We start from the raw sequence: 243,793 nt of genomic DNA on the forward strand, positions 1-243,793 counted from the left end.
TTATGCAGACATGGTCAAGAGATTCAGTTGATGTTCAGTCCAAACATCAGAATGGGGAAGAATTGTGATCTAAGTGACCTTGACCAAGGAATGGTTGTTGATGCCAGGCAGGGCGGTTTGAGTATCTCAGAAACCGTTGACTTCCTGGGATTTTCATTCACAACAGTTTCTGGAGTTTACAAGAAACATCCTTTGGGTGGCAGTACTGGGGGCAAAAACATCTTGTTAATGAGGAAGGTCAGAGGACAATGCCTTCTGGCTCAAGCAGAAAGGAAGGCAACAGTACCTCAAATAATCACGTTACAACAGTGGTGAACGCACAACACGTCAAAACTTGAAGTGGATGAGCTACAGCAGCAGAAGACCACACCGAATTCCACTCCTGAACCTAATAAAGTGACCACTGAGGGTATGTTACATAGAAACATAGAAAATAGGTGCAGGAGTAGGCCATTTGGCCCTTCGAGCCTGCACCACCATTCAGTATGATCATGGCTGATCATCCAACTCAGAACCCTGTACCTGCTTTCTCTCCATATCCCCTGATCCCTTTAGCCACAAGGGCCATATCTAACTTCCTCTTAAATATAGCCAATGAACCGGCCTCAAGTGTTTCCTGTGGCAGAGAATTCCACAGATTCACCACTCTCTGTGTGAAGAAGTTTTTCCTCATCTTGGTCCTAAAAGGCTTCCCCTTTATCCTTAAACTGTGACCCCTCATTCTGGACTTCCCCAAGATCAGGAACAATCTTCCTGCATCTAGCCTGTCCAATCCCTTTAGAATTTTATACCTTTCAATAAGATCCCCCCTCAGTCTTCTAATTTCCAGTGAGTATAAGCCTAGTCGATCCAGTCTTTCTTCATATGAAAGTCCTGCCATCCCAGGAATCAATCTGGTGAACCTTCTCTGTACTCCCTCTATGGCAAGAATGTCTTTCCTCAGATTAGGGGACCAAAACTGCACACAATATGCTAGGTGCAGTCTCACCAAGGCCTTGTACAACTACGGTAGAACCTCCCTGCTCCTGTACTCAAATCCTTTTGCTATGAATGCCAACATACCATTTGCCTTTTTCACCGCCTGCTGTACCTGCATGCCCACCTTCAATGACTGGTGTACAATGACACCCAGGTCTCGTTGCACCTCCCCTTTTCCTAATCGGCCAACATTCAGATAATAATCTGTTTTCCTGTTCTTGCAACCAAAGTGGATAACCTCACATTTATCCACATTAAATTGCATCTGCCATGAATTTGCCCACTCACCTAACCTATCCAAGTCACCCTGCATCCTCTTAGCATCCTCCTCACAGCTAACACTGCCGCCCAGCTTCGTGTCATCCACAAACTTGGAGATGCTGCATTTAATTCCCTCATCTAAATCACTAATATATATTGTAAACAACTGGGGTCCCAGCACTGAGCCTTGCGGTACCCTACTAGTCACTGCCTGCCGTTCTGAAAAGGTCCCATTTATTCCCACTCTTTGCTTCCTGTCTGCCAACCAATTCTCTATCCACATCAATACCATACCCTCAATACCGTGTGCTTTATGTTTGCACACTAATCTCCTGTGTGGGACCTTGTCAAAAGCCCTTTGAACATCTAAATATACCACATCCACTGGCTCTCCCCTATCCACTCTACTAGTTACATCTTCAAAAAATTCTATAAGATTCGTCAGACATGATTTTCATTTCACAAATCCATGCTGACTTTGTCTGATGATTTCACCTCTTTCTAAATGTGCTGTTATCACATCTTTGATAACCGACTCTAACATTTTCCCTACCACCGATGTCAGACTAACCGGTCTATAATTCCCCAGTTTCTCTCTCCCTCCTTTTTTAAAAAGTGGGGTTACATTAGCCACCCTCCAATCCTCAGGAACTAATCCAGAATCTAAGGAGTTTTGAAAAATTATCAATAATGCATCCACTATTTCTTGGGCTACTTCCTTAAGCACTCTGGGATGTAGATCATCTGGCCCTGGGGATTTATCTGCCTTTAATCCCTTCAATTTACCTAACACCACTTCCCTACTAACATGTATTTCCCTCAGTTCCTCCATCTCACTAGACCCTTGGTCCCTTACTATTTCTGGAAGATTATTTATGTCCTCCTCAGTGAAGACAGAACCAAAGTAGTTATTCAATTGGTCTACCATGTCTTTGTTTCCTATGATCAATTCACCTTTTTCTGACCGTAAAAGACCTACATTTGTCTTGACCAATCTTTTTCTTTTCACGTATCTATAAAAACTTTTACAGTCAGTTTTTATGTTCCCTGCCAGCTTTCTCTCATAATCTTTTTTTCCTTTCCTAATTAAGCCCTTTGTCCTCCTCTGCTGGTCTCTGAATTTCTCCCAGTCCTCAGGTGTGCCGCTTTTTTTTGCTAATTTATATGTTTCTTCTTTGGACTTGATACTATCCCTAATTTCCCTTGTCAGCCACGGGTGCACTACCTTCCCTGGTTTATTCTTTTGCCAAACTGGGATGAACAATGGTTGTAGTTCATCCATGCAATCTTTAAGTGCTTGCCATTGCATATCCACTGTCAACCCTTTAAGTATCATTTGCCAGTCTATCTTAGCTAATTCACGTCTCATACCTTCAAAGTTACCCTTCTTTAAGTTCAGAACCTTTGTTTCTGAATTAACTATGTCACTCTCCATCTTAATGAAGAATTCCACCATATTATGGTCACTCTTACCCAAGGGGCCTCGCACGACAAGATTGCTAACTAACCCTTCCTCATTGCTCACTACCCAATCTAGAATGGGCTGCTCTCTAGTTGGTTCCTCGACATGTTGGTTCAGAAAATCATTCCGCATACATTCCAAGAAATCCTCTTCCTCAGCACCCTTACCAATTTGGTTCACCCAATGTATATGTAGATTGAAGTCACCCATTATAACTACTGTTCCTTTATTGCACGCATTTCTAACTTCCTGTTTAATGCCATCCCCAACCTCACTACTACTGTTAGGTGGCCTGTACACAACTCCCACCAGTGTTTTCTGCCCCTTAGTGTTATGCAGCTCTACCCAGATCGATTCCACATCCTCCAGGCTAATGTCCTTCCTTTCTATTGCGTTAATCTCCTCTCTAACCAGCAATGCTACCCCACCTCCTTTTCTTTCCTGTCTATCCCTCCTGAATATTGAATATCCCTGGATGTTGAGCTTCCATCCTTGGTCACCCTGGAGCCATGTCTCTGTGATCCCAACTATATCATATTCATTAATAACTATCTGCACATTCAATTCATCCACCTTGTTACGAATGCTCCTTGCATTGACACACAAAGCCTTCAGGCTTGTTTTTACAACACTCTTAGCCCTCCTTCAGGCTTGTTTTCACAACACTCTTGTTTGTGCAGACAAACTAATAAAATAACTCAAGGCGATGAGTGAGGCATTGAACCAGCAAGGTTCCAGTGGGCCATAAAACCACAGGGATTAGTACTCTGTCAACAATAGCTAGCAATGTCACCAGACAAATTATCAACCCTTCACCATATCTGTTTGTCAAGGAACCTTTTGGGCTTTGTGACTAAATTTATCCTTGAACTCTAATCATGCTTACAAGAGTTAGCTTTGGTGCTGGAGTTTGTGCCTTCTATCATTCCTTGTAATTTCCCCTCATTAACATTGATAGATTTAAAGTGTTAATGGAATAATTATAAAATATTAAAAAAGGCTTATAAAAGATTGAACGTTGAGTCTCGACTAATCGCACTTCAGTAATGAAAGAATTCCTTATATGAATTCTTTGTTATCTAAATTTATTCAACACAAAAGCTTTGGGCCATCCCCTGGGAACCCTTTTAATTTCAATGGTCCTCTCTATCTAAGGAGGAAAAATGAGTTAACATCAAACCCAGATGTTGCTTTTAGACATCGAATTATAGATGAGCTTTAAATTAGTTCATTTCAAGTATTTTACCAAAACAAACAAAAAGCAGTTTTGTTTCATGAAAACTCCAGGCTTGATTTTTAAAATATTATGCCTTGTGATTTCTACTTGATTTAGAAATAAATACAGTTGCTACTATTGAAAATATAGTTAAAATATACTTCAACTGTAAGAGTACAATCAAAAATATAGTTTCTACTATTGAAAGCCAAATATGTGTTTAAAATGAAGTGTTTGGAATCTACATATAGATCTGTCCACTCTGGTACTCCAGCTATGTTCCGTTATTTCTAATAATTATGCAGACAAACAGTTTTATTAACTGAATACAAAGTACTATGACATACCCTGAAGTCTGTTAAAAATGAGTCTGTTTTCAAAGCGTACCATGAAAAATTCTAGTATAGTTAACAAAAGAATGCAATTGGAGATTCAATCAATATGTTGCTTCCATGAAATTCAGAATCATTATTTAGAACATAGAACTGTACAGCCCCTTCAGCCTTCTGTATTCAGTCCCTTCTGTATTCTGCAGACTTTTTAACCTATTCTAAAATCAATCTAACCCTTTCCTTCTACATAACTTCTATTTATCTGTCATTCATGTGCCTATCTCAGAGTTTCTTAAATGCTCCTAATGTAAATGCCTCTAACACTATTCCTGGCAAAAAGGAAAGATGGCATTCTTTTCCTTTTTGAAGAGAATTAATAAATTTTCTTTAAAAACACATGCAAAAAAACACATTTTAATTCCCCATCCCATTCCCATTCCGATATGTCAATCCATTGACTCCTCTACTGTCGAGATGAAGCCACACTCAGGTTGGAGGAACAACACCTTATTTTCTGTCTGGGTAGCCTCCAACCTGATGGCATGAACATTGATTTCTCTAACTTCCGTTAATGCCTCTCCTCACCCAGGAGCTACTCAAGCCCAGGAGCTATGCTTCCCTTGGTGCTCTGTTTTCGAATGTGAAGATTTGTAGGAAAACATTTCTGAGCTGTATATTGCAGAGACCAATTTAGTAAAGTGACAATTGCCAATGGACGACTCAATAACATGAATTCCAAACAGCTCACTGAAATCAGAAAAATACACAGAGAACAGGACACCAAAGTGAAGGCTCAGGTTGCCAGTTATATTATCCATTCTCCATAAGTATTGGGTAAAGTAATAGCCAGAGGTTTTGATGTGCAAAAGAAGTCAATATCAACATGTGATATCTTTACCTTGTCACAATAGTAAACTCTTGGAATATTTATTCATTTAGATTTAGCTTAATTATGTAAAATAATGTCTTGTGCATTTTTTTTTAATGTGGGAGAACAGGGAAGAAATTGTGGGAGCCCTGACTGAGAAGCTTACATCATCGCTGGCCAGGGTAAGGTGTCGGTAGACCAGAGGAAGTGAGATGTTGTAACTTTATTTAAGAGGAGCAGCAAAGAAAATCCTGAGAACTCTGGGCAGGTAAATCTAATATCCACGGTAGGTAAATTGCTGCAGAAGACTCTGAGAGCTAAGATACTGTATGCTCACATTTGGACAGTCAGGGACTGATTAGGGATAGCGAGCATGACTTTGTGGATGGGAGGTCATGTCTTACAAACTTAATAGAGTTTTTTTGATGAAGTGACCAGGAGAGTTAATGAAGGATGGCAGTATATGGTTTATATGGGGGAAATGGTAGGCTGTTTTGGAAGATTAAATCACAGGGGGAGATGGCTAATGGGATACACAATTGACTTGATGGTAGAAAGCAGAGAGTGATGGTGGAAAATTGTTTCTCCAACTGAAGGCCCGTGACTAGTGATGTGCCTCAGAAGTTGATGCTGGGACCATTGTTTTTGTCATCTATATCAATGATTTAGATAAAAACGTATAAGGCATGATTTGTAAGTTTGCAGATGGCATTAAAATAAGTGGTATAATGGACAATGAAGGCTGTCAAAAATTACAGAGAGATATTGATCAGCTGAGTAAGTGCAATGAAGGTTGGCAAACAGAATTTAACTCAGATAACTGCAAGATGCTGCATTCCGGAAAGTTTAAATCCAGGTAGAACTTTCCACATTCTTGTTCTTCAAGGTCCCTCTGTTCCACAATACTCTCACTCTGTCACAATGAGCACTGCAATAATGGGACCCAAGTGCAAAGGAAAGACATGTTCCCATGTGGAGACGGAAACCAGGGTTTATTCATAAGTATTACAACAGAACATTGGTGGCTTGGCCTCTTGGCACCGCAACACGTAACATTCTGAAAACTGGGACCCCATGATAGTGCTAATAGAGTGTCTGCTTAAATAATCCAATTTAACATGGAATCCCTGAGCCTGTCAAAATAAACTTAACAAGGTTAAATAGAAAGCACTGGGGATTAATGACTCATATTAAACAACAATTCACCAATTCAGATACTCAGAAAGCCTCAGAGTTCAACACTCTCCGGTTCCTAGCACATGCTCGAAGAGCTCATTACAAACTTCAGGGATGTAGAACAGAGGGACCCTGTAATACAATGAACTGGTTCACTGAAGGTGGAATCACAGTTAGGCAGGCACAGTGGCAATGTTTAAAGGACAGTTGAACAGGTACTTGACTGAACTGTATGATGGAGAGCATTCAGACAGATTACATCACAGTCTGGTACAGAGCTGCCAATACACAGGACCGTAAGGGTTTGTAGAGGGATATAGACTCAGCCAGCTCCATCACGGACACAACCCTCACCCCCATCAAAAGATTTTCAAGAAGAAATGCCTCAAGAAGGTGGCATTCATCATTAAGGATCCTCACTATTTGGCACATGCCCTCTTTTCATTACTACCATCAGGGAGGAGGTACAGGAATCTGAAGACCCAGATTCGATGACACAAACAGCTTCTTCCCCTCCACCGACAGATTTTGGAATGGCCCATGAACACTACCTCATTATTCCATTTTGTTAGAATTTATTTATTTTGTCATTTATGGTGGTTTTCATGTCTTTGCACTATACTACTGCTGCAAAACAACAAATTTAATATTAAATACAACAGTGGTAGTAAAAAGTATTCTGATTCTGATTTGAAAATAATCAGATTATTGGCCAATGTCTGGCAAGTGGGGCTAGCCTGGATGGGGCATTTTTGTTGATACAGACCATGTAGTGATTACTTGAAAACAAACCAAAACTACTCCGAGACTCAGCACAGGGTTGTCGCTTTATGAAATGCTCCAACTAATGAAGATCCAAAATTCAAAAGAGTACATTCGATCCTTTATTAAGAAAGCAGCAAAGATGAGCCATCTTGCTGTGATAAAAGCTAATATAAGTATAATTAGTGATATAATGAAATAAGTGGTCTAATCGTGATATAATTACAATCTAGCAGTAGCATTAGTGGTCAACAAAAAAAAAAAATCACCCCACGGGCCACTCCCTAGCTCTACTTAGATTAAACTGAATTTAGACAAGGCATGAATACGTAACTATACTCAATTGCTTCTACGCCCCAACCCATATGACAAACTACCCAAAATAAATGTGCAACACAAAATACTGTACAGACAGACAGAAAACAGATACATGGCCGCTACATCCCAGCTGAGTCAGTGAGGCTGTTTCCTTGCTGCATAGCTCTTTGACACCATTATTTTGCAGATCTGCTTCCTGTAGTTTATTGTATTTAATGTGTTTTCATACAAATTTGTGATTTATTGTAACTATATACAAGGTGTTTGCTAGGAAAACATAAAGACTGATGAGCTTTTTGTTTTAAAAATTTGCGTGTATATACTTCCCCTTTTCACCTATTTCATCTATTGAAGCAAACCTTGCATTCAGTGTCAGTAAAACCAAGGAACTGATAGTGGACTTCAGAAAGGGTAGGATGAGGGAACACACACCCAGTCCTCAGAGAGAGAGATGAGAAGTGGAAAGGGTGAGTACTTTCAAGTTCCTGAGTGTCAATATCTCTGAGGATCTGCCCTGGGCTCAACTTATTGATGCAGATACAAAGAAGGAATGCCGGCAGCTATATTTCATTCGGAGCTTGAGGAGATTTGATATGCCACTTGCAAATTTCTACCGATGTACTGTGGAGAGCATTCTAACTGGCTGTATCATGGTCCAGTGTGGGGTTGGGGGGGGGGGGGCAAGGAGGGCTTATTTCAATCCTGTGTCAGGGCACTAGCCTCCATAGTATTCGGGACATCTTCAAGGAGCAACACCTCAAAAAGGTGGCTCCCATCACTAAGGACCCCTATCACCCAGGTCATGCCTTGTTTTTATTACTACCATCAGGAAGGAGGTACAGAAGCCTGAAGACACACAGGCATACACTCAACGATTCAGGAACAGCTTCTTCCTTTCTGCCATCTGATTTCTGAACCCTTGAATGCTACCTCACTACTTTTTAATTTCTTATCTTTCACTACATAGTTAATTTACAGTAATATATAATATATATACTTACTGTAATTTACAGGATCTTTTTCTATGATTATGCAATGCATTGTACTGCTGCCCCAAAGACTACAGCATTCATGACATATGCCTGTCATGTTAAACCTGATTCTGATTCTGACTCAAATCACTGTTGTACAGAATACCAAAGATCATTCCAGCTCACTGAAAAACAACTTGCCTTTTGAGAGATTTTACCCAGAAACATACCCACAGATGCTGTAAGAACAATGCGTGTTAACACAAAAGAGAAAATGTTATAAACAGCACTAAAAGATCCATCAAAATGCACACTTAAGGAAACATTTAAGAGAATTTTCAATGACTATGTGTTGTTCAAGACAAAGAAGCTGATAGTGCATCAGGGTGCACTTTAATTCTGCATAAGGTCTGGGGTTGCTGGGTGGTGTGGCTTGAAGGGCCGAAAGGACATATTTCATGATTATCTCTTAAGTTCGAAACATAACTTTACAACATAAAAGCAGAAGGGCAAAAAAGCTTAACCTTCTCCAATGCTTCACCACCAGTAGAAATGAGGTATTACAAGAATATACGCAGTGGCTTAACCCAGTGTCTTGAAAATGTGTATTGTAGTTTCTTTAAGAATATATGCAACAAGGCATAGAGCAGGGCTGATTTCACTATCCAATCCTCAAATCTCTTAATTCCTTTTGTATCCAAAAATCTGTCAATTCTACCCTTGCATGTATCCCGGTTGAACATCCGCTGCCTACTGGGACAGACCTTTCTGAGGGCTTTTCACCCTCTGACTGAAGAAGTTCCTGCTCAAAAGAATGCATGAAACAGGAGAAGAAAACTAGATGGACTTTCAAGCCGATTCTATCATTTAATAAGATCTCAGATTATCTGATCTTGGCCTCGGCCCCATTTTCCTGGCTCTCTCATAACCTTGTTTTTCCCTAAAGTCTAAAAATCTATCAATTATTTTAAGATATATTTATTATTTTGAATGTACAGAATGTTGAATATGAAAGACAGAGACTTTAACAATCCCCGGTGAAAAGAAAATGCTCAGTCATTAATGTTCTCTAGTTCCTCAACACTGATAATTTCTGCTCTGCATTAATCCTGCCAATCCCCCTCAGAATTTTTTGTTTAAGTAAGATTCTCATCTTCTAAACTTCAGAGAATAAAGGAACAATCTGCTTTAATCATTCTTCATAAGCAAACTCTTTCATACCTGGAATCAGGGGCTCCCAACCTAGGGTCCACGGACCCCCACCTCCCCCATTAATGGAAGGAGTCCATGGCATAAAAAAGGTTGGGAAAGCCTGGTCCAATGTAACATCTGTGTGGCATCTGCAAAGAAGAGAATTTTTAAAGGCAGTTAAATCAGCTGGCTTAAACTTTGGAACTCACTTCACAACAGCACTACAATGTCCCGCAGGACTGCAGCAGTTCAGAATCAGAATCAGATTTAATATCAATGGCATTTGTCATGAAATTTGATGTTGTGTACATTGCAATGCGCAATAATAAAAACTGTAAATTACAGTAAACCAGTGGCGGGGTGAAGATACGTCTCCACCAAAGGAGGTGTAAGCTGCTCCTTCCCTCCACTAGCCTGTGGGTCACCCTTGGGCAAGGTGTACCACCTGCTTAGCCCCCCGATCAGGGTCACGTGAAGCCATGGGACCAGTTGGTGGATGGTCTTATGAGCAGCTGGTACATATCACAAGTCCGGGTTATGTGACCACTGATGCCAGGCAGACAATCTCTGAGGAGTACTGACAATGGCTGGGGTCACCCGTCTTGTAAAGTCACTGCCTAGAAAGCAGCAATGGCAAACCACTTCTGTAGAAAAATTTGCAAAGAACAATCATAGTCATGGATAGACCATGATCGTGCACGTCATACAACATGGTGCATCATGAGCAAACAAAATTACAGAAAGTGTATATATATATATTTTTTTATTTTAAATTAAATAGATAGTGCAAATAGAGCAAAAAAGCAGTTCAAGAAGATGGCTCAACATCATCTTCTCAAATGCGTTTAGGCATGAACAATAATCACTGATCTGAATCTTTACTTACTGGCTTGTTGTCTGATAACCTTCACCTGCCTGTATCGTGGGACTTTCTAATGGTTTCCTCTGTCTCTGTGTTGTGGGCATCATGGCGGTGCAGCTTGTGGAGCTGCCGGCCCACAGAGCTCGGCAACTGTAACTTGCCAATAGTGAAACTGTAGCGCAAAATAAGTGAATGGTAGAACCTGGGGGGGAGCTGGTGAGAAAAAGAGAAGGATAAAGAGTGAAGTTATGGTAAAATTAGTGCAAAAGGTGGCTGCTCTTCCGCATGAGCCTATTTCTGTATTGTATCTCTCAAACATTATATGACTCTATAATTGAGTATTTTAATCCTTAAGTGGCCATCATCTTTTGGTCTAATGGTGGAATTGAAATCCAGGGTGTCTTGTGAAGTAGCAGCGTGCATCATGACCACTTTGATCTGAAGCCATACCTTGGGCTACTCTCTGTTCCACTTATCAATGCTTCCAAACAGCAGTGCAGTCTGGGAGTTATTCAATAAATATTCCAGTACTAAGTTAACCAACGAGAAAGCACTTACTTAAATAATGCAGAATAAAGAAGCTTTCAGAGCTTTCAAGAATTATACTTGTATAACAGCTGGAGCAGGGGTTCCCAACCCGGGGTCCATGGACGCCTAGTTCAATATTATTAGTCCACGGCATAAAAACGGTTGGGAACCCCTTCACAAGAGGCATATTGAACTTGCATAAAATACAAGCAGGTAAATAATGTTAAACTGCATAGAAAATGACAATTAAACAGTCTACCAAATGGTCTCTTGTTTCTAACCAGCAGAAACAAGCTGCATATTACAAAGCATCTGGAATATAAACACTTTACAATAAGACACAAATGCTCTTTCGTTACTTCATTGAAGGTAGATGTGCATTCAAGAGTCACGTCAGCTAGCAACTCACCATTTTCCATTTCTGAGGATCATTTTTTGTTCTGAAACAATAATTCTGATTTTCTCTTGCTGCAGCTGCTGCCTGGGCAAATTACCAGAATATTCTGCTTTTATTTCAGATTTACAGTACCTGCAGGTATTGCTAAACTCTAGAGCAGGTGTTATGTACCCCTAGGGTTTATATTTTCTGTGGACAATCACTTTAAGATGTTGGGAGAATGGGACCAGCTTTTGGACACTGTTTGAGCTGTTATTAAGAGAGAGAGGCGAAGAATGCTCAGAAGATTGATGTTATGGTTTCTCAGCAGTTTGTTTACATTTCTTCAAGGACACTGACTGCTTGTAAGTTCGTACAGAGAAAGAGAAGGATGGAGCAGTTTGATAGACAGCTGGTGTTCAGCACGCTAACTATAAATACCGGGTCAGCTGCTGGACCCAGAGACAAGCAGTTTCGGACACTGAACAAGCCTTGTTGCACCCACATGAAGGTGGGTTTCTGGAGGATCGATTCGGGGAAATCGATCAGTGGCTCACAGTGTGAAAAGGTGCGACCGGTGGGGAATTATTTGTGTGTCCACCCTCGCCTGGGTGATAATTCCACCACTGAAGAACAGTCGTACGTACCATGGTCATAGTCGGTGACCACAACAGGACTTCGAAAGACAGCAGGAAGATCAACAAGGGGCATCACCTCTCTCTCTCTCCCTCTCTCTCTCTCTCTCTCTCTCTGTCCAACATTACCCAACTAACTACCTCGAACTGAACTGAACTCTCGTCATCATATCGTAAGACTGTACCCATTCACCCCTAGGTTTGAAAGAGCCTAGTTTTGTTCCTATTTCCACACTTAAGTATATCTATATATCATTGCTAACCTGGTTGATATATTTGCATTTATAGTACCATATTTCATAGTTTACTAATAAACACTATTAGTTTATAGCAATACCAGACTCCAATGTGTTTTCCATTTCTGCTGGTTCTTTAACCCAGTCTCGGCGTACATGACACAGGCTTGAAAGGTTATTCCTGTTCCAATATTCTTATTTCTTTATGTCCTTGTTTTACAATGTGTTGGATCTGACTGTTTAATTCTTAGATCAGACTGTTTAAATTGTTATTTTCTTTGCAGTGTAACAATTAATTATCTGCTTGTATGTTATGTAGGTTTAATATTCCTCTAGCAGTTATACTACAGCATAATTTTGGAAAGTTCTAGAAGCTCCTTTGTTCTGTATTATTTAAATAAGTGTTTTCCCATTAGTTAACTTGCAGTATTGAATAAGTACTTTCTAACTGGTTAATTCTTATCTATAGATTTGAATGGAGTTTTCCTTATCTCTGTGGTATGAACACAAAGCAGCGCCATCTTCTTAATCTTCTTCTTAGCATTTTAGTCTCTTGTCTTTAGGCCTTCTGCTACTGTTCCTTTTGTTCCATAAATGCTTAATAAAATGATCGTGAAGCAACAAATTAATTTAAATAAGTAGTGCAAAAAGAGAAAAAAAACAAATCCAGAAGAAGGGTCTCAGCCCAGAACGTTGACTGTTTATTAATTTCCACAGATGATACCTGACCTCCAGTATTTTGTGTGTGTTGTAGAGGACAAAAAAGTAGAGAGATAGTCTTCATGGGTTCCATGTCCAGTGTGTGTCACTTTGCTGGCCTCTGAAAGGCATCCTGGAGCAAAAACGTCAGTATGCAATGAATGCCAGTAAAAGTATAGCCCAAGCACATGCTTTGGTTGCGTTGGGTTGTTAAAACAAACAATGCATTTCACTGTATGTTCTGATGTACATGCAATAGATGAATGAATCTGAATCTGAATAAGATGCTTAAAACAGCTAGGACCCAAAACCAGCTGGAGATCAAAGGGATTATAAGAGCATATAAATATGAGCACAAACAAATCCCATTCTCCTGGTTCCCTCACATCCCCTGAGTCATTGTGTCCTACCATCACTAGCATCATCTGATTGGCCCAAATAAACTTTCACCCGAAAGTGAACAAGTGAATGGAATGAAGTTGGTTGAGATACCCGAACAAAGCAGGAAACCAGTGTATTACATTCTAGACAGAACCTTAAAAATATACTTTACAACATAAAGGCTTGTAATATATTGTATTAAAAGTACATTTTTAAAATACAATATCATTTTCCATTTTATTCACCAAGAAATCTGTTTAATCGCTGTCAAACAACTCAATTGCTAAGTAATAAATCTTCAAAATGAAAGAGAGAACTTGGCACTACATCAAACCTCTCAGAAGCATTCCCAAGGGCTCTGTATGCATTGTGGGAAACATCAAAACCATTTCAGCAGCTGCTATCATTTCACAAGTTAGCTTCACTGGTTCACTGGTTCAGTTAATGAGATTTTTGGTGATGTTGGTTGGTGGAAAATTATCTGGTTTAGACAAGTTTCTTGCTTCTTTGAACAACGCAATACGTTTGTAATGTTAACCAGAGCTGGCATTTATTCGGACATTGTATCTAGAGGGGCTTCCCTTCAACAATAGAACATGTGAGCAGATCCAGAATAACGTTTATTATCACTCTCACATGCCACAAAGTTTGTCGGTTTGCCTCGGCAGTAGAGTGTGGTATATTAAACATTATTATAAGTACAAAAGGGAATATAAAGATAAATAAGTAGCTCAAAAAGAGAACAAAATCGTGAGGCAGTGTTCATGGGTTAGTGGACCATTCAGAAATCCGATGGAGGAGGGAACGGTCAGCACAGATGCACCACAAGGCCCTGTGCCTAGCCCCCCGCTCTACTCGCTTTACGTTTATGACTATGAGACAAAGCATAGCTTCAATGCCGTACCTAAGCTTGCTGATGATACAACTGTCCTTGGCCAAATCAAACCTACAGAGGGAGACTAAACGTCTGGCTGAGTGGTGCCACGTCAACGACCTCTCATTCTCTGTCAGCAAAACCAAAGAGCTGATTATTGATTATTGAGGTGGAGAGGATCAGCAGCTTTAAATTCCTCGGCATTATCATTTCCTGGATCTGTCCTGAGTACAGAAGTGCCATTACAGGGTCCCATGGTAGAGTAGCGGTTCGAGCCATGTTACTACAGCTCAGGGTGTTGGAGTTTGGAGTTTGTTTATGGTGTACTCTGTAAGGAGTCTGCCTCATGGAATGCATGGCTTTTCCCGGGATGCTCCAGTTGCCTCCGGCTGTCCAATGACATACCGGCTAGGTTAATTGGTCATTGTAAATTGTCCCATGCTTAGGTTAGGGTTAAATCAGGGTTGTCAGGAGTTGCTGGGGCAGCACAGCTCAAAAAGGACGAAGCATATACTCAGTGCTGCATTGCTAAATAAATAAATACATTCGGCCCTCCTTATCCGCGGATTCTGCATGCACGGATTCAACCAACCATGGATCGGGAAAACCCGGAAGTTCTCTCTCCAGCACTCATTGTTTGAGCATGTACAGACTTTTTTTTTCTTGTCATTATTCCCTAAACAATACAGTATAACAACTATTTACATAGCATTTACATTGTATTAGGTATTATAAGTAATCTAGAGATGACTTAAAAGTACAGGCAGTCGCCGGGTTATGAATGAGTTTCATTCCTGAGTCCGTCTTTAAGTCAGATTTGAAGTCGGAACAGGTACATCTGGTATTACTTAGCATCAGTTAGTCAAATGTTTTTCTTAGTATATAGTACATATTTTACCTTTCTATGCATATAAAACACTTAAGACACATACATATTTCAATAATTAAACCACTGCGTTGCTTAGTAATAATTGTAGCTTTCATCGGGGCAGGGCCTTTCACATGCTCCATTAAAATTGTTCCGATCATTGACCGACTGTAGCCTAATGCTTTTCCAATGACTGATGGCGTTTCACCTCTTTCTGATCGCTTTATTACTTCCACTTTGTTTTCAATCCTGATTGGGATTATTTTTGTGAACAGAAACACTGCGGATTCAGAGCTGCACTGCTAGGCCCTAATGCCCACTGCACTGAGACAGGTTAAATAAAGTCCGGGGTTCCGCTGGGTCCTAAAGACCACCACACTGAGACAGGTTAAATAAGGGACTTGAGCATCCACGTTTTTTGGTATCCGTGGGGAGTCTTGGATCCAATCTGCCGCGCATAAGGAGGACTGACTGTACAATAAAAAAAGGAAGTATGGCAGTGCCTCTACTTTCTTAGAAGTTTACGAAGACTTGGTATGTCATTAAAAACTTTGACAAACTTCCATCGATATGTGGTAGAACGTATACTGACTGTTTGCATTGTGGAGTCTGCAAACATCAAAATCCTATAAAAAGTAGTGGATACAGCCCAGTTCATCACAGGTAAAGCCCTCCCCACCACTGAGCACATTTACACACAGCGCTGCCACAGGAATGCGACATCAATCATCAAGAACCCCCACCATCCAAGCCATGCTCTCTTCTCACTGCTACCATCAAGTAGGAGGAACAGGAGCCTTAGGACCCACACCACCCAGGACATGCTCTCTTCTCACTGTTGCTATCAGGAAGAAGATGCAGGAGCCTCAGGACTCACCCCGCCAGGTTCATGAACTGTTATTACCCATCAACCATCAGGCTCCTGAACCAGAGGGGATAACTTCAATCACCTTAACACTGAACTGTCCCACAGCCCATAGACTCACTTTTGAGCCCAGGCTGGATCTTCAGAGATGCTGACATTCAGGAACTTGAAGCTGCTCTCCCTTTCCACTGCTGTCCTCTTGATGAGGATGAGTATATGTTCTCCTGACTTCCCTTCCTCAAGTCAAAAATCAACTCCTTGGTCTTACTGATGTTGAGATTGTGCTGAGACACCACTCAGGCAGCTGATCTGTCTCACTCCTATACACCTCCTCCTCACCATTTGAAGCACTGCCAACAACAGTTGTGTTATTGGCAAATTTATAGATAGTGTTTGAGCTGTGCGTGGCCACGCGGTCATGAGTGTAAAGAGAGAAGAGCAGTGTGTAAGGCCCTTGTGCCTGTGTTGACTGCCAGTAAGGAGATGTTATTTCTGATCGGCACTGACTCAGCTCTCCTGATGGAGAAGTCAAGGATCCATTTGCAGAGGTTTTGCCCAGGATTTGAATCTTGTTGATTAGTACAGAGGGTAGTACCTTGTTGAACGCTGAGCTGTAATCAATAAACAGCAGCCAATCATAGGTATTGCTGTTTTCAAGGTGCTGTGCAGCCAAGTGGAGAGTCAGTGAGATTGTATCTGCTGCAGACCTATTCTGGCAGAAGGTTAAATGATGCGAGTCTAAGTCCTTGCTTAGGCAGGAGTTAATTCTAGCCATGACCAATCTCTCAAAGCACTTAATCACAGTAGATGAGAGTGCGACTGGGTGATAGTCACTGGGTCAGTTCACCATGGGCACAGGTATGATAGATGCCCTTCTGAAGCGGGTGGATATGTCTGACTGCAGCAGTAATAGATTGAAGACGTCCTTGAACACCTCAGCCAGTTAGTTGGCACAGATTCTTAGTACCCTGCCAGATACACCATCAGGGCCTGGCACCATGCAAGGACTCACCCTCTTGAAGGATCGTCTGACAACAGCCACAGAGGTATCTGGGTTGCCAGATGCTGCAGAGATTTGCACAGGACTAGTTTTACTCCCTTTTACAAAGCGTGCATAAAAGACATTCATCTCATCTTGGAGTGAATCATCCTGACCATTGATGATGTTAGCAGCAGCAAAAAAAATATCGTAAAACTGGAGCTGACTCTGAACTACTGTGCTGCCATCTCAGTTAAGGAAAATTGATCTTGCTCCACTTTCTAAAATATTGATCTGTGGGATATTTAAAGAGCAAGTAGATAACATGAAAGCTCATGAAATTGAGGCAATGGGTAACTGATATAGAAGAGGAGATGAGCCCCGAGACAGATCAGCCATGATGATATTGATTGGTAAGGTATGCTTCAGGGACCAAGGATGCCTCATTCCTCCTTTAATATTCATATGCTCATATGTTGCTGCTTAACAACGCTAGCAAAGTGATAGATCCTTAAAATAGTTATTACCTAAATCTAGCTATCTTCTACCACTTCAGTGTCATGAGCGCCATGGTCTCTGCAGCTTGCCGTAGAGATTTGAGCCTCTAGGGTTCACGAGCACCTGTATTTACTAATCATTATCTTAAACAGAGCCGTTAAGCACTTGTACTTTTGGTTTCATTTGGTCAAGTTAATTGTGACTGGCATGTGCTTCCCACATTCGGTGATAATTTAAAGAGGACTCTCATTTAGTGCTTTAGCAGAGTCATTGTGTTGGAGAGAATGAATTGTCTGGCGGTGGTGTTCGATCGTTCCTCTGAGGCTCTGTTGGTATTCCTATATTTAACCTCTTGTTTCTGTCTCCTCCAGGGGTATCTACTGTTCCTCCGCTCCTGAATCAAGTCATGAGCCTGCCGACTGCAGATCCTGCACTGAATCGGTGCCAGCCATCTCTGTGACAGAGAAATCTGCCGTTGCTCCGCACCCGGGTTCAGTTGTCCGAGAGCACACTGTGACACTGAGAGCAAAAGCATTATACGAGTACATTAAAAATGAAAACAAAAATATAATTAACTATGTCAGTCAATTTCTCTTTTCTAAATCTCCTGTCATTGTATGTAATTGAATTTTAAACTACCCTTTAGCCACTCATATCTTGTATTCCAAAAATGTATTATTACTGATTTAAATTTGCTCATAGGGTTATAATGGTGCCCATTTATATTGATGTGATTATCACAAGCTAAGAGGCTTGTCTTTCAATGTTAAGCCTGTTTATTGTGCTGAGTGGTCTCGTTAAGAAAACTTACATCTATCTTTCCGTGTTTATGGATAATGGTATCAGCACCATTTAGTAATCAAGCAACAGCAAATAAAATAAATATTGTTGCAGGTGCTGCTGTCAAATTCGAAGGAATTTTGCCCATCGTGGCTGGAAAATTCTACTCAATTAACAAAAGCCATTTATTTATTTTCAGAAACTAGCTATCACTGACGAAGTCAGTATTTATTGCTATTAGACCGTAAGACACAGGAGCAGAATTAGGTCTCTTGGCCCATTGAGTCTGCTCCACCATTCAATCACGCCTGATCTTTTTAGACTCCCCTTACCGTGCCTTCTCCCCATCACCCTTTACACTTTTACCTATAAAGAATTCATCAGTCTCTGCCTGCAATACACCCAAGGGCTCGGCCTCCACAGCCATCAGTGGCAATGAATTCCACAAATTCACCACTAAAGAATTTCCTCCACATCTCAGTTCCAAAGGGACATCACTTTATCCTGAGGCTGTGCCCTCAGATCTTAAGCTTCCCTATGGATGTAGGCTGCCATTCAACTATAGCCCTTGAGAAGATGAGTTGCTGCACCTGACTTGTGATGATATTCCCACGGTGGGAATTCTGGAAATGAGTGTCATTGATGACGGAGGAATGGTGATATATTTTCACATTTAAATTATGTGTGAAATGGAGGAGAACATGGAAGAGGTTGTAATGTGAACAAAGTCACTGGAGAGACAGTGAAGCTAGTGGTTATCGGTGTTTTTTTCAACTAAAACAAGCAGTGGGCATCATATTGAGACACTCTTGGAGGAAGAGGACTCCTGACACAATATTACCTGACATTTTTAAATACTAAGTATCAAAGGTAACAGCAGGACTGTTCTATAGTTACAGTGTATCTACAATGATTCCTTTGAATTCCATATAGTTTTCACACACTTCCTTCACACCTGCACTCCAGACACCCAAAATGAATGTTAATCAGTGTCCTGACAAAGGGTCTCGGCCCGAAACGTTGACAGTGCTTTTCCTTATAGATGCTGCCTGGCCTGCTGTGTTCCACCAGCATTTTGTGTGTGTTGTTAATCAGTATTGTCTGGTTTGCAATCAAATCTATTCTTCAGCTCCAGGAAAAGTATTGTCCAGGGCTGCATTTTAAATTCAATCTACAATCCACATGCATGTCTGAAGATTGGTTGCTGGTGTAATTAATATTTGCTATTATCCCTAACTCCAGAATACGCCCTACACCATTGAGGAGAAACCAGTGTTATAACTGAACTGGATCACTTGGTTGTTCAGTACCATGGTTAGGATGTTGTTTGGAAATTGTATGGTTAGTATGTTGGATGGACATTGGATGGTTACGGTGGTTAGGAGGTGGTGGTGTTCCTATGTAATTGTGAAGGAAGCATTCTTGGGTAGTTTTCTACATCATCTAGTAGAAGCCGGTGTTGTAACTGGATCCACTGCGTTCTTCAGTACTACGGATGGGATGTTGTGTGCCACAAAGGTTTTGCTTTGTCCACTTCTCTCAGAGAGTCAAATGATTTGGTCATTGTCTGCTGAGCTGTTGAGAATCTCAAGAGGAAACCAACACTGCAGTCACTGCAGTGCTTTGTCAGAACAGACTGGAGAACTCGACTTGTGAGGACTTATGGGTGGAACTGAGAAATAAGAAAGGTATGACCACATTAATGGGGCTATACTACAGACCACCCAACAGTCCGAGGGAGTTAGAGGAACAAATTTGTAAAGAGGTTGCAGACTGTTGCAAGAAGCATAAGGTTGTTATAGGAAGTGATTTTAATTTTCCATATATGGACTGGGAATCCCATACGGTAAAGGGACTAGATGGGATGGAGATTGTGAAATATGTTCAGGAAAGTTTCCTTCACCAGTAGGTAGAAATCCCAACGAGAGATCATGTGATACTGGATCTGCTATTAGGGATGAGTCAGGCAGGTGACAGAAGTTTGTGTAGGGGAACACCCTGCATCCACGATGCTATTAGTTTCAAAGTAACTATGCAAAAAGATTGGTTTGGTCCGCGGGTTGAGAATCTAAATCGGAGAAAGGCCAAATTTGATGGTTTCAGAAAGGATCTGGCAAGTGTGCATTGGGACAGGCTGTTTTCTGGAAAAAGGAGTATAAGAAAGTGGGAGGCCTTCAAAAATGAAATTTTGAGAGTACTAGGCATATATGTGCCTGTCAGAATAAAAGTTAAAGATAACAGGTGTAGGGAACCTTGGTTTTCAGGAGATATTCAAGTGCTGGTTGAGAGGAAGAAAGAAATAAGTAGCAGGTATAGGCATTCAGGAACAAATGAGGTGCTTATGGAGATTAAGAAATGCAAGAGGACACTTAAGAAAGAAATCAGGAAGGCTAAAAGAAGGTATAAAGTTGTCCTAGCAGACAAGGTGAAAGAGAATCCTAAGGGATTCTACAGATATGTTAAAAGCGAAAGGATTGCAAGGAACAAAATTGGTCCTCTGGAAGACCAAAACGGTAATCGTGTCTGGAACCAAAATAGATGGAAGAGATTCTTAAATGAATTCTTTGCATCTGTATTTACTCAGGAGATGGGTACAGAGTCTATAGAAGTGAGGCAAAGCAGCTTCATGGACCCTGTAAGATTACAGAGGAGGAGATGTTTACTATCCTGAGGCAAATCAGGGTGACTAAATCCCCAGGGCCTGACAAGCTGTTCCCTTAGACCATACAGGAGGCAAGTACAGAAATTGCTGGGGCCCTAGCAGAGATATTTAAATCATCCTTTGCTCAGGGGAGATACTAGAGGATTGGAGGATAGCCATTCAGTTGTGGGAACGTTATTGGAAGGTATTCTAAGTGATCAGATATGTAAGTACTTGGATAGACATAGACTGATTAAGGTTAGACAGCATGGCTTTGTGTGTGGTAGGTCACGTCTAACCAAACTTATAGGGTTTTTTAAGGAAGTTACCAGGAAAGTGGATGGAGGCAAGGCAATGGACGTTGTCTACATGGACTTTAGTAAGGCATTTGACAAGCTCCAACATGGGAGGCTGGTCAGAAGGTTCAGTCACTGGGCATGAGTAGTAAATTAGATTAGGCATTGGCTTTGTGGGCGAAGCCAGAGAGTGGTAGCAGAGATTTGCCTCTCTGACTGGAGGCCCGTGACTAGTGGAGTGCCGCAGGGATCGGTGCTGAGTCCTTTGTTATTTGTCATCTATATCAATGATCTGGATGATAACGTGGTTAACTGGATCAGCACATTTGCAGATGACACCAAGACTGGGATGTTGTGGACAGTGAGGAAGACTATCATGGCTTGCAGAGGGATCTGCATCAGCTGGAAAAATGGGCTGAAAAATGGCAGAAGTAATTTAATGGAGACAAGTTCAAGGTTTTGCACTTCGACAGAACCAACCGGTAAGTCTTACACAGTGAATGGTAGGGCACTAAGGAATGTGGTAGATCAAAGGAATCTAGGAATACAGGTCCATTATCCATTGAAAGTGGTGTTATGGGTAGATAGGGTCGTAAAGAAAACTTTTGGCACATTGGCCTTCATAAATCAATGTATTGATTACAGGAGATGGGATCTTATATTGAAATTGTATAAGAAAGTGTTGAGGCCTAATTCGGAGAACTGTGTGCAGTTTTGTCATCTACCTACAGCAGGGGTGTCAAACTCATTTTAGGTCACGGGCCGGATTGAGCAAAATGCAGCTTTATGCGGGCCGGATCAGTCGGACGCGTGTGAACGCAGCTTTCGTTGCCTCCGTTCTTTCAGCCTGCTCTCATGTGTCTCAGTCTCTGCTATAACTACAAAGTGTTTCACTTTACAAATTCCGTTTCTTATGAAGAAGACTGCCGAGCAAGACTGCCGAATAAACACTAAAAACCCTGAAAACCTGGTACCTGAATAAACTCAGCATTAGCCATATCATACGCCATAGGCGCTTCCATTACTGGGGCCAGCTTTAATAGTAATTAGATATTATCTCGCGGGCCGGATTTGGCCCGCGGGCCTTGAGTTTGACATATATGACCTACAGGAATGATGTAAACAAGTTTGAAAGAGTACAGAGAAAATTTAAAAGGATGCGTCTGGCTCTGGAGGACTTGGGTTATAAGGAAAGATTGAATAGGTTAGGACTGTATTTTTTTAGAATGTAGAAGACTGAGATAGATAGATAGATAGATAGATAGATACTTTATTCATCCCCATGGGGAAATTCCAACTTTTTTCCAATGTCCCATACACTTGTTGTAGCAAAACTAATTACATACAATACTTAACTCAGTAAAAAAAAATATGATATGCATCTAAATCACTATCTCAAAAGCATTAATAATAGCTTTTAAAAAGTTCTTAAGTCCTGGCGGTAGAATTGTAAAGCCTAATGGCATTGGGGAATTTGATAGAGGTGTACAAAGTTAAGAGGGGTACAGGTAGGGTAAATGCAAGCAGGCTTTTTCCACTGAGGTTGGATGGGACTACAACCGTAGGTTATGGGTTAAGGGTGAAAGGTAAGAGGTTTAAGGGGAACATGAGGGGGAATTCCTTCATTCAGAGGGTTGTGAGAGTGTGGACTGAGCTGCCAGCACAAGTGATGCATGCGAGCTCAATTTCAAAATTTAAGAGAAGTTTGGATACATGGATAGTAGGGGTATGGCGAGCTATGGTCCCGGTGAAGGTCGATGGGACTAGGCAGTTTAAATGGTTTCAGCATGGACTAGATGGGCTGAAGGGCCTGTTTCTGTGCTGTACTTCTCAATGACTATTTGACTCTAAAGGTTCAAAGGTTCATTTAATATCAGTTTACAACCTGAAATTCGTTCTCTTCACAAAATCCACAAAACAAGCACCCCATTGAATGAATGATAGAAACATCAAAGCCTTGAAACCCCTCTCACTTCACATAAGCAGTAGCAAAAGCATTGACCCCCCCCCTTCCTTGCCCCCCACCACTTGTGCCCATAAAACTATTGATTGATAGGGTTCATGTATGAGAAGAATTTAATGGCTTTGGGCCTGTACTTACTGGAGTTTAGAAGAATGAGTAGGGGTTCTCATTTGAAAACTATCAAAAAATTGTAAGGCCTAGATCGAGTGGATATGGAGAGGATGGTTTCCTATAGTGAGAGAGTCTCGGACCATGGGGCACGACCTCAGAATAATGGCATGTCCTTTTAGACCAGAGTTGAAGTGGAATTTCTTCAGCCAGAGGGTGGTGAATCCTTAGAATTTATTGCCGTGGACAGCTGTGGATGCCAAGTCATTGAGTATATTTAAAGCAGAGATTGATAGGCTTCTGATTAGTCAGGGCATCAAAGGTTTCGAGAAGAAGGCAGGGGCATGGTGTTGAGAAGGTTAATAAATCAGCCATGATGGAATGGCAGAGCAGACTAGATGGGCTGAATGGCCTAATTCTACTCTTATGTGTTATGGTGTTATTTTAACTTCAATTCTTCAGTTGATTTGAGCTCAGGTCTCTTGATTATTAGTCCAGTCGTTTGGTACCCGTCGGATACCTTAAAACTGTATCACCGTCAAATGCCATTTTCGTTTTTTACCTGTCAGAAAAATTGAGCTATTTTCCAATAGGCGATTAACATTTGTAATTTTGTTTCTTCTTCTCCAGTCTGCCACATCGATAGACTGACCTTATTCAGTATAAAACTCCAAACGTTTTTAGTTGTGAAATATGCATCGATATCTGTGATACATGACAATGCAGGTGAACTAAAATGATGCCATCATTATTGCAGCTGTTGGCAAGGCTTCCCTTAATGTACATTGTAATGTCAGGTCATTCTACACATCTTGACATATGTCATGTACAGTATAGCTTCTCAACCAAGCGAAAAGTGCCTGACATGCTCTACCTCCCTTGCAGCTGAATTATTCATCATCTCTTGGGTCTGAACGCTCATCTGTGAGAAAGGGGGATGGTAGGCTGTGCCTCAAGACTCCCTTCCTTCCTGATCCGTCTGTGCTGTTATCAAGTGGGAATATTGGCATTACTAAATCTAAAATGTTTTCATAACCTGCTATTTTACAGGGCGACGGAGTAGTGCAAATAGTTGAGACGGCAAAGTGCTATATACAGCTTACTTAAGGAAGCTAGCTTGTCGTTTTTTTATAAGTCTGAAACACCAGCTAATTACGGTGTTAATAATGTGTTAGACGACTCATTAGGATAACTTGCTGCTTGCTTTGGTGACAGCCGAAATTATGGTTTTCTCGTAAACATGCCGCAGTTAAAAATACACCATCAGCAGTTTGTTAGTGCACAGCACTGTGAACAATAAAAGATGCAACTGAGCATTTATACATAAAGATGGTTGCCATCTGCTGAACTGGATCTATTAGACTGTTAGACACCGTGGGTGGATAACTTCTTAACTGCATGATATCCATTCACACAACATTTTAAATTACTAAGTTTATTACTGTATTTCATGTAATAAATTCAAAACTGGGGGTGGGGGAGGTGACAGGTAAAGCCCTCCCCACGACTGAGCACATCTACATGAAATGCTGTCACAGGAAAACAACATCTGGGACCCCCACGACCCAGGACATGCTCCCTTCTCACTGCTGCCATCAGGAAGAAGGAGCAGTAGCCTCAGGGCTTACAGCACCAGGTTTAGAAACAATTACTACCTCTCAACCATCAGGCTCTTGAACCTCACTTGCCCCATCATTGAAACATTTGCACAACTTATTGACTCAGTTTCAAGGACTTTTCACCTCATGTTCTCTATAATTATTGCTTATTTATTTATTATTATTGTTTCTTCTTTTGCATATGAACAGTTTATTGTCTTCTACACTCTGCTTGAACCCATAGTTGGGTGGTCTCCCATTGATTCTGTTATAGATGTTATTATGGAGATTTGTTCACAAGAAAATGGGTTGTATATGGTGATATATGTGTACTTTAATAATAAAATTTACTTTGAACTTTGAAGTTTAAATGGGTGGGGGAAACAAAGCTGGCTGCGTCACATTCACTAGAAGTACAGTACCACAGACTGTTATCCAGCTGAGATGAAGACAATGCAAATGGAACAATTTAATGGATGGCAAATGCAATACAAGAGATTCTGCAGATGCTGGAAATCCAGAGCAGTACACACAAGATGCTGGAGGAACTCAGCAGGTCAGGCAGCATCAATGGAATTGAATAAACAGTCAACATTTCAGGCTGAGACCTTTCATCAGGACTGGAAAGGAAGAGGGAGGAAGCCAGAATAAGATGTTGTGCGGGGACGGGGGGTGGGGGGGTGGTGAATGGGTTGGAGAAGAGGAAGAAGTACAAGCTTGAAAGTGATAGGTCAAGCCAGGTGGGTGGGGGAGGGAAGATTGGAGTAAGAAACTGAGAGGCAATAGGTGGAAAAGGTAAAGGGATGGAGAAGAAGGAATCTGATAAGAGAGGAGAGTGGACCATGGGAGAAATGGAAGAAAGAGAGGCTGGAGGGGCATCAGTGGGAGTTGATAGACAGGAGAGGAGAAGAGAAGAGGTAAGAGGGGGGCCAGAGTGGAGAATTGAAGAAGAGGGAAAGGGGAATGGGAACAACTACCAGAGGCTGGAGAAATCCATATTCATGCCATCATGTTGGAGGCTACCCAGACGGAATATGAGGTCTTGCTTTTCCAATTTGAGAGAGGCCTTATTCGTTTGCATCTCTACACCCTGTTTAATCCAATATTGCAAATTTTGCTAACCGGTATAATTTCCTCACTTATTTCATAAGGATTTGTACCTCTGTATCAATTGACTGGGGGTTTGATTCCCACTACAGAGGCTCGTCTACTAAAGTCTATACTTCCCTGGCAGCTTGTGAGTTGGCTCCATTCTTGAAATTGTTGCAGTCATTCTGACGCCAGTCCTGTAGCATGGCTGGGAGCATGGGACTTAAACTCCGTGAAATGAAATTAATTGTGATCTGCTCCCAAATCAGGATGATATGTAATGGAGGGGAAATTGCAAGTGGACATAAAGACTTGACTTTGAATTTGACATCAAGTAAATGGGCATTTACCTCAGGCAACTTCGAGCTTTTTCTCTCATTTATTTATTTGTTTGTTTGTTTTGAGATACAGTGTGGATTAGGCTCTCCAGCCCTTTGAGCCACATAGCTCAGCAACTCCTGATTTAACCCTGGCCTAATCACAGGACAATTCACAGTGACCAACTAACCCACCAACTGGTATGTCCTTGGACTGTAGGAGGAAACCGGAGCACCCAGAGGAAATTCACGCAGTCACGGGGAGAATGAACAAACTCCTTTCGGGCAGCAGCGGGAATTGAACGCAGGTCACTGGTACAGTACTGTAAAGTGTTGTGCTAACCACTACACTTACTGTGCCACCTCAAGTATGCACAAGTATGTGTATAAAGAACTTACTTGCAGCAGTAATACAAGTACACGGCATTAGAAACACAACATTCACAAGAAAAACACAAGTTAAAAATAAATTATATGACCAAAGAACATGATGAGCACACACATAGTCTATGTAGTGCAAAACAAAGTCTATATTCAAAATAAAAAATTTCAAAGTAATTATTTTTTAAGGGTACGTATACAATCTTGAGATTCATTTTCTTTCAGATAAGAAATACAATAGAATTTATGATTTGTTTTACACAAACAAACATTGGCAACAACCAGAGGATAAATTGTGCAAATAAAAATAAAAAATGCCGAGAACCTGAGTTGTAGAGTCCTTGAAATTGAGTCGGTAGGTTGTGGAATCAGGTCTAAATCAGGTCATGGTCTTGCTGTACCGAGGCAGTGATTACTGTTGTGCAAATCAGTATTCAGACTGAGTGGCTGAAAGAAAATAACTGTTCCTGAACCTGGTGTAGGACCTCAGGTTTCTGTAGCTCCTGCCCGATGGATGATCCATATTAGATGCTGTTGAAGAAGCCTTGTTCAGCAACTGCAAGGCATTTTGAAGATGATACACACTGCCCCATGATGCAGCAATGGTGGAGACTGTGAACATTTGGGGGGGGTGTTAAGGAAATAAGACTATAAAGCATTGGTGCAGAATGAGGCCGTTTGACCCATTTCACCATGGCTGATTTATTATCCCTTATAGGTTTCAGCAATTCCCCATATTCTTCTAAACATCAAGAGCCAACAAACGTAAATCAAGCATTAATCCTTTCACTCCTGTGATCATTGTCATGAACTTCCTCTGGACCCTTTCTAATGCCAACATATCCTTCCTTAGATAAGGGGCCCAAAAATTGCTCACCGAGTGGTCTGACCAATGCCTCAGCATTACATCCTTGCTCTTAGTGAGTGAATGAGGTCTCCGTTAGTCAGGGTCAGCTAGGGATATTGCAGCCTAGCCATCTAGATATCCAAACCTGGCTGTATGATAGGAAGAGCAAGCTGTTGCCCATGTAGCAAGCTCCCCCTCTCCATATATCTAATGAGCCCAAAGGAATGGCAGAAACTGATAGTTAGGTACGGGTAACATCACACGAGTTGCCAGACAGCGTTGAACTCAACATAGGACTGCCTTAGGAACTCCAGCTCAGGACTTTTTCCTTGGGGTTTATTCCTGAAGCCTTCCCCATGAGTGGGTATAACCGCAAGGCAGCGGAGGTTTGAGATCAGAGTTTTCCTTCTCCTCGATGAGCTGCCAACCATAACTGATGAGCCCCATCTACCTGAATCGACTGGCTTTAAAGTGCCAGTAACCCACCTTTGCCCCTTCTCCTGTCAGTAGAAATGGTTCCGCCAGGCTTAATAGCTAAGCCACCCATGAAGATCAGGTGCTGACTTTCACATTAATGAAATATAGCTACTGTCATGCCTTCTTTGTAATTGCATCAATTTGTTGGAACCAGTGTAGATCCTTGGGGGGTGTTGACACCCAGGAACTTGAAACAGCTCACTCTTTCCACTTCTGGTTCCTTGGTGAGGACTGGTGTGTGTTCCCTCGACTTCCCCTTCCTGAAGTCCACAATCAGTTCCTTGGTCTTGCTAGAGTAAAGTGCAAGGTTGTTGCTGCTCACCACTCTACCAGCTGATCTATCTCGCGCCTGTACGCCTCCTCGTCACCATCTGAAATTCTGCCAACAATAGTTGTGTCACTGGCAAATTTATAGGTGCATTTTGACCCATGCCTAGCTATCCTGGGTGTAGAGAGAGAGTAGAGCAGTGGGCGAAGCATGCCTCCTTGAGGTAGGCCAGTGTATATTGTCAGTGTCGAGGAGATGCTATTTCTGATCCACACACACTGTGGCGTCCAGTGAAGAAATCAAAGATCCAGTTGCAGAGGGGGTACAGAGGCCCTGTTTTTGGATCTTGTTGATTAGAATTGAGGGTATAATTTTGTGGAATGCTAGGCTGTAATCAAATAGCAGCAGACTGACATAGGTATTACTAATCTATCTAAATTCTACAAATTCCCTGCTTCTTCAACACTACCTGCCCCTCCACCTATCTTTGCATTGACAACAACATTCGGATGCAGTGCTTCCTATATTTGTTAAATTTTTTGAGAGTTGTTGAGGGCCACTTCTCAGGAAAGTACCTTGGAACTTGTGGAAAGTCAGGAAGCAAGTCACTGAGCACATGATGTACCTCTGATGTACTTATTTGCTGTTGCAGTTAAATTGCAGGTTGATAATGTAGATAATGATCATGAGGTCTTGATGATGAAATCACCATTAAATTTCACAGGTAGGTGGCTTGATTCACCCTCGTTGGAGATAGCCATTATCTCACACTTGACTGGTGCAAACGTTGGTTAATAGATACATCAAAACTGCAATGCTACGCTTCAGTGGTCCTATCACTTTCTTATGATAGCCCAGGGGTGATTCTTCACATTGGTGCTCACACTAAGCACAGTTCACTGTGAGACTCAGATAATGAATCCAAACTCAGTTTTCCCATTAAAAATAAATGCATGTTTTTAATAAGATTGAACCAACTGGGGGAAAGTTTTCATTCAATTCTTACCTCAACCACCATCAGTACAGATTAGAAATTTGAGTGTATGTTATGTATGATTTCTTGGCTGATTAATTTGATACCTGGGCACCTCTGTACTGTTGTAAATCATCTTTTTGGTCCTTATATATATACCCGACAGCAGATACTTTCCACTACGAAGGTAATATAGGGAACTAGATTGTAAGGTGTTTTACTTTTGTAACAAAGCACCCTTATTCAATCGTTTAAATCTTCATTCAGGTAAGCAGATTATAAGCACGAGAAAGTCTGCAGATGCTGGAAATCCAAAGCAACACACACACAATGCCTCAGTTCCTGAAGAAGGATCTCGGCACGAAACGTTGACTGATTATCCATTTCCATAGATTCTAACTGACCTGCTGAGATCCTCCAGCATTTTGTGTGTGTTTCTTAAGATCAACAGACTGTTCAATAGCCAAGTTATTTGGAGTCTTGATCTCCACAAGCAACTGCTAATACTTAATAGAAAATTATGAAAACTGTTTTTCCCAACAGATCCATAATATCAAACCACTGAATAATTAGAAGCTTTAATTGGGGCATAGCTTCCACCTGAAGGTGAATTATTTCAAGGCTTATTAGTGAAAATTATATTAATTATATTTCACTGAGTGCCCGCTCACTCTATGAAATGGAGTCCCTGATTAGATGATTACACAGACACAAGAGATTCTGTAGATGTTGGAAATCCAGAGCAACACACACAAAATACCAGAGGGAATCAGCAGGCCAGGCAGCGTCTATGGAGAAGAATCAGCAGTCAGCATTTTAAGAAGAGACACTTCTTCAGGACGTGCTTGTAGGTGATTGTACGGTTTTGTATTGAATCGTACAAATGCTAATAAATCAGAATTCTCCACTCCAGCTTCCCCAGTATGCACTCCGTTTCTACTCCTTGCTGCCTCAGTAAGGCAACCAGCAAAATCAAATTCCCCACCCACCGTGGACATTCCCTCTTCTCCCCGCTCCCATCAGACAGGAGATACAAAAACCTGAAAGCACGTACAACCAGTCTCAAGGACAGCTTCTATCCCAGTGTTATCAGATTCTCGAACAGATCTCTTGCGAGATGGGATGGTCTCTTGGCCTCACAATCTACTTGTTATGATCTTGCACTTTATCGTTTACCTACACTGTACTTTTCAGTAGCTTTTACACTCTATCCTACATTGTTATTTTTTTACCTTATTCTAGTGCAATGTACTATGCAATGATTTGATCTGTATAGCCAGTATGGAAGACAAGATTTTCACTTTACATTGGTACATGTGACAATACTAAATCAATACCAATTCCTCCTCAGCTAGTACTTTGAGATACAGAATATATGTAGGTTGTCATTCAAAGATTCAAAGTACATTTATTATCTAAGTACGCAACCCTGAAATTCGTCTTCCCCACAGACAGCCACGAAACAAAGAACCATAGAACCAACCCGCTGAAAGAAAAACATCAAACATGCAAATGGCAACAAAAATGAGCAAAAACGCAGAATACAAAACACAAAATCAAAAGGCATTTTTCAGAACAGTTCAGCTCAGTGTTCATCATCTGCAGGCTGTCCGATTCAAAACCCGGTCCAAAAATAGCAACAAAAACAAGCAGCCAGAACTAGAGCACATCATAAACCTGAGAGTCCGAATCTACAATCTGCATGGATTAAACTTGCTAAATCACCATCCGCTGACAGCATTGACACAGAGAGAGATCACTCGAATGCACATACCTCCCCTCAGGACCCACGAGAGACCACCACACGCAGACACCTCCTCTGACAGCAGCAAGCGAGAGGCTGGTAGATGGTACTGAACACTTGTTCACTTCCGCACTCGCCTCGATGGCTTTCGGTCTTCCACGGCACTTTAGTAGGTGAGACCAGCAAGAGATGGAGTCAATCATGGGCCTGTGTCCCGTCTCCCGGCTTCCTGGTCTCCATGTCACACGCTTTGGTCGCAACCTCGTGATAGCCTCCCGAAGAAAAAGTGCCAGATCACCTGATCAGCCTGAACTGACACCACCAAAATGTAGATTATAGGCTCTATCTGTGGCAGAACCACATCTGAAATAAAAAGATGTAAAAGAAATTAATAAAGTTGTCCTGAGGACATCGTTGTTCCCCGGCAACATCTTCTTCTGGACATGACATGTGATAAGCACATTTGGGATGAAAATAAAGTTGAATTTGGATCTGTCTCCATAGAGACATTGAGGCATACAGCACAGAAAGAGGCATTTTGGCCCATCGTATTCTTGCCTATCTTCACAACTTTCCTGTCACCATTTCAAACTATTCAGTATTTGGATTTTCCCAGGTCAATCATGGGAGCATTTGATTGGATCATTTAACATCTCTACCAAAGGAGATGTAAGGCGCCCCTTCCCTCTGTTAGCTTGCAGGTTACTCTTAGTCAAGGTGTAGCATTTGCTTAGCCCCATGATCAGGGTCACATGGTGGATGGTCGTGAGCAGCTGGTGCATATCACAAGTCCTGTTTATGCAACCATGGAGAGGACGTACAGAGACTCCGTCCAGATGATGTTGGAATTGAACTCTGAACTCCGATGCCCTGAGCTGTAATAGCGTTGTGCTAACCACCATGCTACCCGAGCGCCCATGTAACTAACAGAATGACATAACTAATGACATTTGGATTTCGGCATCTGCAGTTTCATTTGCTTTCAGTTACCTAATTAATGCAGACTTCTGGCAGAATCTAAAATGCAGTGATAATCCCTGCCTGCTTTGGCAATAAGGAAAGGAAAAGCATAATATTGACTGAGAGTCACAAGCCCTCCCCAACGTCGAAAAGCAATACCTCAAAGAGGCAACATCCATCATTAAGAATCCCCATCACCCAGTACGTGCTCTCTTCTCATTGCTACCATCAAAGAGGAGGAACAGGAGCTTAGCCCCCGATCAGGGTCACATGAAGAAGCCGTTGGAGTAATATATATATAATGTTTTTGTGCTATATGTATTTACAGTTATTCATGTTTTCTCTCTATTATTATGTATTGCATTGTAAGGCTGCTGCAAAGACAACAAATTTCACAACATTATGCCAGTGATATTAAATCTGACTCTGAAGCAAGAGGAGGCAGTGAATGAGAAGAACCAGCAATGGGAGTAAAGCTCCAGACAGCGCAGTGGGGTGGAAAAGGCCTCAGTGCCCAGCTTACTCTATGTCACTGCTCATCACAGTGACCGTTCTGGAGGATAATACATCCTTTTATCTGAACCCTGCTTCCTACTAACAGGGAGTCACAAGAATGGCTAAATCTGTGAATGAAATCCTGTTTGAGACAATAGCCCTAACTGAAATGCAAAGCTAGAAATTTAAATTGTGATATCGAGGCATTGATTAGAACATTAGAACATTGGAAAGTTTTTGACAAGAACAGGCCATTCAGCCCAACAAAGCTTGCTAAATTCTTATTCACATAGTGTGTTGAAATAACTATCGAGTTTAGGTTTGAAAGTCTCTAAGGTACTACTCTCAACGACACAAGTAGATAGCTCGTTCCACAACTCACTGTGTAAAGAAATGCTTCCTGATGTTAGTCTGAAATCTCCCTTTAACCAGTCTCCGCCTATTGCCCGGTGTCATTGTTGATGGATTAATTTTGAAGCTGCAGCTGGCATCCACCTTACTTATATGCCTAATGATTTTGAACACTCCTATCATGTCTCCTCTCATTCTATATCTACTTAGGCTAAAAAGATTTATTCTTTCAACCTTTCTTCATAGGTCATACCCTGCAGACATTGAATGAGTCTTGTTGTCCTTCTCTGAACTCTCTCCAGTGCCTTCAAATTCATCATAAAATATGGAGATCGAAATTGTACATCGTGCTCAAGGAATCAGCTCGTTTTCTGTGCTGTGCTGTTAAGCTATAAACTTTCATATGTCCTGTACCTAATAAAGTGGCCACTGAGTGTGTTTGTGATCTTCTGCTGCTGTAGCCCATCCACTTCAAGGTTTAACATGCTGTGCATTCAGAGAAGCTTTTCTGCACACCACTGTTGTAACGCATGGTTATCTGAGTTACTGTCGCCTTCCCGTCAGCTTACACCAGACTGGCCTTTCTCCTCCGACCTCTCCCATTAACAAGGCGTTCATGCCCATAGAACTGCCACTCACTGGATGTTTTTTGCTTTTCACACCATTCTCTGTAAACTCTAGACTGCTGTGCATGAAAATCCCAGATGATCAGCAGTTTCTGAGATGTTCAATTCACCCCAACTTGGCACCAATAATCACTTCATGATCAAAGTCGCTTAGATCACATTTCTTCCCCATTCTGATGTTTGATCTGAACAACAACTGAACCTCTTGACCAGGTCAGCATGTTCTTATGCATTGTGGTACAGCAACATGATTGGCTGAATTGCATTAATGTGCAGGTGTACAAATACACCTAATAAAGTGGCCAATGAGCATACATTTAAGTAACATCTTTTTTGCACTTCATAGCAACTGAAAACATCCATGAAAATGCTTCTGGCTCCCCCTTGTGTTAAATGTGCTTCACAGATAGAAAAGTTCTTCGGCAAAGGTCAAAAGAATTGTTACTGTAAAATTTAAATGTTGCACCATAATCAGTGCATGTTAAAATAGTTCAGACCAAAGAATAATAAAAAGTAACTGTAATTTGTCAGGATTTCCAAATCATATTACATCTGCTGGGTGACGTGCTGTTGAATGTGATTATCAGTTGCCCTGGCCAATGTTTTATAACTCATTAATGGCTTACAGCCATTCAGAACATTAAATTAGAACTTTGATGAATACTCTCAGTAAGAGGAACATTGGCTCTGTTCAAACCCAATCCTCAGAACTCCTCCACTATAATTGTTACTTTTTTAAATAGAGCTCAACATCAACTTCAACACCTGCATATTGAGCCCTAAGTTCTAAACATAAACTATATTCTGTGAACATGATGTGGTCTCTACTCCACTGAAGAAATCAAATGCAGATTGAGTGGCTATTTTGCAGAACCACCTCTGTTCAGTCTGTAAGCCAGCAGTCTTTGGTTCTTTATCCCATTCCCACTCTGGCTGCTCTTTTGTGGCGTCTTTCACTGTTACAAGCTGAGCTCGATGAATGACTCCTCATATCTTCATAAACACAAGAAAGTCTGCAGATGCTGGAAATCCAAAGCAACACATGTAAAGTGCTGGAGGATCTCAGCAGGTCAGGCAGCATCTATGGAAATGAATAAACAGTCAATGTTTTGGGCTGAGACATATCTTCAGGCCTGAAAAAGAAGAAGGAAGATACAAGAATAAAAATGTGGGAAAGTTATGGCCTTCAGGACTCAAATTGAATATCAGATAACCAGCTTTTCCAGTTTGTAACATTACAGTTGTTTTTTTCCCCCACATATAATTCTTAGCCTCATATTTTTAACATATTTTCAGAATCTGTTCCTTTATGTCTTTGGATTGCAGCTGGATATTAATGCTTTCTTTTGTGTTGATGTGATAAATGGCAGCACAGCGACAGGGAATTAACTATTTAGAAGAATATATCAGAAATCCATACCCATTACTGTTGGTAGTCATAAAATTACTTGCTGTAAAGTACTTTTGAAGGATAATAGGTATTAAGAAGATTAGTTTACATTTTGATAATAGGTTTCAAAGTTTCAAAGTCTATTTATTATCAAAGTACATATACGTCACCATATATAATCTTAGCATTCGTTTTCTTGCTGGTACACACTGTAAATCCAAGAACCATGATAGACCCAATGAGCTCTCAAGAAGACGAACAACCAATGTGCAAAAGATAACAAATTGCACAAATATAAAAGAGAAAATAATAACAGTTCAGTAATGGGGCAAGTGAAGTAATGCCCTCTGGTTCAAGAGCCTGATGATAGAGGAGTAGTGATTGTTCCTTAACCTGATGGTGTGGGTCCTGAGGCTCCTGTACCTTCTCCCTGGTGGCAGCAGTGAGAAGACAGCATGTCCTGAGTGGTGGAGGTCCTGGATGATGGACGCTGCTTTCCTGCAACAGCAATCCATGTAGATGTGCTCATCAATGTGGAGGGCTTTAATATTCCTATTGTGTTTATTGGATTTAGCTTCCGATGAAAAGCAATTTCTTCTGCATTCCTTCAGTCAATGAGATGATATTTATTCCCTCATCCATTTCTGCTCACTTGTTCAACATCACCACATATCGGGGTGCCATGGTGGCGTAGCATTTAGTGTGGTGCTATTGCAGTTCAGGGCGTTCGAGTTCAGAGTTAAAATCCATTGCTGTCTGTAAGGAGTTTGTACATTCCTCCCATGATTGCGTGAGTTTCCTCCCACAGTCCAAAGATGTACAGGTTAGAATGTTAATTGGTCATTGTAAATTGACCTGTGATTAGGCTAGGATTAAAAAGGTGGGTTTTTGGGCTGTGCAGCTTGTTGGGTTGGAAGGGCCTACTCCTAAAAAAATAAAATAATATACAAGTAAAAAAGATTTAAAATCATGTTGGAAATACACTAAGCATATAAGAGAGAAATTATTCATTTTGGCAAAGGGGTCAAGACCTAGGGGAGATGGTATGAACATGATTGATAAAAGAACCAATGAGAATTTCCCTTAGACTCGAGTGGTTTGGATCTGAAACGCACTTCTAGGAGTAGAGGCAGCCAATTTAATTCCAGTGATGAAAACGTAGCTGGGTAAATGGATGAACAGAAACAATTTGAAAGAAGAAGGTGAGTAGGACTAGATAGATTATTCTTCCACAGAGCCAATATGAATCTGATGGGACAGATATTGTCCTTCTGTGCTAAAACAATCTGTAAAAGAAAAGCTTGCATCTCTACAGAACAACACACACAAAATGCTGGAGGAACTCAGCAGGCCAGGCAACCTCTATGGAGAAGTGGACAGTCAGTGTTTCGAGCTGAAACACCAACTGCACTCTTGTCCTCAGATGCTGTTGTGCTTGCTGAGTTCCTCCAGCATTTTGTGTGTGTTGCTTGGATTTCCTGCATCTGCAGATTTTCTTTTGCTCGTGATCTCTACAGAGCCTTTTAAATCCCTTTCACGATGTCCCTAATGCTTTATAGTAAGGAAGTATTTAAGTATCACACACAAAATGCTTGGTGGAACTCAGCAGGCCAGGCAACATCTACGTAGGGGAATAAACAGTTAATGTTTCAGGCTGAGATTTTCAGCATCTGCAGAATCTCTAATGCTTATTATTTCTTTAAGTATACTGGAAAAGTATTGTTTAGTCGATATTTCTTTACATAAACTAGTGTAGGAAATATGCAGCTAATTTCAGAGTTGTGAAGTGGAACAGTACAGAAATGGGCCTTGTATCCCACACCTCCATTTTGATCTTTTTGCCCTACCACATCAATTGTCTTTGCCCACATTAGGCCTGTTCCTTCTATGCTCTACTTATTCAAGTGACAATTTAAATATCTCTCAAATCTATAAAAGATTAATACATTATACAATCTTGAGATTTGTCTTGTTACAGCAGCCACAAAATAAGAAACCCAAAATAACCTATTAAAAAGAGACCAACAAACACCCAAAGCAAGCAAATAATATTTAGAACAAAAGTGAGTCCTCAGATATGAAGCCTGGAGCAGCCAGAGAAGGCCCACAGGCCTCAGGCAGTGAGCAGAACTGGCCTAATCCTTGGCATCCTGTCTTTTCAATCCATATGGCTCAACATTTAAATCATCTAAACATTGGGTTGTTCCTTGTTCTAGTTCTAGGCCCTGTTGCATCGATACCCTCTGGGCTTGGACCCCGCCGCTACATTTCAGCCCTTACCCGACCTTTTCAAATATTAACCACTTTCTGAGCTCTCAGATTCCCTTCAAAACTCTTTCCTCTTACCTTAAATTAATGTCCTTGTTTTTGATAGGTCTACTGCAGGTAAAAGCTTTTGACGATCTATCCTATCTTATCTCTTCTATTTTTATATTCCTTTATCAAGTCTTTCCTCAGCCTCTTTCATTCCAGCCTATCTAATCTCACCACGTAACTAAGGTCTTGATCTAAGCGACAACCTGGTGAATCTCCTCTGCAATCCTCTGCTTGAGCGATTTCTTCCTATGGTGTGGCGACCATAACTGCACACAGTATCTCAAGAGCAGACTGTGGACAAAATGGTTTCAAACAAAGTGCCCCACATGCAGCAATATTTCAATGACCAATTGATATGCCTCAGTAAGACTAATTCTCCTGGCTTTCTCTTCTTCAGTCACATAAGGGAAGAGATGCATACTCATTTTAGCAAGATCTCTGGCTGTGGAACAGTCTCCTAGCACTGCTGTGAGGTGGTAGTCTAGATTTTGTGTCCAAGCTCTTCTGGAAGCAGAAGTCCATAAGTGAGCTATAACAGATGCTGGAAGTAAAACAATGGTCTACAACGACACCTACTTGTGACATATCAAGGATATTTCAAGTCTGACACTTAATGATATTGGGACATGACAGTGTTTAACCTTTTTGCTTCCTCTGGAGTTGAAAGTTAACATAATTCTTATTTACCGTAATTTAAAGCAGTACCCAAAGATGATAACATGCAAGTTGTAAACACAAGAGATTCTGCAGATGCTGGAAATCCACACAAAACGCCTGAGGAACTCAGCAGGTCAGGCAGCATCCATGGAGAGGGATGAACAGTTTACACTTCGGGCTGACACCCTTCTTCAGAATTGGAAAGGAAAGGGGAAGATGCCAGAACAAAAAGGTGGGGGGAGAGGAAGGAGGATAGCTAGAATGTGGTAGGTGAAGTCAGGTAGGTAGGAAGGCAAAGGGCTGGAGAAGAAGGAATCTGATAGGGGAGGAGATTAGATCATGGAAGAAAGGGAAGGAGGAGGGGACCCAGAGAAAGGTGATAGTTGAACATGTAAGTTGCATGTCATGATTGAGCAAAGAAAAAATCAATCCAACCAACATACATAGTGGTCAATAACAGTGCTTCTCTGGCTAGTAATTGCCCTCATACCTTTGAACATTTTATCCAGAAACTCAGCATTGTGCTTCTTGAAGATTTTTAAAATTATTTTATTATTATTATGTACCAAGTCATATGACATAGGTGCTCATAGTCTCATGACCATGATTATTCTTGGCAATTTTTTCTATATTGCCTTCTTCTGGTCAGTGTCTTTACAAAATGGATGACCCCACCCATTATCACTACTCTTCAGAGATAATCTGCCTGGTGTCAGTGGTCGCATTACCAGGACTTGTGATATGCGCCAGATGCTCATATGACCATCCACTGTCTGCTCCTGTGGCTTCATGTGACTCTGACTGGGGGGACTAAGTAGGTGCTACACCTTGCCCAAGGATGATCTGCAGGCTAGTAGAGGGAAGGAGCATCTTACACCTCCTTTGGTAAAGATGTATCCCTACCCTACCACCCTCCTTGGAGGTCTAACTGGCTGAAATCAGCAGAGGTCTTCCAATGGGAAAGCGCATCATAATTATTGGTGAAGTTCACAAAATAGCCAGCCTATTTCACAAACGTTAGCAATGGTGCAATCATCACTTTCCTCGGATAAGTAGCAGCCTCTGAGATGCATCCTCCAAGAGGACCACAACTTGCCATAGGGTTTGGAGGCTTGCATGCCTCAATGACCCAGAGAGGGATGTTAGCTGGAGTCAGGGCTTTCTGCTTTGATTCTTGGTAGGGTCACCCATGCCAAACAGGTCAAAGGGTAGAGGCCAGACTAAGAGCAGTCCACCAGTCCTCTAGGTTCAGGGTTTCAGCTCAGGGCTAACAACTCTGACTGGTCAAAAAAAATTGTTACGGAAACAACAATGAAGAATTCTACATCTGAGTCTGACGATATTCCCGAGTCTCCACAGTAGTGAAAACAAAGAGGAAACTACTAGCACGATGAAGGAAGACCTGAACACTGCTAGTGATGGAGGAGCTTCATTGCTGTCTTAAATGCCAGCAGCGTAACGGCCAGTAGGAAGGGTTAATTCAATACAATCTATGAGTGCTCCTTTGACCTTTGAATAGAATTCAATTTTTATTCATAGATAATGTCTGTCCTCGTTTAAAAAAGGATACTGCAACATATATGACTGAATAGTTGATCAAAAGTAAGGATGCTGGTTAATGCAGTACTGAGAAAATAAGAGAGCAAATCAAAATATTCAAAAGGAGAATATTTTCATTGTCTCACTAAGCTATTTATTAGCTGAAGGCATACTCCCTAATCAAAGTTTCAAATAAATTCAGGCAGTCGAAACAGGAATATGACTCCTTTCAAGATGCCTCAATTAGCATTAATAAACCACTGATTTCTGCTTGTGGATGAAGAGAAGTTATGAAGAGTTTCAAAACCACAATTGTTCTCTAAATTTGAGACTTTAATTCATTATAACAGAATAAAAATTTGATCATAACTCCCTTCACGAGACAAACACGAGGAAATCTGCAAATGCTGGAAATCCAAGCAACACACACAAAAAGCTGGTGGAACGGAGCAGGCCAGGCAGTCACGAAGGGTCTCGGCCCAAAACATCGACTGTGCTTCTCCCTATAGATGCTGCCTGGCCTGCTGTGTTCCACCAGCATTTTGTGTGTGTCCCTTCACGAGAAATGCCACAGGAAAGAAACATCCACAACCAAGAACTCCCACATTCCAGATTATGCTCTATTCTCACTGGTGCCAACAGGAAGAAGGTGCAGGCAAGTTAGGTCCCACACCACCAGGTTCAGGAACAGTTATTACTCCTCAAATATTAGGCTTCTGAACCAACATGGATAACTTCACTCACCTCAGCACTGAACTGACTTCACAACCAACAGACTCACTTTCAAGGACTCATGTTCTCAGTATTAATTAATTCAATATACTTGCGCACATTGTCTTCTTTTACACATTCGTTGTTCAACAGTCTTTGGTAGTGTGTATATTTTCGTTAGTTCTATTGTATTTCTTTGTTTTCTAGCAGAGTAGTTAGCACGACACCATTTCAGCTCGGAGTGCTCCGGAGTTTGGAGGGCAATTCTGGTGCCATTCTGTAAGGAATCTGTGTGTCCTCCCCATGGAATATGCGTGTTTTCCCCAGGTGCTCTGGTTTCCTTCTACAATCTGAAAAACCTACCAAGTAGGCTAATTGGTCATTGTAAATAGTCCTGTGTTTAGGTTTGGAGGTTGCTGGGTGGTGTGGTAAGAAGGGCTAGAAGTGTCTACTTCACGCTGTATTGTTAAACAAAATCAAACAAATAAATAAAGGGAAAGAAAATTAATCTCAAGGTAGTACCAAGTGATTATACTGTATGTACTTTGATAATACATTTACTTTGAACTTTAAACTTAGTAAATGTTCTTCAGAAAGGCAACCTTTTCTAGTTAGTTTAACATCTTAATGTCAGGGCAGACTCAGTTGGTACCCTGTTGCCCTAAGTAGGTGATGCACCATCAATAACTCTCGGAGACGTGAGGCGAGAGATAGGCTTTTATTAGCTGGAAGAGAGCACAATCAGCAGCAAGAGACCATCACACAAGATCCTGGAGACTGAGGGAGGAGCAGTGCCTCCAATTGCCTTTATACAGGGGTCTGTGGGAGGAGCCACAGGAGCAGTCAGCGGTGGGGGGGGGGGGGGCATGTCCAGACAGGTATATGTAGTTCACCACATTAGGTTCAAACCACTAGTCCATGTGTTCAGTGTACAATCCAGCCTGAAACTGCCTCTGACATGAGATATTAAGCCTTGTCTATTTGTCCAGGTGGTACAGTAGGCAACTGTTTGAAGAGCTCAAATAGAAGAGACTTTACAAACATGGGCAAATACATAATTGTAAATTATACAACATTCTCCCCAATCTTCTGCTTCGGAACAAAGAGTGGTATGAATGAGCTCTAACTAACGCACTGACAAATTATGATTGTTGATAAGGCCATAAGACCATGAGACAATCAATACAACTTCAACATAATGCAAAGACCTGGAAACATACTGTAAAGGTCTGGGATACTTGCTGGGGCCAAATTGGGAGGCCTGACCACCAATCGTCCTCCTTCCTTACCTGCCTATCATCCCCTTCACCTGGATCCACCTATCATCTGCCAGGTCTCCCTCCATCCCTACCTCCACGATTTTCATTCAGGCTGTCTCCCCTCTTTCTTTCCAGTCCTGATGAAGGGCCGTGACCCGAAACTAACTCCACTGTCCTCTTCCCTCCATAGATGCAGCTGACTCACTCAGTTCCTCCAGCTTCTTGGTATGTTGCTACAAGAGACTACATATTTGCAGATTCAGCATGTCATCTAAAACTTTGACAGATGTCTATAGATGCACAGTGGGGAGTATTCTAACTGGCTGCTTCACGGACTGGTATGGAAACCCGGATGCTCAAGAATAAGAAATTCTAAAAAAAAGCAGTGGATACAGCCCAGTCCCTCACAGGAAATGTCCACCTCACCAATGAGCACTTCTACACAGAGCACTGCCACAAAAACTAGTGTCCATCATCAAGGACACCTCCATTCCATGCCATGCTCTCTTCTCTCTGCTGCTATCGGCAAGGAGGTATGGGAGTCTTAGATCCCACAGTGCATGTTCAGGGGCAGTTATTGTAGGAGTTGTGTTTTCTCCGTTGTGTCTTTGTTATACTTATTATTTTAACTACCGTAGTCACATCAGTGAGGGCGTGGAAAAGGCAAAGGGAATAAGTTTCATATTCTTGCTTAATTCATGGCAGATTGTAGCTTGGGACCGGTGGAGGTCATATCTTTGCTGACTGCAGAGATAACGCTCAATAATGCTTAATTGGAGGTTTGCCAATTGTTTGTAAAGGATTGAAATAGGTTGCTTTGGAGCAATCATTGTAGTTGTGGGCCTATCACACAAGTATAGCAAGTACGTCCGGGCACAGGCAGGTGGCAATTGTTTTGTTTGATTTTGGATCAGGTTTGCTGGTGCTGATATTATCCTTCAACCATCAGACTCCCGGACCAGTGTGGATAACTTCACCCACCTCAACTCTGAACTGACTCCACGGCCTGCAGCCTCACTTTCAAGGACTCTATAACTCACATTCTCAGATTAATTGATTGACTGATTGATTAATCTGTTTGCTTGTTTATTTATTTATGTTTTCATTTGTAATTTTGCACATTGGTCAGTCTTTGCCGTAGGTTTTCATTGATTCTATTTTATTTCTTTGTTCTACTGTGGATGCCTGCAAGAAAGTAAACCTCAAGGTAGCATATGGTGACATATACAGTGTTTACTTAGTTAATAAAATTACTTTGAGCATTGAGGTACTGGAATCTCGAACAACAAACAATCTATCAGAAAAACCTAATGGGTCAAGTAGCACCTGTGGAAGGAGAGGAATGAGGATACTTCAGCTCAAAAGCCTGCATCAGGGCAATGTGTGGAGAGGTGAGATGGCCAGTATACAGTGGAGAAAAGCTGCACAGAGCACTCCAACTTATGAAGCATCAGAGAGGGCCTCTGTCGGCCAGAGCTGACCATGGATGTTGCATCTAGCTGTCTACAATGTTGGTGCAGTTGCAGTCAGTCGATATGGAAGCTAGAACGCAAGCTAAGGCAGTACATATGGAGAACCAATGTAGCAGGCTCCGCTTGTCCACGTAGCCGATGAACCCAGAGGAACAGCAGAGACTAATACAGTTTGGCAGCTGTGGGGTCGCAGGAGATGCCAGTCAGTGTTGAACTCAGTGTGGGACTGCCTAAGGGAGTCCAGCTCTGGATTTTTCCCCAAGGTTCACTCTCGAAGCCCTCCCTATGAGTGGGTTGTAGCCGCAAGGCAGCAGAGGTTTGGGATCAAAGTATTCCTTCTCCTAGATGAGCTACCAATCACGGCTGATGAGCCCCTTCTCCTCAAAGTGACTGGCTTTAGGGCGCCAGTAACCCCCTTTGCCCCTTCTCCTCAAAGTGTCTGGCTTTAGGGCACCAGTAACCCCCTTTGCCCCTTCTCCTCAAAGTGTCTGGCTTTAGGGTGCCAGTAACCCACCTTTGCCCCTTCTCCTCAAAGTGACTGGCTTTAGGGCACCAGTAACCCCCTTTGCCCCTTCTCCTCAAAGTGTCTGGCTTTAGGGTGCCAGTAACCCACCTTTGCCCCTTCTCCTCAAAGTGACTGGCTTTAGGGCACCAGTAACCCCCTTTGCCCCTTCTCCTCAAAGTGACTGGCTTTAGGGCACCAGTAACCCCCTTTGCCCCTTCTCCTCAAAGTGTCTGGCTTTAGGGTGCTAGTAACCCACCTTTGCCCCTTCTCCTCAAAGTGACTGGCTTTAGGGCACCAGTAACCCCCTTTGCCCCTTCTCCTCAAAATGTCTGGCTTTAGGGCACCAGTAACCCCCTTTGCCCCTTCTCCTCAAAGTGTCTGGCTTTAGGGTGCCAGTAACCCCCTTTGCCCCTTCTCCTCAAAGTGTCTGGCTTTAGGGTGCCAGTAACCCACCTTTGCCCCTTCTCCTCAAAGTGTCTGGCTTTAGGGTGCCAGTAACCCACCTTTGCCCCTTCTCCTCTCAGTAGAAACAGTTCCCCCATGTTTAGTGGTTAAGCCACACGTGAAGGCCAGGAGCTGGACTTGGTTGTCAGAGGCTATTTGAGTCACACACACATTTATAGTGAGTGGGAGCTTATCCTCACTACCACTCCCAGCTGTGACAATCTTTGAGAGCATCTGTGCATTTACTTAATCAGTACTGTAAAACTATGCTGAACATATTTACAGTCCTCATTTCAGTTTTATGCATACGACAACAGCTATCAGATCCAATTATCCTTCTGGTTCACAGACATAATCGGCAAAGGCACCAAAGAACATTGGAAACCAGAGACAAGTCATTAGGCCCCTCCAGCTGGTCAGTAAATTCATGCTGATCTGTGACCTGATTTTTCTGCATCTCTATGAATAGTTGTGATTAACAAAAATCTACTAGTCTCAGTTTTAACAATGAACAAATAATGTTTATAAAGGTGTTCCAAATTTTTATCACTGCCTGCAGAGAGGGTTTCCTAATGACACTCCTGAAATCAGATTCGACTTCTAGTCTTTTCCTCCTGGAGCTGCTTCTCTCCTTCTCTCTTTCCTTTACTATCCAAAAAAATAATAAAAATTCTAATTCTAAACTCCAAGTAAAATCTTCCCTTAGTTTTAACTGCTACTCTCTTGCTAAATCTGCCATGACCCTCCCCACCATTGGAGACATCTTCAAAAGAGTAATTAAGAACCCTCACCATCTGGGACATACCCTTTTCTCATTACCATCATCAGGGAGGAGGTAGAGCAGCCTGAAGATCTTCACTCACTATTTTAGGAATAGCTTCTTCCCCTCTTTCATCAGATTTCTGACCGGCCCATGAACACTACCTTGCTATTCCTCTTTTGTTTTGTCTAACTATCTGTCTATCTGTTGATTTAGAGATACAGCGCCATCCAATAACCTTAGCCTTATCTCAGGACAATTTATGATGACCAATTAACCAACTAAGTGTGATCACGTAAACAAACTAGATAACCTGGAGGAAACCCCCACACACATGGGAAGAATGTACAAACTTTCTTACAAAGGACCCCAGAGTTGAACTCTGAACTCTGACACCCCAGGCTGTAATAGTGCCCAAACACTATGCTACCCTGGTGCCTCGATGTTGTACCTTGTGGTAATTTTTATGTCTTGCACTGTACTGCTGCCATGAAACAACGTATTTAATGAGATATGACAGTGGTAATGATTGAAAAAATACAGAGAAAATTTACAAGGCTGTTGCCAGGACTTGAGGATGTGAGTTATGGGGAAAGGTTGAATAGCTTACAACTTTAATCCCTGGAATGTAGGAGAATAAGGGAGGATTTGATAGAGGCATACAAAATTATGTGGTGTAATTAGTATAAATGGAAGCAGGCTTTTTCTTCTGAGGTTGAACTATTGAGACTAGAACTAGAAGTCATGGGTCAAGGGTGAAAGGTGAAATGTTTAAGGAGAATATGAGGGGGAAATTTCTTCACTCAGAGGGTGGTGAGAATGCTGAATGAGCTGCCAGCACAAGTGGTGGATGTATGTTTGATTTCAACACCAAGTTCAAGAGAAGTTTAGGTAAGTACATGGGATGGATGAGTATGGAGGGCTATGGTCCAAGTGCAGGAAGCTGGGACTAGGCAGAATAATAGTTTGGCAGACTAGATGGGCCAAAGGGCCTGTTTCTGTGCTGTAGTGTTCTATGGCTCAAATAAATCTGATTCTGAATCTGAAACCTAGGAGACCATGTAAAATAGGTTCTGGTAAACTACACCACAATTGCTCTATGATCAGTAAGTCCTATGCAAAGCATAGTCCCCAGAATTACTCAGTATATTCCATGTCTGGTTCAGCCTGAGGTTTTCATAGCTACAGCCTAACCTTGTCCTGTAGCTGTCTAAAGCAGGGGTTCCCAACCTGTTTTATGCCGTGGACCAATACCATTAAGCAAGAGGTCCAAGGACCCCAGACTGGGAACGCCTGGAAGCAATACAAATTTTATATTTGTGTGCTTCTGGTAATAAAGGCAAATTTTAAGTTACAGAAATTTGTAGACATGTCATTTTGACTTCTCAAAGCAAGCAAAAATAAGGATTTAAACATGACAGCATTTTATTGCTAAATACAAATCTTCTTTAGAAATACAAGTTATAAGGCCACAAAAGATGTTAAACATGGGAACTTTTATTTTCCAGATGTTCTCTCAAACTTTAACAAATACTGGTTGACCTTCAGCGGTAATTCACAAAGGATTTTGACAGAAACTATTCAGATTACAAGGCCACTGTGGCAGAATGGAACCAGGGACAAGGGAGGACTGAAAAGCTGGAGACCATATGTGATCCTGTGGGGTGAGGACTCCAAACAGGAATGTAAAGGGTAATTAAAAGTTATACAACAAGAAAAATGCAGAGCATGTTGCGGACGGTGGGGGAGGGGGAGGGGGCGGGAGGAGAGCAAATGACCTGGACTTTTAAGGGACTTAAGGGCTGTGGGGTGGGTTGTGAGAGGGGAGAGGGGAGTTGATAATGAACAATACAGGTAGTGAGATTGGGAGCATGTATTGGCTGGGGATGTGGGGATAGCCAAGAGAGAGATACTGAAAGCTCTGTTAGGGAGAAGCCAGAGGAAGGCCCAGTAAAAGGGAAGAAGCTTAAGCTCGGGAAACAGATCGAATGGTGGGCTGAGGGTGGGCTGGAATTAGTGGTGTGGCCTGTGCAGAGGCTTCTGGCCCTGCTCCACTTAGTTATAGGTGTATGGCAAATGCAGGAAAAGAACGGAAAAGGAAGGCAATGATGTCGGAAAGAGAGGAATGGTGTGATGGGGGAAGAGTGGGGAGGAGAACAAGAGAAGGAAAAGGAAAGAAAATGAAGGGATTAGAGGTTGTTGAAGATAGTGACGGAGACAGAATGTGAAAGATAAAAAGGTGAGGTTGGGAAGTGAAGTAGGGGAAGGGGAAGCGATTAAAGTTGAAGAAGGAGATAGAAAGAAAGCGGGCCATCTGTTCATGTAAGGGAAAGGAGATTGTAGGGTGTGAGAAGGGGGTAGAAAACATTAGGCCTAAACAGAATAGATATGAGAATACACATAGAAAAGGAAAACACAGGAACAGGCCTTTCAGCCCATGATGTCTGTCCTGAACACAATGCCAAATGAAACAAAATCTCTTCTGCAGGTACATGAACCATATCTCAATGTGGTGAACTACATATACCTGTCTGGACATGCCCCTCTGCTGACTGCTCCTGTGGCTCCTCCCTCAGACCCCTGAATAAAGGTGATTGGAGGCACTGCTCCTCCCTCAGTCTCCAGGATGTTGTGTGGTGGTCTCTTGCTGCTAATCGTGGTCTCTTGCAGCTAATAAAAGCCTGTCGTTCGCCTCCCATCTCTGAGAGTTATTGATGGTGCATCAATTTTATTAGCTGCAATTTTAAACCATGGCGAGCATTTTACGACCAGATAAATTGGACATTGATCCTCAAGCTCCCGAAGCAGCCATTGCCTTTGAACTCTGGCTTGCATGCTTCCAATCGTACCTGGAAGTGATTCGTGTGACTGAGCCTGCTATCATGCACAGAGTTCTCCTCTCCAGGGTCAGTCCGCAGGTATACTCCCTAATCAGAGACCTGCCGACCTACCAAGGGGCACTGGACGCCCTCAAAAGCCAGTACCTGCGGCCGGTGAACACCGTCTATGCAAGACATCACTTAGCGGCATGGCGGCAGCAGGCCAGAGAGTCAAGCGCTGAGTTTGTCCGGGCCCTACAGACACTCATGCGGGCCTGCGACTGCAGGGGACTGACGGCGGAACAGCATGCGGATCTCCTGGTACGAGACGCCTTCGTTACGGGGATCAGGTCAGTGTACGTGCGCCAGAGGCTGCTGGAAAACGCCGATCTTACCTTACAGTCGGCGATCGAGCTGGCCGACACTCTGGAGGCTGCTCTGCACAACGCTGATGCTATCCAGCTGCACGATCTCCCGCCGGCCCCATGGACGCTGCAGACCCCGCCACCCGCCAGCGAATCGACCACAGCTCATGCCAGTCGCGAGCCCGTGAAGTCCCCGCAATCGACCACAGCTCCTGCCAGTCACAAGTCCGCACAGTGTTACTTCTGCAGACTCGAAAAGCACCCCCGAAAATGCTGTCCAGCCCTAGAAGTGACCTGCTCCAGCTGCGGAAAGCAGGGCCACTTCACCAAGGCCTGTAAGTCTAAACCACGAGCGGGGTCAAGCAGCGCCATGTGCGAGGCATGGGGATCGCCATCTTGCCTGCCCGCCTCATGCGAGGCATGGGGGTGGCCATCTTTGTTGGCGCCACCTCGCCCCGACCCACGGGTGCTTACCGGGCACCAAGATGGTGATTCAAGTTTGGCTTCCGTAACCCTCGACCAAAACGCCCCACATCAGCTTGCAAGGTCAATGATGGACATCCTGGTGGAAGGGCACAGGACTAGCTGCCTGTTTGACACGGGCAGCACTGAGAGTTTTATTCACCCGGACACGGTGAAACGCTGCGGACTCGTGACACGGCCGATAAGCCAGAGGGTCACCATGGCTTCTGGGTCACATTCCACAGACATCCGGGGGCTTGTGTAGCGACATTGGTGGTGCAGGGCACAGAATATCGGGACTTTGCGTTACTGGTCATGCCTCAACTGTGTGCGCCTGTGCTATTGGGGCTAGACTTCCAGAGCCACCTGAAAAGTGTGACAATGGAGTATGAAAGGCCCCTCCCACCAATCATTGTCAGAAATCCTCAGTTCTGTGGGGCTTCATCATATACCCTGCTACTGACCACACACACACACACACACACCGACCCGCACATCCCACCCAGCACCATGCCGACAGCCGCGCTACTGACACCACTTGCAGCCTCTCCACCCTCAAAATCCCTCCCCCATCGCTGTTCGCCAACCTGACCCCCCACTGTAAACCTGTGGCAACTAAAAGCAGGAGGTACAGTGCGGGGGACAGGGCCTTCATTCAGTCGGAGGTGCAGCAGCTGCTCAGGGAGGGGATCATTGAGCCAAGCACAAGTCCTTGGAGGGCCCAGGTGGTCGTTGTTCGGAACGGGCAGAAAAATAGGATGGTCGTGGACTATAGCCAGACCATCAATAGGTTCACGCAGCTTGACATGTACCCCCTACCCCGCATCGCGGATATGGTCAATCAGATAGCTCAGTACAAGATGTACTCAACCATAGACCTGAAATCCGCTTACCATCAGCTCCCCATCCGCCTGGAGGACTGCCCCTACACCGCCTTCGAGGCGGGCGGCAGGCTCTATCACTTCCTGCGCGTCCCCTTCAGTGTCACGAATGGTGTTTCTGTCTTCCAGAGGGAAATGGACCGGATGGTGGACCAGTGCCAACTGAAGGCCACGTTCCCATATCTGGATAACATCACCATCTGTGGTCACAACTGGCAGGATCAGGACACTAACCTCCAACAATTTTTCCAAGCGGCCAAAGCTCTTAACCTCACCTATAACAGGGACAAGTGTGTGTTTGGAACCACCCGACTCGCTATCCTTGAGTATGTCGTGGAGAACGAGGTCATTGGCCCTGACCCCGACCGTATGCGCCCCCTGTTAGAGCTCCCTCTTCCCACCACCCTCAGAGCCCTCAAACAGTGCCTTGGCTTCTTTTCCTATTACGCCCAATGGGTCCCCCATTACGCAGACAAGGCCCGCCCCCTGGTCTTTCTTTCTTTCTTTCTTTTAAATCTTTTTATTAATTTTAAGAAAAACATAAGTGAAATATGAATACAAAACATTTGAGAGTACATAATTAATAGTTTAAATAGACAATCAGATATGTAATAATCAATATATAAAGCCTCCCAAACTCATAGTATTAATGTAAAAGAATCGAAAAAGAGAAAAAAAAAACCCAAAAAAACTAAAAGAAAACTTTAAAAAAAACTAACCAACATGGGCAATTGCATAATGTTAAATACATACAGTAGTGCCGATAACTCCGAACCTCCATCCAAATAATTAAGGATAATAACAGTAAGGTTTAGGATCAGACCATTTAACTCATATGAAAATGTTGAATAAATGGTCTCCAAGTTTCCTCAAATTTAACTGAAGAATCAAAAACCACACTTCTAATTTTTTCTAAACTCAGACAAGAAATAGTTTGAGAAAACCACTGAAATACAGTTGGAGGGTTAATTTCTTTCCAATTCAGTAAAATAGATCTTCTAGCCATTAATGTAACAAATGCAATCATTCATTGAGATGAAGCGGATAAACGATTATTATCTATCATTGGTAAACCAAAAATTGCAAGTAAAAGGATGCGGTTGGAAATTGATATTTAAAACTCTTGAAATAATATTAAAAATATCTTTCCAATAATTTTGTAAACAAGGACAAGACCAAAACATATGAGTCAATGAAGCAACATCAGAATGACATCTGTCACAGGTTGAATTAACATAAGAATAAAATCGAGCAAGTTTATCTTTAGACATGTGAGCTCTATGTACAACCTTAAATTGAATTAGGGCATGTTTAGCACAAATAGAGGACAAATTTACCAATGATAAAAAATTTTCCCATTGCTCAGTAATGCAATTCAATTCTTGCCATTCCTTCTTAATTTTTTCTGATACATCTGGCTGTACACTCATAATCATGTTATAAATGATAGCTACTAAACCCTTTTGACAAGGATTGAGGGCTAAAAATTTTTCTGTAATGTCCAATGGACATTCTTTCGAAAAAGACTTTAATTCATTATACAGAAAATTTCTGACTTGCAAATATCTAAAAAAATGGGTTTTAGGTAAATTATATTTATTAGATAGCTGTTCAAAGGACATAATGTTATCATCCAAAAACAGATCACGAAAACATGTTATACCTTTTGTTTTCCATAATAGAAAAGCTTGATCTATAGATGAAGGCCGAAAGAAATAGTTAGATATTATAGGACATGACAGCATAAACTTATTCAAGCCAAAAAATTTACGAAATTGAAACCAAATTCGTAATGTATACTTGACTATGGGATTAGTTATCTGTTTATTCATTTTAAATAACGAAAAAGGAAGTGAAGATCCTAAGATTGAGATCAGTGAAAAATCTTGCACAGATTTACATTCCAAATTTACCCATTGTGGGCAAGCAGCTGTAGTCGATTCTTGTGTCCAGAATATTAAATACCGTATATTAACTGCCCAATAGTAAAATCTTAAGTTTGGTAGAGCCAAGCCGCCCTCCTTCTTAGGCTTCTGTAAATATTTTTTGCCTAGTCTAGGATTTTTGTTCTGCCACAAATAAGAAGATATTTTAGAGTCAACCATATCAAAAAAAGATTTAGGAATAAAAATTGGTAATGCTTGAAATAAATATAAAAATTTAGGTAGTATCTTCATCTTAATGGCATTAACTCTGCCTACCAAAGACAAAGATAATGGAGACCACCTATTAGCAAGTTGCTTAATTTGATCGATTAAAGGTAGAAAATTAATTTTAAATAAATCTTTAAGTTTTTTAGTAATTTTAATACCTAAATAAGTAAAATAATCTGTAACAATTCTATATGGTACATGATTATAAATTGGAACTTGCATATTTAATGGAAATAGTTCACTCTTATTAAAATTCAATTTATAACCAGAAAAGTTACTAAATTGAGCGAGCAAAGAAGAAATAGCAGGAATAGATCTTTCAGGGTCAGATATATATAATAACAAGTCATCCGCATATAATGATACCTTATACGTCGTCTCCCCACGGGTAATACCGAAAATATTGGGTGATTCACGAATAGCTATAGCCAAGGGTTCTAAAGCAATGTCAAATAATAAAGGACTTAAAGGACAACCTTGCCTTGTACCACGAAATAGCTGAAAAAAAGGGGATCTTTGATTATTGGTAAAAACCGAAGCTAGGGGTTTATGGTATATTAATTTAATCCATGATATAAATTTTGAACTAAAATTAAAATGTTGCATTGTATTAAGTAAATATGGCCATTCGACTCTATCAAATGCTTTTTCGGCATCTAAAGAAATGACACATTCTGGTATTTTAGATGAAGAGGTATAAATAATATTAATTAATTTTCTAATGTTAAAAGATGAATAGCGATTTTTAATAAATCCAGTCTGTTCTTCAGAAATAATTCGAGGTAATATATTTTCTAATCTAATAGCCAAAATTTTACTAAAAATCTTAAAATCCGTATTCAACAAGGATATAGGCCGATAGGATGCGCATTCAGTAGGGTCTTTATCTTTTTTAAGAATTAAAGAAATAGAAGCTTCATAAAAAGATTGTGGTAGTTTACCTATACTTAATGCATCTTTAAAAATTTTACAAAGCCAAGGAGAAAGTATGGAAGAAAAAGATTTTAAAAATTCTGTAGAAAAACCATCTGGACCAGAAGCTTTACCCGAATTCATTGAAAAAATAGCCTTTTCTATTTCAGACTCCGTAATAGGTGTATCCAAAAATACACTATCCTCAACAGTTACTTTTGGAATATTCAATTTCCTTAAAAATTCATTTATTATAGAAGAGTCCTTAGTACATTCTGATTGATATGAGGAATTATAAAAAACTTGAAAGGCTTTATTTATCTCTTTGTGATCGATCGTCAAAGTACCATCTTGTTTACGAATCCTAGTAATCTGTCGTTTATCCGAAACAATTTTCAATTGATTAGCTAGTAATTTACCAGACTTATCTCCATATATATAGAATTGGGCTTTTGATTTAATTAACTGACTTTCAATCGAGGAGGATAATAGTAAGCTATGCTCCATTTGAAGTTCCACTCTTTCTTTATAAAGTTCTTTGCTAGGGGTCATTGAATAAATCTTGTCAATTGCTTTGATTTTATCAACTAGTATTAATATTTTAGAATTAGTTCGTTTCCTAACTCCAGCAGAATATGAAATAATCTGTCCACGAATATATGCCTTAAAAGTATCCCACAAAGTTCCACTAGAGATCTCTGCTGTAAAATTTGTTGAGAAAAACAAATCAATTTGCTGTTTAATAAAGTTGACAAAGTCAGGATCCTGCAATAAAACAGGATTAAACCTCCAACCTTTAGTATTAATATATGAATCCGTCATCTTAATAGATAACTTCAAAGGTGCATGATCAGATATGGTAATAGAGTCATATTTACAATCCATAACATCTGTAAGTAAATGGTGATCAATGAAAAAGTAATCAATTCTTGAGTAATTATGGTAAACATGGGAAAAGTATGAAAACTCTTTGTCGTTAGGGTGTAAAAAACGCCAAATTTCACAAATAGCTGAATCAATCATGAAAGAGTTAATGAGAGAAGCCGATTTATTCGGAAGAGTTTGGGTGGGCTTGGATCTATCCATCAAAGGGTTTAAACAACAGTTAAAATCCCCACCCATTATCAATCTATATTGATTCAAATTAGGAAAGGATGTAAATAAACATTTAAAAAATTCAGGACAATCAGTATTTGGAGCATAAACATTAACTAAAACAACTTTTTGATTAAAAAGTAGACCAGTAATAAGCAAAAATCTACCTTGCGGATCTGAAATTGTTTCATGATGTATAAAAGAAGTTGATGAATCTATAAAAATGGAAACACCTCTTACTTTGGCTTGCGAATTTGAGTGATACTGTTGGCCCTTCCAAAACCTAAACAACCATTGACTATCCACCTTCCTTACATGAGTCTCTTGTACAAAAATAACATTAGCATTCATTCTATGGAATACTTTGAATGTTTTTTTCCGTTTGATTGGATGATTTAAACCATTAGTATTCCAAGAAACAAAGTTAATAGTCCTATCCATATTGACAATATTTATTACAATTAACACATAAGTTTGAAAAAAAAGTGAACTCATGAACCCGGAAGAAGGAAGTAAGTTCAAGGAGAAACCAGAAGTCACGGCACTGCGACCATTTTTGTAGTTTCATATAAGCCCATGAAATAAAACTAAGCAGAAAGCAAGCAAAAAGAAAAGAAAAAAGAAAAATCCCCCTCCCTCCACCCTCAAAACCCCAGGAAAAAAGCCAAAAAGAGGCAAGCAAGTAATCTAACACTAAAATTACCCCCGTGTCTCAAGACGGCAACTCAGACGCAACAAAGTTAAAAAAAAATACAAACAACCCACATTATAAGAGAGGGTTGGTATAACAAAAGTTAAAATATAAAATTAGTATTATAAATGTATATAAACAAAAGGGTTAAAAAAGAATTAAAACGATAAAACCCATAAATGACTAATACTGGATTGGTATTTTAAATGAAAGTTTAAAACTTTTAAACACATCAAAACAGATATGACGTTCCAAGCACTAAAGTCTGTCGGGAAGAAGAAACGACATTTTTTTTAAAATCTTAATATTTAAATGTTAAGAGTATAAAAAAGCGTATATCAGCTTAAAAAGAAAAGCAAAAAGGAGAAAAAAACCCTAATAAGTTATTTTCAATGCTAATAGATTAATAATATGGAAAAATAATAAAGTCAAAATGAACCGAGCAAAAAGAGCTTTAACCGTATATAAGAAATACATGTAAGCCATACCCCAAAAAAAACCAAACATCATTCTGTAACAGATCCAAATCTATAGGCTAAATTACATTAGTCAGCCCGATAGAATGTCATTGTTCCAGGAAACTTTGAGCATCCGCTGGAGATTTAAACAGCTGAAAAGTTCCGTCATCAAGAGTGACTCTCAAGTGTGCTGGAAATAACAGTGCTTGCTTGCAGCCTTTCTGGTGAAATTTCAACATAACTGATCTAAAAGCCATTCTCGCCCTTAAGACTTCAGGGCTATAATCTTCCAGAATGCGAAATTTAAACTCTTGATAGCTGATCATACCTTCTTTTCGAGCCGCCCGAATCAAACGTTCTTTGATATGAGGGTAATGGATCCGAAGAATTACATGTCGTGGTTTCAAACTTGAATCCGACGGAAAACGGGAGACACGGTGTGCCCGATTGATTACCGGGAGAGAGTCCAGTACCTCTGGACCCAAGACATCCATTAGAAATTTAGAGAAGAAAACGGTAAGATCACCGCTCTCAAATTTTTCCGGAATCCCAATTAATCAAAGATTTTGTCTTCGAGAGCGATTTTCCAAATTTTAACTTTATAATGATCCATCTGTTGAGAAGTCGAAGTTTGCTCTTCTTGTATTTTTTCAATTATACGATTTTTCTTGCGAGCAGCTTCTTCAAGAGCCAAAATACTTGCTTGTTGTTTTTGTGATTCCAGTGAAAGTGTCTGGAGCTTTTCTTCAACTAGTTTCAAACGCTCATCAAACCGAAAAAACTTTACGGTTATTTTTCTCTCCAGTTCTTCAAATTTGTCTTCTATAAGCTTCACAATTGGTTCTAAAGTTATCGGTTCTTTCGTCTGTTTCGATTCTTTTGCTCTAGACATTTCAGCAAGTTGAGAATAATTCAAATAGTTAAAAAGAAAAATTCTGTATGTTTAGACCCCTTTAGAATAAGTATAAAAAGATCCTTTAAGGGGTGTTTGTAGGTTAAAAAGACGTAAAAGGTTTGGAGCAAAGCCTAGAAGCGGTTTACTCCATGAGCGCCATCTTGAGACCTCCCCTGGTCAAGTCCACCGCATTTCCCCTCTCAGCCGAGGCCCGCGCGGCCTTCAGCCACATTAAAGGGGACATTGCCAAAGCAACAATGCATGCGGTAGACGAGACCATTCCCTTCCAAGTAGAGAGTGACGCCTCCAACTTTGCGCTGGCTGCTACCCTCAATCAGGCAGGCAGGCCAGTAGCATTCTTTTCTCGTACCCTTCAAGGCCCTGAAATTCGGCACTCCGCGGTGGAGAAAGAAGCCCAGGCCATAGTGGAAGCTATTAGGCACTGAAGGCACTATCTCGCCGGCAAAAGGTTCACCTTGCTGACCGACCACTGCTCAGTTGCGTTCATGTTCAGCAACCAACAGCGGGGCAAAATCAAAAATGATAAAATTTTGCGGTGGAGAATGGAACTCTCCACCTACAACTATGATATCCTGTACCGGCCTGGAAGGCTCAATGAGCCCCCTGATGCCCTATCCCAGGGAGCGTGCGCCAGCGCACAGCTCGACCAGCTATACGCCCTCCATGCACATCTTTGCCACCCGGGGGTCACCCGATTTTACCATTTCTTGAAAGCCCGGAACTTGCCTTACTCCCTTGAGGACATCAGGACGATGACCAGGGACTGCCAAGTCTGCGCTGAGTGCAAACCACACTTCTACCGTCCTGAAAAGGCGCAACTTATCAAGGCCACCCGCCCCTTTGAGTGACTGAGTGTCGACTTTAAGGGTCCCCTTCCCTCCACCGACCGCAATGTCTACTTTCTCAACATAATTGACGAGTACTCGCAGTTACCCTTTGCCATCCCCTGCCCCGACACCACTGCCACGTCTGTCATAAGAGCCCTGCGCCAGCTCTTCACTCTGTTCGGATATCCCTGCTATGTCCACAGTGACAGAGGGTCCTTGTTTATGAGTGACGAGCTGCGCCAGTACCTGCTAGCTAGGGGCATTGCTACTAGTAGGACCATGAGCTATAATCCCCGGGGAAATGGACAGGTGGAGAGGGAGAATGCCACAGTGTGGAAGGCCACACTCTTAGCCCTTAAGTCAAAAGGGTTGCCGGTCTCTCGCTGGCAGGAGGTCCTCCCCGAGGCACTCCACTCCATCCACTCCCTGTTATGCACATCCACCAATGCCACCCCTCATGAGCGACTCTTTTCTTTTCCCAGGAAGTCTGCTACTGGGACCACCCTACTGGTTTGGCTGATGTCCCCAGGGCCAGTGCTGCTCCGGAAACATGCGAGGAGCAATAAATACTCCCCGGTGGTCAAGAGGGTTCACCTACTTCATGCGAACCCACAGTATGCCTATGTGGTCTTACCTGATGGGCGGGAGGACACAGTCTCCGCCCGCGACCTGGCGCCCGCAGGAGCACCAGACCCCTACCCCGAACACTCCACGGTGACTATGAACCCTGTACCCACCGAGGTGTATACCCACAAGACACCGAGCACACCAAGCCCTACACAGACTCCTCACGACACTCCCATACCGGGCGCCTCGCACACGCATGAGGGATCACTGACGCCTAATGGGCTGGCACCTCAAGTCAGGCCAGAGCCAGCACAACCACCGTCTCCGGTGCAATCACCACCAGCGCCTGTGCAATCACAGCCGGTGCTACGTAGATCGCAGCGACAGATTTGACCACCTGATAGACTTAACCTGTAAACATACTTGTAAGAAACTTCGCCCCATGGGGACTCTCTTTTAAAACAAAGGGGGGGTGAATGTGGTGAACTACATATACCTGTCTGGACATGCCCCTCTGCCGACTGCTCCTGTGGCTCCTCCCTCAGACCCCTGTATAAAGGCGATTGGAGGCACTGATCCTCCCTCAGTCTCCAGGATGTTGTGTGGTGGTCTCTTGCTACTAATCGTGGTCTCTTGCAGCTAATAAAAGCCTATCGTTCACCTCCCATCTCCGAGAGTTATTGATGGTGCATCACTCACCATCCCCTGTATATTCATGCATATATCTAATAGACTCTTTAATGCCATTGGATAATAGATCTGAGAAAAGGGGAGAAATATATACAAAATATATACACCATACACAAGAAAAGGAATCCCAGGGTTGTACACGGAGAAATGTATATACTTTGATAAAAATTTATTTTGAACTTTGAATCAGCAGGGGTGAATACATATACAATACCTATAAAAAGTATTCACTAGCACCCACCCGTAAGTTTTCATGTTTTATTGCTTTACAACAATATTGAATTAGTGGATTTAATTTGGCTTTTTTGACACTGATCAACAGAAAAAGACTCTTTCGAGTCAAAGTGAAAACGATTTCTACGAAGTGATTTAAATTAATTACAAATATAGAACACAAAATAATTGATTGCATAAGTATTCATCCCTTTTAATATGACACACCAAATGTCACTGGTGCAGCCAAATGGCTTTAGAAGTCACATGATTAGTTAAATGGAGATCTGATTTTGAAGACCTGTGTGTAGTCAAGGTGTTTCAATTGAGTAGTAAAAATACACCTGTATCTGGAAGGTCCAACTGCTGGTGAGTCAATATCCTGGCAAAAACTACACCATGAAGACAAAAGAACACTTCAAGCACTCAATGGAGAGGTTGTTGAAATGCACAAGTCAGGAGATGGATACAAGACAATTTCTAAGTCACTGAATATCTCTTGGAGTACAGTTAAGTCAATCATCAAGAAATGGAAAGGATATGGCACAGCTGAAAATCTGCCTAGAATAGGCCATCCTCAAAAACTGTGTGATCATGCAAGAAAGTGTGAGGGAGGCCACCAAGAAACCTATGACAACTCTGGAGGAGTTACAAGCTTCTGTGGCTGGGATGGGAGAGTGCGCATATAACTACTTCACCAGTCGCAGCTTTATGGGAGAGTGGCAAATAGAAAGCAACTGTTGAAAAAAATTCACATGAACTCTCAGCTAGAGTTTGCCAAAAAGCATGTGGGAGATTTTGAAGTCAGCTGGAAGAAGGTTCTAGGGTCTGATGAAACCAAAATTGAGCTTTTTGGCCATCAGACTAAACACATAAGCCAAACACAACACACCATCAAAAACTTACCACCCCTGCTGTGAAGCATGGTGGTGGTTGCATCATGCTGTGGGGATGTTTTACTGCAGTAAGCCCTGGAAGGCTTGTGAAGGTAGAAGGTAAAATGAATGCAGCAAAATACAGGGAAATCCTAGAGGAAAACCTGATGCAGTCTGCAAGAGAAACGTGACTTGGGAGAAGATTTGTTTTCCAAACGTGATCCCAAGCAAGCCAAAGCTACACATGCAGGGCTTAAAAACAACAAAGTTAATGAGTGGCCATGTCAGAGTCTAGACCTCAATCCAACTAGTGACTGGATTTGAAAAGGGCTGTTCACTCACAATCCCCGTGCAATCTGACAGAGCTTGGGCAGTTTTGTAAATAAGAATGGGGGGAAATTGCAGTGTCCAGATGTGCAAAGCTGATAGAGGCCTATCCACACAGACTCAAGGTTGTAATTGCTGCCAAAGGTGCATCTACTAAATACAGACTTGAAGGATGGGGGAAGGGTGAATACTTATGCATTCAATTATTTTGTGTTTTATATTTATAATTAATTTAGATCACTTTGTATAGATCTGTTTTTTCTTTGACACGAAAGAGTCTTTATCTGTTGATTGGTGTTAAGAAACCCAAATTAAATCCATCGTGATTCAATGCTGTAAAACAATAAAACATGAAAAGCTCCGGGGGGGGGGGGGGTGAATACTTTTTATAGGCACTGTATGTCAATAATAAACTCTTCTTGGGCTTTCAGCCAGCTACAGCTATAGATCTTAACCAATGCTTCAATGACCATTTCTGCTATCTTCATCAGGGATGATGCCTAGGCAAGTCTAGTTCACTAGTATATAATCAGTCCTTCCTGATTGATTAGTCCTCAACAAATCAGGTTTTCACTATCCCACCTGGTTACAATTGAATTCCTATTCTTATTTAGAGTGGGACCTTCATCTTTGTTAAACTTCTTTTCCTCTACTTTTATTTCAATGGCTTCCTTCACCAGGTAGCACCAAAAGCCATTGGCATAGTTTTGTGCCGTTGAAATCAATCCTATGACCATTGAAAATGCAGTGTTCTGCTACCGCTGATCAACTTTGATGGCACAAAACTACTGTGCTGCATTTTAGGACGGAATGGCTAATTGGTCATTGTAAATTGTCCCGTGATTAGGCTGGGATAAAAATCGAGGAATTGCTGGGCGGTGTGGCTCAAAGGGTCACAAGGGCCTATTCCGTGCTGTAAGTCAATAACATTTTAAAATTTTTGCAGGAACACTGCTGAGAGTGTCCTGACCAGCTGCACCACTGACTGGTAAGGGAATTGCAAGGCATCTGACCGCAAGTCCCTACAAAGGATTGTGAAGCCTGCTGTGAGAATCACTGGGGGCTCTTTTCTACCTTTCTGAGATATTTATCAGGAGCACAGCATTCGTAGGGCCCAGAGCATTGTCAATGATCCCTCCCATCTGTCCAACAATCTCTCTGACTCCCTGCCATCAGGCAGGAGGTACCACAGCATTAGGACAAGGATTATTAGGATGGGAAACAGTTCTTACCCCAAGCCGTGAGACTGCTGAAATCCCTGCCACCACCCAGGTCTCATCACACATGAATCACCAGTACTGTTACACTGTTTAATTTTTAAACTCGTGTTGTAAGTGCACCTTATTAGTTGTTAATTTGTTTATTTATTTGCAGTAATATTACTTAAGTGTTGTGTGTGAGTTATATGTACTGTGTTGTGTACCTTGGTCTGGAGGAACATTGTTTTGTTTAGCATAGACAACGTGTACAGTTGAATGTTGATAAACTTGATTAACTACCTTCCTTAATAACTGGGGTGGGTCCTATAGCACTGGTTGTCAGATTAACAAGAAAACCTATTAAAATATGACATCCCAGATAAATAACCCCAGTTGTGATGAAGCTGTAGATACAATTACAAATGCACCTCCAAACAGAATGTTCCAAATGAGTAACAGAACCTGCAGTATGTTGACTGTGAAAATATATCTTTAAAAATCTTATAGCACAGATGGATCAAAGATTGAACCTGGTCAAAAAATACATTCACAGTGTTGCTTTGGGTTTTCAGTATCTGCAGGATCTCTTGTTTTTATGATTCACTAGACAATGCTAGTCATATATTGAAGCCATAGATGAAAGAATGTTATTGAATGACTTCTAAATTCCTCAGTGTTATCACTTCAGAGATTGGCACGTAAGTGCAATTTCAAAGAAAGCACAGCACTGCCTCTACTTCCTTAGGAGTTTGTGAAGATTTGGCACGACGCCTAAAGCTTTGACAATCTTCTATGGACTTGCTGCATCACAGCCTAGAATGGACGCCCTTGAACAGAAAATCCTACAAAAGTTAGTGGACAAGGCCCTGTCCACCACAGGTAACGCCCTTTCCCCCACTCAGCACATCTACATGAAACATTAGCTCAGAAAAGCAGCATCCATCATCAGGGATCCCCACCACCCAGGTCATGCTCTCTTCTTGCTGCTGCCATCAGGAAGAAGGTTCAGGATCCTCGGGACTCACACCACCAGGTTCAGGAACAGTTATTACCCCTCAACTATCAGGGTCTTGAATCAAAGGGGATAACTTCACTCAACTTCACTTGCCCCATCATTGAAATGTTCTCACAACCAATGGACGCACTTTCAAGGACTCTTCAACTGATGTTCTTGATATTTACTGCTTATTTATTTATTATTATTATTTCTTTCTTTTTCTCTTTGCACAATTTGTTGTCTTTTACACAGTAGTTGAATGTTCAAGTTGGTGTGGTCTTTCATTGTTTCTAATACGTTTATTATTCTATGGATTTATTGAGTTTTCCCACAAGAAAATGAATCTCTGGGTTGTATATGGTGAAATATATATGTACATTTACTTTGAGCTTTGAACTATCAAATTCTTTCATCTAGTGATGTCAAAATTTCATCATTTCTATTTGCAGTTTAATTCTAATTTCAGATTTCCAGTAGGGGGCAACAGAGGCCACAAAATGAAGAATTTTACCATTGCCCAGGCAACACCAGAACTATTTGCAACACTGATCACGTTTCATCACCAGAACAGCAGCAACAGCCGAAATAGCTAGTGATTATTAATACACGAATATTTGTGGAATAAGTTGAAATTTTCACTAAACCATCTTTGACATCTGCAGTAAAAACCTGTACAGTTACATGAATTGAGAAGAATTTCAGAGAAAAATATATGCACCTTCACTTCCCCACCTGACTCCATTTGCTCACCATTCCTTCTATTGCTTACCTGTTCCTGCACCATTTTTTTGCTACGCTGTCACCCCTTTATAGTCAGTCTTGATGCAGGATCATGGCCTAAAATGTTGACTAACCAGTTACTGCTCGATCCATCGAGTTCCTTCCGCTGTTTGTTGATTGCTTCATTTGGTCCCTTTGCTCCATTCAATGTTAGCACTAATTTTCGGAGAACTAGATCAATGTAATGCTATGTAATGCAACATAAAGTCAGACTGCACTTGGAGTATTGTGAGCAGTTTTGGACCCTTTATCTAAGAAAGGATGTGCTGACATTGGAGAGGGTGCAGAGGAGGGTCACAAGAATTACTCCAGGAATGAAAGCATTAATGTATGAGGAGCATTTGATGGCTCTGGGCCTGTACTCACTGGAGGTTGGAAGACTGAGGGGGATATCAATGAAAACCATTGACTACTGAAAGGCCTAGATGGGCTGGACGTGCAGAGGATGTTGGAGAACCTAGGACCAGAGGGAACAGCATCAGAATAGAATGATGTCCTTTTAAAAAAGAGAAGAGGAAGAGTTTCTTTATCCAGAGTGTGATTTATGAATTTCATTGCCACAGAGAGCTGTGGAGGCCAAGTCACTGGGTATATTTAAAGCAGAGGCGGATAGGTACCTGCCTATCCTACCACCCTATGAACCTCTGCATCCAGCACATCATTCTCCACGACCTCTGGCATCATCAAACCATCAAACACATCTTTAACTCCCCCCTCCCCACTCTCTGCTTTCCACAGGGATTTCTCACTCCACGATTCCCTCATCTAGTCATCCTTCCCTACTAATCTCATCCTGGCACTTATCAATGCAAGCGAAAGAAGTGCTACACCTGCCCACTCACCTCCTCTCTTACCACCATTTGGGGTCCCAAATAGTCCACCCAGGTGAGACAACACTTCACCGGCAAGTCTGTAGGTGTTATCTACTATATCTAGTGCTCCCAATGTGGTGTGTAGCCTAGGGGTCTGCTTTGTTGAACACCTTCACTCCATGCACAAATTTTCCTGTGGCCAACCATCTTAATTCCACTGCCCATTCCCATTCCAACATGTAGGTTCATGGCCTCCACTACTGCCACGATGAGGTGACTCTCAGGTTAGAAGAGTTACACCTCATATTCCATCTTGGTAGCCTCCAACCTGATGGCATGAACCTTAATCTCTCTAACTTCCGGTAAGTTTTCCCCCTCCCTTCCCTCTTCTTCCATTCCCCACTCTGGCTCCCCTCTTACCTCTTCTCCTCTCACCTATCACCTCCCTCTGGTGTCCCTCCTCCTTCTCCTTCTCCCAGGGTCCACTCTTGTCTTCCATTAAATAACTTCTGCTTCAGTCCTTTTCCTTTTCCACTTATCACCTCCCAGTTTCTCATTTCAATCCCCCGCCTTGCCCAAACATCTATCTTCCCCCTGACTGTCACCTATCACCTTCTAGTCTTGTACTCCTTCCTCCCCTCCCTCCACCTTCTTAATCTGTCTTCTTCCCCCTTCCTTTCCAGTGCTGAGGAAGGGTCTCGACCCAAAACCTCAGCTCTTTATTCTTTCCCATAGATGCTGCCTGACCTGCTGAGTACTCCGGCATTTGCTATTCCGGAACATATGTTCTTGATTAGTCAGGGTGTCAAAGGTTACGGGGAGAAGGCAGGAGAATGGGGTTGAGAGGGATAACAAATGAGTCACGATGGAATGGTGGAGCATACTTGGTGGACTGAATGGCCTAATTCTGCTCCTGTCCTCAGAATCAGGTTTAATATCACCGGCATATGTTGTGAAATTTGTTAGCTTAGTGGTAGCAGTACAATGCAATGCAGCATAAATACAGAGAAATAAACAAGTCAATTACAGTCAGTAAGTATGTATATTGGTTAAATTAAAAATAGTGCAGAAACAGAAATAATATTAAAGAAGTGAGGTAGTGTTCATGGGTTCAATGTCCATTTATCAATCAAATGGCAGAGGGGAAGCAGCTGTTCCTGAATCACTGAGTGTGTGCCTTCAGGCTTCTGGACCTCCTTCCCGATGGTAACAGTGAGAAGAGGCGACGTCCTGTGTCCATGTTGCTGTTTATGCTTCACAGGAGACTCTTGCACCACCTAACTACACCATCATATGATTAACCCTACAAGCAAATGCTATGACTTTTCATGAGTTCTGTCTGGTGAAATTAGACTTACCCAAGGAGATGTCTGGCACATGGTCTACAAGTTGTGATTATTCTGTGAGTACATCTACATCAGGGTGTTGTTTTACTAACCTGCAGGAAATCTCTGCCACTCTAGATTTGCGAAGACTTTGCAAGATCCACTGCGAATGGTCTCTGAATTTGGTGTGCAGTCCAGGGTCATTGCCAAGTGGACCACACAATGCTTGCTATGTGCTCTTTTTAGTTTGCCACAGGCCATTCAGGTTTAGACCCTCTGCAATCTCTTACATTAAGTTATTTGGAAAGTTCAGAGTTCCAGTAACCAGTAACATTTGTAAATGTAATAATGGAGATGGGTACATCAACAAAGTTACAAAGAAGGTATGACAGTGGCTATGCAGTATTTGATTAAGAGTTTCAGATTTGGTATGTCATTAAAAGCACTTGCAAATTTCTAGAGGTACCATGGAGAGCATTCTAACTGGCTGTATCACCGTCTGGTATAGGAGGGTGGGGGTGGGGGGGGGGCGGCTGCACAGGATCAAAATGTGCTGCAGTGTTGTAAACTTAATCAACTCCATCATGGGCACTAGCCTCCGCAGTATCCAGGACATCTTCAAGGAGTGATGCCTCATAAAGGCAACAACTATTACTAAGGACCCCCATCACCTAGGACATACCTTGTTCTCATTGCTACCATCGGGTAGGAGGTACAGAAGCCTCAAGACAAACACTCAACGATTCAGGAACAGCTTCTTCCCCTCTGCCATCAGATTTCTGAATGGATGTTGCACCCATGAACACTATCTCCTCACAACTTTTTAATTTCTATTTTACACTACTTATTTATTTTGTATAAAACTATGTCACCTACTCTAGAAACTGCCTACAGTTTCTCTACCGCACAGCCCTCTATTTTCCTAAGCTGCATGTACCCATCTACGAGTCTCTTCAAAGACCCTATTGGACCCACCTCAAACACCTTCACTGGCAGTGCATTCCACGCACCCACCAGTTTCTGTCTATGTTATTATTGATATTATGTATTGCATTGTTGTTGCGTGAATAAAGTTGCCGGAGAAAATTACCGGTAGATACAAAGCAGCTTCTTTAATCGACAAAACTAGGTACAGCAGGCATCATATGGAGACACTTTTGGTCAAAAGGTCTCGCTGCCCCAACGTGGGGCTCCATATTTATGTGCCAAACAACAGGGGCAATTCCATATACTGTATACAATGTATGGACAATGCCTTCTTTCAAACAACATACAATCTTCACACCTCCTGATTCACATCCACACCAGAGACATCCAAATGAATTTTAATCAGAATTGTCTGGTGAGATTCATCACTTTTAGGAATCCATTGTTCAGAGCTGCACTCCAAATTAAATCCACAATATATATTCAGATGTGAAGAGTGGTAGCGAAATGTAAGTCCTAAACGCAAAAGTCACTCTAACAGCATTGTACTGTGGCTGTAAAGTCAACAAATTTCACAACATACACCGGTGATAGATGGAAGGTTAGTTAGGAAGGTTCAATTGTTAGGTATTAATATTGAAGTAGTGAAATGGATTCAACAGTGGCTGGATGGGAGACGCCAGAGAGTAGTGGTGGATAACTATTTGTCAAGTTGGAGGCCAGTGACTAGTGGTGTGCCTCAGGGATCTGTACTGGGTCCAGTGTTGTTTGTCATATACATTAATGATCTGGATGATGGGGTGGTAAATTGGATTAGTAAGTATGCAGATGATACTAAGATAGGTGGCGTTGTGGATAATGAAGTAGGTTTTCAAAGCTTGCAGAGAGATTTAGGCCAGTTAGAAGAGTGGGCTGGAAGATGGCAGATGGAGTTTAATGCTGATAAGTGTGAGGTGCTACATTTGGGTAGGAATAATCAAAACAGGACATGCATGGTAAATGGTAGGGCATTGAGGAATGCAGTAGAACAGAGTGATTTAGGAATAATGGTGCATAGTTCCCTGAAGGTGGAATCTCATGTGGATAGGGTGGTGAAGAAAGCTTTTGGTATGCTGGCCTTTATAAATCAGAGCATGAAGTATGGGAGTTGGGATGTAATGTTAAAATTGTACAAGGCATTGGTGAGGCCAAATTTGGAGTATTGCGTACATTTCTGGTCACCGAATTATAGGAAAGATGTCAACAAAATAGAGAGAGTACAGAGGATATTTACTAGAATGTTACCTGGGTTTCAGCACCCAAGTTACAGATGTAGAGGGGGGTTTCTTCTTTTTCTTTGTTACTGCGTATGTTAATCAAAATGGCTTCTTTGTTTTTTTAAAAGTAGGAATGCTTCTTTGTTGCGAGAGAGTGCTGGAAGCTTGTTTGGGTCAAAATTTACTGATAACGAGAATTGTATTCCTTTGTAAACCAATTGGGATTAATGTTGTTCTTTCTTCTGAGTCTGTAAGCTATTGTTGGCGGGCTTTTGGGGAGATCGGCGCGAGGGGGTGAGAGAGAGAGGACGCGATGCTGTAAACTGGGCTAGGAACGGACCCCAAGCGGGGGTTCAAGGCCAGGAGGTACTCCGAGGAGAGGAGACGAAGATAGATGTGCTTGGTTGACCACTTTGGGTGGTCCTGAGCTGCGAGTCGAGGAGTTCGGAGGGGATCGAATGATGGCCAGAAGACTTCAGTAATTGAGCTCCAATGGTTGTGCACGAAGTGGTTTGGACTTTGATAAGTTTGGCGCCTTTTCTTTATTTTCTTTTCCTTCATGTATACTGTACCATTATTAATTACTTATTTATAGTAATCTTTATAAACTGTAATTATTTAATTGTATATGGTGTCCTGTTTGTTCTTTGGCGGGGTGGAGACATCACACAGCATCCACACAAGCTGATGACCCAGTTTGGCGGGGCCGAAGGCTGCTCCCCCTAGACGAGAATGAGCTGAGCGAGCCTGAGGCGACCCAGGGGGTTACATTGTGGGGGCTTGTCCAGATTGATTTCTGTGGAAACTGTGTGATCGCCCTCTTTAAATTATGTCTGCGGCGAAGAGCTGGTGTGCCTTTGTGGGTGTGCAATTGCTGGTTATCTCTGCATGTGTGTTGGGTGGGGTGGCTGTTGGTGCCCCGGAGGGCGTTGTTTGATTTCCGACTAGTGTTGCCGAAATGGTGGTGGGGCCAAGGGCTGTCCATGCTGTTAAGAGAGCGGGGAAGGACTGGTGGGTATGTTCCAGCTATGGTGGGCTCCGCCCGGTTGTTGGAATAATGTCCAGCCCTAAAGGGGCGGAGGCATGGGCGGAGCAGACCTCTTAGTTGTTGGGTGAGTGGCAGTGCTTGGCTGAGGGAAAGCGACAGGGATTGGTTGAAAGTTTGAGTAGGCGGGCTGGTGACGTTGGTAGAACTGTCGGGTGCAATTACCTTGAAGTGACAGCTGCCAGTTCTGGGAAAGTGTGGGAAAATGCGTGTGGTTCGACTGGAAGTCAAATGCCACAGCTGGGGGGCTTACCATATCCGTGGCAGGAGATTGGTGGAAAGTTTTTAGGGTATCCCTTTTGGCCAGGGGGGCAGATGAATTGCTTGCGGTGCCAGGGGGATCTGTCAAAGGGATCAGCTCCTCCCTCAGTTGTTCAGTTGATCTGAGAGGTGTCGGGAAACTTAGAGGAGGCCCAGTGGGGGAACGGCTTGGGGTCTCTGGGGAAGCATGTTCCCAGCAATGTACCAAGGAACTCCTGAAAGGAACAGACCCTATTCCTGAAGGCTTAGAGGGACCAAGCGCACAGGTGTTGTTACGGATGGATGGAAGTCAAGTTAAAGCCATCCTCGACACCGGGGCGCCGGTTAAGTTGCTGTACAGTTTGTTTTATAACCATTATTGGAAGCATTTACCCTTGACGACATTGAGGGCACTGGAGATTTGGGGTACCAGTGCCGGTGATTATCCAGACGATGGTTGTTGGTCAGTGAAAATGGAGTTCTTAGAGGCAAATGTGGGGGTGACTGAGGTTCGTGAATTATTAATGCTGATGTGTCCGGACACTGTTGAGAAGGGAAGCGTTTCAGTTCTGGAGAGAACCAATATCCTGCTGGTGTGCTTGGGGGCCTGCCCGGAGGAGGCGGGTGAGCGCTGTTTGGAGGCATTGTCGATGCATCCAGAGTTTCGAGCTGCTTGTGCGGACGTGTGTAGCAGCATTGGGCCGATACCGAATTCAAACAAGAGCCGGTGGTGGTACGGCCTGGGGGAAGTATCTGAGGGTGAGACCCTCTTAGTGGATGCTGCGAAATACCACGAGGGAGGGGAGTTGACCGCTGAAGACACCTCGGTGAGAGAGAGGTTGCGGCGACTGGCCCCTGAAGTCATGGAAGACGTAGGCAGCATGTGTGTGGATTATATTGCGCTGAAGAGGTGCACTGTCAGTGACCAGAATATGGCCCTGAGGGCCGAAGAGGCGATGGTCTGTCTGAGTGGTGCGAAGTGGTTTAAGGTGCTGGATCTGAGGAGTGGATGTTGCCAGATCCCGATGAGTGGGGCCGACAAGGAGAAGATGGCCATTATAAGTTCCCTAGGATTCTTCCGGTCCGAAAAGATGCCACAGGGCCTATCCGGAGCCCTTGCAACCTTCCCGCGGGGCATGTGGAAGACCATGGGGGATGTGGAGGTGTTTGGAGTTTTGGTGTATGTGGATGATCTGGTATTTGGATTTGCCTCGGGAGAATATGAAGTGAGGTTGTTGCAGGAGCAGCTGAGAACTACAGAGTTAAAGTGTTTTCTGGACACCTGCCAGGGCTGGCGAAGGTCGCAGCTCGTGAGTGACTGTCTCTACAGAATCAAGTTTGAAATGAAGACGGAGAGACTGGAGAGAGTGATCTGGAACCAGTGGGAGGACTTACAAGTTGGAGAGAACAAAGAAAGTTGTCTGACTGAGGGCAACAGCAAACTGAGAGCCTGGAGAGGGGAGTTTGCGGAGGTGAAGAAATTACAGTCAAATCTCGGAAGAGGGAAGCGGACGCTTGAAGGGAACCTGAAGATGACCATCGACAGTCCAAATGAAGTGCAAAGCCTGAAAGTTGATCTGGAAGAAGTTATGATGAAGAAAAAGCTGGAGATAAGTGCAGTGAACACTGAACTGGAGGCTGACCAATCTTTAACTGCTGCTTTTCAGGTCGGGGTGGAAGAAGCTGTTGGAGTAACTGCGTCCCAGATTGAGATGGCCAGGACGCGTGAGTCAGAACTGCTGAGCCTGTGGCGAGAGTTGCAGGGGCCAGAGAAGAAGCTGATCTCTCAATTGCAGGAGGCTGCAGAGACTGCAGGAGCAGTGCAGGCCACATGTTTCCATTTGGAGAAGTTCAAGCAGCAGCTACCAATTGCAGAAATGAGGAAGAATATGGATTCGAAGGATAATGTGCTGGATGTGTGGTACATGCTGCCTTTTGCTGACTTCCCCTCGATTGAGGAAGAGACCATTGGCCCTTCTTCCACTGAGTCAGGTGTAGTGGGAAGGGTTAGCTGTGGGCAGCAGGGGGCTCAGAGTTGCAGTGGGGGCATGAGTGAGAGGTTGAGTGAGAGGAGTCGGTAGCAGGCCCGAGGTATTCCCAGTTGCATCCAAGCCTGAAGGGTTTAGGTGAGGGGTTACAGAGGTCTCGGAGGGTTAGGAAACTCCCAGATAAGTTGGCCTATGTAGCGCCTGAGGAACAGCGTGTGAGGTTTACTGTTTGGAAAGCAATGTCACTGTTTGTGCCTGGGTTAGGGTTTGTGTTGGCAGGAAGAGTGGGTGAGTTATTTAATAGTCATGCGGACATGACTTTTATTTGGTGGGGGGAGAGTATAAAGGGGGGTTTCTTCTTTTTCTTTGTTACTGTGTATGTTAATCAAAATGGCTTCTTTGTTTTGTTAAAAGTAGGAATGCTTCTTTATTATGAGAGAGTGCTAGAAGCTTGTTTGGGTTAAAATTTACTGATAACGAGAATTGTATTCCTTTGATAACCAATTGGGATTAATGTTGTTCTTTCTTCTGAGTCTGTTGGGGCTTTTGGGGAGATCAGCGCGAGGGGGTGAGAGAGAGAGAGGACGCGATGCTGTAAACTGGGCGAGGAACAGACCCCAAGAGGGGGTCCAAGGCCAGGAAGTACCCCGAGGAGAGGAGACGAAGATAGATGTGCTTGGTTGACCACTTCGGGTGGTCCTGAGCTGCGAGTCGAGGAGTTCGGAGGGGATCAAATGGTGACCAGCAGACTTCAGTAATTGAGCTCCAACGGTTGTGCACGAAGTGGTTTGGACTTTGATAAGTTTGGTGCCTTTTCTTTATTTTCTTTTCCTTCATGTATACTGTATCGATATAAATTACTTAGTTATAGTAATCTTTATAAACTGTAATCATTTAATCGTATATGGTGTCCTGTTTGTTCTTTGGCGGGGTGGGGACATCACACAGCATCCACACAAGCTGATGACCCAGTTTGGCGGGGCCGAAGGCTGCTCCCCTTAGAAGAGAATGAGCTGAGCGAGCCTGAGGTGACCCAGGGGGTTACACAGAGAAAGGTTGAACAAGTTAGGTCTTTATTCTTTGGAGCGTAGAAGGTTGACGGGGGACTTGATAGAGGTATTTAAAATTATAAGGGGGATAGATAAAGTTGACGTAGATAGGCTTTTTCCATTGAGAATTGGGGAGATTCAAACAAGAGGACATGAGTTGAGAGTTAGGGGGCAAAAGTTTAGGGGGAACTTCTTTACTCAGAGAGTGGTAGCTGTGTGGAATGAGCTTCCAGTAGAAGTGGTAGAGGCAGGTTCGATTTTGTAATTTTAAAAAAATTGGATAGGTATATGGACAGGAAAGGAATGGAGGGTTATGGGCTGAGTGCAGGTCGGTGGGACTAGGTGAGAGTAAGCGTTCGGCATGGACTAGAAGGGCCAAGATGGCCTGTTTCCATGCTGTAATTGTTATATGGTATTAAATCTGATTCTGATCAATAGTTCCGTTTTGCAAATGCAACTGTGTCCTTGTGAGCTGATAAAATAGATCCAAACGGGTATATGAAAAATTAAAAAGTTCCATGTATTCAATCGAAAGTACTCAAATGCTTAATTGGTTAACTATAAATAAATTACACAGGGTTAGGACAGAAAACAAACTGCGCAACCAAAGCTGTCTTCATGTGTTCAGCTGAAAAGAATGTGTGTGGGGATTAGGGCATGATGGCCAGCAAAACCTCTACAAACCACCTCGATAAGACTCGGATTGAGCTCTCCACCTGTCTCTGGTACTGTTCTACCAGCTCTGGTATTTGGCTTTCTTACCCTCAATCCGGTCTTCCCAAGACGATGTCAGTTTTTTAAAAAATTATTATTTATTGAGATACAGCGTGGAATAGGCCCTTCCAGCCATGCCGCCAAACGACCCCCAATTTAATCCTAATCACGGGACAATTTACAAAGACCAACTAACCTACCAAATGGCACACTTAAGACTGTGGGAGCAAACCCACATGGTCACAGACAGAACGTACAAACTCCTTGCAGGCAACTGTGGGAATTGAACCTGGGTGGTTGACACCGTAAAGCATTGTGCTAACCACTATGCTATTATGGGCATGACCACCGCTCAGTTAATCTAAAATGAATTTGAATAAACTGCCACAATGGAACACACAACACTGAGCATTGATAAAACCTTTATATCATATTTTATGGTTCATTAGATTACAAATACAGATTCTTGATTTCACACCCCCATACAATAATGAACGTCTTCCATAATGAAACCTGCCATTTAAAGAAAGTGTATTATTTTCCTTATTAGGGAAATTTAGTTCAACAATTACAAAACATTTCATAGTTAAATATTTATAAAATATTCCTTTCTAATCATTGCACAATCACTACCGCGCGAGGAAATTTACATAACATGGAATTCCCATTGGTCTGGCTTCAAAATCAAAAATCAAGTTTCAATGTTAAAATTAAACTATTAATCATAAGAATTCCTTGCTATTATGCTTGGAAGTTACCAATTACAAAAATATGTTGCAAGCAAAGTAAAAGACTCTGACTATTTAAAGTAATAATAAGTAAAAAAGGTTCTACGCTTTCCCAGCACTTATGACAAATAAATTCTTATTGGGCTTCCAGCTGGGTACAGGTATTAACCGATGTACTCTGCCATCTTCATCTGGGCACGTCTACGGTATTCTGTTCCCTCAGAATGGTTACAAGGTGAAGGAAATCAATTGGGCCTTTAAAAGGGCCAAAGTAAAAAAACAGGAAACTTAATGAATGAATGAATGAAATTTATTTATTCGGTCAGTACAAACAAAAGATATTATTTCCAACAATAATTTCTTAATGATGATTTCATAAGACAAAATTAAATAATACTCTTTAAAACAGACCAAAAGGGTGTAGGCTGAAGGTACAGCTTATTACGCCTACCCCTCTTACTTATACAACATATCTTGCGTCAATGATCACATCAAAACAAAAAATTTCATAATCTTTTAACACAAAATCCAATTCCAAATATCATTTGTTTACATTACTCCCATTCATTTTAAATCATGTATTTTATATTTGTTCATTAAATAATTTTAAAATAATTTTTTAAACTTAAGTGTGGTATATGTTTTTAAATTCTCACTACAACTGTTCCATAGATTCACCCCTCTGACTAAAATACAATGATTTTTTTTACATTTATTCTTATCCTTTGTTTTTTAAATATACATGTTCTGCTCAAATCATGTTGACTATCTCTCATTTTAAACAATCTATGGATACTTTGTGGTAACTATCCATTTTTAACTTTATACATAATTTTTATTATTTTAAAATCTACAAAACCCCTGAAATTTAAAGTATTTAGTTGAATAAATAGTGGATTGGTTGGCTCGTAATAACTTGTCTTTTTTACAATTCAGATGGCTTTCTTTTGGAGTAGAAAAATTGAGTTTTTCCCACGGAGGAGGAACCCGTTGCTACCGACTTGTATTTCCACAGTTTCTGGAAGGATCGCGAGGATCCTAAAGAAGTTCCAGATTAATACCATCCACAAACCTGTAAGGAAGCTCAAATCACAGCTTCTGCAGGTCAAAGGTGATCTGGGACTCAAGTTAGCTGGCATTTACAGGATTCCCTGTGAATGCAGAGCAGTGCATATCAGCACGGTGGAAACCCACATCAAGAAGCACAGGAGGATTACCTAGAGAAATCGGTGGTAGTAAAACATTGTATTTGCATTTGCATTGACTTTGATGGCACAAAATTACTGTGCCTCGCCAAAGGCATGGGATGGCCTGGTGAAGAAAGCCATTTAAATAAAACTAGAAGAAAAGAATTTTAACAAAAACCTCGCTCTAAGTAAGAACTGAAATTCATCTGTAAACAAGGTGGGACAGTGGAAACCTGATTGGATGAGGACTAACCAATAAAGAAGGATGAAGGATGGAGGTAAGACATACCTAGGCATCATCCCTAATGAAAATGTCAGAGTTTGTTAAAAATCAATACCTGTAACCAGCTGGAAGCCTGAGAAGCACTCTGAATCTAGAAACAACATGTATAACTATATTCTTTTTTAAAGGTGCAGATTGCAAAAGATTTTCCACTTTTAGAATTATAATCTCATTATAATTCAGAAAATAGTTTCTCGAAACCCTACAGTGATGGAAATTACAATATACAGTGGGCAACTTGAGATAAAATACATTCATTGTAAACCCATGCTGGACCATCCATTTGTACAAGGGGCATAGTATAGCAGCTGTAAGATAAAAACAGAAGAGATTCCGCAGATGCTGTAAATCCAGAGGAACACACACAGAATACTGGAGGATCTCAGCAACATTCTGACGAAGGGTCTTATGCCAAAAGGGCAACTGGTTATTTCTCTTTATAAACCTGCCTGGTACCTTGAAGTTGTTAAAGCCAGGGATGGTAATGGGAACAAGCTCTCACTACCTATTAAATGCTCCCATGGTGTCCATCTCAAAATGCCTCTGACAACCAAGTCCAGCTCCTGGTCTTCACATGTGGCTTAGCTGCTAAGCCTGGCAGAACCATTTGCACAGACAGAAGGGGCAGATATGGGTGACTGGTGCCTTAAAACCAGTCACTTCGAGCAGATGGGGCTTGTCAGTCAAAATTGGCAGCTCATCTTGGAGAAAAAAAAACTCTGATTTCAAACCCCCACTGCCTTGCATCCACTCATGGGGAAGGCTTCAGGAGTAAACTCCCGAGGGAAAATCCAGAGCTGGCGCCCCGAAGACAGCCCTACACTGAGTTCAATGCTGACTGGCATCTCCCGAGACACTGCTGGTCCCAAACTGTATCAGTCCCTGCTGTCCCTTTGTATTCATCAGCCTCGTGGAGAAGGGGAACCTGCTACATGGGCAACAGCTTGATCTCCATATTGTACTGTCCTGGCTTGTGTATCACACAGACAACAGGGACACAACATCCATGGTCGACCCTGGGCAATGGAGGAATCGTATACAGATAAAAACATAGAAAACCTACAGCACAATGCAGGCCCTTCAGCCCACAAAGTTGAGCCAAACATGCCCCTACCTTAGAAATTACTAGGGCTACCCTAGTAATTTTTCTAAGCTCCTATCCAAAAGTCTCTTAAAAGACCCTATCGTATCTGCCTCCACCACCGTTGCCGGCAGCCCATTCCATGCACTCACCTCTGAGTAAAAAAAACTTACCCCTGACATCTCCTCTGCACCTACTCCCCAGCACCTTAAACCTGTGTCCTCTTGTGGCAACCATTTCAGCCCTGGGAAAAAGCCTCTGACTATCCACACGATCAATGCCTCTCATCATCTTATACACCACTATCAGGTCATCCCTCATCCTCTGTCGCTCCAAGGAGAAAAGGTGGAGTTCAATCAGCCTATTCTCATAAGGCATGCTCCCCAATCAGGGCAATATCCTTGTAAATCTCCTCTACACCCTTTCTATGGTTTCCACATCCTTCCTGTAGTGAGGCGAACAGAACTGAGCACAGTACTCCAAGTGGGGTCTGACCAGGGTCCTATATAGCTGCCACATCACCTCCCGGCTCCTAAATTCAATCCCACACTTGATGAAGACCCATACACCGTACGCCTTCTTAACCACAGAGTCAACCTGCGCAACCGCATTGAGCGTCCTATGGACTCCGACCCCAAGATCCCTCTGATCCTCCACACTGCCAAGAGTCTTACCATTAATACTATATTCTGCCATCAGATGCTGCCTGATGTGTGCGTGTTACACTGGATCTAAGATTGCCAGTTCAACAAGTTGCACAGCTTCTACAAAGAAGTGTCAGCTTCCTAACCCATTTTGGAATATAACTATGAAGACAATAAAGTTTTGCAGATTTTGGAAATCTTGAGCAACACACAAAATGTGCTGGAGGAACTCAGTGGGTCAAGTAGCATCTATGGAGGGAAATGAACAGTTGATGTTTAGGGCAGATACCCTTCATCAGGACTGGAAAAGAAGGCAGAAAACCAGAGTAAATTTAAAAAAGTAGGGGGGGGAAAGGAGCACAAGCTGACAGGTGATAGGTGAGTCCAGGTGAGAGGGATATGGTAGGTGGGTGTATGAAAGGGAATAATGTGAGAAGCTAGGATGTGAGAGGTAGCAGCAGCAAAGAAATGAAAAAGGAGGAATCTGATAGGAGAGGACTGCAGACAATGGCATGAAGGGAAGAAGATAAGGAGATACACAGCTTGTTGGAGCAGAAGAGGAGAACGGATGAGAGATCCATTGGAGTGAGGGGAAACAAAAGGGTGAACGTGGGGGAAGGAAAAAGAGGAGTGGCTACTAGAAGTCAAGAGAAATTAATGCTGATTCCGTCAAGTTGCAGACTACCAAGATGGAATATGAAGTGCTGCTCCTCCAACCTGCCCCTGACTCACTGTGGCAGCAGAGGAGGTTAGGAACAGACCTGTCAGTGTGGGAATGGGAAGCAGAATTGTACCGGATATCCTGGCTGTTGGTGAAGACGATTGATAAAGCGATCCCTCAATGTACGTCAGTTCTCACTGATGTAGAGGAAGCCATGCAATAAACTACACAAAATAAGAGACTCGCAGGGCAAGAACCGCCTCACCTAGAAGGACTGTCTAGGGGCCTGAACAGTGGTGAGGGGGATGTGAGGCACTTAGCAGAGTTGCCGGGGTAAACGCCTGGAAGAGGTCAGTGGGGAGGAATGAAAGGACAAGAGAATTATGGCAAGAGCAGAGTGGGGGGGGGGGGGATGGGGAGATGGCAGAGGTTGTGATTAGCTGTGGGGTGGTAGGTGAGGACAGGAGGAACTCTATCACTGTTATCTTGGGAAGAGTTAATGGGGTGAGGGTAAACACGCCGAAAATGGAGGAGATATGGGTGAGGGCATCATTGATAATAGTGGAAGAGAAACCCCATTTTCTGGGAAAAAAAGAGTTTGGATGTCCCGGAATGGAACGTCTCATCCTGAGAACAAATGTCGTGAAAGGTCAGTGGATTTGCAGTTGATGTCAGTGGATAACCTGTCTCCTGAGATGGAGACAGACAGAAAGGTGAGATGGACTGAGTTTACAATGCATGCACTGGAACTGGCATGTGGCACACCAGGACGAGAAAATACCAATTGCAAATGAATTATCTGTTTTTCTCCCCATGTATTTTAGAAAAATGATGCCATCCACAAACACAAAATTAACCCGCAGTTTATCCAATCAAAAAAGAAATGACTGCCACCATTCAGTAGTGCACACTGGTCGATCAGACCTTAGAACTGTTCTTGACTGTCGGTCTTCTGTGGCATTCACTGGAGAGCGATGTACCTGCACAATCAGACGAACTTTCCTGCTTCCCGTGAGGAACACTCCAGTTACGTTGTAACCTGCCACTCTGATCAGTCATATGTCCATCGAGGTTGCTTGGCAGGGTGTTCTCCATGGGCCTGGGCACACTCGATGCACGTGCAGAGTCTGAACCCATACTCTGAGTAAACTGATGCATACTTTCAGTTGATGTCAGGCGACTTGTGTATTCGTATGGTGCTGGATTAAAATCTGACCGCACCATCTCATCCACCTTCCTTATGAATTGTTTGCAATTATCTTGGCTTCCTATAAGTGTCACACAATCATCACTGAAGCGAACAAGAACAGTGCCGAAGTTTTGCATGATTATTTTACATGCCCTTAATGTCTTGTTCTTCAGTCTGTCTCTGTCCAGTCTTATTCTGTCAATCACTAGGTTTTTCTGCATATTGCTGATGAACCTCTCCAAATCGTACTTTGCCAGTTTTAGCTCAGATGGTTTCAATCTACTAGTTTCAAATAGCTGGAGAAATATTATATTATTGTGGTTTACTGGTTTGGCATTCACACAATTAACACTAAGTAACTGTTCATACTGCTTTTTGCAAATCTCATCAATGTATGAAAAAATATCTGCGTCTAGAATAATTGTTGATTCCTCCTGGAATTCACCAGGATCCAAGGTATCCCTGTCTCCATAATTCGGTGATGCTGTATACTGTTGATGAACTGACCATGTTGCATAATTATGCGGAGACTTTCCAGACTTCCCTTCTGAGTCATCTATTCCAACTTTCATTGTGGAATCTTGGAGATTAATTCCTTGGAGTTCACCTATTGTTTTATGAAGTTCTTTCCTAAATTCTTTCAACGCAGAGAAGGAGCCCGTAACACGAATCTTTCCATCGTGCCTCCGGGAAAACTGTAAGTTTCCGTTGTTGTTTTCAAATTCTCTAAAAACATTTTTCACTTCGGAACTGTTTTCAAACATTGAGGAGTCCACATCAACTGAGACAGTTGAAAAGACCTGTGAACAACACACAAGTTTAACTATTATTTATAATGTGGCACAGATTACCTTGTAATATGAACTGTCATAGGGCTACTGAAAACTATAAGTGGAGTAGAGGCAGAAATGCCACATTTATGAAGTGCTTTGGATGACCACTTGGAAGGGCTAGGGAGTAGAAAATAAACCTTCGTAGGCTGGCACAGGTATGGAATGGGAAGATCTGTCACCTCAAGCTCTTAGCAACATGGGTTCAATCCCGACTCCAGTACTTCTGCCCAATGTTAGCAGATTCGTCCTGTGACAATGTGGGGTTTTCTCCCAAAGGACCCCAGTCCCGCTCCCCACATCCTAAAGAGTTGGTAGGGTATTTGGCTACTGGGAATTGAGTGGTAGAATCAGAGGGAGCTAAGTATCAAGCATTCCTGTGCTGACAGTTACACAGCAATGTGTTAGCCTTTGAATACAAAATTCCTCAAAGAAATCTCACTAAAAGTCTAAGCATTATCCCCACTGATCCTGAAGAACTTTTTTTTGGCCCATAACCTCATGACTTAAGATGCAAGAGCAGGTGTAGGTCATACAGCTTTCCAAATCTGCTCTACAGTTCATTACGATCATAGGAAATCTTGCACAGAACCACACCAACGCCTATGCCTTCCTGCCCGTCCTTTCATGTAATCGTGGTAATTCCTGACTCCATTAATATGCTGAAATATATAGATCTGTGTTTGGAATAGCCTCCACAGCCTCTTATCAGGGGTGCACAACCTGGGTTCCATGGACCCCCTTGCTTAATGGCATAAAAATGGTTGGGAACCCCTGCTCTAAGTGACAAAATGTCTCTATCTCTATCCTAATCGACCTACCCCATACTGAGTCCTCTGGACCAAGATTCCTCAGTCAGTGGAAACATCTTCCCTGCAGTAATCCCTTTAAGACCATAAGACATAGGTATTAAGCCATTCAGCCCATCAAGTCTGCTCTGCCATTCATTCTCCTGCCTACTGTAACCTTTGATGCCCTAACTAATCAAGAACCTATCAACCCCCACATTAAATAAACCCAGTGACTTGGCCTCCACAGCTTCAAATCCTTCCATATTATGGCTTAACACACCTTTGCTCTCTCAATAATTTCTTCTGCACGTGTTAATGTTCAGGGATTTGATTACAAGCATACGCAGACCATTGTATCATTAATACTTACCAATATCTGTCAAATTAGCAAATTTTCAAATTAAATAACTTCCTTTTTAACTTTACTTATTTTATGCTCTCTGTGCACTTCAACAAAAGCACCATTTTCTTGTGATGTTTAATATTCGCAACTACTTGCTTTTACTTAAAATGTAAATAAATGAGAAACTCTCAACTATATCGTACAATTAGAATAATTATAAATGTAATTAATTCTAATTACAATATAATTAGTATAATAGTCGAATAGCTTAGTCAAAGAGTGGTGGACAATACACAGCAGATTGGGAAGGGATCGGCAGAGCTTTGAACTTTTGAAGACAGAAGTGGGGCATACGCAAGTTACCAGGGTTGGAGGAATAAGGTTGCAGGCAGCTTGTAATGCTGGGCAGGATATAGGTGCAGGGAAAGCCAAGGCTGCAGAGGAATTTAAATGCCAGAATAAGAAATTGAAGCAAAGAAGCGGTGAACCGGGAGCACAAAAGGATCAAAGAGCAGATTGGCTGCAAGCACTTACATCCAGGCTTTTCTGTGCAATTTTCAATGGATATTTCTTTTGGAGCTGTTTGTCTTCAAACACTTGATCGTGTCCCAGGACGCTATCCATAACTTCAAAAAAAAAATGCATTTGATGATAAACAAATAGTTTTTAGACAACACCATGTTATTTCAAAGGACTGGAAGGTGATCCTGTCCAAGAGCTTTTAGAATACAGTCATCGTCAGCTGTTCTAATCATATGGGGGAGTGAGAGAGAGGGAACCTGGTCAAAGTCGAAGTAAATTTTAATATCAAAGTACATATATATCACCAGACACTAATCTGAGATTTGTTTTCTTGCAGGCATTCACAGGAAAAAAATACAATAGAATTTATGAAAAACTATACATAAACAAAGATTGACAAACAACCAATCATGCAAATAATAATTTAAAAAATGTAAATATATAATACTGAGAAAATGAGCTTAAAGTCCTTGAAAGTGAGTCTATAGGTGAGTGGAGTTTAGCAGTGAGCTGACAAGTTATTTATGCTGGTTCAGGAGCCTGAAGGTTGCAGAGTAAAATTGCTCCTGAACCTGAATGTGTGGGACCTAAGGCTCCTGCCCAATGGTAGAAGCAAGAAGACAGCATGGCTTGAATGATGGGGGTTGCTGCTGATGGATGCTGCTTTCTTGTGGCAAAGCTCCCTGTACATGTGCTCAGTGGTTGGGGGGGGGGGGGGGGTGTTTGTCTGTGTCAGACTGGGCTGTATCTACCACTTTTTGTGGATTTTTCTTTCCGGGGCAATGGGTTTTCCAAACTGGGCTGTGATGCAACCAGTCAGGATACTATCCACAATGCACTTATAGAAGTTTGTCAAAGTTTTCGGTAACATTGCAAATCTACGCAAACTTTAAGAAAGTAATGGCTGTCGTGCCTTCTTTCTGATGGCATTTACATGCTGCACGTATATGTATGAGTGTACATATGAGTAACTTAAATGATCTAAAATTAACTTAAGAGATACCAAAGCAGCCACATGGTGTTTGTTGATGAGGAGTCAGAAACACCAAATGGAGGACATAAAGCCTAACATTGATCAGTCAGACCCAGAGTGTTCCCTACTTTTGATTGGATGCTTGCTAATAATTTTATATTATTTAATCACAGTTACAGTAGATAAAAAGACTCAAAGTACATTTATTGCAAAAGTACATATGCAGTCTACAACCCTGAGATTCATCTTCTCACAGACAGCCATGAAACAAAGAGACACCATGGAATCTGTTCAAAGAGAAAAAAACATCACACCAATGCACAAAACAAAATTGCTCCAATGGCAAAAATAAAGGGGCGGAAAACACCAACCCACAAAGTCATCCAAAGAGTCCAGGCATATTCAGTCTAGCTCAGTTCAGTTCAACCTAGCGCTGCGCCATTTGTTATCTGCAGGCCGTCCCGATCCACATCACACAAGATAACAACAAAATAAAAAGGAGTGGCCAGATACTGAAAACAGGTATTGACTGCTTCATTAACACTCAGGCTGCAGTCCAGCAAGAACTATTAAATGGCTAGTAAGATTTATGTGACACTGTGTTTATCTCCAACAAGAAAATCTTACCATCGACCTTTAACATTTATCACATGACCATCGCAGTGGGCCCACTATTACCAGTCACTGACTCACAATTATACAGCCTGGAGACAGGTTTTTCAGCCCATTGTGTCCATGCTGGCCAACATGCTCATCTAAGCTAGTCCCATTTGCCTGCAATTGGCCCATCTCCCTCTAAACAAGAGGTTCATCACCTTTTTATGGGAAGGACCCCTACCATTAACCAAGGGGTCCGTGGACCCAGGTTGGGAACCCCTGGTCTAAACCTTTATTATCCATGTACCTGTTCAAACATCTTTTAGATGTTGTTAATGTGTCTGCCTCAGCAACGTTCTAGCACAGCTTGTTCCACATTAACAGATCCCTTTTAAATCTTTCATGTCTCAACTTGAACTTACATCCTGTAGTTGTTTTGAGTAAAAGACTATATATTCATCTTATCTATACCCCCCCCATGATTCTTTCCAGCCCTCATTCTTGTACACTTCACGGAATTAAGCCCTAGCTGGTTCAACTTTGTTCTATAATTTAGGCCCTCAAGACCCGGCAATGTCCTCATCAATTTTTTCAGCACTCTTTCCAATTTAATTCTGATAAAAGGGTAACCAAAACTGTGCACGATACTCCAGGTATAGCTTCACCAGTACAACTGCAACATAATGTGCCAACTCCTATACTCAATGCCCTGGCTATAGGCCAGTGCACCAAACACTTTCTTTACAAAGAACAGAGAAGAGTACAGCGCAGGACAGGCCACTTGGCCCACGGTGTTGGGCCAAACCAGCTAAAAAGCAAATTGAAAACACCCAAACACTAATCCCTCCTACCTACACCATGTTCATATCCCTTCATCTTCCTTACATCCATGGACCCCCTACCATGAACCAAGGAGTCTGTGAACTCGAGGTTAAGAACCCCTATATCTAGGACAAGGACAGGAACATGGAATTGCTACCATCTACAGCCTCCCCTTTGTGCTACACACCACCTTAACTGGGGAAACAACATTGTTTCCTCATCATTGCCGGCTCCAGATCCTGAAGACCCTCCAAACCAACGACAACACTTTCACTAGAAGGGCTGTAGCAGTTCAGGTGGGCACCTCACTGCTGCCCCCTTAAGGACAATCAAAGAAAAGCAGGAAAAATAAATCAGCTTGACTTGTGACTTCCGGATCCTATGGATGAAAAAAAAGTAATCTGATACACCTCACAGATAAAAAAAAGTTGCAAAATGACCACACTATTGCTAACAAGACAAAATATGGTGAAAAAGAGTCATATACTTAAAACTAATGGGTAGGGCAGCTAGATAAATAAGCTAAAAGAGGAGAAAATTAGCTAGATTGAGCAGTAAGAAGTTTGTGGTAGGTCACATAAAAACAGTGGTCTGCATCATCGACACTAAGGAAAACAGTGAGAAAGAACTACAAAGGACTATCCTTAATAAAAGCAGGTTTATGAAGACTGACGTCATCGGGATGGGAAACGAAGAATACAGTAATTCCCAAATGCCGTGACAGAACGACAAGGTACATTTCCAGTTTAAATCTGCAGTCCTTCTTCAGCCTCATTTATTAACACCAAAAAAAACCCCAGATTACCGTATCTACACTAACGGCATTGCCCAAGCAAAATTCACCTGTGGGAAACACACCAGAAAATCTATTGCCATTTTGAGATGTATCTATGGGGTAGATAGAGGTCACCACAAACTGGTCTTTTCTTTCATTCATTGCTCTGTAAACCTACCTTCCTTCTTTTCAAATGTAACATAAGCAACACCAGGGACATCAGTTGGATAGACGACATTTTCTACCTCACCACCCCCGTTCCTCGGCCTTAAGAAGTGAATGGTGAGTTTATCAATCATGACGCTGTCAGAGAACTTATCATCAGGGAAGCCTGTCACAGCAATGGTCCATCCCGCCCAGTCCGACTCCATTTTATAGAGAGGTTTGGAGCACCTGCAGAGGCACAAGAAACCATATGTTACTGCCATAGTTAGCGATCCAGTAAGCTGGACAGCTGAAATAGAAAATGGAAAATGTTGGAACATTTAGCAGATCAGGAACCATCTGTGGAAAGAGAAATAGAGTTAACATTGACGGTCCTTTATCATTGTAGCTCCATCTTCAAAACCTGTAGACAAACTCATCTCCAAAGACCCAACTTTGCAACTGGATCCATGACTTCCTAACCAACAGACAACCATCAGTAAGGATGGGCAGCAATGCTTCCACCATGATTTTTCTCAGCACTAGTGCCCCACAAGTGGCAGATGGAGTTCAACCCAGATAAGTGTCAAGTGGCTCATTTTGGTAGGTCAAATATGATGGCAGAATATAGTATTAATGGCAAGACTCTTGGCAGTGTGGAGGATCAGAGGGATCTTGGGGTCCGAGGCTGCGCAGGTTGACTCTGTGGTTAAGAAGGCGTATGATGTACTGGCCTTCATTAATCGTGGAATTGAAATTAGGAGTCAAGAGGAAATGTTACAGCTATATAGGACCCTAGTCAGACCCCACTTGGAGTACTGTGCTCAGTTCTGGTCGCCTCATTACAGGAGCAATGTGGAAACCATAGAAAGGGTGCAGGGAAGATTTACAAGGATGTTGCCTGGATTGGGGAGCATGCCTTATGAGAACAGGTTGAATGAGCTCGGCCTTTTCTCACAACGAGCCGGTGTACAGGTGCGTCCACTGAATGCGGGGAAAGGAGCGACAGAGGATGAGAGGTGACCTGATAGAGGTGTATGAGATGATGAGAGGCATTGATCATGTGGATAATCAGAGGCTTTTTCCCAGGGATGAAATCTCTACCACAAGAGGACACAAGTTTAAGGTGCTGGGGAGTAGGTACAGAGGAGATGTCCGGGGTAAGTTTTATTATGCAGAGAGTGGTGAGTGCATGGAATGGGCTGCTGGCAACGGTGGTGGAAGCAGATACAATAGGGTCTTTCAAGTTACTTTTAGATAGGTACATGGAGCTTAGAAAACTAGAGGAAAACTAAGGCAGGGACATGTTCGGCACAACTTTGTGGGCCGAAGGGCCTGTATTGTGCTGTAGGTTTTCTATGTCTCTAAGGTATGTCCTCAGCCCCTGTTCTACTCCCTGTACAGTCATACTACGTGGCCAGATTCTGATCCATCTCCTTCTACAAATTTACACGTAACACTACTGTAGTGGGCCTTATCTCAATTAATGCAGAGACAAAGTATAAGAAGGAGATAGACCTGGTGAAACGCTGTCATGACAACAACCTTTCCTGCAAGGTTGCTTCTGTTTACATCAATGATGCTTTGATTCTGCCAACATCAATGGCATTGCCAGCAAGTTTAAATATGGCATTAGAGCTGTACTTCGCTACACAAACATAAGCTTACAGCAAATAGAGCAGGGGGCTAAGCACACAGGCTAGTGGTGCACATGTGCTGATGAAGATTGTAGAGGAGATGTCATCATTAATCTGTACTGACAGGATCTGCAAGTGAGGAGAACAAGGATTCAGTTGCACATGGAGGAATTGAGTCCCAGGTCTTGGAGTTTAGTGATGAGTTCAAAGCCCAAAGTAACTTTTACTATTAAAATACATATATGTCATCATTTATAACCTTGAGATTCATTTTCCTGTGGGCATACTCAGCAAGTCTGTAGGATAGCAACTATAACAGGATCAATGAAAGATCAACCAGAGTGCAGCAGTAGACAACAAACTGTGCAAATGCAAATATCAATAAATAGCAATTAGTAACGAGAAGATGAGATAATAAATAAAGAGTCCTTAAAGTGATATCATTGGTTGAGGGAACATTTCAAAGATGGGGAAAATGAGAGTAGCTATCAGCTTTTAACCTAGAGCCCGAGCATCTGCTCTTGAAGATGTGTGAGGGGATGATAGTGTTGAATGCTGATCTACAGTCAGTGAAAAGCATCCTGATGTACGCACCTTCAGCATCGGGATGTTCCAGAGCTGATTGAATACTCACCCCCACTCCTCCGCTCCCTGTACACTCACAACTGCCCGGCCACGCTAAAGTAATTCGGCATGACCCGTACAACACTCACCAATTTTTAAATCAAGCCACCACAGACAGCAACCTATCTGGGTGCATCGCAGACTGAGAGGGCATCTGCTCTGCATATATCGCCCTGTTACTGGACCGATGTTGAGGCTTTACAGAGGATGCACATCATGGAAAAAAGCTGCCCCTCCATGGACTCGCTCTACACTTCTCACTGTTTCAGTAAAGCAGCCAAAATAATCAAATGTATTCACTCCCCTCCCCTACTGGCATAAGATACAAAACCAGACAGCAGGATAGCCTTTATCCTGCTGTCGTAAGACGATTGAACAATCCCCTGGTATGATGAGATGGGCTCTTGACCTCACAATCTACTTTGTTGTGACCATGCACCTTATTGTCTAGCTCAGGGGGTTTGCAGACTCTTTTTTTATGCCATGGACTAATACCATTAACCAAGAGGTGAGTGGACCCCAGGATGGGGTCCTCAGTGTAAGTGCATTGCACTCTCTCAGTACTCTGCACTGTGATTGTTTCACCTTCTACCACCTCAGTGCAGTGTTGTGAACTGATCTGTATGGACAGAATGCGAGACACGTTTTCCATTGTGCCTCGGTACGTACGACAATCATAAACCAACTCACTTCTCACATTGATGACTCTTCTTCAGAACTAGGATAATTTTGAAAATCTGCATGTTTAAACTTGCAGAGATGGGGAACCAAAGGAAACATCTCCTATCAGGTACAGGCACAGAAGATAAAAGTCATAGATTGCTGCTGACTAGAAGAAGATGCAGAAGGCTTGTTAGTGGGAGACAAAGTACTGTGCCAAAGTCTTAGGTGTGTGTATATACGTTATGAATAAGATTCAGGTTTAATATCACAGGCATATGTCATGAAATTTGTTAACTTAGCGGCAGCAGTACAATGCAATACATGATAAGTAGAGAAAAAAAGTCAGTGAATTATAGCAAGTACATATATGTACATTACAGAGTTAAATAAAATAAGTAGTGCAAAAACAGAAAAAAAGTAGTGAAGTAATGTTCATGGTTTTAATGTACATTTAGAAATCGGATAGCAGAGGGGAAGAAGCTATTCCTGAATCGCTGAGTGTGTGCCTTCAGGCTTCTGTACCCCCTTCCTGATGGTAACAATGAGAAGAGGGCATGTCCTGAGTGATGGGGGTCTTTAATGGTGGACACTGCCTTTTTGAGGCATGGCTCCTTGAAGATGGCTTGGATACAATGGAGGCTAGTACCCATGACGGAGCTGACTAATTTTAGAACTCCCTGCAGCTTACTTCAATCAATAAACCAATTGTTTGAAATCAAATGATCTTGCCTGGTGTATCAGGGCTGGGTGTGTCTGCACTCGCACCGCCCGTCCCTGGCATTCCTTCTCTGCTCCCTGTCTCTCACCCCTCCCGCAGTGCTCAACCCTTGTCATTCCCAACATCCTGTGCTCCCACCAGATTTACAAACTCGTTCTCAGGTCCATGTTGACCAATGCAGTACTTTACAAGATTCCTAAGCATCCTAGATAGAAATATGTGCCTGTGAGTTTTGCACAGTACTGTAATCTGTCTGCAGTGGGTATGGGCAGCGGAAGAGGAGGAGCAGGAGAAAATGTGCTGGAAGTATAAACACATAACAAAGCAGCTGCTGAGGGCCAGGGAGCATCAAGAGAGAGAAAGACAATACCCGATAAATGCTGTCCAAGGCTGCTATCTAATCTGGCTGTAATAGCTGCGAGAGGTGGTTCAACTAAGCGCTGAGCAAAGGAGTTAAATACTTTTAAACTGTTGACATGTCAGTTCTTGAATTTTGAGCTTCTCATGCTTTACAATTTCTGTTGTGTTTTGGACTCTACTGTGGAAAAAAAGCATGCGATTCACGAATAAAAACTCTCAGTTAAATTGATCCAAAATTCCTGGTTGTAATACTCATCTATGTGAACATGGGGTTGAGGGACTGAATACTTTTACAAGGCACTGTATATCTTTTCCTCAGGGTTGAAATGCCTAATACCAGAGGGAATGCATTGAAGGTAAGAGGATGTAAATTCAAAGGAGATGTGAGGAGCAAGTTTTTTTTTATACACCAAGTATCAGGTTGGTCTATGGCCTATGTCCCTTTTCCACACCATTTCTTTAATATGTCTTGCAGAAGCTCCTTATCACTTGATCTGTCCTAATTTGTCCCCATTTAATCTTGTTTACCACATCTCATTCTTCTCCAATGTGGGATTTCCAATTGAAGCATTGACAGTTTCTCTCTCCTCCCCCGCCCCCCACCCCAGAGATGCTGTTCCAGGCACCGAGCTCCTCCAGGAGGTTGCTTGGGCTCCAAATTCCAGCAGCTGCAGTTCTTTGTGTCTCCAACCCTTCCAGTTGCTGATCCAAAGTACTGACTGGTTTCTTTTACCACAGATGCTGCTTGACTATTGAGTCAGGTACAGCAATGGAGGCAGCCCAACTGGCCCATGCTGACCTAACTGCTAATCCAGCTAGTCCCATTTGCTCATATCCCGCAATACCAGTGGTATCCAACCTTTGTTATGCCATGGACCAATACCATCAAGCAAGGGGTCCATGGGCCCCAGGTTGGGAATCCCTGCTCTGAACTTTTCTGGTCCATGTACCTGTCCAACTGTCTTTTAAAAGTACCTCCCTCAAAACTTCCTCTGCCAGTTCAATCCACATAGATACTACCCTTATTTAAAAATAAATTGCCCCTCAAGTTCTTATTAAATCTTTCGCCTCTCTGCTTGAAACTATTCCCTCTAGTTCTTGGCTCCTCAACTTTGGGAAAAAGACCTACGTCTCTCATGATTTTATACTCCTTTATAAGATCACCGCTCAGTCTCCTACACTCAACACAATGAAGTCTTAGCCTGTCCTGTAACTCACTCCTTCAATTCCTGGCAACATCCTTTTAAATCTTTCCTGTACTCTTTGGCATGTAATAACATCTTTCCTATAGCAAGGCGCATAAAACTGAACACAATACTCCAAGTCCAGCCTCACCCTCTTGTACAACCACACCATGACCGTTTGACCTCCATGCTCAATACCCTGAATGAAAATCACACGGAAGGCATTCAAGGACATCGTATTTTTTTTGACAACTACAGGGCACTGAACTGGTTGACAATATGCTTCAAGTACACAAAACCGTGAAGTGCAAGATGTCACTCAAGATTCATTTTCTGCATTTCCATTTAGACCTCTTCCCTGCAAATCTTAGCGCTGTCAGTGACAAACACAATGAAAGGATTCACCAGGACATTGCCGTCATGGAGAAATGGTACGGGGGCAACTGGAATCCACCAATGCTGGCAGATTATTGTTGGGCATTTAAGTGAGAAGCCTCTGACACCGAGTACAAACAAAAATCATCAACAAAACATTTTTAGCCTAGCTGAACTATTTCAAAGCATTAGCACCATTTTACAGTTCAAAAAGTCAATTTCTTGTTTCTCCAAATTCCAATGTGTTGCAAGTAATCTGAAATTATATTTGCGCATTGCTTCAAATGTGTTATCATGACCACAAACAAAATTCTGAGGAAGCAACACTTGCCCTTCAGTATAATCATTAATTTGGTCACCTCCCTGTCTACCTGTGACTCCACTTCAGTGAAACATGATCCCTTAGATCCACAACACTCCCAGGGCCCAGCTGTTCACCGTGAATCCAGCTAAATATTATCATCAAACCTACAACACTATAGGAGTCTGTGCCTCCTTCCACAGACGCTGCCTGGCCTGCAGATATTCGCATCCCCATCCCCTCCACCCCCACTATCTTCTGTCGTTATTTTAGATTCCCCGGATCTAGATACATATTTCTTCCTACGCCTGCGAGCTTTGTTTACATCAGCATTGCTCTTCGGGTGTAAATACGTTTCATTTGGGTCTTAACTGTGATAAATAGTTGAAGAAAGACACAACTTGGGTCTGGGGCAACACAGACGAATGGATCGAGTGACTGTCCCCCCCAATTTCTATGGTTGCATGCACCACCAGGCCCGTCTATTATCGCTAGAGAGTGAAACCGAAAATGAAGCAATTTCAACGGTCGAATTCAAAAATCTTTTTTGAAAAGCTACCTTCATAAAACCGCGGTGCAAACTATGTCGTCAAATGTCACAAAGGAGTCATACGACATAAGCGACACCCCCCTTTTTATATAAAATAACAATGTTTTGGTGTGAATTTCTGCCTGGTGCCGTACCCCCGCTTGCCCCACACTCACCCAGCGCTGCTGCGGTCGGGCTCGACTGAACTGGCCCCCGGACCCGGACCCGGACCCGGACCCGGACTCGGAATCGGACGCAGCGGGGAGGGGGACTCTGTCCGCGCTGACCGGCCGAGCGAGTGCTACTCCTGCGCCCTGTGCGCTGCTCTGTCCGTCGGCGAGGAACAGCGCCGTGCACAGGTTGCGAGCGCAGCGCGTTGTCAAGAACGCATTACATTGTTTTTCTCTATCCCTCTGTTCAAATCGCCAGGCTAGCCTGCAATTATTTCCCGAAAGGCATCGAACCATTAACGGCAAGGACGTCGTTCGGCCCACTGTGACAAAGTGACAAAGATCATTTTCTGGCCCTGCTTGCAGTATACCAAATGATTTTCAGTTAGTGTGATTAAACGTTCGAAGTATATTTATTATCAAAGTAGGTAAATATTATCCAACCTTGAGATCCGTTCCTGACTTAATCAGGCATTGTGGCAACGATCAGGCCCGCTACGTTCATTCCCAGGGCATCGGAGAGTCTGAAAAATAAAGATGCAGATTCAGTGTTTTCACTGTTTCCTTGGATTCCGCAGAGATCCTGGGGAGGGGGAACACACACCCACACAAAGATCGCCACTAGAGGGAGATGACAAGAAGGAAATTGTTGAATTTGAATCATGAGCACAGGAAATTCGGCAGATGGTAAACAGGAGAGATTCTGCGGATGCTGGAAATCCAGAGCAACTCACGCAAAGCGCTAGAGAAAGGTCAGGCAGCATCCATGGAATTGAATAAACAGTCGACGCTTCAGGCCGAGCCCTTCCTTCACGACTGGAAAGGAAGGGGGAAGATGCCAGAAATGAAAGGTTAGGTGAAGCCAGGTAAAAGGCTGGAGAGGCAGAAATCTGAAAGGAGCCCACTTTTGATTCCAATTTTGGTTTCCATATCTTTGATCAGGTAGGGACAGGATTTGGCAAATCGTTGTTTGCAGACGATGGTGCAATCTGGAAAACAGGAAGAAACGTCAAGTGTATATTAAAGCAGGTACAACAGGCTTTACGATCAGTTGAAAACTGGGTAAATAAATGGGGTTTCAGGATTTCTGCTTCTAAGTCCAAATATATGATTTTTGGCTTTAGAAGAAAGATACCTGATTGTGAACTGTGTCTACATGATTCTCCATTAGAAAAAGTCAAGGTATTCAAGTTTTAGGTGTCTGGTTTGATGAAAGACTTACTTGGAGGGTTCATATAGATAAAACAATTGGAAAGTGTGAGAAAGTTTGAAATATTGTGAAGTATTCCTCGATGTGACTGGGGAGCAGGGCAGGAAAATATATCCAGCTATGATTAGATCAGTAATTGATTATGGTTGTATTGCTTATGGTTCCGCTGCTACGGCACTGCTTGAAAAATTAGACACTGCAGTCCAAAGCACTTAGACTCTGTTGTGGAGCTTTTAGAACAACATGAGTCCCTGAATTATGTGTGAAGATGGGAGAAGCACCTCTACATTTAAGATGAGTTAAGTTGGGCCTGCAGTATTGGGCAAAACTAAATGGCTTCAATCACAGCTGTCCATCAAAATGTCTTTTGCAGGAGACGTCGGAGCACCAAAGTAATATTAAAATATATCCTTTTTTAGATTTGGTTAATATCTGGGCTGTGAAATTGAAACTGATTGACGAAGACCTAGCTGACCAAATTTGCTTGCCACCCATTCCTTTTTGGCTTTTGCCAGAACTAGAAGTAGAACCTTCTAGTTCTCCTTTTCAGCTTCAAGGAAGCAGAGCAATTTCAACAGTGTCGATCATAACTGAAAATTTAAATAATAAATGGGGATCTTATCTTAAGATTTTTACAGATGGCTCAGTGGATCCAGAGAGCAGTGAGGCAGGATTTGGGATGTACATGTCTCAGCTTGGAGTTGAGATTGGTCACTGGGTTTCAGATGGTGTTTCTGTCTTTGCAACAGAATTATTAACAATCCTCTGGGCCTTATGGTGGACAGAAGACTCTCGACCATGCAGGGTTATCATCTGTTCGGATTCTGCTGCTGTCTTAGAGGTTATAAAAGGGAATAAATCAAAAGCTCATCCTGACATAGTTATTGAGATTCTCTTAGTTTTGTTTAGAGTAGGGAAGATGGGTTGTGAAGTTAGATTTGCATGGATACCTGGGCATGCTGGGGTGGAGGGAAATGAAATTGTGGATGGCATTGCAAAGTCTTCCTTACAGAGTGGGCAAGTAGGAATTAGAATACCCCTAGGCAGAGCAGAATTGAGAAGTAGGATTTAAAAAAGGCATAGAGAAGCAATGGCAGGAGGATTGGAAAAATGAAATAAAGGGAAGGCATTTCTTTTCTACTCACCCACTAGTTAAAAAGGTCTCAGACTGTTACTCTTTAAATCATAGAGATATGGTGAAATTAACAAGACTTAGGTTGGGGCATTGTGGGCTAAACTATTACTTAAAGATAATAGGAAGACATCCTACTGGATTATGTGACTGGTAGTCCAGAGACAGTTCAGCATGTTACGCTGAATTGTAATCAATATAAAATTGAGAGAAGCATATTGTTCAAGAGGCTGTCTGACTTAAATGTATTTTGTTTTTCTATTAAATCTTTGTTTAGCCACCAAGAAAACCACCATCTGATTGAAGAGCTTATTATTCAGTTTCTACGTGCGACTAGCTCATATTCGAGAAATTGAGTTTCTTGAAATTCTACAATTAATTATACATCCTGTGGAGGGCAGTAATATGCCTAGATGCGTCTAAACTGCCAGAAATAGAAGAAGAAGAAGAAGAAGAATCTGATATGAGAGGAGAGTGGAAAGGACAAAGGGAAAAAGGAGTGCAACCAGGAACAGGTGATAGGCAGATGAGATGAGGTCAGAGTGAGAAATAGAAGTGGGGATGGGGAAAGATTTTTTTTTAAACTAGAAGTTTCAGGAATTGATATTCATGCCATCAGATTGGAGGCTATCAAGACAGAATATAAAGTGTTGCTTCTTCACCCTGAGGGTGGCCTCATCATGGCACAAGTGGAGTCCATGGGTCAACATGTCGAAACAAGAATGGGAATCAGAACTGGCAGCAAGACTTAGACACCTCCTCTTTAATACCCCTTGAAGAGAACTGTCTCTGACACCACTACTGTCCTCGTCAACTCTGGACTAATTGCTGATGAGACATCAACCTGCTTGACTTCAGCATACCTCTATCTTCTTCAAAATTTACCCCTTCTGAACACTCAGCCCTCAACTCTCTCTGCCCCAATCCCAACCTGCAAATAGGGTGCTGTTGAAGTGTGGTAGACTGACCTCTATCTTGCTGAGACTAGGCATCAACTCTTAGACACCTCCTCTTACCTACCCCTTGAAAAGGATCCCACTCTGGGCAATCAGAAAATTGTCTCCAACTCCATCACCAACCTCATCAGCTCTGGAGAACTGCCATCCACTGCCACCAAACCCATAGTTTACTTACCGCACACTGCTCATTTCTACCTTCTAGCCAAGATCCACAAACCTGACTATCTGGGTAGGCCCATTGTCTCTGCCTGCTTTTGCCCCCCTGAACTTGTGTCCTCATATCTCGACTCCATTCTACACCCCTTGGTTCTGTCCCTTCCCACCTAGATCCATGACACTCCTTGTGCTCTCAATCACCACACTAATTTTCTATTCCCTGGCCCTCACCACCTCATTTTCACCATGAATGTCCAGTCCCTATACACCTATATCCCTCATCAAGAAGACCTCAAAGTTCTCCACTTCTGAACAAAAAAACTAACCACTTCCCCTCCAGAACTGGTCCTTACCCTCAACAATTCTTAGTTTGGCTCCTCCCACTTCCTCCAGACGTGACAGGTAGCTATAGACACCTGCATGGGCTCCAGCTATGCTTGCCTTTTGATTCGTTACATAGAATAGTCCATGTTTCAAGCCTTCTCCAGTAATGCATATTCCAGGTTCCTTTCAGCCTTAACCCATGACCTCTAGCTGTAGTCTCACCCAACCTCAGTGGAAAAAGTCTGCTTGCACCTAAACTATCTATACCCCTCAAATTTCCCCTCAATTTTCAACCTTCTAGGGAATTAAGATCTAACCTATTCAACCATTCCCTGTAACTCAGGCCCTCAAGTCCTGGCAACATCCTTGTAAATTTCCTGTACACTCTTCCAGTCTTATTTACATCTTTCCTCTAGGTAGGTGACAAAAACTGCACGCGGTACTCTAAATTAAGCCACACCAATATCTTAGACAACTTCAATGCAACATCCTAAGACCTGTACTCAATACATTGATTTGTGAAGGCCAACGTGCCAAAAGCTTTCTTTATGGCCCTATCTACCTGCAATACCACTTTCAAAAAATTATGGATCTGTATTCCCAGATCCCTCTGTTTCTACCACACTCCACAGTGCTCTACCACTCACCTTAGAAGACCTACCCTGCTTGGTCCTCCCAAAGTACAACACCTCAAATTTGTCTGCATTAAGTTCCATCTGCTATTTTTCAGCCAATTTTTCCAACTGGTCCAGATTCCACTGCATGCTTTGATAGCTTTCCTCACTGTCCATTACACCAGTGGTCCCCAACCACCGGGCCGTGGCCTGGTAGTTGGGGACCACTGCACTACACACTTAACACACAGAAAATGCAGGCCAGGCAGCATCTATAGGGAGAAGCACCGTCAACGTTTCGGGCCGAGACCCTTCGTCAGGACTAACTGAAAGGAGAGATACTAAGAGATTTGAAAGTAGTGGGGGGAGTGGGAAATGCGAAATGATAGAAGACCGGAGGGGGTGGGATGAAGCTAAGAGCTGGAAAGGTGATTGGCGAAAGTGATACAGAGCTGGAGAAGGGAAAGGATCATGGGATGGGAGGCCTCGGGAGAAAGAAAGTGTGAGGGGGGGAGCACCAGAGGGAGATGGAGAACAGGCAGGGTGATGGGCAGAGAGAGAGAAAACAAACAAACAACTAAATATGTCAGGGATGGGGTAAGAAGGGGAGGAGGGGCATTAACGGAAGTTAGAGAAGTCAATGTTCATGCCATCAGGTTGGAACCTACCCAGCTGGTATATAAGGTGTTGTTCCTCCAACCTGAGTGTGGATTCATCTCGACAGTAGAGGGAGGCCATGGATAGATATATCAGAATGGGAATGGGACGTGGAATTAAAATGTGTGGCCACTGGGAGATCCTGTTTTCTCTGGTGGACAGAGCGTAGGTGTTCAGCGAAACGGTCTCCCAGTCTGCGTCGGGTCTCACCAATATATAAAAGGCCACACCGGGAGCACCGGATGCAGTATACCACACCAGCCGACTCAGAGGTGAAGTGTCGCCTCACCTGGAAGGACTGTCTGGGGCCCTGAATGTTGGTGAGATAGATAGATAGATAGATACTTTATTCATCCCCATGGGGAAATTCAACATTTTTTCCAATGTCCCATACACTTATTGTACCAAACTAATTACATACAATACTTAACTCAGTAAAAATATGATATGCATCTAAAATCACCCTCTCAAAAAGCATTAATAATAGCTTTTAAAAAGTTCTTAAGTAGTTTACTTAAATACATTGAATCCTAACCCCGGCACTTTAAGTGTAAGGGCAGGTGTAGCACTTGTTTCACTTATGAGGATAAGTGCCAGGAGGGAGATCGGTGGGAAGGGATGGGGGGGACGAGCGGACAAGGGAGTCACGTAGGGAGCGATCCCTGCAGAAAGCAGAAAGGGGGGGAGGGAAAGATGTGCTTGGTAGTGGGATCCCGTTGGAGGTGGCAGAATTTACGGAGAATTATACATTGGACCTGGAGGCTGGTGGGGTGGTAGGTGAGGACAAGGGGAACCCTATCCCGAGTGGGGTGTCGGGCAGATGTGCGGGAAATGGGAGAGATGCGTTTGAGAGCAGAGTTGATGGTGGAAGAAGGGAAACCCCTTTGTTTAAAAAAGGAAGACATGCTCTGAAGATAAAATAATTGGTTATTTGGGGAAATAAATAAATATATATACTAAAGTTATTACGAACTCCGTGGAGCATGTGGGGATCTTCTGATATCCAGGCACTCTTTCTTTCTTTCTTTCTTTCTTTTTCTTTTTTTTTCTATAGGGATGTTAGGGGGGAGGGCCTAAGGGGAGGGGGGAAGGTATATATTTTTTTCTTTCTGTAATCATTTGAAAACTCAATAAAAAATTAAGTTTAAAATGTTTAAATGTTTAAAAAAAAAAGGAAGACATCTCCTTAGTCCTGGAATGAAAAGCCTCATCCTGAGAGCAGATGTTGCGGAGATGGAGGAATTGTGAGAAGGGGATGACATTTTTGCAAGAGACAGGGTGGAAAGAGGAATAGTCCAGGTAGCTGTGAGAATCTGTAGGCTTATAGTAGATATCAGCAGATAGGCCATCTCCAGAGATGGAGACAGAAAGATCAAGAAAGGGGAGGGAGGTGTCAGAAATGGACCAGGTAAATTTGAGGGCAAGGTGAAAGTTGGAGGCAAAGTTAATGAAGTCAACTAGCTCAGCATGCGTGCAGGAGGCAGTGCCAATGCAGACTTCGATGTAGCGAAGGAAAAGAGGGGGACATATAGAGTTGGAACATGGACTGTTCCACAAAGCCAACAAAAAGGCAGGCATAACTGGGACCCATGCAGGTGCCCATGGCTACACCCTTGATTTGGAGGAAGTGGGAGGAGCCAAAGGAGAAATTATTGAGAGTAAGAACTAATTCCGCTAGACGGAGGAGAGTGGTGGTAGAGAGGAATTGGTTAGGTCTGGAATCCAAAAAGAAGCAAAGAGCTTTGAGACCTTCCTGGTGGGGGATGGAGGTGTATAGGGACTGGACGTCCATGGTGAAAATAAGGCGGTGGGGGCCAGGGAACTTAAAATCATTGAAAAAATTCAAAGCGTGAGAAGTGTCACGTATAGGTGGGAAGAGATTGAACACGGGGGGATAAGACACTGTCAAGGTATGCAGAAATGAGTTCGGTGGGGCAGGAGCAAGCTGAGACAATGGGTCTACCTGGACAGGCAGGTTTGTGGATCTTGGGTAGGAGGTAGAAACAGGAAGTGCGGGGTGTGGGAACTATGAGGTTGGTGGCAGTGGATGGGAGATCCCCAGAGCTGATGAGGTTGGTGATGGTATAGGAGACAATGGCCTTGTGCTCCTTAGTGGGGTCATGATCAAGGGGCAAATAAGAGGAGGTATCAGAGAGTTGTCATTGTGCCTCGGCCAGGTAGAGGTCAGTACACCAGACAACAGCTCCCCCCTTATCAGTGGGTTTTATAGTGAGGTTGGTAGGTTAATTGGTCTTTGTAAACACCCTGCGATTAGGCTAGGATGAAATCGGAGGGCTGCTGGGTGATATGGCTCAAGGGTCCAGAAAGGCTGTATCTCAAAGATCTGGTATGTTACCATTGACAAAACACCCCTGGGGAAGGAAAGGGAGAAAGGGAACTCATATGTTGGTCTTTGTTGAACAGCCAATCTAAAAGATTGAGTTCTACAGTACAACAATCAGCATTGAATAGGTCCTTCACCATCTAAGCTCTTACAAGAAGGATCACTTGGATATTGGAGAACTGTCAGAGTTTAAATCTCCAGCCTGTTCACAACAGAGGAATACAATAGGGCAGCAGCAAGTCACTAGACCCCTCCAGCATGCTCTGTCATTCAATCAGATCATGATTGACCTACACTGGCCTTGATCCCTCTTCTGTGTTGGTTCCTCATAACCTTCAATTCCCCTCAATCTTTCAAATACTTATCTATATCCACCTTAGTGATCTGGCCTCCAAACTCTTGAGTGCAGAGTATTTCAGAATTTCACAACCCTTTACATGAAGAAATTTCTACACACAGTATTTCAGGTTTAAATGACCAGCTCCTTAGTTGTTATGTTCCACGACTTCCCCGTTGGAGAAAATTCGTTGTTCCTTACGTGAGAACCAGCTTTCAATCCATGCTAATACACCTGCTGCAGTACTTCTGGCTCTAAATTTTTCTACCAACCTCTTAAGTGGCATGTTGTCAGATTCCTTTTGCAAATCTAACTACCTGACATCTATAGGCTTTCCTCTATCAACTCTCTCTGTACATCCCAAAGAATGTGGGTGACTTGACTTAATAATATTCAGTTTTCCCAAACAATTAGTTATCTCCTCTTTGATTTAGCATCTTGCCAATGACAGATGGGAGGAGAGAAAGGTGGGGGAAGGCAGGGGTGTGGTTGGGTGTGTTATTTATAGAGTATTCCAAATGACATTATAGGAGCAAAACACGGAATGTCACTTTAAACATTTACAGCTGGAATTGCCACTTTTGTACTTCTAGATGCAATGTAGAGTAATCAATCTCTGCCAATCCCAACGGAGCTGAATTGCAGAGGCAGAACATAAAATGCTGATGTCATTACATCATTAAGTTAGCACTGCTGAACAAGGGGTGAAATTCCAGGGAATAGCTAGTGTCTGAGTTTCAATAGGCATTTATTAATAATAAATATATAGATAAAACTATGCTCTATCACTTGAGTCTAAGTTCATATTTTATAAATTGACTAATTTTAAAATATAAAGCTTGTGAAATGCTAGTTAGTTTGAATCTTAGAAAACTAAATACAACATTTTGTATATATAAATGAATATACCCTACTGTACCGTGTAAATTCAGCATAATGGATTGGCCTCGGCCGTTGATCTCAGCTGCCCCAGCAACCCAGGGTATATTGAAAACCCGGACTCCAGCACCATCACCGCGTGTTCCAACGACCATGGACAGCTTCAAAGCGATTGCGCAACCACCGACTGCAACTCCAGCCTTAAACTCCAGGCCGGGTCTTCACATGCTGTGATTGTGACTCCCGTCTCCCCTTCCCCCCACCACCACTCTGCAATCCCCTCTCCCTCAGATCCCATCGTCAGCTCCCGGGCCCTCAGAGGCTCCATCTTCCTCTCACCCCAACCCTTCCCTCTCTACTGACACTAGACCTATTGTCTCAGCTTGCTCCTGCCCCACTGAACTCATTTCTGCATACCTTGACACTGTCTTATCCCCCCTTGTTCAATCTCTTCCCACCTATGTTCGTGACACTTCTCACGCTTTGAATTTTTTCAATGATTTTAAGTTCCCTGGCCCCCACTGCCTTATTTTCACCATGGACATCCAGTCCCTATATACCTCCATCACCCACCCGGACGGTCTCAAAGCTCTTCGCTTCTTTTTGGATTCCAGACCTAACCAATTCCCCTCTACCACCACTCTCCTCCGTCTAGCGGAATAATTCTTACTCTCAATAATTTCGCCTTTGGCTCCTCCCACTTCTTCCAAACTTAGGGTGTAGCCATGGGCACCCATATGGGTCCAGTTATGCCTGCCTTTTTGTTGGCTTTGTGGAACAGTCCATGTTCCAACTCTATATGTCCCCCTCTTTTCCTTCGCTACATCGAAGACTGCATTGGCGCTGCCTCTTGCACGCATGCTGAGCTCGTTGACTTCATTAACTTTGCCTCCAACTTTCACCTTGCCCTCAAATTTACCTGGTGCATTTCTGACACCTCCCTCCCCTTTCTTGATCTTTCTGTCTCCATCTCTGGAGACAGCTTATCTACTGATATCTACTATAAGCCTACAGATTCTCACAGCTACCTGGACTATTCCCCTTCCCACCCTGTCTCTTGCAAAAATGCTATCCCCTTCTCACAATTCCTCCATCTCTGCCGCATCTGCTCTCAGGATGAGGCTTTTCATTCCAGGACGAAGGAGATGTGTTCCTTTTTTAAACAAAAGGGTTTCCCTTCTTCCACCATCAACTCTGCTCTCAAATGCATCTTTCCCATTTCCCGCACATCTGCCCTCACCCCATCCACCCGACACCCCACTCGGGAGACGGTTTCCCTTGTCCTCACCTACCACCCCACCAGCCTCCAGGTCCAATGTATAATTCTCTGTAACTTCCGCCACCTCCAACGGGATCCCACTACCAAGCACATCTTTCCCTCCCCCCCACTTTCTGCTTTCCGCAGGGATCGCTCCCTACGTGACTCCCTTGTCCGCTCACCCCCCCCCCCCCCCCATCCCTTCCCACCGATCTCCCTCCTGGCACTTATCCTTGTAAGTGGAACAAGTGCTACACCTGCCCTTACACTTCCTCCCTCACCACCATTCAGGGCCCCAGACAGTCCTTCCAGGTGAGGCGACACTTCACCTGTGAGTCGGCTGATGTGATATACTGCGTCCGGTGCTCCCGGTTTGGCCTTTTATATATTGGTGAGACTCGATACAGACTGGGAAACCGTTTCGCTAAACACCTACGCTCGGTCCGCCAGAGAAAGCAGGATCTCCCAGTGGCCACACATTTTAATTCCACGTACCATTCCCATTCTGATATGTCTATCCATGGCCTCCTCTACTGTCCAGATGAATCCACACTCAGGTTGGAGGAACAACACCTTATATACCAGCTGGGTAGCTTCCAACCTGATGGCATGAACATTGACTTCTCTAACTTCTGTTAATGCCCTCCTCCCCTTCTTACCCCATCCCTGACATATTTAGTTGTTTGTTTTTTCCTCTCTCTCTCTGCCCATCACCCCTGCCTGTTCTCCATTTCCCTCTGGTGCTCCCCCCTCCCCCTTTCTTTCTCTCGAGGCCTCCCGTCCCATGATCCTTTCCCTTCTCCAGCTCTGTATCACTTTCGCCAATCACCTTTCCAGCTCTTAGCTTCATCCCATCCCCTCCGGTCTTCTCCTATTATTTCCCCCTTTCCCCACTACTTTCAAATCTCTTAGTATCTCTCCTTTCAGTTAGTCCTGACGAAGGATCTCAGCCCGAAACGTCGACAGTGCTTCTCCTTATAGATGCTGCCTGGCCTGCTGTGCTCCACCAGCATTTTTGTGTGTTGTTTGAATTTCCAGCATCTGCAGATTTCCTTGTGTTTGCTCTTTAACTACACACTTAAACTTGGTGTCATCTGCCAATTTGCTGATCCAGTTTACCACATTCTCATCCAGATCATTGATATATATGATAAACTAAAATGGACCCAACACCAATCCCTGCTGCACACCACTAGTCACGGGCCTCCATTCAGAGAGGCAACCATCTCCTACCACTCTCTGGCTCCTCTTCTGAAGCCAATCTCTCATCCAATTTACTACTGTAACACGCCAATGTAATGATTTCCCTGTAGCAGCAATGCTTCGGTTATGACTAGAGATAACAGGGCATGTTAGCCAATGAGCGGGATGCTGTTCTTTCTTATGTGTCTGGAGAGGGATTTTGCGGTTATTTGCCTGGGAGAGATGAGGAGAGAAGACGCGCATGGAAAGAGATTGTTTGAATGGGCGGACTGCTGATTTGTCTTCAGAGCAGTCAGGTGATGGTAAACTTGGGGAATGGCGTCATCAGAAGCTCCTAGCTGATCCACCACTCGATCCGGCCCGTCCTTTCCCTTTGCCTTCACGGCGATGGCAAACTGACACATGACCTTCACCCCTGGGGCAGGAACGCTCTCCCACTCCTCGTCCCTGACCAGTCCCTCTTGGGCCCGTCGGGACAAAGCATCAGCATCAACTTTCCTGCTTCCCGGCCAGTACTTCAGGCTGAAATCATGGACAGACAACACTACCAACCACTGATGGCCTGTGGCATCCAGTTTCACCGAGGTCAGGATACGAGTTAGGGGGTTGTTGTCCGTCCTCACCTCAAACTTTGTCCCGTAGGGGTAGTCACTCAGCTTATCCACCACCGCCCATTTCAACACCAGAACTGTGTGTGGGTATTTTTTCTCGGAGGGCGACAGACACTGGCTGACAAACACAACGGGCCTCAGCCCAGTGCCCTGATCCTGACAGGACGGCCCCTAAACTCTCTCGGCTGGCACCCGTGTGCAATACATATGGTAATCGGGGATCCGCAAAAGCCAGCACCGGCGCCTGGGTCAGCAGCTCCTTCAGCGACTGAAAGGCTTCCTCACATTATACATCCCACCTCGGTCCAAAGGGTTCTGACAGGCTAAGATACTCTACCCTCCTGTCCTTTTATCCCTCTCCCTTTCTTCCCCAAGGGAGAGTAACCACACAGAAGCTGATTCAATGAGTGACTCATTTTCACATAGCCCTTCACGAACCTCCAATTGTAACCACAGAAGCTGAGGAACGAGTGCAGAGCGCTCACAGTCTGGGGTCTTGGCAAAGAGGTAACTGCCTGGATCTTAGCTAGATCTGTAGCTACTCCATCCTATGAGATTATGGGCCCAACATAGCTAAAAGACATTTGGCAGAACTGGCACTTTTCTAGGGAAAGTTTTAACCCTTCAGCTTTCAGGCAGTTCAGCACTTTTAGCAGCCTCGCTTCATATTCTTCCAAGGTGGATCCAAACACTATGAGGTCTTCCAGATATACCAATACCTCAAGCAAATTCATATTCATCTTCTCCATGACCCGCTGGAAGGTTGCAGGAGCTCCCAAGATGCCCTGGGGCATCCTTTCGAACTGGAAAAGTCCCAGTACACATATAAATGCCGTCTTCTCTTTGTCACCCTCACTCATGGGGATCAGGTAATATCCACTCAAGTCCAGCACGCTGAACCTCTTCGCACCACTTAAGCAGGCCAGCACGTCTTCAATCCTCCGGACTGTATACTGGTCATGGATGGTGCGCCTGTTCAGAGTCCTATAGCCCGCACACATCTGTACCTTCCTGTTCTTCTTTCAGGCCACTACTATTGGGAACGCACAGGGGCTTCGGGACTCGGCAATGATCCCAGCTTCCTTCAACTTACACAAATGCTGCCGAATGTCCTCCACCTCTGCAGGGGCCAGTTGCCGCGACCTTTCTCTGAACGGGGTATCCTCGGTACATTGCTGGGAACCTGTTCCCCAGAGATACCAGGCCGTTCCCTCATTGGGTCTCCTCTAAGTTTTCCCAACAACCCTCTCTGCTGGGGTACCCAGGGGCTCACTCTCCTTCTGGCGTTACACCTAGCTACCCTCCATATTGTCCGTCCCCTTAGAGGATCCACCCCCCCCCCCATCAGCTCCATCATATGGGGGGGGGGGAATGATCACACCTGCTGATAACAGCCAAAACATTTCCGTTCTCAACTCTGCCACAAACTCCTCTACCACTCCCCAGGGTAGGCTATCTGTAGTCACTTCACCACAGGGGACCACTACTGAGGACTGTACCCTGCTGACGGAGCCTTCCTGCGCCTCCGACATGTTCTCCTCTTCCCGTACCTCTCTGATCAGCTCAACAAAAGATTGAAGGGCCACATCTGCCAAGCAGAATCAAGGAAATAAGAGGAGGTACGATCAAAAGGTGAGGTTCTCCCAATTCTTGCTGGAAGACTGAGTCCTCATAAGAAACTTGGGGCTACCTGGAAAGCATAAGTTGGGAGACCACTGGATAGGCTGGCCTATGTATCACCAGGGGAACAGAGTGTGACCCCTACCATTTTGGGGAGCTATGTCTCTGCCTTGTACACCTGGATTGGACTTTGTGTTTTGCAGGAAGGGTTGGCAAATTACCTCAACGTCATGAGGATTTTTTTTTGTGATTAAACGATTGAGCTTTATAATTCTTAATTTGACTACAGGGTTAGTAAAGAAACAAAAAAAAGGGCCCATTCTCATGAAACAGTCTAATACGCAAACGTTGGAGCTCACAGATAAGGCCATTCGTCCACTATCGACCGCCTCCGATCGTCACTGACCTTCGGACCCTCGCTCCAAGTCCACTCTGTCTGACAGTCTACCCATATGGTCCATGCCAACCCATCTTAGCTTCCCATCTGAGATACTGATGAACACTGGAAATCTGGAGCAACACCAAATACTAGAGTGGGTTGAACAGCATCTATGGAGGGAAATGGACAGTCAACATTTTGGCCTTGAGACCCTTTATCAAGAAAGAATGAGTTGAGATGGTAAAATATGTAGGGAAAGGGGTGGAGGAAGAGCTTCAGGTGATGGGTGGACACAGGTGAGAGGTGGGTGATAGGAAAGTGAGGAATGGGGGTGAGTGGCAATGACATAAGAAAATGGAAGGTGATAGGTGGAAGTGAAAAATGGGCTGACAAAGATTAAAACAGATTAGCGGACTAAGAAACAAAGGGAAAGAGGTGAGGAGAGGAACTGGAGGGAGGAATTTGTAGGTGATAGGCAGATTGAAAGGTGAGGAGAAAGAGGTAGAGTAAAGGTGACCATAAGCCTCCTTCTGTGTCATAAATTTTCTATGACTGCCCAATTACAACTGTCATTAATGGAAACTAATAACCATAGTAGATTAAGAATTTTCTGCTACAGCAATGATTTTAATAATAGCCAGTGTTTTCATAAACAGAATTATTTTAGAGTATAATTTTAACTGAACGCAGAGACAAAAGCTGAGTCTGTTTGATACAGAGGCAGCCTTTTTTTACATAAAGTTCTCGTAGAACCTACAATCTGAAGTAAATTAAGTACAGTACCGGTAGTTCAAAAATTTTATTACTGAATTAAACCTGTTGTGTATTTAATACTTAAGTTCTATTTCAGTAACCTTGTATATCTATCGGTTGATTAAGCATTCTTGTTCATTTAAATAATTATGGGTTATATGCATAAATATGCAAATTACATACATCATCACACTACCACGTGATACATGCACCTCAAAGTAAACACAAAGTTAGACCCGCATTTCAGACTCCCATGTTGTCCTTTGAATTATTTTAATGTTTTGAAGTAACAAAACATAACAAAATCAAATTAAAATATACTATATTTATTGGTATTAAGGGTTGATACAGCAATGTAAATACACAATATGTCTCTTCTATGTTTAAGAAACAGTTTTATATTAATCCAATGAATCAGTTTCTGCTACAAATTGATTAGTTTTGTCAAAGTTAAAGAACATGAGTATTAAATTATTTTTCCAGATGTACAACTGGATTCCAGTATTTTATTGCATATTGAAGTATAACACACACACACACATATTTACAGAAGATAAATGCATTATCACAGTTATACATAAAGAATATAACTGTCTCAGAAGAAAACAAAAACGGTAAGAGAAGACTTATCAAGGCTACCAGTTAGCCCTGATAAAATGTTTTGTTATAGCATTGGCAAAAAGGTGGTGCAATAAAAGAGACCAATTACTTAAGAAGACCAGTGCATTTGCTAAAAACTGAATATCACTTTTCTGAAGAATCCTCTTCTAAGTACACCAAGAGATGTTTCTCTTTTGGGACATAATTTATATCCTCAACTTCACCACCCTGTTTGCTTGGTTTCTGAAAATGGATCTTAAGCTTGTCTTGTAATTCTTCTTCCTCCATTGTGCTCTTGATATCAGATAGCAGCAGCGTTCTCTTGCAAACACCATTAAATATCTGAAAGAAGTTCCAAGGTAACAGTGAAGAATAGCAGTTGTTACAGAAGGTTTAGTGTAGTAAAAGTAATTTCAATGACATATAAACCACAACTGAATTCTGCATTTTTACAATTACTGTTGGCAAGACCAAGGAACTGACTGTGGACATCAGGAAGGGGAGGTCGGTAAAACACGCATCAATCCTCATTGAGAGGTCAGTGGTGGAAATGGTGAGCACCTTCAAAGTACATATATGTCACCGTACACTACCTTGAGATTCATGCTGGATCAGGTGATTCAAATGGTTGAGGAGTAATAACTGTTCCTGAATCTGGTGGTGTGCAACCTCAGGCTCCTGTACCTCCATCCAATGGTACTAGCAAGAAGGAGGTACGGCCTGGATGGTGGGGTTCCTTAATGATGGATGCTTCTTTCTTTTGGCAGCTCTCCTTGTGGATGTGCTCAGGGAGGTGGGGGGGGGGGGGGGGGTGCGGGAAGGCTTGTGATGTCCCGGCTGTGCCCTCTGCTTTTTTTTAGGCTTTCTGTTCTCGGGCATTGATGTTTCCATACCTAGTCGTGATGCAACCAGTCAAGTGCCAGAGGATCAACATATCGGAGGATTAATCCTGGTCCCAACACACTGATACAGTCACGAAGAAGGCACACCTGTAGCTCTACTTTGATAGGAGTTTGAAGAGATTTGGTATGTCTTCAAAGACTCTTGCAAATTTCTACATGTACAGTGGAGAGCACTCTGAGTGGGACAGAGGCTCCACTGCACAGGATCACAAGACACTGCAGAGGGTGACAGACTCAGCCACCTCTTCCCATTATTGAGGCGACGGCTTAAGCAGGCAACATTCATCATATAAGACCCTCATCATCCAGTACATGCTCTCTTGTTACTATCATTAGAAAGGAGGTAGAGGAGCCCCTGTTGTCAGATTTTTGAACAGTCCACAACACCTTCATTATTCCTTTTTTATGTTACTTTTTAAACATAATTTGTAGTAAATTTGTGTTTGCACTGTACTGCAGCCACAAAACAACAAATTTCATGTCATATACAACAGTGTTAATAAAACTGATTCTGATTACACAATGGCTAAATGCATTACTACATGGTAATTCAAGCAGGAGGTACAGAGCTATTTTATATATGGACTGGAATGGAGTGTTAATACTGTCATGGGATGTCTAGGGATGTTTGTTTATATTGAATGGCAAATGTCATTGGAAATAAAACCTAACATCAATTGAACACTAATTATTCTTAAACTAAAGAATATTAGCTATTCAGTGTAAATTCACAATAGGCTTAAAGACACAAAGGTCAAACCACAAAAGATTCCTTTCATAAAGTTCAAAATAATCATTACCGAGAGTTGTTCCTTGTGAACACTCACAGTAAATCCAAGAAACACAACAGACCACACCCAACAGGACAGATATCTAGACATAAAAGACAACCATGCAAATACATAAGAAAATAGAACCGAAAATGTCAGTCATAGAGTACTACACCACAGAAACAGGCCTTTCTTTCCATCACTTACTCAGTAACCTCTCTACAAACTTAGTATTTCTTATATTCCTCAAGAACCTCATTTGTTCCTTGCTGCCTATACCTGCTATGCACTTCTTCTTGAGCAGGGCCTCAATTATTTCTCAAAAAACCTAATGTTTGCTAAACCTGTTATCCTTGTTTTATTATTCTGACAGGAACATAGAAACACTGCACTCTCTAAATTCCACTTTTGAAGGCTTCCCACCTACCAGGCATGCCTTTGCCAGAAAACAACCAATCCCATTCCAGGCCTGCCAGATTATTTCCGATGCTCAGTGACTGATTAACCAATCAAGTACTTGCCCACAGCAATTGCAATTCAGTGTATGCGACTCTTCTGATAAGTACATGCAATGTCCCATTTTTATTATGGGCATGTATACATTTTTCCTTCATTAAAGTCATTTGCATTTGCTATTTATTTAGAAGATGTCACAATTTGCAAATACACAGCTACTTTTCAGAAGCTTTCTTTCATCACAAAGACATTTTGGCTCTTGATATCTTTTGTACACTGGGTAGCAAGGTGGAGATACGTCTCTACCAAAATAAGTGTAAGGCACTCCTTCCATCCACTAGCCTGCAAGTCACCCTTGGGCAAGGTGTAGCACCTGCTTAGCGACCCCCTCCCCACCCTGATCATGGTCACGTGAAGCCATGTGAGCAGGTGGTGTATATTAAATATCCTGGTGATGTGACCACTGACACCAGACAGATAATCTCTGAAGAGTATTAATAATGGCTTTAGTCACCTGTCTTGTAAAGACACTGCCCTGAAGAAGGTAATGCCAAAGCACTTCTGGAGAATATTTGCCAAGAACAATCATGAGCTCCCACGTTATGACATGATACATAATGATGATGATAATGTATGAGCTACAGATTGGATGATGATGATAGTAATGGTGGAAAAGGGTTTCATGGACAGGTAGGGGCAAATGTGAACCAACTGCACCTCTCTGATACACATGACCAATGCTTAACTTTTAATGTTAAAGGAACATGGATAAATTTTTTGCAAAGATTTGGTTTTAACCAGATGGTTTGCTAAAGCTAAAATGTAAAAAGTAGCACACACAAAATGCTGGTGGAACGCAGCAGGCCACTGACAGTCTTGACGAAGGGTCTCAACCCGAAACATTGATAGTGCTTCTTCCTATAGATGCTGCCTGGCCTGTTGCGTTCCACCAGCATTTTGTGTGTGTTGGCTGAATTTCCAACACCTGCAGATTTCCTCGTGTTTGCGTGATGTAAAAAGTAGGCTTGGATTAGACCTGGTAGAGAAATAACAACACATAAACAAACATGCCACAAAGTGCTCAGTGGGTTCAGGGACAAAGGGATATACATAATCACTAAAACCACTACTTGATTCATATTGTTCTCACATTTCTTTTAGACAAGACAGCAGAACAGTCTTAACCTTCCCATTATTTGCTTTTTTATTTGCTACACATAGACATCACCAGCCCATTAAATTCATCACAAGGTCAAAAATATCAACTAAGACTGCATTAAATGCCAATCAATTGCAAATCCTCTGCAAATTCAAAAAGATTAAATTTAAAATACTTATTATTTATTTACAGATATAGCACAATAACAGGCCCTTCTGGCTCAATGAGTCCACACAGCCCAATTACACTCATGACACCAATTAACCTACTAAGCCATATTTCTTTGGGATGTGGAAGGAAACTGGAGAATCTAGAGGAAACCCATGTGGTCATGGGGAGAGAGTACAAACTACTTACAGACACAATGGTGGAAGTTGAACTTACGTCGCTAGCACTGTAAAGTGTTACATTAATTGATAGGCTACCATGATGCCCCAATTTTTTAAGATTCTTTTGTTCACTAACCATCTTACTTTGTATCTCTATTTCTTTCTAAAAAAACATTTTGCCTCTAATGTACTCACCTACTTGTTTATTTGCCTTCCTAGCTCCTGTAATATTATTAATCTGGATCTTGTCAATCACAAAATCCCAAGATGCCCTCACCACATCCTTATTGGTCTGTACTTTCAGCAAGATATGTCCCATTCATTTCAAGAGGACTACAATATAAACGCAAGGATGCGATGCTAGCTCTTTATAAGACATAGGTCAGATTGCACTTGGAACATAGTGTGCAGCTTTGGGCCCTTTATCTAAGAAAGGATGTGTTGGAATTAAAGTTCATACAGGGATGTTTTCTGACAATTATCCTAGGAATGGAAGAGTTAATGTATGAGGAGAACTTTCTGGCTATGGGCCTGTACTCTCTGGAGTTCAGAAGAGGGGCGGGGGGGGGGGGGGGAGGAATCCCATTGGAACCTATCAAATATTGGAAGGTCTAGATAGAGTAGATATGGAAACAGTTTTTTTTAAACAGTGGGGGAGTCTAAGGCAGAGGACACAGCCTTAGGATAGAGGGATGTCCCTTTAGAAAATTGAGATGCAGAAGAATTTCTTTAGCCACAGAGTGGTGAATCTGCAGAAATTTTTGCCACATATGACTGTGCTTACCAAGACATTGGTCATATTTAAAGCAGAGTTTGATAGGCTCCGGATTAATAAGGGTGTTAAAGGCAAGAGAATGGGGTTGAGAGGGAAAATAAGTCAGTCATGATCAAATGGCGGAGCAGACTCAATGGACCAAATAGCCTAATTCTGCTCCTATGTCTTAAGTTCTTACAAAATATCAAATGGAAAATGACCAGGAAACATCTGAACAACAGGTCATATCATGAAATGTCTTGCTTCAACAAATCTAGTCCTTGCAATTCCAATTAACCATCAATTACACTGCAACTTTAAGTGACCTCTGCACACAAGGGCAAATATGTATCATTCTCACCTGAAATTTCTGCAAGCAACTGTTCATTATTGATTCCACAGTCAGCATACAATGTATTTGCCCATTTATCAGAAGTGGATATTTCTTCAGTTCTGTGACACGCCGAGCAACTGCAAAATAAAGTTCACAAAATGAGAAACACTTCTTTGTCTCTCTCTGTGGCCCTAGTGTTGCCAAAAGCACAGTTGCAACTCAGAAACATGTTCAGCACCATGATACATTAACGTCTCTCTCTGTGACCCTAGATACGTGTTCAGCACCATGATAACTTCTTACTCAGCAGCAGATAGACTTAGTCATTTCAATTGCTAACCAAGATGCCCTCACTACTTGGGATATTTCTTTTATATTGTATGGGAGATATTATATTGTCTGTGAAGAGTAAGAAGTTCAGGAGGTATACTATATACATGCTCTGTTATTAAAATGAACCTTTGAAACGGAAATAAAATCTAATCTTTTGGGTCCGAATTACTCTTGAACTAAAGGATTACTAAACTATCTCAAATTATTTACAATGAGCTTGAAAATACATAAAGGCTAAAACATGTAAGGAAATCAGATTTCTTTCCTAAAGACTGTCATTCTACCAAATGTCTTTTTTACGACATAGTATTTTTATCAACACCACTGTTGTCATTGTTCATTTTATTAACCAACTTTAAAAGTAAGTTAGTTTGTTATGTGCTGTGTTGTATGACGTGGGTAATCATGGTCTTTTTATGGACCAGGATTTTTCTTGGCAATTTTTTTCTACAGAAGTGGTTTGCCATTGCCTTCTTCTGGGCAATGCTATTAAAGATGGGTGAGCCCCCACAGTCATTATCAATACTCTTCAGAGATTGTCCGCCTGGCGTCAGTGGTCGCATAACCAGGACCTGTGATGTGCACCAGCTGCTCATACGACCATCCACCACTTGCTCCGACAGCTTCACGTGACCCTGATCAGGGGGCTATGCAGGTGCTACAACTTGCCCAAGGGTGACCTGCAGGCTAGCGGAGGGAAGCAGCACCTTACACCTCCTTTGGTAGAGACATATTTCCACGCCACCACCCAAAGTAAGGTTATGTGCAAAAACAAATGAAAGTACCTTAAGAAATGTAATAGATTCTTTTGAACCACTCATCATGGCTCTTTTTCTGCAGCTTCTTTTTGCCATTATCATTTTTTCAGGTCCTACTGGTGGCTTTGACAAGAGTTCTCTTACTGTTTTGTGATTTTTTTTCCCCCAAGACATAGTCACGTTCTTTGCATATAATAGGGTGGCACGGTAGCAAAGTGGTTAGCACAACTCTTTACAGTACCGGCGACCTGGGTTCAATCCCCGCCACTGTCTGCAAGTATGTATGTTTTCCTGTGACTGCGTGGGTTTCCTCCGGGTGCTCCGGATTCCTCCCACAGTTTAAAAGACCAAAGGTTGATAGGTTAATTGAAAATTATGCTGTGATCAGGCTGGGGTTAAATGGGGAGTTGCTGGGCAGCAGAGACTGAAGGGCTGGAAGGGCTGGGCTGGGCATCATGTTCCATTTAAAAAGTCTGCTTTGCCATTTCATCATGGCTGATCCGTTTCGCTCTCAGCCCCAATTTCCTGCCTTCTCCCCGTATCCCTTCATGCCTTGACTAGTCAAGAATAAATCAACCTCTGCCTTAAATACACCCAATGTCTTGGCCTCCACAGCCACTTGTGGCAATGTATTCCATAGATTCACCACTCTCTGGCTAAAGAAAGTCCCGCCATCTCCATTCTAAGTTGACATCCCTCCATTCCAAGGCTGCGCCTCTAGTCTTAGACTCCCCCACCATAGGAAAGCTCCACTCCACATCCAATCTATTGAGTCCTTTCAGCATTCCAAAGGCCACTGAGTACATTGTATAGAAGCTTGCTAACTATATGAAGAAAAGCAGGAAATTATACGTACAAGAACATAAAAGAGTCTGTATAGGGAAGAAGCAAAAAGATGGAAAATTAAATTTGAGTTTATCTGCTAAGCCAGGAAAAAGAGAAAAGCAGAATATTATTGAAATGATATGGCCTAGGTTTTCTCACGGAATTGAATGAAAACCTCCAAGAGAACCACCACTTTGTCATAGGGTTTGGAGACTTGCATGCTCAACGTCCCAGAGAGTTACGTTGGCTGGAGTCAGGGCTTTATGCTTTGGCTCTTGGTAGGGCCACCGATGCCACACAGGTCAAAGGATAGAGGCCAGAGGCCAGACTAAGAGTGGTCCACCAATCCTCCAGGTTCAGGGGTTCAGCTCAGGGCTAACAACTCTGACTGGTAAAAAAAAAATTGTTACAGAAACAGCAATGAAGAATCCTTCTATGTCTGTGTGCGATGGTATGGACAGAGATGGAGGACCTACATTGCTGCCCTCAATGCCAGTGGTGTAACAAGCAGTAAGTAAGAAAAATGAAAAACAAGCATGCAGTTATGGGTAATTAGTAGAGAAACGTACAACAGAATGTGCCTAAACTATCTGGAGTTTAGAAGAGGAGGTGATCTTATGAAAATACTATTTTGAGAGGGCTTTAACAGGGTAGATGAGTGAGAATGTTTTACTGTGTGAGATGGATCGACAATTAGGGGGTATGTTCTCAGAGTTCTCCTCACCATGGAACTTACTGAATGCATTCAGTGCAGAGATTGGTAGCTTTTGGACTGAAAGAGTATCAGGCCTTATGGGATTTGTGCAGGAAAGTGGAATTGAAGCTGATAAAACAGGTCAGCTATAACCTTACTGAATAGCGGACTAGATGTGAGGGGTATTGTGCACTATTCCTATTCACAACTGAATGAATATATGAATTAGATAGAAAGTATCACATGCAAAATGCAAGAGGAACTCCACATGTCAGGCAGTATCTATGGAAATGAATAAATAGTTGACATTTCCGGCTGAGACCCTTCTTCAGGACTGAGAAGGGGGAAAACACAAGAATAAAAGGTGGAGGGAGGGGAAAGACGCTAGCTGGAAGGTGATAGGTGAAGCCAAGTGGATGGGAAAAGTCAAGGGCTGGAGACGGAATCTGACAGGAGTGCGGACCATAGGAGAAAGGGAAAGAGGATAAATTAGAAGCAGGATTAGGACATCAGCCTCTCAAGTCTGCCCCTCAATTCAATAAGATTACTGCTAATCTGACTATAACCAGTCTCACCTGCATTCTCACCTACCCATGGAAAACTTTCTCACACACTCTTGCTTATTAAATTACTAACTCCCTGAGTTTTAACAATATTCAACTATTCGGGTACCATTGCCCTTCCACTTCCAAAAGCACATATTCTCTGTGACAAAAAATATTGCTTCTGTCATAAACGGGCAACCCCTTATCCTCCCACAACAGAAAATGTCCTCTCCACGTGCATCCAGTGAAGATTCCCCCGAATCTTATATATTTCGACCTAGACCTCTCTTACTCTTTTTAAGTTCCAGGAGATGCAAATCTAGTCTGCCCAGCCATTCTTCATGAAACAGTCCACCATTCCACTTAGTACTTTTCTGAATTGCTTCCAATGTATCAGCATCCTTCCCAAAAATGAGGAGACAAATACATGGTTCACCAAGTCACTTTTTTAATGGAAGCATTAGCATTTCTATTCCATTTACATATAAAACAGTACTATTGTTAGCTCTTCTCATTGCTATCTACATATCTACTCATATATGCACCCTGCACTAAAATAGCCAAATCCCTCTGCATCTCAGAGTCTTGCAATTTCTCACCCTATAGACAAGAATGGCTGACTGTCTGGTGCCACACGCTTAAAAAAAAACCCTTACGATAATGACCACACTTTTCTCATATTATAGCCCATTTCTCACTGGCTTAATATTTCTATATCCCTCTGTATCCTCCTTATGTCCTTCTCACAACTTTTTTAAAAAATATATATATGTCATGCATTTTAGAATTGTTTTAGGTATTGCTAGGTCTCAATCTGTTGGGCAAATGGGCATGTCAGCTGTGGTTGGCAGCTCATCTAGGAGAAGCAAAACTCTGATCTCAAACCTTCACTGCCTTGCGGTCTACCCACTCATGGGGAAGGCTTGGGGAGTAAACCCCAGGGGGAAATCCTGAAGTGGAATCCCAAGGCAGTCCAACGTTGAGTTAAACATCGACTAGCAACTCCTGTGATGCCACTGGTGCCTAACCGTATCGGCCTCTGGTGTTCCTTTGGATTCATCACCTGCCGGAGAGGGGGAGCTTGCTATATGGACAACAACTTGCTTTCCTTATTGTACTGCCCAGGCTTGAATATCTAGACAGCTAAGACACAACATCCCTGCAACTCTTCACTGATTGAAGCATCACTCTCATGTCTCACAGATGCCTTCATTTGCATCTATAATTTAAAATGGTCAGATTCATAGCATGAACAACTTTTCAACAGCAGAAACAAATTGACCACCCCCATGCTCACCCCTCTCCATGTATATTTCTATAGAGCAACAGATGCAAAATGCTGGAGTAACTCAGCAGGCCAGGCAGCATCTATGAAGAAGAGTGAACAGTCAATGTTTTGAGCTGAGACCCTTCTTCAGGTCTTGGCCCAAAATGTTGATTATTTACTCATTTCTATAGATGCTGCCTGACCTGCTGAGTCCTTCAGGCATTTTGAGTGTGTTGCTTTGGATTTCCAGCATCTGCAGACTTTCTGGTGTTTGCGATTGTGTTGTTTAAGCTTAGAATTTTTGAAGGCTATTGACTTTAATTTCCACTAGGAAGTACAGATGAAAGTGTTTCACCTACCCCATTTGTCCACGAATGTGATCTCTGCAGTTCCAGAAGAGATGGAGTAACTGATACTCTCCACCTCCCCTCCACCTAGACTCGGCTTTGAAAAGCTTATTTCCAACTTATCCCTCATCTGTTCCTCTGGAATAATATCCGGGATTTCAGAAACTCTGACTTTCTTCATGGAGATATCAAGATGTATCTAAAAATGTTAATAGAAACAAACTGCATTAAACTTCAAGGCATGGACGGTTAAAGTAGCTGTTCTTACTATTGAAGGATGATGCGTCAATCATTTGTAATTGGTTTTGTTTGTTAGAGCTCAGTTAGATAAACACTATTGGGTAAGGGGAAAAGAGAGAGATGAGAGAATACAATTTGTAAACCAAAAGACCCAACCATTAACCACAGCCACCACTTACTCTTACCCACACTGCACCAGATTACGTGGACCCCGGAACAGCCTCTACGGCCACCCAAGGACTCATCAATGGACAACCCCTTAGGAGAACATCATACTCAACTCCAGTGAATACATTCCCCTACCACAAATTCTAGCACAAGTCCTAGCCTGAGGACAACATAATGCTGATGCTAGTCCCTGATCTGGATGCAGTCTTCTCGGATATTGATTGCTTTTGAATGCAGTCCACATCAACTAGTCAACTTAGAATTATCATCAAACAAACACAGGACAGTACAGCACTAGGCAGCCTACGCAGTCCCTGATGCTATGCCAATCTTAATGCTAGTTTATACTAAATGTTTTCCTTCTGTATACAAAACTATAAGATATAGGAGCAGAATTAGGCCATTCTTTCACGGCTGATTTATTATCCCTCTCAACCCCATTCCCCTGCTTTTTCGCTGCCTGATGCCCTGCCTAATCAAGAAACTACCTCCACTTTAAATATACCCAATGACTTGGCATCCACAGTTGTCTGTGACAATGAATTCCACAGATTCACCTCTCTCTTTAAAAAAAATCCTCCTCATCTCTGTTCTGAACTGGCATTCCTCTATTCTGAGGCTGTGCCCTCTGGGTCCTAGACACCCCCCCCCCCCCCCCCACTATAGGAAACATCCTCTCCGCATCCATTCGCTCATTTCCCCTCGTTCTCCTAAACCCCAGTGATTACAGATTACACAGAGCTATCAAATGCTGCTCATACGTTAACCATTTAATTCCCAGAATCATTGTCTTTCTGGGCCCTCTCTAGTGTCAGCACATCTTTTCTTAGATAAGGAGCTTAAAGTTTCTCCCAACACTGCAGGATATCATCCACATCCCTTCTTAATCATGTGTCAAACTAAAAGCCTCAAACTCCTGCTTCAGTAGTACCCCTGGTAACTTACTCCAGGGACCTACCACACTCTGTATAATAAAACCTTGCCCCCCCCCCACATTACCTTTAAACTCACCCCCACCACCCCTCAGCCTTAAAAAGGTGTCCTCTGGTGTTCGATAATATCTACACTGGGGGCAACGATTCTGAGTGAAGATGTGGAGCAGAGTGATGATGGTGCTAAACAGCAACTCCTTTGCTTGTATCTTTGGAAACAGCCCTATTTCTATCTTTGATATCTCTTTTTTCCCCCTTTCCAGGTTCTTTTATAGACCTTGACCTGGAGTTACACTCTGACTTTGGTTCCTTGTGGGAATGGGACCCACTCTCAAGGCCTCATGACTGACCACTTTTCGATATGCCAGGGATGTGGTCTAGAAGACGAGCACACCTTCAGGGTGCCGGATTTTCGTGGTTCTGGAGGCGGACGGATTCAAGGCTGGTGCTGCTGCTGTCGACTGATGCATTGCGGGAGAACAAGGAAGATCAGAAGCAGCCGGCTTGCTGTTGGCTGTGTGCCCAGACGTGCAGAGCTCGAGAAAAAGCGATGCAACAGACTTTTAACACAATAAATCAGCAAGTTGTTTTGTTATGTCACCCCTCTCGCTGTGAAACAGGGACACCTTTCTCCCCTTATTTAGAGGGGGAGAGAGGGGGAGAGAGGGGGAGAGAGGGGGAGAGAGGGGGGAGAGAGGGGGAGAGAGGGGGGAGGGGGAGAGGGGGAGAGAGGGGGAGAGAGGGGGAGAGAGGGGGAGAGAGGGGGAGAGAGGGGGAGAGAGGGGGACACCCCCCCCCCCACTGTGGTATGTCAAATTACCGGGGTGAACGAGTAGTCTTTGGGGTAACTGCAAGTCTGTGTCCTTATTGATGCTTTGCTGCACGCTTCAGTGCTCCGTGGGGGGCGCTGATGTTTTTTTGCTGGTGGGGGAGGGGGGGGTCGTTGCCTTGCTGATGTTTGTGCACAAGTTGGTGGGGGGGCTTTGGGATTCTAACATTTAACTGTCATTCATTCTTTGGGGCACTCCTCTGTTTTCGTGGATGTTTGTGAAGAAAAAGAATTTCAGGAAATATAATTGTATACATTTCTCTGACATTAAATGTACCTATTGATTGTCTACCCTATCTATATGTCCCAAAATATTAAAAACCTCCATCAGGTTTCCAACCCCTTCTGGCCTCCAATGTACTAGGAAGAACAGCCTATGTTTGTCCAAGCTTTCCTTATAGCTCATATTTTCAAACTCAGTCAACATCCTGATAAACATCTTCTACACCCACCCCAGTCACCACATCCTTCCTCTTATGGGGCAATCAGATACCAATAGCAATCTGACTAATGTTTTGTGTAACTGCAGCATAATTCCCTTACTCTTATACTCCAGAACCCTACCAATGAAGGCAAGCATGCCTTAAGCCTTCTTTACCACCTTGCACAGACACTTTCAATGAGCAATGTACCTGGACCCCAGGATCCCTCTACATTTCAAACTATTAAGGGGTCTGCCATTAACTGTTAACTTTCTCCTTTCATTGACCTCCCAGAGTGCAACACCTGCTATTTGCATAGATAAAACTCCATCCATCTGCCATTTCTCCACCCGTAACAGATCGATATTGTGCATATTCTTGGATGGTCCTTTACACTGTTCACAACTTCACCAATCCTGGTGCCATTTGCAAATCTGCTAATCCACCTATTTATATTTTCATCCGAATCATTGACATTTATACAATCTACAGAGGTCCCAACAACAATCCTTGCAGAACATCACTGGTGAGGGACTTCCATCTCGAATACCAGTTTTCCACTTGTAATCTGTCATCTGTGGGAAATCACAATGGCAATTCAGCCCGGCTATCATGCACCTTTCTCTTTTGAATCAACCTCCCATTACAGACCTTATCAAATGCCGACTAAAGTTCATGCCTTACCCCTCATTAAGCTGCTATGTCACCTCCTCAAAAGACTTGATTAAGTTTGCAAGACATGAGCTGCCTGCACAAAGCCATGCTGACTGTCCTTAAGCAGGCCATGCTTTAAGAAACGTGCATAAATCCTACACAATACTTTCCTATCCAATAGCTTTCTTATACGGATGAGAGGCTAAATAGCCTATAACTACCTGGAATATCCTACTTCCTTTCTTAAACAAATGCACAACATTTGCTACTCTCCGATCTTCTGGGATCTCACCTGTTGCTGGTGAGAACATAAACATCTTTGTCAAACCCCAGCAATCTCCTCACTTGCTTCTTTCAAAATTCTGGGATGTACAGTACTATGCAAACATACTGTATATAACTAGGGTGCCTGAGACTTCTGCACAACACTGTCATAATTTTATGTATTCCACTATAGTGCTGCCACAGAAAAAAACAAGTTTCAGGACATGTGTAAGTGATGATGAACCTGATTCTGATATGGGTCTCTTTTGTGGACTGAGAGTGGGAAAGGGGCAGGGAGAGGGGAATCATGACTGGGAAAAGGGGAAGCACCAGGGAGACATTCTGTAATGATGAATAAGCTAATTTTTTGGAATCAAATGACCTTGTCTGGTGTCTCAGGGCTGGGTGTTTCTGCACCATCACCCCTCCACCTTTGACACTCTTTCTCTGCCACCTGTCCCACACCCCACCTGCGGTGCTCCACCCTCATTATTCCCAATATCCTTTGCTCCTGCCAGATTTACAAACTGGCTCTCCGCTCCATGTTGAGAAATACAGTACTGTACAAAAGTCAGGCATCCTAGCTACATGTACAGTATGTATATGCATGTGTCTAAAATTTTTGCACAGTAATGTATATTATCATATCCTGGAGATACTATCATGGCTATTGGTGAGGATAGGCATTAATGCTTTTCAGAGAAAGCAGTGGCACAAGCCTGGCGATCAACAAGAACCAGAAAGGAAAGTTCAAATAAATCTTAAAGGAGAGCTGACCTCAGATTGGACATGACAAGTATGACTGGCTGAATTTATTCAAACTGTATGCAAAAGCCCTTATCGGCAATGGTTTTAATTTGTAATTCCATTCTCAATGTTCTATTACTGATTACAGGTCCTTACCTCAAAATGCTGTGTTGCATCCAGTTTGACTGGATGAGCATTGACTTGTATTTTCTCAGACTGGAGGTCTACAAGATGTCTGCCTATTCTTTGAAGCCTGTGTGCAACTTAAAAGTAAAAAAAAAGAATTAAATTAAACGTCACCTCGAGTAGCAACTGCAAGCAACAATCTGGAGATCAGAACTAAGCCGAGAAATAAATCAACCTTCTAAGATCAAAATAGCTGAATGATTGCTTGCTTATTACTCCAAGCCCATATTGGCCAGTTCCACCTCTGCATCTATAATTTCCACATCGTTAAATTTCAATATTGAAACCTGTGAATGCAGTGAATATCAATACTAAGATTTTCCATTACTTTAGTTTCAGTGACACCAGTAAGGCTAGGTTAGACCTATCGGGAAAAGACAAAAATGTCCTAGTTCTCTTAAACAGAGAGTTGATCTCAAAGAGGGTCTTTAAAATAGTGTAAAGATTTTGGGTTCGCCAGTGTTTCTAATTATAATGGGAAGGGAAACTAAAGGCAATGAGAGCATCAAATAAAGAACGTGCTCTTCCCAGAGAGGTGAGAATAGAGACCTGGTTAGTACAGGTGTACAGGGAAAAGGCACGGTATTGTATCATTGCTCTGTAAAACAGTTGATATGACACTGGAGGGAATTTGGAATTATGATGTTTGAGGTTGCTCATAGGGTATAGAGTAATTGGGCTGAATGTCTGTGATGTACATTTAGAGTCATAACAACACTACAGTGCAGAAGCAAGCCTTTTGGCCCATCTAGTCTGTGCTGAACCATTAATCTGCCTTATTCTATCAACCTGCATCTGGACCAGAGCCCTCCATAACCCCATCATCCATGTACCTATCCAAATTTCTCATAAGTGTTGAAACAACGAGTCAGCTTACGGAGAGGAGGTGCAACGGCTAACAGACTGGTGCAGAGCCAACAACCTGTCTCTTAATGTGAACAAAACAAAAGAGATGGTTGTTGACTTCAGGAGACCAATCCTCGCTGAACATCGACGGCTCCTCGGTAGAGATCGTAAACAGCACAAAATTTCTTGGTGTTCACCTGACAGAGAATCTCACCTGGTCCCTCAACACCAGCTCCATAGCAAAGAAAGCCCAGCAGTGTCTCTACTTTTTGCGAAGGCTGAGGAAAATCCATCTCCCACCCCCCATCCTCATCACATTCTACAGGGGTTGTATTGAGAGCATCCTGAGCAGCTGCATCACAGCCTGGTTCGGAAATTGCACCATCTCGGATCGCAAGACCCTGCAGCGGACAGTGAGGTCAGCTGAGAAGATCATCGGGGTCTCACTTCCTGCCATCACGAACATTTACACGACACACTGCATCCGCAGAGGAAACAGCATTATGAAGGACCCCATGCACCCCTCATACAATCTCTTCTCCCTCCTGCCGTCTGGGAAAAGGCTCCGAAGCATTTGGGCTCTCACGACCAGACTATGTAACAGTTTCTTCCCCCAAGCTATCAGACTCCTCAATACCCAAAGCCTGGACTGACACCTTGCCCTATTGTCCTGTTTATTATTTATTGTAATGCCTGCACTGTTTTTGTGCACCTAATGCAGTCCAGTGTAGGTCTGTAGTCTAGTATAGCTTTCTCTGTTTTTTTTAAATTACGTAGTTCAGTCTAGTTTTTGTACTGTGTCATGTAACACCATGGTCCTGAAAAACATTGTCTCATTTTTACTATGCACTGTACCAGCAGTTATGGTCGAAATGACTTGACTTGACTTGACTTGAAATCAAACCCGCATCCACCACTTGGCTGGCAGCTCGTTCCACACTCTCACCACCCTCTAAGTGAAGTTCTCCCTCATGCTCCTCTTAAACTTTTCACCCATCACTCATGACCTCCAGTTGTAATTTCATCCAACTTTAGTAGAGAAAGCCTGCTTGCATTTACTCTAATCTATACCACTCATGCAGTAATTTTGTCTTAACCTATTCAATCTTCCCCTATAACTATACAAGTCCCAGCAGCATCCTTGTAAGTTTCCTCTGCACTGTTTCAATCTTATGTACATCCTTCCTATAGGGAGGTGATCAAAACTGGACAAAATCCTCCAAATTAGGCCTAATTGTGGACTTTATAAAGAGTAAGATGAGGGAACACCACCAGTCCTGATAGAGAGATCAGAGTGGAGAGAATGAGCAATTCCATGCTCCTGGGTGTCAAGATCTCTGAGGATCCAACCTAGTCCCAGCATATCGATGCAGCTATAAAGAAGGCATGACAGTGACTATATTTCATTAGGAGCTTGAAGAGATTTGATATGTCAAAGACACTTGAAAATTTCTACAGATGTACCATGAAGAGTATTCTGACTGGCTGCATCACTGACTGGCGCCCGTCCCCTTAGCCACTGGCTGCATCACATAGCCACTTAGCCACGTGCCAACACAATACTGGCCTGGGAAGTGTTGAAAATATCCGTGAAGATGACAGTGAGCTGGTGTGCAGACTTGCTGAGTACTCGGCCTGGGATGTTGACCCAGAACAGTATTGCTGACTCATGGGACCTAGGCAATCCGGAGCAGACAGTAGTGGATCCTCTCAGTATTGGAGGACTACTGAATAGGAACGAAGTTAGCTGCAGAGAGTTGCAACTTAGTCAGCTCTGTCATGGCTACTAGCCTCCGTAGTATACAGGACATCTTCAATGAGTGATGCCTTAAAAAGGCGGCGTCCATCATTAAGGACTGCCATCACACAAGGAATGTCTTATTCTCATTGCTACCACCACAGAAGAGGTACAGAAATATGAAGGCACATACTCAACAATTCAGGAACAGCCCCTTCCCCTCTGTCATCTAATCTCTGAATGGACATTGAACCCATGAGCACTATCTCACAACAAATTTCATGACATATATCAGTGATATTAAACCTGATTCTGATTCTCACTCTCACCAATATCTTATATAATTTCAACATTACATCCCAACTCTAGTTTATGAAGGCCAACGTGGCAAAAGCTTTATTTATAACACTATCTATCTGTGACAGCACTTTCAAAGAATCATGGATCTATACTTCCAAGTCCCTCTGGTTTACCTTCCCAAAGTGCAACACCTCACATTTGTCTGCATTAAACTCCACCTGTAATTTTTCAGCCCATTTTTCCAGCCAGTCCAGATCACGTTGCAAGTGGGATCTCACTTCCTCACTGTCCACTATACCCCTAATCTTGTTGTCATCCACAAATTTGCTGATGCAGTTTACCACATTATCATCCAGATCATTGATATAGATGACAAATAACAACGGACCCGGCACTGATCCTTGCAGCACACCACTGGTCACAGGCCTCCAGTCAGAGAGGGAGCCGACTACTACCACTCTCTGGCTTCTCCCACAAAACCGACGTCTAATCCAGTTTACTACCTCATCCTGAATGCTAAGTGACTGAACCTCATTGACTAATTTCCCATGCAAGACCCGTAGTCCATGTAGACAACATCCACTGCTTTGCCTTCATTGACTTCCTCGAAAAATGTTAAGATTGGTTAGACATGACTAACCATGCACAAAGCCATGTTGACTATCCCAATTAGTCCATGCCTATCTAAATACTTTATATATACAGTCCCTTAGAATATCTTCCAATAACTTTCCCACTACTGATATCAGGCTCACCAGGCTATAATTTCCTGGCTTATTCTTAGAGCCTTTCTTAAACAACAGAACAGCATTAGATATCCTCCAATCCTCCAGCACCTCACCCATGGCTAAGGATGTTTTAACTATCTCTGCTAGGGCCCCTGCAATTTCTGCACCAGCCTGCCACAGGGTCTGAGAGAACACATTGTTAGGCCTTGCGGATTTATCCACCCTAATTTGCCTCAAGACAACAAACACCTCTTCCTCTGTAATCTGCATAGGATCCATGACCTCACTGCTACATGGCTTCACATCTACAGCTCTGTGTCAGGTTCTTGAGTAAATATAGATGCAAAAAATACATTTAAGATCTCCCCCATCTCTTTCAGCTCCACGCATAGATTACCATTCTGATCTTTCAGAGGACCAATTTTATCTCTTGCTAACTTTTCCTCTTAATATGTCTGTAGAAGTCCTTAGGAGTCTCCTTTTCCTTGTCTGCTAAAGCAGTCTCATGCCTTCTTTTAGGTCTGATTTCCTTCATAAGTGTTCTCTCGCATTTCTTCTACTTCTCAAGTACCTCATTTGTTCCTGACTGCCTTCTTATGCACCTCCTTTTTCTTAACCAATGCCTCAATACCTCCCAAAAACCAAGGTTCCCTAAACCTGTTATCCTTGCCTTTTATTCTGACAGGAACATACAAACTCTGAACTCTCCAAATTGTACTTTTGAAGGCCTCATACTTCCCAAGTACATTTCTTGCCAGAAAGCAGCCTGTCCCAATCCAACCTTGCCAGATCCTTTGTGATACCATCAAAATTGACCTTTCTCCAATTTAGAATCTCAACCCAAGGACCAGACCTATCCTTTTCCAGAGTTACCTTGAAACTAATAACATTTCACCTACTTCTGTAGAAAACTCTCAAGTGTGGAGACCTGGATGTCCAGTAAAATGAAAGGCACAAGGGAGACTCTTTTTGGAAAGGGGAGACAGGGAGAAATGGGCGAGGTGGTGAGAAATAGTGAGAAAAGGGCAGATGATGAAAGGCAGGTAATGAAAAATGGTGAGATGGCAAGAAAAGGACAGGTGATAAAAAAACAGATAATGAGAAATGGTGAGAAAATGGCAGATGGTGAGAAATGGTGAGGGTTGCTGTCTCTCTGGGGACACAATAAACAGTTGAAGAACTGATGAAGTATCTTTCCTTTTACCTAACATACAAGGCCATTGAGGGACTGGATAACCAGAATCTTGACATAACTGACTAAGGGCAATTCTGAAGTATATTTGAAATTTATTTGAGAGAAGAAAAAGATTTCCAAGCAAAGCCACATGTAGTAAATAATTTTAAAAAGTAAGCTGGGGGCCATGGTAATGTAGTATTTAGCTCAGCTCCGAGAGCTCAGATTTCCGCCCACAGTCCAAAGATGTAGGTTAATTGGCCATTGTAAATTGTCCTGTGATTAGCTTAGGGTTGAATCAGGCTTGTCATGGTTACTGGGGACGACATGGTTCAAAGGGTCAGAAGGGCCTATTCAGGAAGGGTTGGATCGATGGAAGGATGGACGGACAAATTTCCTGGGACCTGTAATTAATAATCCCTATTAATGAAACCCAGCAATTTCGGAATGCAGAGAAAAAGAAATCAGTACACAAAATGGGAGCAATGTGGTGAAAGAAACATTTTCTCAACCGGAGTTCACTTGACAGTGTCTTTAACATGCGAGATCTATCTTGGATGGTTACCCATGAAAGAGGCCATAAAGAATGTCTGAGAACTATCCTCATCAGGGAATAGTTTCCCCAACCACCATCCATAAGAACACAATCAGTCCACTCAGGCTCCTTCGAGGAATGGGAAGCAACTGAACTTTGTAAATAAACAATTCTTGAGTAAATCACAATGGGACCTGGGTCACCAGCTGCTAAGTCACACAAGTGTTCAGCCACTTGAATTTGACATTCAATGGCTTTGCCTTCAGCCTGGCCTGGGATTAGACTACTATCTGTGTGTGCGCACGTGGGTGGACAGGTGGTAGGACGGAACAGGGCTGGTGGTTATTCTGTTGTTGATTGTGTTACTCTATGAACATGCCAGGCATGCTATGTTGGCACCAGAATGTGTGATGGCACTTGTGGCTGCTCCCAGCATATTCTTAGGTTGCATTGGTTGTTAATGTAAACAATACATTTCACTGCATGTTTCGAACATACATATGATAAATAAATGAATCTGAATCGGTACCAAAACTGAAAATCACCTTTGACAGAAACCTTACTGAAAAAGTTGGGATACTGAACAAAACAGTGTGATACACAGTAGAGTAAATATGTAGGCTCCAAGAGTAGCACTTCATAGAATGAAAAAGCAATAGAGTCAGAATCATAGAAAACTACAGCACAGAAACAAGCCCTTTAGCCCATCTAGACTATGTCAAGAATTTAAATCAATAAAGGAACAAAGAATGGCAAATTTGTATAGGAAATATAGAAACATTTAAAAATATTTATTATTCCGCACAATAAAATGGCAATCAGATCCTTCTAGAAATTTTTTTCTGACTTGCAATACATTATGTCTGTAGAATTGTAGGTTTCCATGGTTACCTTGCTCCTCTTCAAATGTGATTAAGGCCTGTCCATTCTGAAGGAGCACTGACATTTTCGGAATGATGGTATAGGCGCCTTTTGTATACAGGAACTCATCCGTCTCTTGATCTACTGGCACATTTTGTTTGGACTTGACAAACTTCATGTCCATCTGTGGTAACTTAATCTTAAACTGTAGACAGCAAATACCAGTTTGAAAAGTGAAAATCCCAGCAAGAAAAAGATCTCCAATATTTCTAACACTAGTTTTGTTTGCATGTAATAATAAATTATACAGACAGACATACTTTATTGATCCTGAGGGAAACTGGGTTTCGTTACAGTCGCACCAACCAAGAATAGTGAAGAAATATAGCAATAGAAAACCATAAATAATTAAATAATAATAAGTAAATTATTCCAAGTGGAATTAAGTCCAGGACCAGCCTATTGGCTCAGGGTGTCTGACACTCCGAGGGAGGGGTTGTAAAGTTTGACAGCCACAGGCAGGAATGACTTCCTATGATGCTCAGTGTTGTATCTCAGTGGAATGAGTCTCTGGCTGAATGTACTCCTGTGCCTAACCAGTACATTATGGAGTGGATGGGAGACATTGTCCAAGACGGCATGCAACTTGGACAGCATCCTCTTTTCAGACACCACCGTCAGAGTGGTGTCACACTCTCATAATACTCACATTTACAGCTGGAAGTAGGTGAGGACAGTAATTTAATCTTACTGTAGAAAACAGCAACTAAACCAGATGTTTGCTCAAAACAGACAACATTCCTCTTGCATATCCCAATGGCAGTCATAACACTTGAGGCCTAATGAGGGCTATCATAATAAATGAGCTAGTAACACAAAATCAGGACAGGAAGAAATGATTGCACCTGGTTCAAGGCAATTTAAATGTAATTTGAGAATGGATTCAAATTTTGCTCTTCAAAATAGCCCACTGTTTGATTCTTAATAATAACTTAGAAAGAGAATACTAGCTAGAGAATTATGGCTAGGTTTAGAACAAAAACACCTAGAGGTGATTTAAGATGTACAAAATTTTTAAGAGGCTTAAGCAAAGCAAAAGGCAATGATTCTTCTCCTTTTGCAAAAAGGTCAGTATCCAATTGACACAGATTGAGAAAATTGAAAGAAGTGAACAGAGCAGAGTCGATAAGCTGGATGCCTGAAAGTGTATTTCAAGGGTCTTAACCTGTGGGGATTTCAGCTAAATGGGATTAATCCACAGTTCATTTTTAGACAGTACATGGGGTATTAGGCAAGTCAACTTCCTGTAACATAATGTTAAATAGTTGGGTGATAATAAAACTGTTATAATGATTCACTCAGAAAATATAATTTTTGGTGTATTTATGGAAGTAAACAACAGCCAATGAGGATAACAACTATCTTCCAGTGATAATTTAAGCCTCATCGTTACAGAACAGTGGGTCCCAACCTGGGATCTACAGACCCCTTGTTTAATGGTCCATGGCATAAAAACAGGAAACCCTGTTGTAGGGCACTACAACACAGAAAACAGTCCCTTCAGCCCATCTAGGCTGTGATGAACTGTTATCCCATCGACTGGCACCTGGACCAGAGATCCAGCAAGTTGTTTGTTGTATGTACAGTCATATGACAGTCAACTGGAACTGGAACTTAAAATCTGTCGCTTTGGGTAGATGCGGCTCATCAGCCAGCAGCTCATCGAGAAGGAAAACCCAATCTCAAACCTCCCCTGTCTTGCGGCTATCGCCACTCATGGGGAAGGCTTCAGGAGTAAACCCCAAAGGAAAAATCCAGTGCTGGAGAACCTAAGGCAGTTCTACATTAGAGTTCAACACTGACTGGCAACTCCTGCCACGCTGCTGATGCCAAACTGTATCGGTCTCTGCCGTTCCTTTGGGTTCATCAGATGCATGGAGAGGGTGATCTTGCCACACGAGCAACAACTTTCTCTCTGTATCGTACTCCCCAGGCCTGCTTATCTAGACAGCCAGGATATAACATCCCTGGTCGACCCTGATCGTTGTAGGCCTCACTCAGTGCTAATAATAATAATTAACTATTACTGAGAACTCAAGTTGCAGAATTCTTGAAAGTGAGCTTATAGATTGTGGAGTCAGTTTAGCATTGAGCTGAGGCTTTGAACTGACAAGTACAAGATTTTGCTTAAACAATCTGAATTTATTAAAGAATGATATCATTTTGCTTTCCTCATTAATAGAAAGGGCAACTGTTATGTGGGGGTTAGTTTACTTGTTGGTCAAAAGCCACTTCCACTGTGCAGCTATTTCCACATTGGTTGCAATGTGGGCCACAGCACAAGGATCCAGTTTCAATCAGCTCAGCGGTATAAGAATAGCACATGATGGAGGCTTGGTCTCTTTCCTTTGACCCCGGGGTCTGCTTCACACAGAGGTTGTGACCAGTGCTGAAGAACCATTGGGCAAGTATGCTCCAGACTTAGGAAGCCCGTGCGCACTCCTAACTAAGTATTTGTTGAGTATTTAATTTTGCAATTTGTGTAAGTTGGGGGGAACTTAGGTGTTTGGTCAAATATTTTACTGTTTGTAAATAAATGATTAACATGCTTATTTGTAGTCAGTGTTTACTCTCTCACTCACCAAACCCGTGAATCTGCTTCCACATAACAGCAACTTACCTTGAACTTATCGCGAAGAGAGTCACACAGATCTTGCTTACGTTGAAGCTCATTTTCAAGTTGAACTAGCTCAGCTTTTAGTTTGTCATATTTTTGCATCTTGTCGTGGATCATCTCCTGTCAAAAGAAGTATTGATTTATAGGTGCAATATCTGTAATTAAAAATATTCCCCAGCATTATTTAAAATCAGTCTCTTACGAACGTGATAGTCAAACCGTGCTGGTCTTTATCATTGTGACAGTATCAGTGAAACAAACTAAAATTCATGGGAAAGGTCTTCCATCTCAGAGGAGTGACCAGCTCCCAGCAGGAAATTTCTGACGTTTACCAAGTTTGCCGAATATCTTTCCAAGATTTTTCTAAATTTGGATCTCTAGCAATGCTCTTTTCTTTTAATTTTCCTAACATTAGGTCTGAATTAGGAATGGATTCCCATTCAGACTGGGAGGGGGAGAAAAGTGGCCTGCATGTTTTTTTCAGTGTTTTGGTTAAAGGACTAAAGAGCGAATAGTGAACTACTATATCATCTGAGAGTTTACCAAATACAGCAAATTTATACATTCAGATTCAGATTTATTTATCATATGTATATCAGAACATACAGAGAAATATGTCATTTGTGAACCAACCAACATGTGCTGGAGCAGCCACAAGTGTCTCCGGTTTAAGATGGTGCTGGTGAAGCGCAGTGACGACTTGCTGACAGCAAACAAAACTACTAATTACTCTATTACCCTTTTCTGTAAATCAAGCCTGTAATTTCCTTTCTGGAGCTGACCTTTTGAATTGCCTGCACGAACTGGCATTTTTGGGGTGTGAAGTCTCAAAGGTGCAGGACGGTTGTGGGGTGGTGTGGCGTGTGTGGGCTGAAGCAAGGCAGTGGTGCCCAGGCTTGAGAACAGCCAAGGCGAGGCAAGCTGAGATGAGGCAGTGGGGCCCAGGCCCAAGAGTGAGGAATAAGCTGATGATTGACCAGTTTAAGTGCCAGGTGGTCCTCCTGCAGCTCCAAGGCCTGAGAGCATATCGAAGCAGCAGGGCCCAAATCCGAGAGCAAAGAGCAACCGGCTGTTTGGCTGCTTTAAGCACTGGGCAAGATTGGAAAGGTCAAGGCGTTGAGGCCGGATGAGAAGCATGGGGATACTATTTTTCAAGTTCATGTTGGGAATTATTGGAGTAATGTGGGAGGCTAAACGTGCACATGTTAGACTGGGAATATAATACGTAATTAAACTGACAGGCAACTAGAGGCTCTGAGTGACACTCCAAACTGAATGGAGGTGTTCTGCAAAGTAGTCAGCTGACCTTTTTGTTTTTCTGAAGACTAGAACTAGAGGTTATAGGTTTAGGGTGAAAGGTGAAACATTCGAGAATGTTGAGGAAATTTCTTTTCTCAGAGGTTGGTGTGAGTATGGAATGGGATGCCAGTAGCGGTGGTAGACGTGGGTTAAGTTTGTGACATTTTAGAGAAATTTGGGTAAGAGTTTTTTTAGAGGGCTAAGGTCTGGATGCAGGTTGTTGCTCAATGAGGTTTACCCATCTTTGCACTGAACTGAGGATATGGCCTGCAACTAATGGGCTCCTGGATCGACTATGACTGGCTTTGTGGCTGTGGACTCACTTTTCTGAACCCCAGTTCTGAATGTTAATTGCTTACTTTTATTGCTTGCACAATTAGCCTATTTCCTGCAAATTGGGTGTCTGACGGTCTTCTTTATTTTAATGGGTTTCTTGGTTTTGTGGCTGCCTGTAAGGAGATAAATCTCATGGTTCTATACTGTATACATACTCTGATAATAAATTTAATTTGAATTTTGAACTGTTGTCATACATTCTAGCACCAACATAGCATGAGCACAGTGCTCAGAGAACAATACAGAACACAACAAAATGGAAGATACCCAACAACAACAGCAAAATGAGCTGATTTACTGAAAACACCAAGAGATTGAGAAGATCATTCACACAGAAACATGTATTTTCAGCCAATGACCCACATCTCTCTATTACAAACTCTGATGACACCTTGTTCCACCATTGGGTTAGACAGAGCAGGGGTAGTGGCAGACTGCTGATTAGACAAGAAGGATTGGCCTTGGGAATCTTTAACACAGGAGATTCTGCAGATGCCGGAAATCCAGAGCAACACGCATTGCATGCTGGAGGAACTCAGCAGATCAGCAGCATTTTTGGAAAGGAATTAAGCATCTATGTTTCAGGCCAAGACCCTTCAACAGGACTGAAACTTTGACTCTATTCCTTTCCAGAGATGTTCCCTGACCTGCTGAGTTCCTTCAGCATTTTGTGTGTGCTGGCCTTGGGAATCTTCAGCATAGACTGTGAATCTCATGAGGTTTCAGGTCCGTAGGTCAAACACAGGCAGGGACGCTTTCTAATGATCACCAATCCACAGATGATAAATCAGTATACAGTCGGCCCTCCTTATCCGTGGATTCCACATGCGTGAATTCAACCAACCGCGAATCACGAAAACCCAGAAGTGCTCTTCCAGCACTTGTTGTTCGAGCATGTACAGACTTTTTTTCCTTGTCATTATTCCCTAAACAATGCAGTATAACAACCATTTTACATAGCATTTACATTGTATTAGGTATTATAAGTTATCTAGAGATGATTTAAAGTATACGGGAGGATGTGCGTGGGTTATCGTGGCTTGGGATTGAAAAAAATCGGAAGTTCTCTTAGTAAGTCGGAACAGGTACATCCGGTATTATTTAGCTTCAGTTAGTCAAACATTTGTCTTAGTATATAGTATATATTTTACCTTTCCATGCATATAAAACACTTAAGAACGTATGTTTCAGCGCCTGGCCTGGGAACGAAGTTCTCGAGACTCGGGACAGATCGCTCCTGAGTGCGCTCTCCACCACGCCGGGTTGATGTGGAGGATCAAAATCCCAAAACCCCAACAATTAAACCACTACGTTGCTTAGTAATAATTGTAGCTTTCATCGGGGCAGGGCCTTTCTCACTTTATCTTTTAAAATTGTTCCAATCGTTGACCGACTGTAGCCTAACACTTTTCCAATGACCGATGGCATTTCACCTCTTTCCGATCGCTTTATTATTCCCACTTTATTTTCAATCATGATCGTGATTATTTTCGTGAACAGAAACACTGCGCATTCAGAGCTCTGGCAGGTCTTAATGTCCACCGCACTGAGACAGGTTAAACAAGGTCTAGAGTTCCGTTGGGTCCTAAGATCCACCGTATTAAGACAGGTTGAATAAGGGACTTGAGCACTGAGAACACTGCTCACTTCCCCTGAGCATAATGCCTCACTATCTGTTCAAGTAACGGCAGTAGTTAAGCTTAGGTATCCCACTCTCACTAAATGGAATTAAAAACCCCAAGCAGAATGGAGCACAGTAGAGGGGGCACTAAAGGTCTATGCCAGTGGGCTCTTATCACAGAGTTGTCCAAGATAGTGGTTACCCACCAGAGAATGTTGAATTAACTTCTGGAATGATAGAATATGTGGTTACAGCAGCAGCTTCCCTAATAAAAGGGATAGTACTGTCTTCAGTAGCATCAGCTGCTGGCCATCTGTAATTACAATGATTCAATTCTTACAAGGTTTAGAATAGGTAGAAAAGGGTGCCCATTGCCAGGTATAGAGGCAGACGGGGAGTAGGGGGATCCCGCATATCCTGTAAAGAAATGTTCTTAGCAGGTAAATTGGGTTCTCACCCCCACACTCAATGTAATGTGGAAAAGGTACCGTCTTGAGAAGCAAGAGGAGGAGGTTATTGATGGAGAAGGTCATTCTTTAAGCCCTCTCCAGATAAAGGCTCCTTTTGTCCTCTGGCAGATTCCTTGCATTCCATTTAGGATTCTCTATATCCCGTACTGGAGGCATTACAAAGGGCTGTGCTTGATCTTCACCAACAGTGGAAATTGGGGGTGCAGGGGGGTGGCTAGCACCTTCCTACCACACTGTCATAGGGTGGGGGTGGGGGTTCATTCGACCTCACTCCCTCTTCTCTGAAAATAGTATTTGAATGTGGAGAAATATGTAAGTGAGTGAGTGAGTGAGTGTACTTTGCCTTTAAGAGACTGTGAATGTGTTGGGTACTGCCTGTTTGCTATTTCCTTCTCAGTTTTTCTCTGATAAGTGTGCTATTTCTCTGTGAGATATGAACTGTCTGTTTTCAGTTTTTGCAGTTCTATGTGAAGTTTTATAGAGGAGTATAGCCTGGGCTTTGTGTTTTGTGATCTAATATGTTACTGTGTTTCTTGTGTCTGTTTAGTCAGTTTCTTGTTTTATTGTGTCTTAATCCATTACTATATTACCTGTTTGCAATTAGTTTTAAGGTTAACCCACATTTCATACTGGCCATATGAAATTTGAGTTGAAGGGGTGGAAATTTGGGTAACTTTAATGTGGTTATAAGATGTCCACATTTGAGAGGGAATTGAGCATTTGGGAAGCAACTCCAGTAGGACTTTATATGATTTCTAAATGTACTCAATGACTAATCAGGAGTGAGTGAATTTGTATCCTCCTACATTACCAAATGGCAAAGTGCTGAATGCTGACTTGTTGTGGGAGATCCTGTGATACATCCCTGGGGATGGCGTTTGAATTTGCATGTTGGACCAATGTGTCAGACTGCTGAATTTGAATGAGGACTCCTTAATACATCACTGAAGGGGTGGCACTGGTATTGATCCATTTAACAAGGAAATAGGACTGTTTGGGTAATTATCTGGCTTCTCGGGTTTTGGGTTTCTGTTTTGGGAGAGCTGGGAAGGAGTAGTCTATTCCAGCCAACCTTGACCCAAAGTACGGTAACAGCCTTAAGGGCCTTGAGCCTTAATAGCCCTGATGAAGTGAGTGCTTTACGGAATGGTATTTCCATACGTACCATTTGTTTCATTGGAGGGTCCTGACTCTTAAAATGATTTTGTCACCTGAAAGAGTGTTGGTGTAAGTGGTATGTTAGGTACAGGTCCAAGCTGCAAGCTGGACAGCAAGTCTGAGCAGGAACAGTACCCTGGGATGGCTGTGTCTATGCCAAATGGTGTTGTGAAGGTGGGTGCATGTTGGACGTTGAATGACACTTACTGGAGGTATAGTTCCGAGGCCTACCTATGGCTCCCACAGGATAGCGTAGTTGATATGTGGTGCTGTATGTATGCCACCCCAGTGCCCTGCATGAGCACCTTGCCCATGCTGGTCAGTAAGAGGGCTGTTGCAGAGGAAGGAGGTTTTGAATGATAGCCTTTCTCAACATGGTATGGCCAGACTGTCCTAGGAACTGATTTTGATGGCCTTAGATTACCTGCTCACAAAGGAGGGTGGCACTTGTTCTGTTATTGGCTAAGAATGCTGCACCTACATTCTAGACAGGTCGGGTAACATCACTCACCTGAGTGATCATATCTGAGAGTCAGTGTATAAAGTTAAGTGGGTGATCAATTCATTAGCTATTACTACCTGGGGTGGGGCTGGTGGCCTTTTGGGGCACAGGGAGGTTGATGGACTACTGTAGGACACTGGGGTGACTCTTAGGTTGACAGTACTGGGTATTGTACTTCTATATGTAACGCAGTTCATGGGACTCATACTAGTCCAGGGGTTAGAACATCATATTCGTAACTCTCGAGGGGTGGTGTGTTGTGTGCGGGTGTGGCTTATTTCACCTGTCAAACGTTGCCTCATTGGGATTGATCAGTTTGGAATCTGCAGCTGCTTTTCCCATTGGTTAGCCACCCGGTGTCCAGTTTCAAATATCCCAGGTAGAAGAGGCTTGCTCTCTGGTCCTTTATTGAAGGCAAGTGGTGCACCTAGCCATTGGGACGGTATGCTCCACATGCGTTTCTAGCCAAGCATGTTCATCAAATGTATGTTTGTTGAATATCCAGCTTTGTACTGCCTGTAACTTGTGGGAACATGAATGTTTGGTCAAATTTTTACTGTCTGTAAATAAATGATGAATATTCTTACTCACAGTCTGTGTTTTCTGTCTCACGCACCAGACCCGTGAACCTGATTCAACTTTACAGTCATTTTAATGATCCCTCAATATACTGATGGCTTTTCATGTCTGTTGGACATCCATCTGAACAGAAAATTCATAGCTCCAACCTTTGTCTGTATGTTTCTCCCATGTACACTCCTCAGAGGTAGCGGACGTGGTTTGATCTCAAAATTTTAGAGAAGATTGAATAAGTATGTGGGCAGCAGGGATTGTGAAGGGCTGTGGTCCAGGGGCAGGTCAATGGGACTAGGTAGAAAAATAGTTCATCACAAACTAGATGGGCTAAATGATTTGTTTCTAAGCTTTAGTGCTCTATTCCTGGGTGCTTTGTTTTGGTACTACAAAATCAGAATCAACATCCCAGTAAAATCTCCTGGACTTTGCACTGGGCAGAGGATTTATGCTTCCAGTGATCCAGACAGAACTAATCCAGAATATAACAAGCACTTTGTCCTACTACTGCAAATAATCCATGCTGCTGATGGATATCAGCTGGAATCAATAACTTGGACGCCGCTCCTGTACTTTCAGTCCCCACAAATCTATGTGACAATCCCTTAAATTTAAGTACCATTTTCCCAGACCCTTGAGTTTGTAGGCAATACCTGCCTCATTATATGAGGAGTTATGAGAGAACTAAGTGAAATTATAAATATCCCTGCCTCTATCCTTGTAACTAATGATGAAGCAACTGAAGATGATTTGACCCCAAGCAATTCTGCAGACGCTGGAAATCCAAAGAAACAAAAGATGATTTGGTCTAGGAACTACTCAAAGAACAATGCATGAGAGACTTGACTTCCAACAACCAAAAGCATCTTCACCTGCTTGGGATAATTCCTGAAAGTGAAGAGGAGCCTAGGAGAGACTTCAAACTTTGAATAACCAGGTACTTATTTTTACCTTAAGGTTGTGCTGGAAAAAAAAAATCCCATTCAGAAATCACTACTTACTTTAAAGCAACATGCACAAATTGCTACAGGAATTCAGTAGGTCAGGCAGTACCTCAGACTTGAAGAAGGGTCTCAGCCTAAAACACCAACTATTTACTCTTTTCCGTAGATGCTGCCTGACCTGCTGAGTTCCTCTGGCATTTTGTGTGCGTTGCTTCGGACTTCCAGAATCTGCAGATACTTTTGTGTTTATACTTACCTTAATGGATTGCTCTGCCTTCTGACGATTGTGTTTGCTGTTTTCCTGTTCAATTTTTATTATATTTTCAGCCTCAGTTTTCTTCGCATCTGCATCCAACTTTTGACAAATTAGTGCTGCCTTTTCCTTTTCCAGTTCGTCTAGTTTCTTCTGTACAAAATGATAAAATACAATGTAAAGACCTACTAAATCTGTTAGTTATTTTGGAAAGCTACATTGAAACACATTATAAACTTCAAAGCCAAACAACCCATTTAAATACAGAAAATAATCTTTATAAATAATTGTTGCCCTCTTTATTTACTAACTGAAGAATAGTTCACCGCATTATATACAAACATGAAAAGTTCCGTAGACACTGGAAATCCAAAGCAACACACGCACAAAACATTGGAGGGATTCAACAGGCCAGGCAGGATCAATGGAAAAGTCAACTTTTTGAGCCAAGACCCCTCTTCAGGACCCTATAATATAGGCCGATGAGTAAGTACTAATCACTTGGGCTGTTGTTATTATTTGAGAAATGATCAAATAGGGACTGAAAATGTGGGAGACACCCAGCAAAAGATGCATCCAATGGCTATAAAGACCAAATAAAACCCAACAGAGGTTGGCTGAAATAAGCTAAACCAGCAGAAGTGTACAGTACTGTGCGCAAGTCCTGGGGGCACAGTTTGAAGTGTGTATATATATATTTTTTTTTATTGTTTTTTTTATGCATTTTCTACAACACTACAGATAAGAAAAAACCCCAAACCAAAATAAAAAAATTAATACAGTGCAAAAATAAACATACAATATAATACAAAAAAGATAATTGAGAAAGCACCCAAATTGAAGTCATGTAAAGTTAATATCCTCCCCAAGCCCCACAGCAAAAAAAAAACTCCAGACCAACCACAACACAATATAGAGAATATAAATCAGGACATTCAAACCCCCAAAACTGTAAATACACTTGAAAACAGAAGATAATAATGCCTACTACCAAAAAAAAGAGCTGAGAGTAAGGGACTGAAAAAACCTTAATTAAGAGGAAGGTTATGAAAGTACTCAATAAAAGGTCCCCAGACCTTATGAAACTTTATATCCGAATTAAAAATTGAATAATGAATTTTTTCAAGGTCTAAACAGGACATAATATCATTAAGTCATTGAGCATGTGTAGGCGGGGCAACATCTTTCCATCTAAGGAGGATTAAACGTCTAGCCAGGAGAGAAGCAAAAGATAATATTCGACACTTAGTCGAACTCAAACGTATATCTGTCTCACCCAAAAAACCAAACAGAGCAGTTAAAGGGTTAGGTTCTAAGTGGTGATTCAGAATACAGGATAAAGTTATATAAAGTTACATATGAATAAGAGAAGCCTCGCCCCTTTTGCATTTATCACAAAGAGGACTAATATTAGGGTAAAATCGAGATAATTTAGATTTAGACATATGGGCTCTATGAACAATCTTAAACTGTAAAAGGCAGTGGCGAGCACAAAGAGAGGTTGAATTAACCGATTTGAGAATCAAGTCCCAAATCTCATCAGATAAAGAGATATTTAAATCATGCTCCCAAGCCATTCTAATTTTATCCACAGGGGCACGCCGTAAGAATGCTAATTTATCACGAATAAATGATATTACACCTTTACCCAGTGAATTAATAGAAAGAAAGAAATCCATAACATTTTTCTTGGGCATTTCAGGGAAGTTAGGAATTAAAGGATTAATAAAGTGTCTAATTTGGAGATATCTAAAAAAATGGGCATTAGGCAGATTGAACTTAGCAGAGAGCTGTTGAAAAGATGCGAAGCGATTATCGATAAAAAGATCTTCAAAATGTCTATTGCCCTTCCTATACCAATCATAGAATGTTGAATCATACATAGTAGGTAAAATAGTATTTTAGTATTAATAAATAGTAATAGTAAATAGTATTTTATTTTTTAAAATAGTATTTTAATGTTATGAGAATAATGGCTAGGGGTGATGAACTTAGAGCTAGGTTAGGACATGGGACTACGATGTTGTAGCCATTACAGAAACTTGGTTGAGGGGGCGCGGGCTGAGAAGGGAAGGGAGGGGGCACGAGAGGGGGAGGGAGGGGAGGAGAGGATTGTTAGCCACTGATGCAACGGAACATTAAAATGATTTGCTTATAAATTGGCAAGAAATTCTCAGAATGGGATATATTTCAATGGATGCACAAAAGATTTCTGGTTTATGTTAGCATGCAGTCAACAGTGATAAAGCAAGTTTGCAAATGAGCTGCAAGTTTTTCAGAGAAAATTTAACATGAAATCTTGTCAGCCATATTGAATTATAAGGAAAGAGTTTAACGTGATTTTTCCTTGGTACATGTTGAAATAAAAATCAAAGTCTCCAAGACAAAATGGTGTTAGCTTATAGTGGGATTGTTTTGAGAAAGTATGGGAGAACTTGTCCACAGCAATGTTTTGAGAATGTTAAGGGAGTACAAGTTTACAGCCATAATAGTTGATAATGGTGAAAAACATACTCATCTAGGGAAGATGAGATTATTGTGCAAATACAGTGTAAGGGGTTTGAAGGGTACCAAAAAAAGGGCAATTCCCTTGTGCAAACTGAGAGGAGGAGGAGGAGGGAAAGAGACAGAAGGGGAGAAGCCTCTCTTTGGACTAGTGTTAGAGAAGATAGGGACATGGATGTCGAGAATCTAAGACTATGTTGAGGGGGAGAAAGTGAGAAAAGACTGCATGAAAGTTTGTTAGTAATCTGGACATTAACTCGTTTAGTGGATGGTATTAGTTTGATGTCTGTAATGCTACTTCATTAACTATTTGTATTCCCTTTCTGTATTACATGTTTTATATAACTCTAAGAGGTGAGTTCTTGTGGTTTAACATGTGTATAGTGTCCTTTTGCTTTCTGGAAGCATACACGCATTCATGGTCCTGAATCAGAAAAGAAAGCAGAATAAATTTCAAAATAATTCTCATTAAGTGTACCATACCGAGAGCAAAAGAAATCTAGATTTCAAATAAACAGGATTGTTGTCAAAAATGAGCAGAATATAGCACAAGGAATCAAACAAGTATAGAAGATAGGAAATAAGGACTTTGGAGTGAGATATATGTGTGTTCTGGTTTAATACTCTGGTTAGTCCTTATAAATCAAGAGGCAGGTCAATCAAAAGGCCAGACAACAATCTGATCTGTTCAGTAAATTGTCACTGCACTAAACATACAGCATTGTAACTGCCTTATAAATAATACATTTTCTCAAAATTTTCTCACCGAGTTATAAAGAGAGAAAAGATGAAATATGAAGGCAAGCTGGGCAATAACATAAGAGAGGATACAAAAAGTCTTTTGAGATATATAAAGAACGAAAGAGAGATGAGAATGGATATCAGACTGCTGGGAAATGAGGCTGGAGTGGTAATAATGGGGTGGGGACAAAGAAATGACAGACAAATGTAGAAGTGAGTGTGATGCTGTTACTAAAGAGAAGGAACTTGGGTAGCTGAGAAGTCTGGAGGTACAGTCGATAAGTCACATGGACCAGATGGTGTACACCCCAGGGTTCTTAAAGAAGTAACTGAAGAGACTGTGGAGGCATTAGTAACAATCTTTCAAGAATCATTAGATTCTGGAATGGTTTCGGAGGACTAGAAAATTGCAAATGTCACTCCACTCTTTTAAGAGGGGACAGAAGCAGAAGAAAGGAAATCATAGGCCAGTTAGCCTGACTTCAGTGGTTTGGAGAGATGTTGGGGACTATTAATAAGGATGAGGTTTGGGGTACTTGGAAGCACATGACAAAATAGACCAAAGTCAGCATGGTTTCCTCAAGGGAAAATCTCTTGGAATTCTTTGGGGAAATACAGGCAGGATAGACAAAAGAGAGTCAGTGGATGTTGTTTATTTGGATTTTCAGAAGGCCTTTGACAAGATGACACACATGAAGCTACTAAACAAGATAAGAGGCCATGATATGACAAGAAAGATACTAGCATAGATAGAAGATTGACTGACTGGCAGGAAGAAAGTGTGGGAATAAAGGGGGCCTTTTCTGGTTGGCTGCTGGTGACTAGTGGTGTTCCACAAAGAAATGTTTTGGGCTGCTTTTTTTTTCACGTTATATGTCAATGATTTGGATGTAGCAATTGATGGTTTTGTGGCCAAGACTGCAGATGATACAAAGATAGGTGGAGGGGCAGGGAGTGTTGAGGAAGCACAGAGTCTGCAGAAGGACTTTGTCAGATTGGGAGAATGGACAGAGAAGTGGCAGATGGAACCTAGCAAGGGAAGTGAGTGGTCATTCTCCTTGGTTGAAGGAATAAAGGCGTGGACTATTGGGGAGCAGAGGGTAGAGTTTTCTTGTAACTGTACATGACCAACCATAATGTAGGTACAATGACGAAGGTAATAGAAATGCTATACCTCCCATCTTTCTAACTCTTCTTTTGCTTGGCAAATTGATTCTGAATCAAGATGACAGCTATCATTCTGGCATTCGCCTTCAACATCAGTAATTTCCTGAAAGGACAACAGAGAAAAATCAGTGAGAAACTAATTTCTGATATACGGCTAGGTCCAAAATATTAACAGATAATAGTTCAGGAAGCATCCATAAATTAGACCAATGGGTTTAACACTGCAGGCTACTGATCTTTTAAAAGAAAAAAACAGTATGTTGAAGATAAAACAAAATTTTACATTTCTTTCCCCTCTTTTATCTATATGCTACAACAAATTTCCCTTTAACTTTAGCAACACACACAGAACGCCAGAGGAACTCAGCAGGTCTGGCAGCATCCATGGAAATGAACAACCATTTTTGGGAGGACACCCTTCTTCTTGGCTACATGTGTCATCAACAAATTAAGAAGTAATCAATATTAATTTTGTGGATTCATGATGTTTGTAAACTGATAAAATACATTGCGATTTTCTCTTCCCTTACATTTGAACATGTTATGAATATCAGCAGGCTAAACACCACAGAAAATTGTACTTCTAAACATTTCCATTTTCATCCATTCATCCCACTCACATGTTAGAAGCTTCCTATCCATCCCTCCCCATCCTTTACAATCAATGGGTCACTTTCTGCAAATTCATGATGCCACACCAGAGGCATTTTCTTCACTCCTCAAGTTTCAGTATTCCAAAAGGACCACTTCCTGGTTCATTCTTTCTTCCCACCAGTCTCCCCCCTCCTCTTTGTGATAGTTTCCCATGCAATCACCAGGAGATATGGGATAGTAAATCAGCCATGCTGGAATTGCAGAGCAGACTTGACAGGCCAAATGATCTAATTCTACTCCTATGTCTCATGACCTTATGTAATATCTGGCCCTTAAACTTTTCCCTTCTCAGAGCTTAACACCCAAATACCGCCACCCCAAAAAATGCAAAAACTTAACTTCTGCCTTGTTAAATTTGTTGTGTATTATTGACCTTGTGGAGACCATTTTGCAGAGCAGCTCTGTTCAGTCCATGGCATGACACTGAATTTCCACTTGCTGAACACTCTGTACCTCAACAACTCTGGCCTCAATGTCATTGACTCTCTCCACTATACTAGTAAAGGTCAAGGTATGTTCAACCAAAGTCAACACCAAGTTAAGGAATCATATGGAGATCCAGCATGGAAAAAGGTCCTTTAACCTACTGAATCTATACTGACCATCAACCACCCTTTCACACAGATCCTACACTAATCCTAGTTTTTTCATTTTAAAATCATTTTACTAATTATTATTGAAGGTTGACAAAAAAGATACATTAAGTCAATCTGTCATTATGTGCAATAAGGAATTAAATTAGCAAATAACTGATTAACAAAGCTAAGCAATATATCAATATTTTAAAAAAAGTAAAGTGTTAAGAATATTTTTTGGAAAGAAGAAGAAAAAAAAAAGAACCCCTACCAACTAAAAAAAAAGCAAAAAAGAAAAACCATTGGGAGCACAACCTCGGAGCTATAGATCATACAAGCTTCCATTCAAAAAAATATCAATCCACCAACTCAAATCCACTTAAAGAAAAATCAGAAGGAAACCATATTAATTCACTCAAATCAGATGATAGTAGATGATAGTAGCAGATAGATAGTAATTTCAAAAGTTCGACTTCTGATTTTCTCCAAACTAAGATATAACATCACCAGGGAAAACCATTGTATCAAAGTAGGAGCAGAAGCATTTTTCCATTTTAACAAAATAGCCCTTCTTGCCAATATTGTAATGAATGCAATTACATGTTGGTCTGATAAAGAAATACCATGAATATACTATACCAAATAAAACTGTCAATTTATTAGGTTGTAGATTAATTTTTAAAGCTTAGAAATTGTAGAGAAAATAGACTTCCAAAAATGTTTCAGTACAGAACAGGACCAAAACATATGTGTCAATGTGGCTGTCTCAGTTTTACATCTGTCACACTGACTATCAACATTAGGAAACATTTTAGACAGTCTCTCCTTTGTCAAATAGTAACAATGTACAATTTTAAATTGAATTAAAGAGTGATTGGCACAAATCGAAGAAGAATTGACCAACTTCAAAATCCACAACCAATCTTCTGTTATCAAAGTCATGTTAAGCTCTCGCTCCCAATCTTGCTTAATCTTAAGTGAAGAGTAATTGTACTGCTATAACAATAAATTATAAATTTTCCCATTAAAACCCTTCACTAAACGATTGATTTTAAAAATAATATCTAATAGGTCAGAATCTTGTATATATGGAAAGTTACTTGTATTTTTGTAAGAAGTGTCTGACCTGAAGATATTGCAGATAATGTGAATATGAGAGAGAGTATTTAGTTACTAATTTCTCAAAAGACATCAGTTGACCATTTTGGAACAAATCTGTGAAGGAATAAACCCCTTTATTGCTCCAAAGAAGAAAAGTAGGATCACTTAATGAAGGTTTAAATAAATAATTTCGATAAATTAAATTTTTTAAGATTAAAAAAATTATGAAACTGGAACCAAATTTGTAATGACTGCTTAATCACAGGATATAAATTTAAATTAGTAATTTTGGCCAGTTGTACAGGTAGAGAAGCTCCTAATAAAGAGGTTAAGTGAAACTGTTTCACAGCATTCAATTCCAAATCAGCCCAAGGTGGTTGTTCATCTCTATTAGCCCAATATAACCAAAAACACATATAACGTATATTAACAGCCCAATAATACGTTCTTAAATTAGGCAAAGCAAGACCTCCATCTTTTTTAAATTTTTGTAAATGATATTTAGCAATTCTTGGTCTTTTATTATTCCAAACAAAAGATGAAATAATGGAGTCAACCTGATCTAAGAACTTCTTAGTTAAAAAAAGGGATATTTTGAAATGCATATAAACATTTTGGTAAAATCATCATTTTAACTGCATGAATTCAGCCAACTAATGAAAGTGTAAGTGGATTCCATCTACAAAATAGGTGCTTCATAAAATCCACTAAAGGAACCAAATTAGCTTTATAAAGATCTTTATGATTTTTAGAGATAATAATACCTAAATATTTAAATGAGTCCGTAACTCTAAAAGGAATGTCATCATATATAGAAGCAGTATCGTTTAGGGGAAATAATTCACTTTTATGAAGGTTTAGTTCATATCCCAAAAACTTACCAAAATCATTTAATAGTTTCAATAAACTAGGAATGGATTCTTCAGGATTCTAAATATAAACTAAAAGATCGTCAGCATAAAGAGAGATCTTATGAACAGTCCCATTTATAAAAATTCCATGAATATCTTGAGCTTCACGAAGTGCAATAGCCAAGGTTTCCAGCACCAAATTAAATAACAAAGGATTTAACGGACATCCTTGTCTCGTACACCGTGAAAGCCAAAAAAAAGATCTACAATTGTTAATAATAACAGTAGCAATAGGGCTTTTATATATCATTTTAATCCACTTATTAAAATTAATACCAAAGCCAAATTTCTCTGAAGCATTAAATAAGTATTTCCATTCAACTCTGTCAAATGCTTTTTCAGCACCAAGAGAGACAACACATTGGGGAGCCTTAGAAAAGGATGAATATATAACATTTAACAGTATCTGAACAGTAGAAAAGGAATAATGGCCCTTTACAAAACCTGTTTGATCTTGAGAAATAATTTTTGCAAAAAATTCTCCAGCCGATTAGCCAGTATTTTTGAGAGAATTTTAGCATCCACATTTAATAATGAACTAGGTCTATATGAAGCACAGTCAGTAGAATCTTTATCCTTCTTAAGAATTAAAGAAACAGAAGCTTCATGAAATGTGGGAGGTAACTCTCCTATCAAAAAAGAATCTTTAAGCGTTTCCAACATACATGAAGAGAGCAATTTTTCAAATTTATTATAAAATCCTACAGTATAACCATCCAGTCCAGGAGCTTTACCAGGTTGCATTGCAAAAACAGCTTTCTGAATTTCGCTTTCAGTAATAGGAGCATCAAGAGTTTGTTGTTCTTCAGCAGAAATTTGAGGAAAATCAATCTTTTGTAAAAAGGCATTCATCTTAGAAGAATCAACTGGAAACTGAGATTCACAAAGTTCAATATAAAAGTCTTGAAAAATGTTAATATCTTCATAATTGCATGCTAAACTACCATCTCCCTTACGAATTTTTAAAATTTGTCTTTTAGCTCTAGCTGCTTTTAATTGAGATGCTAATAGCTTATTATTTTTATCTCCAAACACATAAACTTGACTTTTCAATTTAAGCAAATTTCTTTCAATAGGATGTTAATAATAAATTATATTGTGATTGGAGTTCAACTCTTTGTTTAAATAAATCAATGTTAGGGGAGACTGCATAAATATTATCAAAGTTTTTAATTTGTTTGGAAATTTTATCTAACTCTGTTTTTGTCTGTTTCTTAAGCTTAGCTGAATAGGAAATTGTCTGACCATGCAAATATGCTTTAAATGTATCCCATATAATCAATATTGATACATCTCCCGTATTATTAAAAAGAAAAAGATCCTTTATCAGAATCTCAATAAATTTGACAAAGTCCGGACTTTGTAATAAATTTTCTGGAAAACAGCAAGGCAAATTTGCAATAGCGACATCATTCAATTCAAAAGCTAAACTTAAAGGTGCATGATCCGAAAGAACTATAGCATCATATTCACATTTATGGACTTTGGACAAAAATCGGGGATCAATTCTCAAATATTTTTTGTGAACGTGTGAAAAAAAGAATAATCTCTATCATTAGGATGTAAATGTCTCCAAATTTCAACCAGGCCAAAATCAATTAGGAAAGAGTTAATACGTGATGCAGAACAATTCGGAAGCCGCTGATTAGTTGAACTCTTGTCAATCAAAGGGTTTAAACAACAGTTAAAATCACCACCCATTAACAACATACATTCATTTAAGTCCGGCAATAAAGCAAATACATTTTTTTTTAAAAGGATCATCTACATTAGGTCCATATAAGTTAACCAAAACAATTTTTCTATTACAAATTGTTCCTTTAACAATTAAAAATCTACCATTAATATCTAACACAATATCTTCTTGGATAAATAAAATATTAGATTTAATAAAAATAGATACTCCCTTTGTTTTATTTTGACAAATAGTGTGAAATTGAAGGCCCTTCCACATTTTAAAATATCTATTTTGATCGCCCGTTTTAATATGCATTTCTTGAACAAAAATTATATCGGGTTGGAATCAATTAATAATTTTAAAAGTCTTCTTTCGCTTAATAGGATGATTCCAACCACGTACATTCCAACTTATAACATTTATCTGTTTAATTGCCATAAAAATTTTATTTTATTTAACACATAAATGAACGCATACCAGTCCAGGCTAATCAAAACTGGTGGTGGTAAGTACAACCATACACAAAATATGCATGCTCAGGAACTCCGTAATGGGAAAAAAATAACAAAAAGAAAACTAAAATTAATCTTACAATTGATCCTGTAAATCAAAACTAACCCCAATCCTCCCACCACCCCAAAAAGCCCGAAATTCGGCAAAAAAAAGCCGAAATGCCTCCCCATAGAGTAAAAAAAAGAGACTCCGCGAGCTGCCCATTTTATAATAGTGGTTTTAAAAAGCTTTTCTTAATTCCTCCCCCCAGTTACAAAAAAAGACAAGATACAGCCCTAAAATAGAAAAGCCCTGCAAAGGAAAAAGGTATTTTGCTAAATATAAAAAGCCTAACACTACAAAGCAACACAACACCGTATCAAGTCATGTCAACTGGTTCTTCTGCCCACTTACAGGCCTTACTTCTAACTGATATATATGCAATTTAAATACAAATTTACTTTAATGCCTTCCATTACTTTACAAAGAGTATTATTGTACTGAAACAATGGACACTGGTAAGGCTAGGTAATCATTAAAACATTGAACTGATTCCCAGCTGTAATGGTTAATACAAGAGGACACAATTTTACGGTGATCAGAAGTATAGGGATCTCAGAGATGTTTTTTTTCCTAGACTAGTGGGTACGTGGAAAAATCTACCATGGGTAGTCATAGAGGCAGACACAACAAGAACATTCAAGAAACTCCTAAATAGGCTCATAGTGAAAGACGAATAGAATTCTCTACAGGACAGAAGCATTAAATTAATCATGAAGTAAATTGAAAGGAAAGCAGAACAATATGGACCAAAAGGCCAGCACTGTTCCATTTTTCTCTACAACATTTAGCTCCCCATATCCAGTATAAATTTCAGAGAAAAAAAATGTTTATACTTAAAAACACACTGGAGAATGCAAAACTATAAAATTAAACAAACCTAGAAATACCTATGTAATTTCTAGTGAAAAAAAATCAGCACCATTTTCCATTTAACTGACACGCCCAATGAAAAACTTTTTTTTAGAGAAAACTAATTATCTATCGAGTAAGCACTCCCAACTCTATATACATATAAGAAAAAAAACCTTAGGAACTATGGAAACTATCACTTAATTAATGAAAAAAGGAGAATAAAACAAATAATAAAACAGATAATCAGTCTATCTGTTGTCTTAATTCACTCAGCAGACCAAGCAGATTTCAAAAAGTCATTCATCATTCACATCGAAAGGTTCACATCTTCTTTAAATGGTCGATCAATCAAAGGACATCTTAAGCAAATCAAAAATATTCAAACCTTATCTTCTTTCCAAAAGAATGATTATTCAGCAGACCTAAAACCATTCAAACCTCGGCTACAACCGGAATAGAGTTAACATATTCCAACGCCTCTTTGGGGTCCAGAAAAACACATGGAGTCGAATCTTTGGGAAATAATTTTAATCGAGCTGGATATTGAAGTGATGGGAATAATCCCTTATCATAGGCTATACCTGAGGATGCCACAGTCAGGTTGAAGGAGCTACACCTTATATCTAATCTGGGTAACTTCTAACCTGATGGCATGAACATCAATCTCTTGAATTTCTGGTGTTTCCCACACCCCCCCCCCCCACTTCACCATTCCCATTTCTCTCTCTCAACTTATCTCCTTACCTGCCAATCACCTCCCTCTGGTGCTCCTCCTGTTTCCCTTTCTTCCATCCTCTCCTATCAGATGCCCCCCTCTCCAGCCCTTTATCACTTTCATCAATCAACCTCCCAGCTCGTTACTTCACTCCTCCCCCAGCTTCACCAACACCTACCACCTTGTACTTCTTCCTTCCCTCCCCTCATCTTAATACTCTGACTTTTCTTCTTTTTTTCCTAGTCCGGAAGAAGCGCCTTTGCCCCAAATGTCGATTGTTTACTCTTTTCAATAGATGCTCCCTGGTCTGTTGAGTTCCCCCAGCCTTTTGTGTGTGCTGCTTTCAACTTCCAGCATCTCCAGATTTTTTGTGCTTGTACATTTCAAGACTTCTTGCTTTCTCTCTGTAATTGTTTAGTTATTAAAGATAATCATTCTATCACTTCTAAACATTTAATATGTTGTACTATAATAATTTTATCATTAAGTCTCTCCTGGTCACCATCCTATCACTTTCCTTTGCTTTTGTTCACTCCCCCCCCCCCCCCCGGCTGGTAATTTAAATTCTGGGTATAGATAATAGTTCCGAATAAATTATGCAAAGCCAATTACCTGACATGATAATTCTGTTTTTCCCCCAACAGGTACTGCCTGACCTGCTGATATCTCCAGCATTTTCACTTTCAATTTTGGAATCACACCATATGCAGTGCTTTTCTTGCATATTAGCACTGACATTCAAAAAAGATAGGTTAATAATGGTTTGACTTTACTAAGTTTAATTATAATATTCTCGCCTCTGTATCAGTTTAGAACCAATTGTAGAATTTCAGCACATTGGGGCAGCACAATAGTATAGTGGGTGGCACGGTGCTTTACAGTACCAGCGACCTGGGTTCTGTTGGCCAGAAGAAATTGCAGTCTGATCAAGGACAGGTGAAGCAGACAAGACAGTTGTCTTTGTTTCCCCCACTTTGTGGACTCTGAACAGTTTCTTGCTCTTGGATATTCTAACCAGAGCAACTGCATGTGGACACAGGAGGCTTCAGGTAATGATCTGCTAAACCTGAGACCATGCTCAAACAAATAGCCATCTGTTATGTAAAGGGGTGGACTCTGAACTGATCCTTGTTCTGGGGCAATCTATTCAGAGCAATATACCTGAGACCAGTCTCAGAGGAGTGGCTACTTGTTCTGTAAAATGCCAGACCTGCAATAGGTAATCTCGTCAGACTCTGTCAAGGGGTGATTCTTGTAACATTTCAATCCCCGCCACTGCCTGTAAGGAATTTGTACATTCTCTTGTGACTGCGTGAGTTTCCTCCGGGTGCTCCGGTTTCCTCCCCTCAGCCCACAGTCCAAACATGTGCTCGTTGGTAGGTTAATTAGTCATTGCAAGTTGTCCTGTGATTAGGCTAGTATTAAACTGGGGGATTGTGAGTGGTGCAGTTCAAAAGGCCAGAAAGGCTTATTCCATGCTGTATCTCAATAAAGAATACAGGTGTGCCCCGTTTTTCAAACGTTTGCTTTACGACAACTCGCTGTTACGAAAGACCTACATCAGTTACCTGTTTTCGCTAACAGTAGGTGTTTTCACTGTTACGAAAAAAAGCAGCGCATGCTGAGCAGCCAAGCTCCTCCCCCGGAACTGCATTCTAGCCGGCATTGCTTAAACACGTGCCTGTGAGCATCTGTGCTTTATGTCGATTTATTTTGTGCATCCATTAGCAAGTTGAGTTCTAAGGTATCGGAAAAACCTAAAAGAGCGTGTAAGGGTGTTACACTTAGCGTAAAACTAGACATAATAAAGCATTTCGATCGTGGTGAACGAAGTAAGGACACAGTGAGTTTGGCTAAGGGTTTGTGGAAGTTGACGAAGATGATGTTGAAGAGGTTTACATGACCAAGAACTGAGAGATGAAGAGCTGATGAAGAGGAAAGGATAACAATTGAAGCCGAACGCAGTAGCGAACAGCCCGAAAGTGAAGACGTCCAGGAACTGAATGTGAAGCGATTGTATGAGATTTTCGCTGCGATTGACAACACTGCAATGATTGCAGAAATGTATGACTTTAATTTTGAAAGGGTACGTAGGTTTAGGGCAGGTTTGCAGGATGGTTTGAGTGCTTACAAAGAACTGTATGATAGAAAAATGCGCGAGGCTAAGCAGTCAAGCATACTGTCGTTTTTCAAGCCTTCCACATCAGCCACAGCAGACGACGAAACTCGACCTTCGACATTGAGGCAGGCAGACATAGAAGAAGGTGACCTGCCTGGCCTGATGGAAACAGACAATGATGAGATGACATCCCAGTCTCCTCTACCTCCTACCACCCCAACCTCCGATAACTCAGCCTAACACACCATCATCAGTGTGCTCGCTGTCTTCCTGATTTTGGTAAGTGAAACTACACTGGGCATACATTATTTCTACTTTATATAAGCTGTGTATTTTTATGTGTTATTCGATAGCTTCATAGCTTAAAGGTTACTGGAAAGAGTGTTTCTGCTGGGAGTGCTTGCGCCGTGTGTTTCTGCCGGGAGTGCTGCTGACAGCGCTTGCGTGAGATTTTCGCTGCGGTGGACAGTGCTGCAATAATTGTAGAAAAGTATTCCTACATTATATAGGCTGTGTATTTATCAGATCATTCATGCTTTTACTATATGTTACTGTTATTTTAGGTTTTATGTATTATTTGGCATGATTTGGTAGGTTATTTTTTTGGGTCTGCGAACGCTCATGAATTTTCCCCATATAAATAAATGGTAATTGCTTCTTCACTTTACGACATTCCGGCTTAAGAACCGTTTCATAGGAATGCTCTACCTTCGAATAGTGGGGGAAATCTGTAAATAAATAATCTAGGCTATTATCTCAGTACTGCTCTGTACAAAATCTGGACTTCTTTGATTTTCTGCACTTAGATTAGGCTTTAACCGGAGATTCCATGTAATCGTTAACAATAAAGATTCTGGATCACTGTTAAGAAATGGTTATGAAATTCCAATACCTGATCAGTATCATATCTCCGCAACTACTACCAAATAAAATGTAACGAAAATCAAAAAAAGCTGCAGATCCCCAAAAGAAAAAACAGAACATATTGGATGAGTGGGTCAGGCAGCATCTGTAGAAAGAGAAACAAGATTTTTTCACCCCAGAATTTTGTTTGTCTCATTGTTGTTTATGAATTTAAGAGTGTGCTGAATGACTATTCTAGTTATAAAAAGTGATTATTATCATAGAGCACAACAGCACCAAAACAGGCCCTTGGGCCTATCTATTCCATGCCAACCTGATATTCGGCCTAGTGCCATCTACCTACACCTGGTCTATATACCTCGAAACCACTCCATCCATGTACCTATACAAACTTCTCTTAAATGTTACTATTGAATTCACATCTACCACTTCTGCTGGCAGCTTGTTCCACATTCTCACCATGCCAAGTGGTTGATTAGAGCGCACTGCAGCATTATAGTGGTGAGTTCTTGCAATGCAGATATATAGACAGTGAGAGACTGGAAAATAAACCCATTACAGTTAGTCACGAACAAGTTAGCACAATTATTTACATGTACTATATCTGCACCTACACAACTTTACCCCAAGTGTGTACGTGCATGTGCCAAGATGAGGCTACCTCAGGGTGAAGGAGCAGCACCTTATATCCATCTGGGTACCCTCCAACCTGATGATAAGAATATCAATTTCTCCTTCCGGTGAACTAATTTTCACCCTCCACTATTCCCTACTCTGACCTTTCACCACATCTCACCTGCTTACCCCTGGGCCCCCACCTCCTTCCCTTTCTTCTACGGCCCACATTTCACTTTTATCATATCCTCTCTTCTCCAGCCTTTGACCTGTTCCACCCACTTGGCTACTCCTATCACTTTCCAGCTAGCCTCTTTCCCCTCCCCCCACCTTTTTTTCCCCCCAGGCGTCTTCTCCCTTCCTCTCAGTCCTGAAGACAGGTCTCAGCCCAAAACATCAAAACACTTCTAGATAAGACCATAAGATATAGGAACAAAATTTAGCCATTTAGCCCATCGAGTCTACTCTGCCATTTCATCATGGGCAATCCAGTTTTCCTCGCAATCCCAATCTTCTACCTGCTCCCTGTATCCCTTCATGCCCTGACCAATCAAGAACCTATCAACCGCTACCTTAAATATACATAAAGACTTGGCGACCACAACTGCCTGTGTGGCAACAATTTCCACAGATTTGCCACTCTCTGGCTAAAGAATTCCTCATCTGTGTTCTAAAAGGATGCCCCTCTATTCTGAGGTGGTGTCCTCTGGTCCTAGACTCTTGCACCATAGGAAACATCTCATCCAAATCCACTCTATCAAGGCCTTTCACCATTTGTTAGGTTTCAATTAGGTCAGATCTCATTCTTCTGAATTCTAGTGAACGCAGGCCCAGAGCCATCAAACATGCTTCATATGACAAGCCATTCAATCCTGGAATCATTTTCGTGAACCTCCTTTGAACCCTCTCCAGAGTCGCACGTCCTTTCTAAGGGGTCTAAACCTGCTCACAATTTTCCAAATGAGGCCTCACCAGTGCTTTTTAAAGCCTCAATGTTACATCCTCACTTTTATATTCTGGTCCTCTTGAAATGAATGCTAGCATTGCATTTGCCTTCCTCACCACAGACTTAATGTGCAAATTTACCTTTAGGGAATCCTGCACAAGAACTCCCGAGTCCCTTTGCACCTCAGTTTTTTAAAATTTTCTATCCATTTAGAAAAAAAGTCTACCTTTTCACTTCTTCCACCAAAGTGCATGACCATACACTTCCTAACACTGTATTCCATCTGCTACTCATTTGTCCATTCTCCTAATCTGTCAAAATTCTTCTGCAGCCTCTTTACTTCCTCAATACTGCCTGCTCCTCCACCTATCTTTGTACCGTCTGCAAACTATGCAACAAAGCCATCAATTCTGTCATCCAAGTCATTTATACATAATGTAAAAAGAAGTGGTCTAAACACAGAACCCTGTGGAACACTACTAATCACCGAGAGACAACCAGAAAAGGCTTACCTTACTCCCAATCTTTGCCTCCTGCCAATCAGCCACTGCTTTAGCCATGCTAGTATCTTTCCTGTAATACCATGGACTCTGAGCTTGCTAAGCAGCCTCGCATGCAGCACCTGATCTGCTGAGTTCCTCCAGCATTTTGTGTGTGTTGCTGTGTACTTTTATGTTATGTTCTAGCATGGTGATCCGGCATATTTAAACATTATGGGTTTTAGTTTAAAGCTTAATGAAAATAAATTTAACACAATACTTTTCTTTTTGAATTCCATACTTACAAAACTTAAGCTGCCGTTATCAAGTAGTGGCTGGGGTTGATTAGACTGATCCATATCCTGATTCAAAGAAAAATAACAACATTAACATGCATAAATATTAACTAAGTTGCTTAGTTAAAGACAAATAAAACATGCAGATAGTGTGCATGAAATGAAGTGGGTGAGGAAATAATGTCTTTCATGTTTGTGATCCTGGTTCAATTTGTATCTGGATTAAATGATAAAATCCATCTGTCAATTTAGAGTCATTCTGGTCAGTCCTCTATTAACTACCAAAGATGTTCGGCTTCAATAAGCTAACTTATTGGATTTAACTAAGGCCAGGATTGGATAGGTTGGTGTGCCCTCAACTTTATCATGACTGCTGGCCAAAAGCTAACAAAAGGTTCTGATTACGGGAGCAAGCTAACAGTGATGTAGTCTATGGAAATAACTCAGAAAATGTGTGGCTTGGGTTGAGTTGTTCTCCAAACTTGTTTCCCTGAAATGGATTGCCAAGATCAGAGAACAGCTCAACCCAACCTATGTTAATTACTTGACAATACATCCCACCACACGTATACAGTATATTTTTGAGCCTTCTTCTTCTTGTAAAGTTTAATTGTGTTTGGCAGACCAATACAAGGTGTTTTACCACCACCAACTAAGTTGGACCATGGAGCAAAGAGACAGAAAGTCTACTCACTAAAATAACTCAATATCAAAAAAGTCTAATGCGTTTCAAAAAGTCAAATATATACTTACATGCATTACGATGGCAGTGATATCCTAATAAACTTTTTATGTTAAACTGTTTCTGTGCCAAAGATCTTAATTTAGCAATTAGATGTTTCCTTTGCACCTCAAAGGAACTAAGGAACTGCAAACAATAAATATCTCACCATTTCTTGACAATTACACTCCCTACAACTGCCATATCACACATATTAATTCTGAACATGGAATTATTCAACCTAGTACATCCAATACATAAAGGTGTAAGTATAACTTCTTCCCATCTTTTATACCCATCTCCCAGCTGAGTTTCCATCAATATCGGAATTTGATAGAACTGCTGTCCTGTCTTTTCACTATTCCAACTTTGCTGCCCCAGTGATCAAATAGACTTTATAACAATAGTTTTACCTTCCCCTTATGCAAAGGCACTACATTTACATCCTTAATTTTATGTGATTGCTTGGCTAGAAAGTCTACCACCTCGTTGCCTTTAACCCCAACATGGGCAGGAAAGCTTAAGAACTGGCTACAAAAGTCATGACCCCGGCAGGCTCAACAGATGTTGTCCAATCACAACAGAACGTTTTTGAAATACCCGTTTTAAAAATGTCAAATCGAGAACGAATCGGACCACAGAAGTACATAACCAGAGCCTATTTCTTCGACCCAATCTAGGCTAAAATATTAGCAACTATCTCAGACAAAAATACCGATACTTTGTATAACAATCTTTTCTTGACAGTCACCCGAAACTTTGGAGCACAAACCGAAACACCTGAATGATCTGTCATTGGATCTTTTGAACCATTTATAAAATATGGGTGAATGACATGGCAGAACACAATTAAAGTTCAAACACAGAAAACCCACAGCACAATACAGGCCCTTCAGCCCACAATGCTGTGCCGAACACGTACTCACTTTAGAAATTACCTTGGGTTACCCATAGCCCTGTATTTTTCAAAGATCCATGTACTTATCCTGGAGCCTCTTAAAAGACCTTATTGTATCCGCAACCAAACATTTTTATCATCCGGAAACAGTGTCGCAATTATGACATGCATGCTTATATATTAATTAAAAACATTGGCTATAGAATATAAAGCGTGTACTGTTGAAGCCGAATATCATTCCTCAATTTTTTGATAGACTAAAATTACAAACTACGAAAATCATTACAAGCGTACGTTTTAGTGTTTAATATTGCCTGTAAACGCGGTCAATGCTTATGGGCACTTTAGCAATCCTTTGGAGTCCTGGCTCGTTGTTTTTAAAAAAAAAATTTGCCTTCAAGTCCAAGAGTTGAACTGTTGCAGAGAATACAAACCTGCATTTCGACCGTAGAAACTCGCAAACAATCGTCTTCAGCAATGCCGGCTGTTCGCAAACGTCGTCGAAATGCTTTCGCTTTCTATAAAGCTCTAACTGGAAATCACCTGACCTAGCAGAACTCTGCAGTACGTTCTTTTAAGGAAATAAACAAATGCGGACACACCCTGCAAATCATGACAAAGTGAGTTTAAAAACCTTTGTTTGTAACACGGAATATTAATTTAGGGATTTTTTTAAGCAGGAGCGATCAAACCAGGAAGATGAGGGCGGCTTGTTATTCGTGCTTGGACCTCAGAGAGGGAATTGTTTTCCGGAAGTGACTGTGATCAGAGGACTTCGGGCGAGCAGAGTAAGAAGGGTCGGGAGCCGGCGGCGGCCGTTTCTCCGTACTTCGGACCCCAGCCTCTGTCGCCTTGCCATTGGGACTTTTCTGGAGGAACTAGTTCTTAATGTAGAGGTTGGTATAAATTGTGGATCTAATATTGATGTATTTTGTTAATTTGTTTGTTAACAACTTATTAAGGGGTAAAGTGAAAGTAAGGGTCTCTGTAGGAAAACCCAACTGGTTGCGAAAATTTCCTAATCCTACACCTATGTATTCAAAGTTGGGCGTGTAAAAGTGTTGGCCAAACTGATGCTTTCTTTACCAATTGATTCCACGCGGATAAGTTTGTAAATCACAAACACGAGAAAGTCTGCAGATGCTGGAAATCCAAAGCAATATGCGCAAAATGCTGGAGAAACTCAGCAGGTCAGGCAGCATCTACGGGAAAGAGAAAAAACCGTCGTCGTTTTGAGCTGAGACCCTTCTTCCGGACCTGCCTGACCTGCTGGGTTCCTCCAGCATGTTGCTTTCAGTTTGTCAATGTTGTGAGTTCTGTGTACTCACTCACTAATCTTATGGAATGTAATCCAAGCAAGTGTGGGGTGTTGCGGTTTGGGAGGTCAAATATAGGGGATCGTGCAAAAGGACCCTTAACAGCACCGATGTCCAAAGGGATCTTGGGGTCCAAGTTCATACCACGCAACTAGATAGGGTGGTGCAGAAGAGGTTTACCAGAATGTTGCGTGTGAGCTATCAGGAGAAGTTGGACAAACATGGGTTGCTTTCTCAGAAGCTAGGGAGGGAGACTTGATGGAAGTGTTCAATATTTTGAGAGGATCTTTTTCCCAGGATTGAGATGCCAATGACTAGAGGACTTTAAGAAGAGTGGAGGAAAGGTTTAAAGGAGATGTACAGGGCAGGGTTTTTTTTTAACACTAGGGAGTGACAAGTGTTTGGAATGGATTGCCAGAGTGGAAGCTCATACCATTGGCATTTAAGAGGCTATCAAATGGAATGGAGGAAAATGGATGAATTGCAGGCAGAAAGGATTCAGTTTAATTCTGCAGTGAGTTTGAGACTGGGACTGTGGGCTGAATGGCCTTTTATTGTGCTGTACTTTTCTATATGCTATGATCTAGTTTCAGTCTAATAATGGCTGAGGAGTTTTGGACTTGTATTATATGAAAGTTTGAAGAACTGGCAATGTTGGTCGTCTTAAGTTAAAAACAGGAAATGCTACAATCACCAGCAGGTCTGTGGAAAGAGAAGCAGGGGTAGCATACAGAGCCTTTAGCAGAACTGAGAAAGAGGGAAAAGCTTTACTTAGAAGCTCAGAAAATTGCAGAAGACAAAAAAAAATCTGTGATAGAGCTCAGATTGTCTCTGTCCATTAGTAAAATCTGACTTGTTATGCAAGTTCCTTGCCCCTGCTGTTAGCAACGCTTTCTTCTTTGTGTTATCAGAGTCAGGTTTAATGTCACTGGCATATGTTGTGAAATCTGTTGTCTTTGCGGCAGCTGTATAATGCAATACATTGATAATGTAAAAGAAAAAACTGCAAGTTACAGTAAGATATATGTAACCACATTAAATTGTAGTGCAAAAACAGAAACAAAAATTAGTGAGATAGTGTTCATGGGTTCATTGCCCATTCAGAAATTGGATGGCAGAGGGGAAGAAACTGGTCCTGAATCATTGAGTGTGTGTCTTCAGTCTTCCATACCTCCTTCCTGATGGTAGCAATGAGTGGAGGGCGTGTCCTGGGTGGTGGGGGTCTTTACTAATGGACACTGCCTTTTTGAGGCACCACTCCTTGAAGATGTCTTTGATACTATGGAGTTAGTACACATGATGATGGAGCTAATTCAACAACTTCCAACAGTTTACTTTGATCCTGTGTAGTAGCCCCACCCTCCCCATACCAGATGTTGATGCAACCAGTTCACAGTATATCTGTAGACATTACTGAGTGTTTTAGGTGACATACAAAATCTCCTCAAACTCCTGATGAAATATAGCTGCTCTCTTGCTTTATAGCTGCATCGATATGTTGGGACCAGGTTAAGTCCTCAGAAATATTCACATCCAAAAACTTGAAATGGCTCACTCTCTCCACCTCTGTTGGTGTGTGTTCCCTTTTTTCCCCTTTCTGAAGTCCACAATCAGCTTTTTGGTCTTGTCCCCTGCCTACTTGCATTAATGTAATTTTATAGCCCCGTAGTTCATCCTCAATCCTGGATACGTAGAGGCAGAACTCGGCTATTTGGTCCATCAAGTCTGCTCCACCATTCCAGCATGGCTGATTATTATCCCTCTCAAACCACTTTCTCTTGCCTTCTCCCCATAACATTTAACACCCTGATTAATCAAGAACCTATTAACCTCTGCCTTAAATACAGTATACACAATGAATTGGCCTGCACAGCTGGCTTGGCAATGAGTTCCACTGATCCGTCACACATTAGTTGATGAAATTTTTCCACATCTCTGTCCTAATCAGATGTTCCTCTATTCTGAGACTGTGCCCTCTGATCCTAGATTACCCTACTGTCGGAAACATCTCCATATCCACTCTATCAGGGCCTTTCAACGTTTGATAAATTTCTTTTCCTGGAAAGAGAATTGAATTTTAGTTTGTTCTGAACAGCAGGAGAAGAGAAATGTGAAAACTGTCAAATCAAAGAGAATTGTGCAGTTTTTTATTTTTTGTGACAATGGGATTTTACCTTTAAAAACAGTTCAAATGACACAGGATTAGTACAGTCAAGCATAGACAGCCAGGGAAGTGCATGGGTTGTTCATTAGGATCTGTATCTCATCAGGTCTTTGGCTGATTGGCTCTCTGCATAACTTAAGTGTAAATGTAGAGTTTAGCTTGTGGTCCTCCAAGAGGACCACAACCTTGTTGCTGGGTTTGGAGGCTTGCGTGCCTCAATGACCCAGAGAGCTATGCTGGCGTTTAAGGCAGCAAGTAAATTGGCTTGTGGTAAGAACAAGTAAAATTGGAATTATACCCTAATATGTTACTGAGAATATAGATCTATTTCTGTACTGTACAGGTCCCTCAGCCCATTATATCTGTTTCAGCCATTATGCTGATTGAATCTAATCACCATCCTCCTGCTCATGGTCTGTGTCACTCTATTCCTGGACTTATGCACACTCGGTGGTGACCACATTACCAACCCATTTTAAATGTGAAGAGCAATGATGGCACGAATATCAATTTCTCTAACTTGCGGTAATTTCCCCCCACTCCCCACTGGGCTCCCCTCCTAATTCTTCTCCTCATCTGTATATTACCTCCCCTGGTGCCCCACCCTTCCTTTTCTCCCATGATCTACTCTCCTATTAGATTCCTTTTTCTTCAACCCTTTGCCTTTTCACCTATCACCTCCCAGCTTTTCACTTTGTTCCCACTCACCTACCTTCCATTTCCCCTGGTTTCAAACTCTACCCCTCAAACTTGTGCTCCTTCCCCACCCCCACCATCTTATTCTGGCTTCTTCCCACTTCCTTTCCAGGACTGGTGAAGGGTCTTGGCCTGAAATCTCGACTGTCTATTTGCCTCCTGACCTGCTGAGTTCCTCCAGTATTTTGTGCGTGTAATTCTGGATTTCCAGCATCTGGAGAATTTCTTGTGTTAATGATATTCTCCAGCCCTGTGTTCTTAGTTAACCAACTAGACACTATCCCGATTGAAATAAGCCTTCAAGCCTCTCTCCAGAATGGAAATAAAAGATTCTATTGAAATACTTCAAATTACAGAATCTGGAATTTCTCAATGATTCATCCTCGTTCTTTTCTTTCACTTTCAGTGATACAGCACACACAGAAACTACTTGTACAGTGAAGCCTTAAAATATTGTCTTCAAACTGTTGGACTCTCACCTTTCCAAAATAAACCTGTTGAAATCCAGTGGAATCAAAGCTGGACTGTTGCTGTCAGTCAAAGGATGCCTGGATTCCCATTGTTAGTGGAAGGACTGCCTGTCAGTCTTGACTCAGTTAAAAATAAACTAGCCATCTATTTTCAAAGCAAGAAGAAATCTGGAGGCGGTGAATGTGAGATTGAAGCTCACCCTGATCCGACAAAATTCTTAGTGTATTTTGAAAGTGAAAAAGGTAAGAATTGATTTTTGTCAAGACAATAAAAATTTCATTATGTTATTGGAACACTACCCATAATAACTACTTACTACTTGAACACAGTTTCTACACTGGTGCTAATGTTTAATAGGGGATTTCCAACAGTATCAAACCTGGCTGGGTTAGTTGGACTCTCACCTCCAAGTTTGCAGATTCAGGATTCACAATTCGTAACAGAACTGTAGAAGAAATAGATACTGCAAAGACACTGACTGACATCAAAGGAGACCCTCATTCTGTCACCTGTCCAACAAAGGGCTAGATTTTCTCCATTTTCCCATTTGAGTTTCAGTCTTCAGATCCAACAGAACCACAAGACATAAGAGCAGAATTAGGCTATTTGGCCCATCAAGTCTGCTCTGCCATTCTGTCATTGCTAATTCATCGTTTTCCTCTCAATCCCAATCTCCTGCCTTCTCCCCGCATCCCCTCAAGCCCTGACCAGTCAAGAATTTATCAACCTCTGCCTTAAATATACCCAAATATAACCACAGTCGCCAGTGGCAACAAATAACCACAGACCTAACTCTTCCCTGCAGAATTTTTGCCATGTACCTCTGGCTCTCCTCCCGCATTCTAATCTTGGTCATCCAAAATCCTGCTGCGCATTCCCTAACCCAGGCGTCCCCAATCTTTTTTGTACCGCAGACCAGTTTAATATTGACAATATTCTTGCGGACCGGCTGATGAGGGGCGGGGGGGGGGGTGTTAATCACGACCGGAATGTAGGTGATAAGTCAACTATAAGTCACTTATAAGTGGCTAATACACTCAATTTTGTTTCTAAAAGTGTTTATCTAACAAATTTAATATTAAGCACACAGTGCATATTTTCCTCGCATGAATATAGTGATAAGTCAATTATAAGTCACTTAAAAGTCAATAGCTTCATAACATTTTAAGTAACGTTTGAATATTAAACACACATTGCATATTTTCCTCGTATTCTTACGTACCCCGTAACTGGGTCACATACCAGCAAAGATAGAGAGGTCCGTAGAAGTCTGATGGTACTATTTTTAACAGTATTTATTGATAGAAATACACAAAAATAATATCAATGCAAACACACAGATAATATACGTCGTCAATACTAACTCTAAAAGCGCGGGTATAATAATAATCAATAAGAAATAAGCTGTATCGTTGTCTAGGGGATAATGAATTGTCCGATGGAAATATATAGTTTGTTCAGTTCATACAGGCTGCATCCGTTGGGGACCCTGTGTAGCAATTGTTGGAGAGAAAGAGACGGGTTAAAACTTGCCCATTCCGTTTATGATGTCAATCCTTCGAGAGTCGTTGAGAGTTGAGTTCCCCGTTGTTAGCTAAAAACCGTTTTTCCGTGGCAAAGGTCACCGATTCCGGGCAACTGGAAGCGGACGCACGTGGCCTTCCACCGGCTTTCGCTATTACGGGATCGCTAGCGTTTCTTCTGGTGCATCTGAGGGGCTGTTCCCACAGACCCTCTTTTTATCCTGACTCACAGGGTCTCAGGTGTCAATCAGGTTGGGGATGATGCAATCCCTCCACCAACCTCCTCCTCGGTTCATTGCCTGGGGCTTTGATTGCATTGTACAGGATGCAATACACAAGTCCGTCTCCAAGAGACAATAGCCGGTATCAATGGGTCCGCCTTTCGGAGGCCAGGACACATTCTAACCCTTTTGTGGATTCTGCATGTCTTTCTCTCATTTCCTGTGTCCCCTGAACTGACTTAATAGTGATCTTGCGATTCTCACAAAGGAGGGGGCTACCCCGCACCCTTCGGCCCCTCAGAGCTGTGGTACATTCATAACAGTATGAATATGTGATAAGTCAATTATAACTCATAAGTCAATAGCATAACATTTTAAGTAACGTTTGGATATTAAACACAGCGCATATTTTCCTCATATGAACATATAAAATCATTACAACACACCAATATCACTGAATCAGTGGGAGCCCTGGGCTTATTTCCCTGCAACAAGACAGTCCCATCGAGGCATGATGGGAGACAGCAATACTCGATGGGGGTTCCTTATGTCCAGTCTATTCCGCAATTTAGCTTTCGTGGCTCTCAGCACTTGCTTCTGTCCCGCTTGCTCACATTTTTTCTGTTCAAAAAACTCAACGGGTTTGTCTTTAAGTGCAGGGTGCTTGGACTCAAGGTGCCGAAGCAATTTTGAGGGCTTCATTGCCTATTAGACAGCCTCTGGGCCCGGACTTCAGCCTCCCGCCCGCCCGCTGCCAGACGCCTTGGCCAGGTGCAGCTGGTCATGGGTGGGGTGAGAGGAGAAGGTAAGGGCCGGAGATCCCCCTGCCGGGGCCGCGGTGGTCGCAGTCTGGAGAGACCGACTGACCGAGCGAGGAGTGCAACAGGGCGCACGCCTGCCACCCCCCCCCCCCCCCCCCGTAGGTAGGTCGGATCTATCGGCCGACAAAAGTTTGGCTTGAGGGATGACTTCCAGTGGATCACAGCGAGGTAGCTGCTCTGCTACTTATGAAACCCTGAGCCCAAACCAGGTCGTCTGCAAATATTTTAGCACCTGGTTCCCCACAAAGCAGGTTTAGAGGCGGCGCCCATCTGTCTGCGCTCCAGGCCAGTAGCAATGGCACTTCTCGCCGGCTGCGTGAGGCGGCTGTTTACCCGAGGCCAAGCAGTGATCCCTGGCGCGAAGGTGTCACTGCGTTTAGGCGACTGATGACCTCACGTGCGTTCAAGTTCAACAGTGGGCGTGACAGGGCATGGGGAAAGGTGTAGCTGACTCATATCGTTTCATATCACCAAATCATATCATTTCCTTGCAGCCCGGTAGCACATGCTTTGCGGCCTGGTGGTTGGGGACCACTGGTTTAAAGGTACAACATTGAAATACCTTAGGACATGTTCAGATTAAAATAAAACATGGAAAAGACACAGTGCATTAAAAGTGACATCAAAAAGACTGGATCATGCAGATGGTCAAAATAAAGCAAATGGGATATTACGTTTAGACAGAAGTATTTCAAAGATTCAATGTACATTTATTAAAGAATGTATAAATTATACAACCTTGAAATTTGTCTGGAGCCATAAAGCAGAAATCCAAAAGAACCCAACTTAAAAAAAAGGCCAATGCCCAAAGCACAGAAAAAGGGGAAAAAACACAAATCATGCAAACAATAGAAGCAAGCAACAGCATTCTGAAACAAATGGAGTCCTTGGATCCAAGTCCCAGTCTCAGTAAATCATATTAGCGGAGCATATAGCTGCAAAGCACAGCTGCTGGGGCAGACTCACAGCCTCATCATGGAGAGAGAAGTGAACCTCGCAGGGGAGCGAGCGGAATCAGCCCGACCCTTGCCTCCGGTCCCAACACTCTGCCTTTCCATTCTACCTGGGCTGGCATTTATATTGTCCAAACAGCGAATCATGCCTCACATTACTACACAAGTTCAAGTTTATTGTTATCTGACTATATGTCTATTTTTAGGTGCTATTCTCTAGGGAATAGCTGAACTTCTGGAGAGGGTTTGGAAGAAATGTACCAACCTTATTCCAAGAGGTAAAAGCAAAAGGAATAAGTTATGTATTCATGCTTATTTCGGGGCAGTTTGTAGCTTGAGACCGGCGGAGGTCATATCTTCGCTAACTGCTGAGATAATGTTCGATAATACTCAATAATGCTTAATTGTAATTGCTAAGAATTGTAATTACATTGCTTGTAATTGCTTATAATTGCTAAGAAAGGATTGAATAAAGAGTTTGATCCTTTATTAGCATTCACTAGAGCTGTGGGCGTATCGGGCAAGTGTAACAGTCCATACGGTCGCAGGCAGGCAGCAGTCGCTTCATTTGATTTTGGGTCAGTTCTGGTGCTACATTGGAGTTGTTTCTCTTGCAACAGAGGAGTTGGCAAAGAATTTTGACAGAGGTGTATAAAGTCACAAAGAATATGGATGGAGAGGAATTGTTCAGATCCAAAAGATACAGAATGAAGGTGATTGGAGAGAAAACTGAAAGTTGTTAAGACAGTAGCTTGGCCCTGGAATACAATTTCAGGAGCAGTAGTGGAGGAAAATTAAATTGGAACCTTCAGAAAGTAGCTGGATGAAAATGTGAACAGAGATATTTTAGAGCTATACAGAGAATGTGGGGGAGTAACGTTAGCTGGATGGCTGTTATATGGAATGTGTGGAAGGCTTCCTCTCATGCTGTAACCATTCTACAATAGATGTCAGGAAATAGCAAGGAACCAGACCGTAGGGTACTCTGACTCCATGCTGACCATCAACCACCCAACTACACTAATTCTACAATATTTCCATTACAACTTATTCTCCCCATCTTCCCAGTTTGGGAGAGGGAGCAACAAGACAGGGCCAGTTGGAAATGGGAATAGGCATCCCAGCTTTCTGAGGCTCTGATGATATAGCGAATGAGAGAGGTTCTTTACTTCCAAGCATCTAAGAAACCATTAAGGGACATTATGATGTAGAATAGTAAGAAAGAGCTTAGGCCAGGGGTTCCCAACCTGGGTTCCATGGAGCCCTTGTTTAATGGTCAGGGTCCATGGCATAAAATGGTTAGAAATCCCTGGCTGCAGGTGAGTAGCATCAAGGATTGGGTTACAATACTGTGAGATGTTTATTGATCTCCCACATTGTGAGGAAGATCAATAATAGTGCCTCTATACTCATAAACGGTTTCATATCATCCATCTCCATCACTCATCCAGCAAAGATCTTTATTATCTTTGACTGCCACACTGATTTCTTGATTGATTAATCTGGTTACATGGAAAAACTGGTTAAGCAGTGGTGCCTTGGACACTTTATTCAATTCAATTCAAGTTTAATTGTCATTCTACCATACATGAATACAGCCAATTGAAAGTGTTCAAGCATTCCAAGGTGCAAAACATCGTACCAACAGTCACACACAGCACAAAGCACGCGTAACACATACGAGATAGCAGGCACATGTAAAATATTAGTAAAATGCAACACACAAAGAAAGTCCAGACCTTGGGTCCATGAATGCGGCAGAAATCTGCAGTCACCCACATCTGCGGTCTGCTGCTGAGCGAGCACTGGGGGTGGGGGGGTGCGGAAGAGGGGGTAGCACCATCTCCAGACCGGACACGCCATACCGCCGCAGATGGAGTACGCCGGCTTCATTGTCTCCCTCCTGGCGGCTGTAAAACCGGCAACACCGCGGCTGGAGGCCTAGTCCTCGCTACAAATGATGCCTCGCAGCACCCTCCCCATTGCCAATACACCAGTGAATCGGACTTGAAGCATTGTTAGCTTTCTAAAAAAAAGACATATATACATACACCCCACCCCCAAGGAGTATACTTGTGAGCCAACCTACTGTATGGACTTTATATATCAAAGGGAACGTGCAGGCATGTGCTTGTGTGTAGTGTTTCTTTGTTGTGAAGATTGAAAAGAATTTGCACACAGAATTTGTAGGCAATACTGTTTAATCTACAGGACACATATGAGAAATCAACAATGGAAAAACAACATTGGAATAACCCTGATGTAGGGTCTTGATGGAGGCTCCGCTGATGCTGACTGACCCATTGAGTCCTTCCATTAGCTTGTATTTTGCCACGGATCCCTGTAATATCTGTAATCGCGTTGTTGTTCGTCTCCGCGCCTTGTGATGCATTGGGCGGCAGCCTTGCCATTTCTTTAGAATACGAGGCCATACGATGCTCAACTCGGCATGGATGGGAAGCATGCAAGGAGCCGGACAGATTCGAATCTGGGACCACTTGCCTCAAAGTCCAATGCGGGTGCCACTACGTCACCGCCCGGCATTGGAACTCCATTGGAAATTAACTTGCTTCATTTTATTTTGATAACTATGTGTTTGTGTGTAACATATTTCATTGCATGTTCCTAGAAACTCCAATAAGGTGGCAATGGACCTCTTCCTTGAGTCACCGCAGTAGATCTGTCCCAGGAGCTCTTAAATTGTGCTTGATCAGGTGCCCAATATGGAATGTTAGGAACAAATGATTAGAAAAAGTTATGATTATTTTTCCTAGGGTTGAAGTGCCTAACAATAGAGGCTATGTATTTAAGATCAGAGGCGGTAACTTCAAAGCAGATTGGTGGGGCAAGTATTTTAGGGTGGTGAGTTCTTGAATGCCCTTCCATGGGAAGAAGGGGATGCAAATACAATAGAGACATAGAAGAGATTCTTAGAAAAGCTCATGAGTTTACAAAGAATGGAGGAATAGAGATTGTGGAGGCAGAACGGGTGAATTTAGTTAGGCATTTAATTACTGGTTCAATTAGTTTGGCAGAACATCATGGGTTGATGGGCCTGTCCCTGTACTAAACTGTTCCATAAGCTTTGAAAGTGGCATGGTTGTATGACACGTAGGGCTGCTACATCATACCTTAAGTGAACGGAGTTAATTCCTGATTTTGGGTGCCATCAATGTGGCATTTGCATGATCTTCTCTTTGGTTTTCCCCAGGTTCTCTGGTTTCCTGTCACATATCCGAGCATACTGCTAGGTTAAGTGGTTACTGTAAATTCCCCCTCAGTGTAGGTAAATGCTGAAAGAGGTGGGGTGGGGATACATCTCTACCAAAGGAGGTGTAAGGAGCTCCTCTCTCCACTAGGCTGCAGGTCACTTTTGGGCAAAGTGTGGCACCTGCTTAACCTCCTGATCAGGGTCACATGCAGACGTGGGAGAAGGTGGTGAATGGTCATAAGTCCTGGTTATGCGACCACTGATGCCAGGCAGACAACCTCCGAAGAGTGTTGATAATGGCTAGGTGTCACCCATCTTGTAAAGACACTACCCAGAAGAAGGCAATGGCAAACCACTTTTGTCGAAAAAAAATTGGGAAGAACAAGATGGTCATGAGATTATGATTGCTTGCGTCAATGTGACACTGCATATAATTATGACGATGAAATGCTTAAAAAAATTATAGGTGCATGTGAGAGAGGATAAGCTGCTTAAGGGAAATAAAAAGGGAATGGAATTGATGGGATGACTCTGTTGGCCCCTTTTGTATTGCAGTTAATTAAAGAAGGTGATGTTGGTCTAGTGATCCAATGACGTTGCTGGTTTTGAATTGCTCAAAACAAGTTTGATAAGAATTGTTTAATCTGTTGATAGTCTGGATTACCACAGCATTTTCAAGTTCCTGGATGTTAATGTCTCTCAGCATCTACCCTGCGCCCAGCATATTACTGCATTTACAAAGAAGACGTGACAGCGGCTATATCTCATTGAGTTTGAGCTGAATTGGTACGTCACCACAGGAATTCACAAGTTTCCACAAATGTACCTTGGAGAGCATTCTAACTGGTTGCATCACCATCTGGTATGGAGGAGCCGTGGCATAGGATTGGAAAAAGCTGCAGAAGATTGCTGACTCGGGCAGCTCCATCATGGGCACTAGCCTCCCCATCATCAAGGACACTGTTAAAAGGTGATGTCTCAAAAAGGCAGCATCTATCACTAGGGGCCCCCATCACCCAAGACATGCCCTTTTTTCATTGCTACCATCAATGAGAAGGTGCAGGATCCTGAAGGCACGCAGACAATGTTTCAGGAAAAGCTTATTCCTCTCCACCCATCAGATTTCAGAATAGACAATGAACCCATGAATCAAAATCAGGTTTATTATCACTGGCTTGTGTCACGAGATTTGTTAACTGAGCAGGAGCAGTACAATGAAAAAAAAGTAAACAAATTACAGTAAGTGTATATGTACATTAAATAGATTAAAATAGTGCAAAAACAGAAGGAATATATATTTTAAGAAAAAGTAAGATAATGTTCCTGGGTTCGATGTCCATGTAGGAATTCTATGGCAGAGGGGAAGGAACTGTTCCTGAATCACAGAGTGTGTGCCTTCAGGCTTCTGTACTTCCTTCCTGATGGTAACAATGAGAAGAGGGCATGGACTGGGTGATGGAGGTCCTCAACAGTGGACATTGCCTTTCTGGGGCACCGGTCCTTCAAGAAGACTTGGATACTCTGCAGGCTAGTACCCAAGATGGAACTAACTAATTTCACAACTTTCTGTGGCCTCTTTAGGTCCTGTGCAGTAGACCCTCCCCTCACCACCCTCATACCAGACAGTGATGCAGCCTGTTAGAAAGCTCTCCAATGGACGTCTATAAAAGCTTTAAGTGTTTTAGGTGACAAACCAAATCTCTTAAAACTCTTAATGAAGTATAGCCATTGTCTTGCCCTCTTTATAACTTCATTGATATGTTGGGGCCAGGTTAGATTCCTAGTGATCTTTACACCCAGGAACTTGAAATTGCTGACTTTCTCCACTTCTGATCCCTATGAAGTTTGGTTCATGTTCCCTCACCTTGCCCACCCTGAAGTCCACAGTCAGCTCTTTTGCCTTACTGGCATTGAGTGCAAGGATGTTGCTGCGACACCACTCAACCAGCTGGTATATTTCACTCCTGTACACCCTCTCATCTCTATCTGAGATTCATCAGCAAATTTATAGATGGTATTTGAGCTGTACAGTCATGGGTATAGAGAGAGTGGAGTATGGGGCTGAGATGCATCAGTGTTGATTGTCAGCATGGAGGAGATATTATCACCAATCCACACAGATTGTGGTCTTCCAGTTAGGAAATTGAGGATCCAATTGCAGAGAGAGGTACAGAGGCCCAGGTTCTGTAGCTTATTGATCAGGACTGTGGAAATGACGGTGTTAATTGCTGAACTATAGTCAATGACCAGCATCCTGACATAGGTGTTTGTATTGTCCAGGTGATTCAGGGCCGTGTAAAGAACCATTGAGATTATGTCTGCCTCATTACCTCACCTTAGTACTTTTTCCTCTCTTTCTGCACTACTTTTTAAAATTAATGTTTTATTATATATGATTGTAATTCATAGATTTATTATTACATATTGTAATGTATTGCTGCAAAAAAAACAAATTTCACAACATAGGCCAGAGATATTAAACTCAATTCTGATTCTGCAATAACTGCAACTGGGTGGTGTAGGTAATGGCCCAGGTTTTGTTTATAACCCACCGGATGATGATCTCACCAGCTGACCACATTTTGCATACAAATTCCCTGTCAGCCAGACACCAAGAGTTGTCCCAGTGCAGGTTAGAGCTGTATGAACAAAGCAGCCATTATCTTTATGAAGCCAGTCTTAAGCAGGACAGTGTTTGCAAGCTGTGAAGGTTCAGATGGAATTTTTAATGCAAAATAAAAAACTAGAGAGAGAGGCATGAGAGGCTAAATGATAAAATAGAACACAGTATATTTTTCTGAGGAAATTCTGACAACAACCAGTAATTGACGTCAGGGTGACATTGGGCTTCACAGCTTGGGTGGACCCAGGTTTAATGCTGACTTTGGGTGTTGCCTGTATTGAGTTCATAGTTTTTCAGTGACTGCATGGACTTCTACTGGAAACTTGGTTTTCTCCTGGTTCCCAGTGATATTCATATACTCTAGAGGCCAAAGTCTCAAGTTTACAGAGAATGGTGCAAAAAATAATAAGTAAATCCAGTGTATAGCAGTTCTGTGGGTGAAAACGCCTTGTTACTGAGAGAGGTCAGAGGAGAATGGCCAGAATGGTCCAAGCTGACAGGAACGTGTTGCAACAGTAGTATGGAGAAGAGTATACGACATGTCGAAGCTTGAAGTAGATGGGCTACAGCAGCACCAGATCATGAGCACACACTCACCTGTAGTATTAGGTACAGGATGTACCTAGTAAAGTGGCCACTAAGTGTAACACTGTGTAGCCCGACGATTCCAAACTGTGCAGTCGGTGTACTAGTTCCTTAATTGACATGATCTTTTTACTATGAATAAAGAAGAGCACTTTGGCAAATTTCCACATCCTGCTGTTACTTTCATCACTGATCAGTAGGTTCAAGTTGTCAGTTGGGGGTATCTAATAAAGGGCCACTGTATGTAGGTGATTTTGTCAGTGTAAATTACCCCATAACATAGGTAATTACCAAAAGAATAGTGAAAGGGGGAGAGAAATAAGTTGGAGAACAGGAAAATAAAGGAGTGGGGTAGAATCACCAGATGGCGCTGGTGAACAATGTGACCAAAGGCAACATCCTCTAGATCATTTACAAAACTATTTTCATTCTTTTCCTTTCAGATGTGGTTCTGCTACTGTTGGAGCCTGTGGTTGACATTTTGGTGGTGTGTTTTCGGGTCAATGGAGCGATCTGGCGCTCTGCTGTCTCTGAGAGGGTTGCGTGAGGCTTCAAGTGAAGTGCGTGGCCTTCACTAGAGATGGGGCGCGAGCCCCTGATCTGCTCTGTTTCTCGCCAGTTAAAGCGGTGGGGAAGATTGATATCGTCGAGGAGTGAGCAGAAGGCAAGCGGGAGTTCAGCCATACTCTCATTTGCTGCTGAGGCAGTCTCTTTCTCCCTCTTAGTTGCTGGTCCTGAAGGAAGATTGCTATGTTCAAATGGTTCCTTTCTCTCTCAGCACTGTCGGAGGATGGTGTCGAAGCTCTGGGTGTGGTTGTGGGTTGGACTCTGTAGTTCATGTTATGATGTGTTTCTGGTTTCTGGTCGCTCCTTTTTGTTTCGTTGCTATTTTAGGGGATTTTGAATTGAAGCAGCCTGCAGATAATGAGCACAGAGTTGAACTGAATACACCTGGACTCTTTTGATCTTGTAGTTTTCGCTTTTTTTTGTTGCCATTAGCGCCATTGTTTTTGTTGGATGTGCAGGAATGGTTCCATGGTTTTCTTTGTTAGTTTCCATGAGGCTGTCTCTGGGGAAGATGAATCTCAGGGTTGTATCCTGCATACACACTTTGATAATCAATGTACTTTGAATCTTTTGAATCTTTGAATAGGTAAAAGCTGACATAGGCTAAGTGAGCTATGTCATTGTAAGTAAAGCTGATAGAATGAAACCACATTTGTAACAGTAGAATTTCAGAAAGAAATGATAGTGACATGTCATGCTGTTATAAGGAGTTAAACTTGGAAAGGCAAGCTGTGATCTTTTGGGCAGATTCTAATCCAGCAATTTATGTGGTGGAAGAATTAGAGACATGCCATTTTCCAAAGGTCTTTGGAAGAGGACAGTATAGGCCACATTTAGAGTATTGTGTGCAACTTTGAATCCCATATCTAAGGAAGGAAGTGTTGAGGAAAGTGTGTTTACAAGAATGATCCGGGGAAGAAATGGTTTGCTCAACTTCACTTGCTCATCATTGAAATGTTCCCACAACCTATTGACTCACTTTCAAAGACTCTTCATCTCGTGTTATAGTTACTGTTCTATAGATTTGCTGAGTATGCCCACAGGGAAATGAATCTCAGAGTTGTAATATGGTGTTTGTACTAAAAAAAATTTACTTCCAACTTTGTACCAGGAGCACTTGATGTGGTGGGCCTCTACTCACTGGAGTTTAGAGGGCTGAGGAGGGATCTCGTTGAAACCTATAGAATATTAAAAGGCATGTATAAAGTGGATGTGGAGAGGATTCTTCCAGTAGTAAGGTCTAGGACCAGAGGGCATTGCCTCAGAATAAAAGAATATTTCTGTAGAAAAAAGATGAGAAGGAAGTTCTTAGCCAGAAGTTGGCTGTGGAGGCCAAATCATCCGGTATATTTAAGGCAGAGGTTGATTTATTCATGATTTGCAAAGGCATAGAAGATTATAGGAAGAAGGTGGCAGAAGAATGGTGCTGAGAGTGGATAATAAATCAGTCACAATTGAATGGCAGAGCAGACCAGATGGACCGAATGGCCTAATTCCATTGTTATGTCTTAGTCTTGTAGCATAGTTCCAGCTTTGTTCAACTAATCATGCATTTCAAAGTTCATAGTAAATTTATTATCAAAGTATACATATGTCACCATAGATCCTGTATACTTCGGACTTTAGATAACACACTGAGTCATGTCATCTGCAGAAATCCTCTGATGACTCAGCAGTTGTTGGGTGTATAAAGGGAGGACCCAGCAGACTTGAGTGGAGCACCAACACTGAGGTTGTGTTCAAGAAGAACCAAAGTCGCCTCTACTTCCTGAGGAGATTGAGGTCCTTTGGAGTTTGCAGGCCTCTCCTTCACATCTTCTACCAGTCTGTTATCACCAGTACAATCTTCTATGCAGTGGTGTGCTAGGGCAATGGCATTAACATGGGTGATGCCAACAGGCTCAATAAACTGATTAGAAAGGCTGGCTCTGTTAAAGTAGTCAAACTGGATACATTGGAGGCTGTAGAAAAACAAAAGACCCTCCTCTGCTCCAAAAAGCGCTACATGAGGTCATTTTTACCCTTTGCCATTAGGCTCTTTAATAAATCCACTTATAGCTGGGGAGGTGATGACTCCCTCCTGTTTGAGGTAACTTTTAAAAAAATCTTTCTTGCTTCTCTTAATATTTGTATATCTGTCCACTTGTAATACTGCTGTGACACTGTAATTTCCTTTGGGATCAATAAAGTATCTAGATTAGAATTGAAAATACACGTGGACTAAGATGTTAACTGTCCTGTGCTATTATCAGTGGGATCATCAGTTGATCTGCCACCTGTCTTCAGGAGTTTCGGCCCGCTTACGATCAGGACTCCCTCGAGGTGGTGGGCCAGCAGTGCTAAAGCACCACCTCCCACTGATGAGCTTAAAAACGTGGCATCTGCCTCTATCAGAGCTGTTGGTCGCTTCCATCCAACAGATAGTCTACTCTTCAGGTGTCTATGCAACTACTGAAGAGTTTACAGAAGATGAATGCACTATTCTACTATCTGCCCCTCTAGACGTACTTACCTAGTCCACACCCATGATGATCCTGCCTCTGCTGCCTCAGCTACAGCCCTGCTGGTTGACTTGATCTCTCTTCTAGTAAAGCCAAGGTCACGCAGCCACTTCTGGAAAGTGAACGCAATAAAGCCACGGCACCCTACTTCGAATGGATAGCATGAGACCTTCCACCCTCTGTCTCTGCACTCTGATCTTAATTCTGCAAACTTGGTTAACTTGCGCTCATGGGCTTTGTTGATGTTGTCTTCCCAGGGGACTGTGAGTTCACCAAAAACCACTTCTCTACTGGTGTCTATATAAAGTGTGTATATATATATATATATATATATATATATATAAATAACCCTGAGATATATTTTCTTGTGGACATTCATAGGAAATCCAAGAAATACAATAGAATCAATGAAAGACCATACACAACAGGATGAACAAACAACCAGTGTACAAAAAAACCCAATAAACTGTGCAATTAGAAAGAAAAGAGAAATAATAAATTAATAAGTAATAAATATTGAGAATATGAAATGAAGAGTCCCTTGGAAGTTAACCCATAGATTCTGGAAATATTTCAGTGATAGGACGAATGAAGTTGTCCCCTTTGGTTCAAGAACCTGATGGTTGAGGGGTAAGAACTGCCTGAACCTGGTGGTGTGATACCTGAGGCTCCTGTAACTCCTTCCTGATGGCAGCAGTGAGGAAAGAGCTGGTGGGGGTCCTGTAATAGCGCTTTATGTAGATGTGCACATCTGGTGGGGAGGGCTTTGTTTTTGCTCAGAATGGACTGGACAATATCCTTTTTTTTTGTAGTATTTTCCATTCAAGGGCATTGGTGTTCCTATACCAGGCAGTGATGCAACCAGTCAATATATCCTCCACTACACATCTATAGAAGTTTGTTAACGTTTTAGTTACCAGATGTTGTTGTCTAATATGCACCTTTATCAGTGAAAATTATTTTGCTCTATGCTCGATATAGACTGAACTGCTTGAGTATTTACTGCATCTGTGTTCATCCAAGGAAACAACATTCTGTCACAATCCTCTCTGAAGCCTTTAAGATGTTAAAAAAATATATACAGGAGAGTTGCTTATCTTTGGCTTGCTCACAAGAATAGGATGTGACCAGTTCGATTAAATGATTAGTTGCTGGTTATATCACAGATGTTGTCGGTGAAGAAACTGGCGATGGAAACACTCTTCAGGTGAAAGAAAGATGTCGGGAACTGTCCATCTTGAGGTGGCCAATTCCTGACAGGATTGTTACTTCTCCTTGGTAGGGGAGGCTTGGTTAATTTCTGGGTCTTGCTGTCAACCAGCTGAAAATAATGTAACCCTTAAAAAAAATACTGCAAACATATTTTAATAGTGAAATGCAACAAAAAGAAATAAAGTGCAGTAGGACAGCTGTCACTGGAAGTAGTAAGCCAATTGTTAAAGAGTAAAGGGAGGTTATTCTTATGAGATGTTGAACATGTCTATCTTGTGTAATCAGTGCAGAAAAATGTTGTGAAAAATGAGATCCACATGGTGCAGCTTCTAGGACCAAAGCCAGTCAGTCTTCGCGTTACAATCTATGAGGGGGACGATGATACAGAAAGTTCTGTGAACCCCATTGGAGTGACACCTGATGCCAACAGAGGGCCAGCAGTAGAACAAAGTTTACTGTTGACCACTTCGAACAAACCGAGTGAACATGAACAGGTAATTCATTCCTCACGAGTTGTACCAAACATTGTTGACATATTTTACAAAGATGATGTATTTTAAGTCAAATGTTTCTCATCTGCTTGAAACATACCTAAATGTGTAAGAATACATAAAGTGTATCTTATAAGTTTTAACCATTCTGTTCATGAAGAAATTACTACATGAAATTAAAGGTAGAATTTTAAGCATTAACATTATCAAAATTGAATGGAGACTGGCTGCTTTAGAGAGGGGGCAGAGATTTACCAGGACAATCCCTGGACTAGAGAGCATGTCTTATAACTTAAGTGAGTTAGGGCTTTTCTCTTTGGAGTGAAGTAGGATGAAAGGTGACTTGATAGAGGTATAAAAGATGATAAGGGGCAAAGGTAGACAGCCAGGGTGGAAATGGCTAATACAAGGGTACATCATGTTTAGGTAACTGGACAAATGTATAGAGGGAAGGTAGGGGTAATTTTTTTTTTACAATGGTGAGCGCATGGAATGCCCTGCCAGGGTGCTGTTGGAGGCAGATACATTAGAGACATTTAAGAAACTCTCTAGATAGGCACACGGATGATAGAAAAATGGAGGGCTGTGTACAACGTTTGTAGAAGGGAAGGGTTAGGGTAGATCTTGGAGTAGATTTAAGCACAACAATGTGTACTCTACTATAATTTTCTTTCTCTTCTGCGCTTCGTGTACTGTTTAATCCTCTGCTTAGTCATTCAGATTTACAATGATCCTTGTGTATGATACTCAGACGTTTTATACCAGATAAAATGAAAAATGCCTTAACTCATCTAATAGTAAAATACACACCATAATATTGCTGACCCTTTTCCTAGTAAGTTTCAGCTTTGCAGATCGATTGCTGAATTGGCTTTGCCTACTCTGTAGACATTTTTTGTTCTGATCTCAAATAGTTACTGGAAGAAACTTAATGGAAAATATGAATGTGAGGCTGTTTGATGAAAATACCTGTGGTCACCTTCAATGTTACTAAGCAGTTGCTAATGTGCTCAGACATTCATATTTACTAATGAGTTGTATACGGTATATCAATATACACATTTTTATTCCATATCAGTACTTTAACCTCTAACTTTTGAAACCCTGGTTTCCTTGGGCTGCATACATCTAGGGAATACACACTCCGGTCCCGCCAAATCAGTGAGGTTGGGATGTCTCCCACCCCAAACCTTGGTTTGTATGAATGCTATGTAATGTTACAACTCGGTGCCAGGAAACAACAGGCAGCATGTTGTGTGTGATTAAAGGAATTATGTTTATGAATGGTAATTTAACTAAAGGGTTAATAAAAAAAAAGAAGAAAAAATAATAAAAGGGCCCATTATAATTAAACAGTCAAATGTGCACCAGTTGGAGCTCAACTCTTCCAAAAGTCATATTCACAGATCCTCAGTAGAGCTCCACACCTTCCTCCATGGAATCACAGTCCCCCACCGGGTCGACTACTACGACCAGTTCTCCCCCGCGTCTTTTCTTCTCATCTCCTGCCAAACAAAAGACCCCAGCTCAGAACGATGTCAGGCACACAAAAGAAGAACGCTCCCCTAATTGGACTGCTCACATTCCGAAGCACCCGTACCTCTAACCAAAACCCAAACACTGCTTCTACAGGAAAAACTATTACGTTAACAGTGAAACCATTATCAGGGCGTTACATTTTATTTTTTAATATAATTTTTTAAAAATTTAATTGCTGTGCATTCTGCTCACACATGACTGCACAGCCATACACCTCAGTAATCACATTGTCAAGTTTACCACTGACACAACCATGGTGGGGCTCACCACCAACAACAATCAGAGGGGGTGGAAGAGCTGGAGGCCTGGTGCCAGGCAAATAACCTCTTCCTCAATATCAGCAAGACAAAGGAGATGGTTATCGACTTCAGAAGAACTCTCATCAGTCGTACCTCTCTTAACATCAACGGCATAGCAGTGAAAACTGCGAGCAGTTTTAAATTCCTGAGGGTGCACACCTTGCACGTCATCTCATGGTTTCAGAACACAATCAGGAAGGCTCACCTACACCACTACTTTCTGAGGAGGTTGCATGAGATCCAGAGTGGCAATTATTTTTTCTCCTTTACACCTGTGGATTGGAAATGACATGAAACATTCTTGAAACTTGAACTCGTTCTTTTCAATTTGTTTTTTTACTGAGATACAGAACGGAATGGGCCCTCCCGGCCCTTCTAGCCACTCTCCCTAGCACCCCCTGATTTAATCCTAGCCTAATCACAGGATAGCTTACAATGATCAATTAACCAACTAGCCTGTACATCTTTGGGTTGTGGAAGGAAACCAGAGCACCCAGAGGAAGCTACACGGTCACAGGGAGAACATGCAGTCTCCTTACAGGCTGTGACGAGAATTGAACCTGGGTCACCTGTAAGGCACTGTGTTAACCACTATGCTACAATGTCGCTTTATTACTGAATTTTTGTTTTGTTGCATGTCACGTCAACACACAATAACAAATTCCTAATACATGAAATCGGTTGATCCTTGATTGGTTATGATCAAATGATATCTGAGCAGGTGTTCAAGGGAGCCGGAGAAGGAAGTAAAGATGTAAAAAAAAAGTGAAATTTTTTCTTGTATTTCTTTTGATTTCGTTTAGATCTAGGTTGTTTAGGACAATTTAGTAATCTTGGGAATACTTTTATTTTTTTCCAAATGCAGAGCCAGCCAAAGGAAGTTCAGATTGCAGAAATTCCACCACTACATCAAGAGTCAGGTACAGTACTGGCTTTGTGTAGGCAACTTAAAGTACAACTGGCTATGACTTTCAGTACATATACTTGAGAAAATACGTCCTTCTCATGTCTATCTTTCTCTTTTTGCTTCAGAATTCTCTTCCAACCAGCTCCTGGTTACCAGCAACTGTCCAGTTGATACAGAAGTGGTAGCAATGTTTTTTGAAAAATTTTCACCAGATTTGGAAGTTTCGGCCAACAATGAATGCTCTTGGATTTTGACCTGCTTTAGCCAACATGGTAAATATTCATGTAATTTACTCTCACACTTTGAGAGAAACAGCGAGAAGGAATGCGATAAAGGGAATGTAAATAACAAGAGCCCAGAGTGACTGCATTCCATGAATGCCCTTCACTTAATAAGACATCATTTGATGAGCATTCATGTGGTAATATAATTCTTAAATCTTTATTTTAAATGAAGCAAATCTCATAAGGTTCCACTGCTAGAAAGAGATACTATGATCTTGGTAACAATAATGCTGACTGGCGCCTGATGCATACTTAAAATGCAGTCCACAAATTTTTTTTTAAATGGTATATGATCTCTTCTCCCCTTCTACATCAGGCAGAAGATAACAAAAGCCTCAAAACACATACCACCAGGCACAAAGACAGCTTTTAGCCACTGTTATAAAATTATTAAATGGTTCCCTAGTACAATAAGATGGACTCTTGACCTCACAGACTACTCATTAAGGTCTTGTACCTTATTGTTTACCTGCACTGCCCTTCCTCTGTAGCTGTTACACTTTACTCTGCATCGTTATTGCTTTACCTCAATGCACAGTGTAGTGATCTGAACAGTGTGCAAGAGAAGCTTTTCACTGTATCTCAGTACATGTCACAATAATAAACCAAAAACAACTGTGAAAGAGAGGAGGCAGGGTTGAAAGTTGTCATCCAAAACCCCTCCATCACCAGTTTTATTTATTTACAGACATAGACACCTCTCTTGAACTTGGAGTGGACCAATGGACCACTCTTGGTCTGGCCTCTACCCATTGACCTGTTTGGCATGGGTGACCCCTGACAAGAGCCAAAGCATAAAGCCCTGACTCCGGTCAACATGGCTCTCTAGGTTCACTGAGGCAAGTAAGCCTTCATGCCCAATGATAACGTGGTGGTGGCCCTTCTGAAGGGGAAGGATATATATAAATATTATATGTGTGTGTGTATTTATATAAAAAATATAAAATTTCATGATATGCATTGATATTGAACCTGATTCTGATTCTCACACAAAGATTGCCATGATCCTGCATAAATTATATTTGACTGTCTTGTCATTCTTGTTTACGATTACAGACCTAGAAAAATTTTTTTCACAAAAGCTGTATACCATCGCTGGCAAAACATTGAAAGTGCAATTATATGATAAGCGTAAAGAAGATGAAAAGTATGAACCCGGGAAGTTTATTCTTAAGGGTTTTGATGGTTTCTGTAAGCTGCACCATATTGCACTTTACATTGATAGCCTCAGCAGCAATATAAAGCATGATATTGAACCTCTGCAAGATGGTACAACAGTGGCGGTCACATTTAAAGCTGATATAGGTTAGTATTTCACTGCTTTTCATTGTTTGTTAACTTATGATGGTATTTCTTTACATAATTGGGGATGATTAATATATAGAATTGAATTCTCTGTCAAATTATATGATTAATGTGTCTGGATCCAGTAATAAGGAACTCACATTGCCTGGCTCTAATAAAACTCTTGAACTGACCCCTTCAACGATAACGATGAGCTCTTGATCTCTCAGTCTACCCCGTCCTGATCCTTGCATGGGTGTCTGGACACACTTTCTCTGTGACTATAATACTATGTTCTGCATTCTTACTGCTTTTCCCTTTGTCCTGCCTCAAGGCCACAAACTGAGGACCAGAATCTTAAGCACTGTATTTTTGATTAACATGGAAGTGATAGGCCAAGTATCCTCCTGATCTATAAACGATGTTAGAACATGCTGAGAGTAAAATAAACACAAAATGCTGGAGGAACTCAGCAAATCAGGCAGAGTCTTTGGAAGGGAACAATCTGTGAGGATGACATGAAAAAGATTTTCATGGTATCTCAGAAAATGTGACAATAATAAACCAGTTGCTAATTACCAATGTTTGCTTCATCAGATGGGAATGCTTTTGTGCGTAATTGTCATCAGAAGCCATTCGAAAATTACAGTATCACCGCCAGTCGCCTAGAGAAGACTGATTCTGTGCAATTAGAAGAACTTCATCCCAAAGCCACAGAAGAATTGCTGGAGTTGTACTTTTCAAATACCGTTCGCAGTGGTGGGGGAGAAATTGCAGACATTCAGATGAACCCCCATGAAAGAAGAGCGATTATACGTTTCTGTGATCCTGAAGGTATAGCACTTCAGTTTTTCAGAAAGATTCTGTTGTACTTCAAGAATTTACATACATATTTTATTTTATACCCAGTTGTTTTCTTTCCCAGTGTGTTATTTTAAATTCAGTTCCATAGTGTCTGCCTTTGAGTTGGATATCAGATTAAACTGGAGTTAAAATGGCAGTCAACACACACAAAATGCTGGAGAAACTCGGCCTCCAGCATTTTGTGTGTGTGTTGCTTGGATTTCCAGCATCTGTAGATTTTCTCTGGTTTGTGATTAAAATGTCAGTTAGTAGGTTTCTTTGGGAAAGGGATACAAACTAAAATTTCCTGACTCTTAACTGAAAGTTCAAAGTAAATTTTATCATTGCAGTACATATCGCCATATACAACCCTGAGATTCACTTTCTTGCAGGCTCTCACGGTAAATACAAGAAGTAAATAGAATCAATGAAAGATCACACATGACAGGACAGACAAATAACCAACGTGCAAAAAAAACACCAAACTGTGCAAATACAAAAAGGACAAAAAGAAAAATGGTAATAAATAATAAGTAAGCAATAAATATTGAGAAAGTGAGATGAGGCATCCTTGAAAGTCAGTCTATAGGTTGTGGGAGCAGTTCAGGGATGGGGTGATTGAAGTTATCCCTTCAAGTTCAAGAGCTTGATGGTTGAGGGTAATAACTGTTTCTGAAAATGGTGGTGTGGGTCCTGAGGTGCCTGTACCACCTTCCTGATGGCAGCAATGAGAACAGAGCATGAGGATGATGGGTGCCCCTGATGATGGATGCTGCTTTCCTACAATAGCATTCCACATAGATGTGTTCAGTGGTGGGCTGGGCTGTATCCATGACTATAGGTTTTTCCGTTCAAGAGCATTGGTGTTTCCATACCAGGCTGTGATGCAACCAGTCAAGATACTCTCCAGAACACATCTATAAAAATTGGTCAAAGTTTTAGACGACATGCCGAAACTTATAAGAAAATTGACGTGCTGCCATGCTTTCTTCATAATTGCACTTGCATACTGGACTCAGGACAGATCTTCTAAAGTGATAACACCAAGGAATTTAAAGTTGCCAACCCTGTCAGTCTCTGATTCCCCGATGAGAACTGCCTCATGGATCTCTGGTTTCCTCCTCCTGAAGTCAATGATCACTTCCTTGGTCTTGCTGACGTTGAGTGAGGTGTTGTGACACCACTCAGCCAGATTTTCAATCTCCCTCCAATATGCTGATTCATCACCAACTTTGATTCAGCAAATGACAGTAGTGTCGGCAGCAAATTTAAATATGGCATTGTGGATGTGCTTGGGCTGCAGAGTCTGGAGTATAATTCCAGTAGAGGAGGACTAATGCACCATCAATAACTCTCGGAGACGTGAGGCGAGAGATAGGCTTTTATTAGCTGGAAGAGAGAGCACTATCAGCAGCAAGAGACCATCACACAACATCCTGGAGACTGAGGGGGGAGCAGTGCCTCCAATCGCCTTTATACAGGGGTCTGTGGGAGGAGCCACTGGAGCAGTCAGCAGGGGGCGTGTCCAGATGGGTATATGTAGTTCACCACAAGGCCACACACTGTCTTGCAGTGCACCCTGTGCTAATGGAGCTTGTGGAGGAGATGTTGCCAATCTGAACTGACTGGGGCCTGCAAGAGAGCAAATAGAGGATCAAGTGGCACAAGGAGGTATTGAGACTTGGGTTTTGGAGCTTATTGATTACTTTTGAGGGGATGGCTTTCAAACATTCTGTGGGTAACTATTAAAATCAGGGAAATTAGCTTTAAATCCCTTTCCCACAGAAACCTACTACTATTTTAACTTGGCGGAATCCAGGCTAAGGTAAAACCAGAGATGAAGGCTAATGGGATTCACTTCACTAATTGAATGACAGTCTCTAAAAATTATATTTTTCTGATGGTGTGTGTTAACATGCTATTGTAGCTCGTGGCGTTGGAGTTTAATTCTGGCACTGTTTGTAAGGAGTCTGTGTGTCTTCCCCATGGAATGCATGAGTTTTCTCCAGATGCTTCGGTTTCCTCTCTCAGTCCAAAGACGTACCAGTTAGTAGGTTAATTGGTTATCGTAAATTGTCACATAATTGGGCTAGGGATAAATCTGGGGTTGCTGAACGGCACAGCTTGGACAGCTAGAAGGGCCTATTTGTGCTGCGTCTCAATAAATAAATTTTTGGCACGTTCCTTCCTTTGGGTGGAAGGAAAGCTGATTCCTCCCTGCCCAAGGCAAAGAAAGGGAATAGAAAGAATCATCCCCAAAATTTGTTCAGAGAGGTTTGAATGATAACTGAAGATTAGAGCGCATCTCACTGTTTATCGATCTGTCATATTCTACGAAGCCACAAACAGAAGGCTGGAATGTGGCAATAATCTTAATCACTGTATTTTTGACCAGTGCGGAAATGATAGGCCAAATAACGTCTTCATCAATTAAATATTAGAACTATTGTTCATTTTAAAAAAAATAGATACCAACGGTTCACGACCTGGGGTCCATGGACCCTCTCAGTTAATGGTAGGGGTCCATGGCATAGAAAAGGTTGGGAACTCCTGATCTATGCACTGAGAAATAGAGTGAAACGAACACAAAGTGCTGAAGGAGCTCAGCAAGTCAGGCCTCCATTTCACTATTATCCATGTGCCTATCTAAGAATTTCTTAAATTCCCCCAATGTATCTGCCTCCACCACCAAACTTGGCAGGCATTCTGAGGATTTGTAACACTTTGGCTGCTACCAAGTCCACCTAGTCCACTGTCACATCTGGATCTGGAAGAGTGAGCAGCAGGAGTTTGTGGTGAAGTTATAATTAAAGTACATGTATATCACCAGATACAGTCCTGAGATCAGTTTTCCTTGGGCATACTCAGTAAATCCAAGAACCATAATAGAACCAATGAAAGACTGCGCTGGACAACCAGTGTGCAAAAGACAACAAACCGAGCAAATACAAAAGAGAGGAAAAATAATAATAAGCATTAAATATCGAGAACATGAGATGAGGAGCCCATTGGTTGTTCAATGATGGGGGCGAGTGAAGTTGGGACAATATATGCTGCTTTGAATGACTAAAGCCCCTTTCATGGGTACGTGGCACATCACTGATCCTCGGGCAAGCAAAATACAACAGATCTGACGCTGTGAAAGTCATTCATTTGTCAGTTGCCTTCCTTCTGATAGGCCCTCTTGTTGAACTTTAGCTTCTCCAGTTTCAGATTTGAATTAACTTATTTATTACATATACATTGAAGCAAACAGTGAAATACGTCGTTTGCGTTAACAACGATCAGAACCTAAGGATGTACTGAGGCTAGCCGGCGAGTGTCACCACACATTCTGGCACCAACGTAGTATGCCTACTATGATCAGCAGAATGATACAAGCATCAACATCAACAGCAGAAAAAAAAACAGCAGCCAGCAGAACCCCATTCCTCCCCACACATTCTCTCTCACGCCCACCCGTCCCTCGCTCAGCACCCTCCCCCCCACCCCGGCATTCTCCGTAACACTCCAACACTCACTTAGTCCTCCAACCTCTGGTTGGCCTGCCTCCAGTTGAGCATCTGTCTGACATCCAAGCTCACATGGCAACCATTTGTCTTCTCGTAAGGATGTGAAAGTTAAGAACATTGCCCACGGCATTCCTGGAGGTGGCCACTACAAGATGACACATACAAAAACAACATTACACAGATGCTCAAAATCTAAAATAGAAATTCTGGATCACACAAGAAATATGGAAAGAATGAATTGGGTCCATAAGACATAGGAGCAGAGTTAGGCCATTCAGCCCATTGAGTCTGCTTTGCCTTTCCATCATGGCTGATCCTGGATCCCACACCTGCCTTCTCACCATATCCTTTCATACCCTGACCAATCAGGAATCTAACAGCATCTGCTTCAAGTATATGCATGGACTTGGCCTCCACAGCAGTGTGTGGCAGAGCATTCCACAGATTCACCACCCTCTGGCTAAAAAAAGTTCCTCCTTGCCTTGTTCTAAAAGGTCACTCCTCAATTTTGAGGCAGTGCCCACTAGTTCAGGATACCACCACCATAGGAAACATCCTCTCCACATCCACCCTCTCTTGTCCTTTCAACAATCGGTAGGTTTCAATGAGATCCCCCCTCACATTCTTCTAAATTCCAGTGAGTACAGGCCCAAAACTGCCAAACGCTCCTCACATGTTAACCCCTTCATTCCTAGAATCATCCTCATGGACCTCCTCTGGACTCTCTCCAATGACCACTCCTCCTTTCTGAGATATGGAGCCCAAAACTGTTGACAATATTCCAAGTGCGGCCTGACTAGTGTCTTCTAAGGCCTCCAGATTATCTCCTTGCTTTTATGTTCTATTGCCCTCTGACGTTTGAATTTTCTCCCCATTTAGATAATAGTCTGCACGATTGTTCCTTTTACCAAAATACATTATCATATATTTCCCAACACTGCATTCAATCTGCCACTTTTTTTTGCCCATTCTTCCGATTTGTCTAAGTCTTGCTGCAATCGCATTGCTTCCTCAGCACTATCTTTGTGTCATCTACAAGCTTTGTCACAAAGCCATCAATTCCATTATCTAAATCACTGACAAACAATGTGAAAAGTAGCGGTCCCAATACTGACCCCTGAGGAACACCACTAGTCTCTGGCTGCCAACCAGAAAAGGCTCCCTTTATTTCCATTCACTCCCTCCTGCCTGTCAGCCATTTCTTTATCCATGCCAGTACCTTTCTTGTCACACCATAGGATTTCATCTTGTTAAGCAGTCTTATGTGTGGCACCTTATCAAATGCCTTCTGAAAGCCCAAGTAAATGACATCCACTGCCTCTCCTTTGTCCACTCTGCTTGTTACTTCCTCCAAGAACTCTAACAGATTTGTCAGGCAAGATTTCCCTTCACAGAAACCAAGGTGACTTTGACTTATTTTCATTATTAGTCTCCAAGTACCCCAAAACATCAGCCTTAACACTTTCTCAACCACTGAGTTTAGGCTAACTGGCCTATAATTTCCTTTCTTTTGCCTTCCTCCATTCTTGAAGAGTGGAGTGACATTTGGAATTTTCCAGTCCTCCGGCACCATGCCAGAATCAAATGATTCTTGAACAATCATGACCAATGCATCCATTATCTCTTCATCAACCTTTCTCATGACCCTGGAATGTAGTCCATCTGGTGCAGATGACTTAACTACCTTAGACCTTTCGGTTTGCCTCACACTTTTTCCTTTGTAATAGCAATGGCACTGACTCCTGCTCTCTGACACTCTCAGACCTCTGGCACACTGCCAGTGTCTTCCACAGTGAAGACTGATGTAAAATACTCAATAGGTTGATCCGCTATTTATTTGTCTTCCATTACTACCTCACCAGCATCGTTTTCCAGTGGTTCAATATCAACTCTCACCTCCCTTTTACTCTTCATATAACTGAAAGAAAACTTCTTGTATCCAGCTTTATATTATTGGCTAGTTTGCCTTCCAATTTAATCTCTTCCTTTTTTATAGCAATTTTAGTTACCCTTTTTTTGGAATTTAAAGGCCTCCCAGTCATCCAACTTCCCACTACATTATATGCCCTTTCCTTGTCTTTTATGCTGTGCTTCATTTCCCTTGGCAGCCATGGTTGCTTACCCCTACCATTTGAGAGCAACTACTTCTGTGGGTATGTCTATCTTGTGCCTTGTGAACTATTCCCAGAAACTTCAGCCATCTCTGCTCAGCCGCCATCTTCACCAGTATTCTCCTCCAATACACCTGGGCAAGCTCCTCTCTTATGCCTCTGTAATTCCCTTTATTCCATTGTGATACTGATATATTTGACTTTTGCCTCTCCCTCTCAAATTGCAGTATGAATTCAGTCAGATGATGATCACTATCTCCTAAGGGTTCATTTATATTAAGTTCCCTAATAAGATCTGGTTTATTACATGACACCCAATCTAAGATAACCTTTCCCCAAGTTGGCTCAAGCACAAGCTGCTCTAAAAAACCATCTCATAGGCATTCAGCAAATTGGCTCTCTTGTGATCCAAAACTAACCTCGTTTTCCCAATCCCCTTGCATATTGAAGACCCTCATTACAATTGTGACATTACCCTTATTACACACCCTTTCCAGCTCTCTGCAATCTGAATCCCACATCTTGGCTACTATTTGGAGGCCAATGTATGATTCCCATAATGGTTTTTTAAACTGTTGTATTTTCTTAACTCCACACACAAAGATCTAAAGATATAATTCCATCCCTTGCAAACAGAGCCACACCACCGCCTATGCCTTATGGCCTGTCCTTTCAATATAAAGTATATCCTTTGATGTTAAACTCCCAACTATGGCCTTCTCTCAGCCACAACTCAGTGTTGTCCACAATGTTATACCAACCAATCTCTAATTGTGCCACGGGTTCGACAGTGAACTTTCAACTAAAGTACTTTCAATAGGTATTGTATGCCTATCAATTTCTGTAGCCTATTCTTTTACTCATGTGAATATCCCCTGTTCTCCTACCAGCTACCTAAATAAGGGCAAATTGCAGGAGCCAATCCACCTGACAATCAGTTTGTCTTTAGGATGTGAAAGGAAACCCAAATGGCCACAGGACAAGTGTGCCAATGCCACTCATTTTAATTTCCTTGTTTCATCATTCTATCAACTAACCATGCTTGTCCCACCTTCATTTTAGAGTTATTTGTTTTGTTTTTGAATTTAGTTGGCACTCTCCAAGTTTCAAATAAAGCAAATATATAAGTACTCAAATGACCTCGTTTCGGCAACCAAGAGCAAAGCTGCAGAATGAATAACATTTCCCACATTATTTAGTCCACAAAACTTCAGAAACTACTTTGGTCTTACCCATGTCACTGTCCAATAATTCAATATGATTACTTGATTTAGTTGTGTAACTAACAAAATGTAAGCTGGCAGAGTTTCTCATATACAATTGATTCTGGGTTAATTGGGCCCTTGCTTAATCAGGGCAGTTTCTTACTTGAGACAGCTCTTAAAGAACAAAAACTAATCGAGAAAATAGCCAGGATTTTCTTTGTTCATTTGAAACACTATGACACTTAATTGGGGGTTGCAACTGTGCCAAACAGCTTATAACTAATGTCAAGACGTGTGTGCTTGCGTAGCCATTAGACACTACACTGTGCAGAAAGTGAACAGTTTTTAAATTGCATCAGTTGTGTGTACTTGTTTTCAAAAAGCACTAAATTTTATCATTGATAATTGGTAAGGAATAAGCAGTAAAACAATTCACTGTGGTTTCAAGCATTCAGGTCTGGAGAACTGCCAGATACGGTTGAGAATGAAAATAAAACATTTTCACTACTTCAACAAGTTAGGAATTGTGAAATATTGAAGGTACTGACATTCATCTTGACATTTATATCAGCCTTGAAAGCCAAGAGTTCAACAGACTCCCTAATCATTAGCGTAGCCTGAATTTTATTTGGAACAAAGTGAGTTTGCACAATTTTCTTGAGATCCAGGGATTTTATGAAATCTTTCATGTGGGAGGACTGATTGAGAAAATGAAAATGAAGATTTGGAAGATCAAAAATTGTGTAAAGGCAGAAGTGCTGCACTGTTTTTGTTCATTTCAAAAGAACATGGCAGTGGAATTCCTCCCTCAGTAACCATAACGAACTACACATGGTTTTATAGTACTGTAGTAATATCAATAGTGTTCTAATTTGTTCTGTATTTTATTTAAATATGTAATTTGCTACTCAGTTAAGCAGTTTGTCTTTTTTATACTTTTTTAATAATTTCCATGAAACTTAAGCTATTTAGGGCAGCTGCTTAATTGGGCCAAAATGTACGTGTCCCAGTGAACAAGAATCCACTGTATTTGGGTAGAAATACACAGAGAATAGATGTACCTCTTTTAACTAAAACCTTTTTTTCTCCACAGTGGTAAGAAAAGTCACCGAAAGGAAACATTCCTTAAAGGATTCTCCTCTGACTGTTAGCTGCTATTACCATGGCCTGCAGCTATCCCTGTATGGAGCTAATCGTTCAAGAGTCAACCTTCCTGAGCCATTTAGCATTTATTTCAATCCCTCACTTCTAAACTACATCCAGACTAATAAGCAGCATTACACTCATGAGTTGGAACAAATTTCAAAGGATTTCTATTGTAAGATAATTTTTGAACACACTCCAAATTCAAGGGAAGTAAATCTGAAACCTTCTTTAGATTCAAGTTTATTGCTGTGGTACAAAGTTGCGAAGAATTGGAAGAAGCTTGCTACAGAGGCAGTTGAGAAGTTTATGAAGAGATTTGACTTCAAAGACTTCCCAATAGATCAAGATTTGTGGAAAAAAGTAGAGTGCAATGTCAAACAACTCAAGTTACCCTGCTTAGATATCCTTCACCTTCCAGAAGAAAACAAAATAGTTGTTGTTGGGGAAGAGAGGAATGTTTTGGATATCTCCAGAAAGCTACAAGCTATTTTAGAAAATGAAAGGAACACTATTGAAGAGGAGATTACATTCGAAAGTTTGGAGGAATTGGAGTTTTTGCAAACTACATTAAAAGAGAACATTTCCTTTGTGAAAATATCTCCCAGCAATGTTAACAGTGCTTTAAAACTTAAAGGATTGAAAGAGAAAGTTTACCAAGCTGAAGAACTCATCAGCATCTTCCAATCACAACTGGAAAAGAAGCCTCTCAATCAGTCCTCCCACATGAAAGATTTCATAAAATCCCTGGATCTCAAGAAAATTGTGCAAACTCACTTTGTTCCAAATAAAATTCAGGCTATGCTAATGATTAGGGAGTCTGTTGAACTCTTGGCTTTCAAGGCTGATATAAAGAAAGCAGAAGATAAGATAAAGGAGCTATTCCAAGAAGAGGCAGTTACCATCATTCCAGAACAAATCCAAGTCACCCAGGATGACAAATGGACTAGGTTCCTTGATGATTTAAAAGCTCAGCACAAATCCAGTTGCAGAATAGTGGAGAAGAAGAATCCAGCCTCTATAATCATTGTTGGATTTTCAAGCCATGTTGTAGATGTTGCAAATGTACTGAAAAGTTATTTAAATAAGAAGCAGATCACCATAAAGTTCATTTCTGCAGAAGTTTTCCAAGTAAACTACATGGATAAATTTGCAATTTTCAATGAATTCCAAAGCAAAGGAGTTAACATTTCGTTTATCAGAGCACCTAGTCCAGGTTTTCAAGTAACTGGTACAGCAGAACAAATAGATGAGATAGTTTCTGCTATTAAGAATAAGTTATCACTAGTTCATAAACAAACCTTCACTTACTCCAAGGTAGGAGAGTCGACTGCCCTCAACAAGAATAAAGACTCTCTACAAGCCAAAGCTGCAAGTCATGGGTGCATGGTGCTCATTAATGTCAAAGAAGAACTTCAGAGTGGAGTTGACCTTACAAAGCATGTAAGTTGACACAACTAATGACATGGATGTAACTCATTCATCTATTGATCATTAAACTTAAATTTAGATGTTTAGTACTGGTAGTCTCTGCAGGAGCTAAAGCAAAATCAAGCTGTTTGCGTCATTGTTATAGCAGACAAGGTAATTTGATTCCAAACAATTGATTTATTGATCATTACAGAATGGCTCTCTGGTGCTTCCTGCTGCTGCCTCACCTCCCCCTGCCCCCTTCCCACTCTCAGTCCATTATAGAGACCCATATCAGTATCAGATTTATCATTTCACATATATGTCATGAAGTCTTTTTTTGTGGTAGCAGAACAGTAAAATATATAAAAATACTACAGTACTGTGCAGAAGTCTTAGGCTCCCTAGCTATATATATATATATCTGCCTAAGACCTTTGCTCAGTACTATTTAAAACCAACTGGATCATCAGTATTGGCAGTATCATCAGTATAAATTCAAACCCAGCAACATCACTCTGAGCCTCAATGATTGTGCCAAGTCCGACTCTCAAATATCTGAGGATTGGTATCTGAGCGTTGTCTCTCAGATGAGTCAAGTAACTGACATCCCTTACAGACGACATGCCAGACTCTTCCATCAGGGTCCATACCAGAGGTGTTGGAATGATGGGATAGGGCAGCCCCTGGAGTTCTTGTCATTAAATTTAGACCCTGCAAAATCTGAATATATCAAGTCTAACTTTTAGAGCCTTAGAGAAAAACAGCACAAAATAGGCCCTTCAGCCTATCGAGTATGTGATGTCATTCTTGTATTCATCTACACAGATCATACAACATTGGAGCAGCCTTAGGTCGTTCGGCAGGAAATGGACAGTTAACACCCTTACTAATCAAGAATCTATCAGCTTCCACTTTAAATATACCCAACGACTTAGCCTCTCGTCTTCCTTCACTCCAGAGAGAAAAGACCTAGGCAGCATCCTGGTCAATCTCCTCTGCACCCTCTGCAAAACTTGCACATCCTTCCTATGATGAGGCAACCACAACTAAACACAATCCCTCAAAAAAGATATAAAAATATCAATAAGATTGAAAGAGTGTAGAGAAAATTTACAAGGAAGTTACCAGAACTTGTGAACCTGAGTTTAGGGGAAGGTTGAATAGGTTAGGACTTGATTCCTTAGAGCATGAGAGAATGGGGGGGGGGGGGGGGGGGGAAGAGGGGATTTGAAATAAATACATTAAATTATGAAGAGTATAGATCGGGTAAATGCAAACAGACTTTTTCCGCTAAGATTGTGTGCCTGACCTGCTGAGTTTTTCTAGCATTTTGTGTGTACTGCACTACATTTCTAGCATCTGTAGAAACTCCTGTTTTTCCACTAAGGCTGGGTGTGTCATGGGTTAAGGGTGAAGAGGTGAAGTGTTTAAAAGAAACATAAGGGAGATCTTGTTTATTCAGAAGGTGGTGAGAATGTGGCAAAAGACTTTTGCACACAACTGTAGTTATTTTATGTATTGCACTGTATTGCTGCCACAAAGAAACAAACAAATTCCATAATGTATGTGAGTGACGATAAACCTGACTCTGATGTGGGTCTCTCTTGTGGACTGAGTGGGAAGGGGACCAGGGAGAGGGGAATCATGGTGGGGAAAATGGGAAGGGAGAGGGGAGGAAGTGGGAAACACCAGAGGGACACTCTGTAATCAATAAACTATTTTTTTGGAATCAAATTACTTTACCTAGTTTCTCAGTGTTTAGTGAGTCTGCAGCTGCACCACTCCCCTCCCTTGGCACTCCTTTTCTTCCACCTGTCCCACAACCCTCCCATGGCACTCCACCATCCCCATTGCTCCTGGTAGATTTAGAAACGCACTCTCTGCTCCACATTGACAAATGCAGTACTATGCAAATGTCTTGGCATTTGTGCATGGATGGGTTATGATCTAGGTGCAGGTCAATGGTATTAGGTAGATTACTGGTTTGGCACAGACTAGATGTGGCAATGGGCCTGTTTCTATGCTGTGGTGGTCACTGACTCTTTTGCTGTGACCCATTTAAATTACTGTAAGATTTTTATTATACAACAGAAACTGGTATCATCCAAACAAGTGGATTAAACAATATGATAACATAATTTTTTAAAATTAAATTTAACAATTTCCAGTAAAATATTTGTTATCAAGGTGGAAGGTTTAAGGGGAACATGAGGGGAAACTTCACTCAGAGGGTTGTGAGAGTGTGGAATGAGCTGCCAGTGTAAGTGGTGCATGCGAGCTCAATTTCAATGTTTAAGTGGTTTGAATAGATATGTGGATTTTAGGGATATGGAGGCTATGGTCTGGGTGCAGGCAGGTTAAATGGTTCAGCATGAACAAGATGGGCCAAAGGGCCTGTTTCTGTGCTGTACTTTTCTACAATAAAAGACTGATTTTTTTGCTTTTGAATATTAGGTTAGGGGACAAGGCAGCAAGGACGTTAAACTGGGCACAACTGGAGGTAAGATGCTTCATAGATGTGGAGTCATATATTTATACAGATGAACCAGTAACAATGCTTTACCCTGTGTGATTATATTGTTTGGGTGGCCTGCGTGCATGTTTCTAAAATTACTGCATTATCTCCCATCTAGTATAAACTTGTACTGATCACAAGTTTATAGTCAAGTTGTGCCTACTCTGCCAGGCAATATGGCTTCCTCTATTCGAGTAACCTTACTTAAACTGGCCCTGCCAGAGATCACAAAGACTTCAGTGCTGAATTGGTTGAGCTATTTGATGCAAGGCTTCTGTCTTTTTCTTCAAAGTCCACAATTTCTAACTTTTGGTTAATACCTCACTGACAATCTATTGATATTTTGTAAGTTTGGTAACTGTAACATTTGCAATTTTCCTATCATAGTGAACTGAACAGTCTGAAAAATTACATAACTAGCTCCATTACAATCTTAACACAACAAAAATATGTAGCACTAACAACAATAATCTGTGGATCTAGAAGTTTAACTTTATTTCAGCACTAAACATGATCGTGTTAACAGACATTTCTGATTCAGTTTGTTTCTTAGCAAAGCATTATGCAGACAAAAGTGCATAATCAGATCTTAGCTTCTACTACTAATAATTTATAATACTGTGCAAAGGTACTCCCATAGCTCTCCTTTCTTGCTATTCTGCGCAAAAGTCTTAGGCAACCTAGCTATATATATATGTGCCTAAGACTTTTGTACAGTATTGTATTAATTAATTGTGGTCTTGCCCTGCTATAGATATTTACTGCGTTCTATCCCTCTCCCCTATACCGTTTCTCCATCTGCAAACTTGTTTCCTCTGTTTTCCAGTTCAGGCGAAGAGTCTCAGACCTGAAATATTATTTGCTTCTTAACCCACAGGTGCATCTTTTTTTAATTCTCTGCAGCAGGTTTTTAAATCATGTAAGTAAGCTACATTGTTCCTTAACTATCTGGTCTTTCTTTCCTTCAAAGTGTGTGCAGTAGACCATTAGTGCAATAACTAAATGTACAGTAAATTTAGACAATTGCATCCTTGCCTATCCTCTTTGCTTTGTCCTAATGCAGTGACTCACATTTCTCTGGACTGAATTCCATTTGTCACAAGTTTCATGTCAGAAGAAAATGAACAATAGTGATTTTCTTTTAGCTATTTTAATCTCAACTGTCAGCTGAAATGGGAAGTTGTCACAATGCACAACAGTAGGCCCAACATTGGCCGCAATCCATATGGGAATGGAATGGGAATTCTTTGCAAGAATTTTATTTCCTCTGCGTAATAAAATGTATGCGTTAGAGACTCAAGGGACAGAAACTTGGAGCAACAGACGAGTAGCCAGAGGAACTCAGCAGGTCAGGTGTAATCCGTTGAAGGAAATGAACAGTTAGTATTGGGTTGAGTTGTTCTCTGATCTTGGCAATTCATTTGCAAATGTTTCATCTCCATTCGAGGAGATATCATCAGTGCACTGTTCATTTGTGGTGTGTCCTCAGAATGCTCTGCCTTTATATACTTACCAATCAGCTCATTGGTCATCGTTACAGAAACTCAATTATGATGTAGGAAGGGGTCTCATCACTGATTGGTTAGGTAGCAAACTTTGTGCACTGTGGTCTGAAATTTTGCCTGCAAAGGCTTCTAAATAGGGTCGAGGTCTATGTGCTTGTTTACAGAATTGTTTGCGGAAACCATGCTTCTAGGAATTCTCTTGTTTGCTTGTGCCATGACTTGTGATGGTGTCCAATCCAAGTAATTCAAAATCTGGTACAAGAGAACAGCAGATTCTCAAGTGTGAATATTGCACATATGTGCATTGTAAATGGGACTGTACTTTCCAAATTCGTAATTCTATGTCATCTGAGGTTCTTCACAAAATGATTTAATTTGTTACTCCTATATTCTATCATTTCAGATGTAATTACATTATTTAGTAGGCATTTAAACCTATTTCACTGAGTTCCCTCAGCTTCTTGTGTGTTGCTCCTGAATAATTTAACTGGCCTTTTTGAGATGGATGTATATGAGCAATAGAGACTAAAGAGATGTTACTCAGTTAAGACACAAAGTTGTTTTTTCAAGTTCATAGATTCCAATCATGTAATTTGATATCTTGAGCCGCTCCAAATAGGAAATATTCAAAGGAATGCATATTAAGTAAGCAGTCCTGTATCCTGATGGGGTTGAAATAGCAACAGAACAGTCAATGCAGCCGCTCCGGGTTTAACCCTGAACTCAGATGTAGAATTTAATGTCCTTCCCATGACTGTGTGCATTTCTGCTGCATGCCCCAAGTTGCCAGCTTTCTAAAGGTTAATTCACTACTGTAGAGAGTTGGTCGAGGTCGCCCATGGATCTTGCATCCTAGCTGTCTATGTGATAGGCAAGCCAGGATGGTACGATATGGAGAGCAAGCTGTTGTCCATACAGCAGGCCCCCTTCTTCACACAGCTTACGAATTGAAAGGAATGGCACTGTAGATAAGTTACAAAACAATCAAGGGGTATTGGTTGAGCGTATGAGGGAATACTTTGCAGGATAACAGGAAAACAGAAGTGCAGGAATGGAATTGATGGGAGCTGGCATGGAATCATTGGGCCAAATGTCTCCTCCTCAGTTGTAAAATGTAAATAAGACCATAAGATACAGAAGTAGAATTAGGCCATTTGGCCTATCACATCTTCTCTGCCATTTCATCGTGGCTAATCCATTATCCCTCTCAGCCCCAGTCTTCTGCCTTCTTCTCATATCCATTTATGCCCTGACTAATCAAGACCCTGTCAGCCTCTGCCTTAAATATACCCAATGACCTGGCCTCCACAGCTGCCTATGGCAAAGCATTCCATGGATTCATCATTCTCTGGCTAAAGAAATTCCTCCTCATCTCTGTTGTAAAAAGGACGCCCCTCAATTCTGAGGCTGTCTCCACTGGTCTTAGACTTCACCAGAGGAAACATCATCTCCATATCCACTCTATCAAGGCCTTTCAACGTTGAATTGTTTTCACTGAGCTCATTCTTCTGAATTCCAATGAATACAGGCCCAGAACAATCAAACAGTCTCATATGATGAGCCTTTCAATCCCAAAATCATTTTTGGGAACCTCCTTTGAACCCTCTCCAATGTCAACATATCCTTTCTTAGATAAGGGGCCCAAAACTGCTCTCAGTGCTTCAAGTGAGGCGTCACCAGTGCTTTGTAAAGCCTCAACATTACACCCTTTTTATGTTCTAGTTTCTGTTATAATTTGGATGGGATGGTGATTGAAACTTTATTATGCTATTATCACATAGCATATTATGTGTCTCAAGATAAGTATCCTTATGGTTTTGGCATACCCAAAAAATCTACAATAAACTGCACTCTACCTCATTTACCAGAGGCCCACTTCCTTCTACCTTTATTGTTTCCCCTTCTGCATCAGTAATATCAATAACCTCTCCATTTGTAGGTGAGGATAGATCATCCTTAAGTGTGGATATTGCACGTGTGCATGTTTGTAAATGGAGCCATACATTCCAAACTTGTAATTTCCCTGTCATCTGAGATTTTATCACAAAAAATGTATAAATTTGTTACCCATAGAAATTATGTATCACATTATTTCTGATACAATTACGTTGTTTAAAAAGGTATTTATTCCTGTGTAAGCCCTTATCCTCTGCACCTTGTATTGGAAAGGCATAGAGCAGACATTCCTAATCTTTCTTGTGCCATGGACACCAGGTTGGGAACCCCTGCAATAGAGAGATGTGGCCTAATGTGGGCAGATTGAATTAGTACAGATAAGCATCACAGATAGCATTGACAAAATAGGCTAAGGAGCCTTTTTCTGTGCTGTACAACCGTATGACTCACTAAACTATGTTCTCTCTGCAGTATCTAAATTTCTCTCAGGCCCAACTGTAAAAATATGTGGAATAACAGTACAACTGAAGAAAGGTGATATCACCCAGGAAAGAGCAGACATCATAGTGAATTCTACAAATGCGAATTTCAATTTAAATTCCGGTAGGTGGAAAAACAATTAACATCTGGATTGTAATATTAAACCAAATGGTCAACTTTCTGTTACATGGGATAATTTTAACCTAACTGGGAATTGGCTGCACATGAAACATTTCTCCCCAAGGTCTAGTTCATTACAAGGTCAGTTCATCTGAGTGGATAGAATGTAGTTATCAGAAACTGCTGGTTGCGGCTATTAAAAGTACAATTCACAGTCTGACTGCTATTTTAACCAGAGTTCATGATGATGGTGACCTGGTTTTCCTGCTAAGTCAATCTATTAGAAAAATGCGATTTAAAAATTGTATGAGCATTTGGGGCTTGGAGAGTGAGAGAATTTGAAGCAAACAGAGAAAATCAGCAGATTCTGAAAATTTAAGCATGTTCTTCAGGGAAATTTTTGATTCTTCTGTATCACAGGACTCTGCCCACTCAACAGCAACTCCAAAGTCCCAATGGATAAAAAATCGCATGTGTGTGTGTATAATTGACGCAAATTCAGTATCCATCATTAACCATCATGCAGATAAACTTCCATTGCCCCCCGCCCCATTCACTAACCCCAGAGAAGTTAAGTTCCTCATCTATGGCTAAAGCTTATCATCAACTAATTATTATTCATTGTTAATTTCTAAATACTGAGAAGCATTTGATAAGAAGCATATTTGTAGTTTGCAGCCTAAGATGATGCAGGAAAGAGAGCATTGTTACAAACTGCTCTTTTAATTACAGGAACAGTTACTACCCATCAACCATCAGGCTCATGAATAGAAGGAGATAACTGCACTCACACATTGAAATGCTCTCACAACCAATGACCTCAGTTTAAGGACTTTTATCCATTATTTTCATTATTTATTGGTATTTGGTTACATTTGCATTTGCACAATTCATTGTCTTTTGTACTCTGGTTGATCTTCCATAACTATACTGTAGATTTGCTGAATATGCCTGCCACATAAAAAAAATGGTGACGTATATGTACTTTGATAACAAAATTGACTTTGATCTTTAATTACAACAACAAGGAACAAAAGAGCAGAAAGGGGTAACAGTTGCTACAGGTTGTGAATTACAAAAGTGTGAAGTGCCTACTATATTTTGAAGTACTGTTTTACTTAGAAAGAACACCAATGCTAAAAGCCACACAACATTGTAAGCCACATTCAAACTGTTCAGCAAAGACAGAAATGTTTAAGCACTGCACTACCTAAGGATCCTGGTCCAGTCTCCTGTAACTTCATATCAAATTCAGATTCAATGGTTGTCCACCAACATGGCTAAAATTGCACTGCCACACTTTGCTACCGCATAGAAGTGTGGGTCCTTTTCATTGTTGCTGTTCCTTTTGGTGCCTTGTGGCACATTGGGCAATGACCTTCCCATTTCTTTAGCATTTTGTCTGTTTTTTAGGAGGTTGAGTTGCTAGCTTGATACTCAACCCAGCACAGATGGAAAGCGTGTAAGGAGCCAATCAGATTCAAACCCGCACCCATCGAGTACAGTACAGAAAAGGCCCTTCACTCCATCTAGTCCATGTGAAAACCATTTAAGCTACCTGCTCCCATAGACCTGCACTGGGACCATAGCCCTCCGTATCCCTACTATCCATGTACCTATCCAAACTTCTCTAAAACATTGAAATTGAGCTTGCATGTACCACTTGTGCTGACGGCTTTTTCCACACTCTCATGTCTCCCTGAATGAAGAAGTATCCCCTCATGTTCCCCTTAAACTTCTCACCTTTCATTCTTAACTCATGACCTCTGGTTATAGTCCTACCCAACCGCAGTGGAAAGAGCCTGCTTACATTTACCCTATCTATACCCCTCGTCATTTTGTATACCTACTCGCCTCAAAGTGCAGTAGGGCTGATGCCACTACACCACTGGCCTGCTCCGTTTCTTTGGTTATATATTATCAATAATCGTTAAAATCCTACCTTAGAACCACTCCAAAAATATCGGTTCTATGTCTGAAATTATTTGGAGTGTCTGAACCATAAAACAACCAAAAATTAATCCAGTATGATCTACTCAGTAACAAAGGTCTTATTTCATTCTTGATTTTCTGTTTAACCGCAGGTGTCTCTGGTGCAATACTAAAAGCTGCAGGTAGCTCTGTACAGGCGGAATGTGGTTCTCAAGGTATGATCATTTTTCAATGTTGCTTGTTTCTAGCAGGTATTCCTTGAAGATCAAAAGGTATAGAGCCTCTCACTGTGGAAAAAATACTCTCTTTAGCAGTCAGGGGAAAGATGACGCTGAATATCGGTCAGACAGAATATGGAGGTAGATTAGGTGGGGATAGACTGGAGACAGAAATGGAAGCTGTCAGTTCATAAGAAATTTTTCTAGTTCCAAAAGAGATATGAGGAAAGATGATACAGCTCAAATATCTGTTGGCCCTGTATTGAAATATTTGATTTACTCTTCAAAAAGGTGATTATTTAACAGAATGGCATTAATGAGAGATTGCAGGTAGCTAGTTAATTCTGCCTCAAGCTCTATCGGTTGGATGAGATTATTTCTGGGTGAATTGAATTCATGGGTGTTCCAGATGCTCCTTCAAATTACCTACAGGTTCTTTGGTTTCTGGGATGAGGTAGATTCGATTCTATATTAGACAGGAGTCAAAAAATTTTTGAAGTCAATTTGTCTTGAACAAGGTGGTGTGCTTCTTCAGTCCTTAGTTTCTGTGTGCTCCTGATAAATGGACTTGAGGTTTTCAATAGCATGCCGTGTCTTTTCCAAGAGATTCCCAGGAGTCAATCAGGATGTTGCACTTCTTTAAGGAGGTTTTGAATCATCTCCTCCCATAATATTAACAAGGTATGGAGAATAGCAGTGAAGGCAACTCCTCAGACCAGAAGGAATTTTATTTATTTCTTTATTTAGAGCTACAGCTCAATAACGGGCCCTTACGGCCCAATGGGCCCATGCCCAATTACACCCACGTGACCAATTAACCTACTAACCCGTAGGTCTTTGGAATGTGGGAGGAAACCGGAGCAGCTGGAGGAAACCCATGGGGAGAACGTACAAACTCCATGTAGACCTGGAATTGAACCTGGGCCACTGGTGCTGTAATAGCATTTCAGTAGCTACTATGCTACCCTTCAACTATGAGGCTTTTGAAACTGCCGTGGATAATTTCATGATCAGGCTAGGGTTAAATCAGTGGTTGCTGAGCTGTGCAGCTCAAGGGAACTATTCCACATTGAAACTCAATAAATAAATATGTAAGAGACAGTCACCTTTAGTTAGCCATCTGAATCGAGTGTATTCTGAGCAATGCTGTATATATAGCTTATTCACAGTGAAATTCTTCAATTCCATTCTTAGTTTCTCAACCAGATGGGAGTATTGTCGTGACCAGCGGTGGCCAGCTGCGGTGCCAATATATTGTGCACGTGATACGTGCAGTGAACCCAGCTAGCATCACTGCGTCTGTAAACAAGGTCCTTCAGGAATGTGAGAAGCTGAATGTCACCTCGGTCTCATTCCCAGCCTTGGGGACAGGTAAACTCCTCCCCTTTTGAGCAGTTTTGTCTGTTCGCTCTGTGACTTGATGTTTTCCCTAACGTGGTTCTTCTGAGGTTCATTAATATCTGCTCGGATTTCATTCAGGTAAAGGTGGGGTCACTGCTGAAGCTGCCATCAACGCAATATTCGGAGGACTGGAGAATTATTTCTTGAATGTTTCATCATCTTGCATGAAAGCCATTTCCATTGTTGCCTTTGAAACACGCATATATGATTATTTTGCTGATTTTTTCAATAAAAAGGCACATAACTCCACTGCAAGTGCAACGGTAAGTGCTGGCTCATGCAAAATTTCAGTTTTCACCAGATATTTCTTTTTTAGAAAAGAAGAACCAATTACATAATGATTCCACATTGTACTTTTGTTTTTTCAGCAGCTTAGGACCGCAGTAGTCACCACATAATATTTCTGCCACTATTTGGTGAGATCAATGCAAATCTGAGTCCTAATAATAAACACAGGAGATTCTGCAGATGTTGGAAATCCGGAGCAACACACACAAAATGGTAGACAAGCTTAGCATGTCAGGCAGCATCTATGGAAATGAACCAACAGTCGACATTCCTAATGTTCTCTATAGTGCACATGGAGAGCAAAAAGCTATTGATACCAAAATTAACATTATTAATTGAACCGTCAGTTTCTGTTTTTGGTGGGGTAATGTTCCACATTTCAAATATGTGAGTTAACTGGCATTGATGTTGAAGATATATCCTTGACCGAAAGGTTTTTCCTCTGTACATCTATTCAATTCTGTTGAAATTCCCAAGAGTCTCAATCATATTACTTCATAACAATCCATAAGCCAGTGTGTACAAGCCTGGTTTGTGCAATATATGATTGATTAGACTGATACAACTTTCCTGCATTTCTTTGAAAAATAGATAAGTAGACAGCAATGGAAATGCACCAGGTGGATTTATGTGATGATGGATTTAGTATATGAAGAGAGGTTGAGCAAGTTTAAACAAAGAGTGGTCTTAGTTAATATACAAAATTCCAGCAGGTGTTTACAGGTAGACACAGGGATGCTTAGCCTGGTTGGTGTAATGTTGACTCAAAATACAAGGTTTGTCGTTCAAAAGATTCAACTCCTTTCAGGCAGGTACAAAGGTAAGAAATGCAATAGAACCTATTTTTTGAAAAAAAAGACCATCAAACACCCAGTGTATAGAGGGAAAGAACAGATCGTGCAAATAATAAATGTAAAGCAAATAACGTTCAGAACTGAACTTCCGAAAAGTGAGTCCACAGACAAGAAGCCAGACATCACTGCAGTCGACTCAGGAGCTCTTTAGTTGCAGGCCACAGCCTCAGTTCAGCAAAGAGGTGAGTAAACCTCACGGAGCAGTGAGCTGAACCAGCCCGTCCCTCACCTCTGGCTCTGACACACTGACCTTTTCAATCTGACCCAGCACTTAAATGGTCCAAACAGCGGGTCGTTCCTTGTGCATGGATTTTCTTCACCCAGAGTGCCGAGAGTTTTTGGGATTCTTTACTGAGAGGCACACAAAAGAAACTAATAGATTTTGGGCATTGATGGAATTAATGGATTTGGGATTAGTGCAGGAACATAGTGAAGAGCCAAGAGATCAGTCATGATCTTACTGAATGGCAGAGATTTGATGGGTTGTATGAGCTGTGTAATTCTGTGATCCTAGTTGTGTAAATTTTTGTAAGTGTTGTTTCCAGGACACTGCACACATCACTTGATATTGTGGCGACCCACTTTCTGCGCAGGCGAACTGGCTCACAAATATCCAGCGCGCGGGGAGAGACTTTGGTAATGCACCTCTGACGTCATTTCCGCCCGGAGAAGGCAGGCACTAGAGATTAAATGCCAGCGCCGCGAAGTTTGAATGAACTAGTCTCGAAACGACTTACCGACTCTAGCTCTGTATGTAGTACATCGCTACATTGGTGACCCCGACGGTCCAAACGGGATTTGGACCAAAGATGACCGACTCTTCATCTGTTCACGCAGTTTCGCTGAAACTGCCGACTTTCTGGACGCTGCGACGACGTGTGTGGTTTAGCCAAGCAGAAGCCCAGTTCCAGATTCGGCAGATATCCTCTGATTCCACGCGTTACTATCACGTGGTGAGCGCCCTTGACCAGGAGATGGCCACCCAGGTTACGGATTTCATACATTCGCCCCCGGAAGAAGGCAAATATGAAGCATTCAAAGCGCTGCTCATTGGGACCTTTGGCCTCCCACGGCGTGAGCGTGGTGCCCGCCTGCTTCACCTGGATGGTTTGGGAGACAGACTGCTGTCAGCATTGATGAACGAGATGCTGGGCCTGGCTGACGGACGCAAGCCCTACCTCATGTTCAAGCAAGCGTTCGTAGAGCAACTGCCCGAGGACATACATCTGCTGCTGGCCGACGCAGATTTCAGCGACCCCTAGAAGGTGGTGGCCCGGGCAGACGTGCTGTGGAAAGCCAAGAGGGAGAGCGTGGCGTCTGTCAGTCAGATTACCAGGCCACATGCCCAACAGCAGACCAGACCAGGCCCGGCGGGGGGCGCACACAACACAGAGGCAGGAGTGAGGAGGACAGTGAACAATGGTGTTTCTACCACCAGCGGTGGGGCACAGAAGCCCGCCGTTGTCGCCCGCCCTGCAAGGTCCAGCTGCCGCTAATGGCTATGGCGGCTGGCCACCAGGACAGCCTCTTGTACGTCTGGGACAAACAGTCGGGACGCCGCTTCTTTGTCGACACCGGAGCGGAAATCAGCGTCTTGCCCCCGATGGGGTATGACACTCGCAACAGGAAGCCAGGACCCACCCTGAGGGTCGCAAAAGGCAGCACAATACGGACCTACGGCACCTGCACAGTGCAGCTGCAGTTCGGCACCAGCCGGTTCACGTGGGATTTCACACTGGCCGCCGTGGCCCAACCACTCCTGGAGGCGGACTTCTTGCGAGCTCACAGCCTGTTGGTCGACTTGCAAGGGAAAAGACTGGTACATGCTGAGACTTTCCAGACATTCTCCCTGGGTGAAGCCAAGTTGCTGGCCCCACACCTGGACTCCATCATGCTGTCGGACAACGAATTCACCAGAATCCTGGCGGACTTTCCATCGATTCTGGCACCGCAGTTCACGGCAGCCATGCCCAGACACGATGTACAGCACCACATTCCGACCCAGGGACCACCCCTCCACGCCCGTGCACGAAGGCTCCCCCCGGAAAAGCTCCACCTGCCGAAGGAGGAGTTCAGGAGGATGGAGGAATTGGGGATCGCACGGAGGTCCAACAGCCCAAGGGCCTCCCCCTGCACATGGTGCCCAAAGCAGCCAGAGGTTGGAGACCATGCGGTGACTACCGCAGACTGAACGAGGCTACAACTCCAGACCGCTACCCTGTGCTGCACATATAGGACTTTGCAGCAAACCTGCACGGGGCAAGAATCTTTTCCAAAGTAGACCTCATCCGGGGATACCATTAAATCCCAGTGCACCCTGAAGACATCCCCAAAACAGCACTCATCATCCCGTTCGGCCTGTTCGAGTTCCTCCGAATGCTGTTCGGCCTGAAGAATACCGCACAGACGTTCCAGCGGCTAATAGATGCGGTGGGACGCGACCTGGACTTTGCGTTCATCTATTTGGACGACGTCTTTACAGCCAGCAGTAGTCGTCAGGAGCATCTGTCCCAGCTCTGCCAGCTCTTCTCCCACCTGAGTGATTTCGGCCTCACAATCAACCCGGCCAAATGCCAGTTCAGTCTCAATACCATCGACCTCCTGGGCCACAGGATTACCAAAGATGGGGCAACACCTCTGCCCGCCAAGGTAGACGCGATCCGCCGCTTTGCCCGGCCCAACACGGTCAAAGGCCTGCAGGAGTTCATTGGTATGGTGAACTTCCACCACCGTTTCCTCCCCTCAGCAGCCCGTATCATGCGCCCTTTGTACACCCTGATGTCGGGTAAAGGCAAGGACATTACTTGGGACGAGGAGGCCGCAGCTGTTTTCGTTAAAGCCAAGGAAGCCTTGGCAAATGCCGTGATGCTGGTGCACCCCAGAACGGACATTCCGACCGCTCTCACAGTGGACGCATCCGACACAGCAGTCGGTGGGGTGCTGGAGCAACTCATCGAGGGGCGCTGGCAACCCCTGGCGTTCTTCAGCAAGCACCTACGACCACCCGAACTCAAGTACAGTGCCTTCGACCAGGAGCTGTTGGCACTGTATCTGGCAATCCGGCATTTCAGGTACTTCTTAGAAGGCTGGCCGTTCACTGCGTTCATGAACCACAAACTGTTGACCTTCGCGTTCACAAAGGTGTCCAATCCCTGGTCGGCTCGCCAGCAGCGACATCTGTCCTACATCTCTGAGTACACGACGGACATCCAGCATGTCTCGGGAAAGGACAACGTCGTGGTGGACGCACTCTCCAGACCAGTTATCCAGGCCCTGTCCCTGGGGGTGGACTATGCAGCACTGGCGGAGGCGCAGCAGGCAGACAACAAGATGCCCAGCTACAGGACCGCAGTCTCGGGTTTGCAGCTGCAAGACTTTTTCGTAGGCCCAGGTGAGAGGAACCTCCTGTGCGACGTGGCCTGGAGGCGGCGAGTTTTCGACTCCATACACGGTTTGGTGCACCCATCTATCAGGACAACTGTCCGGCTGGTCTCCAGCAAGTTCATGTGGCACAGACTTCGCAAGCAGGTCAGTGAATGGGCCAGAACGTGCACGCAGTGCCAAACAGCCAAGGTGCAGCGGCACACTAAAGCCCCACCGAAGGTTCGACCACATTCATATGGATATCATGGGCCCCCTACCAGTGTCCCGAGGAGCGCGGTACCTCCTAACTATGGCAGACCGGTTCACGAGGTGGCCAGAGGCGGTCCCGTTCACTGACACATCTGCCGATTCCTGCGCCCGAGCACTGATTGCAACCTGGGTAACACGCTTCGGGGTACCGGCCCACATTACCTCCGACAGAGGCGCCCAGTTCACCTCCAGCCTGTGGTCGGCTGTGGCCAGCCTGTTGGGAACGCAGCTACACCACACTACTGCCTACCACCCACAGTCGAACGGACTAGTGGAACGCTTCCACCGTCACTTGAAGTTGGCTCTCATGGCCCGCCTGAGAGGACCTAACTGGGTGGACGAGCTTCCCTGGGTCCTGCTTGGAATTCGCACAGCGCCCAAAGAGGATCTGCACGCCTCGTTGGCCGAGTTGGTGTACGACACACCCCTGGCCGTCCCAGGAGAGTTCATACCAGCCTCAAGGGGGCAAGAGGAAGAACCCGCAGCAGTCCTGGGCAGACTACGCGATAGGCTCGGTAACCTGGCCCCCATACCCACTTCGCAGCATGGGCAGAACCTGACCTGCATACCCAAAGACCTGCAGAACTGTAAGTTTGTGTTTGTACGAAGGGGCGGACACCGGGCACCGCTACAGCGGCCGTACGAGGGGCCGTTCAAGGTGATCAACAACAACGGGTCCACGTACGTTCTTGACATTGGGGGGAGAGAGGAGGTTTTCACAGTAGATTGACTCAAACCAGCCCATGTGGACTTGGTGCAGCCGGTCGAGGTTCAGGCACCGCGGCGCAGAGGCTGACCTCCCAAACAGAGGCTGATCCAGACTGTGGACTTTGGGGGGTGTATCACCGGTTCTTGGGGGGGGGGGGGGGGGTTATGTGGCGACCGACTTCCTGCGCAGGCGAACCGGCTCACAAATATCCAGCGCGCGGGGAGAGACTTTGATAATGCACCTCTGATGTCATTTCCGCCCGGAGAGGGCGGGCGCTAGGGATTAAATGCCAGCGCCGCGAAGTTTGAATAAACTAGTCTCGAAACTACTTACCGACTGCGTGTCGTTGTCTCTAGCTCTGTATGTAGTACATCGCTACAATATGATAACTTTTTTGAACCTTTTCAGTATTTTATTGAAATTACAACTAAATTTAATCCTGAAATTCTACCTCAATTCATTTTGACAATGCAAAATGGGAAATGGAAAGGATGGGAGTATATTTGAAATGTACACAACTTGAGGTAAGAAATTGCTGGGTCATTTCGAACGATCTGCAATCTCAGATTGATACATTTCAGAATTCTGAAAATCTCTAAGAAAATTAATATAGATAAGGATTTTAGCCCAAAATGTGAACTGTACTCTTTACCATAAATACTGCTTAACCTGCTGAGATCCCCCAGCATTTTGAATGTGTTGCTCAGATTTCCAGCATCTGCAGATTTTCTCTTCTGACATATATTAATTCAGTTTGAGAGATTTAAAAATAATTTTCAGTGCAGATTCAACCCTTGATGGATATCTGCTCCTGCAAATACAAACCCAGACTTCCAACCACTCCTACTCAAGGTTCAAGAGCATTTAATGTCACTTCCAGTACATGGGTGTAAAGGAGCATGAAGCAATTGTTACTCTTGGTCCGATACAGCACAACAAAAACACAATTAAGATGGTGGCATCCGTTAGTCTCGGGAGACCATGGATCTGCGCCTGGAATGGTCTCCAGGGCGCAGGCCTGGGTAAGGTTGTTTGGAAGACCAGCATTTGCCCATGCAACAAGTCTCCCCTCTCCACGACACCGATGTTGTCCAAGGGAAGGGCAAGGGCCAATACAGCTTGGCATCTGTGTCATCGCAGGAGTTGCCAAAGTGAGGTTGAAGGCAATGTCGGGCTGCCTTAGGGACTCCAGCTCCAGATTTGTCCTCAGGGTTTACTCCCGAAGCCTTTCCCATAAGTGGGTATGGCCACAAGGCAGCAGAGGTTTGAAATCAGAGTTTTCCCTCTCTAAGATGGACTCCCTTCCCAGGCTGACGAGCTCCATCTACCTGGACAATTAAGATAAAGAGCACAATAATAATACTACACCACCAAGAGCTACCAATTGAAAGCAGATGGTCAAAATTACCTTCAAACTTGAAAATGACATTGGAAACCGGACAGCAAAATTACTTAATGGAGCTAGGCTGATTCTCTATGCTGCTAATCCCTCTGGATCTTGAGCAGAGACTGTAAGGTCCACTTGTCTTTATTTCATGCTGTTGCTCTATTTTTTAAAAGACAAGTCAAGTTTATTGTCATTGAACTATATATATGTATACTACCAAAGAAGACAATATTTCTCCAGACTAGGGGGTAAAACGCTGTAGTATGCATTACACACAGTAAGAATTAAATCTACAAATGAATTACACATAGATAAACAAAGTGAAGTGCATGAATTAAATATAGTATTTTCGCAGTTCTTGCTTCCCTGAGAGCTACACGTTCCCTGATCTATAGGAAGCGTCATGATCCCTCAGCCATGCACAGGTTGCAGGAGTAAGCCATGGCTTCAGATGTGTTTCATGTTGGTAGTACCTGCAGTACACAGCACATTTTGAACAGGTGAATTGATTGAAACTCCAGAGTTCTGATTTTACACTCCATTCACTTTTATACCTGAGGCATAAGAAGAAGGCTTTCTAAATTTAAACTTCGAAATAGATTGCAATGTTAAACTTAACCTGTAAGTGCAAATTTGAGGCCCATTCTGACAGTCAGACCTTGACTGTCTTGACTTTGGTTTTATGTTGTATTTTCAACATAATTTACACCTATGGTAGTGAGTATGGTCTCTCTTGAGTGCTAGTAATTTTCTGCTGTATTCATTGTTTCAATTAATATTCTGTTTATAAAGCACAGGCCAAAATATAAATCGTATAAAAGATAATCTGTCACTGTTAATGCACTAAATCTTCTGATTCAGATAGATATTATCAGAATTTTAGCTTATTTTCTCACTGGAGGTATAATCCTCTTTAATATCCATGTATTTTAATAACTAGCTGAAGACCAGAATCAAAGTAGAGAATAAGACATCAATTATACATCGAGGTGTATAAAACCTATTTTACTTTACAATTCTTTTGACTAGAAATAACTTATTGCATTGTAGTGCCTGATGCTTAAAATTTTAGTGGCTACATTTTCACTTGGATAAATTGTTCATTCATCCCAAATAGCTTTCAGTCTCTGATAATGTTAGAGTTCTTAACATCTCAAAAAATTAATATATCTCAGTCCTTAAGAAGGGTCTCGGCCTGTAAAGTTGAATGTTTATTCATTTCCACAGATGCCGCCTGACCTGAGTTCCTCCAGCATTTTGTGTGTGTTGCTCTGAATTTCCAGTATCTGTAGACTTTCTCGGGTTGAATATATCTAATGAGTTATTTCAATATTATACTACAGTAAGCTTTAAATACTTCTGATTTATTCATCAGATCAAGACATGATACTAAATTAAAACTTTTTTTTTCCTCTTCTGAACATCTCAGGGTACATCTCAAGTCACCGTGAATTCATCAGGTAATCACTAATTCCCTGCTAACAAGATTGATTTATTCTAGAAATGTGTATCTAATCTCTGAATTAATTCTATAAACATGTTACATTTTAGGCTTTACAATATTTTCCGTAAATTTTGTTGAAATACATACACATGGTATGATTCATAAAATGCCAGATATGTGAACTTTAACATACTTCTTACGAAGTGATCTTTACCAACAATAAGTATGACCCAGTCCACAGGACTGTAAGGGCTATAGATCAATTTTCAACTGCATTTTTCACACGTGTACTGAACCTCTGTTCACTTGGGCAAGTAATTTTTGATACATCATTGTTCTTAATCTAAATTCCACATTGTTATGACAAAATCTTGATAATCTGTGTGAGGAGTGCCACGCCTTGTAAGGCATAAAAATGCCCGACGCTGGTCTCTCAGGCCTGAGTCAACGTCCTCATCATCTTGATAATCTGTAAACTCCAAATGTGTGACCAACTTGGATCTGGTTAGGCCAGTGACATTTTAAAAACTTATCACATGGAAGCAGACGCGAAAATCAATGGTCAACCCTTCCTACTTGCACAGCAGCATTTATAAACCTTTGACGGGCCGCCAGTAGCCACATCCTTTGCATAGTTACTGGAATACACTGTCTGTACTTATAAATGGTGCAAACAATAAAAGTAAGCAAACAGCATTCAGAATGAAAGTGGGTCCATAGACACGAAGCCTGAATCAGCTGGAGCAGGCCTCAGGCTCAGCCTCGGTTCATCACAGGGCAGAACAAACATCGCGAAGCCCAGAGCACGCCTCGAGCTCAGCCTCAGTGCATCACATGGCAGAACAAACATCGCGAAGCCCAGAGCAGGCCTCAGGCTCAGCCTCGGTTCATCACAGGGCAGAACAAACATCACAAAGCCCAGAGCAGGCCTCAGGCTCAGCCTCGGTTCATCACAGGGCAGAACAAACATCGCGAAGCCCAGAGCAGGCCTCGGGCTCAGCCTCAGTACAGCGAAGAGCAGAGCAGCGAGCAGAACCAGCCCAGTCCTTGCCTCTGTCCCAACACCCTGCCTTTTAGACAATAGACAATAGACAATAGGTGCAGAAGTAGACCATTCGGCCCTTCGAGCCTGCACCGCCATTTTGAGATCATGGCTGATCAATTACTATCAATACCCGGTTCCTGCCTTGTCTCCATATCCCTTGATTCCCCTATCCATAAGATACCTATCTAGCTCCTTCTTGAAAGCATCCAGAGAATTGGCCTCCACTACCTTCCGAGGCAGTGCATTCCAGGCCCCCACAACTCTCTGGGAGAAGAAGTTTTTCCTTAACTCTGTCCTAAATGACCTACCCCTTATTCTCAAACCATGCCCTCTGGTACTGGACTCTCCCAGCATCTGGAACATATTTGCTGCCTCTATCTTGTCCAATCCCTTAATAATCTTATATGTTTCAATCAGATCCCCTCTCAATCTCCTTAATTCCAGCGTGTACAAGCCCAGTCTCTCTAACCTCTCTGCGTAAGACAGTCCAGACATCCCAGGAATTAACCTCATGAATCTACGCTGCACTTCCTGTACAGCCAGGACGTCCTTCCTTAACCCTGGAGACCAAAACTGTACACAATACTCCAGGTGTGGTCTCACCAGGGCTCTGTACAAATGCAAGAGGATTTCCTTGCTCTTGTACTCAATTCCCTTTGTAATAAAGGCCAACATTCCATTAGCCTTCTTCACTGCCTGCTGCACTTGCTCATTCACCTTCAGTGACTGATGAACAAGGACTCCGAGATCTCTTTGTATTTCTCCCTTACCCAACTCTACACCGTTCAGATAATAATCTGCCTTCCTGTTCTTACTCCCAGTGGATAACCTCACACTTATTCACATTAAACGCCATCTGCCAAGTATCTGCCCACTCACCCAGCCTATCCAAGTCACCCTGAATCCTCCTATCATCCTCATCACATGTCACACTGCCACCCAGCTTAGTATCATCAGCAAATTTGCTGATGTTATTTTTTATGCCTTCATCCAAATCGTTAACGTAAATGGTAAACAGCTGTGGTCCCAATACCGAGCCCTGTGGCACCCCACTAGTCACCACCTACCATTCCGAGAAACACCCATTCACCGCTACCCTTTGCTTTCTATCCACCAACCAGTTTTCTATCCATGTCAATGCCTTCCCCCCGATGCCCTGAGCTTTGATTTTACCCACCAATCTTCTATGTGGGACCTTATCAAATGCCTTCTGAAAATCGAGGTACACTACATCCACTGGATCTCCCCCGTCTAACTTCCTGGTTACATCCTCGAAAAACTCCAACAGATTAGTCAAGCATGATTTACCCTTGGTAAATCCATGCTGGCTCGGCCCAATCCTATCACTGCTATCTAGATATGCCACTATTTCATCCTTAATAATGGACTCTAGCATCTTTCCCACCACCGATGTCAGGCTGACAGGTCGATAGTTCTCTGTTTTCTCCCTCCCTCCTTTCTTAAAAAGTGGGATAACATTAGCCATTCTCCAATCCTCAGGAACTGATCCTGAATCTAAGAAACATTGGAAAATGATTACCAATGCATCCGCAATTTCCAGGGCCACCTCCTTTAGTACCCTAGGGTGCAGACCATCTGGACCTGGGGATTTGTCAGCCTTCAGTCCCATCAGTCTTCTCATCACCGTTTCCTTCCGAATGTCAATCTGTTTCATTTCCTCGGCCTATGTCCTTGGCCCATCCATACATCTGGGAGATTGCTTGTGTCTTCCTTAGTGAAAACAGATCTAAAGTACTCATTAAATTCTTGTGCCATTTCTCTGTTTCCCATAATAATTTCACCCAATTCATTCTTCAAGGGCCCAACATTGTTCTTAACTATCTTCTTTCTCTTCACATACCTAAAAAAGCTTTTGCTATCTTCCTTTATATTCTTGGCTAGCTTGCGTTCGTACCTCATTTTTTCTTCCCGTATTGTCTTTTTAGTTAAGTTCTGTTGTTCCTTAAAAACTTCCCAATCATCTGTCCTCCCACTCACCTTAGCTCTATCATATTTCCTTTTTTTTAATGCTATGCAATCTCTGACTTCCTTTGTCAACCACTGTGGCCCCTTTCCCCCCTTTGAATCCTTCCTTCTCTGGGGGATGAACTGATTTTGCACCTTGTGCATTATTCCCAAGAATACCTGCCATTGCTGTTCCACTGTCTTTTCTGCTAGGCTATCCATCCAGTCAACTTTGGCCAGCTCCTCCCTCATGGCTCCATAGTTTCCCCTGTTCATCTGCAACACTGACAACTCCGAGCTGCCCTTATCCTTCTCAAATTGCAAATAAAAGCTTATCATATTGTGTTTACTACCTCCTAATGGCTCCTTTACTGCGAGATCGCTTATCAAATCCTGTTCATTACATAACACTAAATCCAGAATAGTCTTGTCCCTGGTCGGCTCTCGTACAAGCTGTTCCAAGAATGCATCCCGTAGGCACTCTACAAACTCCCTATCCTGTGGTCCAGCACCAACCTGATTCTCCCAGTTCACCTGCATGTTGAAATCCCCCATAACTACTGCGACATTACCTTTGCCACATGCCAATGTTAACTCCCTATTCAACTTGCACCCAATATCTATGCTACTGTTTGGTGGCCTGTAGACAACACCCATTTGGGTCCTTTTGCCCTTACTGTTCCTCAGTTCTATCCACACAGACTCTACTTCTCCTAACCTTATGTCCCCCCTTGCAAAGGACTGAATCTCATTCCTCACCAACAGGGCCACCCCACCCCCTCTGCCCACATTTCTGTCCTTACAATAGCACGTATACCATTCATCAGACTTTTCAATCCATCAGACTCAGCACTTAAATAAATTAAAGTTCACAATAATAAATAAAAACAATAAATATAAGTACATTAAAATAACATATACTTTGTATATCCATAAAATTGCAGTAGACATAGTACAAAAGGTGATTCTGACAGGAAGTGATAAGTACTGGTGCTGGGGGGGTGTGGTGGGTGGTGTGTTAGTGGGTGGAGGTTTTGATCAGCCTTACTGCTTGGGGAAAGTAACTGTATTTAAGTCTGGTGGTCCTGGCGTGGATGCTATGTAGCCTCCGCCCTGCTGAGGGCAGGAAAAACAGTCTGTGAGCAGGAAGGGTAAAATTCTTCATGATGTTACTAGCCTTTATTAAATATAAATTACTTGTCTATTCACAGTTCAACAAAAAGCCCTGTTACCTACACAGCTGAAAATCCAAAACACTATTGTAGAGGTAAAGGCAGGGGATATAACGCAAGAAAATGTCGACGCAATAGTAAATTCCACAAATACTACACTGAATCTCAATTCCGGTAAGCAAATATTTGTTTGTGTTCAACATTACATGTACAGGTATTTAATTTATTTGATTTTGAACATTTATAATAAAATATTACTGCGATATGACAGATGTAGTGAGTTAGTTAGGCATATAACACCTGGAATTAAGAGTCTCTAATCTATCATCAAGGCTCCAGGATCTGAAGAAGCTTGAACAATAAAAAAAAAGGAAAAGAAATGAGAATTGGATATTTAAGGTCTTGCAAATTCATCAGAACATGTGCATTCAGTTTAAGGCAATGGCTGTATTAATATACAACTTCATTACTGTTACGTATTCAGGCAACAATAAATATAGATGAGTTAGGCAAGGGTTTTTATAACAAATAACACGTTTATTAAACACTGAAACAAACCCCCTCAAAAGTAAACAAACCCAAACGTAACCGGAACTCAGCTGCTGTGCAACACATTCACAGTTCTTAATAGCGCTGCATGTTCAAACAGTCTTTAAAGCGGTATTGAAAAAAAAGTTCTTTAAAGCGGTATGCCGAAAGTAAACAGTTCTTTAAAGCGGTATGCCGAAAGTTCAAAAGCTCACAGTCCTTTTAAAAGGAGAGACTTTTTAAAAGCGATTTAAATTCTCTTCCACGTCGATGTCCTTCGATTCCCCGGCGTCGAACTTTCCCACGAAGAATTTTATAAAATATAACAGCTTAAAGGTACTGACCTTTCTTCCACACTATTCTCAAATCCTTTCTGGTCATCCCAGGGATCAACAGCGAGAATAGTCAATGAAATCCTTCCGAATGAGGATCAAATAAGGTCGAACTTTTCCACCTTCGAAAATCGGTTCTCCTCGATTTTTACCTTCCAAACTTTTCTTCACTCTCCACCAGCAAAGAAACCGTTGGCAATGACCTTTTAAACTTTAGGCATTATATAGAACTTCATTTTTAACTAAACTGCGTCATCACATTAAATCACGCAGGGACATGAAGTCATCTTGGCAAATTCCGCCACGAACTGCCCCACCTGACAGGGTGGGTCTTCCTTTTATACCCTGTAAAAAAAACCTGTCACATGACCTCTACTGGCGGGAAAATGACATCACTCCACCATCACAAAACCATTACCTCATGTCCAGTATAACTTCAACCCCAGTCACGTGACAAGGGTACCACTGTTACGTGTCACGGGTACGTAACAATTACAATTTCATGTGTCAAACAGATAGTTATGGCTGTGACTATATTCTGAGTGGGAATTGGTAAAGTCATTGCGGGAAAGAACAAGCTGGCGTAACTGCTTGTGTGGGGGGTTGGAGATAAGTCTCTACCAAAGGAGATGTAAGGCACTCCTTCTCTCCACTAGCCTGTAGGTCACCCTTGGACAAGGTACAAGGTATAGCACCTGCTTAGCCTATCCCCCTCACATATCACCCCCCCCCAGATCAAGGTCACATGAAACCATGGGAACAGGAGGTAGATGGTCGTACATGCAGCTGGTGCATAACACAAATCCTGATTAAGCGACCACTGACACAAGACAAACAATCTCTGTAGAGTATTGATAATGGTTGGGGTGAGCAGTCTTGTAAAGACGCTGACCAAAAGAGGTCAGTGGCGAACCACTTCTATAGAAAAATTTGCCAGGAACAATTTTGGTCAAGACCACATCATACAGCATGGCACATAGCGAGCGAATGAAATCGGGCTTCTGGACAGCGCAGTTTGACGGCCAGAGGGGCCTATTCCATGCTGCATCTCAATAAATAACTTTTAAAAAAAAAGAATAAAGACCAGGATTCCTGCATTTCCTTTCCGATCGCTGCAATTCCGGTTTCTGCACTTAATTTTGACTCACCAGCTTGAGTTCTGCACTCCCTTCTCACTAGAAATGTTACTGTAACTGCAATATCTAACAAAATAAAGTTTATTAAGTGTATTGGGCTACAAATGGAAATAACATTCAATAGTGGAATGGAGGGGAATAAACAACTGATGTGCTGGTTTGAGACCTTTCATTTGAGCTGGTCAAGATTTACAGCGTCTAGAATTTCCAGTTAATAGAAAGCTATGTGATGTAATTTTGTGACTGAAAATGAATTAGCCATTTCAAAACCTGTTTTGTTTTCTCAGGTGTCTCTAAAGCAATATTAACAAAAGGTGGGCAGACTGTCACTGATGAATGCAAGAACTTGGGTAAGTTACAGATGTATGTAACCATTACATTAAAACAAAATATCCAGGAAGCAAGTGATTTGTGAATGTTGTAAATTAGCAGCATCTAAAATTTCAGAGATTTCTCTTAATGAAGAAGTGCAGTTATTCTAATCAGTTTGCCAGTGGCCACTGGAACATGGAGGAACAGATACAGTACTGTGCAAATGTCATTTCAAAGTACATTTATTATCAAAGTATGTATACAGTATAAAACCCTGAGATTTGTGCTCCTCACAGACAGCCATTAAACAAAGAAAACAATGGAATCCATTCAAAGAAAAACATCAAACCCACCCCCCACGTGCAGTAAAAAACATTGTGCAAATGGCGAACTAAACACTAGCGATAAACACAGAATATGAAACTCAAATGGGAAAGAGTCCAGCATATTCAGTTCAGCTCAGTGTTCATTATCTGCAGGCCGCCCCGATTCAGTGTCACCCAAAACTGCAACAGCAAAAGGAATGACCAGAAACTAGCGTGAACCGCAGAGTCCAATCAAAAAACCACGGCCATTAAGCCTTGCCCAAGGCCCAGAACTCCAGCACCATCCTCAGCAGCGTCGAGGGAGAGAGACCATTTGAACACAGGGTCCTTCCTTCAGAAGCAGCAAGTGAGAGGGAGGGAGTGAGTGACCGTCACACGCAGATGCCTTCCTTCAGCAGCACCAAGGAAGAGGCTGGTAGACAGCACTGAAAGCTTGCTCGCCCTCCACACCCAACTCAATGATTTCAATCTTCCTCAATACCTCAAGTGAAGTGATCATGGGCGCTGGCCCAGTCTCCAGCATTCTTGGCCTTGAGTCTGCTCAAAGCCTCACAGCACACCCTCTGAGACAGCAAAGCACCAGACTGCACAATTGGCCTGGAAACACGCCACCAAAAGGTAGATCACAGGCTCTGACAGTAGCAGAATCACATTTGAAAGAAAACGATGATGTGGAGGTAGTACTTTCATGAACTGTCTGAAAGATGTCACCCTTGGTCGTGTTGTTCACTGGCGCCATATTATTCCTGATTTTATTTATAGCTAGGATGCCTAAGACACAGTACTCCGTTTGGCAACGTGGAGCAGAGACCAAGTTTGTAAATCTGGCGTGAGTGAAGTATGTTGGAAGTGGTGAGGGTGGAATACCACAGTCGGCAGAGAAGGAGTGGAAGGGGCGGAGGGTGTGGCAATGGTGCAGGTGCAGACACACCCTGCCCTGAGATATTAGGCAAGATCATTTGATTCCAAACAATTGGTTTATTGATCATTACAGAATGTCTCTCTGGTGCTTCCCACTCCCACCTCTCTTCCTTCCCCTTTTCCCCACCATGATTCCCCTCTCCCTGCCCCCTTCCCACTCTCAGCCCACAATAGAGACCCATATCAGAATCAGGTTTATCATCACTCACATGTGTCATGAAATTTGTATTTTTTTGTGTGTGGCAGCAGTACAGTGCAATACATGAAATTACTACAGTTCTATGCAAAAGTCTTGGGCAGTTCTATGCAAAAGTCTTGGGCACCCTGGATATATATATATATGTGTGTGTGTGTGTGTCTTTTGTATATTCTCTCCCCTGTGCAACTGTCAGCAGAGAACAACTCATACTGGGTGGTGGCAGTGAGCAGAGGATTGATTTACAATACTTATGATTGATGATTACACTAGCCATCTAAATCTTTGAATCTCAGTTTGCCTGCACTTGACTGGTCTCCCTCTCCCTCTCATTGCTGCCAGAGGAAGATGCCAGAGTCTTGGGTCTTGGGCAAGGTTTGATCAGCACAGTTCATGCATTGGACTCATTTTTAAAGGACTCTGCAGTTCGCGCTATATGTGCTTCTAGTTTCTGGTTACAGCTTTTTTTAATTGCTATTTTGCGCAATATTGTTTGGAGCAGACTGGCTCTGCGGCCTGCAGTCAACAAACAACACAGCGCTAGATTGAACTGAACTGAATATTCCCAGACTAGTTCAATGTTTGAAGTTCAATACCCTGTGTGTTATTCACTCATTTTGTTCTTGCGCTCTGGGTGTCTGATGTTTTCTTTGAACGGGTTCCATGGTGTATCTTTGTTTCATGGCTGTCAGTGGGAAGATGAATTTCGGGGTTGTATTCTACATACATACTTTGATAATAAATGTACTTTGAATCTTTGTGCTGTTTCCATTTAAGATCAATAGAAGAAATTCTAGCCATCTTCGGCCCGTACAGCCTTAATTGCTCCTGGCATTTGGAGATCCATGCTGACACATGTAGGAAATGTGCTCAGTAATATGTTTATTTGCTCAACACAGCTAAAAATCTGACTATTATTTTCTTAGGCTGGGGTTGACATGCCATTTAAATACATTTCTGTTGTTAAATGTATGAGTTCATGTACAGAGAACTTAAATATAATTTTTAATTGTGCCTGTGATTTATTTAGCCCCTCAGCCTAACAACGGAGTTGTCGTCACTGGAAGTGGACAACTTCCCTGCAAACACGTCATACATATGGTTGGCCAGACAGATCCAGCTCTGATTACGGCTTCAGTACAAAAAGTATTGGAGGAATGTGAAAAGAACAACATTACTACAGTTTCTTTCCCTGCTCTGGGAACAGGCAAGTACAGTCAAAACAATAAATATTTTAAAGATTATGCTCCTGCCAATATGTTCTTCTCCATTTCTTTCCTTTTCTGAGAATCAGAATCAGGTTTAATATCACCATCCCTCTAGCCCTCTCCACACTATCTCAAAGTTCAAAGTAAGTTTTATTATTAGAGTAAATTTATGTCACCACATACAACTCTGAGATTCATTTTCTTATGGGTATACCCATCAAATGTAAAGAACAGTAACTAAACAGGATCAATGGAAGACCAAGTAGAGAGAGCATAGAAGACAACAAACTGTGCAAATGCAATATAAATAAATAACAATAAATACCAAGAGCATGAAGTAACAAGATAGAGAGTCATTAAAATGAAATCATTGTGGGAACATCTCAATAAATGGGTGTAGTTATACCCTTGTGTTCAAGAGCCTGATGGTTGAGGCTATTAAAAAAAGAGTTAAATAAGTAGTGCAAAAATAGAAATAAAAAGTAGTGAGGTAATGTTAATGGGTTCAATACCCATTCAGAAATCAGATGGCAGAGGGGAAGAAGCTGTGCCTGAATCATTGAGTGTGTGCTTTCATGCTTCTGTACCTATTTTCTGATGGTGTCAATGAGAACAAGGCATGACCTAGGTAGTGGAGTCCTTTATGATGTACACTGCTGATCTTACTGCATACTGATCCATGTGAATCTTAGTGCCTTAGTCACGGATTTGTACAGCACAGAAACAGGCCCAGTGGCCCAGCATGGCCCTGCCAGCCATTGAACTTACCAACATTTGGCCCAGCACTTTTTACAAATGTTCATGAAGCTTTTCGATTTGGTAGTCAGCACCATCTGTATCTTCGGTTTTACCAGCATCACAGTCAAGCACAATCCATTCCTTATCCAACATGCGCTTACCTTTAACAAATATTGTCCCCAATACAGTCAGATGCAAGGACCAGGGCAAAGCTTTCCCCACCTTGACTCAAAAATGCCAGGGGCTATTTATTACCTTCAACCAATAAGAGGTCAAAGTGGAAACCAAATAAAGATCAGCCAATGTTATGTAGACTCTCTCTCAATGGGTAAAATGTATATGACAAGATACTGAATTGTGCATTTAACTGATCCTGTGAGAGAAGGAGTTGACAGATTGATAACATCGGGCACATCTACATCTACATGAAACGCTGTCTTAGGAAAGCAGCATCCATCATCAAAGATCTTCACCACCCAGGCCATTCTCTTTTCTCGCTGCTGCCATCAGACAGAAAGTACTAGAGCCTCAGGACTCTCACAACACACTTCAAGAACAGTTACCACCCCTCAACCATCAGACTCTTGAAGAAAAGGAGATAACTACACTCATCTATTGAGATGTTCCCTCAACCGATGGTCGCACTTTAAGGATTATTTATCTTGTTATTTAATATTCTTGTTATTTACTGCTGTTTGTTTATGTTTACATTTGCACAGTTTGTTGTCTTCTATGCTCTACTCGATCTTTCATTGATCCTTTTAGAGTTTTCATCCTGTAGATAGCTGAGCATGCCTGCAGGAAAGAGAATCTCGGGGTTGTATGTGGTGACGTGTGCACTCTGATAATAAAATTTACTTTGAACTCATAATGTGGAGAGGGCTGGAGGGATGGTGGTCGGATTGTTGATCAGTAACTGTGGGAAGGGTGGGTGTTCTGACTGGTGGGGCGTAAGAAAGAGAGGAAGGGGACATAGTTGAGGTTGGTTTTCTGCACCAGGTTCCATAGTTTGAATAAACATTCTTTTCAGTCATGCTCTGTATGATCCGCTCATCTAGTGTTTCCATGTGTACAAGTGACACAAAGCCAGCTGAGAATGAGAGTTGCTGGAGGAAGTCAGCAGGCCAGGCAGCATCTATGGAAGTGATTTTAGACAGTCGACATTTTGTGCTGAGACCCTTCTTTAGGACTGAGAAGGAAGGGGGAAAGACACCAGAATAAAAAGGTCAGGGGAGGGGAAGGAGGGTAGCTAGAAGCTGATAGGTGAAGCCAGGTGGGTGAGAAAGGTAAAGGGCTGGAGAGGAAGGAATCTGATAGGAGAGGAGAGTGGACCATGGGAGAAAGGAAAGGAGGAGGGGGACCCATGGGTTATAAAAAGTAGTTTGAAGTCTTTGCAGTGACTGTGGTAATAGGGAGAGTGGGGCTAATTAGAATGTTTAATCAGATTACATGCCTGGGAGAAGAAACTTCTAAGATGGCATGTTTTTTGTTTTAATAGCCCCAAAGGGAGCTTTCAGAAAATGCTGTTTGCTGGGCGGGTAATGTCCGCCATAATTTCTCCTGATTTTTCTGCTTAAGAGAATTAAGACAAGTTGGGTGAATGCAAGTGATAGATAGATAGATAGATAGATACTTTATTCATCCCCATGGGGAAATTCAACTTTTTTCCAATGTATTGACCTCCATTACAGTAGTGTCTGTGTACAGAAGTAAAGGGATGTCCACAGCTACAGAGGGGCCATCTGCAATTTATGAGTGGCCTTGGTCTTCTTAACATTGATACTGTCCTTTTTACAGGTGTAGGAAAGGTCAACTTCGAAGACTCTGCCGAAAGCATGCTGGTTGGATTTGAAAATCATCTGATACAAAACCAGCAATCAGTTATTCAATTCATTTATATGGTTGCCTTGGAGCCCAATGTGCACAAAGTTTTCAGTGATGTCTTGCAAGAAAATTCACAGCAGGTAAGACTGATTTTGAAATGAACTTCTGTATTTTATAACCTTCTTCCAAAAGCAACTGGATAGGGTTTAGAAAAAATGGGAAATGCACACATTTCACATTCATGTCATTTCTGCTATCCCAATATACATCCAGACCACTTCTGGGCTGCTATTTTTAAGGTGAAACTTGAGGGCAGAAACAGAAATGGTTTCCTCACCAAGCAAGTTTTGGGGATTAGCTTCTAGGCCAAAAGGGGTCTCAGAAATCTCACATGGGGATCTGAGTTCCTCTGGACCTTTTGAGGGAAAAGCAGTATGTTTTCAGCCCCTGTGTATTGTGTGCAGTATTGGTCACCTCCCTACAGGAAATAAAGTTGAGAGAGTGCGGAGAAAATTTACAAGGATGTCGCCACATCTGGAGGACTTGAGTTATAAGAAAAAAATTGTATAGTTTAGGACTTTTAACATTGATATTGAGTGGGGATGTGATAGAGGTATACCAATTGAGGTGCATATCTAGGGTAAATGCAAGTAGGCTTTTTCCACTGAGGTTGGGGGGACTACGACTGGAAGTCATGGATTAAGGTTCAAAGTGGAGTATGAGGGGAAACTTCTTCACTCAGAGAGTTTAGAATGAGTTGCCAGTGCAGGTGGTGCATTCAAATTCTATTTCAATGTGGTTTGGATGGGCACATGGATGTGATGTACTTTTCTATGTCTCTGATGTTCACTGTGCCAGGCTCCTCAATGTGGACTGTGAAGGTTGCATGGCAAAGAGTCATACATGGCCTCTGGGTCACTGAGATCTTGCTGACCCACTTGTAATAGTCCCATTTTATTCTCTCTGCATCCCCATGCCTCAACTCAACCACTCATCTACAAACTGGAGGCAAGTTCTAACCTACCGTAAACATGAGATTCTGCAGATGCTGGAAATTCAGAGCAACACACACACAAAATGCTGGAGGAACTCACCAGGTCAGGGAGCATCTAATAAGCACTTGACATTTCAGGCCAAGACCAGGCAGAGGGCATGTATAACTTACCAGCCTGCATGTCTTTGGGATGTAGGATACTGGGGCACCCTGAGGAAATGTACACGGTCAAAGGGAGGACATACAAACCTTGGACAAACAGCACCAAAGACCAGGATCAGAGTCGATGATGAGTCGCTGGATGACAGGGCAACAGCTCTGCCTGCTGTAACATTGTGCCACCTACTCAGAAGATTCTGGCTCAAATTCTAACACAGAGCATGATGTTCGTGTACACTAAGTGAGTGAAGCTTCCATCGGTCAGGGTCGACCATGGATGTAGTGTTCTAGCTGTCTGGATATGCAAGCCAGGGCAGTATGATATGGAGAGCAAGCTCCCCCTCTCCATGCATTTGATGAACCCAAAGGAACAGCAGAGACCAACACAGTTTGGCACCAGCAGCATCGTAGGAGTTGCCAGTCAGCGTTGAGCTCGATGTAGGACTGTCTTAGGGACTCCAGCTCCAGACTTTTCCCTCAGGGTTTACTTCTGAAGCCTTCCCCAGGAGTGGGTGTAGCTGCAAGGCAGTGGACATTTGAGATCCGAGTTTTCCTTCACCTAGAGGTGCTGCCAACCTCGGCTGATGAGCCCCATCTATCTGAAGTGACTGGATTTAAGGCACCAGTAACCCACATTTGCTCCTTCTCCTGTCAGTAGAAACAGTTCTGCCGGGCTTAGTAGCTAAGCCACACGTGAAGGATGGGAACTAGACTTGGTTGTCAGAAGCTATTTGAGGCGCACGTCACTGGGAGCAGTTAATAGGTAGTGGGAGCTTGTCCCCACTATAACAACATTATAACCACATTATGCACTAAGTAATGACATTATATCAAAAAAAACCCTGATTGCTGAATAGAATCAAGCACTTTGAATGCTTGTGAGGCACATCTGTACTGTTCTTCCATGTCCTTATAAGGCTCACATACATTGAGATTATATGGCTAAATATATATACATTGATATTAAAAGATATGCATTTCACATTTTTTATACCATTTTCATAAATTTTTCATGGCAAATAAGGTATGTAAGAGGTATTGCTCCATAAACTGAAATTCAAAGTTCAATGTTCAAAATAGATCCACGTATGTCACCGTATACTACCCTGAGATTCATTTCTTGCAGGTATTCACAGTGGAACAAAGAAATACAATAGAATTAATGAAAAACTACACTCCAACAAAGACTGACAAAAAAACTAGTGTGCAAAAGATGGCAAACTGTGCAAATAAAAAAGAATAACAGAGAGGGTTGATTCAGCATTTGTTAGAGATTTGCTTTTGCCTGGCCTACTGCCAAGAAACCTGAGCCCTCGTCTTCCAGCAGTGTTCCCCCTTTAAGAACTTTTTCCTAGTGATTGCTCCCATCATCCTCATTACTGGCAATATCAGTCCTCCGTAGTGGCTAGCACAATGTCTTACAGTACCAGTGACCCGGGTTCAATTGCTGCCACTGTCTGCAAGGAGTTTGTATGTTCTTCATGTGACTGGCTTTCTTCCTGGTGCTCCAGTTTCCTCCCACAGTCCAAAGACATACTAGTTGGTAGGTTAATTGGTCATTGTAAATTGTCCCATGATTAAGCTGGGGTTAAACTAAGGGATTGCTGGGTGATGCAACACAAAGGGCCAGAAGGGCCTACTCTGCACTGTATCTCAATAAAAATATAAACTAGTTCTCTTCCTAAGCAACAGCTCAACTGATTCTCTAAAACCTACCTATCTATTCCACTGAGTTTCATTGTTCCCTCCATAACCCTAATTTTGGAAGAAGACTTGGCCATACCTCCAAACCCACTCACCACACCCCCACTCTATCCCCACTCCCCACCTTCCTTTATTTATAGGTGGAGCAGGGGAGCTATTCCTGCTGAATTCAATCACATTTGTTTTGCCAAGGTAATTGCTGTGCTGAAATTATTAATTGTTGTCCTGTGGAAAATGTTATTAATGTTTTTTCAAAGTACTTCATTGCTTGCTAAGCAACTTGAGATAATGAGGAAAAATGTTTACAGTTCTTGCCTAAATCCTGTTTTCTTTTCCCCCTCCAGTGGGATCTAGGCAAAAGTGTTATTTACAGTATATGTACTTATTTCATTATTTACAGCATGTAGAGCTACAGCACAGTAAAAAGCCCTTACTGCCCAACAAGCCCCTGCCACCCAGTTACCCTTACTCACTGCCCATTACGCAGCAATGAAGGTCCTCCATCTCTGGTGGTGTTCAGGGCTTCTTTCATCATGTCAGTTGCTTCCTCTCAGTTTTCACTGCTGTCAGTCATGCAAGTCCTGGGTGGAGACTCGGGAATACTGTCGTACTCAGATGTAGAAGGATTCTTCGTTACTGTTTCCATAACAGTTTTGTTTTACCAGTCAGGGTTATTAGACCTGAGCTGAATCCCTGAACCTGGAGGACCGGTGGACCACTGTTAGTCTGGCCTCTACCCTGCGACACAATTGTGATCCTCCAGGAGGCTGTTACACCCATTTGACCAATTAACCTACCAACACGCACATCTTTGCACTGTGGGAGGAGAACGGAGCACCTGGAGGAAATCCACGCAGTCACTGGGAGAATGTACAAACTTACTACAGGCAGTGGTGGGAATTGAACCCACGTCGCTGTAAGGTATCAGCTCAAATGCCGCATTAGACCTCCTCGTTTTAATGGCTGCTTTGGTCAGAAAGTCACTAGCCTCACAAATCTTGCCTGTTAAAATTATTTACAGTTTCCATTAATGCACTTTGGTGGCTAATACAGGATTTTGTATAAGTGAAGCTGGAAGAACTGATTGAATTTTTTTTTCCTTTACACTGCCTGACGTTCTGGTCAGGAACAATATAACAATCATACAAACCACTGTAACATTGCTTCTCTTCATTATTTTTTCTTTAGAAACTGCAGACATTTGGAATGGATGTTGGCAATATAAAAGTGGTGGTTGCCGAAGGAGACATTGTTAAAGAAAAAACAGATGCAATTGTAAACTCTACAAATGTCCACCTGAACTTAAATACAGGTGAGTGGCAAATATTTTGTTTCTACCTGCTCTTTCAGATATTCATTTCTTTCAAACAGTTGAATTGGAAAGGTATTGTCATTCCTTCATTGTTTCTAGATCTAAACTCCGTAACACCACACCCAGAAGTACCTTGGGAATAACTTCACCAGAAAGGGTGCAGCAGTTCAAAAAGGTGGTTCACTACCCTCCTCTAACACATACTAAATGTGGGCATTGCCAGCAAACCATATCTCCACCAAAATGTTATAGATTTGATTCTCATTTATGTTGCTGCTACCTTTTTCTTCCAAGTGGAGCAGAGGCCATCGATGACCTCAATCTCCATTGTCCAAAGCTGATGTAGAGTTGGAGTTCATCAATATTTCTGTAATCCATTGTATCCACTGTACAGCTTCACCTGAGACATGGTGGTCAGCCTTACCCATTTCCACCTCTCATGACAGAGACATAGGGTTGGACTTTGAGAGCTTCTGATTTATGTACCCCCACTTTATAAAGTATAACATGAAACTATATCAAAAAACAAATGATTGGAAGAACGCAGTGGATCAAGCAACATCTGTGGAGGGAGAGGAGTGGTCATTGTTCTTGGGTTGAGACCTGGCATTAAGATTAAATGTCTAGGAGGAAGGTTTTGGAGACAGAGAGCAGTCAGGTTCGGTGCAGGGTCAGGGGTATAGGGGGAATTAGAGGTCAGGCCGGAGTCTAAGCCTCTGCTCCACGTCTGAAGGTCAGGGAGGACTCTAAGCCTCCACTCTGTGTCCATAGTCAGAGTTCCATGACCCCCGGGTTCAAAAATTGGTGAGATCTGAGTTCAAGGCCTAGTGTTTAGGGTCTCATCATTGGTGAGTCCAGAGTTTGATGCCTAGTGTTCGGTGTCCAGTGGGTCCTCAAGCCAATATCGAAACCCAAGAGTTGAAAAGTCGAGGCCCATTGGCAGGAACCTCATGTCTGTGAACCTCTGAGAGTCTGTTGGGGAAGTTGAAGGCCTTATGTCTACTAGTCCAGACATCCCACCCTGCAAAAACTCATTTCAGAGAGGTAGTACCATCAATTTGTGGGAGACTCCCAGAACTTCCAGGAGAGGTGAGAGTAGCTCCTTAGCAGCTAGCCAGCTAGTTTAAATAATGTTAGCTATGCTAATGAACGAATGAAACAGAAAACATTGGGCATGTTCAGCAGGTCAGGCAGCATCTGTGGAACGAGAAATAAAGTTTATGTTTCAGGTGTAAAACTTTCGTTAAATTAATTTCCACAGATGCCACCTGAAGGCTTGCAGCATTTTTGTTTTGTTGCAGATATCTTTTCTGTGGGATGGTGTGCATATTTTAATTGTCTCTCTTTATAGAATCATACAATTGTTAAGTGCTAAAGATGTCTATTCAGCCTGTGATAAACACACAAGCAGTTTTCCTCTCCTCTGACTTTTTCCTAAGGTTTGGTTCTTGATTACTTACTTACATGCAAATCTTGAGAACTGAGCATTGGCAAGCTCTTGTGTAATAAAGTTCAGATTTCTGATGACAATCACCCAAGATACAGATGTAATGCAGGCAAATGGGATGAGTGCAAATGAGAAAATCAATAGGCATGGAGATTATTGTACTGAAACGTGGGGTTGCTGAGGTCGGGGAGTGGTGTGTGTGATGGAGGGAGGGGTATGGGGGGGGGTGCAGCGGAGGGCGTGTGGGAATTTGCAACTGAGGGGATGTGGTGGTATAACATGGGGGTTGTGAATGGTCTCTTATCTTGATGTTTCCAATTGTGATTGGAATTTCTGATCAGTTTTCTCCTGGACACAAGAAAAAGGAATTACCAGCTTTGGAGCAATCTGAGAAAATAGATGCTCTTATCACTGAAAATTACACCATGAAAGTAACCAGTCACTAATTTGTTTGCATTGTAGGGGTTTCTCAAGCTATTCTGAGAGCAGGTGGTCAACAATTAGAGAATGAATGTAAGGCACTGGGTAAGTGATTACATATCGACTCTCTTCTCTTAGAGTAAATGTGAGTTCAGAGTGAACCATAAGATAAAGACAGAAGACAAAATATAATATTAATGGTAAGACTCTTGGTAGTGTGGAGGATCAGCGAGATCTTGGGGTCTGTGTCCATAGAACACTCAAAGCTGCTGTGTAGGTTGACAATGTTGTTAAGAAGGCATATAGTGTATTGGCCTTCATCAAACATGGGACTGAGCTCAAGATCCATGAGGTAATGTTACAGCTATATAAGAGCTTAGTTAGACCCCACTTGGAGTACTGTGTTCAGTTCTGATCACCTCATTACAGGAAGGATGTGGATACTATAGCAAGAGCACAGAGAAGATTTACAAGGATGTTGCCTCAATTGGAGAGCATGCCTTGTGAGAATAAATTGAGTGAACTCTTGCCTTTTCTCCTTGGAGTGATAGAGGATGAGAGGTGACCTGATAGAGGTGTATAAGATGATGAAAGGCATTGATTGTGTGGATAGCTAGAGGGTTTTTCCCAGTTCTGAAATGGCTAACATGAGGGAGCATAGTTTTAAGGTGCTTGAAAGTAGGTACAAGGGGAATGTCAGAGGTATGTTTTTCACACAGAGAGTGGTGGGAGCATGGAATGCACTGCTAGTGAAGGTGGTGGAGGCGGATACATAGGGTCCTTTAAGAAACTCTTAAGTAGGTACATGGAGCTTAGTAAAATAGAGGGCTATGCACTAGGGAAATTCTAGGCAGTTGCTAGAGAAGGTTACATGGTCAGCACAACATTGTGGGCCGAAGGGCCTGTAATGTGCGGTAGATTTCTATGTTATTAAATAGGCTTTGCAGCCAGTTATCTAAAAATAATAGCCCAGAAATCAACTTCATCTTAAAGATCAGGGCTAATTTGCAATAATGGACATCACAGGGCGGGTTGGTTAGATGATGCAATGTAGTGGTGATGATGAAGGCTGTTCTCATTCAGTAAGATTTCTCTTTCTTTCGCCCAACGCAGGAGTACAAAATGAAAATAGTGTTGTGACCACAGGGGCGGGAAATCTTCATGTAAAATATGTAATACATATGGTTGAATGGACAAAAGCAAATGACATAAAAGGATCTATTGGCAAAGTTCTAGCTGAATGTGAAAAAGTCCAAATCAATTCTGTATCTTTCCCAACCATTGGAACAGGTAGGTACAAATTGTATGTTATAAATTGCAAACTTTCATATTGAATACTGGTTTCTATTTATGTACATGACAGAATTTGTGGTCTTGCAAGCAGAGTTGTTTATAATTTGAAAGGGAAGATCCAAAAAGGGAAAATTAGATCTTCCTACAGTTCTTCAAAAAATTAATTCTACATTTAACACTTCTTTCTCTCTTCATGTTGGGCACATTTATTATTTGTCTTTGATGTTCAATGAGGCTGAAATGGTATCTGGGCCAGATAACTTCATCCTGAGAATGTACTGCAGTCCTAATTTTATTTTACTTACTGAGGTACAGCATGGAATAGGCCCATCCAGCCCTTAGAGCCATGCTGCCAAGCAATCCCCTGACTTAATAGCCTAATCACGGGACAATTACAATGAACCACGGGGTCATGGGAAGAATGTGCAAACTCCTTACAGGCAGCAACAGGGATTGAACCTGGGTTGCCAGTACTATAAAGAGTTGTCCTAATCACTGGACTACCATGCTGCCCTTACAAAACACAAGCATGAAACACACTTTTCACTGACATTTACACACCCTCCTACAGATTGTGAGTTTCCTCGTTTTGCTGTATTAATTCCAACAGTTGCTGCATTATTTTGCTGAAATAATTTCGATGATATCCCTGCATAATTCAAACACACAACCAATGGTGAGATTGATCATGCTTGGGCACATCTCGAAGGGGATAGATTGAGCCTATAAGATCTTTCATCCTTTTGGTTTCAACTAAAACTGAAAAAAAAGGGTGCATATTCCATGAAGATTTCAAATAGCCACATAGTTTAAGTGTTTTTTTTTTAAGATTGATTACTTCCCATTCAGAACCAGTTTGGGCTAATTGCTTCTCCAGCTGTATAACATCATTACAGTTACCCCTCAAGAAAGCCAGTCAATTCCATCAAACTGCTAGGGAAGACCAGAAGAGTAGAACCAGATTAAGAACTCGATGGTGACCATCACTGAGAGTAAAGGCAGAGCAGTAAACCCTGCAATGTTCCACCACAATTATATCTCAATACCACTGCTGAATTTTGAGGAGCAACCTGACATACAATGCTCATTCCAGAGGACTTGTACTCAGGGACTTGTACTAATATTGTTTTGTGACTGTATGTACTGGATTGTAACTGTATATGCTGTGTGTTACTGTGTGGACTGTATTTTGCACCTTGGCCCCAGAGGAACGATGTTTCGTTTAGCTGTATGCATGTGTATAGTTGAGATTCAATAAACTTGAACTTGAACTACAACTGTGCACAAGATTGAATCCAGATGTACCCAATTACTTGAATTTAACTTCCCTCACTGGCAAGCTGGGGTGTAAACTCATGTATCTAGATGAACGATCCAGGCCTCTGAAGAGTACATTAATATGGTCAAAAATGTTAATGATTTAATTAATTTACAGGTTTTCTTATTCTCCTCATTGCACTGTGCTTAACCGTTCATTTCGTTTTTGTTTAGGAGCTGGAAAACTACATCCCACTGTTGTTGCAAATGCACTTCTGGATGCAATACATAAATATGCGACAGACTATGTTCCATCGGCACTCTCTGAGATACGAATAATATTGTTCACTCCAATAACAGCAAATCTCTTTCACAAGTGTATGAAGCAACGTTTCAGAAGTTGGCAGTATGATGGTGAGGAAGTATTTCTGGAATTAATCAGTATTATACTCTGGGGGAGAAAATAGTAATTATTCAAATTTTGCAATGCTAACTGTAAGCTGCTGAAAATCAGTTTCATCCAACCTTTACCCACCATGTTTCATTCTCAGTTGCTGTTTATGTTTCAAAATATATAGCTTTTTCACAGAAATTCATTAATATTCTTGGTTAAAATAATTTATGATATATTTTGAAGGAGGTGAATTTTAAAATTTATAATGCTCAGCAGTGAATTTCTTTGCTGGCATCTTTATTTCTTCCTGTATCTGTTGAATTGTAGACCAGATCATATTTATAATTAACTGATTTGACAAGATCTTTGAAGAACTATTGGGTTAAGTTCCTCAAACTATTTAGAATCATAGTTCAGATTACTTATTTCAACTTTATCATCTTCCGGAATCGCAGAAGAAGATAGCACCAGCGAACAACACGACCTAGGGCGACGTCCTCAAAAAGGTTCACAAAGCGACTAATTTCACTTCTTTTACTTCACCTTTTTCCTTCAAATGTAGTTCAGCTACTGTTGGAGCTTGTGATCTCCATCTTGGTGGTGTGTTTTCAGCTGATTGAGTGGTCAGACGCCTTGTTGAGTCTGGGGGGTTCTGTGAGGCTTTGAGTGGTGTGTAGATTGGACTCTGTGGTTCATGTTATGTGTTTCTGCTTTCTGTTCCCTCTGTTGCAAATTTGGACGATTTTGATTGGGGCAGTCTGCAGATAAAGTAAGCTGAACTGAATATGTCTGGACTTTCAATTTTGTTTTATGTTCTGTGCTTTATCCTTTTTTCCCATTGCCATTTGTACAATTTGTTTCATTTTGCGCATGGGCTGGTTTCATGTGTTTCTTTGAACAGGTTCCATGATTTTCTTCGTTTTATGGCTGTCTGGAAGGTGAATCTCAGGGTTGTATACTGCATATATACCTTGATAATAAATGTCCTTTGAATCTTTCCATAGATCTCATCACATTGTAGAATCATAGAATTATTGCAGCGCTGAAGGATCTGTGCTGGCTCTTTCAAAAAGTAATTTAGTCGATCCCACTATCTCCGTAGACCTGTGAGCTTTTTATTCTCAAGTACATATCCCAAGTATCTATTTTGAAAGCAATTATTAAATTTGCTTCCACTGAAAGGAGTGCACTACAGATTGATTGCCAGAGAAACATTATTCATCATGATTCTCCTAGTTCTTTTGCCTAACTGTTTTACACCATTCATCAAATCACCTCCCAACATTTTCTGCTTTTAGGAAAGCAATCTCAGCTTTTCTAGTCCTTTCCTGCATCCATGTTGATGAAGGCTTTTGTCCCATAGGCCATTTTACTAATGAAGGGGCTTAGACAGAGTGAAAAATGACTTTCATTTCCGAAAGGGTTAAGAACCAAAGGATGTAGACTTGAAGTGACTGGCAAAAAAAACCTGGAGTCTCTTCTTTTGAGCAGAATCAGGATCAGGTTTAATATCATTGGCATATTTTGTGAAGTTTGTTCTTTTAGCAGCAGCTATATAACGCAATATAGAAAAAAATAAATGAATTTCGGTAAATATACGTAATATATAAACTCTTCACATATGTAGTGTGTGTGTATATATATTATATAGATATATATATGTGTGTATGTATGTATGTATATAAAATTAAATAAATAGTACAAAAATAAAAGTTAAAAAGTAGTGAGGTAGTGTTCATGGGTTCAATGTCCATTCAGAATTCAGATAGCAGAGGGGAAGAAGGTGTTCCTGACTCATTCAGTATGTGCCTTTAGGCTCCTGTACCACCTTCCTGATGGTAGTAATGAAAACAGGGCATGTTTGGGTGATGGAGCTGTTTAATGTGGATGCCGCCTTTTGAGACATCTGCTTTAGATTCTTCACATTATTAGGCAGAGACCAAAAGAGGATGCTGTATGTTCCAAGCGAGCTAGTATTTTAGACCAACATAACTTACTTGGTTTTGGCATACTTTCAAGCTTCCTTTGAAAATCTTATTTCCATACTATTCAAGGATGGGTAGTGTGTGAGGGCTGCATGGCCTACAGGTATTGTCTTGTGTTCTTCGTAGAAAAGAAGATCAAAGGTGTGACCTAACTATCATTGGAGAGGACATAACTGGACCAGGCCCTTCTACCTTTGTTGCTAGAATCAGAATCAGGTTTAATATCACCGACATATATTGTGAAATTTGTTGGTTTGCAGTGTAAATTCTCTCCTCCGCAACGGGAAAAGTTGATAATAAATTTCTAAAGAAATAATATTCTTAATTATGAAATTTAATCTTTCAGAACCAACAACTTCACTATTGGGCCTTGGTCGTCAAATTGAAGAGGTCAAACAAATTGAATATGTTTATCCAATCATTCTAAATGCGAAAAAGCGGTTGACCAGCACAATTGAGATATACGGCATGTCGAACAAAAATATCGATGAGGTTCGAAAGTATATTGAAAATATAATTAAGGAACATTGTACAAGCAAAACAATAGAAAATATAGGCACGCCCTACTGTTCTCTCGATCAAATGCAAGAACTTGTAGATTTCTGTGAGGATCTACAACTCAGAGTTGAAATCCAGCTAAACAACATAGAAATAAGTGGATACACTGAAGCATGTCTAGAATTCATTACGAAATTTAATTTCGTGGTTCATTCTGCCAAGGACCAAATGAACAGGAAACAGGAAGAGGCTCAGATCAAGGCATTTGTGCAGTGGGAGATGATGTATCAAGGAAAATTTCAACCATGCGACCAGTCTCTAAACTGTGACCTTGAGAAAGCTCACCGGCAGAAAATGAAAACCGTAACAGACAAGAAAAATGGTGAAACTTACACTGCTGACTTCAAGAAAATGCAATTGACAGATTCAAAAGGAAAGATGTTTGCAATTAGCAGGAGGCTTCTTGAAGGAGGTACGTCAAGAGCAAAGATGACTGTAATAATGATGTTGAGAACATTTATTTATTTATTTAGAGACTCTTCTGGCCCTTTGAGCCATACCACCCAGCAATCCACCGACAACCCCTGTTCAGTCCTATCCTAGTCATGGCACAAGTTACCAGTTAACCCACACAGTAACTCTTTTGGACTGTGGGAGGAACCCCCCACATTCCATGAGGATAACGTAGAGACTTCTCACATAGGACACTGGGACTGAACTCGCAGTTGCTCCACTCTGAGCTGTAATAGTGTCACGCTAACCCTGTGCTACTTTGGAATGTGGGAGGAAAACACTTTGATTGAGAGACATTGATAGAGTAAACTCTATCAATCTGACATACTCATGACTTTACTAGTGCCAAACCGGCAGATTTTCTAGACAATAGACAATAGACAGTAGGTGCAGGAATAGGCCATTTGGCTCTTCTAGCCAGCACCGCCATTCACTGTGATCATGGCTGATCATACACAATCAGTACCCCGTTCCTGCCCTCTCCCCATATCCCTTGACCCCGCTATCTATAAGAGCTCTATCTAACTCTCTCTTGAATGCATCCAGAGACTTGGCCTCCACTGCCTTCTGGGGCAGAGCATTCCACATATCCACCACTCTCTGGATGAAAAAGTTTTTCCGCATCTCTGTTCTAAATGGCCTACCCCTTATTCTTAAACTGTGGCCTCTAGTTCTGGGCTCACCCATCAGCGGGAACATGCTTCCTGCCTCCAGTGAAATATTACTCATAGAACAGGGCCAAAGATAGGTGGAGGACATGATGTGAGCCTGTAGAGGCGGACTGGCTGCTCACAGTCCAGAACCTGCCTTTTCCTTGGCATTATAGGGTATGCAAAGAAAAGAGCCACCAGGACCGTCACGGGGGCTGCTGAGCGAGCCTCCCGATGGCGATGGATCAAAAGGTGTGACGTGTGGACCAGTGCTGCTGGGCCTGATCAACCTCGGATGGGTCACCTGGGCGACAGTGTCTTGTGTTAAAAGACCCAAAACACCCGGTGTCTCGTAGTTACGTCACTGATGATATGTCCTAGGATGTATCTCAGCATCATTCCCAGACGTCCCACCCTGCAAAAACTCATTTCAGGGAGGTAGCACCTCCGCCCCCCACAACCCCCCTATCCCCCCCCCCCACCCCCCGGTCGACCTCCAAGCATGTATGTAATAATTTGTTTAGTGATTTTGTCTGATCTGTAAATCAAGTTGGATATATGCAGAAAATGTGACATAAAAATATGTACTTATCATGGAGTCATTTTTTTATTCTATTACAACTTTAAGCAAGTCTACAGGGAGTTTGGCCTCAGCAGGTAGGACATCAATAGAATAGCTCCTCAGCAGCTCGCCAGCTAGTTTAAATAACATTAGCTATGCTAATGAATGAATGACACCTGTTAAACTCACCTCAACATGTCTTTTACATTTTAACCCACCATGGGCCATAGAAAAGTCACTGTTGCAAACAGTGTAGCGAGCAATGCTCATTATTTTTGAGGTCGATTGTAAAGCCCGCCCACAGAGAAAACTGATAGGTCTACTTAGCACAAAGAGAAACCAATCAGGATGCTCCCCCTCCCCCTTCTGTTACACAGTAGAATAATAAATTTTCCAATGGCTTAAGGAATGCAGAAATGGAACTCTGTTGACTCTAAGGGAGTACAAAAACAGGGCACCAGAACCTGTTAAAGGGGGTGAGGGAATTGAGATCCCAGTGTGATACAGGACATGCAGACAGTGGGGCCCAGGTATGTCAGTGGGAGTGCAGAAGATGGGACACTATGATGTTAAAAGGAAACTTGGGAATCAGCATCCGGTGACCCAGATTCCAAAATATCAGCATTTACAAATTATTGGATAGTGAATTCTGCTGTGTTACCATATTCACACTGAATATTCATATAACTAATCTTATATCACTGGCTATTTTCAATAATCCTTGATTTCCCTTTCAAGCTTATGTATATATAAAAAGACACAGCAACTGGTCTCTTTATTAAATGCAAGAACTTACAGAATTCTGTGAAAATCTGCAACTAAGAATTGATCTCCAGTGAAACAAAACATAGCAATAAGATACACAGCTAAAATTCTGTACATAACTCATTGTACTATGTAACTCTGTGCTTCAGCTGTTAGAGGACCAGTGATCTGCCAAAGGGACAGATGATCCAAATTCGTGCATAAGGGTCAGCTGCATAGAGATATGAGGGCCTAGTTGTTGTTGTTTATTTTGTCCCACCCTATTCTCCATCAAATGTATAGATACTAATGGTGAATGAGGATCATATCAAATGGCACCACAACTTGGGGTGTCGGGAGTTCAGAGGTCAAATGCGTTGCCCTCCGTAAGGAGTAGTATGCTTTCCTTGGGTGCTCGGCTTCCTCCCACACACTGGTTTAGAAAGTTCATCGGTCATTGTAGATCGTCCAGTGATTAGGCAAATGTTGAATAGGTGGGTTGCTGGGTGGCAAAAGGCCCTGTTCTGCACTGTTCTCTAAATAAGTAAATATTGTACTGCCGCTTAGGGTAAAGTGACCTCATAGCTGGTAATATGAGGTGACTTATATGTTATAGCCAATGTCCAGAAGATGAATAGAGGAAGGACTAAATTGCCTTCACCATATTATGTTGCCTTATTTGTTGAGGATAAGAATGAAACAGGTACTTAAACCAGAAATGACTGGCAAAGCAGTCACCTACAGCAGAAAATTGAAATTTTACCTCAAGTCCTAATGTGGATTCCTAATTTGGATTCATTTTAAATTCCAGGTGGATTTGAACTCCCAGGATTCTGGAGCGACATGAACGGTCAAGAATTTCAGCAGGTGGAACTTCCAAATGGCACCCAGGAATACGACGAGGTGGCAGACAAATTCAAGAAATCTTGTAAAAATTACTTGGTGAAAATAATCAAGGTACTTCAATAAATTTTAATTTCATATTTTCCACTGAGCATTACTCTCAGAATAATACGTGTGTCCTAGCTGTCTACATGGTACACAAGCCAGGGCAGTATGATATGAAGAGCAAGCTGTTGCCCATGCAGCAGGCTCCTCCTGATGAACCCAAAGAAACGGCAGAGACTGATGCAGTTTTGCACTGCAGGGTCAGAGGAGTTGCCAGTCTGCGTTAAATTCAGTGTAGGACTTTCTTAGGGACCCCAGCTTCGGATTTTTCCTTGGGGTTTACCCCCAAAGCCTTTGCCATGAGTGGGTTTAGCCGCAAGGCAGCGGAGGTTTAAGATCAGAGTTTTTCTTTTCCTAGATGAGCTGCCAACCATGGCTGATGAGCCCCATCTGCTCAAAGTGACTGGCTTTAAGGTGCCAGTAACCCACCTTTGCCCCTTCTCCTATCAATAGAAACAGTTCTGTTGGGCTTAGTAACTAAGCCGCCAGGAGCTGGACTTGGTTGTGAGAGGCTATTTGAGATGCACGGTATTGGGAGCATTTAATAGGCAGTGGGAACTTATCCTCATCACTACCCCTGGCTATCACAACCTTAAGGAACCCCTGTTTCGAATGATGCCTGAAGAATGGGCTCACTTAAGCCTCCAACAGCACAAGTGAGTTGACAGTGGGAGGCAGGTGGCCAGAGGGATCTGTTCCAGAAGATGTTGCTCCAGGACCTTGATCCCAATTTTGCAAGAAATTTACTGACTTGTTCTCAAGGTCAGTGAAAGGAACGTCAGAACTCATGCACTACACTCGCACACTGATCACAATGCCAATACTTACGCACACATCCGTTCAAGCATGGTAAGTATATCAGGGATAAACTTCATCAGAGAGGTTGTTAAGGAGCCTGAATACACACACTCAATAGCTTCTTTCCCTCTGCCATCAGATTAATGAACCCATAAACATCACCTCACTATTTTTCTCTCTTTTCATGCTATTTATTTATTATATATTCTGATTGTAATTTATAGTAAATTTTCATGTCTTATACTGTACTGCCATTGCAAACACATTTCACAACATAGATCAGTGATGATAATAAACATGATTCCAAGCAGAAAACCCAGCCCACTTATTGGCTATTTAGTTAAATGGGGAGTGCTGCCTGTCATGGTCAAGGTAAAAACATAGCTATTGGCAAACAGTACTATCTAATCAAATCCAGTATTTCATCTCATACCCCAGTGTGTACTCATCTCCCAATCTCTTCTGCCGCACAGGGTCTAGATTATTCAAGTAACTTCATTTTTGCTGCCCACGCACTTCACCGTTCTCATTTCAAACATATAAAAAGATCTACCTGACAAGATTTCATTAGCAGAGCACCGTCACTCGGAAAAAGATGATACTGTGTCAACACATTTGTAATCTACATCCAGCAGTTTAGACCATGGCAGAGCTTGCAAAATAGTGAATCATCCTGAATGCGCAGACCACGGCTTGGTCAAGGGTAAAGGGCAGTTTATGTGTCAGCTCCCCAGAGGGTATGATTGTGTTGAAGTTCAGCCCCTGAGGTTTCAGATGAGACCTACAATGTGACAGTCTATACAAGAATGGAAAGAGTATTTGGGACATGGCTTACACCCTCAGTTGTGAGCCTTCAATCCTCCCCTCCCCTTCACTGACAATAATAAACCAATTCCAATTCATCTGGAATTCAGGAACAGGTTACTAATCAGTATCCAATAGAAATCTATTGACTCCCACGACTAACCTGATTATACTTCTTTCTACCATATTTTCTGCAGGGATTCTCCTTCTAATCTGGTTTTGATCTGGGCCGCACAGAAGCCTAGTGGTTAACACAACATTTTACACTACAGGTGACCGGGTTCAATTCCCGTCACTGCCTGTATGGAATTTGTACATTCCCTGGGAGCTCTGGCTCCTTCCCACAGTCCAAAAACATACCGGTTGGTAGGTTAATTGGTCATTGTAAATTGTCCCATAGTCCCACTTGGTGGTGCAATAATATCAGTGCCGGACTCCAGAACGAAGGTTCCCGAGTTCGAATCCAAGTTGGGTTGAGCGTCGAGCTAGCAACTCAGCCTCGTAAAAACAAGAATAGCTTGCCACGGAAACACCGTCATGACAGTGCCCTGATAACTCCACTGCTGAGTTAAGGGCTATTCTTCAAATTGTCCCATGGTTGGGCTAGGGTTAAATTGGGGGTTGCTAAGCAGTACAGCTTGAAGGGCCGGAAACGCTTATTCCATGATGTAGCCCAATAAATAAGTGGACTGTTCAAAGTCAATAGTACCAAATTTAAGAAGCATTGTACAAAGAAATGTTGCCATTAAATACTGTGTGTAGCCCTGTCATTGGGATGAATTTCAAAGTATCATTTTAAAATGTTCTCTGACCCTTCCATGTTTCTTTGCATCTTAAAACCTGTTTATCTACTCGCTTTTCTAATTGTGATGAAAGATCAATAGCCAGAAACCAATCTTTCTGCATAGCTTCTATCTGATCTGTTGAGTATTCCCAGCATTTTGTTTTTGTTCCTTGATGTATTCAATATAAGAGATTTGACCCTACCAAGAGCCAAAGCATAACGCCCTGACTCCAGCCAATATCCAAACCACAGCAAGGTTGTGGTCCTCTTGGAGGATCAAGCATAAGCCTCGCCTTTTATGCTTTATGCTGGTTATGTGGTGAAAAGCATCCATATTTAAATTTATGCTCTATCGTCATCATTATGTGCCCTGTCGTATGACATAGGCGACCATGGTCTCTTGCCATTGCTGCCTTCTGGGCAGCATCTTTACAAGACGGGTGACCCCATCCTTTATCAATACTCTACAGAGGTTGTCTGCCTGGCGTCAGTGGTTGCAAAACCAGGACTTTTGATGTGAACCAGTTGCTCATACCTGCCCATACATCCACCACCTGCTCCCATGGCTTCACATGACCCTGATCTGAGGAGGCTAAGCAGGTGGTACACCTTACCCAAGGGTGACCTGCAGGCTAGTGGAGGGAAGGAGCACCTTACTCCTCCTTTGGTAAAGACATATCTCTACTCCACTACCTAACTATAATACATAGTCTCCTTATGTCTCTGTGTAACTACATTCACTCTGAGGTAGTTCAATGGGTGTCTACTTGTGACTGCATTTTCACATTAAGATTACATTTGTCCAGTACTGTTTTCAAATCCTCTGGCTTGATTTTCCTTCTTTTTACCATTCTATTAACAAGACCATAAGATAAAGGAGCAGAATTAGGCCCTCTGGCCCATCAAATCAGCTCCACCATTCGCTCCATTTCCCTCTCAGCCCCAGTCTCCTGTCTTCTCCCATATCCCTTCATCCCCTAAGGTAGTGATGGGCAACTTTAAACAATGAAACGGAATAGTATGAACCTATAGCTGTAAACTTAACCCACCAAAATGTTATATAACCATATAACAATTACAGCACGGAAACAGGCCATCTTGGTCCTTCTAGTCCGTGCCAAAAGCTTACTCTCACCTAGTCCCACCAACCTGCACTCAGCCCATAACCCTCCATTCCTTTCCTGTCCATATACCTATCCAATTTTTTTTTTAAATGACAATATCAAACCTGCCTCTACCACTTCTACTGGAAGCTCGTTCCATACAGCTACCACTCTCTGAGTAAAGAAGTTCCCCCTCGTGTTACCCCTAAACTTTTTCCCCCTAACTCTCAACTCATGTCCTCTTGTTTGAATCTCCCCTTCTTTCATTGGAAAAAGCCTATTCACGTCAACTCTATCTATCCCCCTCATAATTTTAAATACCTCTATCAAGTCCCCCCCCCCCCCAACCTTCTACGCTCCAAAGAATAAGACCTAACTTGTTCAACCTTTCTCTGTAACTTAGGTGCTGAAACCCAAGTAACATTCTAGTAAATCTCCTCTGTACTCTCTCTATTGTGTTGACATCTTTCCTATAATTCGGTGACCAGAACTGTACACAATACTCCAAATTTGGCCTCACCAATGCCTTGAACAATTTTAACATTACAATATTTTTTTCTGGAATTAGCATGCTCTCCTATGAAAGCAAATGCTTCTCAGATATGCTTCCACATGTGATTTTATTGAACTTCTGTCCCAAACCAAATCGCTGATAAAATTTATTTGCCAGGAAGTTGTTCCACTCTGTTAGCAGTTTTGAATCCCAGTTGAATTTGCTTCTAACCCACTGCGTATCTCATCTCAAGAATCAATTGAATCACTATTAAAATTTCAGGTCCAAATTAATGTTTGAATTCTTGATAAAAGATTCATGTACGTATTTGAAACAATTAAATACATGTACTGCTATTATTAATAGTTAGTCAAATTCTACTTCAGAAATTGATGCTGTATAAATTCTTCACCTAGATCGAAAGGATCCAGAATCTCAAGCTTTGGCAAAGTTATTCTGTCAGAAAGCAAACAATAGAAAGAAAGATTCCTGGAGTAAATGTTGAACGGATTCTTTATCATGGGACTACCAAGGAAATTACCCAAAAAGTGAACGTCACTGGTTTCAATAGGAGCTTTTGTGGTAGAAATGGTAAGATGCAACATAGCTTCTTTTTAAGCTGTTAACTCAAATGTAATCTGCATGTGAAGGGAGACAACCTAGGCCTGCTCTTAAGTGAATAGAAGGCCTAACAAATGATGGGAAAGGTGTTGATATGGTAATCGAGAATAAAATCTGAAAATATTGGAGATACTGGAAAAGAAAATATTAATAAACTTAGTATCTTTAAAAATGTGCCTAGGAAAAAATATGAAGTAGGGGAGGCTCTGACCGTTTTTTTTTCTAATCAACTCAGTCTGCAGGTTAAGAGCAGGATAATTGAAAAATTAAAACAAGAAAAAATATACAGATGTTGGAAATGAAAGCACACACAAAATGCTGGACAAGCTCAGCAGGCCAGGCAACTTAATCCAATTTTTTAATAGCCAATTAATCTACCAGTGGGTCTTTGGGCTGTGGGAGGAAATTGGTCATTGTGAATTGTCCCATGATTAGGCTAGGGTTAAATCGGGGGATTGCTGGGTTGCGCAGTTTGAAGGGCCAGAAGGGCTTAGTCTACGCTGTAGCTCAATAAATAAATAGATAAACAAATCATGTGTGTTACATTAGATTATCAATTCAAAAAATGACAGAAACTTTAATCTAACATTTTCTTTTCATTACTTCCTAGCTGTTGCATATGGAAAGGGCACTTACTTCGCCTTGAACGCCGCTTATTCGTGTGACAACAAGTACGCCAGCCCTAGCAATGACGGAAGTAAATTCATCTACCAGGCACGGGTGATCACTGGGAATATGTGTGTTGGACATAACCAATTGTTAGAGCCAACACCAGTAAATGCACAGCTAGATCCAAACAACCTATGCGACTGTGCCGTGGATAATTTAACAAAACCCACCATCTTTGTTGTTTTTTGTGATGACGGAGCATATCCAGAATATCTAATAACCTTTAAAATAGAAGCACAGTGAGGCTGAAGTAGCGTACTTTGCTGACATCACTTTATTTAGTGTTTTGTTTTTCAATATTTTTGCTTATATCTGATTTACTTAGAATTGTATAAATTGCATTCTTGCCATTAATGATTCATTCTGGTAGCCTCATAAAACATAATGCACTATTTTCAAACAATTTATTGCCAAATGAATAAAAGCAGCAATCTTAACTCAGGGATGGAATGTAGGGACCGGCAAAGCAATTGGGGATTTACCTGGACACTTGAAGTACAAATTTTTGACTTCTAAGGTTTATTAACATTTTTTAAAACTGACTCTTACCCAAGTCTATCATTTTTGATCAATCCTGTTATTCTGAAATACAACAAATGACGTAAGATGAGGAGTGACCTTGGCCGGAAAAGTAGGAAAGATCAATCTCCTACAGCAGAGGAGTCAAGTAACATGGAGAAGAAAAGAGAGTTAGGTAAGATGATTGGGGACAGGTGAGACTTTAACTGAGAATGATAGAGGCTGAAGCTTGCCTTACGAAAGTGTGTGAGAGTCAGAAACCCTCAACAGAACATATTTAGCAATACTGTACTGATCTGTGAACTGCTTAGTTATGAGCCTAAGTTGAGTGGCGCTTTTCCAACTCAGTGGATGAGATAAATGTCCTGCTGTTTGGAAAATCTGCCATGATGCAATGTATTATGAATGATAATCCATTAAGAATGTTGTGCAAGTAATTTTCATGACATAAATTTAATTCAATAAAGTATATAGCTGTATATTATACTTGTGCATCTCATAAGTTTCACGTAAAAGAATTAGCAAAGATGAATGCAGATCTTTTGCAAACTGAGGCAGCAGAAATGATCCTGGAGACTAAGAACATTATGCAAGAAATTTGTGTGTGTTGTCATGGAAGAAAACATGAAATAAACTCCAGGAAATATTGAAGAACCTGTTTGGAGAGGTTGAGGAGCTGAAGGAAATAAGCACAAGTGTAGCAAGTACTGGACAAATTAATTGGACCGAAAGAAGAAGAAACAGATCGCCTGCATCCCAAAGTTTTGAAAGAGATGACAGATACACTGATGCTCATTCTAGTTTTTTCATCCTTTGGGAACAGACATTTAATTGTGTGCCTGCCCTTAAGACAGCAATGCTAAAGGAAATAGAACAATATTGATTTTTTAGTATCAATCACTTGATCACCAGCAAGTGGGAAGCCAGTTTGGTGGACGTTGGCTAAACCAAATTATTTTGTGCCTATTATCTAAAATATTCAAAAATGGAACTCTGTTCCTTGTAAATAACAACACAGATCCTGGCACACAAAAAAATTGTACTTTACTGCCCTCTGGTGTTGTGATATTGAAAAAGAATGTCACTCAAACATGCATGTTATTGTGATATTAAAAAAAAGTTTGTTTTTGAACTGAAAAATGCAAGTGTTCAACATCATAATGCTTTTGAAATTGTTTTCACTTAATCTTTTGTGCACTGGATTTGCAAATCACTGGATTTGCAATTACCAGTGTGGCCATTAATTTTCAAAGCACTCTGGAAAATAGTGTATCATGGATATTTTTATGTAGTTCTGGGGATCTATATATGATATGTTAGCTTGGCTGAGTTATTAAACTTCTGCCTCTGTATCATAAGAATATAGAATCAAGTTCAAATAGGAATTAATAATATAATGTAGTTTTGGGGGCTTTTAGCATAATTTCAAATATAGTCATAGTTGCTAGTTAAACAAGAATTTGCAAGGCTTCTTGTTTATCCTCATTGTATCATAAAAAGGCTTAAAGGCAATGACCTGTGGAAATATAATTGTTAGAAGGCAAACATTGAAGCCAATATATTAAGCACAAGAGTTTCTGCAGATGCTGAAAATCCAGAGCAACTCGCGCACAAAATGCTGGTGGAATTCAGCAGGTCAGGCATCGTCTATGGAGGGAAATAATAGGTCGGTGTTTCGGCCGAGATCTTTCATCAGGACTCAAGTGAAGCCAACATACCCACAGTGAATCCTGCATTGTGGAAAGGGGTAAATAATAGACAATAGGTGCAGGAGTAGGCCATTCAGCCCTTTGATCCAGCACCGCCATTCACTGTGATCATGGCTGATCATCCATAATCAGAACCCCGTTCCTGCCTTCTCCCCATATCCCTCGACTCCGCCATCTTTAAGAGCTCTATCTAAATCTTTCTTAAAAGCATCCAGAGAATTGGCCTCCACTGCCTTCTGATGCAGAGCATTCCACAGATGTTAACACATAATGTTAAACTGTTTTTGAAGTTGATGATTTTGGATAGTTTGCATTACTTGTAGTTGTAGATTTGTGTGGCACAAAAGTGTCCCCATTGGCATACTACCTCTACAGTGACTTCTTCACCCATCTAAACTAATTTCCATGGGTGTGTGTCACTCCTGTTTAAATGCAGTTATAGTATAGTATGCCCCCGTGCCAGGCAATTCATGTGATGAAAATTTGCCTTAATGGATTTCATAACTCACTACCAAAATAATTGAAGTTCTGTAAGAGTAAAATTTTATTTCTTATGGTGAGTGAAAAAAAGTGAATAAATTCTATGCGAAAGAAACAAGAATGTTGTCAATGTTTGTCAAGGCTTTGTGTTATGAAAAATCATGATACGGATGGTTTTCTAGGAACTCAAGCCCCTCATAATGCAGGGGGTGTACTGTATCTGATTCCACCAGGTCCTCTGGTAAAGAGTTCCAAACATCAAGCACTCTGTAGAAACCCTTCCCTTAAAATCTCCTTTAAAGCTCCTTCCTCTTACTTTAAAGCTATGTCGTCATTTTTCATAGCTTTAACATGGGGAAAAGATTCAATCTATACTAACTATGCCTCTTATTTTTTCACTGTACTTCTATCAGTTCAATTCAAGTTTAATTGTTATTCAACCATCCATTAATACGGCAAAACGAGGTAATGTTATTCCGGGGCCAAGGTGCAAGACACAGTATCAACAGTCGCACAGATAGCAGTAAGATGCAGCCGCACAAAAACAAAAGCCCAGACCCGATCCAAGAATAATGCAGAAATCTGCAGTTGAGCGCAATACACCCTGTTTTCTGCTGAGTGAACGGTGGGGGTGGGGGGGGGGGGGGTGGGCAGTGCTGACTCCGGCCTGGACGCTGCGCCACACAGCCACAAGCGGAGTGCACCGGCTCCAATGCCTCTCTCCTGACAGCGATAAATAGGCGATACTGCAGCTAGTCCTCGCTCCTTGGTCCTCACTATGACTGAGACCATGCTGCGCCCCCACCATCTGCCCCTGCTCTCCGCCAGTAAATCAATGAATCGAACTTAGGGCATTCCACACTAACAAGTAACCCTTTCAGCTTTCTTTACTTCAAGGAAAACAAGGCCAGTCTATCCATTTTCTCTGTTTCTCTAAAGTTTTCAAATCATGGTGGAACAATGTTCTGGAGGAACTTTGTGGGTTGAGCAACATCTATGATGGGATAGGATAATTTGTGCATCAGGCTGAGACCCTGCATTAAGATCATCTCCTCTGCATTCTCTCCCATGCAACCACATCCTTCCTACAGTGTGGAAGACCAAAAAAGCACATCCTCCAAGTGCAGTCTAACCAGTCTCAAGACAAGCATGCCATAATCCATTTTCACCAACCTAGCTACGGTACTTGTGTTGCCATTTCTTGTGGATTTTAACGCCAATGTCCTTACATTTATCAACATCCCTTAGCACCAGGGATTCCCAGCTTTTTTTATGTTGTGAGCCAATACTATTAGGCGAGAGGTCTGTGGAAACCAGGTTAGGAACCCCTGCTTAGCATCCTACAATTTATTTTCCTTGTATATCTACCCCTATTTGGCTTCTAAAAATTCCTCCTGCTTGTTCAGATTAAATTCCAACTGCAAATGCTCGCTCAACTCCCTGTGTGGTCTCTATCGTGCCTTAGACAAGCATCCTTACTATCCACAATACCGAAATATTATGTTATAGAGCAGGGGTTCCCAACTGGTGGTCCCTTGCTTAATAGTATTTGTCCATGGCATAAAAAAGGTTGGGAAACCCTGTTATTATATTACAGCACAGAAATAGGCCTTTTAGCACATCTAGTCTGTGCCAGACCATTTAAACTGCCTAGTCCCATCAACCTTCACTGAGACCATTGCCCTCCATTGCCCTCCCATCCATGTACCTATCCAAACTTCTCTAAAGCGTTTAAGTTGAAATTGCATCCACCACTTACGCTGGCAGCTTGTTCCACACTCTCAGCACACTCTGAGTGAAGAAATTTCCTCTTAAACCTTTCATCCTTAACCCATGACCACTAGTTGTAGTCTTACCCAACCTCAGTGGGAAAAGCCTGCTTGCATTTACCCTATCCATTCCCTTCATAATTTTGCATACCTCTATCAAATCTCCCCTCAGTCCTCTATGTTCCAGGGCAGCCTTTTTCAATCTTTTTGCCCTGGATGGATTTTCAGGACTCAGAGAACCCCTGTGTAAAAAATTATTATATTTACAGCTCAAAGTACGTTAGCATGATCAATATAATAATCCAAAAATAATTACCAATGCTCTTTTGGGAATGAATTTTTAGCCAACCTTCCTTGGGGGAAAAAACAGGTGGCTATGCTTAGCTTATCTTTCTTGAACTTAATCTCTTTCTTTCCCTTTCATAAATTTTAAAAAACTCATAAGGCAAACATAATAAATTTCAGTTAAATAACTGGCTGGTTTAAGACAAAATGGGATTTAATTTTTCCAAAGGTAAGCTCAGTAAATTTAATTTAAATAAAGGTTGTACATTGATTTTAATTAATGCTACTTACAACATGAAAATTTATTGACAATGATGAATAGTGAAGTTACTAAAAACCATAAGCCAAAGCAAAATGAATAAAAATATAGCCTAAGACACAATTTTATACAAGACTCTGAAAAAACGTTTTCTTTCTAAGTGACATGATCAGGCTCAAATATAGAGCTAACATATGAAAGCTGTGTTTGTTTTTTGTGGCACATATACTCAATTCTGGGTCGAACTTGAGATAAGCACATACCACACAAATTTCTCTTTCAACTGAAATAAGATGATTTCTATCCTTGCTCTTGATGCTTGTTAAACAAGAAAAGCTTGCTCACATATGTAAGAAGTTGAAAACTGCAGCAAAATTGATTTCCTATGAATGGCGGGATACACTTCTTTCACAGAAATCCAGAACTTGTCCAGGGACGGGTCAGTTTGTTTGCTCCAATAAGTTAGTTAGCAGCATGTAAGGGGAAATTGGAGGAGGTAATTTGAGAGGGAGAGGCTAACATCACAGCCCAAGTTGCATGACTCCATTCAATGTTCGGAAAACGCACTTGACGCTCATCAGCCTGGTATCCTCCCCTCCTTGCAATACAGCACTCACTAATCATCAATGCCCCCCTCCATCTCATTTAAAAAACTGAGAATGGACTCGACCAATAAGCACGGTCCTACTGCACACTGCCATACTGGGTTGAGAGACCTCTAACGAGATTGCTAATAGGCTGTTTGGTCACTGACCACCACTGCGAGCACTAGCATTGTGCAAAGTTTTTTAAAAAAAATTTTTTTATATTATTACAATCTCTTGCGGAATCCCGGTTGAGAAATCCTGCTCTAGGGAATAAGGTCCCAACATATTCAATATTTCCTTATAACACAGGTGCTCCAGTCCTGGCAACCTCCTTGTAAATTTCTCTGTGCTCTTTCAACCTTATTTGCATCTTTCCTATACATAAGTGACCAAAACTGCTTCACCGGCATGTGACGTAAAATTTGTGAACTTAGCAACAGCAATTCAATGCAATACATAATCTATCAGAGAGAGAAAATAATAATAATAATGATAAATAAAATAAAACAATAATAAACAAGTAAATCAATTACGTATATTGAATAGATTTAAAAATTGTGCAAAAACAGAAATACTGTATTTTTAAAAAAAGTGAGGTACTGTCCAAAGCTTCAATGTCCATTTAGGAATTGGGATGGCAGAGGGGAAGAAGCTGTTCCTGAATCACTGAGTGTGTGCCTTCAGGCTTCTGTACCTCCTACCTGATGGTAACAGTGAGAAAAGGGCATGCCCTGGGTGCTGGAGGTCCTTAATAATGGACACTGCCTTTCTGAGACACCGCTCCCTAAAGATGTCCTGGGTACTTTGTAGGCTAGTGCTCAAGATGGAGCTGACTAGATTTACAATCTTCTGCAGCTTCTTTTGGTGCTGTGCAAATAGCCCCTCCATACCAGACAGTGATGCACCCTGTCAGAATGCTCTCCACGGTACAACTATAGAAGTTTTTGAGTGTATTTGTTGACATGCCAAATCTCTTCAAACTCCCAATAAAGTATAGCCGCTGTCTTACCTTCTTTATAGCTACATTGATATGTTGGGACCAGGTTAGATCCTCAGAGACCTTGACACCCAGGAACCTGAAGCTGCTCACTCTCTCCACTTCTGATCCCTTTATGAGGATTGGTATGTGCTCCTTCGTCTTACCCTTCCTGAAGTCCACAATCAGCTCTTTCGTCTTACTGACGTTGAGTGCCAGGTTGTTGCTGCGGCACCACTCCACTAGTTGGCATATCTCACTCCTGTACACCCTCTCGTCACCACGTGAAATTCTACGAACAATAGGTGTATCGTCAGCAAATTCGTAGATGGTATTTGAGCTGTGCCTAGCCATGCAGTCATATTGCATTAGCAAGGTAGAGTGAAAAACTAGTCTTGCATACCATTCATGCAGATCAATTCATTATAAAGTTCCAAAGTAAACTTATTATTAAAGTAGTATTTGTCCCCACCTGCTATGCTGAGATTTATTTTCTTGGGAGCATTCACAGTAGAAAAAGAAATATAGTGGAATCAATGAAAACTACACACAAAGACTGACAACCAACCAATGTGCAAATACAAACAACAAATAGTAATAGAGTATTATTTAAATATAGTGTTGAAATGGTTGTTGTGAAGCGCCTAGTGTGGTAGTGTAGTGGGTAGTGCTTGTTGTTCTCACTTTCAGCTTCCACTGCTG

The 243,793-nt window shown here is 41.9% G+C and overlaps 3 protein-coding genes across 8 annotated transcripts; 1 reads left to right on the top strand and 2 right to left on the bottom strand.

Moving 5' to 3' along the window:
• Positions 1-71,291: 71,291 nt before the first annotated feature.
• Positions 71,292-89,638, bottom strand: LOC140714756 (RNA-binding protein 43-like). 3 transcript variants are annotated; one of them, XM_073026303.1, is made up of 5 exons: positions 89,622-89,638; positions 89,462-89,541; positions 82,491-82,705; positions 79,158-79,249; positions 71,292-77,459 (listed from the first exon to the last, which is right to left on the bottom strand). In XM_073026303.1, exons 3-5 carry the CDS (start codon positions 82,681-82,683, stop codon positions 76,389-76,391), a joined length of 1,356 nt encoding a protein of 451 aa, XP_072882404.1. In that variant the 5' UTR covers positions 82,684-82,705; positions 89,462-89,541; positions 89,622-89,638; the 3' UTR covers positions 71,292-76,388. The 3 variants fall into 3 exon arrangements, with proteins under 3 accessions (XP_072882404.1, XP_072882394.1, XP_072882414.1); XM_073026293.1 differs by lacking the exon at positions 89,622-89,638 and having other exon boundaries at positions 89,462-89,606; XM_073026313.1 differs by lacking the exons at positions 89,462-89,541; positions 89,622-89,638 and adding an exon at positions 89,024-89,262.
• Positions 89,639-103,763: 14,125 nt separating this feature from the next.
• LOC140714771 (N-myc-interactor-like) lies at positions 103,764-152,965 on the bottom strand. 4 transcript variants are annotated; one of them, XM_073026322.1, is made up of 10 exons: positions 152,810-152,965; positions 150,766-150,822; positions 138,404-138,499; positions 133,987-134,136; positions 126,831-126,947; positions 124,181-124,355; positions 117,939-118,045; positions 113,539-113,725; positions 108,785-108,894; positions 103,764-104,395 (listed from the first exon to the last, which is right to left on the bottom strand). In XM_073026322.1, the coding sequence occupies exons 1-10, from the start codon at positions 152,813-152,815 to the stop codon at positions 104,198-104,200; spliced, it is 1,203 nt and encodes a 400-aa protein (XP_072882423.1). In that variant the 5' UTR covers positions 152,816-152,965; the 3' UTR covers positions 103,764-104,197. The 4 variants fall into 4 exon arrangements, with proteins under 4 accessions (XP_072882423.1, XP_072882434.1, XP_072882442.1 ...); XM_073026333.1 differs by lacking the exon at positions 152,810-152,965 and adding an exon at positions 152,670-152,800; XM_073026341.1 differs by lacking the exon at positions 152,810-152,965 and adding an exon at positions 152,416-152,453.
• Positions 152,966-153,112: 147 nt separating this feature from the next.
• Positions 153,113-238,166, top strand: LOC140720819 (protein mono-ADP-ribosyltransferase PARP14-like). The gene is made up of 27 exons (XM_073035661.1): positions 153,113-153,271; positions 156,958-157,264; positions 171,525-171,733; positions 174,434-174,488; positions 174,601-174,747; positions 175,816-176,064; positions 176,641-176,877; positions 184,808-186,300; positions 188,725-188,770; positions 189,663-189,704; positions 192,658-192,789; positions 194,871-194,933; positions 196,131-196,307; positions 196,416-196,600; positions 204,638-204,668; positions 208,874-209,008; positions 211,118-211,180; positions 213,616-213,792; positions 216,329-216,495; positions 220,401-220,524; positions 222,434-222,496; positions 223,505-223,681; positions 225,176-225,355; positions 227,667-228,290; positions 231,099-231,244; positions 235,634-235,808; positions 236,449-238,166. The coding sequence occupies exons 2-27, from the start codon at positions 157,096-157,098 to the stop codon at positions 236,748-236,750; spliced, it is 5,568 nt and encodes a 1,855-aa protein (XP_072891762.1). The 5' UTR covers positions 153,113-153,271; positions 156,958-157,095; the 3' UTR covers positions 236,751-238,166.
• The last annotated feature ends 5,627 nt before the right edge of the window (positions 238,167-243,793 follow it).

The sequence above is a fragment of the Hemitrygon akajei genome, chromosome 2 (assembly GCF_048418815.1).
Source record: "Hemitrygon akajei chromosome 2, sHemAka1.3, whole genome shotgun sequence".
NCBI lineage: Eukaryota > Metazoa > Chordata > Chondrichthyes > Myliobatiformes > Dasyatidae > Hemitrygon > Hemitrygon akajei.

Excerpts from the sequence above, each read along its gene's own strand:
- LOC140714771 (XM_073026322.1), bottom strand. Across the intron at positions 118,046-124,180 it reads CACATTTGAAGAGGAGCAAG|TTGCACACAGGCTTCAAAGA; the intron begins GTAACCATGGAA and ends TTTACTTTTAAG. Across the intron at positions 104,396-108,784 it reads GTTGCTTGCAGAAATTTCAG|ATATTTAATGGTGTTTGCAA; the intron begins GTGAGAATGATA and ends AACTTCTTTCAG.
- LOC140714756 (XM_073026303.1), bottom strand. The coding sequence starts at position 82,683 with ATGGAGTCGGACTGGGCGGGATGGACCATTGCTGTGACAGGCTTCCCT. Across the intron at positions 79,250-82,490 it reads TACATTTGAAAAGAAGGAAG|TTATGGATAGCGTCCTGGGA; the intron begins GTAGGTTTACAG and ends TTTTTTTTGAAG. Across the intron at positions 77,460-79,157 it reads TTGCACAGAAAAGCCTGGAT|GTCTTTTCAACTGTCTCAGT; the intron begins GTAAGTGCTTGC and ends TGTTGTTCACAG.
- LOC140720819 (XM_073035661.1), top strand. The coding sequence starts at position 157,096 with ATGCCTGGATTCCCATTGTTAGTGGAAGGACTGCCTGTCAGTCTTGAC. Across the intron at positions 196,601-204,637 it reads ACTCCACTGCAAGTGCAACG|GGTACATCTCAAGTCACCGT; the intron begins GTAAGTGCTGGC and ends TGAACATCTCAG. Across the intron at positions 223,682-225,175 it reads TTTCCCAACCATTGGAACAG|GAGCTGGAAAACTACATCCC; the intron begins GTAGGTACAAAT and ends GTTTTTGTTTAG.